Here is a 288,358-nt window from a genome sequence, read left to right as displayed (position 1 = left end):
ACTGGAGTGGGTTGCCATTTCCTCTTCCAGGGAATCTTCCCGACCCAGGGATGGAACCTGTGTCTCCTGCATTGGCAGGCGGATTCTTTACCACTGAGCCACCAGGGAAGCCAATATACATGTTATATATGTATAACTGAATTGCTTTGCACTATACCTGAAGTATATTGTCACCCTGCTTATTTAACTTATATGCAGAGTACATCATGAGAAATGCTGGGCTGGGTGAAGCACAAGCTGGAATCAAGATTGCCGGGAAAAATATCAATAACCTCAGATATGCAGATAACATCACCCTTATGGCAGAAAGTGAAGAACTAAAGAGCCTTTTGATGAAAGTGGAACAGAAGAGTGAAAAAGTTGGCTTAAAATTCAACATTCAGAAAACTAAGATCATGGCATCTGGTCCCATCACTTCATGGCAAATAGACGGGGAAATAGTGGAAACAATGAGAGACTTTGTTTTTTTGGGCTCCAGAATCACTGCAGATCATGACAGCAGCCATGAAATTAAAAGACGCTTACTCCTTGGAAGAAAGTTATGACCAACTAGACAGCATGTTAAAAAGCAGAGACATTACTTTGCCAACAAAGGTCCGTCTAGTCAAGGCTATGGTTTTTCCAGTGGTCATGTGTGGATTCGAGAGTTGGACTGTGAAGAAAGCTGAGTGCCGAAAAATTGATGCTTTTGAACTGTGGTGTTGGAGAAGACTCTTGAGAGTCCCTAGGGCTGCAAGGAGATCCAACCAGTCCATCCTGAAGGAGATCAGTCCTGGGTGTTCATTGGAAGGACTGATGCTAAAGCTGAAACGCCAATACTTTGGCCACCTGATGTGAAGAGCTGACTCACTGGAAAAGACCCTGATGCTGGGAGGGATTGGGGGCAGGAGGAGAAGGGGACGACAGAGGATGAGATGGCTGGATGGCATCACAGACTCAATGGGCATGAGTTTAAGTAAACTCCGGGAGTTGGTGATGGACAGGGAGGCCTGGCGTGCTGCAAAGCGATCCCACGACTGAGTGACTGAACTGACTGATACTTGAAACATTGCAAATCAACTCCACTTCAACTAAAAAGCAAGCAAAGAGTGACAGGCACGCGCTCCAGGGAGTTTCAGAAGAATGGACATTCCCTGGTGCTGCCGTGTGTGTCGGGGGAATTATTAAAGCAAAATGAGTTTTTAAAATTTATTTTTTTATTGAAGTAGAGTTGATTTACGATGTTAATTGCTCGGCACAGCCAAGTGAGTCAGTTACACACATTTACACATTAAAAAAAAAATACTTTGTTCTTTAAGCTTCAGTAAAATTACAGTCTTCAAAAGGGAAAAGCAAAAAAGAAGCCCCAAGCTGCTGAGTGACTACAGGGAGGTCTGCGTCTCATGTCAATTCATTGCTGTGTCTAGGCTGGAAGGGGGCGAGGGTAACTCTGGGTTTCCTGGATCTGTGAACACTTTGCTAGGAAAGTTTCGTAGAAATTAATCATTAGACATGATATTAATAGCACAAAATTAGCTTGGAGTTTCCTGAGGGTTTTTAGTTATAGCAAAAGTAAACTAGGGACTTCCCTGGTGGTCCAGTGGTTAAGAATCCGCCCTCCCACGCAGGGGACATGGGTTCAGTCCCTGTTCAGGGAACTAGGATCCCACATTCAGAGGGGTAGCTGAGCCCTGGAGTCCCAACTACTGAGCCTGTGAGCCTCAAGGAAGACCCAGCCCAGCCAAAAATAAATAAATAACTCGATCATGTAAACCTTTCTCAAGTGTTAATGTGTTTTCTGCATTTTAGTCTGTCTAATCCTTTACAAAGTGTTCCAAACATCAGGACCCCGGAATGCCAACCATGTTCCATCTCAAATGATAGACGTAAACACACATTTGTGCGATTCTGATATGGAACTGTGGCCCTTGGACCCTGGCTAGCTCCACCTGGGAATATGTGGAATTTACTTGTCATTTTCAGGAAATAAGGTGTCATTGTTAGGAAGGTTTCCTGTCATAAAAATTTCTCTAATTTGGTTTTAAAATAGCAACCTTAGATGTTGTTTTTGACTCAGAAATATATAGGAAATCTAAAATTGTATCTCCCCCCCCTTTTAATGTGTGGGCTTGAGTGTATGTGGAAGAATTTTCCATATTTTCCACAGACAAAAAGTGAGCTGCTTCTATTCCTGGTAGTGAACAATGTGACGATGTTTTATTGTCTGTGCGCACATGTGCAGACGTCCTGACATTAAAAGGAGAACTCGGGGTTGGTTTCGGTGACGGGTTCCAGGTACAGAGACCATCCTTCTTACTCCTCGAGCCCTCGTCCTGAGAGCTGGTCAGCCCGCCAGCCTTAAGGTTATCATCTGCGGCCGACAAGTGGTTTTCCAACCCGGAGCTTCTCTGGCGTGGCCCTCCTGACCAGGCTCACACTCACACACAGAGCCGGCCGTTTCTGGTGTGCCCAAGCCACGCCTTATTTGTCAAAGGAAGAAATAGTCTGTCCTGAGTTTCTTTACATAAAGCATCAGGAAAATAAATACTTTACAAAAGTCTTCGCAGTGTGATTAGAGAAGTTAAATATTGAAGATTCAAAACCCAACCAGAGTTCTTCAAAGAAAAAAGCAAAACAAACAAGGCCAGCCGGGAGGAAGCTCTGCTCTTTGTGGGAGCAAGAAGCTGCTGCTTTGGGGGACGGCGGGGGAAGGGGGGCTGACGTGGAGGCTCTCGAGAGCTGTGAGCGGCAGACCAGGTATCCAGGACCCCACACTCCCGTGGTCTTCTCTTAACCCCCGCCTTTTAAAAAACTGTGATACAGTGTATATGACAAAATTCACCATTTTAACCATGCCAATGTGTCCAGTTCAGTGGCATTTAGCACGTTCCCAATGTCAAGACCATCACCATGGTCCAATTCCTGAGCATCGCCCGCCCCAAGCAGGAGACCCGCCCCCATGGAGAAGTCCATCCGCTTCTCTCCCCGCCGCGGTCCTTGCCTTCTGAGTGGGGACTCCCCTCTCCTGGACAGTTCACACAGCAGAAGCCCACAGTGTGTGGCCTTTTGATGGGGCTTTTCCCCGCGGAGAATGTGTTTCGGGTGCTCACCTCTGCTGTGGAGTGTGTCAGGATTTCACGCCTTTTTATGGCTGAGTTCCATTGTGTGGGTGGCCTGCGATTCATTCATGCATTCATCTGTCAGTGGACATCGGGGTTGTTCCCACCTTTTGTCTGTTGTAAATAATGCTGCTGTGAACATCTGTGTGCAAGTTATTATTTGAAAACCTGTTTTTCATTCTTTCCAGTGTATACCTAAACGTGGAATAACTGGGTTATATGGTAGTTCTGTGTCAGCTTCCCAGGTGGCTTACTGGCAAAGAATCTGCCTGCAATGCAGGAGATGCGGGTCTGACCCCTGGGTCAGGAAGATCCCCTGGAGAAGGAAATGGCAACGCACTCCAGTGTTCTTGCCTGGAAAATCCTACAGCCAGCGGGGCATGGCAGGCTACAGTCCATGGGGTCGCAAAGAGTCAGACACGACTGAGCGACTCAACAACAACAAAACAACCGTAGTCCTGTGTCTAACTTATTGAGAACACAGCAAGCTGTCTTTTCTCTTGCCTTTCAAAGGAAGTAGTCATTTTACTTATTTGGCTGTACCAGATCTTAGTTGCAGCATGTGGAATCTACTTCCCTGGCCAGGGATAGAACCCAGGCCCCCTGCATTGGGAGTGCAGAGTCTTAGCCACTGGACCACCAGGGAAGTTCCTCTCTTGCCTTTAAAATGCCCCTCTTAAAAAGTTACCACACAATTGATATTCTAAAATAAATTACGGGATGTGTTAAAGAATGGTTATATTTCTAGACTGAATGTTAAACATCTAAGAAGTTTCTTTGGAGCCCAAAAGCACTCAGAATAGTTTGTTAAATAAACAAGCAAACATGCACCACTTATATTTATTTACTTCCTGCCAGAGTTGGCTTTTTCCTACAACATTCAGCCTTTTACAAAATCCAGCGTCTCTTAAGAGGACAGTTATAAATGGATTACACGGTCACTGTCCACTTTGGCTTTCTACTTTCTGCATCAGATGGCAGCTCTCTAATCTCTGATTTGGCTGGATGCAGAGTAATCCCAGGGCGGATCCGAGTTTTAGTGCTCATCTTCCATTTTATGTTTGCTTCTGCTTAAATGTCCTGGTTCCCCAGGGCAGGTAGGAGAGAAATGACATGATTACAGATAATACTGATGGCTGGGGACCGATGACCCCCCAGCACACTGGCTGGGGAGTTCCTGGTCCCAGCTTCCAGTGGACAGAGCAAAGACCTGAGCGTTCGCTTGCCTTGGACAGCGCGAGCTCACTGGAGGGGCCAGCCCGTCCCTGCAGGGGCTGCTCCCACCCCCAGCTCCTCCCTGGGTTTGGGGATGTAGTTCAAAGGTGCTTCTCTAAAAGGCGTACGCTGTCACCCAGGGCGAAGATCCAAAGCACTCAACAGTCAATAAGGCGGAGGCACCAACCAGTTGGCATTAGGCTGTGGGCTGGGGAAGGGGCAGCGGGTTGTGGAAGCCCCCCCAGGGCTCAGACTCCACGCGGCAGTGGCTGGAATGCCGGCTGGTCTCAGGGTCCTGGGTTAGGATGCAGAGGCCGCGGCTCTGGGAGGGAGTGTTGGGGTTGTGACTATGGACCCACTGACAAGCAAGTATTTTAATATTTCAGCAAGCAGCGGGGCTCTCCTGCCAGGCTGGGAGGATCTATCACTTTCTGCAAGGCTGGAGCGTGTCTTCCGTGTGTCCTCACAGGGCAGCGATGCCCTGTCCGCAGAGGGCGAGGACCTGGGGGAAGGCGGGGAGATGAAGGCAGAGCCTGGAGAGTGGAGAGTTCCGGCTCCCGCCTCTTTTCAGAGACCGTGTGTTGAAGATGTTGGAGGCAGGGGCGGGGACTGGAGCGGGTGGTGTGGGCGGGCGGGGCGGCCCACTGAGGGGGGCGGGAGAGGAGGACGGAGACGCAGCCTGCAGCAGGGGAGGCCCTCGAGGGCAGAGGTCACATCCGGGGAGGGGGCAGCGAAGGGGGCGTCCTCTCCGATACGGCTGCCAAGTGGGAACTGGGAAGGCTCAGCTGCTCGGGCGAGGAATCCAGGGGGCAAGGGGTGGGGCTCCTCTGGGTTTCCAGCGTTGACTTTCCAGCCTCCGTCTGAAAGCTGCTTCTGCCGGGTCCTTGGGCGAGAGGCCAGAGTGCGGCCTTCCAGCCTTACCCAGGTCGTGTGCACCCTGCAGATCGTGCTAACATGCTAACCTGGTGCTAACCGGTACTAACCCTAGCCAGCAGACACTGAACTCATAGTAATAATAAAATCAGCATTATTACTATCTTGTTGATCCGTTATATAAAACATCCTGTACTAACCCTATGTAAAAAATCCTGCTTCTGTAGAAGTTTCATAGAATTGGTTTCATTCCTTTTTTGGTGTGTGTGTTGGGGGGGTGCTGTGGCTCCTGGGATCTTAGATCCCCCACCAGGGGCTGAGTCCATGCCCTTGGCAGTGAAAACGCAGAGTTCTAACCACTGGACCACCAGGGACGTCCCAAATCGGTCTCACAGATTGCAGTGATGACATTCACATTTGAAGAGTCGTGGGTACCTCCAGCTCTTTGCATTGCGTTATTCCTAGAGATTTGCTGTTCATTTAATATACTGACAACCACCACAACGGATGTCCTTTGAGGGTCCATAAGCCCCAGGAGTTGGTGATGGACAGGGAGGCCTAGCGTGCTGCGATTCATGGGGTCGCAAAGAGTCGGACACGACTGAACGACTGAACTGAACTGAACTGAAGCCCCAGCTCTGGAGAGAGGCCTCCTGGACTTGAATTCTGACCTGACCCTCGGTGACTGACGTGCCTGGGCCACTTACAGGCCTCCAAGTCCTCCCTGCAGGACGAACCCGGCTTACAAGGTTAAGTGTCCTGAAGCGTGTCCAGGTGAGTTTCTGCGAAGGACAAGTGTGCTTCTCCCGTGCGCCCGGCAGCGCAGCTATCTTACCCGATTCCGAACAACGGGCTCACATTCCTTTCCTTTCGTCCTTGAGGAAGCGAGGGTCAGAGAGGACGAGTCTGCCTTGTTGGCGCCGGAGGGGCGGGAGGGTTTGCACTCGCAGGCGCCTGGCTGGTCCCAGGGCAGCCGGCTGCCTGGGCTATTGCATCGTCGTGTCTCGGGAGCCCAGGACGCTGCTGGACACACAGGCCGAGGGCATGAACGCCTGTGTCTGCCTCATCCTGCAGGCGTGCTGAGTAGCCTCAGTCATGTCCAACTCTTTGTGGCCTCGTGGACAGTAGCCCACCGGGCTCCTCTGTCCATGGGATTCTCCGGGCGAGAATGCTGGAGCGAGTGGCCATTCCCTCCTCCAGGGGATCTTCCCGACCCAGGGATCGAACTCGTGTCTCTTGTCTGTACTGCAGGCGGATTCTTCACCACCAGGGCCACCTGGGAAGCCCCCTGCTGCTTCTTTTGTTCCGCTTTCTGGGCGCTGCAGGGTCTGGCTTCCGCGGTGCCACACCCTCTCACCAGTACCTGGTCTCTTATCTCTCAGCCTTTGTTTGTGCCTGGCCTGATGGCCAGGATGGCCTTGTGTCCACGGGTGCAGCCACAGAGCTTCAGCCTGAGAGAGCCCAGGCAGCACTTTCCAGAAAGATTGTTCTGAACATGCAAGGATGGGGTGTCCTGACTTTCTTTGGTGTTAAAGATTCAGGTACCAAAGGCACCCTTGACTGGCTGATTCATGTGATGTTTTTTTCTTAAATTGAAATATACTTGATTTCAATATGAAGTGAATTTCTGCTATACACAAAGCGACTCAGGCTCACACATGTAGCATTCTTTTCTGTGTTCTTTCCGTCACGGTTTATCCCAGGCACTGAACGTAGGTCCCCGCGCTGATGGGCAGGCGGACCTCGCTGCCCATCCCTTCTGTGTGGAATTCGCACTCTGCGTCTGCCGGCCCCACACTCCCGTTTCCCTCTCCCTTGGCAACCACAAGGCTGCTCCCTGTGTCTGTGAATCTCTTTCTGCTCTGATCCTGCTTACCTAGGATCGCATGCATGAAACTTCTCATGTTGGCAGCTCACCCAGAAGTGGACGTGTGGCCGCTTCCAGATCTGCTGCTAATCTTGGTGCTGGAGGCTGGGGGCTCAGAAGACAGTCCTGGGTGTGGGCTGGAGCCCCTGAGCCTCCGCTTCCTCACTTACGCGCTTCCCAAGGTCAGTAGAGACGGCCCGTCTAAAGGGCATTATAGCCGCAGAGGACCATGGAAATCAAAGGGGCCATCTGGAGAGTTTTTTAGCGAGAAACAGGGATGGGAAAAGAGCCCAAGTTGTCAGTTTCAACACAGAGTTTCAAAAGAATACGCCCGAGATTCTGCTTTTGTTATCTCTGAGTGAGGAGAACAGGGTCATTTTATCTCCTCTGTTTTGCCTATCTGCATTTCCTAGCTGTGCTGCTATGCACTTTTTTTTTTTTAAACTTAGTTGAGTCATTTTTTTTAAAGAAACATCTTTAAAGATATCCAAGAAGAGGGTTGTACTTACACTCTGATATTTAGTTGATACTCGAGGATCATTGCTATAAATATCCAGTATTGTACAATAGATGTAGCTAAGTGACCACCTAACTAATATAAAATAACAGGGTGGATAAATAAATAAAATTATATAAAAAAATAGAATGGTCTTCATTGAATTTTTTTTTTTTTAAGTAGCTGTGGTTTTCCTGCCACGTCTGACGGATGGTCTGGTTCCTTCTCCAGCCTGGCTTCTAGTGTGTGGCTCAGACTGAAGGACCTCTGGGCTCTGCCCATCCAGACCCCCAAGTCTGAATGTAGATAATCACAGGGACACAATTTTGCAAGTTCTTGGTTGTTGTTGTTGTTCAGTTGCTCAGTTGTGTCCGACTTTTTGCAATCCCATGGACTGCCGCACGCCAGGCCTCCCTGTCCTTCATCACTTCCCCGAGCTTGTTCAAGTTCATGTCCGTTGAGTCAGCGATGACATCTAACCATCTGTCGTCCCCTCCTCCTGCCCTCAGTCTTTCCCAGCATCAGCAAGTTCAGAGTAAGCATGGCTAAATTTGACACTCGGACTACAACAGGGTCTAAAGAAATCCCATGTCATCTATGCCCTTTTGGTCCTAACATTTCTGGGGAATTCTTCATATTCTCCTGAACTTGACCTTCTCAGTTTATTTTCTTCAAAAACTATCACTTTAAAATTGTCGAGGAATTGTGCGTGTTCATTGTTATTTATGCTTCTTTAAGCTGCTGAGTATTCAAAGTTGCCATGTTCCAATATGACATCGCTCCTGCCTTTGATGGTCCAGCTACTGTTTAAATTCTCTGGGTCTGGGTCAGCTAGCAGTTAAGGTTGAGAGGGACAAGCCCCACCTGAGGTCCCCTGGGGTCCCAAGCTCGGCCGACATTCCTTCTGCTCACCTCGCACTGGCCACCAACGTATTTATTGAACTCAGTGTTCTTGAAATGTGTTTGCCCATATGTGCCTCTTAAAAAAAATTGTGTTCTCTCTTGCATAATGTCTAGTGGACATCTAACATTTTCATTATAAATTTAAATATTGAATGTTGAAAAAATCTATAAGAAATGTTATGTTACTTGTTTAAGGATTCTCAGGACTTCCCTGGTGGTTCAGTGATGACGACGTCGCCCTCCAGTGCAGGGGGTGTGAGTTGGATCCCTGGTCGGGGAGCTAGGATCCGGCTTGCCTTGGGACCAAGGGACCAAAACATAGAACGAGAAATGGTCATCTAAAAAAAGATCCTCAACCAGAGAGAGTTTTGCCCCCCAGGAGGCATCTGGGCAACTTCTGGAGGCATCTGTGATGTCACACAAGTTTGAAAGAGCATGTGAGTGTGTGTGTGTGTGTGTGTGTGTGTGTACACCAGGCAAGCTGCTCAGCACGCTACAATGCAACATGTAAGAAAAAGTTATCAGGGCAGAATCCCGACAGTGCTGAGGTTTGAGAAGCTGATTTGAATGCACCCCAAGAAATACGAATATCATGGTGAGTTTATGCTCAGTAGCATCCATTCAAAAAACACATCACAATTGGCTATAACATTGTTTCTTTTTGTCCCTGAAACTGTATTTCCATTCTTAATCCCCACAGATTTTTATCCCGATGAAAGATCTTTACTTTCCAAAGCCTTGCTAGGGGTCATGTAATTCTCTGCTACAAAACTCTGCACATAAACTGAATTTGTTTTTAACTCCTACACTATAAGGTTCTAAAGGTTAACATTTTCCTTCTGTATTGAGGTAGCATTAGAAAGCGATCAAATGACATAAATATATTACAACATTAGATAGATGAGTTTTAAACACAGAAACCTCTTGGGTGAAGTGCGTCTCTTCACGGGGTGAATCAGGGAGGATCTTCAGGGACCTGCTCGATAGTCTTCGTTGATACAGAGATTCTCACCTTGGGGGCCAGGTAAGACTCTGGGGGTGGAGGGGGTGCCTCTTGAAGTAAGGCTGGAGAACCACAGTGGAGAATAGGGTAAAAAAACAGAATGGGCATGATGTTTACTCAGTTAGACCAATTTTGGGAAGAAAACATACAGACACTGAAGATTTTGAAATGGCTTTTCACACGCACGCACCTCCTGGAGAGTCTTCATGTTGTTTATATACTGGTTGGATTTAAGGAGCTGAGTAACCTAACAGCTCTCTTCTTTCAATGACTCAGACTGTTTTTTCACAATGCTAAAGCATGCTACAGGGCAGTAAGCCAATGTGTTTTATACTTTATAAATCCAGCAAGTGGAATGTCTCACCAGGGGCATCAGTATTGCGGAAGTGGTCTAGCATGTAGTGGATTGTAACTAGTTCTTGAACCAGACACAATGTTTATTCGCTTCTCCATCATCCAGCTGTGCGACCGGGTCAAATTATTACCAGTTCTGGTCCATAGCGTTCTCACCTGTAAAGTGGAACTAAAAATAGATTTCTCATCGGGTTGTGAGACTTAAATGAGGTCATGCATGCAAAGTGCTCAGTGCATGCCCCATATATGCTAAGTACTGGGTGAATATTAATTGTTGTCACCTTTAGACATTACAGTGTTTGGCTTCAGGAGAGAGCTCTGTAAGGGCGATGGGGTCATCATTTCAGCCTGATTTCTTCCATCGTGACTGACTGTTCCGTGCCCAAGGTGTTGTACCGCCCGCCCTGGTTTTACAATCGGCTGTAGACCTTTGAGATTTCAATTGACCTTGGGGCTCTGGAGCTGCTGGCGGGGGTCTGCCCACACCAGCCGGACGCCCTCATCTTCCGCTCAGCCTCTCAAGGACACCCGTAAACACTCTAAGACCGCCTACCGCAGGGTGGTCCTCTGGATGCCTGAAGGCTTTTGGTGTTCTCAGAACACCGTCTAGGAGCTGAGTCAGGTGGCTGACCCACATTCAGTCTCCTCTGGGGCGACTTACACAAAACCCACGTCAAGGCAGGGCTCCGAGGAACAGCACAGGCACCTTAATCCTTGTATCGACAACTGTTCTGTTGGGTTACACAGTTTTCATCTCAGAGGAATTGTCTCTTGACATTAAACTGTCCAAACAGTATTTATATCTGCGACTGCCCCGCAAGATCACTTAACCCCACACAGCCGTTTAAAAGTAGTTAATGACAGAAGCGGCCTGACTAAACCCTGGTGAGTGATGGGCCACGTTCGACCTGGGCTGTCATGGTTTATGGCGGAAGGCGGTTTGTCCATCGCCTGCTTCAACCACAGCAGGTAATTTGAAATGAAATGAGACAGTTTCTACAAGCAGATTGATTTGGGAATCTTGCCTGCTCTTCCCTTTGACCCTTGACAAGTTGACACTACAAAGATTGTGACTTTAAAAAATGATTGGGTGCAAATACGTTTAGGTAGATGATTTACTGGGTGCCGAAGTAAGGACAGTGTCTTTGGAGTAATGCTGGCAGAGAAGGTAACTGTCCACTCTAACAACTCAGGCTTCATGTTTCTGAATCCAATTAATTACCCCACCAGGCCAATCTATTAATGATCCTTGATCAAGGTGTCTATATTCTTGGTAAGAGGCCATGGACCCAGCTGCCTGGTCAGAGACCGGTAGCCAACATCAAGAGCAAGAGACTCTGTCTCTTATTTATGTTATAAATACTCTTACTTACGATAAACTTATTAAAAGGTACTGATTCAGTTTGTCATTTTGGTAGAAAACCCACAGCTTGAAATTGAGTTCTCTTTCATGGGTCCCCTTTTTCCTTTTTTGTAAATGTGGTTAATAAAATACATGGGGAGGCACTGTGATTAAAAGGATGATTCAATTTTTTGATCTTCAAAGAGTTACCAGAGATACCAGGGAAAAAAAATCCTGCAGTACCAAAAATTTTTTTCTAATTCTTGGTAATCACACTTAGATTTTCCTACCAGGCATTATACACTACTTTATGTGTATGTAAAATATTATGTAATATTTTAATATGTAACAATTAAGCAAATATTTTTCACATTATTTTGACGCTACTCTTCTGATGCAGTTGTTTCTCTTAGAAGCGAAGTTTTGTCACGAGTAAATGTTATCCTACACTGAATTTAAAAATTAACCATTTTCCAAAACGAGAATAAAAATGACAGTAAGATGATTTTTTAAAAGCAGTTATCTCAGCTCATGATTATGTAATATTTATGCCTGGATTTCTTAAAATGAACTTGGCAGTAGTACTGTCGATTCATTAATATTGGGATTTGCCTTGAAGTAGCCACGTTCTGGAATATTTGCCATTGAACCCGGGCTGTTAACTGCAGCTTTTGTGTTTCTCTCTATTCTAACCACTTTGTTTGAAATATAATTTTGAAGATGCTAGTAAAAAATATAACAAATTCCTTATTGGTCTCCGTTTAAATTATTTACTACCCTTTGGAGCCATATCTTCATTGAACTATGCTTAAAGTATTTTGCAGGAATGTTTCTTTATGTTGTCCATCGGGTTTAATAGACGTGCCATTTAATAAGCTCTCTACCTGTAAGGATAGACTATTTGACCTCTGTGCCCTGCCACTGGTAGACATAGTATAAGATTGCTTTGTGAAATAAAGCTGTCGGTAACATCAACAAAATAAAAAATGATCGTATTCCAATACTCTCTGCTGAGTACTATGACAGCGCTGAAATATGGAATAAAATTGAAAGTAGATTAGTTTTGGGTCTTAAGTCATGTTTTGACAAGAAATAAGAGAGGAGAACATATCTTTGAACTTTTAGTTTTAAAGTTTTTTAATGAAAATATTTATCATTTTGTAAGGTTCCTTCTTTCTTTATCACACCGTGGCTGTATAACCTGAAAACAATCCGTTCTTTTATTGTGAGGGATATAAATACTGTTCTGTCTTTACATTAAATACCAGAAAGGGAGCTCACACGGGGAGAGATGGTCTGACACTTGGAAGTGAAGGAGTGTCACGCTAATAAAAAGGCTTATTGAAGAGGTTGGAAAATCAGTCATTAATAAGCTACATATTTTTAGGGTATGTAATGCATGTAAATACTGTAGACAAGCGGGCCGGGTTTGCTGTAATTTTTGTTTGCCTTCAGGAACGGTTTGAATCTGAAGAGGAAGAATAAATATGTCTGGGTGGGGAGAAAGCCTGGCTGGTGATTGCTTTCTACCCGGAGGAATCTGAAAATCGGGGCGACTTGCAGATTGTGAAATGGTTCCTTTCACCCCCGTGGTTATACATTAATGAGGTGAAATCGCTGCTGGTCCGTGGAGGGGTCGGTCAGCAGGGGGTGTGGGCTGAGGACACTGACCCTCCCCTGCAGGGTCTGCAAACAGCTGGTGTCACCCCAAGTCAGCCGGTGGAGCCCTTAAACACGCGGTGCCCGCTCGCCCTTCGTTCCACACGCGGGCGGTTACAGCCGAGGGGGCAGCGTAAGCCGCGCCGCCGCCTCCGCGGGATGAACCAGGATGTGGAGTCTCGGCACACGTGTGCCTTCTCTTCTGCTCAGAGGCCCTCCTTCAGGGCGAGGCTTGTGTCTGCAAGCCATCTAACCAGGGCTTCTTTGAAAAAAAAAAAAAAAATCCAAGGTGACTCTTCCCCCTAATGAACGTGAGTTATCCACACATGGTGGCATCAGGCTAATAACGCTAGCCAGACTCTCCTGGGACTCTGCTGTTAGTTATGAAAAAAGCAATCCTGTTGTCCTAATCGCCAATATATTCTATAGTCCGGAGTTTTGAAAGTAAGTTTAAAAAGTAAAAGACTATTTTGGCTAGCACTTCCCTGGTGGTATAGTGGATAGGAGTCCGCCTGCCAATGTAGGGGACACAGTTTGATCCCTGGTCTGGGAGGATCCCACGTGTTGCGGGGCAGCTAAAGCTGTGCACACAGCGACTGATCCCGCGCCCTAGAGTCTGCAACCAGAGAGGCTGTTGCAATGGGAACCCTGCGCCCTGCAGCGAGAGAGTAGGCCCCCTCGCTGCAACCAGAGAAAGCCTACGGGCAGCGGAAGACCCAGTGCTGCCGCAGATACATAAATTACTTTAAAAATTATTTTAAAAAGATGATATTGGCCAACAGTTCTGAAAAAAGTTTTCAAGCGGGCTCTGACAATCTCTCCTGAGGTATTTTGAGGCTGTTACAACAAAGAAAAGTGTCTTTTAATTTGAGATGAGTATGAGACACAGCTATGTGGCTGAGTTGAGGTGGGTGCCAAGTCTTGCGGACCCCTTTAATTCATTGGACGACATGGCACTAACCTTGGCTTTGCTAAATAATACGTTTAAACAGGACGGTGAATTACTGTGGTCATTACGTTGGTGTCGTTTGTCATCACGTTGAGTCCTGAGTGCAGAGGGTTTTCAGTAATAACTGTATGGTCACTGATGACGGAGATCAAGTTTACACGCGTGTTTTATTCATGGTTTTCTGTCAAATGTCAAAATCCGAGAGGAGCCCTGAGCACCCCGGGAAGGGTCTGCGAGTGCGCTCAGGTCCCAGCTGGTCACACCGTGTCCTCGGCGGGCGGAGGTCACCAAGAGAACTCGGCTGGGACACGCAAACCCAGGGGAGGTCGGCCTCAGCCTTCCAGAAGACAGGGGAGAAGGAAAGCGCGGGTATGAACGGGGCTGCAGGGGAGGGGTGTGGGCGCCCTCCCGGGGTGAGGGGCTCCCCACAGGTGGGGGGGGACAGCTTTCACAAAGCCCGTCCTGCTTCACAAACAGCGCGCGCGCGCGCGTGCCGTCCACCCGGGGAGCGTACTGATCCTTCCGCTGGCCGCTGTGGCGCCTTCAGCGTCAGACCAGAGTCTCCTGGGCCCGAGTCTCTCATCTGTGGAGCCGGGCTGAGGCTGCGGCGCCTGTCTCCTGCGTGAGCGGGTGAGGTAAGTGCCCTCCGAGAGCCCAGCTTGGGGCTGGCCCCTGGCCACTGCCCTGGGAACACACGGCCTCCCCTCTCTCTTGCGGGCTCTGAAATCAGGATGTCAACCTCTTCTTCCCTTTAGGTTTCATGAGCCTGATGAGGCCTACCCCCCTCTTGTGAAGAAACATGTTCTAGAAGTTGTTTTTTTTTCACCTTCTGCAAACCAAAATTTCTTATTCCAATTCGGGTTAACTCTGGTTGCTGGTTTAAGAAGTCCAGACTAGACCCTTGATGTCACTGAGTTTTGGAGATGATCTTTTCGGTGGTAATCAAGCTGGAGTTAGCACTGTTTTAAATATTATGGGCTGAAACAGATAACCAACAAGGACCTACTGTATAGCACAGGGAACTTTGCTTAATGCTCTGTAATAGCATAAATGGGAAACTAATTTGAAAAACAATAGACACGTGTATACAGATAACTGGGCTTCCCCAGTGGCTCAGATAGTAAAGAATCTGCTTACAGTGCAGGAGACCCTGGTTCAATCCCTGGGTCAGGAAGATCCCCTGGAGAAGGGAATGGCAAGCAACCAACTCCAGTATCCTTGCCTGGAGAATCCCATGAACAGAAGAGCCTGGCGGGCTATAGTCCATAGAGTGGCAAAGAGTTGGACACAACTGAGCGACTAACACTTTCAAACATATAACTGAAGTACGGCGCTGTATAGCTGAAACTAACAAGATACTGTAAATCAACTACACTCCAATCACAAAGAAAGGTCCAGGGTACTGGAAGCCTGAGTCTGGGGAAGCAAGGCAGTTCTCCTAAAAAATGGACTGCAGAGATCAGGAGAGTGGGGGAAGCTGCCCTGAGATCCTGTCCAGAGGGTCCCCCAGGGCATGAGTGACAAGGGTGAGTCTCACCACCACGAGTGGGCAGAGGGGCCGGGGTACCTGGGGTCACGTTAGTTCCGCTGTGACCTGGTGCCATCCAGACATGGTTAACCTCTTCACCACCTATGAGTGCAGCACCACCTCGAGAATGTCTAGTTCTAGGAAAGAAAGGCAACGTAAAAGTGGACATAATTTTTCAAAACGATGAACAGGGACAACTTTACAAGAACCGATGCCATGTTCTACCCTTCTCTTGTAAAACTGAGCTTTAGGGGAGCTCCCTGGCGGTCCAGTGATTAGGACTCCACGCTCTCACTGCAGGGGCCCAGGTTCAGTCCCTGGTTGGGGAACTAAGAGCCCGCAAGCCGTCAGGCCCAGCCAGAAAACAAACAAACAAACAAAACACCCCAGCTTTAACTGACTGTATTTCCTTGTGAGGATCATGTTATGTTTATGAACAAATAAATTTAAAATCAACTTTTGGAACAAAAGCTGTTATTCAAGAGAGGATTGCTCTCGTATGAGTATAATTGCTTCTAAAATATCTACTTGTAGACAGACTTGTATAAACCATCATTAATTCTTTGTATAACTCATGTATAAAATGCAGCGTTTCCATTAATGGAAAAGGAAACTCAAGCATCACACTGATAATATCAATAATATGCATTTGTAGTTACATGCTGTAGATAGCTGTAAAAGCTACATTTTATTACATTAATAAAACTCCTGAAGCAGCCCAGCTCGGGCGAGAGGCGACATTATTAAGGCTCATGGCTTCAGCAGCTAAGAGTCTGTCAAATAGCTCTTAGCTGTAGCAACACACAGCATGTTGGGGAAGCTCTCTCCCACCCATAAAATAACAATGATTATTTTTCAAGATAAAATACTACATGCTGCTGGAATGACACGCTACCTGAGAGCTATGAGAGTAACAAAGCAAAGATAAAACTCAAACTCAATGAGAACAAAAAGCAGATTGAGAGGGCTTCTTGTCCTCTGGGCAGACGGAGCCATCCGGTTGTGTCTCCGGCAATGTTAAAGATCACTTCTTCCCCAAGTCTACAGCAGGCACAGGGGGACCTCGTGAAGAGAGGATTCATCTCGAGGAGGGGACGTGTGTAGGGTTCCAAGTGTTTCTGGGTCAGTACCTTGGGCACGCTGACAGGTAAGAAGACCAGGGCGTTGGACCGGCAGGGTGGATCGATAGCTCTTTAGGTATCTGCCAATCACCCATTAGGGAGGAAGGCCAGGGGGATGAGTCCCAGCAGCTTCTCAGATGCTCTACTGACTGTGTGTCCCCCTCCCTCGGTGGGAAATGGGAGGCAGGGCGGGGGGAGGCCTCCAGATCAGGAAAGCACGGGGTTATGTGCAGAACAGGGGCTTCCCAGGTGGCTCAGAGGTAGAGAACCCGCCTGACAACGCAGGAGATGCGGGTTCCATCCCTGGGTCAGGAAGATCCCCTGGAGGAGAGCATGGCAACCCGCTCCAGTATTCTTGCCTGGGAAACCCCATGGACAGAGGAGCCTGGTGAGCCGCAGTCCATGGGGTTGCAGAGTGGGACACGCGGGAGCGACTGAGCATGCGCACACACGTCCGAGCAGCACCGAGACCGCGGAGGAGGCTGGGCCGCAGCAGCGTTCACCGGCCCAGACGCCATCGCTGTGAACCAAGCCAGCGATCGGACCGCAGGCTCCAGACGGTCACCCGCCCGAAAGTCAGCTCCGGGAGCATTTGCGAGATCAACACGGCGGTGTCAAAGCATCATGCTTCTGTTGGAAATGTCGCCCGGGATGCCCAGGGAGCCTGCCTTTCCCACTGATTAACTTTGAAGTGAAATCCAAACAGTCTCGGCTGCAGGGAAAGGTTGATGGAGGTTTTTTATTTATTTATTTTTAATTCTTTCAACACAGCCAATTTTGAACTAAAAATCAAAATTATCTTTCTGAGTCTCGCATTCCAATGATCCTCCCAGATCGCCCGCTTTCTTCCACGCTGCAGATTTTTCTGGTCATCGCACAGAACCTGAGACTGCGCTGCTGGATGTGTGGTGTACTCGCTCAGGCGTGGGTGCATGGGAGGCCTTCAGGGTCAGGATTTTTGTGTGCACGTGTTTTTTTTCCAGGAAGAAGGTCCAGGGCTTTCATAACTTTCTCTCCAGGGGGGTCTCTGAGCTCCCCTCCCCTCATGTAAAAGCACAAATACCACGGGCGAACAGCAGGCGACAGGACTCTGCATGGAGGTGTCGTTTCTGGTAAGGCCGAGAGGTGGCAGGGTAAACACCAGCCTGCCGCGGCCCCATTTTCCCGACCCGGAGAGAAGCCCCGCAGACAGGAGATCCTGTCTGTAACCTCGCTTCCGCTTGCACGCACTGTGAATACGGGGCCCATCAAACTGCCCTGAAACATCCCCGGAGGAGGAGAGCAAGGCTGAAGGGGGTTTAAAGGTCACAAACATCCAAAGACAGCATTTGGTAAATGTTTCTCAGGGCGTTGAGCACCACGCCAGAAATGCACAGAGCTCAATCACTGGCAGAATCAAGAGCACTTATAAAACCGATGATCATTTCCCAAGCTATAATTAACACTTGATTTTACCACAAAGTATCATTGTTCAAAGACGCTATAAACTGCCTGAAGAAATGACTTCTGAAATGACTTCTGAACAGAAAAAGACTTCAGTTTCTTTGCATCAGCACCGAAAGATCTCTTTCAGTTCTTCTACTTTGTGGGGGTTAAAAATAACAGAAAAAGGGGAAGCTGCCTCACTTAGGTAGATTCAGAGGATTTTTATTTTGATAGCTAAGTATCACTTTCATTTTCTGTGAAAGTGTGAGAAGCAGGGATCTTTGCTTGCAAATTCTTAACCAGATGCCCACTGGATAACATTTTCTACTTTAAACATATCTAGCCAATTCAAATATAAGTATTTAAAGTAGCAGATGCTGGGTTTCATATAGCTGAGCCCAGTGAACTTTCTCAAGGCAAACTCATTTGTTTAATGGTATATGTGATGTGATAACCTATAATTCTTAGTAATGAAATTAAACTTGTGTTTATATCTTTAAAAGCAATCATTTGGTGGGCTGAGATGAAATCTATTTTTGCCTATCATTTCCATTCCTTTAAGAAGTTTCCATAAAATTCATAATTATTAGGTGACAGAAAGCAAACGTGCACGGTTTCCAGCTATTCTGGAAGAGGATGATAAATAGGAAGGGCTTGAGGGCATTTGACAAATACCATCAGACGTAATGCAAATTTTGTGGGTGGAATAGATTCTGAGAAGTATCTGCCCGCCTGTTTTGGTTCATTTTTCACAGTCCAGTTTAAACTGTGAGACTCCTTTGAAATAGAAAATAATCTCCTGGGGGTAAAACAGGAACAAAGTGTTTACAGTGTAAGTCCAGGTTCTCTCCGATAATAAATAACTTTAGAAGGGGTATCAGCTGATCAATTAATTAGCCAAGTGATTAGTATTTATGGAGCATCTATTTTTTCCACTGTTGAGAGGAACATGAGACAAAGTCAAAGCATAATTTCTTAGTTATATTCATGTTACCTGTTGTGCCTTAATGTGTGTTGGGGGGAGGCGTGCAGAGAAAGGGTCCTAGCCTTGGATGGGAAGGGTTATCTAAACGCGATTTGTTAAGTGTTTTAAGTCCCTAGTCAAGGCTGTGTTTTTCCAGCGGTCATTTATGGATGTGAGAGTTGGACCATAAAGAAAGCTGAGCGCCGAAGAATTGATGCTTTTGAACTGTGGTGTTGGAGAAGACTCTTGAGAGTCCCTTGGACTGCAAGGAGATCCAACCAGTCCATCCTAAAGGAGATCAGTCCTGGTGTTCATTGGAAGGACTGATGCTGAAGCTGAAACTCCAATACTTTGGCCACCTGATGCAAAGAGCTGACTCATTGGAAAAGACCCTGATGCTGGTAAAGATTGAAGGTGGGAGGAGAAGGGGACAACAGAGGATGAGATGGTTGGATGGCATCATCAACTCATGGACATGGGTTTGGGTGGACTCTGGGAGTTGGTGATGGACAGGGAGGCCTGGCGTGCTGCGGTTCATGGGGTCGCAAAGAGTCGGACACGACTGAGCGACTGAACTGAACTGAAGTCCCTCTGCTGTCCACCTGAAACCATCACAACTTTGTTAATCAGCTATACTCCAATACAAAATAAAAAGCTTAATAAAAAAAATGCTTCTTTCTCACTTTCTAAAGAATCTCTGATGGAGAAATTTCAATACAACTCCTCTCATGTGGCTGCTCCTCGCTTCCTATTAGGTCAGGTGCTTGAAACACCTGGAGTTCCTTTCATAAAATGTTTTATTGAATCAAAGTCGGTCCAGATGGGCCACAGTTTGAGCACCATTAGGCTGCTAGTTTGACTTTCTTGTTCTCAAGGATGACGGTTGTGTGTTTTTATGCCCTCTGCCGTAAGGGAAAGAAGGTGTTGAAAAGAGTTGTCAACCATGCAGGCCTCTGGGAGCACAGAGCCGGTTGGGGGGCAGGGTGGTCTTTTGGGGACAAAGGTGGGGTTCAAGCAATAGAGCAGGTTCGGACTGGGGGCCCCTCTCCTGAGCAGAGCAGGAGACTGTATCTAGGGCAGGCATTTCCAAAACCCCAGCTGTGCTGGGGGCTGACTCAACAAAGATGGTATCTGCCTTACTTGGGGTTGTAGTTCCCATGGGCAAAAAGAGATATTTCTGGGAACTTCTCATTCTGTGTAGTTTGAGGTTTGACACAGTGTCTGTTTATATATATTTATATTCTGTGTATATGCATATATACACAGAATATATATATATATATATATTTTCCCAGTTTTATTGGGAGGTAATTGACATAGAGTACTATATAAGTTAAGGTGTAGAGTATAATGATTTGACTTAGAAACATCATGAAAAGATTATCACAGTTTAGTGAACATCCATCATGTCATATAGACACAAAATTAAAGAAATAGAAACTTTTTTTCTTGTGTTGAGACCTCTTAGAATTTACTCTCAACAGCTTTTGTTTACAACATACAGCAGTGCTAAATACATTTATTATATTGTACATTACATTCCTAGTACTTATTTACAACTGGAGGTTGGTACCTTTTTTTTTTTGTGGCAGGAATATGGGAGATTTTCTATTCCTTTTTTTTCTCACGTTTCTTTTGCTTTCAAATGATCTACATAGAATCAGACTACTTTCACAATAATTGATATATTTTTGAATGTTCTGTTTCCTCTGAATTCCAGAGATCTTTTTACTTAGTATTTTTTTTAAATTTATTTATTTTTATTGAAGTGTATTTGATTTATAATGCTGTGTTAGTCTTAGGTGTATAACAGTGATTCAGTTATATACACATACATATCTATTTTTTCAGATTCTTTTTCCTTATAGTTATTACAAAGTATTGAGTATTGTTCCCTGTGCTGTACAGTAGATCCTGGTTGTGGACGTTTGTACCTTTTGACCACCTTCATCCAGTCCCCCTTCCCCCACCCCTAACTTCTGGAAACCACAAACCTGGTCTCTTTTGCTATGAGTTGTTTGTGTGTTCGTCTCTGAAGTATAATTGACCTACAGCCCCATGTGAGTTCTTGTCACACAGCATGGTGATTCAATATTTCTATACATTTGAAACTGATCACCATGAGAAATCTAGTCACCACTTGTCACTGTACAAAGATACTACATAGTTATTGACTCTATTCCCCACCCTGTATTCATCATCCCGGGACTCATTTATTTTGCAACTGGAAGTTTGTACCTCTTAATCCCCCTCTCCTATCTCTCCTCCGTTTCCTCCCCTCTACTCTGACCACCACCTGTTTGTTCTCTGTGTCTACAATTCTGTTTCTGTTTTGCTCTGTTTATTTGTTTCACATATACTGTGAAATTATATGGTATTTGTCTTTCTGTCTGATTTATTTTGCTGAGCATAATACCCTCCAATCTATCTATGTTGTTGCAAATGGCAAGACTTCATCCTTTTCATGGCCGAGTAATATTCCATTATATATATGTGTGCATGTGTGTATCTATCTCTATATATCACATCTTTGTTCATCTGTTGATTGTTCACCTAATATTTAAAGCATTTTTTAAATGCAGTGGACTTATGAAATTCACTAAGGGCAACTAGGGTCAGCTTCCACTTCATTCTCTGAAAATTCTTATGCTGCAGCTTGGCTTATCCCAGCTTTGAATGACCCATTCCATACATTAGCTGGTTTAAATCACTAATTCCTAACATGTAATCCTAGAAGTGAAAGTCCCACAGCATGTTGTTGAGCCTTGTTTGGACAGTTTCCACACGCAGATCTGAGAAATGCAGGACCACGGCAAGCTCTGCAGGTGTCTTGACTGAGCGCCTGGTGTGATCTGGAAACATCACAAGGGGAGAATGAGCAGAGTTTCCCAGGTGCTCTGGCCAACTTCCTTTCCACAGGTGATCTTGCAAGACTGGTGTTGGAAGAACCACACTTGGGGAAATGCACATTTATGGATTCGTTCATGCTTGAAAAGACCTTATCAGAGAAAAAGTGGGAAAAGTTTACAGAGGGAGAGTGGACCTAGGAAAGGCAAACCCTAAAGGGGCTTATTTTGCAGGTGATGGACATGAAAGAGTGCATCATTTTGGAAAACCTCTTTTAATTGTACATTCTATCCTTTGTTCACCCCAAAATAACCTAAGACCAAAAAGGCATCAACCCTGAATATTCACTGGAAGGACTGATGCTGAAGCTCTTGGCTCTTAGCTCTTTGGCTACCTGATGCAAAGAACCCACTCACTGGAAGAGATTCGGATGCTGGGAAAGATTAAAGGCAAAAGGAGAAGGGGGCAGCAGAAGATGAGATGGTTAGATAGCACCACCCACTCAATGAATATGAATTTGAGGTAACTCTCCATATTTGACTTTCCTTTTGCAAGAGCAAGAGGAGCCTGCCATGCTGCAGTCCATGGGGGTCGCAGAGAGTCAGAAACGACTTAACAATTGAACAACAAACAGGCCCGTCTAAGGTAGTGAATGAACATAGTCTAAGAAAATGTATTTTACAACAATTATTAGGAAATGCATTTAGAATTACAAATTGGTGAAAGTATAAAGAGAGATCTAAAATATAGCACACTCTCAGCCATTATTTAAGGCTCTCAGACTTCTCTGGTGGTCCAGTGGTTAAGAACCCACCTGCCAATGTGGGTTCAATGTGGTGACACGGGTTTGATCCCTGGTCCGGGAAGATTCCACATGCTGAGAGGCAGCTAAGCCTGTGTGCCATGACCACTGAGCCTGGTGCTCCCTGGAGAAGCCATCGCGGTGAGAAGCCGATGCAGCACAGAGAGTAGCCCCTGCTTGCCGCAACTAGAGAAAGCCCACGCACTGCGATGAGGGCCCAGTGCAGCCAAAAATAAAGAAATGAAAATTAAAATAAATAAATAAATAAATAAAATAAGGCTCTCATTAAGATTCATGTTCTGAAAACACTGCATTTCTAAAACAGGCTTGGTGGCCTTTTATGTATAATTTAACAACGGAAACCATAACAACAATAATGTATGTCTAGGACGAGTTTATCCTCTTGAATGAACAAATTAGGTCATCGTCAAGTTTTATGTAATGGGAATCCCCGCGAGGTGCTTACTTAGAGGGAAACGGCCCTTCTCCTGCGGGAAAGGGCTGCTGGAAAGGCCGTTCCAGCCGGTTTCACACTCGCGTGGGAGCGCGCACGGAATCTGGCCGTGGGTTAGCCTCTGTGGGGCAGGCGCGCGAGTGGGGACCAGGGCCGGTCTACACGTGCCCACCCCGCAGCCTGGGCGAATCCGGACTGTTGGAAGGAAGGCCGCGTCCCCCTTGGTCCCTGCTCTGCGGCTCCATCTGGAAAGGAATGGGGGTCTCCAGATGGCCTCAGATGTGGGGGCTTGTTAATAGAAGTCCGTCGATTAAACAACATCAAACCACGGACACCAAGTGTCTCCGAAACATCACTTCTTACTGATGCGGGTCACAGTACGAAGGACACCGCCGTTCCAACTCGACTCCCGGTGGGCGAGGGGCGTCCCCGGATGCGGAAGGTGCGGGTAACCCCTCGGGGACTCGCTCACGCCTTTTTCTCTGCTCTGAACCCGGGAGCCAGGTGGTGTCTCTGGCAACCGAGGAGGGGCTCTCGACTTGCCCTTCCTCGGGAGCGAGCATAACCTTCCGAACAGATGCCCCGAGCAGGACGGTCATTCTCGGACGGTGTGGATGAGAGTCGCCCTCAAAACGGCGCTGCCCTTGCAGCTGTGTGACTCTGCAGTGTGAGTGCGATTCTTCCTGGCGAGAGAAGCTCGGAGACGCCTGAGCTCTTTTCGGTTTTCCTTTCGCGAGAGCTCGCCCCGCGTCCGGTCCCCGGGGGCAGCCCCGCGCGCGGCCTGGCCCTGCGCTCCCGGCCAGCTCTGCACTGGGCTGCGGGCCGCGGAGCGGGACCGAGGGCACGCGGGGCACTGGGGGGTTTTGGGGCCGCGGGCGGCGGCGCGCGGTTTTCGGTGGTGACGTCGAGGAATCAGGCCCAGGAAGTCCCCGCGCCCCGGGCACCAGGACCCAGGCCGCTCGAGCCACCCAGCCGGCGGGCTGTGTGTCCGGCGCTTCCGGGTGTCCGGCTGACCCTCTGGCGGGAATCACTCCTGGGGACAGTGTATGTGCGCGGGGCGGGGAGGGTCGGAGGGAAGGGGCGGTCAGTGGCGAGGACCGGGCTTCTCTGCCCGCCTCGTTCCCGCGCGCTTTGCAGGCGTCCTGATCGAGGCTGCCAGGTGGGTGAGAAGGCGGTCCTGGACGCGGAGAGGAAGGCCGACCCCCGAAGACGGCGGTCCTGACTCTCTGCCCGCCCCCCGCCGCCCCAACTTCGGGCAGAGGTATCGCTGAGGGGAGGCGGCCGTGGGGGCGCAGGGGAGGCTTGGGGGCGCGCGCGCGAACTGAGAGCCGCTCGGCCGAGTCCCTGCCGCGCGCTCGGGGGCGGGGCCGGGGCGCGCTCGGGGGCGGGACCAGCTCTTCCGGGGGCGGGGTCGGGGCGCCTTAAGAGGCGGGGCCGGCTCTCCTCGGGGCGAGCGAGCCACTCCGGTTGCACCGGCACAGGGGAGGTGGGGAGGGGGCGGGAGGCTGAGGAGGGTCGCGCGCGCGCGCGCCGGGGTCAAGGTCACTGGTCGGCGTCCAGGTTTCCCCGCGGGAGCAGAGCCGGTCCCCGAGCCCCTCCGAGCGCAGCGCCGCCTGCCCGAGGTTAACGCAGGCGGTACGGAGGGAGCTGCCGTCCAGTCCAGTCGGCTCCGCCGCGCGGCTCCCCGTGGGTCCACGACTCTGTCCTGCTTGTCGCTGCCTCCCTGACCCCTCACTCACTCTCCGCCAGTGTCTGCTTCAGCCGGCTGCTCTCTCTCTGTGTGTTGTGTGTGTATGATCTGTGTAATATGTGTGTGGTATGTGTGGTGTGTATGTTTGTATGGTGTGTGATGTATGAGGTATGTGTGGTGTGTGCGGTGTGGAGTATATGTTGTGTGTGGTGTGTGATCCCTGAGGTGTGTGTTGTGTGTGTGTGTGATATGGTGTGTGTGTAGTTTGTGTATGATGTGTGGTGTGTGTCATGTGTGTGTATGCTATGTGTGGTGTGTGTGTATGATGTGTAGTGTGGTATGTATGTGATTTCTGTGATGTATATGTGGTGTGTGTGTGTGGTATAGTGTGTATATGTAGTGTGTTTGATGTGTGTAATATGTGAGTGTATATTGTATGGTGTGTGTGGTGTGTGTGTGATATACTGTGTCTATGTGGTGTGTATGTCTGTGATGTGTATGTTGTGTGGTATGTATGATGTGTGTGGTATATGTGGTGTGTGTCTTGTGTGTGGTGTGTGGTGTGTGTATGTGGTATAGATTGTATGTGTCGTATGTATGATGTGTGTGGTGTGTGTGTATGTTGTGTGGTATATATGATGTATGTGGTGTGTGAATGTATGTTGTCTCGTGTGTGTGATGTGTGTGGTATGTGTGGAGTGTACAGTATGTGTGTGTGATATACATTGTATGTGTGGTGTGTATAATGTGTGTGGTGTGTGAGTGTATGTTGTGTGGTGTGTCTCGCGTGTGGTGTGTGTAGTGTGTGTGATGTGTGTACCGTGTGAATGTATGTTGTGGTGTGTGTCGTGTGTATGATGTGTGTGGTGTGTGTGTATGCTGTGTGGTGTGTATGATGTGTGTGGTCTGTGTGTATATTATGTAGTGTGTCTTGTGTGTGTGATGTGTGTGGTATGTGAGTGTATTTTGTGTGGTGTGTCTCCTGTGTGTGCTGTGCGGTGTGTGCATGTGCGCCTTGCGCTGTGTTTGATGTGTGTGGTGGACGCACACAGACTTGGACCGGGCGGAGCCTGTGCTCCAGGCGGGAGTGTATGTTGTGGTGTGTCGTGTGTGTGTGCTGTGTGTGTGGGTGTGCGCCGTGTGGTGTGTATCTCGTGTGTGTGCTGTATGTGTGCGCCGTGTGGTGTGTGTCTCGTGTGTGTGTGGTGTGTGTCTCGTGTGTGTGCTGTGTGTGTGTGCCATGTGGGGTGTGTGTGTGGTGTGTGTGCTGTGTGTGTGGGTGTGCGCCGTGTGGTGTGTGTCTCGTGTGTGTGCTGTGTGTGTGCGCCGTGTGGGGTGTGTGTGTGGTGTGTGTGCTGTGTGTGTGGGTGTGCGCCATGTGGTGTGTGTCGCGTGTGTGTGCTGTGTGTGTGCACCGTGTGGGGTGTGTGTGTGGTGTGTGTGCTGTGTGTGTGCTGTGTGTGTGGGTGTGCGCCATGTGGTGTGTGTCTCGTGTGTGTGCTGTGTGTGTGCGCCGTGTGGGGTGTGTGTGTGGTGTGTGTGTGTGTGTGGGTGTGCGCCGTGTGCTGTGTGATGCGCGTGGTGGGCCGGGTGGAGCCCCGCTCCAGGCGGGAGAGCTGGGGCTGCAGGCGGGGCGCCCCGGGCTCTCAGGGGCGTCCGTCTGCGGGAGCGGGGTAGGGGCCTGGCCGCGTGGACCCCTAAGCTGTGGACGGGAGCCCTGCCTGGGCAGCAGGGACCCCCGGAGAAGGCGGCGCTTCCTGGAAGGGGGTCCGGGGACCCGGCGGGAGCCTCAGACGGGGCCGGGGAGCAGAGGGAACCCAGAAGAGGGGCGTCTCCCGGGCTCTGTGCTAAGTTGCTTCAGTCATGTCTGACTCGGACCCCATGGACCGCAGAGGAGCCAGGCTCCTCTGTCCACGGGCTTCTCCAGGCAAGAGTACTGGAGTGGGTTGCCATTTCCTCCTCCAGGGCATCTTCCTGACCCAGGGATCGAACCTGCGTCTCTTAAGTCGCCTGCGTCGGCAGTCGCGTTGTTTACCACTACCGCCACCTGGGAAGCCCCGGGCTCTCATGAGCAGTTTGGTTGAGTTTTGCTGAGACTGTTGAGAGGCGGAAGGGAGGGAGGTGGGGGTCCTGGCTCGCCGGTGAATGACGGGCTGCGGTGAGGGTGGGCTGCCTCGCGGGGCCCTGGCCTGCCTTCCTGCCCAGGGCTGCAGTTGCCCGCCTGGGCTGGAGGTGAAGGCCGGAGGGCACCTTTCCGTTTTCATCGCTTCTGGGACCCTGAAACCTCTTTTCTCATAGAAACCTTATTCCAACAAATGTGTCCAGGTTCCAGAGTGGACTCATAAAGCCTGTTTAATCCACAGTGCATCATGTCATAGCACATAAAGCTTACACAGCCCATCACACATACCATAGTAACAACTGGTATGAAAATTACTAAGACCCTGTCTTAGAGTTTACTGCCTGTGGGAAAATTCATTGCAAATCCCAAGTAATCAGCTAGGAACACGATGGTCAGTTGGGGACTCTCTGATATGAGATGGTTACACAGGACAATACCTGTCCTGTTACAAATGACCGGATATCACCAGAGTTGGCAAAGGAGGAAACTGCCTTATATTTTAGTTTTTTTTTTTTTTTTTTAATGCTTTAGAACTTAAAAGTCAGCAAACGTTGTCCTATCACATTTACAGTTAATGCATTTTTATCCGTATAACTGAGGGGAAAAGACACTTCACTGACTGCATTTGTTGTCAGTATCTGTTCTTGACCGTCGGCCTTTTAAACTGGTGCTAGGATTGTTTTCCTGTCCTGGGGTTTTAGGATCAATGCTTAATATCGTTATCATAGGTCTCGCTTAGACAGCCGTTGGGACGAGAACGGCAGAGACCTCAGTCACGTGGTATTTAAAAAGGGACTCTTCTTATATTTTGTTACATTATTGTTGCATTTGTGGTTGTCATTGTCATCATCAGCAGCAGCATCATGACTGAGATTTATTAAACGTTTACTGTGTGCCCAGCACCACACTTCGAGAGCCTCTTCTTTAGAACACCCATTAACAGTTGGCAGCAAAAACTAGTTTCTGCCAAACAGTGTTTCGAGAACTGCCCTGGCTATCATTCACGATTTTTGGTCAGTCAATAAACACAGAGCATCCTGCACGTACCAGATCCTGTGCTGGACTGTGGGGGATCCACCCTGATGGAAACGAACCCCAGTCATCACAGAACTGCCAGTTGGAAAGACACATAATTAAACTGATAGCGAAGTCAGACATTGCAGATGTACAAAGGGCAGGCGTCGAGCAGAGGACCTGGGGACAGGCCACAGGGGCCTGTCCTGGGGGCCAGAGCTGGGGAGAGATTTGAATGCAGACACAGTGGACAAGGCAGAGAAGCAGGACAGGGAGCTCCCGGGGGAAGCGGGGTGTGTGGAAGCTGGAGCTGGGGACGGCACGGTGTTTGAAGAACCGAGAAGGGTGGGATGGGATGTGATGAGGGTGAGAAGTTGGCTGAGAAGCTGCTGTGAGGGGTGAGGCTGGGGGACAATGGAAGTCAGAGCGTTCAGGGTCTTGGAGACCCTCCCTGTGGAGTGAGGTCTTTTAAGCCGAGAGAGATGGGATTTGTGCTGGAAGGTCAGACTTGCAGTGAAGAGACTGTGGCTTTGGCAGTGGGGTGGGGCAGGGACTGGGGGCAGCAGGGGAGGGATGGTGCCTGCCGCGTCCCGGCGAGCTACACAGGGCCTGGGCCGGCTGGTGACACTGGGCTCGGAAGGACTAGCATTTCAGGTAGGCTATGTGGATCACGCTGATTTTGGAAATGTACATGGTCTCTATCTTCATCTTTGAAACTGTGATAAGCTTAGATTTGGCCTTTTTGGTTTTGTTTGGCCTTTTGCTTTTTTTCCTTTGAGGCCCAAAAGATAACGGTGCGTCTAATAATCACTGGTTATCTATTAGGGGAATTATATTGGGTAGGAAACACAGCCTGGGGCTCTTGGTTTCCCAGAGGTCAAGGGGGCCAAGAGTGGCTGCTGAATGGCAGGGTGGAGGTGGGGGGGGGGTGGCTGTTTCAGTGAAGAAAAAGTTCTGTGGGTACAATTTTATTCTTAAGCTTTTTTTTTTTTTTAAATATGGCAGAGTCCAACTCAGAAAAATCATTAATTAATCTCTACCAGGAGTTGAATTGCCAGTTTTGAAGACTGTGAAGTAGAATGTTGTTGTTCAGTTGCTAAATCATGTCCGACTCTTTGCGACCCCACGGACTACACCCCCTGTCCTTCACTATCTTCTGGAGTTTGCTCAAACTCATGTCCATCGAGTCGTTGATGCCACCCAACCATCTCATCCTCTGTCATCCCCTTCTCCTCCTGCCTTCAATCTTCCCTGGCATCACGGGCTTTTCCAATGAGTCGGCTCTTCACATCAGGTGGCCAAAGTATGGGAGCTTCAGCTTGAGCATCAGTCACTCCAGTGAATAGTCAGTGTTGATTTTTATCTATGAAGCCATTGTGCTGCTCACAAATCACTTTCACCTGGCTTAACTCATTTAATTAAACAGTAAACTTTTTAGTATCAGAAAGTACTGTTTTTTCACTTAAGTGAACACTGGTCTGAAGTAGGATATCTTCATTTTAATCACTGATATTAACTGTAGCATAATTATTGACATTAAACAATTTTTGTTAATGTCACTAACTCTGCTTTTGTTAATTGCTGATATGCAGTTAATTTGGTGTATAGACTCGACCTCTCAGTCTGCACAGCTCTCCCTTGAGGGCAGGACACTCATAGTTCCTGCTCCCTTTAGCCTTGCTTTCTATCAGTTTTGCTCCCTAACTCTCACGGACACAATAACTTTAATTTGTACGTCACTGACCACTTGGTGATGGCAAATGTTTGTTGTGTTGGTGTTTTTATGGCTCAGATGCTCTGGATTGTCCAGTCTTCCACTGCCTCTTGGCAAAGTGACCAGATTCAGTATAATATTCGTCAGGGAACAGGAGTCATTGCTGGTAGACAGTGAGCAGTCTTCCAGTTTACCCGGCACGGAGGGTCCGCTGCAGAACTACTTGGTTTCGGGCTTCCCTGATGGCTCAGTGGGTAAAGAATCTGCCTGCCATGCAGGGGGCCCTGGTTCGATTCCTGGGTCCGGAAGATCCCCTGGAGAAGGTATAGGCTACCCACTCCGGTATTCTTGGGCTTCCCTGGCGGCTCAGTTTGTAAAGAATCTGCCTGCAATGTGGGAGACCTGGGTTTGATCCCTGGGTTGGGAAGATCCCCTGGAGAAGGGAAAGGCTACCCACTGCAGTATTCTGGCCTGGAGAATTCCATGGGCTGTAAGGTCTATGGGGTTGCAAAGAGTCAGACATGACTGAGCGACTTTCACTTTCACTACCCGCTTGTAGGTCATGCTGGCAGTAACCTGAAGAAGACGTGGAGACATTCCGGGGGTCCCATCCTGGCCCACTGATGTGTTTCTCTTCTCCATCCTCCATGTAAGCCCCACAATGGTTTAGATGCATGCTTCTGTTCTTTAGACTAAACAATTCTGATTTAGTGGTTAGTTGTTAAATTCCTAGTATTGATTTGAAGGTGATCATATTTATTTACATTTTAAATGCATGCCACATTTTTTACCAATTTCTAAGTGTTTTCCTGGGTTTTCCAAGTGGAGCAAGTGGTAAAGAACTCGCCTGCCAATTCAGGAGATGTAGGAGATGCCTGTTTGATCCCTGGGCTGGGAAGACCCCCAGGAGAAGGGCATGGCAACCCCCTCCAGTATTCTTGCCTGGAGAGTCCCATGGACAGAGGAGCCTGGTGGGGTTGCAAAGAGTTGGACAGGACTGAAGTGACTTAGCATGCACACACAAGTGCTTTCCCGTGGAATGGATTTTACAGCAGACCTGGGAGGTCGCTTGACAACTACCATGGGCCTCTGTGCAAGCAGGTTCTTGGGATCTGGGACTTCTGTTTCGGCGGGGTTGTGAGATGATCCCCGGTGTTGTCATTTGCTTTGGGGGTGGAACTCTGGAATCCTGCTGGGTGAGTGCCACACTTGCCCTGCCCACGCAGTGAAGCTGTCCGTGTGAATAGAGTTTGGAGAAGATGGTTCAATGGAAAGGATTCATTTGTCTCACTTGCCTGGAAATGCAGAGAGTGGTGTCTGACTTAACTAGCCCAGGCCTGCAGTTGAGGCTGTCTGGCCGCTGGAGTGGAGAAACCGGGAATGTTAACGAGTAAAACAGCATGAGCTCCTGATAGTGGTAAAGCCGTGGACTGTGCCCCCTCTGGTACGGCTCTTTTGCCCACAGCTATCAATAATCATTTAGCAAATCCTGTCTTGGTTTATATGTGCACCAGTATATGTTATTAAGGGGAATGACCAAGATTAATTTATTTAGAATGTAAGGCGTGGTTTTATGAGTCAGATGATCATGTTTATCTCATGAAACAAAAGGAAGTCTGGCTAGTTCCTAGAGGCACAGGGGCGATTACAGCATTGTCTGTCACTCTTTATCTGTCGCTTTAAAACAACGTGACTGCATCTGTAGTTTCCATACGCTGTGACGGGCAGGACGCTGGGGGTGAGCCCTCCTATGATTTCTGCTCTGGCACCTGCGTTCAGGATCTACACGAATGAGAGTTATTGGCTTGGGTACCTCATCAAGCTTTCTGACTGTGAACATTAAAAATAATTATAAACATCTTAGATTGTCATTGGATAATTTAAAAATATATAAGTACTGGAATGCTGAGTCTGTATCTTTTTTTTTCTGCATCTGTATGTTGACTGTTTCTTGAGTCGCTGTCCTGTGCGACTCTTGGCCATCCCATGGACTGTAGCCCACCGGGCTCCTCTGTCCGTGGGATTCTCCAGGCAAGAATACTGGAGTGGGTTGCCATCTCATTCTCCTGGGGATCTTCCCCACCCAGGGATCGTACTTGCGTCTCACGTCTCCTGGCACTGGCAGGCGGGTTCTTTACCACCAGCGCCACCTGGGAAGCCCCCTTACCCCAGGCTAGATTCTGGTTCCGTTGATAAAGAACAGCCGTTATGAAGCTTTTGTGGATAAGTAAAGCCTATGCTGGAGCTGGGGGTGGATTAAGGGTCTTGATGCAAACCCGACTAAGGTCCCTGTCTGAAGCCTGGAAAGGGACAACGAAGGGCTCTGCCGCCCACGGGCTGCTTCTGAGTGACGGGGGAAAGGTGCCCTCCCTGGGCACACGGCGCTCAGGTCGGGAGGGTGATGGGCTCAGACTCCGCCCAGCTGGGCCCCGAGCCCTCCCTCCGGAGCGGCGAGCCGGCTCCCGCAGGTCACGCAGCGGGTCTCAGAGGGCTCGGCCCTCAATCCCCCTGCCCCGCCGAGGCTGTGAGCTGCTGCATTGCGTGCGGCGTTGTGACCGCAGCAGTTATCGGAAACGCGCTCGGGCTGCGGGCCTCCGCGCTGGGGTGAGGTGAGGACGGAGTGGGGCGTGGGCCGCCTGCCTGGGGGAGCCTGGTGTCTAGGGACATCCCCCCGGGCGAGGGAGGACCTTCCTCGGCACGACGGACGCTAGAACGTCAGGGTCTGGCTCCATGGTCCCCTGCCTGGTCCATGCACTTTCAATTGGGAATATTCCAGAACTCGCCTCTGTCTCATCCCGCCCCACGTGTGCTGGCTCTGAAGGGACGGGAGGGGCCCGGGAGGGGTGGACGGTCCGCCTGTCATCCTGGTGCCGAGAGCGGCCAAATCCACCGCGCTCAGCCCTGGGCTCCATCACCACTCTCCTCCCGTTTCATCTGAGATGGGGAAAACTTGCTAAATTCACAAGCTACTTCAGCTCCTCCCTCTACCTGCATAAATAGGGAAACCATTTGTCCTTTGACTGTGTAAGTCATTTTTGGCTGGGTCCCTCATTTTGCATGGTACCGATCTTATTGCGTGTTCCTGGTACTGAACCCGCAGCAAGCAGTCCCGGAGTGCCGTTGGTGGTAAGAGTTCCAATTATAAAAGAAACTGTGAGAACAGTTCCCTGGATCCTGGACCATAAGACTCGAGCCAGAAGCCTCAGGAGCAGAGTAAAGCCCCTGCAGTCAGGAAAGGATCCTTCAAAGAATCCTCTTTTTTTTTTTTTTTTAAACACACTATTTCAATGCCATGTGCACATTGTAGAAAATCTGAATAAAGAATGGAAAAGTGTACTTTATTCAAAGTAGAGCCCCTGGCCTCAGGATTTATGTGTCATAGATACAGTTTTCAGTTCCCCTTTGGAAGATATATGTTCCCTGATTTTTAAAAAAGTATATGCTCATTGAAGAAAATGTGGAAAATACATGAATATGGGGAAGAAAATAAAAGCCATCCATAATATCACGCCCAAGTACGAGTCATTTTGAGTTTTTTTTTTAAGATTTTAAACATACTCAGTAAGATTCTGCAAGGTGAATTTTGTCCTCTTTTTTTAAACTGTTGTTTTTGTATGCAGTAAAAATCATGTTAATATAAAGCATTTTACTTTAAGCATATTTAACGGTACCGTTCAGTGGCCCTCAGTGCATTTACATTGTTGTGCAACTCGGGGTGGCTTTTGATTGGCTCTTGTTCTGAGCCAATGATTCTTGTGTGCGTGTGTGCTTAGTCGCTTCAGTCGTGTCCGACTCTCTGGGACCCCATGGACAGTAGCCCACTAGGCTCCTCTATACATGGGATTGTCCAGGCAAGGATGCTGGACTGGGTTGCCCAGCCCTCCTCCAGGGGATCTTCCCCACCCAGGGATTGAACCCATGTTTCTTGTATCTCCTCCGCTGGCAGGTGGGCTCTTTACCACTAGTGCCACCTGGGGAGCCTAACACTTGTGTAGTCTAGTTAAGCTAAGTTTTCCAGCCTTCACATCTTCTGAGTGAGCTGGCTAGTCAGTGCGACCCCACCCTCCAGATCACAGAAGGTGACCGTGTGGGCCAACCAGAGTCCCTCTGGCGGGATGCCTACCAGGTGAAGATCTGGGCTCTGTCGCTCCAAGGATGGCGTCGCCGGGGCTGGGGGCACCATCTCTGCTGTGGGGCTGGAGCCAGTAAATGAAGCCGAGTGGAGGGGAGAGCACAGCCGGCTCCTCTGCAGCCCTGGGTGGGGCCGGGCCGCTAACGTGAGAGCTGACTCCCGGTGCGGGTGGGCTCTTCTCCCCTGGGAAGGAAGGGCTTCTGATGGAGGGAGGCGCCAGGACTGGCTCATCACGGCAGCAAAGGTCTCACTGCAGGTGCTACCAGAGTGTGTGCTGGAGAGCTTGTACGCTCTGACACCAAGACTGAGAATTCCTGTCTCATTGGACACAAGCCATGGCCTGAGCACCACCGATTCAAATTTATACTTGTGCTAATCTTTTCAGTTACAAATGAAAACTTACTCTGGATGTCTTTAATGACTAATGAAGCTCTAACATTAAAAATGTATTCATGGAACTATATTTTGTCTCATCTAGAATTTCTGTTTTCTGTTAATTGCTGAATCTTTTCTTGTTATTAACTTCTTAGTTTTCTTTTTCCTTTTTGTTTCTTCTAAGCCATCTTAACCATTTCGAGTATATGGTTCAGTGGCATTATTCACATGGTTGTGCTTTTCCTTTTAATCAATTTGTAAAATCTCTTTTAAAACAAGGGACATTAATGCTTATGGCAAATTTTTTTCCTGCTTCTTCCTTTTCCCTCCTTCCCTCCCTTTCTCCTTGTCCTTCTTCCATCCAAAAATGTAACAGTTTTTGTGGTCAATTAATTTCCTTTGTGATTTCTAAGGAAAATCAGAGGTTTGGGGTTTAGGAAGGATTCCTCACCTGTGATTAGATCAATCTTCACATAAATTTTCCTTTAAAGTTTGTATTTTGTTGTAATTTGCCTTCTTTCTCACATCCGACCCTTCATTGATGGAGTTGGTAATCTGCGTGGGGCGGGGGGGGGGGTGTCTCACGAGATCTCATGAGATCTCGTGAGATCTCGTCGTCCTGGGCACGGAGTGTGTGCCCGCTCTGCTCTGTGTGAGGCGGAGTGAGTGGGCGGCGCAGCGGCTCCGCCGAGGGCGCTGTGGAGACTCTGGGGCGTTTCTGGTTGTCTCGATGAGGGGAGCTCTGGCACTCAGTAGGGAGTTTGGTCCCCTTCAGCTTGTAACCCTTACCTGTCTTTCTCCAGCACAGGTCAGTTAAAAGCTGCTGTGACCGCCTCCAGGGTTCATAGCGGCTCTGTCCCCAGGAGCCAACAGGTAGAAGCACCCAAACGTCCATCAGTGAGTGCCTGGCTACAGAAATCGTGGTGCATCCACACAGCGGAATATCCTTTGGCCACGAAAAGGGGTGAAGCCCTGACTCCTGCTACAACGTGAACCTCGAAAGCGCTGTCAAGTGAGAGGAGCCAGACACCAAGGGGCCCAGAGGGACGGTCCAGACCTGGCAGAGACAGAAGGCAGGCTGGGGTGCCGGGGGCTGGGCGGGAGGATGTGGGGGATGTCCAGCAGCTGTGAGTTTATGCGGGGATGAGGAAAATGATGCAGAACTAGATGCAGGGGTGGTTGCATCGCCTTTGACTGTCCTAGATGCCCTTGCTCTGTTCACTTGGAAATAGTTCATTTTAGGTTAGGTGAATTTCACCTCAACTGGAAAAGTCAAACAACCTTAGGATGACCCTTAAAGACGGTGGACCCACCCGCAGCCTGCTGTCCCTCCCCGAGGTCACAGCCTCCCCTCTTCTCTACCGCCCCCTAGTGGCCGCCACCTAAAGTCCAGGCACCTTCTTGATTCCAAGGCTTCCTGAAGCCCTTTTCTCCGGGTCGTCTCCCCTCGTGTGTTCAGTCACAGTCGTGACCAACTCTAAAGCCCGCCAGGTTCTTCTGTCCATGGGATTTACCACGCAAGAATCCTGGACTGGGCTGCCATTTCCTTCTCCAGGAGTCTCTCCCCTTACCCACCTGTTTTTGGAGAGGGGGATACTGAAAGAGTGCTGAACATAGGTGAAGAGAGGGAACCCAGAATTTCTGGAGTAAAAAAGACCTGGATTCCATTTCTGCCCTACTACTTACCTGTGACTTTGAGGACACGTTGATTAACTTCTCTGAGCCTCGTTTTCTTAACCCTGTAACACCTTTAACACACACAAGGTCTATAATCATGGTTGAGACAGTAGATGACTTATTACACACAAAGCCGCCTGAGCAGTGCCGGCCCCCAGGGACCTGGTGATGAACGTCAGACGTTAGGATGACCATTAGGTCCTGGTCCTCCTTCAAGGTCTCGGCCAGAGGCCATCCCTTCTGTGAGGCCCTCCCCACTCTGCAGGGAGAATCCAGTCTGTGTGTGTATATACATACACACACTGGATGCGGACCATTTTTAAAGTCTTTATTGAATTTGTTGCAATAGTGCTCTTGTTTTATGTTTTGGATTTTTGGCTGAGAGGCATGTGGGATCCTAGCTCCCTGACCAGGGACTCAACCTGCATCCCCTGCCCTGGAAGGTGAGGTCTTAACCACTGGACCCCCAGGGAAGCGCTTCCATGCCGCTTCCAGCCTTGTGTTTGGCTTCTGTCTGCCTGCCCTGCGCGCTTTGTCGCACTTGCCTCTTCCCTGGGGGCCCGAGAGCCCCTCAGATCGGAGGTTCTCCTCCGTTCATCAGACGGCGTGCGTTTCCTGTGCTCCTGTCTCCCTCAGGGCTCCCGGGTTTCTCTTCAGCTGCCTCATCCTCCTCGGGACCCAGAGCCAGTCGGTTACCTGTTTGGTGGTGTGGACGGAACCCTCGGCTTCCCCCACCCTGCCCTGCCCCGGCCGCCTCGTCCTGGACTTTTGGGCACTGGGCCCCTGGGGTGACGGTCTGAGCCCTCGAGGTGCTGGGTCTCGGCTCACTTTCGTCTCAGTGAGGGGCTGCCCTGGTGGTGCTGCGGTTAAGACTCCACCATTCTGATGCAGGGGCCTGGATTCGATCCCTGGTGGAGGAACTGGGTCCTACGTGCTGCAGTGATGGTCCCACATGATGCAGCTAAGACCTGGCACAGCCAAATAAATTAAAAAAATCTCAGCGGTCTCATGGCCTCTGTTCTGACTGTGGAGCCTTTGGTGGAAAACTGTGCAAACTCTTAACCTTCCTCAGTGTCTCATCAGTGCTGAACCCCATCATCTGACAGCGCTGTGACGGTTTCTGGGGTCCTTACCCACCCTGACTACAGCATGTGGCCAGATCGCACCCGCGTGTTGGGGAAGAGAAAGCCCAGTGCCGGACGCGAGCCCCGTGACGGCTGTGGGACGCGGGCTGGTCGGAGCTTCTTGGAACTTTCATTTAAACCCAGTAATTTTTGCCGGGAAGAATATCTGTGGTTCAGTGTTCTCAGGATCCTTGGACGAGACTGTCCATGGCGACTGTGTGGAAAGATGACTTGTTTGCTTGTTTTTGGCTGTGCTGGGTCTTCATTGCTGGGTGGGCTTTGCTCAGGTTGTGGTGAGGGTCTGCCCTTCCTGGTGGTGGGTAGGCTTCTCACTGGGTGGCTTCTCTCATTGTGGGGCACAGACTCTGGGTGAGGGGCCTTCGGTCGTTGTGGCTCCGGGGCCCCGGAGCACAGGCTGTGTCATTGTGACGCACGTGTCGAGTTGCCCCGTGGCACGTGAGGTCTCCCCGCACCAGGGATTGAGCCCGTGTCTCCTGCACTGGCCAGTGGATTCGTAATCACTGCAGCCCAGGAAAGTCCTCCCTTGGATACGTTACGTGCCTCCCGTGGCCCCCTCGCTCCCCCGCCCCCTGACACTCATGAGTGCTTTTCAGAAAAGTGAGATGTTTGTCTGGGTTGAAGCTCGGGAAGAGGCAGGAGCAGGGTAGAGGCTTGGAGCAGATGAGCGTGGCTTGGAACCCTTGCCTCCCCACCCCCACCCCAGCTCAAGGAGGACTTTCAGTGACCCTCCAACCTTCAGCTTCCTCATCCCATCAGCGGATAAGATACTACCCTAAGGCTTGTGTTGAGCACCGAATAAGATTTTTCTAAAGAGCTGGCACACGGTAGATTCTCAACAAGTGTGAGCCCTCCTTGGCCATCTCCCCCTTCTCTCTCTCCCCGGGTCATAACAGTTTTCCAAAATCGAACTTGTGGAGAGTTTGAAAAAAGTGGAATTATTGTTTTTTTCCTTTTGGTGCTCTATTGTTAAGCACATGAGCTTTTCAGTAGTAGTTCTTTTGAAAGAACCGTATGCCTTGTGTTGCTACAGTGTTAAACTGGCTGGGGCAATGGGCCCCTCGTAGCATCAACAGATCCGGCCTGTAATTACAGCGTCGCTGGCTCTCGAAGGCCTGAGGCATGGTGAAGAAAGTAAGGAGCAGAAGGTGGTATATAACCTAATACCACCAAATCAGTGAAAAATGCATGCAGGGTCCTAGGAATCTACCCTAGGGCCCATATGTGTGAGTTCACATACACAGATATTTACTGCAGCTTTGGCTGTGGTGGTGAAACATTGAGCCCAAGCCCCTGCCCGTCTGTAAGGGAAGGGCAGACTGAACAGTTGGGCATCTGTCCCGAGAATCATTATGCAATGGTTAAAAAGAATGCATGAGAGATGCATCTCCTAACCTAGAAGGGCGGCTATGAAATAATCCTACCCGAGAAGAGCAAGTGGCAGAGATATGGCTTGCGAATCCACTTTCATTGAACCAGATCTTATGGCGTGCGCACACACGTCTTTACGAACAACGCCACCACCGCACATCTTTATATATATCCATAAATTTAAGGGAGTGAGTGATCTGGAGGGGTTGTGTAGACAGGCCTTGGCCGTGCTGTGAGCAGTGATCACCTGCTGGGGGTGCAGGGAGATAAGAAAAAACGACGACCGAAGACCGGGAAGAAAACCCACGAAAGAAATGTGAGATGGAGCCTGAGAACACAGGGACGTGGCCTCTGCTCACTTACGATGTGTAAGGCCGTGTAGGCGAAGAGAAACAGACAGACCGGGAACGGACTGTAAATGAGCAGAAGAGACACTGGGTCAGGCGCGTCTGAGCAAACAGCAACGTCTCAGTATCCGGAAAGACGGATTCCATGTTCAACCCTTCTGCGCCTGCTGTGGGTGGGAGGGAGGTGGGTGGAAGGGAATTGGGGATCAAAAGGGATTTTAAAGAAATTAAAAGAGTGGACACGTGTGTGGAGCCGGATTGATGGCATACCATGGGCTGCGGCATCTCAGGGACCTCACGGTCTGCACCCAAGGTTAAAAAGTCACATGAGGGGCTTTCCCTGGAGACGTCGGTGAGAAGAGTGTGACGGAACTTACATATTGAGGTCAGGCCCTGGGCCTGGGGGCCTGTTTCTCTCCTGAACATCAGGTGAGGGTGACCGTGGTCGTAATCCGAGGGTGATTGTCATGAGCCAAATCCTCAGAGACGTAGTAACTACAATTCAGGAAGGGCCTGGGTGAGACCTACTAAGTGTGGCCACCATTCCTGGCCTGCAGATTCCCACACCCAACCTGGGGGGACGCAGACCAACCTTACTTTGCTTTCTGACCTTTATGTTCCGGCACAGTCAGAGCCTCGGCACACTTGCTGTCGTCAGCCTTCCAGGGGATCTCTCTTTGGGGAATATTAGCAATTAGTTGCCATATATGTGGCTTTGAGCTTTTGGAATTAAAATTAATCGATGCTCTAAAAGAACACGTTATCATTCTCATGGCCCTGAGACTGTTTCCTAGGACTCAGCTAACTGTTCTTCCCCCTTGTGTCCTAGGTTCACATCCTTTTAGCAGCTGACCACACTTCTCCTTTGAGCTCTGGCCCTGCCCCAGGGGATGAGTAATTTCATGCAGGTAAACAATCTCCAGAAACAGTTTGACAGTGAGTGGCTTGTTCAGAATCACAGGCCCTACCTGCTGTCTGATGTCCGAGACTAATGGTCTCAAGCCTGCTGGTGCCCAGAGCTGGGGTCCTGTCTTTTTTTTTTTTCTTGGCCATACCGCATGGCTTGTAGGATCTTAGTTCCCAGACCAGGGATCAAACCTGTGTCCCCTGCAGTGAAAGCATGTGGAGTCTTAACCTCTGAGACCAGGGAAGTCCCTGCGGTCCCCTCTTTATCAGCTGCCCCACAGGTGTGTTGCCCTGTCTTTGGGTACAAGGAGGTGGTATGAATAAGCTGGGTGTGCAGGCCCGATCTGGGTACCAGGAGAGGTGGGTCCTGAACCCAGGGCCTGTGCCGCCCGCCCTGGCCACCTGCCCTCCTCGTCGCTGAAGGGCTGTGTTAGCGCAGTTGCCGTCTGTCTGTTGGCACACGTCCTGTAGGATGGCCCTCATTACAGCTAATGAGCTGTTAGCATTTCCATTAGGGATTTTTTTTAAAGGGTTTATAACCTGGTAATAATCATTTGTTTTAGCCCAAAACTCTAGTAACAGGCGAATAGCCCAGCAGTCGCTTTTGTTCAGGGTTGCTGGGGTGGGGAGTTGGTTCTGCCCATGTTCATATCAAGTGGAAAAGAAGCGTGCCCCTCGGTGATCATGTGACTTTCCAGGACGTCCAGGCACAGTCTCTGACCTCTGCTGGCCCAGGGGAGTTGCTTGTGTAGGCGGTGGTGGAACCGGGGGTCGGGAGCAGAGATGGGGGAGTCCAGGAGCGTGGGTCATAACTCATCAGCTTTGTAATTAAACCTTCTAGTTATTAAAGCAGAAATTCGTCAAGACTCCTGCCTGTGTGGGACTGGGGATTATTTATCACGGGAATTCAGTCTGCTTTGCTATAAAAATATTGCTGCATTATTGTGTTTAGGAGATCTAGAAATTGATTCTTAAATATCTGTGTGGACATCGTGCCTACATTCCTTCTAATGTCAAGCTTCCTGACTCTCCTGTGCACGTGCATGTGTGACTAATGTGCGCGTGCTAAGTTGCTTCAGTCGTGTTCAATTCTTTTTCGGTCCCATGGACCATAGCCCGCCAGGCTCCTCTGTCCATGGAATTTTCCATGCAAGAATCCTGGAGTGGGTTGCCATTCCCTTCTCCAGGGGATCTTCCTGACCCAGGGATCGAACCCTGTCTTCTGCTTTCTTTACCACTAGCATCACCTGGGAAGCCCTGTGACTAATGTCATACCTTTTCTTTATTGAATCTTGCCTTTTTAGGGCACCAAGTAGGTGTCTCAGACTCACAAGAGCAGTTAGGAGGGGAGCAAATGAGTATACGGGCATAACTTCTCCCTTTGCGACATCAGCCTCAGTGCGGGCACACGCACCACAATAATCTCTACTGGGGGACTTTGCTGGTGTAACTGGAGTCGAGAATTATCCAGTGAGTTTTTCCTTCTACGTGCGGCCAGTGACCACTTGGCACATGTGAAATTGAGACAAACACACATTAAAATATATTGACATAGGTTTAATATTCTTAAAAAAAATTTATTTTTTGGCCGTGCCACGTGGCATTTGGAATCTTAGTTCCCCAAGCAGGGATCAAACCTGCTCCCCCTGCTTTGGAAGCATGGAGTCTTAACCAATGCACCGCCAGGGAAGTCCCACCATTGGTCTGTTTTAAATAAGACATGCTGGATGGTGGCCAGTGTCACTGTTACCAAAACCTTTGCCCCAAATCCTCTACTGTAGGGCTTTCAGTACGATTGGATTCAAGCCTACCATCTTTGTTTTGTATCTGCCTCAACAATTCTTTGTTCCTCTCCTCCTCCTTTCCTGCCTTCCTTTGGGTAAACTGAATATTTTTTAGTATTTCATTTTATCTCCTCTATTGACTTTTAGCTAGACCCTTGTGTGTGTGTGTGGTTGCTTCAGAGATTACAATATGTTTCTTTAACTTATCACAGTCTACCTTCAAATAACATGATATTGCTTTGCTACCATCACTGTAGTTAATTTTTCATATGATCGCGAGGGAAAAATCAATGCTCTGCCTATTATATTTATGTGAAGATTAGTTGTGTCCAGATTTGCATTTTAAGATCAATGTGGGCGCTCAGGGCTCTGCTGCCTGATCACAGAATTGATCATGCAGTTCACAGATGTTGCTGGCTTACCTGAGTATTTTATTTCTTCAAAGACAAATCATTCTTTCAGTTACCCCTTTTGTAATACCAGATGTAAATTAAGAAAACAAAAGGAAACATTTAGCAGACATCTTTCTCTAAAGGGAAGTTGAAACAGGAGTACAAGTCCGTGGCGTAACGGCCTTTTTTCAGTGACAGTGACGGGAGTTTTCACCTCTCAGACACGGGTACCATTTTGTTGAGGTTTGCTCGTAGTTTGAGGAAGTGAATGGACTTGCGGGGCTCAGTTTGGGGGTGCGTGCCCTTGGTGTATGACAGAATGCCTTGCCACGGTCTTCATGTTTTTCATATATGTACATATATAATTGTGTTTATTTACTTAGGCTGTCCTGGGTCTTCATTGCTGTGTGGGCTTTCCCCTAGTTGCGGCGAGTAAGGGCCACTCTCTAGTTGCGGTGCTCAGGCTTCTCGTTGCAGAGCATGGGCTCTAGAGCACAGGCTCAGTAGTTGTGGCTCATGAGTTTAGTTGGATTCCCAGGTGGTGCAGCGGTAAAGAATCCACCTGCCAATGCAGGAGATGCTGGAGACATGGGTTTGATCTCTGGGTCAGGAAGATTCCCCTGGAGGAGGAAATGGCCACCCACTCCAGGATTCTTGCCTGGAGAATCCCATGGACAGAGGAACCTGGCAGGCTACAGTCCATGGGGTTGCAAAGAGTCGGACACGACTGAGCCCTCAGGTGCGGGCTTAGTTGCTCTGTGGCCTGTGGGATCTTTCTGGACCAGGGATTGAACCCACATCTCCTGCATTAGCAGGCAGATTCTTTACCACTGAGCCACCAGGGAAGCTGGTCTTCACGTTTTTCTTGAATTCCTGAGTGACACCTGAGCCACATCCCCTTTTGCAGCTCTGTGTCTCTCACAGTAGCTTCTCACAGAAGCTTCTGGCACAAGGACACGGACGTGCTAACTGCTCAGTGTAGATGAGGAACCAGATATTGGCAATGAATCTGCTATGTCTTTGCAGAGTGGCCATCTCTGGAAACTAATTTTCTTCTAAAAATCAGCGCCTTTACAAACAGCGCGGTGAAGCACTGCCCTGTTTATAAAGTGATGGGTTTGAACTTCAAGTGTTGAATCCTGCAAAACACCATCTGTTAACTACTTTACCATGTACAGGAGTTCACATGACTTATCACTGCTTGTGTACTTAATTTTCGAAGTGGCATTTGAGTGGCCTGTCATATCATATAGAAGGTGATGCATGAGTGGTTATTTTAGCTGATTAGAGAAATTAATAGGTAGGTGTTTGTGATGACTGAGAAAAGAAAGAAGGGCATGCTTTATTATTCAGAATTACTTTCCAGAGTGTTTTTACCTGTTGAATATACACATACATCATCAGGTTATGCTCATCAGATAACTATTTTGCTTTTAACTGGATACCTGGAATCATTGCTTTCCAGGTTCTTTTATTAGGAACTATAATCTCAGACTCATCACCATTAATACCTTTCAAGAAGCTCTGCAGAGAGAAATAATATTTATGGAGGAGTGCCTGAAGTTTTCGCCATCCATCCATTGTTTTAGATGTCACCACCTGTCTGTGGTCTCCCAGACCCCTGGGGGTATGTGGAGTGCAGACAAGGGTGCCTGCAGTTCCTCCGTGGAAGGTGTGATTATTTCTGTCTTCGTTATCTGTAAGGACTTCTCAGTGATGTTGAATAGTTTGTTTAAGGGAATAGAGCCTTCTCCAAAACCTGGGTCTTTACTCAGAAGAAGATCATGTGACAAATGATCATTGGTGGGGGATGGAGCTGGTGTCTCCAGGCTCTGAACTTAACCTCAGGTGTTTCATGCACCACTTGGGCATTGCAGGATCCACACTGGAAAGGACCCGAGGGCTGGCCACTTTTGCTCATCTGTGCTGTGGGTACAAGGCAGCCGGTGACACAAGGAGGGGCATTTCCTGGGATGCTAAACTGTTCTTTGCAGACGGTATCCTGGAGGTGAGCTATATAGGAAGTGATGGTGTACTGGAGGTGTGGTATGTAGGAAGTGCCGGTGTACTGGAGGTGTGGTATGTAGGAAGTGATGGTGTACTGGAGGTGTGGTATGCGGGAAGTGATGGTGTACTGGAGGTGTGGTATGCAGGAAGTGCCGAGTACTGGAGGTGTGGTATGCAGGAAGTGCCGAGTACTGGAGGTGTGGTATGCAGGAAGTGCCGGTGTACTGGAGGTGTGGTATGCAGGAAGTGCCCGTGTACTGGAGGTGTGGTATGCAGGAAGTGATGGTGTATTGGAGGTGTGGTATGTAGGAAGTGATGGTGTACTGGAGGTGTGGTATGCAGGAAGTGCCGGTGTACTGGAGGTGTGGAATGTAGGAAGTGATGGTGTACTGGAGGTGTGGTATGCAGGAAGTGATGGTGTACTGGAGGTGTGGTATGTAGGAAATGATGGTGTACTGGAGGTGTGGTATGCAGGAAGTGATGGTGTACTGGAGGTGTGGTATGCGGGAAGTGATGGTGTACTGGAGGTGTGGTATGCAGGAAGTGATGGTGTACTGGAGGTGTGGTATGCAGGAAGTGCCAGTGTACTGGAGGTGTGGTATGTAGGAAGTGATGGTGTACTGGAGGTGTGGTATGCAGGAAATGATGGTGTACTGGAGGTGTGGAATGTAGGAAGTGATGGTGTACTGGAGGTGTGGTATGTAGGAAGTGCCGAGTACTGGAGGTGTGGTATGTAGGAAGTGCCGAGTACTGGAGGTGTGGTATGCAGGAAGTGATGGTGTACTGGAGGTGTGGTATGCAGGAAGTGATGGTGTACTGGAGGTGTGGTATGTAGGAAATGATGGTGTACTGGAGGTGTGGTATGCAGGAAGTGATGGTGTACTGGAGGTGTGGTATGCAGGAAGTGATGGTGTATTGGAGGTGTGGTATGTAGGAAGTGCCGAGTACTGGAGGTGTGGTATGCAGGAAGTGATGGTGTACTGGAGGTGTGGTATGCAGGAAGTGCCTGTGTACTGGAGGTGTGGGTCATAGGAAGTGTTGGTGTACTGGAGGTGTGGTATGTAGGAAGTGATGGTGTACTGGAGGTGTGGTATGTAGGAAGTGCCGAGTACTGGAGGTGTGGTACGCGGGAAGTGATGGTGTACTGGAGGTGTGGTATGTAGGAAGTGCTGAGTACTGGAGGTGTGGTATGCAGGAAGTGATGGTGTACTGGAGGTGTGGTATGCAGGAAGTGATGGTGTACTGGAGGTGTGGTATGCAGGAAGTGCCTGTGTCCTGGAGGTGTGGTATGCAGGAAGTGATGGTGTACTGGAGGTGTGGGTCATAGGAAGTGTTGGTGTACTGGAGGTGTGGTATGTAGGAAGTGATGGTGTACTGGAGGTGTGGTATGTAGGAAGTGCCGAGTACTGGAGGTGTGGTATGCGGGAAGTGATGGTGTACTGGAGGTGTGGTATGCAGGAAGTGATGGTGTACTGGAGGTGTGGTATGTAGGAAGTGCCGAGTACTGGAGGTGTGGTATGCAGGAAGTGATGGTGTACTGGAGGTGTGGTATGCAGGAAGTGCCTGTGTACTGGAGGTGTGGGTCATAGGAAGTGTTGGTGTACTGGAGGTGTGGTATGTAGGAAGTGATGGTGTACTGGAGGTGTGGTATGTAGGAAGTGCCGAGTACTGGAGGTGTGGTATGCGGGAAGTGATGGTGTACTGGAAGTGTGGTATGTAGGAAGTGCTGAGTACTGGAGGTGTGGTATGCAGGAAGTGATGGTGTACTGGAGGTGTGGTATGCAGGAAGTGATGGTGTACTGGAGGTGTGGTATGCAGGAAGTGCCGGTGTACTGGAGGTGTGGTATGCAGGAAGTGATGGTGTACTGGAGGTGTGGTATGCAGGAAGTGCCTGTGTACTGGAGGTGTGGGTCATAGGAAGTGTTGGTGTACTGGAGGTGTGGTATGTAGGAAGTGATGGTGTACTGGAGGTGTGGTATGTAGGAAGTGCCGAGTACTGGAGGTGTGGTATTCGGGAAGTGATGGTGTACTGGAGGTGTGGTATGCAGGAAGTGCCGGTGTACTGGAGGTGTGGTATGCAGGAAGTGATGGTGTACTGGAGGTGTGGTATGCAGGAAGTGCCTGTGTACTGGAGGTGTGGGTCATAGGAAGTGTTGGTGTACTGGAGGTGTGGTATGTAGGAAGTGATGGTGTACTGGAGGTGTGGTATGCAGGAAGTGCCCGTGTACTGGAGGTGTGGTATGCAGGAAGTGCCTGTGTACTGGAGGTGTGGGTCATAGGAAGTGTTGGTGTACTGGAGGTGTGGTATGTAGGAAGTGATGGTGTACTGGAGGTGTGGTATGCGGGAAGTGCCCAAGAACTGGAGGTGTGGTATACAGGAAGTGCCCGTGTACTGGAGATGTGGTATACAGGAAGTGATGGTGTACTGGAGGTGTGGTATGCAGGAAGTGATGGTGTACTGGAGGTGTGGTATGCAGGAAGTGCCTGTGTACTGGAGGTGTGGGTCATAGGAAGTGTTGGTGTACTGGAGGTGTGGTATGTAGGAAGTGATGGTGTACTGGAGGTGTGGTATGCAGGAAGTGATGGTGTATTGGAGGTGTGGTATGCAGGAAGTGATGGTGTACTGGAGGTGTGGTATGCAGGAAGTGCCCGTGTACTGGAGGTGTGGTATGCAGGAAGTGCTTGTGTACTGGAGGTGTGGTATGCAGGAAGTGCCCGTGTACTGGAGGTGTGGTATGCAGGAAGTGCTTGTGTACTGGAGGTGTGGGTCATAGGAAGTGTTGGTGTACTGGAGGTGTGGTATGTAGGAAGTGATGGTGTACTGGAGGTGTGGTATGCGGGAAGTGCCCGTGTACTGGAGGTGTGGTATACAGGAAGTGATGGTGTACTGGAGGTGTGGTATGCAGGAAGTGATGGTGTACTGGAGGTGTGGTATGCAGGAAGTGATGGTGTACTGGAGGTGTGGTATGCAGGAAGTGCCAAGTACTGGAGGTGTGGTATGTAGGAAGTGATGGTGTACTGGAGGTGTGGTATGCAGGAAGTGATGGTGTACTGGAGGTGTGGTATGCAGGAAGTGATGGTGTACTGGAGGTGTGGTATGCAGGAAGTGCCTGTGTCCTGGAGGTGTGGTATGCAGGAAGTGATGGTGTACTGGAGGTGTGGTATGCAGGAAGTGCCTAGTACTGGAGGTGTGGTATTCAGGAAGTGCCCGTGTACCGGAGGTGTGGTATGCAGGAAGTGATGGTGTACTGGAGGTGTGGTATGCAGGAAGTGCCTGTGTACTGGAGGTGTGGGTCATAGGAAGTGATGGTGTACTGGAGGTGTGGTATGGAGGAAGTGCCGAGTACTGGAGGTGTGGTATACAGGAAGTGATGGTGTACTGGAGGTGTGGTATGTAGGAAGTGCCGAGTACTGGAGGTGTGGTATGCGGGAAGTGATGGTGTACTGGAGGTGTGGTATGCAGGAAGTGATGGTGTACTGGAGGTGTGGGTCATAGGAAGTGCTGGTGTACTGGTGACGCTTGTGTACGTGCAGGGGCCAGCGTAGGGACACAAGGACACAAGGGACCAAGTTCTCTCACATCGGCGTGACAAGACATGCAAGTTAAATGGGTAAGATTTATAAGTATTATTTAGGTAGTTGAGAGTTTTTTATTTGTTATCAGTCAATTGAGATATTTAACATAAATATGATAGATTAAACTTATAAATGCAATTTAAATTTTTGTAAAAATTTAATGTTCTCAGTGAAAGGCAAGAAATATTAATCAATACCCTTAAAGGTGGTATGAATATCTGTAAATATTTGTAATAAGTAAAATAATATTTGTAAATATTTATAAATAATTATAATAATAAGATGATGTTGTTCTTAAAATATAAGGAAAAACTAGGCCTTTGAATTTGAAAATAATAAGATGTTTAGGAAAGAGTAAGCCAATCCCCATGGACACGGGAGCCTGGTGGGCTATAGTCCAAGGAGTAGCAAAGAGTTGGACGTGACTGAGCGACTCAGCACGGCACAAGCCAGGGTGTTCATGTGGGTGGCAGGGGGTGGCGCGCTGATTGCATTTGTGGACTCAGTGGCTCAGTCCTGTCTGACTCTTTACGACCCTATGGACTGTAGCCAGCCAGGCTCCACTGTCCATAGGATTTCCCGGTAAGAATACTAGAGTGGGTCGCCATTTCCTTCTCCAGGGGATCTTCCTGACCCAGGAATCTAACCTGCGTCTCCTGCATTGGCAGGCAGATTCTTTAGCACTGAGCCATCTGAGAAACCCTGTGATGTGCTGGTAAATACTTAATAGCCATTCTCTGGGGAGGGGGGTATATGCCAAAATACATTTATGAAAGATTATTATAATTTTACTGATATAGAGAGTATGTAATTATGGGAATATTATTTCATGCATGTTTTGATTTGAGGCAACCTCACTGCTTTCCCATTGCTTCACAGCAAATAGATGAGGAAGCAATGGAAACAGTGACAGACTTTATTTTAGGTGGCCCCAAAATCACTGTAGATGGTGACTGCAGCCATGAAATTAAAAGACACTTGCTCCTTGGAAGAAAAGCCATGACCAACCTAGACAGCATATTAAAAAGCAGAAACATTACTTTGCCAACAAATGTCCATCTAGTCAAAACTGAGGTTTTTTCAGTAGTCACGTATGGATGTGAGAGTTGGACCATATTGAAAGCTGAGCATCGAAGAATTGATGCTTTTGAACTGTGGCTGTTGGAGAAGACTCTTGCGAATCCCTTGGACTGCAAGGAGATCCAACCAGTCCATCCTAAAGGAAATCAGTCCTGAATAGTAACTGGAAGGACTGATGTTGAAGCTGAAGTTCCAGTACTTTGGTCACCGGATGTGAAGAACTGACTCATTGGAAAGGACCCTGATGCTGGGAAAGATTGACGGCAGGAGGAGAAGGGGACGACAGAGGATGAGATGGTTGGATGGCATCACCGACTCAATGGACATGAGTTTGAGCAAGCTCTGGGAGTTGGTGATGGACAGGGAAGCCTGGCGTGCTACAGTGCATGGGGTCACAAAGAGTTGGACACGACTGAGCGACTGAACTGAACTGAACTGAACACTGCTTTCAGGAAAGAGCCAGTGGCCAATCAGTAGAAGCACAGGCCAAAAGGATTCTGGTTAAGGTCACATGTGAGTTCAGTTCCCTGGAAATCAGCATATCTTTCCTGAGAAACTCGAGAGCAGGACATGGCGGGTGCTGAGGTCGGGTGTACACTCTTACCCCGCGAGCCCAGAGGCAGGGCCTCAGGCTTTGCTTGCAGGGGTTGCACAGAGGCCTTCCCGGCCCGGAAGGCGAAATCTGAACTGAACTTTGAAGGCTGCACAGAAGTTGGAGACAGTGCTTGTTACCAACCACACACCGAGTTGGTACAGTTTTTAAAAAGTTTCAGCAGAATTTCTTTTGCCGAAAACTCTGGTATTAGATTCAACAGCTGTTGAGACGAAGACAGCAGAAGATTCCAGTGAAAACAGGGGAAAGCAGCCTTCTGAGGACATGTAATTAGTGGGGAGTGGGTCAGAGACACAGTCCTTGCCTTCGTGGGAGTAAGGGGACTGGAGGAAGACAGAGGAGCAACAGGCGTGGGATGCCTATCGTGATGGCGGGTGACAGGATGCTCCGGGGTACACAGAGGCAGTGGGGCCGGGAAGCCTTCTGTCTGTTTAAACCCAAGCACTGGTCAGGAATTAGCCAGACAAAGAAGGGAAGGAGAAGAGTTTCTCAGGAGGAGGGAACAACAAGTGCAGAGGGCTAGCGATGAGACTGTGACGTCTTACTCTTATTTTTTTTAATTTTATTTTTAAATTTAAAAAAAAAATTGGCTGCACTGTGCGGTGTCCAGGATCTTAGTTCTCTGACCAGGGGTCGAACCCTGCTACAGTGGAAGCTGGGAGTCCTGACCACTGGACCACCAGGGAGGGCCTGATGACTTTTTATTAAAAACAAAAACGTCCCTGGTGGCTGGACCCCAGGAGGAGGGTGGCTGGGAGGTGAAGCTGGAGAGGTGAAAGGCTTCTAGGACACCATGGACAGGAGACTGGATTTTAACCAGAGGGCACATGATCAGATCTACCTTTTCAAATAATCATTGTGGCCACAGACAGCAGGGTTGATGGGATAGTTGCTGTGTGGTCTCATGAAACTTAAAAAAACAAATGAATCTCCAAATAACCTTTTTTTATTTAGCCGGAGCGACTCTGAAGCTATCTTGGAGAAAATTTCAGCACTCGATGACTTAAGAAATACCCACAATTCTCTTGCTTCAACGACACTTAATTTCTTCTTCTTTGCATCCTGCTTCTCCTTGCATATTCATTTCTTAGTCCCTGTGGAGTTGAGGGGCTGCCTCACGCTCATTACCCACAGCTAAGTAAACCCCCGCTGTTACCCACCCCGGAGCGCGGAGCGCGTGAGGAGCTGCTGGAGAGGCGCGTCTCAGCGGGAAGGCCCTTTTCAGTGGCGGCTCTGACTGGTGACGCAGGGCCTGGGCTCGGGCTGGGGACCACTGTTATCTCCGAGCGCGGTGGCTTCATAGTGGCACGTGCCTCGAGCTGGGTCACAGCGGTGCCGCGTGTGACCGAGACTCGGTTCTCCGCAGCCAGGCCCGAGAGTTTCTATTGCTGTCGGCAAGCACTCGCTCCCCTCCGCTCCGGCCAGCGGCAGAGATTCTTCTCTGTCTCATTCATTTTGGACTTGGCCACGTGGCTTGCTTTGGTCGGAGGACTGGTAGTCGATGTCCCTTAAGTTGGGCCCTTAAATGGTGTGGGTGGTGTGGGTCTGAGCTCCAGGCCTCTCCTCAATTTCTGTTGATTGGGGAACGCCGCTACTCCTGGACAGCATGATTAACACTGAGAAGGAGGAAAAACCATCACAGGGCTTCGAGTAGGAGGTGGATGGGTGATCCCACCAGTTTGCATTCAGTCCGGGGAGTTCAGCTGATGAGTGGATGGTCGGAAGGGCCGAGGCGGGGCGGGGGTGGGGGCGGAGATGAGGCGTCAGTAGGGGCTGGGGGCTCCTGCAGTCAGCCCGGCCTGGAATCCCAGTGAGGGGCTGGGGTGACCGTGCGGCAATGGGTGGAAGGGCGCACGGTTGAACTGTGTCGGGAGGTGAAGTCTTCAGAGCTTAATGATTGGGGAGAACATTGGTATTGCTTTTCAGCTTCTCTGCTGAAAACAACATTTTACGTGTAACTCCGCGGTGCCCCCCACCTAACCCCAGAGCTCGGAGGAAAGCGTGGTTTTCTGGTTCAGCGACACCTCCTTGGGGCTGGGGCCCCCCTGCCTCAGTGAGCCGGGGCGCCCAGGCGCTGGCCCAGCCCCTGCTGCACGCGGCCCGGGTCTGTCCCCGCGCTTTTCATCCGTCAATGTTAGGAACCCGGCAGTGTCAGGGCCAACAGTCCACAGTGCAGAGATCGAATACTCCCCGTTTAGGAAATGTTATCGTCTTAGATCTCCGGGAGGGGATGGCGGCTCACACGGAGAATACCGGATAAGCCCGGGCCATGCCTTAAGGGCTGCGGGCTTCCTGGCGTGCCCGGGGAGGGGGGTGAATTTCGTGTTGCTTTTCCAAGGTTTAGGAGGGTATTAGGCCCTTCCCTGGGATCCAGGGGTCTGCTCAGTGAATGCTCCCCAGTCTTAGAAGCTGTTCTTACCTACGTGTGTATTAAACCTGGAATGAATGCAAATTGAAGGGAGTTTGCCTATATTCTGTTCACCTCTTCCATTTCAAGGATGTCTGATTTTTGACTTTAAATGCCTTTGGAGATATACTGGGCTATTTTAGGTGATTAATGGGTTAGGAATAGTTTGCTTCTGGTGGGTTTTCCTGAGCACTTTTTTTATTGATGTGTACTTGATTTACAATATTTTATTTGTTCAGATGTATAATATAGTTATTCAGTATTTTTACAGATTTCATTTAAAGTTATTAGAAAATAATGGCTATATTTTCCTGTACTGTACAGTGTATCCTTCTTGCTTATTTATTCTTCACACAGTACTTTGTATCTCTTAATCCCCAACCCCCATCTTGGCCCTCCTCTTTCCCTCTCCCCACTGGTAACCACTAGTTTGTTTTCTGTATCTGTTTTGTTATACACATTCATTTCTTTCTTTCTTTCTTTTTTTTTAGATTCCACAAATAAGTGATAACAGAGTATTTGTCTTTCTCTGGATGATTTATTTCACTAAGCATAATACTCTCTAGGTCCACCCACATTGTCACAAATGACACAATTTCACTCTTTTTTTTTTTTTTACGGCTGAGTAGTATTCCATTGTGTATATATACCACATTTTCTTAATCTGTTCGGCTGTTGATGGACATTTTGGTTGCTTCCATGTCTTGGCTATTGTAAATAATACTGCTGTGAATTGTCGGTTATATAATTTGGAAATATTTTCTCCTGTATTAGGATGTGTTTTCATCTTGTTGATGATTTATTTTGCTGTGCAAAAGCTTTTATGTTAAATTGGATCCCATTTGTTTATTTTTGGTTTTATTTCTTTAGCCTTAGGAGACAGATCCCCTGAAATACTGCCTGATTTATGTCAGAGGGTATTCTGCCTATGCTGAGTATTTTACATTTTGAATTTTCAAAGAGAATTATTTGATTATAATTTGGAGATACCAATACCATTTAATATAATACCTTTAATACAAAGCTTTCTAAGATAAAAAAATGGGACTGTAACTAATATATAAGACATTTTGTATCAAAGATATAGTTTTACTATTAAAATATGAGGTACAAATTTCCAGTTAAAATGTAAATAAGTCCGGAGGATGTAACGTATGGAGACCACAGTTAATAACGTGAGTGTGTGTTCTGACTCTTTGCAACTCCACGGACTGTAGCCTGCCAGGCTCCTCTGTCCGTGGGATTCTCCAGGCAAGAATACTGGAATGGGTTGCCATTTCCTTCTCCAGGGGATCTTCCCGAACCAGGGACCAAACCTACATTTCCTGTGTTGGCAGGTAGATTCTGTACCACTGAGCCTCCTGGGAAGTCTATAGTTAGTAACACTGTATTGCAAAAAAAAATAATAATAATAATTGTTATATAAATATATGAGCATCATATATGTATTAGCTTCCTACTGTAACAAACTACTACTATAAACTAGGGGCGTACAAAGAGCACACACTTCTTCTCTCACTGTTCTGGAGGTCAGGGTCTGAAGTCAGTTCATGGAACCACAGTCAAGTTGCCAGCACAGCTGCGGTCCTTCCGAGGCCCCTTGGAGGAGCCCAGGTCCCTGCCTCTTCGGGCTCGCAGAGCAGCACTCTGGCTTCCTGGGACTCGGATCCCTTTGTCGCCTTCAGAGCTGGCAGGGAGCGGCTGTCCTCCAACTCCGCTTCCTTCTTCTTCCTCCCGTGACTTTCTTCTCTTCTGTGTCAAATCTTCTTCCTGCCTCCAATAAGGGCACGGTGATCACAGTTGAGGTGCATCCAGACAATCCAGCATCCTTACATTAATCCAGAATCTTCATCTCAGCATCCTTATCTGAATTACACCTGCAAAGTCCATCTTGCCAATAACCATTCTCACATTACAGGGATTAGGGCCTGGGTGTTTTCTCTGGGCCATCATCCAGCTTCCCAGGCTTCCCAGCTGACTCAGCTGTAAAGGCTCGCCTGCAGTGCAGGAGACACGGGATCAGTCCCCAAGTAGGGAAGATCCCCTTGAGGAGGGCATGACAACCCACTCCAGCATCCTTGCCTGGAGAATCCCACGAGCTGAGGAACCTGACGGGCTATGGTCTAGCGGACCCAAAGAGTCGAACACGGCTGAGCACAAGCAAGTCCAGTTCTACAGAGCAGTACATTTGTGTAGTGAGGCAGGCTCGGTTAGCACCCACTTTTGTTGTGGTGGTGAATGAAGATTTAGCACGTTAACCATTTTTAGGAGCTGTGAGTTCAGTGGCTGTAAGTCCTTTCAGCCGTCAGTCCGTTCAGTCCCGTGCAGCCATCACGAAGTCCATCTCCAGACTTTCTTCTCCTCCCAAACCGAAGCCCCGCCCGTCAAACTCTCCCCCTCCCTCAGCTCCTCCTCCCTGAATCGAAGCCCCGCCCCCTCAAGCTCGCCCCCTCCCCCAGCTCCTGGCAACCGCCTTTCTATTTCCTGTCTATTAATGTGTCTCCTCTGGGGACCCCATACAAGTAGAACCATACAGTATTTATTTTACCCTTTTATACATACATTTTTTCTTTTATTTATTTTTTTGGACGATAATTGCTTTACAATGTTGTGGTGGTCTCTGGTATACATCAACATGAATCAGTCATAATTATATATATATATATCCTACATACATTTTAAACAATTTTGTGAACTTGTTGATCTTAATACACATATTCTCAGACTGTTTAATTTCTGATGTAAATGTGGGAACATCTAACATGAAAGTTGGATGCAGTTAAAAAGGCATCAAACTTCTTGGCCATTAGACTTTCTGAGAGTAATTGCTACAACCTGCTGGAGACCTTGACTTTTATCTTTCCAATAAAGAGACGGAAGATCAAACCAGTCAATCCTAACGGAAATAAACCCTGAATATTGTTTGCAAGGACTGATGCTGAAGCTCCAATACTCTGGCTACCTGATGCGAAGAGCCGACTCATTGGAAAAGACCCCGATGATGGGAAAGATTGAGGGCAGGAGAAGGGGATGACAGAGGATTGAGATGGTTGTATAGCATCATTGACTCAAACATGAGTTTGAGAAAATCCAGGAGATGGTGGAGGAGAGGGGAGGGAGCCTGGTGTGCTGCAGTCCATGGGGTCACAAAAGAGTTGGACATAGCTTAGTGATTAAATAGCAGCAGCAGCAGGGTCTACCCTGTGTCTGACTCTAAGCATCCCTGAGTCCCACCTGTGTCTACCTGTCCCCACCTGTCCCCATCTGTGTCCACCTGTGTCCACCTGTCCCCACCTGTGTCCACCTGCCCCCACCTGTGTCCACCTGTCCCCACCTGTCCTCACCTGTCCCCACCTGTGTCCACCTGTCCTCACCTGTCCCCACCTGTCCTCACCTGTCCCCACCTGTCCCCACCTGTGTCCACCTGTCCCCACCTGTCCCCACCTGTGTCCATCTATGCCGGCACTGATGCTCCCCTGGTCTTTTGTGCCCTCCCCAACTGGGGGCCGTCTGGATCCTGTAGTCACTTCTCTGGCTGTGATCCTCACCGTGGGCCCACTTCCTGATCAGAGCTTGAGTGAGATGGGCTCTTGCGAGGGGACTGGATGGCAGGACGGAAGCCACCCTCCCACCCCCACCAGCACACGTGGTATCAGGGGATCCCTTGCAGAGCTGAGGACACGCACCCGCGTGGACTGGCCACTTGCCCAGCTGCGGGGCCCTGGGTGTGCAGGGTGAGGCTGCTCCCGCCCCCAGCCTGTTGCCCACTCAGGAGGCGCTGTGTCCAGTTCTGTCCCGCTCGGCCACATGAGGCCACCATGTGCTTGCAAAGTAGGTCCTACAACTTGGAAAACTCAATTTTAAGTTGTGACAAATTAAAAGTAAAATTGAAATATGAAAAACTGGTGACTTGAGTCAGTTATTGGAAAGCTTTCAGTATGACTTGGAACAACTAAGTATGTGAGTCTACATTTTTTACTTTAAATTTTATAAAACCTAAACATATCCATTATATCGGATGAAATTTGTAGTTCAAATTGAGAAAACTCATGATTGTAAAATTTACGTTGCATTTCAGAGATTTACTATGAAATAAAGATCATAAAACACTTCATTAATAATTTTGTTCTGTAAATCACATGTTGGAATAATAACATTTTAAATGAAACAGTATGTTAGTAAAATTTCATCTATTTCTGTTTCCCTTTTTTAAAGTGACTACAAGAAAATGTGAAGGGTAGTATGTGACTGGCGTGTTTCTAATGGACAGGGCTGCTTTAGAACTCAAAAGTAGCACCATGGATAAGGTGACTTTTTTACTTGTATGTCTGTCTGTCAACTGGGGCACAGAATTACCTCCTGGCAACATGGCTGGAATTGATCTGATATTTTGAAGAGGTCCTGAGCTAGGATTCTACTGGACTGTCCAGTTTGAGTCAGATGCTGTCTTTACACAGTGGGGATTTTTATTTTTTTTTACTTTCGGCTGAACCTATGACGTGAATGGGAGACAAATATATAATAAACTACAAAACACATTTCACAATGCAGGTGACAAAGAATGTCTTTCTCTTTTCAGGGGAAATTTTGGTGAATTTGAACCTCTGTGTTCCTTGATATTTAGGAGAGTTTGTCTTTAGGGCAGTTCTCGAACTTGGATCTGAGATTGATCAGCCCTCTTTGGGGATTCTCACAACTCTGGGTGTAAAAAGCCTGTCTTTGTTGAAAAAGAGGCTCAGGACGTTTTGATAAATGCTGACATGAAGTAAGCACAAATTATATGCAAATGGAATTCCTCCGGGCATGGAATACTGACTCCAGAGCTAAAACCGCTTTGTAATATCATTCCTTTAATTGGTACTTGTGAGGGTCAAACTGAGGTACTTGTGGATGAGAGCACAGCTGGCGTGAACTTCTAAAACTTTCTGCATTAATCAACAGAGATTCTTTTTTGTCCCATCAGACCCAGGGCCCTCGGTGGGAGATGATGGGAGGAGTGGGGGGCAATGAGGAGGGTGGGGGGTAGGGTCCACTCTCTGCTTGAGCTCCTAGTACTGTCACTGGGGCATTGACCCATGCTGGGAGAAGCACTGCCTCTGGGGTCTAAGTAGAAGCAAAATAAATGTGAGTCCAAGGGAAAATGCAGAGGAAAGACACTGACCGTCCTTAGGAGTAGTCTAGGTGTTCTGACGTCACCAACCCCTCACTTGGTCTCCTTACTGTTCTTCTCATTAAAAGAAAATGTGGATAAGAGCAAGCAAGGGCTTGACCATCAGGATTGTGGCAAGAGCCACTCAGGATGAATGGTAGCTCTTTGTGGAAAGTGCTTTATGCTACAATTAAAAACCCTTCACTGAAGATTTCAAGCAAAAACCTACCCTTTTTCTATGTGCCTCAGTTCACCTGGCCCCTGGGGATGGGATAGCAGAGCTCAAGTGGGAAGTAAGATTACTGGCCCGTACTAAAACATTGGGTTGGCCAAAAACGCGGTTCAGGTTTTCCCTCAACGTGGAGAAACCCAAATGAACTGTTTGTCCAGCCCAATAGTACTGTGAGGACTGGTAAGACTGAGTCAGTTCTAGAGAAACAAAATCGGTTGTTAATCCTTGCAAGAGTTCTAGTAAACACACAGGTGAGCACTTGTGCATGTGTCCCCCGGTCATCATAAACCAGTCGGTTTAGCAAAGGGACTTTTGCTTACCTCGGGCTGTGACCTGTCCTCCTCCCTCCTGGTTATCAGTAAGTCTACCTAGGCAGGCACTGTGCGTCCTCAGGAGGGACAGCCTGGATGGGTTGGCGTGGACATTGGCTTGTTTAAACCGTACTGGGTCTTTGCTGCGGGGAGCAGGCTTCTCTAGTTGTGGCATGAAGGCTTAGTTTCCCCGTGGCATGTGGGATCTAGACCAGGGATCGAACGTCCCCTGCATTGGAAGGTGGATTCTTAACCACTAGACCACCAGGGAAGTCCCTGGGCCTTGGCTTTTAACTGTAGCCAAGCTGAAGTTCTGCATTTCCTCTTGGTGGGGGGAGAACCATGGAACTGTTAAGTGACCCCCCATCCTTCTGCCTGGAGCAGTTTTACGTGGTGCACCCCCCTCTTGGAGCCTGAGAACTGTCTGCTGGTGTCCAGTGGTTTCCAAGATAAAGTGCGTACACTGTGGCCCACTAAAGGGAAATATCAGTGCTCCCTTTTCTGTTTTCATCTCATCTCCCTTTAGCCTTTTTTTTTTGACTTAAGTTTTACCCCGTAACTGTGTAGCAGTAGAGGCTCACAGTCCCTTGTCCTTATGTCCAAAAGCTCTGAAATGCACACGCTATTCCGTAATTCATTTGTAGAGTCAGCCTGCGCTGGCCGGAATGGATGTGTGGCTATTCACAGCTTTTACTGAGCACAGTTGTCCGAGTCATCAGCGTAAGCACCCGTGTCTGCAGAAGTCCTGACGCTTCCTCATGTGGGGCGGGAAAGGCGGGTGCCCTCGAGTCCTAAGAATGTTGTGTGATGACCGGCGCCCTGTGACCTTGCTGGAATCGGAAAATTCCGAAGCAGGTTTGGTTCTGAGGATCCTTGGGACCGCTGGTTGTGTCTAATTATAAACGAATAAATGTACAGGTGGAGGAATCAGGTCCTGGTAAGTCTTGTAACCAAAGGATCTGGGAGTCCATACACAGGCCGGGGCTTCTCACCTTGACCTTTTGTGGACGGGGACCTCCTGGCTCATGGGGTAGGTCTTCAGACCCCCCGAGCGGTGACTGCAGAGCCCCCATTGACCCCCCACCTCAGGGTAAAGACAGCAGGGAGGATAGATGTGGGGGGCAAACCAGAGACAATACATTAAAGTGCTACGCGCCTCGGTTAAGACATTTCTGGGACTTCCCTGGTGGTCCAGTGGTTAAGAATCTGCCATCCAGTGCAGGGGACTTGGGTTCGCTCCCTGGTTGGGAAACTGAGATCACACACGCTCCTCAGATCAACTGAGCCCGTGCGCCACAGCTAAGACCCAACACACTCAAATAAATGAATAAATATTCCTTTTAAAAAAGAAATTTCCCACAGTAAAGAGCAGCTGAACTTTGGACGCTAGTAAGTGCCACAGGCTCAGCTGTGCCCTCAGCAAGGGAGCGATGCGGCGCGAAGCTGTCCCAGCTCCTGATGTCTGTGGGTGCCAGCAACACGCAGGACAGGATGGGGGAGACCTGGGGCTGGTGATGCTGGTCCCCTGGCCCCTGAGAATGAGCGCCCCCAGCTGCTGGGAATGGGACCCCTACCACGGCGAACGTGTCTGGAAGGTGTGGGCCAAGTGTGCCCATTACAAGCCGGGTCCACGGAACCAGAGGGAACATGCAGCTCTCTTGAAAATTGAGGGTGTGTATGCTAGAGAGGTCCTGGAGAAGGAAATGACGACCTACTCCAGTATTCTTGCCTGGAGAATCCCATGAGCAGAGGAGCCCGGTGGGTTATAGTCCAAGGGGTCACAGAGAGTCAGTCATGACTGAAGTGACAGCACATGATAGAGAGGAAACTGATTCTGTCTGGGCAAGAGATGTGCTGGCTGATGTGTACACTGCAAAGAACAACAGCAGCTCTGGGGGGAGGTCCTCACAACACCAGAGTCATCTGGGGAGAGGGAACTCTTGCGCATGAAGCCGTGGCATATGGCTTCTGTCAAATCCCGAAGCTGCCTTCCTGCTGGGCTTCCCTGGTAACTCAGCTGCTAAAGAATCCGCCTGCCATGCAGGAGACCCAGGTTTGAATCCTGGGGCGGGAAGATCCCCTGGAGAAGGGATAGGCTGCCCACTCCAGTATCCTTGGGGTCCCCCAGCGGCTCAGACAGTAAAGCATCCGCCTGGAATGTGGAAGACCTGGGTTCGATCCCTGGGTGAGGAAGATCCCCTGGAGGAAGGCACGGCAACCCACTCCAGTATTCTTGCCTGGAGAATCCCCACGGGCAGAGGAGCCTGGTGGGCCACAGTCCAGGGGGCCACAAAGAGTCAGACACGACTGAGCGGCTAAGCACAGCACAGCACCTTCTTGCTGAGGCCGCGAGACACAGAATCCATGGGATGCCGTCCCCTTCAAGGATTTAAACTTATTGAGAAGTAAATATGTAAGAGTGTGGATTTGTTCTCTTGATTAAAAAACAAAGCAAAACAAGAAACTTCTCGCAGTTTAGAGGCTGACTAGACATTTCTCGGGATGGGGTACCCCTGGCTGGTATTTTCTGGCCATGTAATCTATTATATTTTTCATAATAAAATTTAAAAAATCATTCTGTAAATAATGACTTCTTGACAATCGATGGACGCAGTTATTCCCATTTTGAATCTGAGAGAAAGAAATATGGTCCTGAAAGTTATGAATTAAGTGGAGAGTTCCAGTCTCCTGACTGTCATGATGGAATGATGAAGTCACAGCGACAAGAGGAATCAAACGCTGGAGAGCAGTCTCACCAGGGTGCAGCGTCCCCTCAGCTTCCCTCAGCTTCCTTTTGATACCTACTCAGTGCCGTAAAAGATAAACTTGGTGCCATTCTGAGGGACTTGGCCAGCCCACTCTTGCACTCACCGTGATGCCAAAGACACCAAGGTGTCGCATCCTTTCTGCCGGGCGCCCTGGGCAGCGGAGCGGTCAGTGCAGGCTTTGCCCCTGGAGGTTTTCGGTCGTCTCCGGGGACACCGAGTGTCACTCCGACTCCAGTAAGTAATGCCAGGGGCACAGGTGGATGGATCTGACAGTCCTGAGGACTAACAGCGTCTCAGCAGCCTCTCTCCAATGAAGGCTATCCATCAGCGCTCAGAATCTGCTGGAGCCGCAGAGGGTGACAAGGGAATAACATCCCTTTCTCTTCCATCGACAGGGGTAATAACTCCTCACTCTCTGGGGACAGATTGTAAAAGCCAATAGCCAGGAGCTGTGAAGCAGGGAGGGTGGAAGAATTGAAAATTAAAGAGGGAGTGGAAATTTGGTGTTAAGGCTTCAGTGAGATGGAATAAACCATCACACGTCAGTCTTTTAATTGCTGTGTTGTTGACACGAGCGTTTGCAAATACTCGTTTTGATTGCTTAAGTATTTTAAGCTGATTATTAAGATCGGGTACATTTCATAAATGTGGGTTTATGCTTCATGCTTGTATTTAAGTCGTGAATGTTCAAATAGACTGAGACTTATTATCTGGGTATTTTTTAAGTCGCTGCTGAAAAGTCCCTTTTGACAAGGTGTTTAAAAATATCGCCGTGAAGAAAGTTGCCAGGGCACATCTTCTGCTCAGAATGTTTAATCTGATGTCTTTATTTCCTCTTGCATCTCTGCGTAGTTATCACAGCGGAATTGGATGGGGTTCCGTTTATGCATATCACATACGATATTTTTGCACGGTTAAAAATCTCTGTTTTCGAGTAACCTTCAAAATGACTTCAGTGCCGTGGGGACATCCGTCTTCTTCCAGCAACGATGATGAACAGAGTTCTTAAGGTGAGTCGTTTTAACGAGAGCTTCACGTTCAGGGCGCCACATTGAAATAGTGAGGTTAGGGGCCCACGCGTGGCTCTGCCTTAAACGTAGCCCAAAGAAAGACTTCGCTTGTTAGAAAATCATGCCGTGGGCAAACAGATGCCTTTGAACGCCTCCTGCTTTACAGGAAATGCACTGCCTTAGTTTTTAAACTAGGGCTGGTGTTTAGTTAAATCTCCCGTGGACTCAGTTCACTGAAGGTGACGGCAGCCCTCACTCGGGCTCAATGAGAAGGAGAGGAGACAGTAAATTTTTCCGGCGGCGACAGGAGATCTTGTTATAGGAGTCAGTGCGGGGGTCAGGGCAGGGCCTGTTGATGACGGAGGAAAAGAGAAGTAAATTCATTCTGCTTCAGGCACTTTGTCAAGTGCCAGTAGCTTACCATTGAGAACTAGTCACCCGTCCCCGTCTTACGGCCCTGGAGGTCACCCAGCGCATATAAATCAGGGCCCGCGTGGGCGCAGCCACCCATTGCCGCTCCGGGATGAAATAAAAAAGAGAAATGCAGCTTTCGGGAGGCGAAGGGCTGCGGGCGCCCCGCCACGTGTTGCTGTCGAATGCGAGCTGCGGCTCCATATTGATCTCCCGAATCAAGTCATTAAAATGTGCAGTTTTTGTTTATTGGAATGAAGCAATTAAATGGTTCAGTTATGCCAGACCTTACCTTTTCTGATGAAAACTATTGATTTCTTGCCACAGCTTTATAAGCGACAATGTTTTTGATTACTCTTGACAAACCTCCTTGGAGTGTTAATTAAAATTGTACCAGATGAGCAGGTGGGGGAGACCATTAGATCGGCCGGATCACAGGCCGCACTTCATATTCTGCAGCCTTGCATAATGAACAGGGCACGAGAGGGGAAGACAACGTCTTCATCAGCAGAATTAGCATCTTCACTTTTTAAAGAACTAGGTGGCATTCCATTTCACCGTACAGATGCTCTGGGATCGCTGGCGTGCTCCTACCACTATGTTTGATCAAAATTTGCTTTTTATGTTTTGCTTTAATTTTTCTAGTGTCTAATGAGTTGCTGGTTTTGTTTCCGAGGTAGCAAATATTTAAACAGATATTTATACAGAAAACTGAGGAATCAAATAAGACCCTTCCAGTGCTTATGCAGATGAAGTCATGAATATTAATTTGATTCCACTGAACACGGTCAAAATCCCTCCGTAAATATCTTCGCTGTGATTCTGAGAAATGTTTAACCTCTTGTTTTGGGGACCTTCGTGAAACATGCTTATTTAGGCAATGCTCTTTTGAAGATTTTATTAATTTATAGTTTCACTTTCTCCTAGCTATTGTAAGAGTGTTGCATTTTAGAAATTAAAAATACTAAAATCAGAGGCAAATAATAGTCATGTTTATAAAATCAGAGGCAAATATTCAAATAATATTCATGTTTTTGAGACATGAACGATCTTTACATTTGTGCTATTTGTTATGAAAAATGATTCAATTATTGCTTCACTGATAAAGGCATTGAGGTGAGCTTCTTCATTTTTGCAGAACACACAGAACTTAAGTAATTGAAATTAAATTCAAAATCCTCTGTGATCTGGTGTCTGTGAACAGCAAGGCAGTTTGCGTCTCTCAGATTCATGGGCCCTGAAAAGGACTTTGGGAGGTCATCTAATCCAATCCCCTCTTGGCAAAGAAGCTGTTTAAAAATGCACAACTTTTCATTCATCTGGAATTTTAAAAAGGATTAATGAATTTATAAATGTATTATTTACAATGTTCTGATCATGTATATCTAACTGTAGCTAACTGTTAGACTTTGAAATGATAAGCTTTTTTAAAATCTGAACTTCTCTTAGGAAAATGTTTTACAGTTCACAAAGTGTCTTTCCATTTATGTTCCTTCATTGGATCAACAACCAAACTTTATATTGTACAAAAAGGTTTTATAATTTTTGAAACACACTTCTGGATGGGTTGTTCAGCTGACTTAATAATAACATTTATAAGCTCTAATTATTTGAAGCTATGTTGTTTCACAGTTTCTGGAGAGCGTAAGTGAAGCCTGCACGGTCACTTGAGTTTTGTAGGTGAGAGGAAATTCGGATAAAAGCGTCAGTGCAGTTTGTTTAGTACTAAAATTTAGCCTACTGTTTTAAGAATAAGTTTATTTATTTATTCGGCTGTGACGAGTCTCAGTTGCGGCACATGGGATCTTTAGCTGCATTGTGGGAACCCTTTAATTGTGGCGTGTGGAATCTAGTTCCCTGACCAGGAAGTGAACCCAGCCCCCTGCACTGGAAGCGCAGAGTCTTAGCCACTGGACCATCTGGAAGTAACCCACTATTTCTGAGTTCTACAAATAGTCACTGTACTCAATCAACCACTTAAGCAAAATATTATAAATAATAGACATAGAAGAGCTTTTGCAGGGTCTTAGAATTCTAGTGTTAGAATGTGCACTTGTATATTCCTGCATACAAACGTAGTCGTCTGAAACAGGGAAATCATTTATTTTATTATCATTTATTCGAAATGCTCATGTGTTTTCACCTTGGGCTGAGTTCATCCACTGAACCAGGGGCTGAAGATCCCTCTTCAAGGCGGCTCCTTCAGATGGTCGGCAGGCAGGTTGGCGCTGGCTGTGAGCTGTGAGCTCAGCCAGGGCTGCGGCGTCCCATCACGGGCCTCTTCTAGGCTGCCTGGCCGAGTTCCAAGAGTGAGCGTCCCAAAAGAATAAGGTGGAGGCATTTGGGCTTCCATGTGGTTCAGATGGTAAAGAATCTGCCTGCAATGCAAGAGACCACGGTTCAGTTCCTGAGTGGAGAAGATCCCCTGGAGAAGGGAATGGTGACCCACTCCTGTATTCTTGCCTGGAGAAGCCTGTGGACAGAGGAGCCTGGCGGGCTACAGTCCATGTGTCGCAAAGAGTTGGACACAACTGAGTGACTGAATGAGAGACCATGGCATTTATCACCTCTAGCCTCAGAAGTCCCAGCATTGCTTGTGCCGAACTCTGGGCTGACATAGGCATAAAAGTCCTCTGAGATTCACGGAGAGGGGACACAGACCCTCGCCCTTGAAGGGGGAGCATCAAAGTCAGATTTCAGAAGAGTCTGTGGAATGAGACATGCTGAAGTCACGTTTGCATGATACAACTTGTCACAGAAGCCACGTACTCCATCCTGTTGCATAACATTTATTATTTTGGGTGTGATTTAATTTGAGAGAGGCAAAAGTGAATAGAAAAATCAAACAAGATTCTAATGATTCAACTGTAATTATTCTTTAAACAGCATACTTCAAATTGTGTTTTTTTTTTCCCAGAGAAAAGGGCATAAAGGCAGGTCTTTCTTTCAAATATTTTTATTTTTGAAGTACAGTTGATTTATAATGTGTTAATTTTAAGACAGGTAATTTCTAATGAGATAATGAGTGTGAAAGTACTTTGAAATCTATCATCTATAATGTAAGGTTCTATGGGAAATAAAAACTATGAATTAAGAACTATAACCATTGTTTAGTCAATATCTACTTCATCATCCTTTGGAAATTAGTTAGGTTCTGATGAAAAGAAGCCACACTCTTTCCAAAAATTCTGACTGTTGTCAGTTTTGTTGTTGTATGTTGTTACTTTAGAAGCTCACTTGCTGTGATAATCGTGTTTGATGTTTGCTGACAGTGGAGATGAGATGGCTGCATTGTAGCATTATGCATCTAGGGTCTTTAAGAGTTCTCTCCTTTAGTCAGTGAATATTTGTTGTGCTTCTGTCCTGAACCAGCCAGTGTTCTAGGCACTTTGGAAATTATTCTCAGAGGGGAACTTTCAGTGTACACAGTGATGTATGTATATATTTTATCTAACAGATGTAACACATTTCTCTGTGCTCGTTTCTTTTGAACTATGGAGTAGAGTTTCTTTGTTTAACTTGGTTTTTTAAATATTATCTGTTGATTTACTTTGGCCGCACTGGGTCTTTGTCGCTTTGCGCAGGCTTTCTCTAGTTGCGGTGAGCCGGCGCTGCCCTTCCTGCTGGTGCCGGCTTTATCACCGGCTCCTCCTGTCGGGGAGCGCGGGCTCTGGCCATGTGGGCTTCAGTAGTTGCCGCGCACAAGCTCAGTAGCTGTAGCACACAGGCTCAGTAGTTGTAGCACACAGGCTCGGTAGCACACAGGCTCAGTACCACACAGGCTCAGTAGCACACAGGCTCGGTAGCACACAGGCTCAGTACCACACAGGCTCAGTAGCACACAGGCTCAGTACCACTCAGGCTCAGTAGTTGTAGCACACAGGCTCAGTACCACACAGGCTCAGTAGCTGTAGCACACAGGCTCAGTAGCACACAGGCTCAGTACCACACAGGCTCAGTAGCTGTAGCACACAGGCTCGGTAGCACACAGGCTCAGTAGCACACAGGCTCGGTACCACACAGGCTCGGTACCACACAGGCTCAGTAGTTGTAGCACACAGGCTCAGTAGTTGTAGCACACAGGCTCGGTACCACACAGGCTCAGTACCACACAGGCTCAGTAGCACACAGGCTCAGTAGCACACAAGCTCAGTAGCTGTAGCACACAGGCTCGGTAGCACACAGGCTCAGTAGCACACAGGCTCGGTACCACACAGGCTCAGTAGCACACAGACTCTGTAGCACACAGGCTCAGTAGTTGTAGCACACAGGCTCAGTAGTTGTAGCACACAGGCTCAGTACCACACAGGCTCAGTACCACACAGGCTCGGTAGCACACAGGCTTGGTAGCTGCAGCTCGTCTGCTCTGAGCACAGGCTCAGCACTTGTGGTGCGTGGGTTTAGATGCTCCACAGCACGTGGAATCTTCCTGGGCCAGGGATCAAACCCTGAGCCAGGCAGATTCCTATCCACTCAGCCACTGGGGAAGTCCTGTTTAATTTGTAATAAGGAAAAGAATTGACAGATAAAGGCAATTGTTAGAAGCCATCAGAAGGTGTAATTTGCTCTTGATACACAATTAATCCACAAGTGGAACTTAGAATGTTTGGTGTGAATTGTTTTAAAGAACACAGCGCAGCCTCGCAAAGCTATCTATCAGGGTATTTTAAAAATATTTATTTATTTTTATTTCTTTATTTGGTTGCACTGGGTCTTACTTGCAGCATGTGGGATCTAGTTCCTTAACCAGGGATTGAACCTGGGGCCCCCCAGAGTACATGTAACAACTTTGCATAATCAAATTTTCAGTATAGATTTTCTAATAATAATTTTCAGCCAAAGTTTGTTGAAATACATTACACTGTATTATATGTGACATCTTTTTAAAAAATTTTATTAATTTTTTATTGGTGTATAATTGCTTTACAATTTTGTGTTGGTTTCTGCCATACAACTTGAATCAGTCATAATTACATATATATACATGCTCAGTCATTTCAGTCGTGTACCACTTTTTGCAACCCTATGGATTGTAGCCTGCCAGGCTCCTCTGTCCATGGGATTCTCCAGGCAAGAACACTGGAGTGGGTTGCCATTTCCTTCTCCAGGGATCTTCCCGACCCAGGGATCGAACTCGTGTCTCTTATGTCTCCTGCTTTGGCAGGCAGGTTTTTTTTTTTACCACTAGCGCCACCGGGAAGCCCCTCAATTTTATGCATATACATATATATATATATACATATATTTGTCTCCCCTATTGTATCATGCATGACGTCTTTGCATGACTTTCTGTTTAATCCTCAGAAGGACTCTGTGGCAGTGTAGTATACCCATTTCACAGATGAGTATATCCGGTCTTCACCATTTCTTCTTTTCCTGCAGGCATTTTCCCGGCCTATATTTTGCCTTCCAGTATAAAGAAGGACAGTGCCGCAATTTTGGTCCTTGTCAGAACCACGTGTTACCTGAATCTTGTACCCAGGATTACACAAATCATAGATTTCACTCATGGGTGGAATTTCTGCCCCTCATGTCTCCTGTCCATCGAGATTTGGCGGTGCTCCAAACACAGGATGGTATCGGTGTGTTTCCCACCTGAACAACCTGAGATCAAGTCTTACATACCCATCATCCAGTTTCTTCATCTTGTGCAGTAATGTGGAATTCCATTTATTAAACCATTTTTTAACTGACATAGTTAAAAAAAAAAAAAGGCGGAGCAGCATTTTCCTCTCCAGCCCTCGGAGCTCCAGGGCCGGCGTCCCCCGGATTCACGCAGCGGCAGCGCCAGCGGTGAGTGCGACAGGAGGGCGTGTGGCGCGTCTCACAGGTGCTCCCGCGAGGCCGTCGGGCTGGGGGCGATGGGGAGACTCCGAGCCCTCCTGGTGCTCCGCGGGTCTCCACTGCGCTTGTGCTGATTCTGCACGGGGCCGGTGCCGCGCGGAGTCCTCCGGCTCTTGCCGATCCCGCAGCGTCAGGGCCAGCGGGGGGAGCCGCCTGAGTGAGCAGGGCACCTCCCCGGGCACAGACGCACACCTCGAGCCGGCTTGTGCAGGGGGAGGAGAGCTTCTAAGGGATACTCTCTCCTTTCCAGACCTCGAGTGGCTCCGTGTTTATCCACGCTTTATCGGCTGGTTTGTCAGGCACACTGTACGTGAAACCAGCAGAGCCTGCCTGCTCCCAGGATACCTTTCCTTTTTCCTCCACACTGACAGTCGTTCCTGTGTGCCCAAGCTCTCCAAGATGCCTGCAAGAACTTTGGCATGGTTTTCCTAACCTTGCAAACAGTAAAAGCAAAACTCTCCTTTGATTAAAAAAAAAAAAAAAATGCCGGAGGACTCTGGCCCGGAGCCATGAAGGATGCAGGCGATCTGAGGGAATATTCCACAAAACACTGCAAGCTCCCTCTCCGGGCCCCAGTGCGGGCGCGCACTTTGCTTGTACTTAACATACATCAACTGTCACCCAGCGGCAGTCGGCGTTCAGCCGAACACAATGGAATATCCAGATGGTCTAAACAAAGCCAACAAATGTTCACTGCTATTAAAAGCTGTTTACATCAGCTTCCAGGGTTTCGAGGTGCTTAGGTCCGTGGCCAGGACTGCCTCTTACAGAGTCCTGTGGCTGACGTTCCCACACCCAGTGGAGACGAAATGAGACAGTAACTTAGGAGGCAGGATAGTGGCAACTAGAGCTGTCACCGCAGGTACTCTCAGTGACTTGCCCCCAGTTCTGTTTTACTGATGGTCCATCGCAGCCGCGGCCCCAGGCCCAATGAACACGCAGCGGCCCTCCCCGCCGGTGGTGGTGGTAGGGCTGGGTGGACGGGTGGGTCCCTGCCTGCCCTGCAGTCAGGACCTCTGGGCCTCCTTGCTCCCCGCTGGGGATGTTTAGGCCATGAATGCTTCTGTTTTCTTCCTCCCAGGTGCTCTGCTATCAGGCCCTGTCCTACTGGGGATTAATACACATGAGTGGCCGACCTGCATTCTTCTGTCTTCCTTCCTTGTCTTTACGGCGTCTCCCTTAAAATTCCAGGTGCATCGCTGATGGTGTTGGAGGCGTAGCCTCCATTGTGTATTGCCATTGTGTACTGTAGTGTATTGCCATTCACAACACTATCCACGGGAAGGAGGTCCAGCTCGTTTCTTGTTAAAGAAGAACCTGAGAAACTGTCCCTGTTTTTAACAGGGTATGTTCACCATTGCAAATTTCTCTCATTGTAACATACCTGAAAAATGAGTAAATAGGAAAAGCATATTGTATATTAATTTGCCCTAAAATTCAAACTCGTACAAGAACAGAAAAGAGCCTCAACAGAATAATTCAAATAATTATTTTCTACATAAACATAATCTTAACTTTATGTCATATTTGGGTTAAATTTCGTGCATTATTTGTTGTGTCATTTCTGAGTTACCATGCTTCAAGTTTTCTGATGTATTTTTCAAGATGGGTGAGCTCATAAATGACTAAAGTAAAATGTTTAAGAAAATATGATTTGTTGGCCTATTCTCTCCAGAAATAACCTTTAAGATCAAGATGGGTAGGGAACGAGGTCGTACGATGTGACACAGGACTGAATTTTACTGATGCTTCGTAAGGTCCTCAAGGCAAGATTGATGTAGGCTGTTAGGAGCACAGTAAAGACAGGCTGTCCTCTATCGGTGGGGACCAGGCTCCCAACTGTCCTGCTGGAGCAGATCATTTCAATAAATTTGATAAGAAACAGGTTTCGATCCCCTATATTTTTATAGGGTTATAGGCCTTCTTTATATTATCACTTGAAATTCAAAGCTTTAAGCTCCCAGGTTTGAGCAAGAAAAAGATGTTGTCCATGAAAAGTTAATCTAGGACTTCCCTGGTGGCCCAGTGGTAACGAATGCGCCTGACAATGCAGGAGACACGGGTTTGACTCCTGGTCAGGGAGGATCCCACACACTGCGGAGCCGCAAGTACGGAGCGTGTGCCCTAGCACCTGGGGAAAGCAACTCGTGGGCCCACAGGCTGCAAGAGCTGAAGCCCGTGCTCCAAGAGAAGACGCCGCAACGAGAAGCCCGCACATCACAACTAGAGAGTCGCCCCTGCTTGCCACAGTTAGAGAAAAGCCCTCACCGCAGTGAAGACCCAGTGCAACCAAAGATAAATAAAATCATATGTTTAAACAGGTAACCTAGACCGGAATATTTCGTGATCGTGATGCTACTAGGACAACGAGGAGGTCCTCCTTACAGAGCTTTTAAGAGTTTGAAACTGCGCTGATAATAGTTTGGTCAAACGCTATTTCAGGAAGGCAGCCTGGGAGCGGTGAAGATATGATTCACACCTCTATAATTTGGATTAGGGAGATCATTTTATTGGCTGTTGGTATGCGTGGTATTTTCATAGATGTCTCAAGAGTGATTGGCTTAAAAAAAAAAGAAAAAAAAGGATAGCACAGAAAAGGAAAAAAAAAATGTAACAGAGCCAGAGCAGAGCGTGGGCTTGTGCCCACCCTGGGTGACCCGCTCCCCGCTGCCTCTCCTCCTGAACCAGCGTGGGCTGCTCCCTTTCCTGTTTTCCGGTCCGGGAGCCCACTGGAGTGGCAGGCTTTTCCGCACACCCCAGGAGATGGCTTCCTTAAAATGGCTCATTATTTATCATTTAAGTAAGCCATCGGAATTTTGTTAATTCCTGTTTGACTTAGCACATGCAAAATGCTATCATTATCTGGGGGAAGATAATGTTAACTTATAACTGTTACCCAGAGTACTAATTAAGTGACCTTTGCAAAACAAACCTGATCAGGGAGTCAGCCAAGGAAACCGCCAAGATGGAGGCTCAGCTGATTCCCTTCCAGGCCTTTGGGTCTATAACCTGACAATGCACGGCGATTAAAGACTGTCTAGTTATTTGAAGACGTTCTAGTGTTTGCCTTGACTAATGTGGTCAAAATTTAGAGATCTCTTTAGCTTCAGCCAAATATCGAGTGAGCTGCACTTCAGCCTGTGTGGGCCTCCTCTTTACTGCCTCTGTCTTCCTCCTCTGCATCCAGATTCTCCATCATTTCTGCTGGTCTCTTAGCAACACTCAGAGAGATTATGATAACCTAGCTTACACTCAAGTATAAGTGACAGTTTGCTGAATAGTTGAATAGTCCACCTTTCCTAGGAGTATTGTGTTTGAAAATAAGATAAAATTCTAAGCTGGGAAAATAAGATTTTGGAGTTTTAGGTTTCAATGAACTTAATAGGAAGAGTATTTTTCAAGTGTGAAGAGACTTCTCAGTGGCCCTGTAATCAAATCAATGAAAATGTGTTTCTTCAAAGTCAGTTTGACACTGTTTTCTCTTGTATTTATTAGATGGTATAGAATGCTTTTTAAAAAATTCAAATTTAGATGCAGTCCAAGTTTAGTCTTTCATAGTGAGAAATTACACACCTGAGATGTCTATTTTTTCCTGCCCCAAATCTTCTGATGACCTTATTTCTTAATTCTGTCTCAACAGAAAGGAGCCCTTATTTTTGTTTTCTTATTTCTCCTAAAAGAGACCATCCTTTCAAACATTTTTTAATTTCAAAAATCATTTATGAATGTTATATTATTTTAAAAAATTTATTGACTTTTTAAAAAGTGCCTATTTTCTTTTTTATTGCTTATTGTTTACTTTTAATAATTAATTTATTATCTTTTAAATTTTTATTGGAGTATAGTTGCTTTACAAAAATACTTATTTTTAAACAGAGAACTTATGCCATTCCAGTTTCCAATTTTCCTCTGTTCACCTACTTCCATAAGCTGTCCTGGCATCAAATTTCACTCAGATATTTGGGAGATAAGAGTATAAAACATGTAAAATAAATGGTAATGGATTTTTCTTAAAAAGCTGAAAAAATAAACATTTTGATTGACGATTGTTTCTTATTAATGTTCTGATTCTATAACATTTGCCATATTTATTTGTATCTTCTTCCCTAATTATTACACTAAGAGAAATAGTTTTTTCTTGTAGTAATTGATGGAGAAATCTTTCAACACACTGCTCTCTGATTTATAAAAGAGCACAAGATTAAAGCTGGGAAGACTGGATTAATCTGACGCTAGGTTTTCCTATAACATAGTTGATATATGGTACGATACCAGTAAACATGTAATAAACAGGCAAGGGAGTTTATCCCAATATAATTAAAAAAAAATACCAGACACTTAGTGGATTTGCAAAGAATTAAAAATACGTCAATTATTTATCTGACTAGGGTTGAAATACATCCAGGTCTGGGTATAAGATTCTACAGGATTGAAACGCTAGTAGCTGGAATATTACTGCACTTGGTAGTTGATTTTACCAGGTCTTGGGAATGAGGTTAGTAATCAAGGTCTTGTGATCTGTAAGGGGTTTTCTTGTTCCAACGTTGTATGATTTGGTTACTTTCTCAAATTGCTTACCCTCATCTTTTGATAGCCACAGTCCTTTCCCAAATGTCATTTTGTACCACCATTTCCTATTATCCACAGCTTGGAATGATTTATTTTTAGATTCCTGGACAATATTGCTAACCTACACTCCTTTTTTTTTTTTTTCTTAAAGAACATTTTCATGAACCGTCATAGTTCTGTGTTATATGGCTAATTGATTAAAAGAGTAAAAATTCAGCATTTCAGCAAGTACTCCACAATCAGCCATATTTATAAACACAGCTTCATAAAAATATTCCGTTGGCCATAGAATGACTAAACCCTTAACTCCTTGGAGAATTCTGCTCATGTTCTGTGACCCATCCACGCACATTTTATCTATCACCAAAACAGCATCCCAGTTAAAGCTTTCCCCCATGGTAATCAAGGTTCAAGCCAGAGAAAAATTATATTCCCTTCAGAGACAACATCAAGATGAGCTGAATAGTTTTAGAAGACGAGCCTACTGGATCAATTTCTTTCCATGATAACATCATCTTGACTAAATTTGACTTTCCCGTTTCACTGCCAAAATGTCTGTTGACTTTTTTCTTGAAAAAAATACCAATTTCTAATGCCTTTTGCCTGGAGGCCAGAGTATACTATTTTTTTTATTATTATACTTTATCTTTCTTCAATTGCTTGTTATAAAGATTGTTATAAGATTTGTTTGGTTCAGTGCTCACAGTTGCAACAGAGTTTTGGTCACATGATAATGTGTCTGAAGCTGTAAAATACTTTTAGTATTCTAGTGTCCTAAGTCGGGCTTCCCTGGTAGCTCAGCCGTAAAGGATCTGCCTGCCATACAGGAGCTGCAGGAGACATGAGTTTGATCCCTGGGTCGGGAAGATCCCCTGGAAGATGGCATAGTAGCCCACTCCAGGATTCTTGCCTGGAGAATCCCATGGACAGAGGAGCCTGGCAGATTACAGTCCATGGGGTCACAAAGAGCTGGACTTGACTGAAGTGACTGAGCGCATACTCAGGTACGCATTCATAGGTCAGTTTTTAAGAATGGTCAGGCCTCCTAATCTTGCTTCCTACACGACAGCTGCAAGTATAATGAATTCATCCGGTCCACAAGTATTTACCTAGATCTCCTATATGCTGTTGGCCAGGGTCGCGGTGGAGTAAGTCACCATCCAGGGAGCCTAGTGTTTAATAAGGGAGGCAACCAACATTCATCTTACAGTGTGAAAACCAGGACGTGGGGGCTGGCTGTGACGCCTGGGAGCGAGGGGGAGAAAGCCCGCCTGGGCTGGGCTGGAATAGGAGTGGGCCCCCTGACCGTGCTCAGCATGGAGCGACGCTCCCGGCGGAGGGAACGGCCCGTGCAGAGTGTGAGGGAAGAGGGCCGCGTCCAGAAAGCACCGCAGGGACTTCCTGGGGTCCAGGGGCCGGGGCGCCCCCTTCCCATGCAGGGGGTGCAGGTTTGACCCCTGGTTGGGAACTAAGACCCCACGTGCCTCGTAGCCGAGAAACCAAAACACAGAACAGAAGCGGTATTGTGAGAAATTGAATAAAAGGCTAAAAGTGGTCCATGTGAAAAACAACAGCGACAAAATCCCAAAACACTAACCATGGGGCACGCGGGCGAGGAGGAAGGAGGGGCCCTCTGGGCGGTGGGGCTTGACTGTGACGGCTCTTTAGGCAAAAGGCGGGGCCCTGGAGATTTTGGGTGATCAAGTGATGCGAGAAGACAGCAGTGTGATGGCTAAGCGCTGCACTAGGTGGGTCAAATCCCGTTCCTGTTACTTTATTTTGTTTGAAAGATAGTAGATTTACAGTGTTTCACGGGTACAGCAAAGTGATTCAGTTGTACATATATGTGTGTGTATGTATGTATGTCTAACAATCACAGAAACACACACACACGTGTGTGTGCCATTGCTCAATTGTGTCTGACTCTCCAGTCCACGGGCTGTAGCCCACCAGGCTCCTCTGTCCGTGGGATTTCCCAGGCAAGAATCCCGGAGTGGGTTGCCGTTTCCTCCTCCAGGGGATCTTCCTGACCTGAAGATCGAACCTGCATCTCCTGTGGCTTCTGCATTGGCAGCTGAATTCTTTACCACTGCGTCCCTGGGAAACCCCCACCTCCACACACACACATATTTTTTGGCCGTGCCTCGAGGCATGTGGGACCTTAGTTCCCCGACCTGGGGTTGAACCTATGCCTCCTGCCATGGAGGCTCAGTCTTAGCCACAGGATGGCCAGGGAATTCCCTGAAACACAGGTTAACTTTTGTTTGACTCTGGTTCAGTTTGAGCAGGTTGTCTTGCATGTGACAGAGCTGATGGAGAAAACTAATATAGGAACTAGGTCACCGAGAAGAAAGGAATTTTATCGTGTACAGAGAATCTTGGTAGCTGGTAGCACACCTTGTGAGGTGGTATGTTGACGATACCTGGCCTTGCTTGAGTTCTCACTCTCCACTGGGTCCTAGGTCAGGTTCCCATTAAGCCTTCCCAGTGACCCTGTGACTTATCCTGTGAGCATCACCATTTACAGGAGAGGAGGCTGAGGCTCCTCAGCTGAGCAGCCGGCGAGGCCGCACACTGAGGCAGTGGCAAGGAGGCTTGCGCTGGGGTCTGTCTGCACAGTCCGTGTTCCCAGCACGGCTCTCCTCTCTCCTGTGGGTGGAAGCCAGCCCCCCACCGAGAACCCGCTGCCTCTGATTAAGTCTCCGGTTTCTTTCAAGCCTTTGCCTTCAGTCAACTCTGGAGTATTTAGTTGATGGTGGGCTTTGAGCTATTCCTTTCACTGCAGCTGTTTCTCCCTCAGAAAGGTTGAGGGAAACCATTGCTCAGAGAAAGAGGGAACGTGGGTTTTACCCTCTCTTGTCATTTGTTAAGGCTTCCCTGGTGGCTCAGCTGGTAAAGAATCCACCTGCAATGCAGGAGACCTGGTTTTGATCCCTGGGTTGGGAAGATCCCCTGGAGAAGGGAAAGGCTACCCACCCCAGTGTTCTGACCTGGAGAATTCCACGGACTGTATACGCCATGGGGTCACCAAGAGTCGGACACGACTTTTGTCATTTGTTACATGTTCAATCTCAACAGAAACCAAGCTCAAGTCCCCGAGTTCCAGATTCAGGAGGGAGAGGGGCCTGGCTCCTGGCTCCAAGTAGCTGGGCCTCGTGAAGATGGCTGATAGGGACTCCGAAGGGCTTCAGTGGCGGGGAGTGTGTGGTCAGAATGTGGGGAACGGTAGATCGCTATGGAGTCAGAGTTTATCATGGACGTATGTGGCCAAGATGGGAGGCGGAGGGACTTCCCTGGTAGTTCTGTGGTTAATACTGTATGCAGGGGGCACGAGTTTGATACCTGGCTGGGGAAATAAGATTCCATGTGCAGTATGGTGCGGCCAAAAATAAATAAATAAAAATAAATTTAAAAAATCAATTGCACTTTTAAAAAGTACTTACTGCTTCACATTTAAAATAAAGATGGGCGGCCGAGACAAGAGTTAGGAAGCCATTGGCGAGGGTCTAGGACAGAGCGCTGAGGGCTGCCGTGTTGGACGTAAGGACAGAGCGGAGGCTGGGGAGAGGGTCGGAGCCAGGGTACAGAATCGCAAAAAGTTTACGAGTTAAGAGGGTTCTGGGCCAGTTCTTGGGTGTCTAACCGGCTGACCGGTGGTGCACATCACTGGGATAGCTGTAGAGCAGGGGGACGGTGGGGCCGGGTCCCTGTCCAGGAGGGTCCGGTGCATCCCACACGAGGAACTCAGACGGCAGCCAGGTCCTGGCGGGGCCCGGACCTCGGGTCCAGTGCTCAGAGGAGAGGGTGGTTGGTGCTTTCCGCGCAGTGAAGCAGGGAGGCGCGGGAAGCCTGCCCTCTGACCTGGGTTCCTTACCCAGGTCTTGAATGGGCTTGAGTTTTCCCTTTAACGGTTTCTGGAACTTGTCTGGGGAGTCAGCAGAGGAAGAGGAGAAACGTTGGCCAGAGATCTGACATTGCTTTAAGAATGTGGGCCATTAGAAGGCCCTGGGGGTCTGGGCTTCTCATGACCGAACCCACCACCCCAACCAGCACAGTTCTTTCCGCTCTCAGCCAAGCTCAGCTTCCCCCGGCCCCGGGGAGTCCCCCGTGGCCCGGAGACGCTATTCTGGGGGAGAACGATGCAATCAAAACAACAATAAAAAAAGACAAATGATTAAAAACTTACACTTTTGCTTTCTTTTCAGACTCATTTTCCCAAGGTGGCATTTCTTGAAACACCATATTTTAGAAAAATATGAGAATTTCCTGTTTATGGCCCCCTGGCCTATGAGATGAAGACTTCTTGCAGTTTCAATCTCTCTCGTCAGATCCGGGGGTAAATAGGCTTCACTCACCCCTGACAATGGCGTGAGGAACAGCCCCTCCATAGGATGGAGAGGCATTGATTTTTCATAAAAGTTTAATAAGATGCTACAGGTCAAAAGCTTTGCAAAGTTTGCTATAAATTTTAGTGAGGAACTGAGCAAGGTGTAATTGGATGAGAAAATGGAAATGAAACTTGGATCAGGGCAGCAGCGTGGATGGGGGACAGAGAGAAGGAGGTCCTCCCACTCTCCCACTGACCTTCAGGAACAAGGCTCAGGCCTGACCGCTGATGACCTGGTGCACCTGTTACCCACCAGCTACCTGCATGTCACTTACATTGATCAGGTTCATCCTAGGGGTGCCCATGCCCTAGGACCACCAGTGTGCTTGCAACGGACTTGACGTCCAGGTTGTACTTCCTGTTCGTGTTTGTTTAACACCATTGTGAAGATCAGCGTACATTATCTTCCTTTAAAACCAGCCCCACAATTCCCAGCACCTATAATTTATGTCATATTGATTTACTTTGAATTTTCTAGATGAATGCAAATTTATATCACTTTTATGTAAGATACTCTCTCTTCCTAAATATGACTCTGGTTTCACATCCACAATACATCTTAATTTAAGATTTTTAAAGTCTGTTTTCTTGCATTAGCATTGGAAATGAGGGCAATCCGTGCATTCCTGTTTTCTTATTATTACAAAGTGATGATCTCTTTAAAGACCTTTGGATAGGGTCTGCCATTGATTTAAATTTTCTTGCTCTGTCCTAGCGTCAGCAGCACATATACTAAATTTTCTTACTCAACACAGCACACTCCACCCAGTCAATCTGTTTGTAATCAATTTAACGTCACGAAATATCACAGACACACATGAATGATATTTCTTCCAACTGTGTTCCTGTAGAGATACGGGGGAAAATAAACTTGTTAGACCTAATTTCATGCGGGTTCCTTTGCCGTATTACTTTCTCAGTTGCCACGTAAACCTTTTCTCCCTCTTGTTGGTGAAATTTAGGATAGAGTTAGAGGGATGCTTTTAGAATCTGTTCTCTGCTATGCAAAAAGCAGTTAGTTCTCTTTCTGGTTTAAAAGTCCCGAGTCTAAAGAGACTGGGAGGGTGAGATGATGGAGGCAAAAACATTTTCAAGAAGCAGCCTTATAATTTAGGATTCCTGTAAATTACTAGGAAGTTGTGCAACTGCTATTTAATAGACACGGACTAATTATAGCCCCGAGTGGTGAGTCTCATCCTGCGGATATGCGGTATAATTCCTTTTAGAGACGCAATGACATGTTGTTAATACCAGGCCATATTAGTGTATATCCCCCCAGTTTCAAAGGGCTCTCTAAAAAAGGGACATACGACAAAGAACCAGCAGGTAACAATCTGAGTTTTGGTGGCTCTTTTGTAAATGGATGGACGTAACTCAAAATTCTGTGTCACAGTCCTCTACTTTGCAACACTTGTGTCTCCATAACAACCACTTGTATTTATTAATGATCATAGCCAGTGATTACTGAACCTTCACTCTTTGCTTAGGGGTTTATATAACCTGCCAATTACCCTGAGAGAGTGTCATTCCATTATCTTATAACAGATGGAAAATGGTAGCTCAGAGAGGTTAAGGAACTTGCCCGAGGTCACACAGTTAATAAGTGGGGGAGCCTGGATTCAAACCCGAGGCAGTCTGTGCAATATCATTCATCCTATTCGGAGAAGGCTAATTGGGCCGCTCCTAGTTCTGGGGCTCAGTGTGAGTGAATTTTCCTGTCCCCTGAAGCTTCCAAGGGTATTGGATGCTCTTGCAGGAAAGAGGCAGGTTGGCCCTTCAGCTCCAAAAGGGCTGAGTTCTGTAATTTGACTACAGATTGTCCTGAGAGCTGGGTTACACACCAGTGGGTCTCTGAGAGCTGCTCCAGGTCTTGGAACACTCAGATACTCCTGGGGTCCTCTTACGTCTCCTTAGTGGGAAGCGTATTTATCCACATGATGAGTTTATGCCTTTTAAGACCCAGGAAACACCTAGGCATGTACATATGTGAACTTGTTTGTTTATTTGAGATCTACTTGTTCAGTCTCTAAGTCACGCCCAACTCTTTGCGACCCCATGGACGGCAGCACGCCAGGCCTCCCGGTCCATCACTGACTCCCAGAGTTTACTCAAACTCATGTCCACTGAGTCGGTGATGCCATCCAACCATCTCATCCTCTGTCATCCCCTTCTCCTCCTGCCTTTAATCTTTCCCAGCATCAGGGTCTTTTCCAATGAGTCGTCGACTCTTCACATCAGGTGGCCAAAGTACTGGACCTTCAGCTTCAGCATGAGACATACTGGTAAGATTCAAATCCTTTTGGGTCTTTGAAGAACTCAACTTCTTGCCAGTTGCTCTTCTTGCCAGGAACCTCTCCTATTCTAGACACCAGGCCTCCTCGGGAGCTAGGGCTTCTGCACAGCAGCCTGGGTGGACTCCCAGGTCTTCACGTGCTCCGGCACAGACGAGGGAGCCTCTCGGTGAGGAGGGCTTCCCCCGCCCAGGCCAGCTCCTCAACCAGGCACCGAGCGTCACCCCTTCACTCCTTTCCGGGTGTCATGCCTGGGGTCATGGAGACTTCCTGGGGAAGGGGAGACTGAGGTGAGACGTGGGGTACAAGCAGTGATTGGCCGGGCAAGGGATGGGAAGGAGGTTCCAGGTGCAGGGACCACCCACGTGGGGTCAGGGGTCGCCGGAGGAGGGGGCGGCAGTGCGGGGTAGACACAGCAGACAGTGAGGGGGTGGGTTCACAAGACTTGCAAAGTGGACGTGACAGAGCTGTGCACGAATGCATTTTTAAAACTGAGGAATCAATATCCTGTGATAGAGAATCTAAGGAATGAATATATGTCTGTGTGTAACTGAATCACTTTGCTGTACACCTCAAGCTCACACAACATTGTAAATCAACTACACGCCCAAAAAATTTAAATTTTTTAAAAATCAAGAAAATAAAAATTGAGGTATCATTGACACATCAGTTTCAGGTGGACATGATGATTCACTATTTGTTTTGAAATGACCACCACAGAAAGTCTAGTTAATATCTGTTGCATAATGTGCATTATACCCAAACACACAAATGCATTTTTATTTCATTTTTTTGTTAAAATGGGATCTTTATTCAATTTCAGTATCAGTACCAGTTCAGTTGCTTAGCTGCGTCCGACTCTTTGCGACCCTGTGGACTGCAGCACGCCAGGCCTCCCTGTCCATCACCAACTCCTGGAGCTTGCAAACTCATGTCCATCTACTTGGTGATGCCATCCAACCATCTCATCCTCTGCTGACCCCTTCTCCCGCCTTCAATCTTTCCCAGCGTCAGGGTCTTTTCCAATGAGTCAGTTCTTCACATCAGGTGGCCAAAGTATTGGAGTTTCAGCTTCAGCATCAGTCCTTCCAACGACTATTCAGGACTGATTTCCACTAGGATGGACAAAATAGAAATGTTAGAAAAAACTTTCAGAGATAACTCTGTTAGGAAACCCCGTTCACATGTAACTGTGTACCCCGCTGAAGAGTGTGCTGCGTTTTTCTCATTTCTCTTACTCTTCCTAGTCAAGGCTTGGCACATAGGATGAGCTGCCAGGCATGCGTAGAAACGCCTTTTTACACTTCAGAAACAAGAGCGTACACTGCCGTGAAAGGCGCAAATCACAACGGGGAGAGAGAGGGGAACTGTCTGCAGCTTGCAGCGTGAAACTCTGGCCCTGGGGGCGTTCTCGTGTCCACACGACGCTTCTGGAAGCCTGGACTGAGGCAGGCGCAGCCCCTGGTCCGGCCGGCCCCGGCAGCCCCTTTCCCGGCACGCCCAGGCCGCGCGCGTGCCCCTTGTTTTCCGTAACCGACCCCCAGCCCTTTTATAAACAAGTTATCTTGGTAACAAAGGATGCGGCGCGGGCAGGAAGGAAGGTCAGGGAGCGCCCGCAGCGCCGGGGGAAACACATCACGCCTGGCCGTCCTTTCCTGGGGAGACGGGTCTGGCCTCGGCGGGCGTCACGTGGGCCGACGGGGCGCTTCGGCAGCGCCGTGCGTCTCGCTGGCCCGGGAGGAGGGGGCCCCGCGCACCGTCCGCGTCCGCGAGGCGGGCGGGAGGAGGAGGCGACACGCTCGGTGGGGCTCATGGAATTCGATTTAAGTGAAAGCGATTCACTGTGCTGCCTTGCTGCGCCGGTGAACCTGAGACACACGTACTTATTTATTTCCAAGTTATTTTTTTAGTGAACGTTTTGTGTAGCGTCGCATGGTTCCTGTGCGCAGCGTTGTCCTTCCATTGCTGTTGCCACGACACGCTCACCGCCAGAAGTTGAGCACCCGTCCATCTGCGTTGATCCCCTCCACCAGCCTCCCGGTCCCCACCAGCCTCCCCGTCCCCCACCCCAGTGGAAGCCCTACGGTCGCCAGTACTCTGAGGTTTGGTACTACGTGATAAACCTCCCTGTTTACTCTTCTGTTAATATATGGACTGTTAATGGAGGGGCTGGCAGATCCTTTTCCAAGGTGCATCTCCTAAGGCCACGCTTTACAGATTTGAAAGATGGCTACTTTGCAATGAACACGCCTTTTCTCATATCTTGAAAACTCAGTGGAGCCGCAGGCTCTCTCTGGATGGTTTGTGGGAAAACTCAGAAGAATTAGGAAGCATTTTATTTGGATGAGTGTGAGAAACCCTTGTTTACTTGAAGCAGTTAAAGACAAGACTGCTAGAAATTCCCTGGCGGTTCAGTGGTTAGGACTGCAGGCTTTCACTGCAGAGGTGTGGGTTCAATCCCTGGTTGGGGAACTAAGATCCCACAAGCCGTGTGGCACTGACAAAAAAACAGAACAAAACAAAACAATTCTCCTCAAGAAACCATATAATAATATGTTTCTTAAGAATTCTGGTATAGCCATCAATTTCTAATTTTCTTTGAAGGATCTAGGCAAAAATGACCAGACCTTGTTATGTTTCTTTGTGTGTGTAGGAAACTACAGATTGCATATACATCTCTCTGCCTGTATAACCATATCATTATATACTTTGTTGTTCAGTCCCTAAGGCGTGTCCCACTCCTTGTGACCCTATGGACTGTAGCACACCAGGGTTCCCTGTCCCTCACCATCTCCTGGAGTTTGCTAAAACTCATGTCCATTGGAGCCGGTGATGCCATCCAACCATCTCATCCTCGGTCGCCCCCTTCTCCTCCTGCCTTCAGTTTTTCCCGGCATCAGGGTCTTTTTCCATTCGTTTATTTACCTATGCATAAAAATGATACAGTGCCAATTCAGCTTAAAAGCTTAGAAAGAAGTGATTATTGCATACTGGTGAAAGGGGCACAGAAGTTTTACTTTGCACCCTGATTAAGGGACTTGCTACAGAACTTCCTTCCTCTTTGCAAATAAGGCACATAGCCAGGTTGTCCATAAGGCAGGAAGCAGGCAAATATACAGAATGGCATTAGGACTGTCTTCAGCCTTTACAAAAGATTGTATCACACCGTCTGTTTCCCGCCTTTATCAACACCCTGAGTTAGACAGCTGCTCTAAGAAGTGCCTGCTCCTCTGCCCCCACCCTCCTCCCATACACCCGCCCCCCCTCCAACCCTGCTCCCGAAGCAGGCCCATGATCCTCAAAGGGCGTTTTTTCTGAAGTTGCTGAGGTTGAGCTTACTGGGTGTCTCTTAGAAAGTGTGAGTAGTTATACAAAGCAGCACTCTGTCAAAGCTCCGAGACGGTCAGCCTCCAGGGGAAGCACCACAGGCTGGGGGAAATCAGGAAGGCTTCCTGGAGGAGGTGAGACTTGGGCTTGGCTTTTAAAGTAGGAGCTGGACTCAGACCAAGTGCAGAAGACGAGGAAAATGGTCATTCTGGACAGAGAAAACCTCCCACTCCTATCTGAGCCCCACAGAGTGTAATAATGAACAAATGCTTCCAGAATGGTCCAGGAATCACAGATCCCCTCGGCATTTCATGAGCCTCATTTTTAAAACCAGGGTCTGGGCTCCAGTCTCTGAGGTCCCCCATGGCTCTGTGGTTAACCGGTTCAGAGGTAACCAGGCTCCCTTTCTCTGGTTGCCTTCAAGAACGAACTATAAACCCATCTGGTAGAGTCTTTTCAGCCCAAGCCCATCACACACCCCCCGCTTCTGAGCCGAGGATCTTTGTCACTCTTGCCTGTCCTGGCGTGAATCTTCTGTCTCTTCTCCGGGGCTTTCATTCTCTATCTGCTGATTGAGACTAAAGTGATCACCGAGCTCCAGGCGAGAAGCGCAGATGCTGAATCATCGATTCTCCCTGATCATCCTCACACGGCCGGCTCCCCTGCAGCCTTCAGCCCAGATGAAGAGAGGAAGGGGGAGAGGGTTCACTTCCCATGTCAGACATCGGAATGAGGACCGGCTTTCCTGCCTCGAGGGGCTCAGAGGGATCTGGGGTGACGGACTCCCGCCTGCCTGGGAAAATGGCAAGAGGCACCCCACTTAGGGATCAGGATGCTGCGCTGAGTTTCAGGACGTGCCGAGTGCTGAGGGCACAGACGCCTGTCTCAGAGGCTTCAGGAACGTGCTCCCACCTTGCGTAGACCTGGGAGCTGCCTTTCAGTCATTCAGTGGTGTCCAACTCTTTGCGACCCCATTGACTGGAGCACGCCAGGCCTCCCTGTCCATCACTATCTCCTGGAGTTTACTCAAGCTCATGTCCATTGAGTTGGTGATGCCATCCAGCCATCTCATCCTCTGTCATCCCCTTCTCCTCTCGCCTTCAATCTTTCCCAGCATGAGGGTCTTTTTTAATGAGTCAGCTCTTCACATCAGATGGCCAAAGTATTGAAGCTTCAGCAGCAGTCCTTCCAATGAATATTCAGGACTGATTTCCTTTAGGATGGATTGATTGGATCTCCTTGCAGTCCAAGGGGCTCTCAAGAGTCTTCTCCAGCACCACAGTTCCCTTCTCTAACTGACACTGATTCTGAAAGTTTCTTTCTTTTTTTTTTTTTTTAACACTTATTTATTTGGCTGTGCCGGGCCTCAGTTTTGGCACACGGGATGTTTAGTTGTAGCATGCAAATTCTTATTTGAGGCTGTGGGATCTAGTTCCCTGACCAGGGATCAAACCCGGGCCCCCTGCCTTGGGATCACGGAATCTCAGCCACGGGACCACCAGGAAAGCTCCTGAAGTTTCTTAGGAGTTAAAGTGAGAAGTCAAATCCAAGGGTCCGTGGTTGGTAGAAAACCAGCACCTCCTTCAGAAGGCCTGCTTTGGGCTTAGCTCCCTGGTTCTAATGCCTCGTTCCTGCTTTGTGGGCATGTGGTGTGCATGTGTGTGCTTCCGTGACTGTGTGTGCACATGCCGAGTGCCTCTTTGCTCTTCGACCATCCTCGAGTGAATGGACCTGGTGTCAGACAGCTGAGATTTGCAGCGAGAATCTGGATCAAAAGATTTCCCCGTTAGTGATGGAGTTACTGTTGCAGCGGGTGCAATTATACGATTCCCCTTTCTTTGCCAATTCGCGTTGTGCTAAAAATAGCAATGGCCCAGGGCTGCCAGGTGGGAGGTTTGTGGTTTAGATTTAAATCCCTCTGACATGGTGGAAATCTCTCAGGGACACTGCCTGCATCCTCTGCAGGCGAGGAGGAGAAAGAAGAGACGCAGGCATTTGCTCTGTCAGGCTGTATGAAGCTAGCTTGCCTGTGAGTTGACTGAACGACATTTCTGCCCTGACATAGTCTAGGTCCTTTGGAAAGTTTGGGGAGAAAATGCTTGAACTTCATCAGCAAAACAGTTGCTCTACAGACTTGTAATTGTGACTCTGGACTGGAGACCCTTGGAAAATGCAGAGGACTGTACATTTATCGGTGATAATGATTTTTCTGAGACTTGGTTTCGGTATTTCGAAGTGAACTTGGGAGCAAGGTATAGAGTAAACGGGGGCTTCCCTGATGGCTCAACGGGAATCCACCTGCAATGCAGGAGACACAGCAGATGCAGGTTCAGTTCCTGGGTCTGGAAGATCCCCTGGAGGAGGAAATGGCAGCCCACTCCAGTATTCTTGCCTGGAGAACCCCACAGACAGAGGAGCCTGGCGGGCTACAGTCCATGGGGTCACAAAGAGTCAGACACGGCTGAGTGACTAAATACAGAGTAAACAACCCAGGAAACGTCTTGATACTTATCAGGAGATCTTGCATCCCCATATACCCTTGGAACACGTATTTTATTGTGGAAACTGAGAAAAAAAATCGCATTTACTGAGAATAAGTTTGAAAAATACAAAACTTATCTTGATCTTTCTAGCTGTTGCTATGGTTTTGAGTAATACATCATTAGCAGCCTGGCACCCCAATGATGTATGGAAGCCATACATCATACCAGTGCCGTAGCTTTGATGATATATTAATGTAATTCGTGGTTAAGGCGCCATTGGCCCCATGATGTATTGCTCAAAACACTACCAACTGGTTAGAGCCACACAGGGACCTGTGTGTTCCGGACAGGAGAACAGCAAATGGTTCTGGACCAAAATGCAGGTGAACTGCTCAGGGCTGTCTCGGTGGTCTGCGCTGTGGGTGAAGGGTGGGCGTGCGGCTCTGACCGTGATAGAGCCTGTGTCCAGGGCCAAGTCGGCAGGAGGTGGGGGAGGCACCGGCGGGCTATGCCCGCCCCAGCCGTGACCGCGTGTCATCCCTGCTGAGATGATAGCGCATGTTACTCACCTGGGGCTAGAGGTCGGGGCTGAGAGGTGAGGGAGGTGACTGCCCAGAGTGATGGAGCTGTGGTGGGAGCGCTGTCTGCCTGGCTCTTGAGCCTCATGGGGGTGGGGTTCCTTCCGATTTCGTGCCCTCGGTTTCGAGGAAGGATGTCTTCCTCCCTGAAGAGGGACAGTGGAGAGTGAGGTGTCTTCGCATCTTCCCCTCCACCTTCCTCGCCTCCCCCTCGTGGTTGTACGGTGTCGGGAGGAGGGGTTTGAAGGCACAGACATGGTGAGGCTCAGGCAGCGTGCTGGGCTCCTGGCGCATCTCCTCAGGGTCCTGCCAAGTGCCTGCCCCCCGGCTGAGGGCGGGTGGCCCCCGGGGGCGGCTCAGCTGGGGGCCCGAAGCCCCACTTGGCTCCTTCGTTCTGCTGACCGGCCTCCTCCCTGGGGTCTAGCGTCCACGCTGGCTCCCGGGACAAATGCGTCCCACACACGGTAGCCAGCGTCATCATTGAAACATGCGAATCCCATCACAGAGCCATTCAACTTCGGTCTCTGCGAGGCTCCCTGCTGCACTTAGAGGAAAATCGAACTCCTTACCCCGTCCCTGGAGCCCTGACCCGTGTGGGGCTTCTTCCTGCTGCCCGAGGCTTTCACACACATGGACGACCTGGACCAGCGCTGGAGGGCTGCTTCTAAGGTCTCCCTTCAGACACAGCGCCTCAGAGGGGCCATCCCAGACCTCCTGGGCACTCCTTCTTATTTCCTTGGCTGAGCTGGGTGTTAACTGCAGCCCGTGGGCTCTTTCATCCCATCGTGTGGGCTCTTCATTGCGGGGCAGCTGTCCTTTCTAGTTGTGGCTCCCAGACTCAGTTGCCCCGCGGCATGTGGGATCTTAGCTTCCGGCCCAGGGATTGAACCTGCGCCCCCGCCTTCAAAGTGTGGAGTCTTAACTGCTGCACCACCAGGAAGCATTTAGGGGGCCTTCAACTCAAGGGAGGTTCTGACTGCCCCTTTATTAATAGCTTAAATAATTAAGCCAATTTGTTGGGTGTCTTCCGAGTGGTACCTGCTGAGAGTTTTGACAGTGACTCAAATCAGAGACGGTGTCCCTTAAATTATGTTTGTAGGAATTATACTTCAGTTTCCAAATTTAGTCCTAAATGGTCATGTTTAACGTGTCGATCACTAGTGTTAGAAAATGTAGAGTGTTTGACTTTAATATCAAACAGTGCGGGGTTACAAAATTTTAGTATGCTTTAAAAAACTTAACCTGGCTTTAACTAACTGAATATTCAGTTCAGTTCAGTTCAGTTCAGTCGCTCAGTCGTGTCTGACTCTTTGCGACCCCATGGACTGCAGCACGCCAGGCCTCCCTGTCCATCACCAACTCCCGGAGTTTACTCAAACTCATGTCCATCGAGTCGGTGATGCCATCCAGCCATCTCATCCTCTGTCGTCCTCTTCTCCTCCTGCCCCCAATCCCTCCCAGCATCAGGGTCTTTTCCAATGAGTCAGCTCTTTGCATCAGGTGGCCAAAGTATTGGAGTTTCAGCTTCAACATCAGTCCTTCCAGTGAACACCCAGGACTGATCTTCAGGATGGACTGGTTGGATCTGTAGTTCAGTCCCATTGCTCAGTCGTGTCCGACTCTTTGCGACCCCATGGACTGCAGCATGCCAGACTTCCCTGTCCATCACCAACTCCTGGAGCTTACTATATTAATATACACAATTAGAATTCACATGAGCAAATGAAATTGATAAGTATTCAATTATTTGAAATTGATAAGTTTGTTGAGAGACCTATTTAGGACTTGGGAGATTGGGGTAGGGAAGACATTTCCTGCTGCCTGAGGAGATAAAGCCTTGACTTGTCAAAAATAGAAATGACAGCACAAAAAAATAGCAAAAGAATTGTATTTCATGGTTGGTTGCTAAATTAATTGTATAGATGAAAATGCCAGGGTAGTTTTTATTTAATTTTAATTTTATTTTGGTGTATAGTCAATTTCCAATGTGGTATTAGTTTCAAGTGTATAGCCAAGTGATTCAGTTATGTATTTACATATATCTGCTCTTTTTCAGATTCTCTTCCCAAGTAGGTTATTACAGAGTACTGAGCAGAGCCCCTATGCTGTGCAGTAGGCCCCTGGGGGGATCTGTTCTATATATAGTGTGCGTATGCCACTCCCAAGCCCCTAATTCATCCCTCCCCGGCACCTCTCCCCTTTGGTAACCTAAGTTTCTTTTCTATGTCTGTGAGTCTGTTTCTGTTTTGTAAATAAGTTCATTACTATATCACCGTTTTAGATTCCATATACAAGCGATAGCATCTGGCATTTGTCTTCCTTCTTCTGACTCACTGGTAGGATCATCTCTGGGTTCACCCACGTAGCCGCAGATGGCATCATTTCATCCTTTCTTTCAGCTGAGGAATAAAGGATGAAGGCACCCTGAAGGACAGAAGGGCCATGAGGCTTTATGGAGGTGATGGAGTCGGAGCTCTGTCTTCTGAGGCTGAAGAGGAGTCATCAACCCATTCAAGAGGTTATTAGTTAATCTGCTATTATTTTATATGCTTGTATCTTCTCTCTTATCAGGCTAGCTAAATATGAAATGGCTTCTGCCTTCAAGATACTTTCAGTCTAATAGGGATAGTAATTAAAAAGATGGAGGCTTCCCAGGGGATGGGATCATGCGAGCTGCAGGACCAGGGGGCCATTGTGGAGCCGGTGTGCCTGGAAGGGCAACCTCCTGAGTGCCAGGAGAAGCCCGGGTCTGGATGGCTGAGGGGCTTCTAGGCTTTTTTCCTGCAGCCAGTGTTGCTGTTGTTCACTCACTCAGTTGTGTCCAGCTCTTTGCGACCCCCTGGATGGCAGCACGCCAGGCTTCCCTGTCCTTCCTCATCTCTGGGAGCTCGCTCAAACTCACGTCTGTTGAGTCAGTGATGCCATCCAACCATGTCATCCTCTGCCCCCCGCTTCTCCTCTTGCCTTCAATGCAGCCAATAAGGAATCATTTAAATACCGTGAGCACACATGTTCTTCTGTGCTCTCCCCACCTCTACCCATCGTGATAAGCACATCCGTTATCTTTTGAGGAAAATAACACGGTTGAATCCAGGGCTGCCCGGTCCCATGTTTTCAGGTGAGTGGTGGTGCAGGAGTGATGGACGGAGGCAGAACGGACAACAGAGGGCCTGGGAGGGGGAGTCGAGACAGGGCAGGGGGCGGGTCAGGACGCGCAGAGCGTTTTAATCACCTGAAACAGGAGCAAGATGCACTCTGTGGATTAAGAAGACATGGGACCCATATACGACGGCATGTTCCTCAGGCGTAAGAAAGAATGAAGTAACGCCATTTGCAGCAACGCGGACGGACCTGAGATGATCATACTAAGTGAAGCAAGTCAGAGAAAGACCAACACCGTGTGATATCACTTCATGCGGAATCTAAAACCGTGATACAAATGAACATCTTTACAAAACAGCAGCAGACTCTCAACAGACACAGAAAGCAAACTTATGGTTCCCAGGGGAGAAGGGAGGAGGGGTAAGCTTGGAATTACCAGATAAAAGGGAAGATACATTGTAACAGCTCTCCCTTTTGGGCCAGCACGTCATCACTCCTCACGGGCTGCTATGCTTTTTCCAGCTGTTATTAGTCACATACGACCAGAACCCACGGGGCTGCCACCAGGACCCGGAGGGGACTTGGTTCAATGTCGTTCAGTCATAGGAGCAGCTGCGTGGAACACGACAGTGACATGTTTCTTCTAGGTCTTTTCTGTACCCTTATTTGTGCACCTGCCTTTGAGTTTGTGGAGACCAGAAAGTCTACCAGTGAAACATGAAGCCTGCAGGCTCTGGGGTCCCCAGGAGCCCTGTGACTTGGCAGCTGGACACGGTCAGGGCGCTGCCACAGAGCCCGGCTGCCACGGGGTCACAGCCCGCCTGTCGGGTTCAGGACTGACAGATGCCTTCTCGCTGTTCCCTTTGATCCGGGCTGCAGTGGGCCTCTCGGAGACCGTCACCCTCTGGTGCAGGCCGTGTCGGGGGCTCTGAGTCTGTGATAGGTGCGGCAGGGGACATGGTGTCTCCGCCTGCTGGATTGGCCCCTGGCAGGGCCCAAACCCCCCGAGATTTATGGCTGGCTGGAGGAGCTGGTGTCAGTGAAGGCGCAGGGTGAGTGGAAAGTGTGCCGGCCCTGATCTCGGTGGATCAGCGTGGTGAGTGGCGTGTCCTCAGCTCCTGGCCGCAAGGGCGGCCTGAACCCAGAAGGAGAGAACTGGGGGCGTTTTCCAGGGGTCTGTGAAGTCACCCTGCTTATTTTCCTTATATGCAGAGTACATCATGAGAAATGCCGGGCTGGATGAAGCACAAGCTGGAATCAAGATTTCTGGGAGAAATATCAATAACCTCAGATATGCAGATGACACCACCCTTATGGCAGAAAGCGAAGAACAAACGAGCCTCTTGATGAAAGTGAAAGAGGAGAGTGAACAAGTTGGCTTAAAACTCAACATTCAGAAAACTAAGATCATGGCATCTGGTCCCATCACTTCATGGCAAATAGATGGGGAAACAATGGAAACAGTGACAGACTTTATTTTTTGGGGCTTCAAAATCACTGCAGATGGTGACTGCAGCCATGAAATTAAAAGACGCTTGGTCCTTGGAAGAAAAGTTATGACTAACCTAGACAGCATATTAAAAAGCAGAGACATTAGTTTGCCAACAAAAGTCCATCTGCTCAAGGTTATGGTTTTTCCAGTAGTCATATGGATGTGAGAGTTGGACCATAAAGAAAGCTGAGTGCCAAAGAATTGATGCTTTTGAACTGTGCTGTTGGAGAAGACTCTTGAGAGTCCCTTGGACTGGAAAGAGATCTAACCAGCCCATCCTAAAGGAAATCAGTCCTAAATATTCATTGGAAGGACTGATGCTGAAGCTGAAGCTCCAATACTTTGGCCACCTGATGCGAAGAACTGACTCATTGGAAAAGACCCTGATGCTTGGGAAAGAAGGAGGAGAAGGGGATGACAGGATGAGATGGTTGGATGGCATCACGGACTCAATGGACATGAGTTTGAGTAAGCTCCAGGAGTTGGTGATGGACAGGGATGGAGGCCTGGTGTGCTGCAGTCCCTGGGGTCGCAAAGAGTCAGACACGACTGAGTGACTGAACTGAACTGAATTGAATTGTGAAGTTTCCCTGCAGTCACGTTTCTGGGGTCGCTGTATGGCTGTGTTTACACCAGTGAGAAATTCACCTCGAGAGAGAAGTAATGACTGTTCTTTCATGAACTTTCCTGTACACATAGCATACTTTTGCTAGTGTATCTGTAAGCTAATTTCCTAGAAATAGACTTATTCAAGAAGTCTATGCATTTTAACTTTGTGTAGATGTCAATAAATTGACCTCTGAGAGGTCTGCACCAATTTCTATTCTTACCCAGGGAATCTGGAGTGTCAGTTTCTTGACACCCAGTCACCCCTGGGAATCTAAATGTTTCATTTTAGCTAATCTGACCAGTCAAAGGGTGTATCCTTGTTTTTATTTGTATCTTAAAATTAGAAATGAAGTTGAGCATCTTTTTAACATATATGTTTAGCCATTCTCTATTTAACATCTGTGAATTTAGAGTCTGTTCTTTATACTGTCATCAAGATCCTAATGGTTGGATTGTTTCCTACTCTGTTCCCCTTGAGAGTTCATTTAGTCCTGGTCATGTCATACGGTGTGTGTAGATTTATCATCCATCACATCCCAGGATTTTAGAGCTAGAGAAGCTCTTGAGACGATGCCAGGATGCGTTTTCACTTCCAGGTAAACAAACTGAGGTCCAGGGAAGCAAACTCAACTGTCCGAGATCGGAGACTGGTTCAGAACCAGAACTTGTGCTGTCCAGGTCGTACCCTGGGTCTTTTATTCTGCTGCTGATGACAACGAGTGGCCTCTCTTGGACTTTGAAAGCTCTCGTTTTAATCTATGAACATCCCAAAGTGTTTCTTTTGACTATAACCTCGCCCCAGTGAGCCAGCTTGTCCGTCCGCGTCTTGGGTTCTGGCGCATCTGATCACAGTCCGTGGCCCCGCAGGCTGGATGTCTCTCGTGCGCACTGACCTGCTCTGAGCGCGGCAGCAAAGCTCCCCGTGTGTCAGCGAAGCTCCCCGCGTGTCAGGGGCGTAGCTCAGGGACACAGCTCCCAGTGCTCGCTCAACACCAGCGCAGGACAGTCAAGTGAGAGGGGTCAACAGTCTCACCCTTGTCTTTACGGTCTTCATGGGTTGTTTAATATAATAAAATAGCTACAGGACAAAAGTCTGAAACATCCTACTATATTCTCATCTTTGTAGAGCTATCCCAAATTCATCATAAAATTATCCTCATTTAATTTCAGTCTTGAAATTGGAATTTTATCTTCAATATATTCCTTTAAGGACCCCTAAATAATTATTAAAATCTGAGCTTATCATTAGGGGGACTTAAAAATGAGAATTCATCGGTCATAGACTTTAATCCAAGCACCCTAAGTACATAGACCTCAGGCTTCACTGTCTCCACTATGTCTCCTTGTTTTTTTCCCCTTCCAAAGGAGCAAGACTTTTTATTATTTTAATAATTTAGATACATCTAGGTCTTCTTTTTTAAGACTATATTTTTAAAATTTTTATTTTTAAATTTAAAATTTAAAAAATTTTTTAAATTTTTTTTAAAATTAAAGAACTTGTAACTTTAGGTTATAAAGGGACTGACATAATCTTCCATTTGCTAGAATAAAAAAAACTTGATTTTGAGGAAAAGAATGAACAAAATAGGAATAATTGGCCATGTAATGCTTAAACTGCAGGTTACAAAGTAATCTACATTAGAAAGCAAAATAGTGAGTTCAAATATAGAAAAAAAGAGTATATTTGAATTTTAAATACTGTAACTGATAGAAAATGCTTAATACGAGGTCTCAAAAATTTTTTTTTCAGCCAAATGTGCGCAGCTCAACTGTAGTTCGGGAGCTTAAGCACACTGTTTCTGTTTTCTGAGCAGGTTGTTTTATTTTTTTTCCCCCATCTTCATTTCCAGGTTATGGTGAGCTAATTATGAAAATGCTGAACATTCTGTCCTGATACTTAAAAGTTCTTGACTTCTTTTTTTTTTTTTTTGACTTCTAAGTATTATGGGTACTGGGGAAATTCTCCCAGTCCTGTTTTGCTGACCTTCTCTCTGAGTACATTCTTAAGAAACTGTGTTCAAATCAATAGAATTGTACCTTCGGTTTCAGCTAAATGCAGCTGGGAACTAGTGTAATCATACCAATAAAAATGTTCTTGTTTTCAGAAGCTGACTGTGACAGTCATGGCAAATGTCAAGTATTTGTAATACATATTCAAGGGAACGGATTTCTAATGAAAAGGCAGAGACCGGGTTGGATGAAGCCGGGGGACAGCATCACCCTTGGGGGGTTCTTTCCGGACACAGCACGGAGGCTGCGAGCTGACCTGGGAACAGCAGGTGATGAAAGACACTTCCACCTAAGAAAGTACTTTGTTGTTGTTTAGCCGCTTCAGTCATGTCTGACTCTTTGTGACCCCAGGGACTGTAGCCCGCCAGGCTCCTCTCTCCGTGGGATTCTCCAGGCAAGAATACTGGAGTGGGTTGCCATGCCTTCCTCCAGGGGATCTTCCCGACCCAGGGATCAAACCCGTGTCTTTTATTTCTCCTGCATTGGCAGGCAGATTCTTTACCACTAGCACCACATGGGAAGCCCCTTATATACATTTGTTGTTCAGTTGTCAACTCGTGTCCAACTCTTTGCAACCCCAAGGACTGCAGCATGCCAGGCTTCCCTGTCCTTCACTGTCTCCCTGAGTTTTCTCAAACTCATGACCATTGAGTCAGTGATGACATCCAACCATCTCATCTTCTACCGCCCCCTTCTCCTCTTGCCCTCAATCTTTCCCAGCATCAGGGTCTCTTCCATTGAGTCATCTGTTCACATCAGGTGACCAAAGTATTGGACTTTCAGCAACAGTCCTTCCAATGAATATTTAGGGTTGATTTCCTTTAGGACTGAGTGATTTGATTTCCTTGCTTCCAAGGGACTTGCTTCTCCAGCACCATAGTTCGAAAGCATCAGTTCTTCAGCGCTCAGCCTTCTTTATGGTCCAGCTCTCACATCCGTACATGACTACTGAAAAAACCATAGCTTTGACTAGATGGACCTTTGTTGGCAAAGTGACGTCTCTGCTTTTTAATATGCTGTCTAGGTTGGTCATAGCTTTTCCTCCAAGGACCAAGCGTCTTTTATTTATTTATTTATTTATTTCTGGAACTCTCTTGCTTTTTTTTTTCATTTATTTTTATTAGTTGGAGGCTAATTACTTTACAATATTGTAGTGGTTTTTGTCATACATTGACATGAATTAGCCATGGATTTACACGTATTCCCCATCCCGATCCCCCCTCCCACCTCCCTCTCTACTCGATCCCTCTGGGTCTTCCCAGTGCACCAGACCCGAGCACTTGTCTCATGCATCCAACCTGGGCTGGTGATCTGTTTCACCCTAGATAATATACATGTTTTGATGCTGTTCTCTTGAAACATCCCAATTTCGTGGCTGTAGTCATCATCTGCAGTGATTTTGGAGCCCAAGAAAAGGAAATCTGTCACATGACCACATGTAAAAGAAATGGCTAATGGAAAGTTGCTGCATACGGAGAGCTCAAACCCAGTGCTCTGTGATGACCTTGAGGGGTGGGGTGGGTGGGAGGAGAGGGAGGATCAAGAGGGCGGGGTCGCATGTAGACCTGTGGCTGATTCACGTTGCGGTTCGGCCAAAACCAACACAATGCCGTAAAGTAATTATCCTCCAATTAGAAGTAGATAATTTTTAAAAATCAAAAAAAGAGCTATTTTCCAAGCCTTATTTCCTTTATCCTAGATAATCAAGAATCTACTGACATAGAAAGGAGGAACTGTGAAAGCACAGTGTTGGGTTCTGTTTGAAAGCAGTTATAAGACAGGTGAGAAGGAGGCTTTTCTTATATTTCAGGAAGTGTCTGTCTTTTTCATGGTGAACGACCATTAACCCTGCTTTTTAAACTATTTGTTTTCAAACATATGTTAATTATGAGGAAAGCCATTACATATTTGATTCAATCCAAGGAACGTTTGTTAAGCCCTAGTATGAGTAGGGATGGAGTTACAAGGGCTTCCCTGGTGGCTCAGAGGGTAAAGCGTCTGCCTGCAATGTGGGAGACCCAGGTTCGATCCCTGGGTCGGGAAGATTCTCTGGAGAAGGAAATAGCACCCCACTCCAGTATTCTTGCCTGGAGAATCCCAGGGACGGAGGAGCCTGGTGGGCTACAGTCCACGGGGTCGCAAAGAGTTGGAGAAGACTGAGCGACTTCACTTTCACTTATGGAGTTACAAGACGCCAAGGCTGTGAACTGGCTTGGAGGTCCCTGGTGGAGAGCCTGGCCCCCGAGAGCTTCCCCGTGGGAGAAACTCGGGGGTGTTGCTAGACTTCCCTCTTTAATTCTTTAGGCCACGTGAGGGCACGGCTCCCTACCGGAGACTGTGGCTGCTGCTCTGCAGGCCTGGTGTCGAGCGGGAGGATGGGAAGGGAGGATGGGAAGGGCGTCTGGGCCAGGACCGGGAGCCCGGCTGCCCTGAGCCCCTGACCACAGGTGGGCGGTCCGCCTGCTCACCTTCCTCTGCCCAAGGAAAGCGCAGGTCTGAGACTGCGCCCCCAAGATGCAGAGAAAGATCCGGGCGAGCTGGGGGCGGAGTCCCAGGCAGGGTGGGGAGCACAGTGACCTGATTTACAGGGAGCTGATGACAAAGCAGGAAGGTGAGGCAGGGCGGGGGGAGCGGGGATGCCCTGCCTGCCGCTGTCCCCCTCCCCTCCACCTCCGGGAGCGCGATGCTGTCTCTGCCATGTCCCCAGGTATAGAGGGGGCAGGTGTGCAGCCCCCGTGTTTGCAAAGCCATTGCATTTCCCCCGCCCCGCCACAAGTCCACACTTCTGACCAGGGGCTGAAGGCAGCCAGGACCCCCGGGGAGGCACCTAGGGGATGATGGTAGCTCCTTTCCACTCCTGACCCCCTGAGAAATTCCTGGTGAGAGACAGGGAGGTCCCAGGCCTTTATTCTGCGTGGAGGGCTTAGAAGCAGGCAGAGATGATTAACCTTAAAAGAGTAAGTGGTTCGTGAGCAGATTACAAAATAAGCGGGCTTGGGTTTCCCTGCGCCCCCGGGACGATCCTGCACTGTGTTCACACTCGCAGCCCCGGTCCCCCAGCTGCCCCCTCCCGCCCACGCCTGCTGGGGGCTCTGTTGCCCAGCAGATCGGATCTGGGAAAGTTCCCCGCAGGGCTGGAAAAACAGGAACTTGGCACCTCCGAGGGTCGTAAATCAGAGCTGGGTGGAAACCCCCTTCTCCTGACTCTCTGCGCCAGGGAATTGCTTGCTGCCGCACGGGAAAATAAACGCAGGAAGTTTTGAGGGTGCTTCAACGGAGCTGAAAACCGCACACCGGTGAGACGTTCATGTCACCTCCCAACACCCCAGCTCCTTACTTGGCCCCGGTTGTCCACAGAATGAGGTAATGCGGGGACCGTTCAATGTTAGGAGAACAATGACCCTTCTCATTGTTACCGGGCAGATCCCAGATCACACTGCAGGGTGGGGTGCCCCCCACCCCGGGCCCACCCTCCCGTCCCGGCTGGGCTCTCCCGTTCCTTGCCGTGTCCCCCTCACTCCAGCCGGTTCCCACTTCCCGTCCCTCAGTCGTCAGCACGCGTCTGAACGCTGCACCTTCCACCAGATTCTCTCGGCCAGTAATTCTAGGCACCAATGTGGCTGCGGAAAGTGCCTGCATGTTAGTGTTGAAAATAACCCAGGCCCTCATTTTAGTCCCTTTGCATAAAGCACGGAAGAATTGATGCTTTAAACTGTGGTGCTGAAGAAGACTCTTGAGAGCCCCTTGGACTGCAAGGAGACCCAACCAGTCCACCCTAAAGGAGATCAGTCCTGGGTGTTCATTGGAAGGACTGATGCTGAAGCTGAAACTCCAATACTTTCACCACCTGATGCTGAGTGGACTCATTAGAAAAGCCTCTGAAGATGGGAAAGACTGAGGGCAGGGGGAGAAGGGGACGACAGAGGATGAGATGGTTGGATGGCATCACCGACTCAACGGACATGAGTCTGAGTAAACTCCAGGAGTTGGTGATGGACAGGGAGGCCTGGTGCGCTGCAGTCCATGAGGTTACAAAGAGTCGGACACGACTGAGCGACTGAACAACAAGAATAACACATTAAAATGAAATAAAGCCAAAGCAAACAGAGAAAAAAAGCAGCACAAGAGCCGGGGCTTCCTGCCACCCAGGCTTACTGCTTTTACGTCTGTGCTTATGTTATGTCAAGTTATGTCAAGGTGGTGGTTTTTACTGACATGAAATTATCATGTGACCAGAGTGTGTTGTCTTGCTGTTTCTTGATATGGACCTAGATCTCACGTGAACGTGGGCAGAGGGACGTTTGCCCCGAGAGTCAGGCCGCGTGATGAGGAGATGGAAAAGCAGGTGGGGAGTCGAGCTCCGGTGTTCCCATGTGCCCTCGCGGGGTCTGCGTTGAGCCGGGTGAGCTGCTGGGCTGCGTGGAGAAGTGCAGCTGGGTTTGCATCCTGGCCCGGCCCCGCCAGCTGTGTGACCTTAGGAAACTACCGTGATTCAGCCGTGGTTTCCTCGTCTGCGACGCGATGGTGACAAACAGAGCCCACCTCCCAGGCTTGTTGTGAGGCTCAGGGGAGGCGCCTGGACCGAGCGATGCCCAGCCTGTTCCAGGGCACAGTCGCGGTTCCCCGTCGTCATCCTCTTCTCATCAACGACACTGGGAGTAGGTCGTGGAGGGGGAGGCCTCTTCTCCCACGGGATGGGCGCTCGTACACTTTCTGCTCCTTTAAGGGAGGTGGGAGGCTGGCCAGGCATTGCTGGGGGAACTTGGCCGCAATCCAGGCCACACAATAGTTGTAGGAACATCTGACACTGGAATAACACAAGGCCTCAGAGGAGCAGAGGGGAAATGAAACCTGTTACGGCCACACCAGGGGCGGCGCGACACGTGTTTCCACACTTATTTATAGAAGCCGCTCCTCCGCGGGGGCAGAGAGATTTTGACAGTTCTGATTTATTTCTGGGGAAAATCCTTGGGATAAGATTTTTTTTTTTTTTTCAAATAGTGAATATGTTAGTAAGTGGGCTAACGGCAAAGGAAGTGAGCCGAATTGACATGCACCAAATGTTTATTCTTCATAAACATTATTGCCCTGCATTCCCAGATAGGATGTCTATGAATATTTTTTTTAAATATTGATTTATTCGGGTGTGTCAGGGGGCATGCAGGATCCTCAGTTGCAGCACGTGGAACCTTTTCTTCTTCTGTAGTCGTGGCATGTGCCGTCTAGCTCCCTGACCGGGGACCGAACCTGGCCGCAGACACTGGGAGTGCAGAGTCTCAGCAACTGGACCGGCAGGGAAGTCCCTCAGACAGGATGTTATGAACAGTGGATGCAAATAGGATGCTTCTCGAATGGTTTTGTGGTGACACTGAACAGGGAAAGTACTCGTCAGACCACAGTATGGGAAAATTAGGGGCGCTCTTAAAGTGGTAACGTGGGCAGGGCTAAGGGTGGATGGTGCCGACGGCGACGTTTCCTGTTGAGAAGGTGTACAAATAAAGGTTTCCACCCCTGGTTCTCCTGGGGGTAAGGCTCAAAGAATTTGTAGGTTTCGGGGGTCCCTGAGGCCCCTGGCAGTCAACACCTGTTTTACCTATGTATTCATTGTAAACCTTTTATCTTGTATTTGAGTATAGCTGATGAACAATGCCATGACAGTTTCAGGTGGACGGCAACGGGACTCAGCCACACACATATGAACACATGTATCCATTCTCCCCCAAACTCTCCTCCCCTCCAGGCAGCCTCAAGACGCTGAGCAGAGCCCCTCGCTCTGTGCGGCAGGACTCAGTTGGTTATCCATTTTAAATACAGCAGCATGTCCATCCATGTCCATCTCAAGCTTCCTAACTGTCCCTTCCCCCCACCCTTCCCGCCGGCAACCGTAAGCTCATTCTATAAGTCAGTCCGCACCTGTTTCAGATGTCAGTGGTTGTAACTGATCAGTCCTGCTCCTGTTGAGACAAAGCACGTTTTCGGGTTTTGGGTGCCGCTGTTTTAAAAAACGCGTCTGTCACCATCGCGTCTTTTGAGTCCCGGGGAAAAGGGTCAGTGATGAACACGAGTCCTGGGGTGCCTTGGTTTGTGCTTGGGGGTTCAAAGCACGGGGTTTGGAGTCAGAGCCGTGTGCGCCCTGCCCTACCACCTCCCGGCTGGGACTCGGGCAAACTACTTAACTCCTGTAAATGTCGGCTTCCTTGCTGTGAAGATGGGGTTGCCTTGAGGATTCAGCAGTATCATTTTTGTGTATCTGGGGAAATACCAAGCTTTTGAAACAAAGAGACCCCGTCATACAATGGCTTAAATAAGAGCAGTTCCTCTCTCTCTCTCATCTGAGCCTGGTCAGTGGACAGACCTCACCAGGTCATCCCGGGACCCCCGTGCCCCCAGAGCAGGTAGGTTGGGGAGCCAACACCCCCACTACCACAACTGACCTCCACTCAATGGCAGATGCTGGAGAAGCAGGTTTTTGGTTTTTTTTTTAAATTTTTTATATTGTATTGGCGTATGTTGTTCAGTCATCCAGTCGTGTCCAACTCTTTGTGACCCCATGGACTGCAGCATGCCAGACCTCCCTGTTCCTCACCATCTCTGGAAGTTTGCCCAAGTTCGTGTCCATTGCATCGGTGATGCCATCCAGCCATCTCATCCTCTGACACCCTCTTCTCCTTGGGGTATAGCTGGTTAATAATGCTGTGATGGTTTCAGGGGGACAGCAAAGGGACTCAGCCATACACATACATGATCCGTTCTTCCTAATCCCCTCCCATCCAGGCCGCCACATAACAGAGCAGAGTTCCCTGTGCTATAAGGACTTGTTGGTTACCATTTAAAATATAGCAATATGTACATATACATCCCAAACTCCCTAACTATCCTGTCCCCCTATCCTTCCCCATGGCAACCGTAAGTTCGTTCTCAAAATCTGTGGGTCTCTTTCTGCTTTGTAAGTAAGTTAATTTGCATCATTTCTTTTTAGATTCCATGTATAAGGGATGTCACATGGTATTTCTTCTTCCCTGGTTTACTTCGCTCAGTATGACGCTCTCTAGGTCCATCCATTTTGCTGCAAATGACATTATTTCATTCTTTTTAAGGGCTGGGAAATATTCCGTGTAGGCATGTACCATATCCTCATAATCCATTCCCGTCAGTGGACATTTAGGTTGCTCCATGACTTGGCCACTGTGAACAGTGCTTCAGTGAACAGTTAGCGTGCACACGTCCTTTTGGATCACGTTTTTCCCCAGGTATGCGCCCAGGAGTGGGCGTGTAGGGCCCTGCGGCAGCTCTTGTTCCTTTTTAAAGGAAACTCCATACTGCTCCCCACAGTGGCTGCACCAATTTACATTCCCACCAACAGTGCAGGAGGGGTCCCTTAGAGAAGCAGTTTTGAATGAATTTATAGAATTTTTTCAAAAAGTTGTCCTTGGAAGGATACCTCCCATCTCCTCTCAGCTCTTTCTCACTGACTTGGTCCTGAAAACAGTCTTAGACACAGCAGCCCAGGGAGGCTGGTCTGGGGACCACCAGACCTCCTGTCCCGGGGAGGCCAGGGTCCGGCCCACACCGGCCGCAGCTCGGGAGGGGAGCGTGGAGGGCCTGCAGCCTCCAGCCTGCTGGCTCCCCGATCGTTTAGTGCCGAACTCTCGTCAGGGATACTCAGCGATTCGTCTAATGACACCCCCTTCTCCCCTCCTTCCCAGCAACAATTAAACATGTGACGTTTCACAGACTGGCTCTAAGCTTTCCTGCAAACAAAACCACCACCACCACAGCCTGATCTGAGTCACTGAATTATTAATTCCTCACTTAACATAAAACAAATGCCTGTGTGCAGCAGTTAAAGTCCTGCAGGAATATTTATTTTGAGTGACTAAACTATACACTTCCTGTTCGGCGTTCAGGAAAATTGGTCTTTATTATTCCAGGGAAATGTCAAGATCACTGAGTGTCGGAGCATTTTGACCCACGTTGCGGAGAACAAACCCTCCACATGGTTCTCATAAAAATATACATCAGAGGTGGCTTCAAACCGAACGTCAAACTTAGTTAAAGGTACAAACCCCTTCAAAGTTACTGTGAATATCGAATATAACAATCAAATGCACATCAGCAAGAACCATGTCCCGCCACCCCCCACCCCGACCCCAGGGCTGGTTCACGCTGAGGGACTCAGCAACTTTGTGAGAGTTATTCTAAGTGCTGGGAGTGAGGTCTCAGCTTATCAGGATCACCTCCACTGGCTGCTGGGCTGGGCTTTGGAAAAAAAGGCCCCTCCACCAATTTTTTAAAAACTGTATATAGCCACTTATAAAAACATTAAAAAAAACTGTTCTATGACTTCCTTGACCTGCGTGATGATTAATTACCTGGGTGTATACACATGTAAAAGTTTATCAAACTATGTACTTTTCTATGTGTTAAGTTATAGGTCGTGAATGAACTATATACATATTTGTATGTATGAATGTAGATAATGTATGAACATAATGTATGAACATATACTTATCTTTTTCATATTCCATGGAATGTCGGCAAGAATTTTGTAAGTTCTTCCTAGTAAGAGGTTGACAAGGGAGATGTCTTTTGTGGGCCACTGTTGAGTTGATTAAAAATCTCAGCTCCATAATCTACTAGACCTTAGGTATGGCGTTCTGATTGTTTGGTATCCTTTGTGTGGGTAGTTGCTCAACTGCATCCAATTCTTTGTGACCCCGTGGACTGTAGCCTGCCAGGCTCCTCTGTCCATGGAATTTTCCCAGCAAGAATACTGGAGTGAGTTGCCATTTTCTTCTCCAGGAGCTCTTCCCCACCCAGAGATCAAACCCTCATTGCTTGCATCTCCTGCCCTGGCAGGTGGGTTCTTTACCACTGCGTCATCTGGATAATATCACTGATAAAATTTATATCAAATACCAATAACGTAGTACCAGAGGCCTGACTTTGTCTAACGTATCTTTTCCTTTTGAAGCAAATCCTAAGTGTCATCCTGGCCTAGAGACAGACACAGTGTTGTGTTAAAGGGCTTCTGAGTCTTGGATCCACACTTCCCAGGGACTAATGGATCACTTGGAGCAGGAAGCTGTCAGAGGAAGAGGACGCTACCTCGTGAAGCTGATCTGTTGCTGTTGAGCCGCTCACTCGTGTCTGACTCTTTGCGACCCCAGGGACTGCCGCATGCCAGGCCTCCCTGTTCTCCACCATCTCCTGGAGTTTGCACACTCTCACGTCCACTGAGTCAGACTTTGGAGCTGATCCGAGGATCAACTGAATTGACCGGACACCTGGGAAAATGACTAGGGCACAGTGAGCGCTACAAAGACAGATACTATAAGATATTTCCATCAGCTGTAACAGTAAGCGATACAAAATGCTTCATTTTATGTTTGGAGAGGTGACGCACAGGTTGAGTTCAATGCTTCAAGTTTCCCACTAAGGACAGGGGACCAGCCGAGAAGTGTCTATGCGTGTGGAATTCTTCTGACTCCACTCCTAGTCAAGGATCTCAGTTACTATAGATGCTTTAGATCCCAGTAGAATAAGGACACCATAAAAACCTTTAAAAATGATCAGGCTGGGCATATCAATATTTATTGAAATACTGAAAAAAAAAATTCCATTTTGTTGAGAAATTCCTGGCAAGAACCAACATGACAATTTGATTTCACGGATACAGTTAAGTAACGTCAACAAGGAACTGACTTCACACTCTTGACATCGCGTGGATTCAGATCCAGGGGGCAGCAGAAGATCCGTAAGATAAATATCCAGATGTGACAGATTGTCTGTTTATAAACATAGACCAATGACAGTGAGCCCGGCCAAGCCCCAAACCTTCATATCTGAGTCTGCCTTTACTAGTAAATCCTGTAGGTGATAAGGCAGTGGCTAAGTCAACGTCTGGTTGCAACCCAGTTAGTGACAAACGCTAGAGAAAGTCTGCATGCGCCATGGATGCCAAGCGGCATTCTTGTTCATCAGCTTCTGTCTTTAACGTCACCATTAGCGTGGCTTCAGTCTCCATGTTCCCCATCTTTCTAACTGTTCTCCTGGTGTAATTTATTAGGTTAACAACACAATAATATGTGGCCTTGTTTAGATAAAATAGTCAGTGGGAAATACTGTACATTTAAAATAGAACTTGGACTTTTGGGATCAATGTATTTGTTTTTGAAATTTTTTTTTTTTTTTTTGCAATGTTAAGGACCCTCCAAATAACTATCTCCCAGATCTAGAAATTGTCTCAACCCGTGTTCCATATACACTGATGGAACCATGTCATAAACTGTTGGCACTTTTCCCCTCCAACTTGGTTTTTAACTGGGGAGAGTAAAGATGCTGCTCTATTTACTGCTTTGGGTACGGACTCTGATCAACTATCTTCCGTTGTCCTTTGAGCCATGGAGACAACATAGGTGACCTCTGAGTGATGAGCTATGGACTCCCGGCTTAGCTATGGGTACCCTTCACTTGGACATGTGTTAGAGGTGATTAATAAAAATAATAAAATAATCTTCTCTGTACTCACAGAAGTAATAACTAATATCTTTGGTATACAACTTACAACGCTTGGAAAGTAAACCAGATAAGACTCCACCCTTGTTAAATTTACTAGAAAACAGAGGAAGCTACAAGTCACATAATTTACAATAGACATTAAATAAACTACAGTAAGAACCATGAAGATTTACAGACATTTAATCAAGTGAATGATTTAAATTCATTAAGACCCCTCTCTGTCTCTGAACTATGTCCCACTAACTTGACATGCTACAATAAACACATAGATTTGGTTTCTTCAGTCTTGGCTATATTTTAGACAAAGGTGAAACCAAGGAACAATAAATTAGCATCATAATTGTCTACAGTTGAAACTATGATATACAATATAAATAAACTATTCAAAAGCCAGAAACATTTATGAAAAAATTAAGGGACTAGGAGATACTTTCATTTTTTTACAGTTTCTACAAGTGATTGTGCCGCCAATAATCTCAAAAAAAAAAAAAAAATTAAAATCTAAATGAGATCCCCGTTTCTGATTTTAGTGTCTCACGACATACAATAACTAAGTACTGTTAAAAATAATGACCGATCAGAAAAATAACAGTAAGGAAATTGCGACTTCAGCTCTTTTGTCATATCACAGTCCCCCGCTCCCCCCAGAGGACCTAAGGAATGTAAACACTCTATTTTATTTGACTTTAAAGTATTAATACTTTATTTTAAACAAGTGTTGATGCACATCTGCTACCTTTGAGAATTGTGAAGTAAGGCAAGACTTCTGTATCTCTGGCATCGCCTGTTGATAATACTGACAGAATGGTCGGGAGACTTCGTTTCACAGTTCTCTGTCCTCCAATAATTGTTCTATAGCAGACTTTGGTCTATATAGTGACTTAGAAAGGTCACCGTCACTCTCTTCCCTTCCCTATGGGGGACGATTTGAAGCACATTACTATCTTTCCAGGCTACGTAAAGATCACCGTTTCCTCTCTACGTTCAGGGGATGATCAATTGCAACATGTCAATCAATGTATCTGCTCACCCCCACCTTTATTTTGCATAGCTTAACATGCTTCCGTGTAGTTTTCCTGTTCAGAACAGTGACTATTTGACATTCCAGCAAAATGTTTCCTATTGTATTTTTTTAATGAACTACAAACCTTGATGGTTAAAAAGGCTGATGCATCCTAACGAGCCTTTCTGCTGGGACTTTTTATGAAATCCAGTAATGCTAAAGCTAAAGCTTTAAAAGTTTGTAGTCGCTGCCCTTAGTATTAATGAACGCTTGTAATAGGATCAGAAGAGGGACACTGCCTGCTTTATTTTCCCCCAAACATTATGAACACATGACAAAACAAACCAGAACGTAGTCAAAATGGCAAGCTCACGTATTAATGGACTGTTCTTATTAGCTGTTGGCAGGTCTAAGATACAGACAGCCAAGATTAGGCTTTTCGAGGTTTAGCGGAGCTTCTGGGGGGTGCGGCGGAGCACAGGTCCTCGGTACAGACTCTGGGATCAGAGGACAGAAGCTGCTGGGTCCTTGGAAGGAAGAGGAGAGGGTTGTTATTGGTGCAGCTGATGGATTCTTGAGGATGTTTCAGTTCAGCTTTACCATGGAGGAATTCTGTAAGCTCAAATTCCCTGCCACGTAAGCCTAACGAATAACACGGATCAGCTCTCAGAATTCTTCACATTGGAGATCAGTTTCAATATACAAGAAAGCTTCTGTCTGTTTCCAGCCTGACATGGTGCTGGGATCCGCCTGTGGGTTCAGTCCACTCCGTTCCAGCGTCTTTTGCACGGAACGCTTTGGGGATGTGACTACCTTTGATTCACAGTTTGCGATACAAATACCCTGATACATCATTTATTGGCTATTCAGTATCTGATTACTATGCCTTATCAAACTCAGTATCTTTAAACTAAGTGTTTAACTCATGTTGCTTGGAGCCACTCAGAGTATTTTTCTCCCTTTCTCCTGTTCTTCTCCTCCCCCACCCCACCCATCTCTGTGTTTCTGGGAAGCCGAGCTCCTGGCGGCGGTGACTAAGCTCGTTTTGCATGCAGCATCTCGATCAGCAGGTTGTTGTACGGCACGTCCCCGTTCAGGTGCTTGTAGTAGAGGTACTCCTCGGCCTGCATGCTGATGGCCCGGATCTCCGGAAGTCGGAGCAGCAGCTGCCCGAATTTCTCTGTCTGCTGCGGGTAGTTACACACGGTATAGTCCAGCAGGGCAGCGTTGACTTGTTCCTGGACGCCTTCGACCAGCTGGAAGTTCTCCAGGTTTTTGACATCTGGATTAAAAAAAAAAAAACCCACAATATTTCAATGGTGTTTTAATTTCTGTTTTTAGCAGCGTGTTCAATTAAGGGTTTTTCTCCTGACATAAAGCCCACTTGATGCACTGCTGGATGGTCGGTCAACCCCACTCTTGGAAGTACCTGAGAAAACAGTCACAAATGTGCTTTAGAAGAACGTCCTGTTGAAATCCTGCCTATACCTCCAATCAATTAGACACCAGTGGCTTTTGAGCAAGGTCAATTCTTTTCATATCTCACAAAAGAAAAGGTTTGAGGATTCCGAAAGTAGAAGGATCATAATATATTGCCAGTAAATGAGTCCCTTGAGGAGGACTGATCTTAACCCAGTATGTGACACAATGCATGGAACTCTGTATTAATTTTTCTGACCCAAGGTGAAATCTGTGTCCAGGCTATGATGTAGTTAATTCTAATAAAAAGTGACAGGGTTCTTGTTTCTGGGTGACATTTTCTAAATGATTCTGAAAGCCTCTGACTTGTCTAGCCTATGCTAATGAACCATCTGGTACACTCCAGTGACTGTCAGTGGAGTGTTGCTGCTGGGAACTCTCTGAAATATGTGTCTTGGTGACTAATGATCTTTATCAGATGAAAGGTCCGTCCTTTAGGCAGAGTTCAGGCCAGGATGGCTGGTGCCCTTTAACCTGAATGTGGTTTATAAAGTTGATACTTTGCCTTTTTTTTCCTTTCCCTTCTAGACAGGAGCCACTCACACAGAGGAGATGGATTCAGACAATCCACCCGGCCTGACTCCTGAAGATCCTCATCACGTGGAGTAAGAGGGAAACAGAGTCAAAAGGCAGACACAGACAATGAGCAAGGGAAAATGGCTCTGGTGGAATTTCTCTTCTGGAGTTTGTTTATGTGAACCGTACAACTTGTTTACCATGTGTAGACAGACGCCTCTGGGAGAAATCTAAAGACGCGTGTGTGTGTTTACATGCATCATCCGTGCTAAGAAAGCAAACAGATGCAGGCACCTCTCCCCCTGCTTTATTTTCTAATTGGACAAAAATAAATAAGAACAATTCCATAGAAAACCAAATAATACTATGGCTAAAAGGTTAAATGTACCAAACTCCGTCGCGTCACCAAGATAACTCGTGCCCCGTGTTTTTGCCACTGTACGTGTGACGCTTCGTCTGCACACACGTGCACGGCCATTGTGGTGTCTCTACGTGCTGTGACAAGAGGCTGCCTCACATGTGCTGTTGAAACGTGTCCAGGATGATTTCGGTGTTTACATTTTGAGCCATAACTTTGCAGGAAGCATGCTTCCCCAATTCCGTCCCCAAATCTCTGCCCCAAATCAAAAACAGTGGGGAATTAGTACTGAAAAAGCGTGGGCACTGGTAGGATCACATCTACTTCAAAGTGCAATGGGAGAGTCAAAAATATTCGATTCCTTATTAACGAGACGCACAAACAGACAAATGCGACCCGACCAGGCGCGTGCGCCTTCCAAGGTGTTGTCCACTGGACGCTGTACACAGGAGGCACGGCAGTTAATGATGCGTTTTCCGTCTATCTCATCTCAACTGCCTTAGAATTCAATTAAAATACTCATTAGTTATATTTGGTTCAAAATTATAAAATGTAAACAACTGGAAATCCCTTGAATATGCTGTACCAAGACAGATGACAGAAAAATCTACATTCATGTCAGCCTGGTTCTCTGCCACACTGTTCGAATTTCAGAGGCACACACCCTGGTTACAGACATTGGTCCTTCCTAAAGCATCATGGCAGAGAACCAGTAATTCAAAAATAGTTCATCTGAATTCTGACCAGCTTCTTAGTGCTGCTTCGCTTTACCCTTCCGCTCAACCTAAAGAAAACTTTTAAACCTAAAACCTAAGGAAGAATTTAGTTTTCTCTTTTATATACTACTAAGAAGTTGAAAGAAAAAAAGAGACAAGCAAATTCCAGTGTTATAGTGATTTTAACACAATGATAGGGGAAAAAAATCGAAATGACATATTATTTTATGCTACAATGACAGATATTGTCACAGCAAGAAAAGCTAACGAAAGTCACCGAGATTCATAGGGAGATGCAGGAATTTGTGCAGTATAAAATGCAAGATAAACGAACAACAGTCGTTTCAGAGAGTCGTTTCTGAAACCTTTTTATGATAAATATATTTTTTGAGAATAAGGTTCAACCTTCTGTGATAAATTATGCCACTCTCTTAATAAAAATAAATCAAAACACAATGAACTGCTAAGAAACAGAAAACGAAGGATGGATCATAAGTTCTGGTTAAACCACTTACTCGTGTTACAGATAACTGCTTAAAGTCTTCAGGTCAGCATTTGCTGGATAATTTCTATGGATACTGGTCCAAACTCCCCAAAGTTTAAAAACACATGCAATTGTCCTTCTGAAGGAAAATGCTGTTCAATGAGTTTATCATTAACTGTAAACAGAAGTTACGCTGCTAGTTGTCCCAAACGTACCTACTTACTGAACGTCTGCTTTGTTTCTATGTCTATACAGGCAGTTTTAATTCAGTGGCAACGATTCTGATGTTAAAGCTATAAAGTGAAAGAAAAAGAGAGAGAGAAAGAAAGGAAGGAAGGAAGGAAAGAAAAACATTTTGACTGAATTCCTCTCATCACTGACCAGGAAGTCCCCAAATCACAGCTCTGGCTGATCTGTTTCAGCTCTCACAGCATCTTGTCCTCTTTTATTAACCGTCCATTTCCCCATGGAAACGGCCAGCATCTTGGGATGAGAACTGTGTTATATATTTCAGTCAAGGCCTCCCCAAAGACTTCTCCAATTGTTTGCTTTACATTTAGGGGTATTTGTCCAAACATGGCTTAATTATGAAATGACCTATTACGTTAGCTGCTACGTATTTTTTTATGCTGCGTGTGTGAGCTCAGTCCTGCCTGACTCCTTGTGACCCCCATGGACTGCAGCCCGTAAGCCTCCTGTGTCCGTGGGGTTATCCCGGCAAGAATACTGGAGTGGGTTGACACTTCCTCCTCCAGAGGCTCTTCCTGGCCCAGGGACTGAACCTGAGTCTCCCGCTTCTCCTTCAAATGCAGGCGAATTCTTTACCCGAGCCGCCTGGGAAACCCTTGAGTTGCTGCGTGTCTTCTAAGTCGGTTTCCTTTCTTTTTCTAGTTTGACACCGGCTTTCAAAAATTGACTTATACAATAAATTTCTCCCTGAAGTAAAATATTTTAAATGTAATAGTGTATTCTACTCAAGAATCCTGTGGTAAGCCTTTCTATGATCTGAATAACCAAGTCTCAGTTCACGTGTTTTGACAACGGGGGTCAGTTTTGCTTCAGGGAGAAGATGACCATGCACTCCTCTGGGCGTGGAATATGATGGCCCCTTGTTCTTGAGTCTTGTATTTCCCGTCTGACAGGCAGAACTTGGTTTTTCCACATGGAGAATGTGAACTGATGCAGCCATTGTGGAAGACAGCATGGAGGTTTCTCAAAAAACTAGAAATGCAGCTTCCATAATGACCCAGAAATTCCACTCCTGGGTATGTATCTGAAGAAAATGAAAAAAATAACTGGAAAAGACACACACACCCCAAAGTTCATAGCAGCACTATTTACAGTAGCTAAGACGTGGAGGCAGCCCAGGGGGCCATCAAAGATGATAAAGAAGGTGTAATGGGTTCGAGCAAACTCTGGGAGACGGTGAAGGACAGGGAAGCCTGGTATGCTGTAGTCCATGGGGTTGCAAAGAGTCTGAGTGACTGAACAACAAATATATATAAATATGTAGGAGAAGGCAATGGCACCCCACTCCAGTACTCTTGCCTGGAAAATCCCATGGACAGAGGAGCCTGGTAGGCTGCAGTCCATGGGGTCGCTAAGAGTCGGACACGACTGAGCAACTTCACTTTCACTTTTCACTTTCATGCATTGGAGAAGGAAATGGCAACCCACTCCAGTGTTCTTGCCTGGAGACTCCCAGGGACGGGGGAGCCTGGTGGCCTGCCGCCTATGGGGTCACACAGAGTCAGACATGACTGAAGCGACTTAGCAGTAGCAACATGTATATATGTATAATAGAACACTTTGCCGACAATGGTCCATTTAGTCAAAGCTGTGGTTTTTCCAGTAGTCATGTATGGATGTGAGACTTGGACCATAAAGAAAGCTGAGTGCCAAAGAATTGATGCTTTTGAACTGTGGTGTTGGAGAAGACTCTTGAGAGTCCCTTGGACTGCAAGGAGATCTAACCAGTCCATCCTAAAGGAAATCAGTCCTGAATATTCACTGGAAGGACTGATGCTGAAGCTGAAACTCCAATACTTTGGCCACCTGATGCGAAGAGCTGACTCACTGGAAAACAGGCTGATGCTGGAAAGATTGAAGGCAGGAGGAGAAGGGGATGACAGAGGATGAGATGGTTGGATGGCATCACCGACTCGATGGACATGAGTTTGAGCAAGCTCTGGGAGTTGGTGATGGACAGGGAGGCCTGGAGTGCTGCAGTCCATGGGGTCGGACATGACTGTAGTCCATGAACTGAACTGAACTGAGTAACGGAACACTACCCAGCTATAAAAAAGAATGAGATTCTGCCATTTGCAACAACACAGATAGACTTGGAGGGCATTATTCTTAGTGAAGTAAGTCAGACAGAAAAAGACACATACTGTATGATATCACTTATCAGGGGAACCTAAAATACAACAAACTAGTGAATATAACAACAAGAACAAAAAGAAACAGACTTGCAGATACAAAGAACAACCTGGTGCTTACCAGTGGGAAGAGGGAAAAGGGGAGGGGCAAGATATATCCTCCAACACAGGGGGTACAGTCAGTATGTTACATTAATAGTAACTATGAGTGGAGCATAACCTTCAAAAATTGTGAATTCAAAAAGGAAAGCAAATAGACACGAAAAGTGCCAAAACAGCGCCACCACCTCTTGGAAGACTTGGAATTTTCTCTTTCACATAAGTCACTTGTGTGTACTTTTTAGGAAGAGACCAGGATTAATTGTGCTCATTGAATTTTCGGCTAATTCATGCCCTGTTCTAAAAAACTAAACATGAAATGCCCTTAAAATGCTAAGCATTTTCTCTGAGACGCTGTCTTAGAAATCAAGCCCCACTCTACAAGTAACGAATGGGTGCTGGCATGTCTCGGGGTCTTACCTCTAGCAGCGGTCCATAACACTGGAAGTTCGTGAATGAACTGATAGCTAATTATATGAGAAAGCAAAATTTGGACAAATTATTCCACGTTCTGGGGTCCTTGGAAATCTGCTTTCGGGATTTGCTCTTCAGTTCCCAGATGAAACAGCCTTGCCCCACACATGGGTTTGAGAAGGAGACCCAGCTGGGGGAGATCGACAGGAGACCGAAACCGCCCCCCGCCCAGCTCTTCTGGGGCGCGTCATGCCGGATCCCCGAGCCTTCTCTTTCTTTGAAACCGATGTAAGCTTCATCTTAATACAATTTAGAAACGCAAGTTAATGAACCCCATCATTACAAATTCTGAGTTGGAAACAGTACGTAAACAGACAGAGGCACCCCCAACACTTTCTCCAGCGCCTTTAAATTTTGATGACTGGCAAAAAAAAGCATTTTGAGCTTCTCCTCTAAGTATCAATCTCCTATCATCTATTCTACTTTACTCACTCAGGGACTAATTACCAACTTGTTATATGGAGCAGCCTGACGATCAGCTCACAGTGGGGGCCCAGAGTCTCTTCCACCCTTATTGGAAAGCAAACCCTTAGGTCTTCTTGAATACATTACAGCTGGCTTTTCGGTCACACGCAGCTTTCAGCCTCCTTCTGAAGCTGAAGACGCCGTTATCTGCCGCCCTGGCCCCGGCCACGTGGCGCGGCTCCCGTACCGCACGCTCTTTTTGGAGACTGGCCCTCTGCAGAGCAAGGGGGCTGGGGGCTGGGGGGCTCAAATGGCCGGAGAGTATAATCATCTTTGTTAACTTTCCGCACGTTGGGGGGACAAAAGAAATCTCATCCGGTCCTTTCAGAGATACAAAAGTGGGGGGAAGAGGTACCACTCTGCGCCCGGAGAATACTGCTTCCCCTTGAGGCTTTCGGAGGGGCCACCTCTAAACTGGCTCGAGACTTGTCCCGCGAAGAGAAAACAAACGAATTTTCTATTGGGAATTCATTAAAAAAAATTTTTAAAGGGCTAACCTTAAATAATTTGTAGAAATAATTTTGTAGGAACTTCTGGAGAGCAACATGCTAGCTCTTTTCCTGTGAACCAAGCTGTCTGAATAAAGAGTGAGGGTTGTCTGGGGTTGGAGACGGGCAGACAGGGCGCTCTTCAGTGCCGACGCCTGCAGTTGGTGGCTACACTCTGTTTCCAGAAAAAAGTAAACCCAAGATTTTAAATTAACTGCTAAGTCCTTTATATAAATCTGCGCATGTGTACACATGTGTATGATTATGAGCCACGGGCTATTGGTAGCGACCGGAACACACAACCCGGCGTCTTCACAGAACGAGAAAATCCAAGTCTTTGGCAGGAACTACGTGTAAAAACATGGGCATACAGGATATGTATTATTTTTGCACATAGAAATGAGCCCTTACAACTAGTTCAATTCAGTCACTCAGTCGTGTCCGACTCCACGACCCCATGGACTGCAGCACGCCAGGCCTCCCTGTCCATCACCAACTTCCAGAGTCCACCCAAACTGATGTCCATTGAGTGGGTGACGCCATCCAACCGTCTCATCCTCTGTCGTCCCCTTCTCCTCCCGCCTTCAATCTTTCCCAGCATCAGGGTCTTTTCCAATGAATCAGGTCTTTGCATCTGATGGCCGAAGTACTGGCGCTTCAGCATCAGTCCTTCAGTGAACATTCAGGGCTGCTGGCCTTTAGGAGGGACTGGCTGGCTCTCCTTGCAACCAGCTGGTGCTTTATAAACGACAAGGCATATGACCGCGCTTCACTCCTTCACACCTTATGTGCACACAGTCTAGGAATTCATTCGTTCACTCAGCCCTGTGTGAGACGATGAAGATACAGGAATAAAAGACAGACTCTGGGTCACGGGCTAGAGCCAAGCCGTGGGTGCCCCGAGCACACACAGGGCCTGGGGGCCAGACGAGTCCTCGGGGGAGGTGATGAGGCAAGGGAGCCGAGCGACACGGGGAAGTGGGAGGAGACAGCGGCCCGCACAAAGAGCCCCCGAGACAGGGACGGGTCCTCGGGGCAGCTCAGCTTCCGTGAAGGGCTGCGGGGGGGCGGGGGTGGGCACAGGGGCGGGAGGGGGTAAGAAGGGTGGACCATAAGGTTTGGGGTGGGGGGCGCTGGACAACGGAGTCTGCCTTTTGTTCTGGAAGCTACACAGAAGCATCGCAAGATGTGAGGAAGGCAGGCCACGGTCAGGCCACGTTTCTCTGAGTGGGAAACGGCAGGTGTGTGCGGGACCACAGGTGACAGACTCGGTGGCCACAGGGGTGGGGATGGACGCGAAGGTCATCCAGGCGGTGCATGCCACAGGGCTTGCCGGCCCCGGGTTGATCGACAGCGGGAGAGAGCAGAGGCCCTGGCTGGTGGTCTGGGTGTCTGTCAAGCGAGAGAGTGGAGGGCACCTCCACCCCCGTCCCCCGGCAGGAGGAGACGTGGAAGTGTAGGACGTGGTGAGTCCAGGTGCAGCCACGGTGGGTTCAGGGGCACGTGGGGCGTCCCCAGGGATGCAGGGCCAACGGCTGGAGACGGGGGTCCAGACTCAGTGGGGAGGCGGGACTGGCGTCCAGATGCGGGAGCCGTCGGTGGTCAGCTGAGGATGAAACCCCAGGAGTCAGGGGGAGCGTGTGGAGAGAGACGAGAAGCGCTGGGGCTGGGAGTCTGGAGACCACCGACTTGCCGAGGATTCTCTCTTGAGAAAGCGTTATGGGTTATGAGATTTAGACTCAGAAAGACTAAACAGCTTTTCCACGACCTCTAAGGACAGACCCGGAGAACAAGGGAATGGCTAACATTCAGCCAGCATTAGTCAACCTGAAAAGGATGTTTTCACAGACCTCTTAAGACTGTGAATGTGTCACACAACCGCAAGCTCCTGCCACCTAAGGGGGTTTCGGAATGGGACGTACCGGGTGGTCCAATAGCTCAGCTTCTAAAGCGTCTCAAGGTTTGTGAATGAACAGCTTTCAGAGAATTTGAATGAAGTAACGAACCCCTGACACTCATATTGATGCATGCTAAGTTGCTTCCGTCATCTCCAACTCTTTGTGACCCCGTGGACTGCAGCCCGCCAGGCTCCTCTGTCCATGGGACTCTCCAGGCAAGAATCGTGGAGTGGGTTGCCATTTCCTTCTCCAGGGGATCTTCCCGACCCAGGGATCCAACTAGCGTCTCTTATGTTTCCTGCACTGACACGTGGGCTCTTTAACACTAGCCCCATATTTATCTATTAGACACCTTAACCGTCTTAATGCCTCAGGTCATGGTTATAAATAGTCACAGTGACATGAGCAGAGGCCAGAGTCATAAGTACCCTCCTGGGGGCCTTTTCTGCGCCGCTCCCCACCCCCCGATCCCAGCCCTCGACACCGGGGCTGTCTCATGGGCAAAACAGTATCTCTGATGTTGCAGTTTTCCAGAATCAATGAAAGGGAGAGGATTCCTTGCACATTTATCCCACTCTCAATCACAAAGAATATTCAGGAAAACACGGCCACACCTTAAGTTTCACTTAGAGACTTTCCACTCTGTTTTCTTAATTTCCCCAAACATGTAGGACATTCCACAAAAAGCTACTAATGCGGTGCCTCCCGGGGCTGCCGAAAGCACAGGCTCGGGAAGCACTGCTGCCTAAAGAATGTCACCTGCGGGGACCCAGGCGTGCGTCAGTTTGCACTCATAGTTCGTCACCCCTACCAGGCAGCAGCTTCTCCCCAACGGAAAAGAGCGCCGCGCACCAACCAAACGTCATGCTTCTGGTCCTGATTCTGTCTCTAACTGTGAGATCATGAGCGCATCGCTCTCTGGGGCCCTGAGTTTCCTGGTCCCTGAAGGGCAAGGGCTGACTCGACCATCTCCCATCGCCCCAGCCCTAAGCGTCCACAACTGCGTGACTGTGACTCCAAGCTTTGGAAGAAAGGCGCTGGATTCAGTCAGCACGGAAGTAGTGACACGGGTTGCCCTGCGCCCACCCCGTCAGCTGCGTTTTCACTCCACTGTCCGCGCATGACTTTGATTCCCCGAGACGGTTTTGGGCTTGAATCGCAAATTATCTCAAACTCTCTTTAGTAGGCAGCAGAGAGTGGACACAACGTCTGTTAGCAACACGGTACCTGAATTCATGTACATCCACGTGGCACCCCCTTACCACACGGGAGGGGAGTTTCTGTGTGGACTTGACCACAGAGCTCAGACGGTGCAAAGCGGGCTGCGGGCTGCTGACCCAAGTCAGGCAGCCTGGCCCGGGAATCCAGAGTATAGACCGATTGAAAACAAATGGCTTCATTTAAACAGTCAAAGCAAACACCATTCCAGGACTTCTTGGTGGCGCGGTGGGTAAGACTCCACCAGCCCGTGCGGGGGATGCTGCCCGGTCCCTGGTAGCAGCTAAGCCTGTGCGTCACGATGACCGAACCCTCGAGCCCGCGGCCCGGCGCTCTGCAGGGAGAGAAGCCACACGAGAAGCCTGCCCGCTGCAACGAGGGAGCCGGTGCCGGCAGGGAAGACCCGGCGCAGCCACAGCAGAGCGCTGTCCCACCGAGCCCGAGCACATTCCCTTCCCAGGACGGCACCTACGTCCTCGCCCCGGTCTAACCCTGCGCTCACGCCTCTGCCGGGCTCCTCTCCGGACATGCTGGCCTCCTCGCTTGCTCCTGACTTAGGACCTCACACGTGCTGTCCCCGCAGTCTGAATGGTTCTTCTCGATCCTGTGGACTTTTCCCCCAGGACACCCCAGTTTCTGCTCACACGTCACCCCTTCGGGACGCCTCCGCTGACAACTCTTTCTAAAACAGCTCTGCCTCCCTATCGAATCACTCTGGCCCCTCCTTCTGCCTTTCTTTTCCTTAAAAATATTTACAATGTATGCAAGAGTTGTGTGTACACCCACATCCGTTCACAGCACCAAAAGGGGGCAGAGACCGAAGTGCCTGTTAATGGGTAAAGGCATAAAAAAGCAGGGTCTGTAGATTCAGTGAAGTGACCGCTTAGGAAGCAGGGGCATTCTGACACGGGGGCGACGTGGGGGACCCTGAGGACCCCGTGCCGGGAGCGAGGTCAGTCACAGAGGGACAGATGCGCAGGCCTCCACTCACGGAGTGCCCGGGGCAGTCAGACCCATGGAGAGAGCCGTGCAGCGGGGCTGCCAGGGCCTGGGGGACGGCGGGTGGGGGTGTCTAACGGGCAGAGTTCTGCAAAGCGGAAGGAGCTCGGGACACTGACCTGACAGCAATGTAAATACACTTAACATCCTCGAACTGTCCACTTAAAAATGGCAAGGGTGAGAAAGTTTATGCCCCGTAGAGAACAGACATGTGGTTGCCAAGGGCGAGGGACGGGTCGGGAGTTTGGGATTAGCAGACGATAAGCGAGGTCCTACTGCCTAGCACAGGGAGCTGGATTCAATGCACACGCGCTGCGATTAACCACACGGAAAGACTATGAGAAAACACGCATACAAGAACACATGTATGTCTGAGTCACTCTGCTGTACGCAGACTTTAACACAACATCGTTAACACAACTGCCATTCAATGAAAAACAAGAAATTTTACGTGCTGTGTATTTTACCACAATTAAACATTGAAAACCATACTGTCTGTGTGGGTGCTGGAACATGATAAAACACAGACCTGAGAACCACTGCTCTGCAGAACCAGACCATCCCCGACGCTCCCCAGGCCGCCCGCGTTCTGTGTTCCTTCCACGGACCAGATTCCCGCAGCTGAAGGGTGACTGCTACCCGTTCTGTGCTTCCTCTTCGCTCACATCCTTACTCTGCACCTTCTTATTGATGCCTGCTTGCCTGACTTCACAGTATACAGTTACTTGTCTAGTTCTTTATAAAGTGTTTATCTGATCTTTAAGCTTGCCAGTCGCCCTCACGAGGGCCGCTGTGAAGGCAGGGACACCCGGGCCGGGGGGCAGCTCATGGGACGCCCTCCCCCGCTGCGGAGGGATGACTGCAGAGTCCCCGTCTTGACTTAATGCTGCCTGGCGCTGAACCAAAGTATTTCCTTCTTCCTCTTTTGGCCTTTGACACGCTGTTCATGCTTCCACATCAAATTCACGGCACACCGTGTTTTTCCTTCGTGTAGAACTGTTTCATGATCAGAAGCAAAAAGCACCAACCCCACTATGGACTGTGCCTTCTAGGGACACAGACTCTGAACCGGGTGCTGGCTGTGTGCGCTGACGGTAGCGTCAGGCCCGCCGGCTTTCCTGGGCTCCTCTGCACCTTCTGTGTGTAGAACACTTATTTCCTCTGCCCGGGGTCCACCTTCACCACACACTCCAGGCCCAGGATGATGGCTCCAGGGCGTGACTTTCCTCTTTAGATCCAACCGCTTCTGGACATCCTGGCTTCCGGACCTCCTGGCTTCCGACTGGCAGGTGGGCATCGCAGACTCGGGCGGTAACATCGCCCTCCACTCCCTGGTACCCAAGCCTGCTCTCTGACTCTGGACTCCCCTGTTCTGATCATCAGCCGACGTCCCCAGGCCTCAGCCCAGACAGCCTGGCCTCCAGGGGGCCTCTCCAAGCCCATCTCTGTGGACTGTGGTCTGTCTGCCCGTCGCAGGGGGCATCAGGTGTCACACGGTCACCTGTGAGTCGTGGGGACAGGATGTCGACCTCGGTAACGGCCAGCCTTCCCCCGTCCTACCACCGGGCCTGGGCAAAGTGTGAAGGAGCCCCCTTCACACTCGGCGAATGGAAGAACACGTTCTCACGTTAATGCACACATCCCTCTTCGCCTTGCATGCGTCTGAAGGCCCTCTGAACACATCTGATCGGACCCTCCCAGACCCACAGCCCGTGTCCTGCCTCCCCGGGGAAGGCAAGGCGCCCAGGACAGACCTGAGGAGACTCGCCACTTGGAACCACGCTCCCAGAAGCAGGAACCACGTGCCAACTAACTCCCTAAGAAGGGCCTGCTAACCTCGCCTGCGCCCGAGCCCCGGCAGCTAGAGCCCTAGGCGGCTTCAGAGCTCCTCACGGCGTGAAGTCACGACCAACCTCAGATACCACAGCAGGACGCCTTTCTGTCATCCAGCTCTGGGAAAAGAGATGAAACTGACTTCAGTGACCTTCAGAAGGAAAAACATCTGGTTTGCCTGGTATCATGAAGCGGTATGTCATCGGAAGATGTTGAGAAAAGCCTGTCTGGGCACTGTAAGCCACGTCCGGACCACCGGTGACAGAGGGCATTCATGCTTTCCGTCTCTACACACATCCGCAGTGTGTTTTCCAGAAAGCTACGGGATAAAAATGAGGAAGGAAGGCTATACAACAGGGGTTTTAAGATCAAGAATTGAAGCAGGTCGTAAGTTTTATCAAGTTCTATAGGCCAGATGATACTGAAAACCACATAAAAATGCATGCGGAATGACAGGCAAAAAAAAAAAGAGAAAAATCTCTGACTGGGAACTAATGCAGTAGTTTGAACCAGGGGCAGAGGATAGAACAATTTTCTGGTCTCCTCCTAAATTTCAAATAAAACTATGTGTCAGACAGACTTAATCCTTGGGGCAAATGCATACAGTGCTTGATAAACAGGAACTACTTCTAGCTGGAGCGGCCCTGGCCAGCCCGCCTTGGCAGCCTCGCTCCTTACCTTGTTATAAAGACCATCTGCTCAGAATACAACACGTCCACATGCATGAAAACCTGTCCGCCTTCAAAGAAAAGCTCCTCCCCCCACGCTCGTCGTCACGTCCCAGAATAGCTTTCGACTCACGAGTTTGTATTTTTGATTTTTACTCAGGAATTTCTGTGGTTTTGGCCAAGTTTTCTTACTTGCTTTGAATAAGGTTATGGTCTTCAGTTTGTTCAGGTGGCAAGTCAAGCCTATGAATAAACCAGCGTTATCATATGAAAGAGAATTAAACAGGCAGATCCAAGTGGGGATATATTAAGCCAAATTTAAGCTCCAGTTGTTGAATTTAGCCCAGGCTCGATGTCTGGTTTGCCTGGGGATAAATTCAGCTTTCCAGCTAATCGAATGAAGAAAACCGCCTCAGGTATGATAAAATTTACAAGAGACCGCTGTCCAACCGTTCTTGTTAAAAATATTAGCTTAAAGGCATTCTTATCGTCTTTGGGATGAAGACCATATTTGCATTTAATGATTTGATTTCAAACTTTTATGAACTTGGATCCAATATTAGCTTAGCCAATTAAAATCTTATTTGGAGGGAGAGTGAGGGGCAAAAAGCCACACCTACTCAGCTCTGGTTAGTGTTTTAGAACCTTCCTATGAACTCTCAAAGAGGTTATTTCTAAGAGAAAAAAATAAAGGGGGAGGGTAACGTTTCAGAATATAAATGCACATTTAGTAAACAATGTTATATTCACAATACACAATTGACTTGAAGCTTTTCTGCATGCTAGAGCCTTGGTCCAGAAGACAAAAGATGTAATCTTCCAGATATTTCCACCATACAATCAATACTCCTTCATAATTCAACATTTGAAAGAAACGCTTTTTCTTTAAACTGCCCGTTAGTCCACAGGCCATAGGGTGGCTGCAGGGCCAGGGGCGGCTGCTCCCCATTCAGGGCCCGTTCCAGCCTGCCTTCCACCCTCCAGGCCCGGGGGGAGGCAGACGGGGCCAGGGGCGGCTGCTCCCCATCCAGGGCCCGTTCCAGCCTGCCTTCCATCCTCCAGGCCCGGGGGGAGGCAGACAGGGCCAGGGGTGCAGAGGGCCGAGGGTCCACGGGGAGAAGGAGCTGACTGCAAACTAAAGGGTGGGTGGAAATGTTGGAAAAAAGCATTCAAAATCCTCCCCCAGGTAAGCAGTTTATTCTGTATAACCTGCATCACGCAGCCCTCAGGGCCCCTGGCTGGCTGGGCAGGAAGCTCACGGACTCTCCCAGGGCGGGGTCCACGAGCAGCCTGGGGTCAGAAACACGAGGGTCTCCACTGCCCAGCTGCGGCCCACTCCCCGGGGTGACGGGGCGGCTGGGACGAGGCGGGAACGCATCGGACACCCCGGGACCAGCTCTCCTCTCACTCATTTCAACGGAAACCAAGATGTGACAGAACACACACGTCATCTGGAAGAACAAGCACTGGTTATTCCAAAAGGATGGAGCCCATGACAGTTAAACCAACGCAAGGCTGTGACAGGTAAGGAACTCTGCCTCCCACGCAGGAACAGGGCCGAGACCCTCCACTGCGATTTGCGTCTGGTTCCCGAATGAAGACTCAGCAAGCTGAACTCTGCACATTCAGAGGCTGTATTCGGGCTTTATTTTTGATAAGAAATTTAAAAGATGCCTTTCCATTTCATGGGGCTTCCCTTGTAGCTCAGTCGGAAAAGAATCTGCCTGCAGTGCAGGAGACCCAGGTTCGATCCCTGGGTCGGGAAGATCCCCTGGAGAAGGAAATGGCAACCCACTCCAGTATCCTTGCCTGGAGAATCTCACGGACAGAGGAGCCTGGTGGGCTGCAGTCCATGGGGTCGCAAAGAGTTGGGTACAACTGAGCGACTAACATTTAATTTCCTTTTCACAGTAAATATCTTAATTCATGAGAAATAAATTCTGTCTGAAACCAGCAGCAGAATCAGATATTCAAGGAATTAAAAGTACTATTGGGACTTCCCTGGTGGTTGGGCGGTTAAGAATCTGCCGTGCAATGCAGGGGCTGTAGGTTCGATACCCAGTCGGGGAACTAAGATCCCACAAGCCTTGAGGCAACGAAGCCTCCGAACTCTAGAGTCCTGGGCTCTGCAACTAGAGAAAGCCCAGCACCGCAAGGAAGACCCAGTGCAGACCCCCCCAAAACCTACTATTAATGTGTCATCTATTTTAAAATCCAATTTTAAAATGTTAAAGGCTTTCTGTAAGGTATTTTATGAAATGTCGGCTCATCATGTTTTACAGTTTCTGAGGATGAAGTATTTGTTTTGCTCTCTGATGTGTTAACCACAGCCTCTCCCTCTATTTTAGCTCCCCCAGCCCCCGCCCAGCACTTGGGGCACCCCAGCACCCCTCTTCTGAGACACCAGGGCGAATGTGAGCGCTGGAAGGAAAACTGGGGAGTTTTTAACGCTGCACCTGGTGCCTCCAATCCTCTTTTCACAACACCCCCACCTTCCCGTGTTGACTCTGTTATATTAGAGGGAGCATTGGGGCGAGGTCCCCAAACTGCATTTCTTTAATTGCATGTGAATTCGGCTTTCTGCTGAAGTTGAATTCTTTGGAATTAGTGAGGTTTCTTGGACTTCGCATGTTCTGTTTCCACCGGTACTAAAAGGTACTATCACAGTTAGTAGAACGCTTGCAACCCTCGGTCCACATGAGAACTGTTATTTATATACATCTGATAGAGACAGCCAAGGTTTCTCTTTAGTTTGTAGGATTCAAATAAAACTACCCTTCAAGAGCTAGATATACTTGCTACTTATCATTACATCATTTTCCTCAGCTTATTAAAATTCTGCTCAATAAGATCAGAGGTTGAATGAAGGGGAAAAAAAAATCATTCAGTTGACCGATACTTATCAGAATCATTTGATATAAAAAGAAAAGAGAGGTCTTTGGGGTGAGAACCAGGAAACGGGAAGGGATACTGATTACCTAACGAGATCACTGAAGACAAATACTTATCAGTTGTTTGGATATAAATTAATAGTTCACCCAACTGCTTAGGGATATGTATTTGTTAGTGAAAGACAGAAAATCCATCACCAGTTTGTTCTGTATTTGTTTAATGATGTGACCTTTTAAGGGACTTCCCTGGTAGTCCAGTGAAGAGTGCCTTCCAATGCAGGGGACTCGGGTTCCATCCTTGGTCAGGGAACTAAGATCCCATGTGCTGCGAGGCAGCTAGACCTGAGCACCACGACTCTGGGCCGGTGCTCTGCAACCAGAGACCCAGGGGAACAGAAAAAAGAAAGACAGGTTCATGTCAATGTATGACAAAACCCACTGCAATGTTGTGAAGTAATTACCCTCCAACTAATAAAAATAAATGAAAAAAAAAAAAACCAGACAGACAGGAAGAATGTTTAAGAGCCTGAAACATTGGCAAAGCAAGCTCTCCGCCCACTCCACCCCCTTCTCTAACTGTGACTGTGGATTCTGCTGAGACAGTGATGGCGCTGGTATTACAATACCCTACATTTGACCATATTTGTTCTGGAAAATGTCGTGCTCAACTCTAAGCCTGCAGAGCAAGGGAATGAGGAAGAGGTGGTCACCTCACCTTTCCCCACGGGGCATCGTGGATGTCAGAGCCGGCAGACGCTGGTGCCCCTTGAGGCTGCATTACAGCCAATGCTTGACTATTTAGGGGAATAACTGATCTCTGCATTTCCGCAGCTGGGAAAAAGGAAAGGAGGTGATTTAAATCTGTGAACGTCTCACTGGTCAAATGATCTTGAACGAGGAAACCAGGTCTCCGGTCCCTCACCTGTGCAATGAATTCCAAGGGTGATTCCACGAGGCCGGACGCCCCCTGTGAGGCGGTAAGGTACCTTCAGTCACTTCACCACAGTGATGACTTCGCTGCTGCAAAACATCTCCAGCGCAGAGAAGGCTCTTCCTGACCCAGGGTCACCCGGAGCGTCTCTGGTAAGAGTCAGGGTCAGCGGGGATGACGCTGCACTGCCCGACCTCCGCCCTGCACTCATCCGCAGGGCGAGGGAGCTGCTCCCGCGGCCCTTAGGAGCCGGGGTGAGAAACCGCCGTGTCTCACGGGCGCTTCCAGCCTTAGTGGGTGTCCAGTACATGACACAAAGCGCTGGGTACGCCTTCCTCTTGCCTGGCAGTGGCTCAGGGACCCGGGCCAAGGTCAAGGTCAAGGGCAGCTCCAGACCACTCTCCAAGATGCAGCTGGTAATAGTAACAAGTCTCATCTTGTGAAGCAGGATTGAAATAACTGTTTAAGATTTGATTTGTGGAAGGCTGCCAACTTTGTGTTGTCCTTCATTAACAGAAAACGCGGGGGAAATTTTTAAATTCCCACGCTGTGACATTAGATCACAAACAAGGGTGAACATGCTGTGGTTATTCTTCAGTTGTGAAGGAACACAGCTGGTAAAGAATATGCCTGCAATGCAGGAGACCCTGGTTTGATTCCTGGGTTGGGAAGATCCCCTGAAGGAGGGCATGGCAACCCACTCCAGTATTCTTGCCTGGAGAATCCCTATGGACAAAGGATCCTGGTGGGCTACGGTGTACGGGGTTGCAAAGAGTTGGACAGGACTGAGCAACTGGGCACTGAAGCACTGTGAAGAAACAAGGCAGCTTCTATTTCCTGAATTTTAAAGAAACACTTCTACAAAGCAGCAAGCACATCTCAGAAAAAAAAACAAAACAAAACACAAAACATTCTCCAGATGCCTGACAGTCATGGATAGAAATGTTTCTTTCAAAAAGGCATAAATCTTAGATTGTGTGAGGTGAGCAGAGCAACTGTTTACGTTCACTATTTCAAAGCAAACAAATCCCTCACCATCTAATCAAGACCAGTTCTTATTTCTCCGATTAAAACAGAAGTCCTGGCAGAAAGGAAGTCCACTGGATGTATGCAAACAAATATCCTGTAACAGACGTCTGAGCATTTTTAGCTTGTAACGGGGTGGAGTTTGTGTATGTATGATGAATGGCCTATTAACCAATGATGTCAGCAAGGAAATTTTCTTAAGAGTCTGTCCGTGTTCGCGGTCTCTCATTCAGGGCTTCAGACAGCCCAGCGGGTTGATGGTGTTCTTGTCGTCTCTATTATTTACTTGGTGCTGGTTGGCGGCGGAAATGGGAGCTGGATTAGTCTCCAGTCTGCCCTCCGGGCCTTGACTCAGGCTCGCCTTCCATTCCTGGGAGCCTCGGCCGTCGGTGGGTGTGGAGGTGAGGGATGAAGCTCCTTCCAGCCTCCTGAAGGGCATTGGATTTTGCTCCCAGAGTTGCAGCATCGATATTCCCGGAGCCCCGTCTACAAAGGGGATTCCCTGAGAGGCTGGCAAGTGCAGAATGGATGGGGCAGAGAAAGGAAACATCTTAAACATCCGAAAGAGCTTCCAGTCATTCAGGCAGACCAGGAAAAGTAGAGACGTAAGACCAGCTTCTACACAAACCAGCCATTAGCGGGGGAACAGGCAGCTTCCTGAGCACGTGTGCGTCACTGTCTCTGATAAGACCCTTCCTCACCGTTTGCTTGGGGTTCCCATGCCCTTTAAAGATCAGGTATCCACTTCCGAGTGGTGGGACCACCAAAGGAGAGGGCTCCCTCTCTCTTGAGCGTCGCCCACTGCTCTGGACGCTCACAGGGCCACGGCCACGGCGACCAACTGAACCAGTGCAAGGCCAGCCGGTCCCCTTCCTGTGGCTGGACCAGGGCTGGTGAAGACAGGGTGCGTGGCCTCTGCCGCAGTACACGCCTGTCCCCTCCTGAACATGTCGAGAGCGAGGACAGGCATCATCGCCGGGGAGTCCAGCTCAGGAAATGACGCCCCCTGTGAGGCTGGTCCTAGAACCTTCCCGCACAGGCACCTGTGACCACGCTCACACGCCTGGCTTCCAGACGCCGCGACACACCCCAGGGCTTCTTCGCCGAGCAGCCGGAAGGGCAGGGCCAGCGGGGACCCTGCGATGGGAAGACCTCGTGATGGGGTGAGAGTGGAAAGAACGCTTGTGAAAATGTAATATTTTCAAACGGTGAAGTTATTTTTCTTAACTAATCTGGATAAAGAAAGGACCAATTGAAGAATTCAACTGGATCACAGACTAATGTTTATGCCAGTGCAATTCTAGAATAATTATGAACTCCAACTATTTTTTTTCTCTTGATTAGGAAGAAAATTCAAATCGTATATGGTTAGGGAATGAAATAAGTATAACTGTTCCTTTGCTTTAGTGGGTATTTGGTTTTCTGCCGCTAACTGATCCCTCCTTTCTTCTCTTTCCTTCCTTCCTTTCTTCTTTCTCTCTTCCCCTTGTTTATCTTCTCATGCATCATCACCTCATTTTCACTGCACCCTCAATTCCTGCTTAAAGTGTGTTCTTTCACTGTAGCTACTTTTAAAACAGTCAACGCCACAGGCGATGTCTGACCCGCAGCCTCTCTGGTGGGGAAGCAGAGGACCTGATGGCAAACTTGCTGTCCTTCTGGATTTCCCCACTCACTTGAGCCCATGGGGCGGAGGAAGCTGAGCTGGGAAGCCCCCTCCTGGCACCTCACCCAGCTCCAGGGCTTCCTGCCAGGGTCTGTGCCCTCTGTCTGCGGCCGCCGGCAGCCGTGGGGGCCGCCCCAGCGTGTTGGGTATCAGGGTAAGTGTGTCGTGCAAGGACTGCTTTTTAACTGTGCAAGATAAAGGATGTGCAAAGAGTGCTTTCTGGCCGCCAGACGACAGAATTATTAAAAAACACGGGTGTGACATCGAGAGATGCATTAGCCGAGTTCACAGGGATTCTGTAATGATGCCCGCCCGGTTGAAAATGGTCCAAATGATACTCCATTTGACTCAGATCTCCAGTTATAGAAGGGACAAGCACCTCTAAAGCAGGTTTAAAAAAAATACTGCCTGTTAAGTAAAGGGGAGAACAAAGAATTAATGAGAGCAGGGATACAATTAGAGACTGGCATTGTAGGAATTACCCGTGCAGGCTTAATTGTTGGGGACGCTGCAAATAAAAATGGACATCACGGCCACCTGACCAGTCAGGCAGGGGACTGCCTGTCTCCGAGGACCTCGGGCAGAAGGACAGAGCCTGTCTGTCCTGCTGTCAGAATGTCAAAAGGGAATTTGAAACAGTCTCATGCAAAATCTAGTAGCATATAAACATGGAAGGAAAAAAACCCAGAAACTGGGAATACTATGAAAGAAAATAGAATATTTGAAATATTTGAAAATATTGAAATATTTGAAATATTGAATTTCAAATATTGAAATATTTGAAAAATCCATCATTGGAAAAAAAAAAATCCGTCATCCCTCCACCCCCATCTCCTTCCAAACAAGCCAGCCCCAAGAACTCAAACTACATGTTGACATTCATCTTCAAATGCAGCTTTGGGAAGGTGATCTCCTGCTCAGGGTTTTTCCTGGTTTGTTGTTTGTTTAAGCTTGGGTGGCATTTCCAAAAAATATTTTTGTAGTTCTTCAAGGCTCTTACACAAGTACAAAAATTATCCATGTGTGAATTTCTACTCTCTTGATAAAATATATTGTCTCTAAAGGTAATTTTTATAATGGGGGTTTGGAGTTGGCACACAGTTATTAATAGTCAACTATGAAAAACCTTTATACAGTAAGTCCCCTACATACTAACAAGTTCTGTTCTGAGAGCGTGTTCGTAAGTCTGATTTGTTCCAAGTCCAACAAAGTTAGCCTATGTGTCCAACTAACAGAACTGGCTACATATTGCTGCTTTTACGCTTGCTTCCGGACACGCTGGGCTTGAAATTAAGATATTGTACTACTGTACTCTATAAAAGCACCACCACTCGTAAAAAGGATGCACGCACAGGACAATGTGTGCCTCACGTGTGGACTAACCGATGTGACATGCGAACACACGTTTGCACCTTTCAAAGTTCGCATGTGGGGGACTTACTGTACAGATCATCACTGTCAGGAAGTACTGAAATATGAGAAAGCATTTCATTGTCCATGTATTTGAGATTGGGAACTTAACAGGACCTATGATTCCAGACAGTTTAGATTCGAGATGTGTTAGGATCTGCTCTGTAAATTGCCTCTTTATGTTGCCCAAATTGATGCCGAAATGCTGGAGAGGCCCGAGGTCTTGCCTGTCCGCCAACCATGATTGGTAGCCAAGATTCTCTCGTTGCTTTAAAATCCTATTTCTTTTTTTCGGTCCTCCAACCTGTGCTCTGAAAGCCTATTCAACTCACCCACGCATCCGTCCCTCCTCCGGAGCGGACTGGACTCTGGCGACATCGCTTTGCAGGGACATGGTGTGCAGAGGCCTCACTGCTGGGCTGGGCGGCGTGTGGCCTTTGTACCTTTCACCTCAGCAGCGGTCACGCCCGGCTCCGAGAGTCAGCCTGGGGCAGAGTCACCTGGAGGGTCCTTCCACGGCCCAGAGGACCTGACGGGCCAGTTGCAGAACAGAACCCACGGGAGGAGCATCTTTACGTCCAAGGAGAAGTGCCAGCGCCCTCCACGCTGTCTGCGTGGCTTGCCCAGGCTCTCTCCCCTTCGCCTTCAAATACAGCAGCGTTTCTAAAACCCCCTCCAGCGGGAGTGTAGAACCCCACCACCTTCCGTCCAGCCTGGCAGAAACCCTCACGTGCCCCTTTCGGGCTGGTGCTCCGGGTCTCACCAGGTGCGCTCCTGACACAGGGGCTCTCTGCTTGATGGAGACGGTAATGAAAGCTCGCTATTGATTTTCCTGTAGCTGCTTGTAACTATTATAGTTGATACATCAATAGGAAAGGAAAGCACAATGTTTCACGAGAGGCAGAAAATCAGAGACGGCGTGATGCTCTGACAGTAAATCACGCCGTAATCTTAGGAACTGATGGATGGTCCCTGCAAATGTGAAACCCACGGCTTTCCTGAAAAAGACTGTCCTACGGCCGCCCACTGTGTCCCGACAGACAGACTGCCCACGAAGCGGCTGCAGGATCAGACGGTGCTTCATCTTCTGAACAGGCTCCTCTCCCTCGGGGCGGGGGTGGGGAGGGGGCGTGGGGCTGAGTCCTCAGGCTGGGATGGGGCTGAGTGGGGGGTAGGCTGGCAGGAGGGCCCTTTTCCTGTCCCCCTCCTCTTTCTTGGTCTGAAACATCATAACCTCTGGGACACCATTAAATGCACCAACATTTGCATCATAGGGGTCCCAGAAGGAGAAGAGAGAGACAGAAAGGGTCTGAGAAAATGTTTGAAGAGATTGTAGCAAAAAACTTCCCTAACACGGGAGGGAAAACAGTCACCCAAGTTCAGGAAGTGCAGAGCGTCCCACGGAGGAACCCACGGGGGAACGTGTCAAGACACAGAGTAATCAGTCATAAAAATGGAAGACAAAGACGAAATATTAAAGCATCAAGAGAAAAGCAACGAATAACACACAAGAGAATCCCCGTAAGGTTGTCAGCTGATTTTTCAGCAGAAACTCCACGAGCCAGAAGGGAATGGCATGATATATTCAAGTGACGAAAGGGAAAAGTCTGCAACCAAGAACACCCAGCGAGGCTCTTGTTCACATTCGACGGAGAAATCAAAAGCTTCACAGGCAAGCAAAAGCTGAGAGAAATTGGCAGCACCAAGCCAGCTTTACAACAGATGCTAAAACTGATCCTGGAAGGAAAAGGGCTGAAATGTCACAGACTCTGAGAAAGCTTAGAGGGTGGGCCATTTCCAAGGACAGCAAACGACAGAGAGGAATCACAGGGCACCCCACCAGTCCTTCAGTCCTGGGCCCCGGGCGCTGGATAAGAGTGCTTTAGTTACTGCATCAGAAAAGGTGCCCGGGCTGATGAGACCTGAGCTGTGGTATCTTCTGCCTCTTAAAAAGGTGTGCGGCAAACTGTGACTCATGCGTGATGCTATTATGTCATTAGAATCATTCTCAAAAAATGTCTGGGGCATCAACAATGCCTTTATCCTGCCTTTATAGAGCCTTAAAGAAAAATCTTAAATCCATAGTACGAAGAGCATCCCTGGTGGTCCAACCGTAAAGAATCCGCCTGCCAATGCAGGGGACACGGGTTCGATCCCTGGTCTGGGAAGATGCCACGTGAGCGACGAAGCCCGTGCACAGCTACTGCTGGCTCACACGCCTGCAGCCCGCGCGCCACCATGACAGAAGCCACCGCAATGACACGCCCGCGCACCGCCATTCGAGAGCAGCTGCCGCTCGCGGCAACCAGAGAAAGCCCGGGCACAGCAGGGAAGGCCCAGGGCAGCCACAGAAGAGTAATCCTCAAAAATAACAGAGACCTCTATATCAACATGCCATCTCATGACCTGTCTTCCCCTTTGTCTCCCACCCTTCCCCAGCCTCACTGAATATTTGCCCACTTTCATATACACAGGGTTAACACGGCCACAATTACACCTATGCCATACGCTTCGTGTTTAAGCCATCTTACAAGCATCTTGTAATCAGCCCATTAATTATTGGAGCTCTGAGCACTGTTTGAAGCTCTCCCCATCACGTGTATCAATTATTTAACAAGGAGTCATATTTTTAAGTGGTGCTGATAATCAGCCAGGGTCTTACTGCCATAAACACAGAGGCATGAAATATAAATGACACTCACTAATGTAATGTCCAGGATTGTTTTAGACCCTACATCACACTGATGCTATAAAAACAAACCTAGCAATGGACAAACTGGTTTACCTATAACTCTTCAAAGGAATAGCACAATTTCATATTTCCCCCACTAATATGTACCAAACATGACAAGATAGGGGTTAGGTTCTTAGTTTTTCATTTGATTTTGGCTCCTGTTTATGTGTCATTCTGGGGATAGAATGAATTGGGATGGGGAAAAAAAAAGTGTGTGTGAGAGAGTGCTGCTTCAAATTGCTTGACATGCCTGCTAATCGATGACTGTTTTGTCCATCCATCCATGCATCATCCATGCATCCACCCCCCACCCTCCTTCCATCCAGCCAGCGAGCCATTCCAGGCTTCTTGAACACCTACATCTGCCAAGACTGGGGTTATGACTTCAGCAAGTGGTGCAAACCCCGAGATAAACAGGTAACTGCAATCACTACATGGAAGTTGGTAGAAAAACGTCATGAGGAGTCAGGCAGCGATCTGGGAAGAGGCAACACTTAGATGGGTCCTAGGGAATGAAGAGGAGCCAACGGGCGCAATCGGAAGTTCAGTGATGCGGGCAGGTACACCTCCGGCTTGGTCAGCGCCGCTTGGGATATAACGCAAAGAAAGGAGTGCTCCCACGAGGGAGGAGCTCCTGGTGGGTGTGCTCCCAGCCTGGGAGGCGCACACACTGCTGGCACCCGGGGCCTTCTGAGTTTGCAGCTCGTCCTTGCTACAAGCAGCCCCAGCCCGCAGCCTGTCCCTGGGAGAAAGGCCCCTTCTCCCGAATGGGATCCCCTCGACGTGCCTGCAGTGTGCTGAGGGGCGGGGGGTGTGAGTGGACGCGGACACACAGCTGTGGGTGGCGGGGAGACCCTAGTGACCCTGTGGCTGACGCTGACTTGGTGGTCACGATCAGAAACAAGGAGCCTCTTGCGCTCAGCACCACCGGACGTGTGATCCCAAGAGCCGAGAAGGGACGGGCCCGCCCCACCCCGAGGGGGCCACTGCTGCAGGCACCTGGGAAGCACCCTTGACCACACACGCCAGCAATCCCCTCATCAGCCACACTCACCCTTCTGAATACAGGGGCGTGAATTTACAGCACTAAGAAGTAGGAACAGACTGTCTGCAAGCGTGCTATGACTGAACCAAGAGCTGGGCCAAAACGACAAAGGGAGCCTCTCCACCCTCATGAGGCCGGAACAGGCCCACAGGGTCCCCTTCACGCTTCCTCAGGGCCGGAGGTCAATTTTTATTCCCTGTTTAGAGATGATTCAGCCAAGGAAATGTACAAAAGGAAAGAGAAAATCACTCATATAGAAATGCTGCTTTTAATACATTTTAATTTTACCAGGGAAGTTTTTATTCTCAAAAACTGCTTTTCGCTCGTATTCACAGTCTATGTATAACTTATTTTTGTTTTTTGAATATAACTCTTTAAGTATCGTTGATTAACAGTGAGTTTCAGGTGAACATTCATCTTTTGTCTTCGACCTCTCACCTTCTGTATCAGGACTGCCCTGTTTTTTTCCCCTCTATTGTACTGTTTTTTCTCCGAATTCTTGAAAAAAAAAAAAAACCACTTTTTTTACTAATGTGATTGTTAACTAGTAATTAACTAGCCTTTGGTTTGTTTATAACCACTGAAAAAGATAAAACTGCCAATCAGACACCTACCCAGCATGAGATGATTACTGGTATACTGATTGTTGTCATTAAGAAAACAAAAGAAATGCTGCGTTTTTTAGCACTGGTGATCTTACTGTAGGTAAGTGTACAGTTTCTAAATGGAGCTTCGGAAGTACTGAAAGTACCTGGGGCGGTTTGAGTGCCCCAGGAGCCGTGATTTTCGGGACGGACGGGAGGGCATGCTCTGCACCTCTCCCAGCAAGCTGAACGCAGTGGTTGTTAACACACTGTTCTAACTTGATTTTATTTAATATTTAAAAGCCATGAAGATCTTTTTACTAGTAGAACACTAGACCTTGCACATATCATAAGTTGCCTTAGCTGCACTCCAGTACCCAGAAGCGAAGGAGGGCAGGAGGTCTCCATGGCAGTTACTGACGGCCACTCACACAGGCTGTTAACATCACCAAGGTGTCAAGTTAAAGCAAATAAGCCCAGAACACTGTCCTGCGTCCGCCTGCACGAGCCCCACCAGGGGATCCCGAGCAGCGGGGCCACTGAGGAGGGAGACAGAAAGCAGGGCTCCTCTTTTTCTTGTTCACATATGGAGGGCTGTTGACAGCTCATGTGTACTTTGAAGAATTCTCCACAAACCAGTGACGTCTTTCCACAACTAAATTAGCAACTCAAGAAGTTTACTGTTAATGTTCAGCCACCTTATTAATCTCTAGTAATCTTGTATCCTGGATTTCAGTGTTTTTAAAAACATAATTTAATTTTGTACTGGAGTATAGTTGATTTCCCTGGGTCAGGAAGATCCCCTGGAGGAGGAAATGGCAACCCACTCCAGAATTCTTGCCTGGAGAATCCCATGGGGAGAGGAGCCTGGCGGGCTACAGTCCACGGGGTCGCAAAGAGTCAGACACGACTGAGCCACAGCCGGGTGTGGTTTGTAATAAATATCTGCCACCTGGAGAATCAGTCAATAGATTGTGGTACATTAAACAACGAAATCTATGGATCAGTGAAAATGATGATCCAGGCTCTGGATTTAGGAAGGATTCCAGAGCCACAAAAATCAAAATGGGAATCTAGAAAACATGGCGCAAAAATGGTAAATGAAGATGCTTTTTAATCCTAAAAACCTCCATTCTTTTGTAAGCTCGGAGTAAGTTTCTGCAGCTCCCTCTTTGAGATAGGAAGCTCCTTGAAGTTATAATTAGACATGGTACTGTCACAGTATTCATGGACCTGATCCTTTTTGATATGGGTTGTTCTGGACAAATGCCAAATGTGGCTATGCAATTTGCCCCATAATTTTTTTGCAGCAATCAATAACGACAGTAACTTTGTTTTTTTCTAATTTTAAAAGAAATAGATAATTACTAAAACTCCATGCTATGAGTATCGGAATGTGCTAAAGACTTTTATGATAAAAACTTTAATTTTGGTGATTCTTAAAATACTTTAAAACACGCACACACATTCGTCTTTTCAGCTCCACTTCCTGTTCTCCTGCTCCATTGAGCCCAGTCCTCTGAGTTTGAAACTAGCCATAGTAGGAAAGGGAGAACCTGTTGAGGACCCAAGCTTAGCATATCCGATAAGTCATAAGATTCTGTTCACAGTAAAGACCTGAAAGGTAGGAATTTGGACACCAGATGCGTCTTCGCATTAAAAAGAAAATCTGCACAGAATCAGCTAACCAGTGTGAAAGCTAAGAGTCCTGAAATGTCAACAGCGCTTTTGAATCTGCATTGAGAAAATCTGCCATCCCCTTCCTAAAATGGGTCAGGAGAAAGCAGCCCTGGGTGAAACCACACGTGGCCGTCCTGAGCAGGGCGTTGGGAAGGGGACCTTCTAGCCAAGACGGAGGTCCGGCAGGTGGTCCATTCTTGTTGCAAGAAAGATGCAGAAGATCAGACACCCTCCAGATTCCTGACTGGTCCACTTAGGCCAGGTCCTCGCTATCCTAAATGACAAGCTTTGGTAGAGAGCCTTATGGTTTACACGCTTAAGCACTGGGCACACTCACTAAGCAAGTACTGGTTTCAATATGAACGATTTTCCAGGCATGGCGCTGAGCACCAGGAATGCAGAATGAAAATCAGACCTGGAGTCACACGCGGGAGGTAGAGTTGGATGACGAAACACTGGTTGGTGGAGATTTGAGAAGAAGCAACAGGAACCCAGAGGAGGAAGCATGAGCCCGTCTGTGAGATGAGGAAGACCCCTCGGAGTCAGTGAGCTGGACCCGAGACGGGAAGGGGGACCGCACACACCGCGAGGCAGACCCCGGTGCCCGTGTTTACACCGGAGGCGGGGGAAGCCCCAGGGAGATTCACAACACGCTGGAGGCTGCGGCGTCAGCCCGGGCGTCCCAAACCCCCACCCCAACCTGCTTCTAGAACCCAGGACTCTGAACCGAAAATAGTTTAAAACATGCACCAGTTCATGGTTTCATTTTTCCTATTCCATTGAGCCCCTTGAGTTTGAAGCCAAAAACATAAACGGGGGGTGGGGGAGACTCTGTTAATATTCCCATTGTTGTTCATCACCCAGTCGTGTCCGACTCTGCGATCCCATGGGCTGCAGCACACCAGGCCTCCCTGTCCCTCACCATCTCAAAATCACTATTAATAATTGTTATTAATAAAGTATCCTCTTATTTTAAAATGTGTTCACAAAAGAACAAAGTTAACGTCTCTGAAAGGTTTCAGTTCTTGAATTCCAACAACTCCCTTGGGGGGAAAAGGTTACCCAGGATTTTCATTCCAAAAGAAATCGCTTTCTTTCTGTAAGTGAAATCTTCCATTTTGTATATCGGAAGCTGTGATTTCTATACAGCCATTAGAGTTACCTGATGACTGCAAGTATTAGAGGGAGAAAGTGAAAGTGAAGTCGCTCAGTTGTGTCCGACTCTTTGCAACCCTGCGGACTGCAGTCCGCTGGGCTCCTCCGTCCATGGCATTCTCCAGGAAAGAATACTAGAGTGGGTTGACATAGAGACCAAGTATTAACACGTCCGAAAGAAGAACCTACAACCTTTTCAGGTAAAGTTAACTACAGAGCACTGATAATCCTAGACAATTGGAGGGAAATGTTGAATCTGGAGCAAACATTTTTGTAGAGAGCAGGTGTTGAACCAGCTCCTCCATGTGGTCAGGACATCATGACTGGGGCCCCAGCAGCTTAGAAAGAGGACCGGTTGCTTATTTCATGTGCCTGCGGTGGAATTTGGAGATTTGTGGTATACGGAGTGAAGGGAAGTGGCTTGAATTTGCTTCCTCTGACACATTTCAAAATATCCAAGGTAATCATGGCACCGTGGGTTAGTAGATGGCAGATTTCAAACTATGTCCTGGTGCTGAATTAATAGAGTAGTTTCTGCTGCCACGAGGAAGATCTTTTTCATATAATCTCTTCACCAGAGATTATATTCTGGGAAGAGGCATTTCCCAATAAGGGACCTTCACTTACATGACTTCTGCTAATGTAAACAGAGATGCTTTAAATAATATTAATAATTATGGGTACCTTACTGGGACCCTGGGCCAGGTGCTGAGCTAAACTCCTCATAATAATGACTGCATTTAGCCCTCACAACAGTGCCTTTAGGAGACCATTATTATTTCGATTTTACAGATGGGGAAACAGGAGAGCTAAGCTGCCCAGGAATGGGTTCAAGCCTGCAGCCTTTCCTACCTGGGCAGTAAGCAACTGGTTACAAACGCCTCCCTCTTCCCTCCTTTCCTACTTCAGACCCAGAGCCTAGGACCAGCTTCCCTGTGGGTGTAGACGGATGACCACAGGTCTGGGGTTAGAGAGCCTGGCTTGGGCCACAGGCTCGCAGACTCGGAGCTGTGTGGCCGTGGGCATGTCAGCCAGTTGCTGACCCACTTGTAATGTTATGTTATGTATAAAGAGTACTTTCTAAATAAAAACAGTTCTGCCTGATGATTGCAGGTACTAGAGGGAGAAAGTGAAAGTGAAGTTGCTCAGTTGTGTCCGACTCTTTGCAACCCTGTGGACTGCAGTCTGCTGGGCTCCTCCATCCATGGCATTCTCCAGGAAAGAATACTGGAGTGGGTTGACATTTCCTTCTCCAGGGGATCTTCCCGACCCAGGGATTAAACTCGGGTCTCCCGCATTGCAGGCGGATTCTTTATCCTCTGAGCCACCAGGAGTGTAATAAAAGGCAATGAGCACGCCTTAATTTCCTAGAAAATTACTTTTATGAACCAGAATGATGACAGTTTTAGATTTCATTAAGAAAGATACCCAAGAAATAGCGCCGTCTAACTTTGAAATTGTGCAAAAGCAGTAACGCAGTCATTGCTGAAATCGGGCCTGTGTGCGGAGTCTACCCCTGAGTTCAGACTCCAACCCCGCGGGACCAGGCACCAGTCACCTGACCTGTTCGGCCCCATTTCCTCGTCCAGGGAGAAGTGCCTGGACTTGGCCTTGGACTCAGTGCAGGGTCTTTTCTACATAAAATTCTAGGATTCAGTGTCTTTTTTGGGGGCAGGCCCACAGTTTCTGCCAAAAATCCAGGCAGCTCAGGGTGCGGGGGTGCGGGGCAGAGTCCCCTCCAGAGGTTCTGCCGGACCCCACACCCAGCTTCCTGCTCCTCCTGCCTCTGCGGGCGGTCAGACTCTCGCCACGTGAGGGCTGACAGAGGCCTTCTCACTGCACGACAGGGCTGGGGAGCCGGCCACGTGTGTGGCACGTGCCGTGGGTCCGAGGAAGAAAGGAGGCAGGGAGGGAGCCAGGGCATCAGGGTATGCGGTCCAGGGAAGGCCTTTTCTGGAACGGCGTCCCCGGGTCCAAACTAAGTTCTCTGTCCGGTGGGCGGCTTACTTCTCTTTGGAAAGGCTGTGTATTGTCAGCTCACACACTGCCCAATGCAATGGTTTACACGTAGCAGGCACTGGGTGTATTTTGTCATTTAACGCTTCAAAACGATGAAGGGCCTTTATCTTTTACATTTCCTCTTGGTTCCTGGCTTGAATTGGTCTGTCTTAACCAAATATTCTAAAGCAAGCCCGTCCATCCTAAGGGAAATCAGTCCTGAATATTCATTGGAAGGACTGATAATGAAGCTGAAGCTCCAATACACTGGCCACCTGATATGAAGAGCGGGCTCATTGGAGAAGACCCTGATGCTGGGAAAGACTGAAGGCAGGAGGAGAAGGGGACAACAGAGGATGAGATGGTTGGATGGCATCACTGACTCAATGGACATGAGTTTGAGCAAGCTCAGGGAAACAGTGAAGGACGGGGAAGTCGGCGTGCTGCCGTCCGCAGGGTCACAAAGAATTGAGCAGGACGTAGCAACTGAACAACAAACACCAAATGGACCCGGAACTCAAGGCTGGATTCCATCATCAAACAGGAAAAGGTTTACGGACGTGTCAGCCATGAGTGACAGACTGGCTCCCTTCTAGAATGCCCCTGAGGGGTCTGGAGTTAACTAGCGTGCAGGACCTGAGCCGGCCACATTAACCAACTAACCTCTTCTGAGTCCAACTAAGACAGCCGGCTCTGGGATGTCACAGGGCAGCTGGCAGGACCAAGGCAAGAGGCACCTGGGCAGACGCCCTGCGCCCTCCGCCACCTCCCTCCCAGGTTCCTCCCAGGATGCCAGGCCAATCACACTCTGAAAAATCATCTCGCTAAATGGCAGTAGTTAGCAAAATGACAATATTAGTGTGAACAACTAAAAAATGATAAATATTTTTAGGCATAATCTATTCAGAAATATGCCTAAATAAATGCTATTTAGGCAATTATATTCTTTCGCCAGCAGATAACAAATGATAATCACTTCTTCCACGGCTGTAAATTCATATCGATTCAGCTCAAACTTAGAACTCCAAAATGAATTATATCTGCTCATTGCTAAACTGCTTTGCTCACTGAAAGAAAAAAAAAAAAAATCCACACAACACCTATTATACCGCATTTAATTAAGACAAGCATCAACTTTATGTGCCATTATTTGCTCCTGCCAAATCTCTATGGTGTAAATATTGAGCAGGGGCATCTCCTGAATGCTAATCAATCCTTTCTGAATTTCAAATGATTACATAAATTTTAGGAAATGCTTATTTGCCAGCATTACCTTCCGCTGCATCTCCATCAGCTGGGCATTACTATGGAGATCTGGGAAGTGTCTGGTGAGTGTTTTTCTAAATTAGAATATCATATATGAGAAGGGACAAACTGAGACTGAATGGTAATTGTAGGAAGAAGCCGGGAGCCCTCTTCTCCTTATGTTTCACAAGGAACAATTTAACCAATGCACTTGGGGACCAATGTGAAGGGAATATACCCACCGGTCAGTGATGGCGTGTGTGTGTGTGTGTGAGCACACGCGTGCACATGTGTGCTCAAGCACACAGGTGAGGGTTTGGAAGGCTACAATAAAGCAAATATTGAGACCAGCTTCAGGAAAAACAATGACCACATCAAGGGAAAACTAGTTTTTGCTGTTGCATCTTTTATGTAGATACTTTGTAAGTCGTTTTGTGAGGTGCAGACAGCTGTGCCTGTTTTCAGAATTGAATTAATATTCAGACACACAGGGGGATGCACAAATAGGGAGGTCTTCCAGCCTCCGCAAGCTCTCCAGGCCCCTCTGGACCGAGGCTGTGGGCTGAGCACAGCCACACGGCCGGGTCGGCCGTGGGTTTGCGCCGCAGTTGACCCTACGCTCGTGTGTTGTGGTCGGATTGACAGAGAGCGCAGTTCATTTTGCTTCAGGCGCTGCAAACACAGCGTTGACCACTGTCATCAAATCTGCTGGGTCTGGACCCACTTTCGTGAACTGGATTTAACGTTGCCAAAAAGCAAAGCAGAGGGGATTTTGTGTTTCCCTCGGTTCCTGTGGCTTTGCTTAGAACTGTGCTCTTATCCGCCTTCCACTGCCCCTTCCAACTCAACAGGGTCACACAGTCCAAAGGCAAAACCCCTCAAACCCAGCAAGCTGCTGGGCCTCTGCTGGAGACGTGGGCAAAACAAGCTCTTTCTTCTGCAGCTCCTCTCCCGGGGTCCCCTCCTCGAAAGGTGGCTGTCGCTATTTCCAGACTCATCTAGAAGCCGGGGGGCGGAGCACGGGGCCTCTGCTGTGTGCGTATGTGCACCCCCTGCCAAGGCCGCCCAGCTGGGGGTCAGTGGGGCATCGGGGCCACAGCCCAGGCCAGAACAACCCGACGTCCCATAACTCGCCAATCATCACCAGATCCTGTAAAACTGTCTCCTCCCCGCAGCAGGCGGGACTGAACACTGATGCCTCGATGACCTCTGGACTGGGACTGGTGAATGGAATGCAGTTTAGCAACCAGCTCACACCGGGCTGCAAACACCGGGTAGAGGGGAGGAGGCGGGCGTGCAGGGGGGTGAGGTCTGCTCTTATTACAGGCGGGCACACGCCACCCTCGGCAATGGCTTCAAGGTGGTCTTAACCATCCATCGACAGCAGAGAAGGAGCAGCGGCCTCAGGTACCGAGGCCAGCATGGAACCGCTAAGGCCGGGACACGCGGGCCTCTCCTGTGCGCCACCTAAGGACGCAGTGCTGACCATTCCCGCAAGTCCTGTGGCCTCTGGTTAGTTGGTATCTGAGAGCAACATTTGCTCTGCGATTCCCAGCCCACTAGAAAGCCCTCATTTCAAATGAAATCTACATAGAGAAACAATCTGGTTCCGACTGGGACGCCAGTCCCCTCGGTGACAGCTTTCTGAGCTCTGCACAGAGGCTCTGACTGCACGGGGCCCATCTCCCTCCTGGCGTTTTTCTTTGCCACCTGCTCCCTGGGGAGCACTGACCATGCATCTTGGCCAGGTTCTGACACTGAAAGCCAGGAGGAGAAACGTTGTGTGCGGGAGAAGGAAACAAGAATAAATCCTTATTTAAAAGCCCCAAGCAGAAGAATTACTGGACAAGATTAAAAAAACAAAAACAAAACCAAACCCATCCTATCAAAGAATAAGCTCTTTGGGAAAACCAGTGACCAAAAATAAGTCTCTTTAACCCAAAACACTGAACTCACCATCCACATTCTCAAGCTAGAAAACCGAGTGTGACTCTATTTACTATTAACAAAATCAACATCATATTGCAAGAGTCAGGGTGGACCCTTCAGCAAAGCAGAAGACAGAATGTCCTAATCCGCCCCTCCCCGCCGAGGAGCTTCACGGCCCGAGCCTCCTAGACTCCTCTTTTTCTGCTTAGGGTGTTTGACGCTGATGACCAAAGCGGAAGAGGACGATGACCACCAAGCTACTTTGGCTAACCACCTCCTTTGAACATCACAGAGCCCAACTGGATATAAAGCAGACACACAAGTGCTGAAAGCCTGGGATCATGCAGCTTTCCTAAGGTGTAGTTTGTGGCAAAAAAAAAAAGACAAAGCTGAGGCAACAATGAACCACAAGGAGGGATTCTTCGAGAGGGAGGCACCAAGGCTACGACACAAATGCTTTCCACAAGCTCGCTGAAATCCTGAACCAAGAGTGCACACAGACATACGATATCACACACACACTCACATTTAGAAACCAAGGGAGGTGAAAAGCTTTGCAATGACTTAGCACAGTCAATAAAAATGGGAAATTCACGTAAAGCAGTTCCCTGCTTTTACCTGAGAGTCTGGTCTTCTTTCTGGTCCATATTCTTCAGATGACAGTCCTGATTCCCTACATCATTCTGTCTGTAGAGACGGTGCCTTAGGATGTAGGGAGCATTTATTTTTTATTTTTTTATTTTTTTGTAGGGAGCATTTAAAAAACACTGACTGATGAGCTCATGGGTCCCTGAAGAGTCTGTCGTACCAGACTGGACTTTGGGGTTGTTAGTTCCAGATGTGGCTCTGAGCCTAAAATGTTGGGGGTAAACTACCTGGTCTTCTTTATTTAAATACAAAATGAAAGGGAGATAGTAAGACGTTTACCCACTTGAAGGTATTTAAAAACGTTGTTTAACATTTTGCTGAGTCTCTGTTGCAACACGCAAGCTTCTCCAGCTGCGGCACTCGGGCTTGGCTGTCCTGCAGCACGAAGGATCTCAGTTCCCAGCCAGGGATCAGAGCCAGGCCCCCAGCGCTGGAAGGCAGACTCTCACCCCCTGGGCCACCAGGGGGGTCCTGAGGGTACTTTATGAGCACTAGAGAAGAAATGCCTTCCTGCGCCCTCCTTCTACGGCTCACTTGACACTGAGCCCCTTAGGGCCGCCGTTTCAGCAGAACCTGAACACTGATCATCGGTCCTTAATGTCGTTGATTATGTTATTCCCAAAGGAGAAGACTCTGTGTAGTCTCTACTTCCCTAGTAAGAACTCTGCTCACAATGGGAAGACTTGTATCCTTAATTTCTAAAATAAAAAGATGTCAAATTCTCTAATATGTATCCAGAGGATCTATTTCCTAGCCTCCTGCATGAAACTTTATACATTGTTTAAAACTAATTTTTCCAGTTTCTATTACTTAAAAAGTCTTTTTATAATATATTTACTTTTATTGGAGTGTAACTGATTTATAATGCATAGTTTCAGGTGCACAACACAGTGAACCAGTCACACACATGCTGCTGTCTGCAGCCCGTCAGGCTCCTCTGTCCGTGGGATTCTCCAGGCAAGAACACTGGAGTGGGTAGCCATTCCCTTCTCCAGGGGATTGAACCTGGGTCTCCTGGACTGCAGGCAGATTCTTTACTGTCTGAGTCACTAGGGAAGCCCACGATATCACTTAATGTAGAATCTGAAAAAAATGATACAAATGAATTTACTTACAAAACAGTAGTAGGCTCACAGACACAGAAAACAAACTTAGGGTACCAAAGCGGAGGTGAAGGGGATGAATTAGGAGTCTGAGGTTAACACACACACACTCCTATGTACAAAGTAGATAACCAACAAGGACCTACTGCCGAGCACAGGGAACTATCGTTAATACCTTGTAATAAGCTACACTGAATAAGAATCTGAAAAAGAAAACACACATACACGTATAACTAAATCGCTTGTGGTACACCTGGAACATCAACTATACTTCAATAAAAAAAAAGAAAGAAAGAATTTAATTTTGAGGAGGCAGTTGTTGGAGAGTGCTTTGGAAAAACTAGTCTCTGAAAATTATCCTGCACTTGGATAGGTAGAGAACCCACCTGCCAATGTAGGAGACATAAGGGATGTGGGTTCGACCTCTGGGTCAGGAAGGTTCCCTGGAGGAGGGCATGGCAACCCACTCCAGTATTCTTGCTTGGAGAATCCCACGGACAGAGGAACCTGGCTGGTTACGGTCCATAGAGTCGCAAAGAGTAGAACATGTCTGAATCAACTTAGCACTTGGACAGAAGTTCACTTTCTGGCTGAAATACCTATTACAAATCACAAACTATTTTGGTAAAGGTTTTGCCTTGAGTTTAAAACTGAGTAAGTCGAACTGAATCATGTTTCTGTATAGCTGAAACTAACATAGCATTGTAAATCAACTATATTCTAATATAAAATGAAAGTGAATAAAAGTATCTGCTAAAAAAAATAAAATAATGCTGAGCAACTCTATTAATGCGTCTACTCCATCAGTGACATTTCCTAAGTCCCTGCTGTGTAACAAGCAATGAAACCTGGGATACAGAGAAAAATAAAGGACAACTTCTAACCCCAATCTACTTTTTAGATCTGGGAAATTGTCTCAGAGAGAATAAACAATGTCTTCCACTCAGCTGAGCATGAAAAAGTGCTGTCAGAAATACTGACTGACCAGACAAGAGAATGACTTACAACGGTCAAGAGCACACGCCAGGCGAAACAGGATGCGATATGTGTCTTCTTTCTCCTGCCACCTGGGATCGAACGGGAGTCCAGCCAGTCCAGCCACAGAGCCCCGAGGCTGAGAAGATCCCGGCCAGGGTGACCTCTTAGCTGGCACCTTCTCTGAGTTCTGAGACCACATCACGTCCCTGCTGGGCTGGACCATGCAACGGCCTTATCCAGGAAGCAGCAGTTACAGGCCCGGTGACCTCCTCAGCTCAGATCAGACCTTCTCAGCTCTGCATGTGTTTTCAGGTGATGCAGTGGATGGGACCAGTCTACTGGTCTTGGAAGCCACGCGGTAAAGACAGTATGGGGATCATGACCCCACACACCTACCTCTTCCTCTGTGAGGGTCACCTCTGTCCTGGTGGGTGACAGCAAACGGCATCAGTCACCTTGCTTCCTCTTTAAAAGGTGGGGATATGAGCCAATAAATAAACATTTTATTTTGGCCTCTCTTGGGTCATCAGTTTGCGCTGGGCAACTTAGAATTATCTCCACGGATGCAAATTATGTTATCTCATAGTAAGGTGAGAAGGGTTTCCAGGTGGCTCAGTGGTAAAGAATCTGCCTGACCGTGCAGGAGACACAGGAGATGTGGGTTTGATCCCAGGGTCAGGAAGATGCCCTGGAGGAGGAAATGGAAACCCACCCCAGGATTCTTGCCTGGAGAATCCCATGGACACAGGAGCCTGGGGGACTACAGTCCATGGGATAGCAAAGAGTTGGACACAACAGCATAGTTAGGTGAGAAAAAGAAAAAATAAAAAAGTAATAGAATTTTAAGAAAACAAACAAACAAACAGCGAAGACTGGGACTCTGGAATCTATTCTATCATACACAGAAATATCCTGCAAGATAGGGCATTTTTTCACTTTTTCTTTTTCTCAACCAGCTTAATCAACTGATGTCTGCTTATGAACACAATTTGAAGGGGAAAAAATCAGGTAGCAGATTGGAAGAATTTTGGTCAGCTGCAGCTTTCACTTTAGTTCCGTCATTAGCTTTTCGTGAAATCAGGATGCAGCTTCAGCGTAGGACAACTTTTAGGAGAAGCCTACTTGCTTCCCTGGTGGCTCAGATGGCAAAGAATCTGCCTGCAATGCAGGAGACCTGGGTTTGATCCCTGGGTCAGGAAGATACCCTGGAGGAGGGCATGGCAATCTACTCCAGTATTCTTGCCTGGAGAATCCCATGGACAGAGGAGCCTGGCGGGCTACAGCCTATGGGGTCACAGAGAGTCAGACATGACTGAGCGACCAACACACTGAACTAAGTTGAACTAAGTCAGCTGCCGCTGCTGTAGAATCTCCTCTTCTGGGTGAGGAGCCCAGAACCCCGAGATGCATCCCAGCCTCTCCTCCGCACCCGAGGTCTGTGCCCCGTGACACGTCCACACCCATCTCACTCCTGTCTTCAAGGCGTGCTAAATCCACTGAACACAGTTTCTAGTCCACTTTCCAAGTCGCTACAGGGAAGGCAAATCCCCTTCAGTCACGCGCCTCTACCCCTTTAAAAAGCATCCGGACTCTCTGCAGGGTGAAGACTGTGGTCCCCGGTTTTCGTTGCCACTGCACCCCCGTGACTGGGACAGGACGTGCTCAGCATCTGCGGAGTGCCTCTCGCCTGCCTCTCCAGCCACAGACCCTGCCGGTGCCCCGATGGTCCCCAGTCCACCTGCCCGCCTGCCTCCCATGCTTTGCACGGCGTGGCATCCTGTGTCTTAGGAGGCTGGACCTGCGAGGGCTCACACCTACTCTCACCACATCCACCTGGAAAGCCCACCTCATCTTTCAGTCCACACAGCCCCTGGCCTCAGATGAGTACACACGAAGCCTCAGCCATCTCCAGGATCCCAGAGGCTCGAGGCTGGAGCCTTGAGATAGGAACATCTCAAGGGATACTGACCCCAGCAACATAGCAATAAACCTGCAACCGGAACACCGCATCTGAGTCTGAGGTTTCAGACTCAGGGGCACAGGGTCAGCATTTGGGGGAGGCCCTGATCTGATTTCACAACCATCCTGGGTACAACAGGCTTTGGGGGCTGGCGTGGGTGCCCAATGGTGAATTACCACATCCCTTCCAAAGACTGATTATTTATTGTTTCTAAGGGGGACTAAAGTTTTCCATTCAGAGATTGGAAACTACTTGGACTTTACAGCCCGGAACTATTCATGATTCTTTAAAAATGAACTCTTAGCCAGACCTGATTTACATCTAGCCAGAAAGCCACGCTTTCCTTTCTTCCTTAAGCCATAAACAAGAGTAGTTTTAAGGGACATTCAACTGGGTATTACCTGATGCTCAGGATCCTGAAACGGTTAACATACTCATTAAAACAGAGAGTGCGGTTCTGGTAAACACAAGGCCTAACTATTCAGAAAGATAACCTGTGAAGTTCGGGTGTTTCGAGCACTTCAGAACTGCCCTGCCCCCCCGGCCCACGCCCCCGACCACCCATCCATAGGATTTGGCAGAGAATATAACAAATTTGAAAAATGATGAGGGAAAGATAAAAGCGATGAAAACGAAACATGGCTGATGGTTAATCTCCACATCTTCAAATGTCACGCAGTTCTTCAACTAATTTAAAATACCATTGAAGTGAGATGACTCTCTCTAAATATTTTATCACTGAGATGCTGTAAGATTTCTTACACACACATTACCACATTTTTCATTTAATTACTGATCAAATGCATGAGTTGAAAAGACTAAGATCTTGCCATAAAGCAGAATAATTTGTGAGATGACAGCAAGCAGGCCTATGCTATATGTTCCTCGCCATTTAAAAAAAAATGCTCTTGGGTAAAAGACACAGACTTAGTTGAATAGAACTCTCCTATTTCTTGTGGTTAATATAGAAACCACACAGGTCCCAGGGCTGGCATAGTAAACCTTTGAACACTACATCTATGAAATTCTGTTGTCTTTTAAAATTTTCAGTAACATTTCTTTTTGCTATATTTATCACATTTTCCAAAATATGAAAATGTTCCTTTTCTTTTAAATGTTGACTACATGTGAAAAATTAACTCTGGTTCTATTACTTCAAACTATGCCTTTATTAGCAACAGTTGTGCTGTGCTGTCAAGAAGAATTTTAAAACGAAAGTACCAAATTTGGAGCGTAGACACATCTGTTTTACTTTGCAGTATGTTTTATTGTTTTATTTCTTAGGATATGAATTCACAACTATCTTATAACTGAAGACTAAAGAAAAAACATATGTTGGTAAATCTGATTTCTGCATTTTTTTCATTCAAGGGAAGTTGCCTCCCTCAGCTGTCTGCCAATAAGTAATAAATGCACTTGGCAAAAAGTTTATTTAAGTTGGCTTTATTAAGCCAACAAAATACAGAAATCAAGTACGGGACAGGCAGAAAAATCTGTTCCTTTGAAGTCAATAAAAATCCATCTCCTTAATCCTTTTTTTATTCCAAGCAGTGGTGATTTTTCTCAGCTGACTCACTGGGAACCTTGATTTAGCTAATCTGTCTTGCTTAGTTATCTTTCTTCTCCAAAGCTTTCCTAAAGAAGCATCCTTTCCCCTTGACAACCGTCATCTTTTATGCTTGCATAGTGTGCATTTGGTTATAAACATACCCTAGTTAATCCTGATAGAGATTTAAGAATCAAGTTTTTAATTACTCTCCATATTTTATAAGAACAAAAACATCAGTAGCTTGCAAGCTGAAACAAAAGATACAGAGAAACGACCAACAGCAGATAAGGTGGCGAAAATGTGACTGCATGCGTCCTTCCCGACCCTCTGTCACAGCTTTCCATCAGGGTCGCCCACTTGTTACGGCTGTCAGTCATAACTCCTTCTCCACGCCCCACTACAGAGCTACAACTCAGCCAGGACCACATAGGAAAACATGACCAAGCTGGAAGATCTCAAGATTAGAAAATAAGGTTCTTCTCTTCTGGAAAAACAAAAACATGGATGGACTTCAAGGCACTCAAAGGCCGGGATCATTTAGTCACTTGGATGAGGAAAGGATTCCTTACCTAAACTGAAGAGCACCAAGAACTTGAGACACACGAACTCTCGCTGATCGAACTGCAGAGAACGGAGCTTCGCCACCAGATCCTGTGCGTGGCTCATGAGGTTGCTGAGTGTGGCCCCCGCCTGCGAGGCCACGACGGAGTAGTCCACCTGCAACACAGAACCGCGTCTTAGTGGGAAAACTGCACATGCCACTGGCAAGTCTCTATACATCACTATTTATTTAGACTTTATACACATATACATACACACACATACACATACATGGGGCTTCCCAGGGGGTTCAGTGGTAAAGAATCTGCCTGCCAGTGCAGGAGACTTGGGAAACACAGGTTCAATTCCTGCATCGGGAAGATCCCCCAGAGGAGAAAATGGCAACCCACTCCAGCATTCTTGCCTGGAGAATCCCAGGCAAGATGGATAGAGGATAGAGGAGCCTGGTGGCCAAGAGTCCATGGGCTCTCAAAGAGTTTGATGTGACTGAACACACATACCACACCACATGTATACATATATAAGTGTGTGTGTGTATATATATATTTTTTCCCCTTGAGACTTTTAAGCAGTACAGGCAAAATCAGATTCATAACACAGGATACTCTGCCCATGAAAGCAGTTTAAGACACAGTCTGTTATGATAAATTGTATCATAATCTTTCTGACCAATCCCATCATTCTGATGAGCTTTGCAGGAAGCAGGTCTTGAAGACCTCAATTGCACATGTAGATATCTTTATCTTTTTTCCTATTGTGACATGACATTATCACCTAAGATGAAAATTGTTAACTCATGAATAAGTTTAAAGGAAAATACACTGACCGTAAAAAGTGAATCCAGAGCAGCATTCTAAAGGTATGCTCAGTCGCTAAGTGGTGTTCAACTCTGTGAGACCCCATGGACTGCAGCCCACCAGGCTCCTCTGTCCATGGGATTCTCCAGGCAAGAATACAGGAGTGGGTTGCTATTTCCTCCTCCAGGGGATCTTCCCGACCCAGGGATCGAACCTACGCCTCCTGTATCTCTTGCATTGGCAAGCGATTCTTTACAACTGCACCACCTGGGCAGCCTACATTCTAAGTTTATACAAAGGTAATTAATGAGGCAAGTGATGGCAGAGATGTGTTTATTATTTATTTATTCTTAAAATGTTATTTAACAAAATTATTAAGAGACTTCATTTTAAAGTAATCATTATTCAAGACTTTATGCTTACAGATGATGAAGGTATCAGTTCAGTTCAGTTCAGTCACTCAGTCGTGTCTGACTCTTTGCGACCCCATGAACCGCAGCCTGCCAGGCCTCCCTGTCCATCACCAACTCCTAGAGTCTACCCAAACCCATGTCCATCAAGTCGGTGATGCCATCCAACCATCTCATCCTCTGTTGTCCCCTTCTCTTCCTGCCCCCAATCCTTCCCAGCATTAGGGTCTTTTCCAATGAGTCAACTCTTCACATGAGGTGGCCAAAGTATTGGAGTTTCAGCCTCAGCATCAGTCCTTCCAATGAACACCCAGGACTGATCTCCTTTAGGTTGGATCTTCTTGCAGTCCAAGGGACTCTCAAGAATCACACTGAGATTATTCTTTGGTTTGAGTGAGTGAGTGATGGTGACTCAGTTGTGTCTGACTCTGCGACCCCATGGACCCACCAGGCTCCTCAGTCCATGGAATTCTCCAGGCAAGAATACTGAATACTGGAGTGGATTGCCATTTCCTCCTGCAGTTCTTAAGTTGGCTGCTTTCTAAAAAGCTACAACAACTAGCCACCCTCATGTGATTATTAATACATCACTCTCTAAAGACATGACGATCTTATTTTTTTTTTTTATGACGATCTTATTTATGAGAAGAATAAATAATTTCTTGATTTGGAAAACCAAAAAGGCTTATTTTCTTCTCCGTTTAAAAAAAAGCAGCAGCAGATGCATCCATCTCAGATTATTCACAGGGACACCGAAAGTTCGACCTACGATGGTGAGTTAAGATGTTGGGGTGGCTGTCAACGCAGAACCGGCTTTGCCGCTGCAATTACAGCATAATGGGAGAGCCCGGTTGGTACCTGCCGCCCCCATCCTTTTCTTCACTGGCGAGCTCTCAGGCAACCAGATACTCTTTTAGGTGCATTTAATATTTGCAGCAGCAGCAAATTTGTCTGGGAGGCAAGTCCTCATCTGCCACTCACCCGGAGCAGACTGTATTAAATTTTTATATTTATTGACATTTCATTACCATAATTGACTGCACTTGCTTCTCTAGGAGAAGGCACAGGGCTGCCTCCTAAGCAGGAGAACGAGTCTCTAGAGGAGAATTTGCAATTAAAAACAAGGCAGAATGGATTTTTTTTTATTGTGTAAATATGATGAGTTGAATTTTCAGCTTTAACTAGAGAATACTGGGTGCACAGAAACCTTTTTTTCGAGAGGGAGAAAAATTATGAGTCAGTGGAAAGACGACCCCCCAAAGGTGTCAATCAGTTTACAGAGAGTCAACTGCGCATGAAAAAGCCCCAGTCCATGCGTGTCTTCGTGAGGCCCCGCGTCCCACCACACCGTCCTCCTCGCCTGGGCCAGGGGCCCGCAGCGCCCCCTGAATTCACACATCAGCTGTTCTAAGCGCTCCTGCGGCTTCTGCCTCAGACCGTGTGAAAGGAAGGGCCAGCACACAGGCGGCCTGAAGCCTGAGCTGGAGGCAGAGGGGCCCCGCGGAAGGATGCCGCGGACCACTGCAGGGTCGCCCGCCGGGTATGCCCAGGGATGCCCCAACCTTCACTGAACCAGGTCCCCGACAGGAGAGCTTCCTACTCCAAGGACGTTCTTCTTACTTAGCAGGGGTGGCTCAGCTCCAAATCCCCTGGGGACTGCACAAGGTCTAACGACTCCTCCTAAGAAGAAGAATATAAATCCTACGGGGACAAAGGCAGGGTAGAGCAGGGAATGGCAGCCAGGGTCAGAGGTGGAGGAAAGCCCCCGCAGAGCAGGTGCGGCGGGCGGGGCCAAGCCCCTGAGAGGCGGGGCCAAGCCCCTGGGAGGAGGGGCCAAGCCCCTGGGAGGAGGGGCCTGTGGAAGTCTCGGGAGGCCCTGCCCCTTCGTGCCCTCCTCTCAGTGAGGCGTTCAGCCTGATAACAGTAAGCGGCCACCCACTCCCACCATCATTAAGAAACGAGAACAGCTGGGACAACATTGCCAGCTTAAACTTGGAATCACCAGCTGAAAGCATCGTCACTATAGCTTAGAATGCACATAACACATTAAAAAAAGAGTCACCAGTCAGCCCTACACCTGCAAAGTGTACTAAAATAAGCCACAAATATGTTGGTCCTGGAGAAGGGAATGGCCACCCACTCCGGCATTCTTGTCTGGGAAATCCCACGGACAGAGGAGGCTGGTGGGCTACAGTGCACGGGGTTGTAAAGACTCGGGCGTGACTGAACAGGTGGTTCTTTTTCGTTATTAAGATGGGGTTAATTCAATTCTGCCATGTGTGTGGTTCTAACAGGTAGGCAGTAAGTTAGAAAGCAAAACTTCATAGCTGCAAATCAAGTACATTGTAACTGAAAGGACTCTAAATTCAATTTTTTAAAAAGATGGGTAAGTTAAAACTTTCCAGGTGTAGAGACTGAACAGGTAGGAAATAAGTTCAACTGTTAGAATTTCATACTTGGAAACATAAAACCCTCTAAGAGAAAGGAACTGAAATGGTTTCACGGGACTCTGAACTATTGAGGTGGACTTCGGGAAATCAATTGGCACACGGACAACTTTATCGCTATGTATTTATATACAGGCTAATGCAAGAGCTCAAACATGCTCATGAAGTGGGGGCTCTGATAACTTCTCCTTCAAGGATAATTTATCAAATCACATGGCTCTGAAGGAGGAGCAGTGATTTATTCCTGAAACAGTGCCCAGATCTGCAACTTCTTTACATTTTATTACAAACATAATTATATTTTCATTGTCGAATGTGGAGTTTGCGCTCACCGCAGGAGCAGCTGGCCTTGTCTTTTATGTACTTAGTAAAATTAATTTATTACTCCCTTACCCAGAATCTTTGTGCCATTAAATTCAAGGGAGATATTGAAGAAATACTGTAAGTGGATGTCCCCTCTGGATAAATTTTGCTCATCATGAAGGGAGCAACAGTTTTAGCTAAATTGCTTTCCGTTCTGATAGCTGAAATTTTTGATGACTTGTATGCTGGCAGATGCCTGTCTTTTTGATACGATACACAATAACAGAAGATAATGAAAAAGGTGCCAGCAGGCCCTTCCCACAGGAAAATGTTACAGCGGCTGTTCATTAAGACAAGATGCAAACCACCAAAAGCCGTACCACTTCAAAATCCTCTGTTGCTATTTGATATATGCACTTTCAGCCACATGTTTTGTGTGCATGTGGTTTAAAAATACTGAAAAGAAATGAATTATCATCATAGTGATAAGATGCTAAATATTGATATATAGAATTGATCTGGTGATGCTTAATGTTACTGACAATCATTTTTTCCTTTTGGCTTAAAAAGGTAATTTAATGTACCCTTAGAAAAGCCAGAAGAAAAGACAGAATTAAAATAGCTAACTTCAGGGTTAAGTAAGAAGTTCCCTTGTGATAGCAAAACACAAAGTAGCAATAATTGATACTAAAGAGAGAAACGCCATCCACTCCTTGACCGCTCTGGGTTTGGAAAATCGGAGGAAGACGCGCACTTTCTCTACTTTTTACATGGTAATTGCCTTTACCCAGGGTCAGCACTTAGTGCAAAATGGAACGTGAAATGAGGAGCATTTCTAAGAGCAGGAAGGGAAGTGCTCTGAGAAAGAACGGCACAAACCCATTTGATTTCTGGAACTCGGAAGGACGAAATCAAATTAATTTGTGGGCTGAGTCCTGTTCTTCTAATGTAGCTCCCCATGGGGCCCGGGAGGGTGGGGGTTGGGAGGCAGGCTGTGATGAGGCTCTGAAAATGGGTACACTTCTTCCAAAGACCTGGGTCACAGGCTGGAAACGCTCAATGGAAATTCAAAAGATGGGGAAGTCAAGCCCGCTGAGGCTTGATTCTAGAAAGCCTTTTTCTCAGGAGCGGGGCAGGAAGCAGGGACCAGGCAGTGATGGTGGCTGATCCGATCTGCAAAAACTCTGAGACAGTGCTTGCCTTTAACTTGATTGGGAACATGTGATTTATCTATAATTCAGCAAATGATGTGGAAACAGCCTTTCACTTTCAAATATGCACTGCCGGGCTTTCACAGCACATAAACATTTATGGTCGGATGTAAAAGATCACGGTGCCTGAGTCCTGAATTCTGCAGCAGCCTTCAATGCATGCCTGAAACAGCCCCCTGGACTAATCGGGTCTCTGCATCCCTCGCATCCATTTTAATAACCCATAGAAAACAGAAAACGGAGGCCAAGAACCAGGAGGGACATGCCAGAACCTGGTAAAGTTGGAATCAGGATCACTAGGTAGACTTTCTCTCCTCCCAGGTGTCTTTCTTCCCTCAAGGCTTTGCTCAAATCTCACCTTCTGAATAAGACTCAGCCAACCCGTCCCGTTAACACTGCAACCCATGGCTCACATACCAACACACCAGGGATGGACGCTGATTCCCCTTTACACGGCAATTCCTTTTTTTTTTTTTAATTCAATAGCACTTTGACTTCTCACATTTATTAGGATTATTGATTACTGTCAGCTTCTCCTGCTAAAGCGTTAAGCCCCATTATCGTGGAGTACTTTTCTGTTTTGGTGACTAATATATGCCAAAGCCACAGGACAGTGACCGAGGGACCCTGCAGGATGCTCAGAAAATACTCGGGGACCAAACAAATATCCATTCATAAAGGAGAAGGACCTCACGGTAATTTCCTATTTCCATGCTCCTTTTGGATAATGACTGGCCAGGGGAGAGGGGGACGAACTGAGTGAGTAGGCTTGACATACATACATCTGTGCAAACAGATCGCTAGTGGGGGGCTGCTGCGGAGGACGGGGCCTCAGCTCCCAGCTCCGTGCTGACTGAGAGGGTTGGGCCCATCCCACGGCGGGGGTGGGAGGGAGGCCCCTGAGGGAGCGGATGGATCTAAACACAGCTGATTCACTTCCCTGTGCAGAAGAAACTAACGCAAGCGTGTAAAGCGGTTACACTCCAATTTAAAAACAGAAAAAATAAAGGTGGAGGGGGAAAAAAAAACAGTGACCGACTGTTGAACACTGCCTTTCCTTCTCACTTGGTTGCCTTTAGGCCAAAGATATAGATGACTGACACAACACCTGAATCAGTCTCTTCCACCAACATGATTCCAAAATATCAAGATTCCATCATTTCCAAGTTTGTTTTTTATAGCTAACAAGTGTGACAGATTCATGCAGAAGCTTGGGAAGAAACCCAAGGTACCAACCATTAATCCTGACTCAGCAATTGTTTTGACCCTTCAAAGCACCACTTGCAACCCCAGCAGGCCAGCAGGCGTGGGCTGTCTGGGACAAGTTTCACTGTAATCACCCCAGCGGGAACAGGGCACCCCAAGTCAGCGTCTCTAAATTATATGCAGCCAATATATATCCCTTTCAAAGCGCAAAAGAGCTTCTGACCTAGCTGAATTCCTGCCATCCTGCACATGCTTAATAAAAAGACACTTCTTTTTTCCTTCTGGCGTCTGCACTCACTTGTTGCCCAGTAACCAGGAAGATGCAGCCCTCCTTTCCGTGAACTACTTGTCGGTAAATGTGGTCGAGAATTAAGAGCTCACTCCAGCAGTTCTGAAGCAGCTTCATTTGGTCATCCACCTGTAAAAGAAATGGGAAAAAAATGACTCTGGAACTCACCACCATTTTTTATTTTGCATGATTTTTTTGTTTGTTTTTTACACAAGAGAATCTACCATATAAGCCAGGAAAAACCACCAATGGTCACCAGATGAATTCACATCCTCCCTCCTCAAAGTCATTCTTTGCATTTGGACAAATACATTTCAGGCCACAGAGAAATACTTAAGCAAAGTATCTGTAATCAATGAGTCGCTAGGAAAAGGTACTCCATCAGATGGGTCTAGTTGTCATGAGTAGATCTATTAGCGTTTGCTCGTGGGAGGGCCAGGTGCCTCAGACAGTCCTCAGTGGAACCCACTATAATGACCCCGGTTAGGGATTTCCCTGGCAGTCCAGTGGTTAAGACTCTGCCTTCCAATGCAGGCAAGTTGGGTTCCACCCCTGAACCAGAAACTAAGATCCATATGCCTCAGGGAGAAAGTCTGCATATCACAATGAAGACCCAGAACAGCCAAAATAAAAATAAGATACGAAAGAAAAGAAGGAGAAGAATGACTCAAATACCCCAGGCTGTATATCTATCTAGAGGTTAATACACTGAGCCCAAGCTCAAATAGTATATGGATATTGGCTCAGTGGTAAAGAATCTGCCTGCAGTGCAGGTTTGATCCCTGGGTGGGGAAGATCCCCTGGAGAAGGGAACGGCAACCCACTCCAGGATTTTTGCCTAGAGAATCCCACGGACAGAGGAGCCTGGTGGGCCCCAGCCCCTGGGGTCGCAGAGAGTGAGCAAGCACACACGCATTAGCAAGCCCCCAAACCGTGAGGATTTATATGAAAAGCAATCAGCATGACAGTTCACATGACTTTAGAATTTAGAGGCCCGGGGCCATTGTCGTCAGTCTCAGCTAGTCCACATCGTGCTAGACTTTGACGGGAACGGTCACCAAGCCCAGGCTTGATGCTCACCTGCACTTGCTTTAAGATTTGGCCAATCCTCCCACAAACTACCTCCCCTTCAGTTTCGGCGTCTGAAACACCGGCGGACAACAGTACTCCCTCCCACATCAGCAGTGGGGAGGAGTAAAAGGCAGAGGGCTGACACAGTGAGTGCTGAACCCACACGATCCCACCGCTCCCAGGGGGCCGCATTCTTGGATGCCAGCAACACACCTATTCAGGTACAGGTCACATATCCACCGTCAGATGTGGAGGGCATATGGACCCATTTCCAGGACTATTTGTAACAGTTTCTCTTCATTCTGCAACTGTAACCAGCCAAAGATCTTGGTGGGCCTGAATGTTGATACATCATGCTTTTACATAGATAACACCTGACATTTAGATGTCATGTAACAGCTAAAGAGTTCTAAAGAGCTTTGTATATTGTTTATTGAATTCAGAGAACCTGCCTATGGAGTTAACAGAACTGACATCATTTTCTTCAATTTACAGATGAGAAAATAGGGTCTCAGAGACCTAATTAGCTGGTCCACCTAGACGACTCCTTTCTCTCTCTGAAGTTCTAGGGTGTCTCCAAATTACACCAAGAGGTGCCAGATTCACAGATGTGGAAAACAGATGTATGGTTACCAAAAGGGAAAGGGAGGCGTGGAGGAATAAATGAGGAGTTTGGGATTAATATTCCACAAGACTACATAGAGAATGGGCTTTCCTCGTAGCTCAGTTGGTAAAGAATCTGCCTGCAATGCAGGAGACCTGGGTTCAATTCCTGGGTTGGGAAGACCCCCCTGGAGAAGAAAATGGCAAGCCACTCCAGTATTCTTTTTTTTTTTTTTAATTTTTTTTATTAGTTGGAGGCTAATTGCTTCACAACATTTCAGTGGGTTTTGTCATACATTGATATGAATCAGCCATAGATTTACACTTATTCCCCATCCCGATCCCCCCTCCCAGCCACTCCAGTATTCTTGCTTGGCTCCTCTGTCCATGGAATCACAAGAGTTGGACACGACTTAGTGACTAAACCACCACATATAGAATAAATAAGCAACAACGATTTACTGTACAGCACACAGAACAATATTCAATACCTTTAACAACCTATAATGGAAAATAATCTGAAAAGTATATATATCTATGTATATAATTGCATCAGTTTGCTATACACCTGAAACTAACACAATACTATAAATCAATCACACTCAACTTAAAAAAAAAGGAAAAAGGTGCTAGAATTTTCTAAACCGATTTTTTTTTTCAAATTAACTCACTTTTAACAAACTCAATTTTAAGTGAGTATTCGATGAGATTTGGATGGTTGGGGAGTCTTAGGAAGTTTTCACTCATACATTAGCAGTGATATGAGCTTCTTGTTGTTCAGTCTCTAAGTCTTGTCCGACTCTTTGCGATTGCATGGACTGCAGCACGCCAGGCCTCCCTGTCCTTCACTAACTCCCAGAGTTTGCTCAAACTCATGTCCATTGAGTTGGTGATGCCATCCAACCAGCTCATCCTCCTCTGTCGCCCTCTTCGCCTCCTGCCTTCAAAGTCTCCCAGCATTAGGGTCTCATCCAATGATATAAGTTTAGGACTGACTATTTCCATGAGTCTAGGAAACAGTGAATGTGGTCAAGCCAGCACTGAACTTAGAGTAAACCAAGGATTCCAGGCACAATTGTGCACTTTCCAGCTCCAAGAGCTTGGCCAGGCCACTTAGTTCTCTAACCCTTATCCTCTCACCTAAAAATACGTGAGATAGTTCTTGTCATGAGGATGGAGTGAATGAAGGGTGAGACAAGACATAAATGAAGAAACAGTGCCAAACATGAGGCTCCCATCTGGAAGACGGTATTGATCCTCTTTAGAGGGGAAAAGGCAACTGCAGAGAGTGACGCTACTTTGTGATCAGGAAAACAGATCCAGAAACATCTCTATCAGAAATGATCGGAACTAGTCAGTCGGCTCTGACCAAGAGAATTTCACTCCTGGAGTAAACAGACGTGAAGAGCCACTTACTTGTGGAGAGTGAGTGTCGGGTCTGGGGTGTGATGCTGAACACGGCAGAGGCAGGCCCTCGCTTGTGGAAATGCCCCCTCTTCAGGGAGAATGCTCACCCACACCGGTGCGTGGGCTCATGAGAGCAGACGCTCAGATCCTTCTTCCCGGGAAACCTTGGGCGCTGGGAGTGCAGGTTGGGCTGCGGCAGCACCTGATGAAAGCCCACCTCGCAGCTCTGAGCACGGCTCGTGCCAGAAGGCACGGGATTGTCTTCATGTCTACCCCTGCCCACACCCAGAGGCGAGAAGGAGACACACTGGCTTTGGAAATCTATTTCCTGGGTCCTCAGCTTCTTCGGACCTGGAGGAGGAGATGGCAGCCCGCTCCAGTATTCTTGCCTGGAAAATCCCGTGGACAGAGGAGCCTGCAGGGCTACAGTCCGTGGGGCTGCAAAGAGCCAGAAGTAACTGAGCAAGTAAGCGCAGCTTCTTCGGGAGCTGCAATCATGGGTGAGATTGCGCACGTCCATTTCTCACGCTAGCACTTCATTTTCGGCTTTGTACTCTGTGCTGTTCATGTCATCATTTCTTCTGATTCTACCAAGGGCTGTGCTTGTTTACCGGTCTCCCTGCTTGTAGCTGGGGGTGCCCGGAAGCAGCAGCTCTTGGGGGGCTCAGCGCTGCCTCGGCAGAAATGCCCGTGAGATAAATGGAGGGACACGTGACTGATGGAGGTACCTTCCCTCCCGCAAGCGCCTGCTTTCAGCCTGTGTCCCTGGCACTTGGGCCACAACAGCCAGAGCCACTCCTCAGGTGCTTGTGGAGGGCCGGGCCCTCGAACACTCAGCTGACCCCACACATGGGCCGGAGGGTCTGGACCCACCCCCGGCCCTCGGTAAAGACTTCTTGACTAACTGTAATTTTAACACCCCTCTCAGGCAACTGATCCCTTGTTTTAAGGCTCTCTGAGGAGGCTTTCCAGGCTGACATCCCATTTCAGTATTTCCATAATTGATTATGTGATATTTTATGTTATCTTGAAATTGGTGAGTATGCAACTCCCCTGGGCTTCGGGCGTCTTAGTTTGTAGGCAGCTCTTTGAATGAGAGGACAAGGCAAATACGCTGACCGACTCCTTCCTTATCTCCAGATAAGAGATGTTGGCAATTCCAAAGATAATGTCTCCTTAGAAAACAAGCTTACAGGTGATGCGGTGGTGGGGGTAGGAAGGAGAAAAACGATCTCCTCCTTTTGAGTCAATTCTCTGGGCATTCATGCTGTCAACACTTTCGGGGGGTGTTTGGGAAGCCCAGACGGGGGACCGACGGAGTGTAACTTCCAGTCCACATCAGAACCTCTCGCTCGCTGGCAACGCCACCTCACACGGTCCTGCGTTACCAGCTGTAGTAAAAGGGAGGGCTTATCTCAGAAGCCTAGCCGCTCTGCGGGCAGCCACTCAGGTGACGTTATAGATGAGCGTGTGAACCAGCACAGGCCTCTTGGGCTTGCCCGCACACCTCCCCACGGCCCAGGAGGTTAATCATTAGAAACCTGTGCTTTCTCATAAGTGCAGCGAGGCTGGCAAACAACGAGAAAAGAAAAATGTGTGGATCTTTCTCAAGCCCACACTGAACTTATCAGAGCCTCTGTTGCCCCCTGGCCCTTTATCTTCTCACCGTCTGGCCACGGAACTGTGAGTCCACGTTCCCTCTCCCGGGGCCTTTATTAGAAAATCGACATCGTGAGTCACCGTGGTGTAGCTTTAGGAAAAGCATTTTTAGGAAAACATTCAACTGACGTGGGTCGGTAATTCAGAGTAGACGTGAACCCATTTCCCGTTTCTGATCATTAAATCTGATGCGTCCCGGGCCTCGTACCAGAGACTAGGGGGGAAACGAAGGTGACCGGGATACACCCTGCCTTCAAGAAAGTCACACTCAAAGGAGACGCATCAGAAGGGTCCATCTGTTATTATAACCCCATGTGCTCTAGATGCTGGGGCCACTTAACCCTGCTTCTTTCTTTTTTTTTTTTAATTTAAACTTTTATTTTGTATTGGGGCAGAGCCAATTAACAGCACTGTGACAGCTTCAGGTGAGCTGTGAAGGGACTCAGCCGTACTTACACATCATTCTCCCCCAAACCCCACCCTGCTTCTTTCGTGGGGGGACTCCCCGGGGCTCAGGGAAGCTTAGGAGAACAGTGTGTTTCAGCAGGTCTTAATGTTGTAGTATCACTTAATAATACTTTCTTTTTTCTCAGTAGCTTCTGTTGAAACAACTCTTGGAACAAAATATTTAAAAAGTAGTGAGAAGATTCTTAAGATAACACGTATACAATGCTACATTTAAAACGGACAGCCAACCAACAAGGACCTCCTGCAGGCACCGGGGACTCTGCTCGAGGTCATGGGGCGGCCTGGGTGGGAGGGGAGTCTCGGGGAGAACGGGGACGTGGGCATGTGTGGCTGAGTTGCTCGCTGTTCCCCTGAAACGGTCACAACACTGTTAATCGGCTCTACTCCAATCAAAATAAAAAGTCAGAAAGTTCATTATGATGACTGCAACATATCTTAGCCTATTTTCTGCTACATAAGTCAATAATAAACCACTTATTATCTATATTGGGCTACCCTGGTGGCACAGCTGGTAAAGAATCTGCCTGCAGTTCGGGAGACCTGGGTTCGATCCCTGGGTTGGGAAGATCCCCTGGAGAAGGGAAAGGCTACCCACTCCAGTATTCTGGCCTGGAGAATTCTATGGACTGTATAGTCCATGGGGTCGCAAAGAGTTGGACACGACTGAGGGACTTTCAATTATTATATATATTAAGTCAATAATAAACCACTTATGATCTTAAAGATTCTTCAGAATCATTATTAATAACATCCAGCTATTATTTCTGGACAAAAGAAAAAAAAAAAAAACCCTGAAGGTGGACTTCCATTCGTGACAATGATGACGTTTATAAAGGAATATTCAGAAGACGGGAAAGGAAAGTCAACTCCCAAACAAACCAGCACCAACTTAGCCACTCTTAATGAGAACCTGCTTTGGGCAGGACAGACACACAACTACTTGGCCCCTTTTCCGTCTTTATGAAGAACACTGACGGTTATCTGCAACCTCTATAATAAACTGCTACAAAGTCCAAGAAGAAATGATTTCACATTAACAATGATTAAACAGGCACTAACAACATCACTGAACAAGAGCAGTAACGGCAGTCAAACTCCCCCGTCAATTGCTGCAAAGCCCAACAGATTTATGAGCAGAAGTCCTTCCTCTCTCGGAGGACAACTGAAGTGACTCTCAATCTGGTGTGTTTGCTGGACTGTGTGGCCGCGGGCGCAGAGCACAAGGACTCACCTGGCAACACTCAGCCCCGGGCCTCAGCTCTTCTGCCCCTTTCTACGTTTCTCCAGCAAAGCAACAAAGGATTTTTTTTTTTTCTCCCCTTGGGATCCAAACTCTCTTCCTGGAGAGGGAAGCAGGAGGCAGAGGGGCTTGACTGCAAGGTATCTGCCTCCTGTTTCCACTCCCACCAAGTCCCTTCCATGAGGGTCCCGACCAAGGCTCCATAGAAATCAGGACCGAGGTGAGTCCCCGTGCTTCTCTGTCAAGTAATTCATCACATGAAAGGTGTCGGTCGGTCAGTCCTGTCCGACTCTCTGTGACCCTGTGAACTGTAGCCCACCAGGCTCCTCTGTCCTTGGAATTCTCCAGGCAAGAATCCTGGCACAGGTTGCCATTTCCTTCTCCAGGAGATCTTCCCAACCCAGGGATCGGACCTGGGTCTCCCGCATCGCAGACAGATTCTTAACTGTCTAAGCCACCAGGGAAGCCTCCAATTTATCACATACACAGTCACTAGAACGATCTATTGCAGTCAGGCTATTCCTTCGGACACAAGACTCTTCCACATTCCCTAGATTCCCCTCTGAGGACCTCTCCCGAAGCAGATGTCCCTGACCAGTGCTTGGGGAATGGGCACCACCAACCGGGGTGCCCACTGGCCCTGCATCCAGGAACTGAAGGGTTGAGTGGGCTGCCTGACAGCTGGCAGCCTTGATCTCTGGGGACATGGGCCACCTCCACACTATGGGGGGGAAGAGCTGGGAAACGAACATGCAAGCTGTCAGCAGAGGAAGGAGGTATAACATTAAACAGACCAGCCCTCGATCTACCTCTTGAACGTCTCAATCCATGGGCAGGAGATGCATCAAGGGCCCGAGACCTCAGGAACCCTTAAGGGGACCACCCTGAACCTCGGGCCACAGAGCAGGTGCCCATGACACCACGAGTCATCGGCACAGGCTCAGCAAATCCTCGGTTTGGAAATGAGGGATCCTGTGACTTCTGCGTCAGGCTTTCCATCCAAAACAAAAAAAAAAAAACAAAACACAAAATTTCTTTCAAAGTCAGATGCTTCTGAAATTGTTTCACTTATCAAAAGTATTCAAGTTCCTGATACACGTTAATTCCCAGAAATGCTGAATTCAATATTCTTTTCTCTCTTTTTAAAAGATTTTTTAAAAATGTGGACCATTTTTAAAGACTTCACTGAATTTGTTACAATATTTCTTCTGTTTTATGCTTTGTTTCTTGGCCACAAGGGATGCACGATCTTAGCACCCCGGCCCAGGATTGAACCCACAGCCCCTGCACTGGAAGGCGAAGTTTTAACCACCGGACTGCCAGGGAGTATTCTTTTATTGAAAGATGTGCTAATGCCAGATGTTCAGTGCCACCTTTTTATTTGTATACATATGAGGTAACTACATAAGTGAGAGACATGTGTGAGGCTTGGAGGAAAAAGACTGCATAATGTATGTAACTGTGAAATATCACTTGAGATCTACTCATCAACAGACCACACAATACAATCTAGCCATTTCTTTTAAACAGAATAGTAACTCAGGATACTATAAGAATTTGTCAAAGGGAAGGAAAACTTTTGCCTAGACTTTCCTCTTCCTCTTCCCGCATTTCTAAAAGCTTCCAGCTGAAGTAAGAATTAACTGTAAGCTAACAGTGCGTTCACGGCACCGGTGGGCTCAGAGCAGAGTCTGCGCCCAGTGGTCCTGGTCGTGTTCTCTGTTTAGCTTCCAGGTCCGGCCACACAGAATCATAAGACCTGATTAAGGGGAGCGCCTAAATGTAAAAAGGCCATTTTTATTATGGAACCAATCACATCCCACTGCTTCAAAAGCACATTCATATGCAAAGAGATGGGCAGAGAAGGGGGTTTCCGCCACTCATGAAAGGTGAGCTGGGTCCATCCTTTCCGTAAGAATAGCTTTGACAGGAAAACTCAGCAAGATGGGGTGATTCTTCTGTACGGTCGCAACCGTTTACAAAGTAAAGAAACAGGAATTAGTATATCGATGAATTTCATGGCCAATCCAGCTCCAGATTTGTGAGGCTGGCACTAAAAAGGATGGTCTCTATGGGGGCACAGTGAACCTAGCAGTCCTTCATCTTGTCAGATTATGGATATTTCTCAGCCAGCAGTCAGTCAAACAACACAGATTGGTGCTCGGTGCTGCTGAGACTTGGTTGGAATAAGACGTAATTCTTGTGCTCAAGGAAGTTACAAACCAACCAAGCAAACCTGACATACCCGTGCAAAATAATCAATGCACAAGATAGCATTTAAAGTGTTAGGCTCTGTGGAGCCAATTATCAGAAAATAAACACACGTGTTTGTGTGTGTAAAATATGACATCTTACACACTGTCATGTATAAAATAGACAATCAACAAGGACCTGTTGTATAGCACAAGGATTCCTGTAATGATCTATATGAGAAAAAAAATCTGAAAAAAAAATATATATAACTAAATCATGGGAATATCAGACCAGCTCACCTGCCCCTTGAGAAATCTGTATGCAGCTCAAGAAGCATCACTTAGAACCAAAATCGGAACAATGGGCTGGTTCCAAATTGGGAAAGGAGTATGTCAAGGCTGTATATTGTCACCCTGCTTATTTAACTTATATGCAGAGTACATCATGAGAAATGCTGGGCTGGATGAAGCACAAGCTGGAATCAAGATTGCTGGGAGAAATATCAATAACCTCAGATATGCAGATGACACCACCCTTATGGCAGAAAGTGAAGAAGAACTAAAGAGTCTCTTGATGAAAGTGAAAGAGCAGAGTGAAAAAGCTGGCTTAAAGCTCAACATTCAGAAAACTAAGATCATGGCATCTGGTCCCATCACTTCATGGCAAATAGATGGGGAACAGTGGAAACAGTGTCAGACTTTATTTTTTTGGGCTCCAAAATCACTGCGTATGATGACTGCAGCCGTGAAATTAAAAGATGCTTGCTGCTTGGAAGAAAAGCTATGACCAACCTAGACAGCATATTAAAAAGCAGAGACATTGCTTTGCCAACAAAGGTCCATCTAGTCAAAGCTATGGTTTTTCCAGTAGTCATGTATGGATGTGAGAGTTGGACTATAAAGAAAGCTGAGCACTGAAGAATTGATGCTTTTGAACTGTGGTGTTGGAGAAGACTCTTGAGAATCCCTTGGACTGCAAGGAGATCCAATCAGTCTATCATGAAGGAGATCAGTCCTGGGTGTTCATTGGAAGGACTGATGCTGAAGCTGAAACTCCAATACTTTGGCCATCTCATGTGAAGGGCTGATTCACTGGAAAAGACCCTGATGCTGGGAAAGATTGAGGGCAGGAGGAGAAGGGGATGACACAGGATAAGATGGTTGGATGGCATTACCGACTCAATGGACAAGAGTTTGGATAAACTCTGGGAGTTGGCGATGGACAGTTAGGCCTGGCGTGCTGCAGTCCATGGGATAGATAGCAAAGAGTCAGACATGACTGAGCAACTGAACTGAACTGAACTGAACTCATTTTGCTGTACCCCTGAAACTAACACAAAATTATAAATCAACTGTGTTGTTGTGCTTAGTCATGTCCCGACTCTTTGTGACCCCATCAACTGTAGCCCGCCAGGCTCCTCTGTCCATGGGATTTCCCAGGCAAGAATACTGGAGTGGTTTCACCCTAGATAATATACATGTTTTGATGCTATTCTCTCGAAACATCCCACCCTTGCCTTCTCCCACAATGTATGACAAAAACCACTACAATATTGTAAAGTAATTAGCCTCCAACTAATAAAAATAAATGGGAAAAAAAAATAAAATTTGCAGTTCTAAATTAAAAAAAAAATACGGAGTGGGTTGCCAGCCATTCCTTCTACCCAATATAAAATAAAATAAAATGCAACAACCTTAAAAACTTTTGAAGCAGTTTCTATGTAAATAGAGTAAAAGATGCATGAGGACAGAAATGAAAAAGTGGAGACCAAGGGAAAATGAAGGCAGGAGAAGAAGCTGAAGCCAAGGACAGCATCAGTCCCCAAACCAGCTCCACAGGGCTGTTCCGGGCGGGGAGGGGCCACAGCCGGGGCCCTGTCGCTGGAGCAGCTCCTTACGGTCTGGCTTGCTTTCCTAGTGCTGGACTCCTGAGAGAAACCTCGTGTGCATTTTCACAGGAGGATTCTTGACGGCACGCAGGCCAGGCAAGGACAGTATCCCGGTCGCAGACAGCACTGGGCTTCACAGTCAGGGAAGCTGACGGCGACGTCAAGGGGGGCTGTGATAATCTGATGCTGAAACTCGACTTTCTGGTGGCCTGGCTTCCAAAGATAAACCAGGACACTCCGGAAAAGGAGGCAAAGTGAAAGTGAAAGTCGATCAGTCGTGTCCGGCTCTTTGCGACCTCGTGGACTTTGTCCATGGAATTCTCCAGGCCAGATTACTGGAGTGGGTAGCCTTTCCCTTCTCCAGGGGATCTTCCCAAACCAGGGATCGAACCCAGGTCTCCCACATTGCAGGTGGATTCTTTACCAGCTGAGCCACCAGGGAAGCCCGTTTATCTCCTGGTTCAGAACCATGAGACATTGTGAAGGGAACATTTGGGCTTTACAGTTCAGAACCCTGGGTTCCTGCCTTGCTCCTGGGTTCCGCACCATATAACTTTGGGCAAAGAATTCAGATTCCTTCAACCTCAGCTGCTCTCACAAGCCACTGTTTTTATTAAATGAGATGAAACATGAGTGTGCCCAGCTGGGTGGGCACAGTAGACACCCTACTAATGGTAGGGAAACCTGAAGGAATAACTTCTAACGAAATAAAGGAAGGCAAAATATAAGAGGTGCTAAATGAAGTACGAAGGAAAAATTTCAGGTGATGGAAAAGGGTGATGAATGAGAAATCTTTTAAAGCAGATTAATGTAAAATATTTTCCAGTGCTTTCTGCTAGCAGGTATTGTTTCATTTATGACCACTGCCTGTTTCCTGTGTCGTTTAGAAGTCTCCTCTTGTACAATTAAGGCAACGTTCCTCACATGTCCGACCAGGCGGATGGTCCAGCCATGAGGACAAAACACTTTAAGCCTGGTTGGAAAGGCCAGAAAGCATCTGTGAATTCCATTGTCATTTTCAGAGTAGGGCAACAAGATTAAGATTGTAATCTTCCTCTTCCAGACACTGCCTTAAAGACAATAATGACACCAGCCAGAGAATCCCGGGGACGCTATGGCTCACTGTCTGGACAACGGTGATTAAGGCATAAATGAGGCAAGGTTTTGGCTGCCCTGCACCCCATGAAATGGACTCCTCCTTGGAGTCCTTGGGACACCAGGTGGAGAAGAAAGATACAAGCTCTGTGATGCCCTTAAGTTCTGGGGACGCAGCTTCCCCTCTGTAGACTGCGTTTCAAAGTCAGAAGGAAAAAAAAATAGTTATTAGAGGCTAAAAAATGACCTTGGGTCCTTTTTGGCTGGCTGCTTCAATCAGGCTTTCAGCCAAAGAAAGGAGGAAAGAACCCAAGTGGCCTAAATATCACTCACCAAAAATACAATTGAAATTAAGGCAGAGGCAAAGGACCGGTCCCTGGGGACCATGATGGGAATTCACTGGGCACAAAGGCTGCTGGGAGAATCCCTCCACCCAGTTCCCTAGTGACACAGGAGGACCTGCTCCCTTCCCATGATTCAACTCCCCTCTTAAGGGGGCAGCGCTGAGGGTATGTGAACCTGTGCCTTCAGAGATGCCCAGAAATATGTTCAGAGAACTGGTAACAACTGAAGACAAACCTCATGATTCTACATCTGTAACTCTATTTCTGTTTTGTAGGTAAATTCATCTGTAGCTTTTTTAAAGATTCCTCCTACAGTGTTGGTGGGAATGTAAATTGGTACAGCCACTATGGGGAATGGTATGGAGGTTCCTTAAAAAACTAAAAATAGAGCTACCACAGGACCCTGCAACCCCAGTCCTGGACAGATATCCATAGAAAAACATGGTCCAAAAGGATACAGGCACCCAATGTTCATTGCAGCACTGTTTACAATAGCCTGGACATGGAAGAAACCTAAATGTCCATCGACAGAAGAATGGATAAAGAAGATATGGTATATACATACGATGAGTATTCAATTCCATTGGATATCACTCAGAAGTTAAAAAGAATGAAATAATGTCATTTGCAGCAACGTGGATGGGCCTAGAGATTGTCATGCTGAGTGAAGTAACTCAGACAGAGAAGGAGAAATATCCTGATACTCCTATGTGGAATCTAAAAAGAAGTTATATAAATGAACTTACTTGCAAAACACAGACAAAACGCAGACCTAAATGAAGTTATGGTTGCCAGGGGGAAGGATGGGGGTAAGGGATAGCTCAGGGGGTTGGGGATGGACATGGACACACTGCTCTATCTACAATGGAGAACCAACGAGGTCCTACTGTATGGCACAGGGCACTCTGCTCAGCGTTACGTGGCAGCCTGGATGGGAGGGGAGTCTGGGAGAGAAGGATACATATGCAGTAATATGGCCGAGTCCCTTCGCTGGTCATCTGAAACTAACGCAGCACTGTTAACCAGCCATACCCCAACACAAAATAAAAAGTAAAAAACCCACAAAACTCCAGGAGGCAAGGGTGAGCCCCAAAGTGCGGGATGATTATTTTGAGGTAAACAAACCATTTTTGCTTTGCTTAGTTAACGTTCACTTGACCAGTGCTGAAAGGACCCTTTAGTTCGAAGACTTCATTTTTACAGAGCGGGAAACTGTCCGGGTAGGCTGTGATTCAGAGAAGGTGACTCGGGGGCCAGAAATGGGATGGGAACCCAGGTGTTCTGAATCCTAGCACAGTGCCCAGTCACTGAGCCTCCTTCATACAGGAATTAAAAACAGTCTTTTCTCGCTAAAAGTTTTTATTTTTATTTTTTTAAAATATAAATTGCCTCAATTTATTTCCGGCAAGGAAATACACGAAAGGTAATATAATTTCTCTATTTCAGATGTAAAAAAAGGTTGATTTGAGAAAAAAAAGTCCTTTGGAAACACACAAAAACACAGTCACCCAATGACAGAAGCCTGGAGCTTTTATCTGGACGTAAAATCTAGATAAGAGTTCTTCCTTATTTCCGTGGAAAGACTATGAAGGCAACTTGAATGGAAGGTGAGCTAAGGCCTGGCATTTCCTTAATCCCAAGGGGCTCTGTTCTGAGCCCCAATGGAAATAAGGGTGTGGTTCTTCTGGGTAAAGTAGACCCAAGAGGGAGAAGGGGCAAGGGGGAAAAAAAGAGCCTCCTCGCTTCACATTTTTGAAAATCCACAAATTACGATCTGGTATGATTGACATCATTGACTCAACGGACACGAACTGGAGCAAAGTCCAGGAGATAAGCAGAGGACAGAGGAGGCTGGCGTGCTGCAGTTTGGAGTCGGACACGATGGAGTGACTGAACGACAATGACAACCATTAACCATGTTCTTCTCTTAAGACGCAGGCCAAAAAGAACTTAAGCTGATCCCTTTCCCCTAACAGCCCACACCTGACCTCAGAGGATGTGTCCCCGGGGTCAGGACAGAGTGAGTGGCCCCGGCCAGCTGTCTGTGGGGACCACCTTTCCGGGCTGTGTCCCTGGGGCAGCAGCGGGGGTCACCTCCATCAAACCTCTCAGCTCACCTTTGCAGTGATGCACCGGCATCCTGGTACCCCGGGGTCACCACTGAAAGGCAGGGTAGGACCAGAGGACCCGAAGGTGAGCTGAGTCACCACGAAACTCCTTCCTGCAGCTCAGCGGGGCGGGGGGTGGGGGGGTTGGGGAACCCAGGACTCCTCAATCCCCGGAAGGGCCCAGAGCTAACCATGAAGGACATCAGCATCGTCGAAACACTGTTTCCCAACATCGTATCGGCACTGGTTTTGAACAATTTTTCAGTTCAAAGGGGAAAACATCCTACAGAGCTGCACGGTAATGGTATTTGGAATTCACAGAAGCTAGATTTTTAGCAGCAGCATCCCCAGCTCTCTGCACCTGTATGAGGAGGGTGGGCCTTACAACACGTTTCCCATTCCTTTGGCGTGTCTTAGCGACATTGGCCACTGCTCACGAGTTATTAATAGAAAGCAAAGGCCTTCCAGCTATGACATGCAGCTCTTCTCCTATTATGTCTTTATGACCAATTAGGACTTTTCCCTGCCAAAAAAACATTAACACTTTTTCCTTGACTATGATTCAGAACCTAGAAGATACCGAATAATCCTAACTCACTCCTCCGCTAGAGCGCGCAGAAGCTTCACCCACACAGGACTCAGTCAGGCCGCAAGGTGAGTGGGCCCGTCCCAGCTCCCAGGGGCCCGACTCAGCGCTGTCTGAACCGCAGCCGAGACTGGGCTGATCAGATGGAGGACCCTGGGGTCTCCTTGCTCTTTCAACTGTTCAGAAGGAGTTCAAACACTAATGAACAAAGTGAAGCAAAGTCAGGAGGAGAAAGACCAATATCATATATTTGCACATATATATGGAGTCTAGAGGCTTCCCAGGTGACACAGAGGTAAAGAATCCACCTGCCAATGCAGGAGACTCAAGAAACTCGGGTTCTATCCCTAGGAGGAGAAGATCCCCTGGAGGAGGGCATGTCAACCACTCCAGGATTCTTGCCTGGAAAATCCCCTGGGCAGAGGAGCCTGGCGGGCTACAGTCCATGGGGTCGCAAAGAGTCGGACAGAACTGAAGCGACTCAGCACGCATGCGCTCCTGGGATCTAGAAAGCTGGTCCTGATGAGCCCATCTACGCAGCAATGGGGACGCAGACACAGAGAACAGACTTCTGAACACAGTGAGGGAGGGAGAAGGTGGGGTGATCTGAGACAGTGTATATGTTTGTTCCAGTCATGGAAACATATACATTACCATATGCAACACAGAGAGCCAGTGGGAATCTGCTTTAGACGCAGGTAAAGGAGCCTGGCGGGCTGCAGTCCACAGGGTCCCAAAGAGCGGGACACGGCTAAAGCGACTCGGCACAGACGCGCGCAGAGGGAACCCGAAGCCAGCGCTCTGCCAGCCTCGAGGGGTGGGTTGGGGCCGGGGCGCAAGAGCGAGGGGACCTGCGTGTGCCTGCGGCTGACGCGGGGTGATGTGTGGCAGAAACCAACACGATGCTGCAAAGTAACCAAAATGAAAAAACACGGAGCGCAGTGCTCCTCCTGGGGACCTCCTGCCTCCACAAGGTGGGCGTGGGAACATGCGAGGAAACGCCTCAGATGGGGAATCTCACGGAAGCCTCAAGAGGCGACTTTCCCTGGGAAGACGTTTCAGCACGAAAACCCGTTTCAAAGTGGAATTCCACAGACGTCCACTTCAGAAATCCCTAGGAGGTGTAATTTTCATGTTACAAAAACCTGACCCGTCTACTCGCCTCAGATACAGGCTTAACTCTCTTTTCCAAAGCAAAATTTGGCTTGAAAATGAGCAAAATGGAGTCTGGGAGAAGCCTACGCGCCTCTAAAGCTGACGGCTCCTTGCTGTGCTCGGCGCAGGGCTGGGGCGGGGAGGGGTTCACGGGTCACCAGGGAACTTCTCTGCGAGCTTGTCACCACGTGGACGGTGGTAACGGGGGCTGGGAGGGGGGCGAGTCTCTTGGAAACCAAGCCTGAGGCTTAGCAGAGCGCTGAGCGTGTTCCCGTCCAGCTTGAATCTGGAATCTACACTTAGGGAGAAAAAGGAAATGTTTGCTACTGCACTTCTAGAATTCCCATGGCCCATTACTTCCAGGAAGAAGTACACAAAGGTCACATAAATGTTTTACGAGCTGGATCCACTGAGCCACTGCTTCCTCAGTGCTCAGGCAATTAAAGGATGACAGGAACACAGGAATGGCAGTGACTTTTGACAAAAAGAAACACGGATGGGGTGACTCCTGGGTCCTAAAGACCACGCTGAGCAGGTATCATTTAATGAAGAAACGAGCTGTGTTTGTTAACATCCATGTTATGTTTGAGAGCAAACCATCTGTCTACATCCAAATGCATCTAATCCCTCCTTTGGGCTCACGTGATTTAGAGAGAATGCAGAAGAAAAACAATTCCTCACAGTAGAAAAGCAACCCATCTCTTACTTTTTTTTTTCTGAGTAAATAAAAAACAAGTCCCTAGGCACCAAACGGAAGACGTAAAACGAGGGTGTTTGCCCATCCACCTTTTGCCCTGCTAAGAATCCTCAGCTCAGAAAGCTGGCCATCCACACCACCCGTGAGCTGATCAGTTCAAGGAGGGGTGCCCCCACGCGCCCAGATCAATACGGTGAAGTATGGAGATGGATCTCGTCCCGGCCCGAGTGCATTAACGAGCTCCTCTCCGTGACCTTTGCCCGGTGGCACAAATTAGACTCCACCACAAACCACATTCTTCAAGGGGGCCCTTCCGTCTTTGCTGGCTTTTAATCAAGCACACTGCAGGCAGACCTCAAAGATGACCGTGAGAAATGACAGTGCGTCCTCTGTACAGACTAGGTCTTGAGGAATTCGTCCAGGTTGTCTGAGATTACGGATGAGATAGCGTACATGCGTGCTTTGAAAGCGTGTTCTCCCAGGAAGCACCCCTTTCTCCGCTTTTTCACTGAAGCTCCTGGATGTGTCTCTAAGCAGAAGCCCCACTAACAGCCTCACGTCATCCTCATTCTGGAGGTCAAGAGACGCAGCACCTGTGTATCTCAAATGCCACGGCGCCTCCAGTTGGCTGGGCTCTTGTTAAGATACAGGCTCTGATTCACCAGGCTCTGTAGCATGCCTGACAGGCTGACAGTGGGGCGGTGCTGACGGAATCACCACCGCCTGAATGAAAAGTTCTGCAGAGGTCCAGGAAACAGATAACCCCCTCCAAGTGTGTGTGTGTGTGCACACAGTCTAATACACACACACACTCACAAACTGACGTTTGGGGCCCACAAATACGGTGTAAGGAAATACACCCGATGGCAAGGGGTGAGAGCTTTGCAATCTGTCAGGCCTGATGCAAAGCCAGACTCCACCAGCAGCCAACAGAGAAGGGCCGGGCAAAGCCTTAACTCCTTGAGCCTTCCTGGAGTCCAGCATCCACCACATTCCTTTTTTCCTTTGTTTGATTTTATTGGCGTGTAGCTGATTCACAATGTTGTGTTAGCTTCAGGAGAACAGCAAAGCGATTCAGTCACACACAGACATATATTCATTATCAGATTCCCTTCTCACTTGGGTTATCACAGAATATTGAGCAGAGTTCCCTGTGATACAGAGTAGGTCCTTGTTGATGACCCATCTTACAAAAGTACTGTGTGTATTTAATCCCAAGCTCCTGACTTATCCCTAGCCCCTCCCCAGCCCCCTTCAGAGTCTAATATAAATGCTGACACCCTGAACTTGTGGTGGGAGCTCACCAAGCTGGCACATGCCTGGAACTTCGGGCAAGGCCTGTACTCAGTAAATACTTGCTGTGTTTAGAGGACACCGTTGTGCTTCTACAAAAATCAGGCACAGTCCTTCATCCTCAGTTCAGTCATTACTACCACCCAAGAGTTCAACCCAAAATGAAAACCAAAGCACCAAGTCCAAGCTTTCGTCTGGATGGGGTCCCTCCGCTCACTTTCTTCCCTGTCCTGGGGGAGCCCAGACAGAAACTGTAGCTGACGCACAAACCCAGAGGATCTCGACCTCAGGAAGAGCACGCTGTGGTGCCCGGCCACCTCACCAGGGGTCACGGCGCAGGTGAGCGAGCGTGCTGGGGTGGCCGGGGCTGACCAGGGCAGGGGCCCGCTTGCCCTGTGACTCCCACACAGGTCTGTCTGCCCCCACGGCTGCCCCCCTCCACGACAGGGACTTCACAAGCACAGCAGCTGGGAAGGTTTCATTCCCCGGGGGGCTGATGTGGAAATTCTGGTTTGGGAAGTGCACTCAGCTGGCATCACACTTTAATTCCCACGAGAGAGGAAATACCCACAGGAGGGATACCTAAACCACGGGCTAACAAGTGCGGTCAGAAGGTCTTCCTGTTTGCACTCGGATGAGACTCGCCCTTTGACCCCTGCCTCTCAGGACTGTGCAGAGGCCCCAGGATGGGATGACATCACTCTCCTGCTGAGTGGAATGTGGGCCGGTGAATTCTGCTTTCACCATTTCTCAGTTCTAACTCCGAAGACATTAACATTGAGAGTTAAAAACTCACAAGAACTAAAGGTCTTGGAGTCCTCGGTCATTTTCAAGAGTGCAAAGGGTCCTGTGATCAAAACGGTTGAGACTTCTGGGACCGGACTTCCCTGGGGGGTTCAACGGTCAAGACTCAGTGCTTCCAAAGCAAGGGGTTTGAATTCAATCCCTGATCAGGGAGTTACGATCCCACGTACTGCATGTTACAGCCAAAAACATTCTTAAAAAAAGTTTGAGATCCCTGCTTTAAATCAGTATGGCATTTTCATAGGAACGTGGGTGAATTTCTGACAAATGAACCTTGCTATGCAGTGAGTTCAAAACTCTCTGCTCGGGTTTGTGGGAGGGTCCTCCAGAGTGACAAAGGCGGGATGCGAATGAGTGGGGGACACAGACATACAAGTAAGTGCTCCCGGGGGAAAGAAGCGGAGAGCCGCACCCCGGGTCCCAGGGTCTGTCTGACACCCCAGTTTTGGAGACCTTTGAGGCTACATTTACACTGGGCCCATCTGTGGCTTTGAATCTGGCAGTGGTGGTGTTGGAAATATAGACAGATCAGCTGAAAAAGAACAAGTGGGAAACTGTAGTCGCAGAGGAAGGAGGGAAGTTAATTCCACCTCGAGCCACTGCGGAAGCTTCCTGGAACTGGAGTTTAGCCCAGCTGCGTCTGATGAAAGCAGTGAAGGGCTGCCCACGCGGGCCCAGCACAGCGGTGGCTGTGTGTGAGCAGCTCCGAGTGTCTGGAGTCGGGGAGGGACGTGAGAAGGCGGGGGTGATGCCTCCCAGTGAGCGGCAGCTTTTTCTGCACAGGCCGTGGGCCCCTGAGAGCAGCGTGATGAAACCACACAACCTGGGAAAAGAGCTGGAGGGGCTGTGACCCCAGGAGGCCTCTGCGCGCTGACGTCGGTGATGAGCCCATGTGTCTGGAAACAGCGGAGTCTGGGGGAGAAGGTCTGTGGGCAGCATCTCCAAGGACACGCAGCATGAGGAGAGAGATGGCAGGGGAACCTGGCCAGGGGAACCGGGGAGGAAGCGATCAGGAGTGGCTGCAGGGGAGCTTCAGGGGTGCAAGAGGGAGAGCAGGCACCGGCCGGAGGGGACGTGGCCAGGCGCCGGGAGGCTCTGAGCCGCGGGAGCATCTCCCTGCGGGGTGGCGTGCGGCCCCCGCGGACCCTGCAGACGCCCGCAGCAGAGCCCAGGGTGTGGGGACCCTGTTGGGAACGGATGCGGCTCGGGAGATGGGCTTTGCTTTTTGAGAAATGGAGTCACACCTGCCTGCTGGGGTGAAGGGCCCTGGTGGAGGGGAAGCTGGAAAAGCTGACGGGCAATGAGAAATAACAGGAGGAAGAGAACCTGGGAGACGAGAAGGGACCCTCGGGCTCCACAGCAGGAAGAGGGGCGCCGAGCTAAAGGCACAGCGGAGAGCGTCTGAGTGTGTGTGTGTGTGTGTGTGCATCTATGGAGAATACCTGTAGCTAAAAGAGGGCAGGTAGGTCGGGGCTAAAAACGAACTCACCTGCACAAACCCTTCGACTTCTTCAGAAGCTGCAACCTGCCTGCCCTTCGCTTCAGGGTCCCCAGTTTTAACCCAGGTCAGGGTTGCAGAGAAAAAACAGGGACTCACATGTGCTGAGACTTTCTTCTCCTCCGGGGACTTCTATTATTGCACTTGCCATATTGTAAAGCAATTACCTAAGGGTTTTTTTTTTTTTAATTTCTAAAAAAGTTTCCGGAACTCATTCTCTCCCCGCCCTCCTGCCCCTCCATTAATAACAGACATAATTATTCGGCATAAATAAGCCTGTCTGACATGCTATGTACGGGGAAGCACAAAGTCACTGAGCAACTTAGGGGAGTGCACCATACTTGACTCCCGCAGTCCTTTTCCTTCCCTCCAGCATCTGTCTCCTGACTGCGGAGCTGGACAGGCTGACGGCCTCACAGCTCCCCTCCCCTCCCTGCATCCTTCAGTGAGGACCAGAGACAGCAGGCCTTCCTTTAGACCCAAGAGATGCAGCGAGAGCCATCCAGATGTGAGAGAATTGTCTTGTAAAGGTCTGGGCAACTTAAGAGCAGATACGAAATGCATACAAATAAACACACCTGCTGGCTGCCGATCTACACCAGGGATCTCTCTACTGCAGAGCCCTGGAGATGTAGTTCTTCCTGGGGGACAGCCTTCTCTCCTCTTCCCCCACCCCCCAAGTAGCACTGGTCCTCTCCTCCCCGCCCCTGCCAAACCTCACCGGTCCTCTCCCCACACCTCCCAAATAGCACCGGCCCTCACATCTTACACATATGTAAGATCTGAGGATGGAGACCATTCCATCTCTGTGCATCCAGGTTCTTGCACAGTGCACTCTGCAAATATGATTTCACTTAATTTAAAATTACCACATCAACAGTACATGATCCCTATTTTACAGACAAGGACACTAAAGTTAAGTTCCCTTCCTGGGAGCATGTGACCACAAGGCGGCAGATCTAGGATCTGAGGCAAGTCTGACTCCAAAGCCCATGCAGGATGGGTGGTCCAGTGGTGAAGAATCCACCTTCCAATGCAGGGATCATGGGTTCCATCCCTCCCTGGTCAGGGAGCCAAGATCTCTCGTACCACCGAGCAGGTCCAAAAGACAACAAAACAAAACAAAAACAGGAAACAGAGGCCATGTGATGAGGCCTCCGCGGTGATGAGAGGCAAAGAACAGTTCACTCAGTGCCCAGCGACAAGCCCAGGAATTTGTATCAAACGCAGCACCAGACGTTCAGGTATCAATTAAGGAAAGAAGAAAGGGATGTTTCCAGATCAGAGGTAACTCACCCTGGAGCCTCCCTGGGGCAAAGTCCAGATGCTGCTGCCTCCCCTTACCTTCAAGTCATCTGACCTGGAACAAAACAGCTTACAAAACAGCCTGATGAAAGAACTCTTAAATAGTGTTACTGAACTGAACTTGGGTCCCCTGCTGGCCACGCAGCAGAGCCAGCCCGCTGACCCCAGGCTGTGGTGAAGGAAAGCACAGCGTTTATTGCAGGGCACCACATCAGGAGAATGGGCAGCTTGTGCTCAAAAGACTGAACTCCCCACTGGTTTTCAGGGGGCAACTTTTAAACCCAACATTTAGGGTGAGGGCTTCAGGGTGTGTGACTTTCTCCTGATGGCTTGGTGATGAGGTAAGGGGTGATGTGTGGGCAATCCTCATACTTTGTTTTACCTTATTTCCTGACTGCTTTTTGTCACTGTGTTCCCTGACTTCCCTAATTAGTAACTGCTTGAGTCTGCTCTTTGGAAGTCAGGGAAGGCCTAGGACACTAAACCCTTTTCCCACAAACATGAATCAGGGGACACAGAAAGGCTTTTGTACCCGGAGAGGCCCTGAAGGGTCCCGTGGTGGTGGCTTAGCCACTAAGTCGTGTCCAACTCTTCTCGACCCCATGGGCTGCAGCCCGCCAGGCTCCTCTGTCTGTGGGATTATCCAGGCAAGAGTACTGGAGTGGGTTGCCATTTCCTTCTCCTGGGGATCTTCCCCACCCAGGGATTGAACCCGAGTCTCCTGCTCTGGCAGGCAGATTCTTTACCCCGAGCCACCTGGGAAGCCGAAGGGTCCCACTCAGTTTAATATCACATTTTAGCACTGCTCAACCCCGCACTATCCTGTGGCCGATTCTCTTGGTGAGTATACTTGCTTTCCTGTTAACATTGTGTACTAGTAGGTATAGTACACTTTGATATTGCATTTTGTGATGCCAAAAATGTTTATTAGGCTTATATTATCAAATCAATGAATTAGAGAAAGTATCCCAAAAGGATTGATGCATTTTTAATGAAACCACATAACTTACGCAGCTCTGGAGAATTACCAGTCAAAGTCCACAAATGGGTATCATTCAGCTGTCACAGGAAAAAATATTTCTGGAGATTCTATCCGGCTTTAAAAGCATTGTTTACCTACATGATATTCACCCTTCTCTGATTCATCTAATAAAGTTACTATTAACTTGTGAAAAAAATTATTATTCTCCTTAATCATTATTGCTCCTTTTCACCTTGACTCTGAATGTCAAAAGGGACACTAACTGTTAAAATTATCTCTGAATACAGCCAGGGAATGTACTTGAAATCATACTATGCACTGGATGGGGAAGCTGCAGGGTCTCTTGAAAACTTAAGCAGAGGGGGAGCAGAAACACTCCATGATTTGGACCTTTTAATCCTTGATTAGGCTGGCTTGTGAAATTACAAATGCTTTTATTAAGTCAGTGTAATTACTCAAAAAAGGTTCAATACCACTAAAATATATGTAAAACAAATTTCTCAAAAGGAGGGATGGTGAATCTCTAAGTCCTAAGATGTAACTAGACACAACTGACCTTTGAGAAGTATTTACTGAACGAAAGAAGGGACCGTAAAATTGTCTGATCAACCCTATGGCAATTCAACTGTTCGCTTATGACTTCAATCGTGTAAGTGTAAGGAAATAGGATTTCATGTCGCTTTGGTAGCTACTGTTGGTCACACACAGGATCCAGGCTTTCATTCTCCAGGGTCTATTAAAGGTCTGTACAGGAACCCATAGAATTCATAAAAATTCATCTCATCACTGAAATGGTTTAGAAACTCGGTATAAGCACATATTTAGATTTTAAATTATGTTTAAAGTTGCTAAGAAAACGTAAATCTCAGATTACACTGGCGTCGACAATTTAGATAACAAAGAAAATATTCATTACTCTAGAAGCCCCTAGAAAAGGCAGCTGGAATTAATACTTTAGGATGAAATTGATTGATTTGAGAAACAGAGTGAGTTGATTTATAGTATTTATCTCTTTAAAAAGTCCTTCTTGAAAAAAAAAAAAAAAGCCCTTCTTACTGTCCTACCCTATTTGCAGGTAAATCTAAATTGTTTATGTAACATCAAAATATAATGACAATAAGATCACAATATATGTTTTGTGTTGTTGATAGTCTGATATTTGTAACCCATTGTCTTATTTAAAGTTACCATTAGAAATTTAAGTTCTGAAAAACATCTTAACTGGTAGAAAAACTGTGACTTTTTAACCTTTAAATGAAAATAAATGCTACTCAAAAAATCAGAATTTCGAGACTGAAAAACTTAAGAGACATATAGTCTGAGTTTAGTTTCTTAGGGCTTAGATAGAAGAGCCATCCTAATTCCAGAAAAAAACATATATAGATTCTTTTCAGATAGCTTGCATACATTTTTAGATGAAAAAACTGATTAATAAATGTAAAAGCTTTGTAGATTCACAGCAAGTGTTTTGGGGGCTTATGTTGAAAAGCTGACAACAACTAATTATACAAATCTGACTGGACTAATCAATTACTCAGATCAACATTAGGTGCCTATTATAGACATAAACACGGGAATTATATCTCCCTTAAGTAATGCACTAAAATCATGAGCCTAAAACATTCTAATATGAAATGTGATGGTATAAGCAGTCTAATTATTAAAAGTCCTTCCAAGCAATGAATTGACTTTTATGCGAACATTAGACACATGAAAGACACTTTTTTGTTTCAGTTTGATTCCTATTTTTGTAATTTGCTTTATATTTTTATAACAACAAATGTCAGTGAAATAATTAACTAGTACAAAGGACTCTGGTGCAAAACATCTAATTTGATGATCTCCTAACCACCACAAAAACATCATTTTTTGTTACTTAAGGAAATTTTTAGAATTGCATACATGAATATGATTATGATTTCTAGAATGTAAACATATTGATCTTTTAAAAAGTGCATCTGTGGTATCCAACTCTGTTCTCTGCATCTTTCCCCTAACCCAGGGGTATTCTTAGAATAATGATAACAAAAATGTCCTCCTACAAACAAGCTTTCCAGCTGCTTGTCAAATATATGCTGTTCCTTCCTCCAATGAGGACTCTGGTATTTAGGAAAAAGCAAGCTCTTAAATACATTCAAACCAGAGGAAAACCAAAAATAGAAGCAAACAGACACCTGCTGACGAACAGTGACAAATCCCACTGACACCGCAGTGACCCCCAGTTAGTCAAGATTTAATTAAGGGCATAATTAAGTCAGTGGAACGGAACGCTAATGAGTGTTTTTTTAATATGGGTAATTATACGTAAAAATACAAAGTGTGATGGAGACTTAAATATATCATTAAAATGAACCGTATAGAATAACAAACAGAGGGCAAAGTGTGCCACTTCTATTGCGGTGAAGCAAAAAAAAAAGTTGAATCAGTCTCAGGTTGAATAATACTCGGGCAAGTTTATGTTGGCTCCATGCTGGGAACATTTGTTATTCTAATTTTGCAACAATAAGCGACTACGGGTATTGAGATCCTGTTTTCAATGCAGATTCCATTGGCTTTGAAGTCTTTCTGCGGTTAGCGTTCTGTCCAACTGCAAATGAGCAATTAAGAGACTGTTTGCAAGTATGTGGCTTCCTCGCCGGCCTTCTGGAAGAGTCCATCTGAGCGGGAGGCCGACAGATGCAGGAGGTGGGGGCTCCTCGCTAATTCAGAGTGAGCTCCTATTATGTGAGAGTCTTTGATCTGATCTCTGCCTCAGGCAGGGACAGAACCCACAGGGTGGGGGTCTGCTGGCGGGGAAATGGCACGGAGGAAGGGGGAAGAGGGCTGAAACGAAGTTGCCAACTCTGCAAAAGGTGAAAAGGAGGCGTTCCGGTCACGAGCAAAAAGTCTACAGCCACCACTTCATATTCTGTGACAGAAAACACCCCGGTGTGGTTTGGGACCTGCCTTTCTGCTGGGATTATTTTATCCATGGTCCCCTTGATTGGTTTCTTGTTGTTTAGTCCTAAGTTGTGTCCGACTCTTGGAGATCCCCGTGGACTGTAGCCCGCCAGACTCCTCTGTCCATCGGACTTCCCAGGCAAGGATACTGGAATGGTTTGCCATTTCCCCCTCCAGGGGATCTTCCCGACCCAGGAATTGAACCCGCGTCTCCTGAATTGGCAGACGGATTCTTTACCATTGAGTCATCAGGGAAGCCCATAGGGACCTCATCTATCCAAGGGAGATCCCACTCCCCATCCAACTAACTCTATAATTGGAGGTTCTGATCTTAAAGCTTTCCTTTAAAATAGTCAGGGCATCTTCTTCCTGTGGGTCTCTCGAGTCTGGTCTAACCTGAACTTTTACAATATTCCAGAGGAAAAGAAAAGAACATCTCTATAAGCCTACAGTATTTTCCAGGTGGCTCAGTGGTAAAGAATCTGCCTGGCAATACAGGAGATACTGGTTGATCCCTGGGTTGGGAAGATCCCCTGGAGAAGGAAATGGCAACCCACTCCAGTACTCTTGCCTGGGAAACCCAATGAACAGAGGAGCCTGGTGGGCTACAATCCAAAGGGTTGCCAAGAGTCAGACATGACTTAGAAACTACACAACAATAATATAAGCATATTACTAGCAGAGCCAATGGTCAGACACAGTATCTTTCCACTGAAGGCCAGGCTTGAGGGTGTCTGAATAAGCACTGGGACAATGGTGCCTTGTCAAGTATACGTGAATTTGCAGCATGGCTGGGTCTCTCACATAAAAATTAAATTCCTATTGGTACTTATATATTATCAGATGGGTTGCCCAAAATTAACTTCTTATAAATCCCAATGTATCTATGACGATAATTAGTTTGCCTTTGACAAAGGTATTCAGCATAAAAATGTTCCCAAATGGAATTTTGACACTGTATATATTCACCAAACACAAGGGCACTAGAACACAAAAGAACTGGAAAGAAAACTCACCTTTTGTTTAGATGGTGAGTTTACAGAGCTCATTTTTCCTGAATGCTTGCCATAAAAACAACCACTATCTCTCTGACAAGGCTCATATAACAGTTATCCGGAGTTATAAAGTTGAAGATTTTGTATGGACACACCCCACAACTAGAGTTAATAATTAATTGCAGAAGACTTGCACATTAAGGCCTACCAGAATGCCTAATATTCTCATGACCATTAAATCTATGAATACTAAGAGTGACTTTTGCAGCTTTAGAATCTTTAGGACAACTTCTCAGAGGTGGAGAGGCACTGGTTCTATTACTCTGGTGCCCAGTTCAATTCACAAAAACCATTTGAGCCACGAGATAAATTTTTTGGTTGCATTATCTGGCAGTTCTCATCGGGCAAATCCATCACTGCTCTGTGTTCTCTCCCTTCCCCAAATCAACTCAAATTTTCTGAACAAAATAATAAAGCAGACGAAGGAAGCCCTTTATTCAAAGCTTAGGGGTGGGTGCAAAATGGAAAGCCCGAAGCTCTTGGTGGCCTCTAATGAGATCCTAATGGCGGAGCATCTCCCTGGGTTCGCCGTTTTGTGTTTTTCAAGATTTTTTTGATGTGGACCATTTTTAAAATCTTATTGACTTTGTTATAGTATTGTTTCTGCTATCACGTTCTGGTTTTCTGGCCGCAAGGCGTGTGTGATCTGAGCCCCCAACCAGGGATCGAACCTGCACTCCCTGCATGGGATACGAGGAGTCCTGACCACTGGCTGGCCAGGGCAGCGTCCCCAACTAGTCCAGGTTCATCTCACACGACCCTCACACAGGTCTATACCACCATCCCTTCCACGCTCCTCTTTTTCGGGCAAGGCTGCCCGTATCAAGTTCTGCATGAATGAAGAGAGGCGTCTTTCACCCCCCACTTGCCTCCTGGTTCAAAAGGAACTACTAAAATAGCAACAGCATTCCAGCCGCAGCCTGGCAGGCGGCTTGCACATGTCCCATCCTTGCTCCCCGGGCCCGCGAGAGGTTGGAGAGCTCAGCAAAATTTTTATGTACGGGAGCGGGCCCAAGGAAAACTCAGCCGCCATAACCAATTGTGGACAGGGGGGTCATCTATCAGCAGACAAATGCAGGAACTCCAGGATGTCTCTCCTCAAATGAAATAATATATCTTTGAAAGCCAATGCCCGTTTTAGGCCCGAGGCCCATATATCAAGGCTGAGCGGCTGGTGGAATCGCTCCAGGGCCATTAACCTTCCACCTGTTTCCCCTTGTCCTTCAGGATGAGACCCTGCCCTTGGTTTTACTCCCTTCCCCTGTTCATCTTCCGACAGAGTGTAAATGTAAAGCAGCGGGCCTGTGAAATAATTCAAGAGCAATGGACCAGGCGCACGGTTACAAATCTCTGCCACTGGCACTGTGACTTATGCAGGCAGTTTGTCACACATGAGCCAGGTGACCTCTGTGACATAACAGAGAAAAATACCGCCGGAGATCAAAGCCGGGCTGTGGAGCTCTGCGGACCCTGCTCCTCGGACGGGGCGGGCTCTCTCGGACCCCAGCGTGTCCCTGATGCCAATACCATCTGCTCCAGAGGGTATGGAAGGGAGGGCGGGGCGCCCTCATCGGGATCGCTGCTGTCAAGGGGAGCGGGGGACTTTCCTGTAACATCGGGACTAGAATTTCTGTGTTCTGGAGAATGCCTTAGACTGGCTGGGACTGCCAAGAGGAGGCAACATCCATCTATCTAATTTGACCTGAACACAGAGAAGTTAATAGAATTCGAAAAATGTAAAAGGGCGCCCATGAGGAATGTGTCCGCTTGAGAACTTAAATGCTGCGGCTGTGACGATAAAAACAAAGTTTTACTGAAGCTTATAAATTTGCTGGGTGAAAGCAGGTGAGTCGATTTTTTGAGACTCACGTGACTCATTAAAAGAAACTGCACACATTTAGTGATGTATGTATCCCCCGAAAAGATAGCGCGCTAAAGGACCAAGTAAGATTACCTACATGAACGGACCTTACAAAGTCCAGGAATTCCCTGCCAGTCCAGTGGTTAGGACTCTGCGCTTTTACTGTTGAGGGCCTGGGTTCAGTCCCTGGTCAGGGAACTAATATCCCACAAGCCACATGATGCAACCAAAAATTTTAAAAAAAAAGTCCAAAGCTTTCTCCAAATGACATTCGAATTTAGAAAAATGTTGAATCATCCATGGGTGGCTTAGAAATAGGGAGACCTACACTGGGAGGAAATTAGCAGTTAAAACATTCTTCAATCTGCTTTAGGATTAATTCCTATTTTGTACTTCTGTATGACGAGTTATGATTTTCCCCAGTTGCTCTGTCCATTCCATATTCTGTGTAGGGCACAGAAAATGAACAGAGCTAGAAATGGCCCTCCCTAGGCTCCTAGTCTCTTTGGTACATACATACTTAGTAAGTCGCTTCAGCTGTGTCTGACTCTTTGTGACCCCATGGACCGTAGCCCGCCAGGTTCCTCTACCCATGGGATTCTCCAGGCAAGGATGCTGGAGTGGGTTGCCATGCCCTCCTCCAGGGGATCCTCATGACCCAGGAATTGAACCCATGTCTCCTGTGCATCCTGCATTGCAGGTGGATTCTTTAACACTGAACCACCCGGGGAAGTCCTTTGTTAGGAGCATTTAATTTTGAATTCTTCATAAATTAAAAACAACAATAAAAGTCTCGATTCGCTGATTGGGAGATGCAAGCAGACCTCAGCTCATTCATTTCCTGCTCTGAAGCGAGACCTTGGCCGGGACGTGTGACACCCTCTCCCCCAGCAGTGCACACACACTCTGGGCTTTAGTTGACCAAGTAATGTGAGTTTCCATTCTTCAGGCAGGCTGACACCAACATCCAATCTACCACGTGGAAGCGTTAGAGAATAAAAACAGTTAACCTAGATAATAATTTTGAACGTTCTGCTGCTAAAGTTTTGAGCTATTTTTAAATGCCTCATCAAGTTTTCACAAAAACATGAAGCTACCCAGTCACTGGATTCTTAACCTGGGGCCCTCTCCCTGGGCTCCAAGGGGTCTGTGAAGCCCCAGGACCGCTCGCAAACTCCTGCTCATGCAATTTCCTGGAAAGAGTCATGATAGTCCTCATCAGATACTCACAGGTGCCTGTGATCCAAAAGAAGGTGAATAAGGATTGACAGAAAGTAGAACCTGAAGCCCCACTGTTGGTTTTATCACCAAACAAGAATCTGGAACTTCGAGAATTGAAAAGGCCCCAACGGTCACCCAGCCTGACCCACCATCTCACAGATGAGACAAGGTAGGCTGAGATGAGGCTGCCACAAGGCCACGATTTTAAAAATCACAGTTGGTGGAAGGAGACCACAGACGCCTGCTTCCAGCCTAGGACTCCTCTATGTGCGATCGCAGCCTTTCTTTCCTTTGGCCGTTTATTTAAAAGTCAGATTTTGTTTCATATTCCCTGAAATAATTTTTCTGTGATGCGGAAACCTAATTATAAGAGATACCTATGTCTTTAAAAAAAACAGAATATTTTATAATTATGGCCTTAGGCATCTACTGTTATGAATAAACATGGAAAGACTTTCCTTTGCGGATTACAATTTGTTTTGATAAAAACAGCAGTAGAATGATGGATATGATGCCTTGAATTCTTGTTAGGTTTCCTTCCTGAAAAAGATGTGAGAGTGTGTGTGTATGTGTGTGTGTGTGTGTGTGTGTGTGTGTGAGACAGAGAGATAGATAGAACACAGTGGGCCTAATTTTTAAGTAGCTTTGTAGTACCTATTTCATTGTAAGCATATTTTAAGCTTTTTTATAAATTAATATTTAATTTGCACAGATAAAACCACTGTCTCTTACGGTAAGCGTGGCTGCTCCTTTGGAATAATCATGAAAAGTTCAAACCAAGATCATATAATGCTGCCTATTAGCAATAAATGTTCTACTTAATGTTTGATTATTTTGAATTCTCTATGCTTCCAAATTATGAACAAAAATAAGAAGCGAGGCAGGCATTCATTTCTCTGAATCCTCAGATAAAAGCAAGGCACTGAATATTTCCAGTAAATCACCTAAAATAGTCACTCCTTTTAGAAGGAAACGCTGGACCCCAAAAACGGAAAAGATACTCTAATAATAAGTTACCCTAAAAATTTTTTAATCCATTAATGGTCTGTGATTTAAAACAAACAAAAATATGATCAGCCTGCAGCCAAAAAAAAAAAAAAAATTCCTGGGCATGAATCACTGCTTACATTCTTTTCCATCCACAACAATTTCGTTTGGGAAAGTTGCCACAAAGTATCGACAGTGACAAGAAATGGCATTGTCCCGCGAACATCTGTTTCCGACACCCACACTGATACTGCAGGCCGAGGCCCCGGGCCTGCCTGGTCTTCACAAGTTGCCACAAAGGAACTGGAAGTCACTGGTACGCTGAGGTTTTATTATTGGAACACAGGAAAACTTTATCATCATGCTGGGAAGTTCTGTATCTTTTGAAATATTGGAACCGGGGTTATGTTAGCACATTAAACCATGCGGAAGACTACTTCTGAAGAAAAGGAGGAAAAAAATGGTTTCTTGTCTATTATGTCCTTGGGTTGACGTTCCCACTCAATCTTCATATAACTTCCTTACCCACCCTCAACTGAAAACTATTTTGTTTGCTAAAGATGGGACTGAGTTTTGCTTCTTGTAAAAATTGAGAGGACCGAATACCAAAGAAATTCTAAGCCAAACATGATAAATAAACACTATTGTTTCTTAACAAAAAGAAATCAAATGAAAGCAGAAGAGCTTTCATATACACTTTGATTTTTTTTTTTTCTCTTTCTAAATTCAAACTACCATGCTTACATTTACTGGAAACCTGGAAACAGGGGGCTCATGAAGGCTCCTGAAGAGAGAATTCTCAGCTCAGTGCGAGCTGCTAAAAGGAGGGAGGCGAGAGCTTCCGGGAGAGAAGCCAGTGTGAACGGACTGCAGGCAGGGTTGCACCCTGGACACCCTGTGCCTTTGAACTTGACCCTGGGCTGTCAGGGTGGAGCTCTATGCCAACCTGTCAGTAAAGGGGTAAGGGCACAGGACAGACCTCCTGATTTCCCCCTTTTCTCTGTCTCTCTTCTGCTTTTAATAAATTCGATATTGGAAGTCAAAGTTATTCATCATGGTAATTTTAAATGGTAATTTGTCTGCTCAAATCCTTTGCATACCCCCAATTAATTTGAACATTGCCAAAGCAATAAAAAGAGGCTTCCCTCTTTTTTTGTGGTCAAACACTGATTCACTTATATGCATGGAGGTGCTGAGTGGGAAATGCAATCCATGATTGACTTGCATGTTTGTTTAAGTGTTTCATTCCATCTAAAAAAGAGGGGATATATGTATAACTGATTCATTTTCCTATACAACAGAAAGTAACACAACGTTGTAAAGCAACTATACGCCACTAAAAATTAATTTTAAAAATGTTTCATTCTAAGAAGACATATTGCTTGGGACTTCCCTGGTGGTCCAGGGGCTAAGACTCTGCACCCCCATTGCAGGGGGCATTGGTTCCTGGTCAGGGAGCTAGATTCCACACGCAGTAACTAAGACCTGATGCGGCTAAATAAACAAACATATAAAATAAATATTTTAAAAAAATAAATAAAAAAACATATTGGAACATATTCCATAAGATGTTGCTCACCCAGTTTGACAATGCACAAAATAGGCACTCAAAAAATACTTGTGGAATAACTCAGTAAATCACAGTGCCAGCTATCCAACTGAGGATAAGAAAATAAATTTTTACTAGACAGAAATAAATTTGATATTTAATTTGCCTAAGAAAGATGATCTCTTTCACCAGAAAACACATAGTTTGTGCATTAAGGAATCTGCTTTTTCTTTAAAAGTGATCTAATAGTAACACTAATTGCCACATCGTCATAACTCCACATCCTGAAAATCACCACAAATATAACTACTTCAGAAGTAATTACTATCATTGCTACCTATGGGAAAACATATCTGTATTTTGGAGGAGTTATCATTTCTTTTGATTCTGGACCACACTGATCAAAAACCAAAACCAAAAAGTACTTGAGATTCGTGTTTCTGTCACTTAATCACAGTTTTATAGTCAGTTCTCAAATAACTACACTCATCATTAGTTATCAAAAAAGAAAAAGAAAATTAGCAAGCAACAAACTATTTGTGCCTTTCCCAGATGGCATGGTAGTAAAGAATGGGTCTGCAAACGCAGGAGATGTAAGAGATGTGGGTTCAATCCCTAGGTCGGGAAGATCCCCTGGAGGAGGAAATGGAAACCCACTCCAGTATTCCTGCCTGGAGAATCCCGTGGACAGAGGAGCCTGGGGGTCTACAGTCCATGGGGTCGCAAAGTCAGACACGACTGAGCGCACACAAGGACAAGTGCTATTTAAGCATGTGAATCTTTTGTTATTAAAAGTGAGACAAATTAGAAATTTGTTCTATGTGTCATATGGGACAAGAGTAGCCTATGCTTATATTTTCTTTTATTCTTTTCAACCCACTTTTATGATGCTATTGATTTCTCACCAGACCCTTGGCAGATAAGCAAGTACAGCCGCCTCCATCTGTTCTTATAGATGAGGCAGCCTCTGAGATGGAGTTGATTCAGATGGCCCCGTTTTTATAAAGCTTTCTTCAGTGCCCTTAAGAGTACAGCTCTGCCCTGCTTTTTTTTTTTAAACAAACATTCAAGCTTATTTTTACTTCGCTTGTTATTACCATCTTGGCTTCACAGCATATGGGACCTTAGTTCCCCAGTCAGGGACCGAGCCTGTGCTGCCCTGCATTGGAAGTGCAGAGCTGGCCACCACCAGGGAAGTCCCTGCTCTGTATTCCTGCACAGGACCATCTCTATGATGTATTCTTCATCAGCTCCAGGTCTGTCCCCCCAGCCACACGTGGTCTGTGGGCAGGAAGCAGGTTTCCTCATTTACCTCGGAGCCCCACTGCTTCATGTTGCACCTGGAGGACGGGGAGCTCGACACACACTTGTCACGTTCATCAACCGGCAAATTGGCACAGGGACGCATCCACAGATGCTCCGCCCCGGAGCTCAGAGTTGGTGGCCCAGGTGATGCTCAGACCTGACTCCCGGTCAGGGCTGCCCACCACCCCCTCCCAGCTTCGGTCACATCACCTGATCCCCTAGAGAAATAGTGTGGGAATAACCAAATAAGTTACCAAGGCAAGCCCTTGGTGCCGATTTTAGTAAGGAAGTCGAGATAAGATTCTTCATCACACCTTGTGTCACCCGGAGGAAATGTCGGCCTGCCAATTTTACAAACATGCCAGTAAAAAGAATTTCCTTGGCAAATGGACAGCGTGGAAATGTCCTTTTCAAAAAATCAATTAACCCCCTAAATTCATGAGCTTGCTAGAAATATTTCCTACTCCATGGAATACAAGGCTCCTGGAGAAGCTCTTCCCCTTTCTATTTCTGGAATCTTCTTTTGTTCATCCATGCTAATAATAGTGACAGAGCAGGGGGGTTATTTATAGCAGCACGGCTCTGTGAACACTATATTCATTTATGTTTCCTCTGTTTATTGTTACCTTACCTTTCTGGTAATTAAAAGTGCCCCCTCCAAGATTGTATTTAGTAACAAATCACCTGTAAATAGCTTTTCTTTTAATATATGAAAGCTTATATTTAGACTCAATAAAATATTTCACTCCCATTTCCTATTAACTAAAAACAGATTTCAATGGTGGTGGGGGGAGGGGTGTGTTTTCTTTTCAAATTTTATATGAAACGTTATTATTTGACCTTTAAACATTTTGATTAAAAGAACCTCACTTCATGTGGTAGCTCATGTATCCTCAAATCATTCAAATTTTGTCTTTTGATACTGAAACAAAGTTGCTATTATGACTAACCACAAAGAGTTTATTAATAAACAGACTATCATTTAAAAACATATCTGATTACTATACAGTATGATAAAAACTATAATATTAAAAAATGCCTCATCTTCTCCCTCACTTGCCCCCAAACTGCTTGCTGGAATACAGTCCCTATAAATGGTCCCATCTAGGGATCCCCTTTTGTAGCCAATGGGTTTTCTGGTATAAAAAGCACCCAGAATCAGGAAGATCAATTTTGTCAGATTTATTTCTACTATTTCTTTACCTTGATTTAAAAAAAGTTTTCATTTTATATTGGAGCATAGTTGATTAACAGTGTTATGTTAGTTTTAGGCATACAGCAAAGTGATTCACTTACATACATACATTGATCTAGTCTTTCTGAAATTCTTTTCCCATTTACTGTCTTGGTTTTTGATGAGTTAGAGCCTATCCCTTTAAGAGTATTTCCTCGGGAAGACAGTCACAGCAAAGACGAGTCTGTTTCTTCCCTGTATCTGAGACACCATACAGGCGTAGTCTGTCAATCTGAACCAGCGTCCCCTCCATGGGGTCCTTTATAACACAGCATAGACTGTTTTAATCACAAAGTCAAAGTCAGGATAGTCTGGGTACATGTATTTTTAAACTGATCGACTCTCAAAACATTCAGGAAAAAAAAAAATCTGCTAAATACTGTGCCTGGCTCTGTCTAGGGGTAGGTGAGATGCTGAATAACAGAAGTGTACCAGCTCCTGTGGTCTTCCTTAATATCAGCTCTGCTTTCCACCAGAGTCTTAAATCCATGAGAATGGAGACAATTGAGGTTTGTTTTTTTTTTAATTGAAAATAGTATATTTCTCAAAAACTAAAAATAGAACTACCATATGACCCAGAAATTCCACTCTGGGTATATATCTGGAAAAAAAAAAAAAGGAACCCACTAATTTGAAATAATACATATACCTCAGTGTTCACAGCAGCATTATTTACAACAGCTAAGACATAGAAACAACCTAAGTGTTCATCAACAGATGATAGATAAAGAAGACCTGGTACATATATACACAATGGAATACTACCCAGTCATAAAAAAGAATGAAAATGTTGCCACCTGCAGCAAATGGATGGACTTGGAGCGCATTATGCAAAGTGAAACAGGTCAGACAGAGAAAGACACGACATATATGAGTCTAAAAACTACAACAAACCAGTAAATAAAACAAAAGCAGAATCACAGACCTAGAGAACACACCAGTGGTTACCAGTTTAGGGGAGGGGGTAATATAGAGGTGAGAACAAAGGGTTATTCTGAAATTACATGAAATCGTGTGTGTGAAACTTCTGAAAACTGCAAGAGGACCTTAGAGTAGAAAGAGCCGTTTATTCAACATAAAAGTGAACCAGGGGATCCCCTGGTGGCTCGGTGGCAGAGAATATGCAGACTGCTGAGCCCACGCACCCGAGAGCCCCCGCCCGCAACAAGAGAAGCCCGCACGGCAACCAAGACCCAGCACGGCCGAAAATAAACAAATAAGATGATCTAAATGAAGAAGTCATTTTAAACAGTAAAGCAATATTACAAGGGAAAAAAGAAAACAGTCTATTTAGAGAAACAATCAGCAGTTAAAGGACTCAATCTCAAAGCTCTCTTAATAATATATATATATATATATATATATATATTTTACTTCTCTGCTCTAAAACTGATCAGACTAACAGAGTCAGGAAAAGTGGGAGCAATTATGTAAACATTTACTCACCAATCTCAATATGGAGTAACTTAACAACTGGGTTTGTCCTCATATATGAAGGACAGACTCCGACACCTCTGCTGTTTCAAGGGCCCTTTCCACATGTTTTTACCTAGTGTTTTACTTTGATGAAGTTAAAGCTAAACAGATACTCCTTATCTCAGAAACCTCTGTAAAATGTTACATCTGAGCAGCAAAGTGCTTTTGAACCTAAGCTAATTATTGATATAGTGGGGTTTTTTCCACCTCCTGAAGTGAAGTGCATTAGGGCTCAAAACCTCCGAAAACCGGACTGCTAAAATCCTACTTTGTGGATCCAAGCTCCTGTCTGGGAAAGTGTTCTGTGCGGCACATTTGATTTAGAAACCAAAGAACATTAGTCTAAATGGTTCTAAAAATGATGTGACTGATGTCTAATTTCTTCTCACCAGGTAGCCATCTGGGTAAATTGTTCCTAACCAAAGAAGAAAATGGCTCAAAAAACCAAACCAAAACAAAAAAACTCATAAAAGAATAGGAATCTGGAAGAGTAGGTAGTTCGTTCTCATTTCTCAAAATAAATTCATTTCAGTCAGAACCTACTGTACAGCACAGGAAACTCTACTCAGTACTCTGCAATAACCTATATGGGAAAAGAATCTAGATAAGAGTGGATATATGGATACGTATAACCAATTCACTTCACTCTACACTTGAACTACAACACTGTAAATCAACTATGCTCCAATAAAAAATTTTAAAACTACATTCATCCTCACTCTTTTGTTTCAAAGGATGCCAACGAGTTTCTCCTCTGCCTTACAAATTCTTCCGGAGTTCTCCCACTTACTATCATCACTGCCCAGTTTATAGTCACAAGGGAGCGCGCTCCTGCAGAGAGTCGGCAACCCGAACCAGCTCTAATCCAGACCTATGGATACATTCAATTTCTACATCAGATTTTCTGTGAAATGTTACTATGCAGAAACAGTCCACGAAGTCTCCTGACTGATCATTTTATTAATAGGACATTCTTACAGTTTACTCAGATATAAAATCCAAAAGACACTCCAAAATATGACTTGGCTCAGAGTTTGCTGGACTCCCTTCCCTCACTCCCTTCGTCACGCCTCAAGACAAAAGTTCACAGCGAATGCACAAAGGGGCCTGTTACCCATCCATTCAACCAACACATACTCCTCTGGTTCCTTATACAATAAGTTATTTATTTCAGGTTTATCAATGTATTTAGTTGACATACCAAATTCTCTAAGATACTTAAAGTGTATATTGTGATAATTTGAGACATCTGTATCTTGGTTTTTTAAAATTTTTATTGGAGTATAGTTGATTTACAATGCTGCGCTGGCTTCTGCTATACGGGAAAGTGATTCAGTTACACATGCACGTATCCCCCTCTTATTTAGATTCTTCTCCCGTGCAGATCATCAGAGTGTTGAGTAGAGGTCCTTATGTGGTACAGCAGGTTATTAGTTACCTATTTTATACATAGGAGTGTGTATGTCAATCCCAATATCCCCCTTATGTTTCTTGAGGCTTCCTCCATTTAGTTAATTAGCATCCATCGCCTCATTTCTTTCTTCATTTTTGTTTTGGTGAGGACATTTAAGTTCTTTTGCACAACTTACATTAGCCATACCACCACACAAACAAAACCCACTTGAGAAATTCACTTCAGTGTTTTAAAGCAGTAATTAGAAGTGAGAAAAATTCACTTTTTAAAAACTTCTCAAAACATTTTACATTTATTTTGAACACTGAGCTCTCGAGAGTAAACTCTTCACCAGAACCCTCTCCAAGATCCCATCTGAAAGCCAGCTGGGAGGTAACCACTCATGGACGCAGGCATCGGACTGAGACCCAGTGAGAGTCTGTCTCCCAGCGTTCCTTCCAATGAATCCCTGCAGAATTCTAGTCTTTTCACTCAGATGTTTAAGACTGGGTAAATACGGACTTCCCCGGCGGTCCAGTGTTTAAGGCTCCACGATCCCAACGCTGGGGGAATGGCTCTGTCCCTGGTTAAGGAGCTAGAACCCACATGCTGCATGGCAGGGCCAAGAAGTAAAACAATTTAAAAAATAAAAACCATTTTCTAAAAGACTGGGTAAATAAAATCCAAGAGAAAATGTATGATTCCTCAGTAGTTGACTGCGCCATTCCTCTTAAGAATAGAAAAACTGGATTTCTGCAATAGGAGGCTCTTCAAACCTTTACATCCTTCTTCACGTCACCAGAGGAAACCCTTCGCCCTTCTCAGCAGGTCGCTATGACACCTACATGGACGCACAGTACGCCTGTTACTGGAGAGCGCGGATTCCTTACGAATGCGTCAGCCAAACTGACATAAAACACATGGCACTTTCTATTTAAACTGGTCGGATGTGTGCGTGAGACAATCTTAGGACAAGGGGAGTGGCGCCGTGGAAACAGGAAGATGCGTGAGCGCGGCCGGCCGAGGAGTCCAGGTGAGAAGGTGGACCAGCGGGACAGCACCCGATGCTCTCACGCCGACACTGCAGCTACGACCTGAACCCACTGGCAGGACTGCCGTCGTCGTCCCATGCCCAGCGAGGCGTCATTCTTGGGAAGAAAGCTCGGTAAAGGTGTCTGGGCTTCTTATCTGTGTTATTCAGAGTGGGCGGTTGTGCAGTCCCTCAGTCTTCAACTCTGTGTGACCCCAAGGACTGCAGCACTCCAGGCTTCCCTGTCCTTCACCACCTCCCGGAGCTTGCTCAGACGCATGTCCATTGAGTTGGTGACGCCATCCAACCATCTCATCCTCTGTCATCCCCTTCTCCCGCCCTCAACCTTTCCCAGCATCAGGGTCTTTTCCAATGAGTCAGTTCTTCGAATCAGGTGGCCAAAGGATTGGAGCTTCAGCATTAGTCCTTCCAATGGATATTCAGAGTTGATTCAATGTGGGTGATCTACACTTAAATCCTATTTGACTACGGTGTAGATTTTTAGCTTTATCCCCACCTCCTTCCTATCCCAGTGACATCCTATGCAGGAAATTCCTTATCGGAATAGAAACCAGAGGCACTTTTACCTGAAATGAATGAGCTTAAGCTTCAGAAAACTTCCCAACTGCAGAGATACTAGACGAAATAAACACCAAGGTGTTTTTCAATGTCAAGAAGCAAAGTATGCAAGGTACAAGCAGTGGGATACAAAGTCCTTTTGGAGTATCAGGAGATGTAAGAATTATAATACATGAACCCCTCATCACTGTAGGCAGGGTATGATCCTGGTACGTCAGGCATACTCATGTCCGACTCTTTGCAACCCTACAGACTGTAGCCCGCCAGGCCCTCTGTCCATGGGATTCTCCAGGCAAGAATACTGGAGTGGGTTGCCATTCCCTCCTCCAGGGGATCTTCCCTACACAGGGATCAAACCCACATCTCTTACATCTCTTGCCTTGGCAGGTGGGTTCTTCACCACTGGTGCCACCTGGGAAGCCTCTGGAATATCCATGCCCATCTATAATTTTGTACATAAATCTCTGGATTTGTTTTATAATCCAAACCTGGCCTGCACCGTGAGGAGAGAAGCGTTGGAGAGACTGGAGCTTGGATTATCTCTGTTTACTATAGAAAAGAAAGTGAAAGTTCTTAGAAAAGCAACAAAGATAATAAAAGGATTGGAGATAAAGCTTCGGTAGAATATTTAAAATACCAAGCAATTTTCTCCTCATAAAAAAGAAAAGGCTGTGGAGGAAAACAAAGGTTGGTCCATGTCAAGGAGGTGACTCAAGCTTTGGGATCAAATTCTTCTGACAATTTTAAAGGTCTGATGGTCCAAAGCTCCCTTCCGCCTTCTCAGAAGGGTGAGTCACGTTGGCCAAGCACCGGATGTCTTCAGCCATTCACTTCCCTGAGATGCCACTCCGATCGAATTTGCAACCTGGTCAGTTTCTGTTGGCAGAGGGGTTCAGTCTTACCCAGACTCCTATCTTAATTACCGAAATACATTTGGATCCCTTAAGGAGAGAACATTGGTAAAGTTTTCATGTAGCTGCATCTCAACAAGCTGTGACTCAGTTAAGAGATTAGAACCAAGCCAAGGCTGCCCTCCTGTCTTGATTTCACTGATCGGGTGGTGACAGTCGTGCAGGATGAAGGGTTAAAGTTGCAAATCAAAGAGCGTCTTGCCGGCTAAACTCTGAGGCCGACTGCATGAGGGTGTCAAGAATCCGGGTCTCTGGGAAGAACTTGGCTTCTTGTCTTCACGGGATGTAGCTACAGAACGTCAGAGGGTCCCCAAGGCAGCATCTCAGGACCCGTCCCGGCATCTGTATCCACCTGCTCCAGGAGCATCTCAGGCGCTCTGCAGGCCCTGCTCCCAGGGATGCAGGTTCCCCTTCCTTCTCAACAGTGGCTCTCAGTGGCTCAAGCCAACAACCCAAACTGTGTTTGTCTCATCTTTTTCTCTGACAGGCCCTTTCAGCAAATCTGTCCGCTTTACCTCAACCTGCGTCCCGAGTCCGTCCACACCATCACTTCTCCTGCCCCATCATCACACCGTGTCTAAGCCACTGGCCTGCTGAACCTCCCACACTCTTTCTTGCTTTGTTCTGAACCACTTCCCACCTGTGGCCAGAGATGCTTCCCGTAACGAGGATGCAGTGAAGACACTGCACTGTCTAAGATCTTCCTAAGAGTTCCCGTCCCAAACGGCACAAAATCCCAAGCCCTGCGTGGGCTGGGCCTTGCCAAACTCTTTGACTCTGTGCTCTTTGGCTTTCTTCGTGTTTCTTGAAAATACCAAGCTAGTTTCCACCCCGGGGCCTTTGCACTTGCTCTCCCTGTGTCTGGACCGTGTCTCCAAGCTTAGCAAGCCTGGTTCTTTCCTGCCGCTTAGGTTTCAGTTCAAGTGCCCGCTCCTCATGCTGGCTTCTTCTGATGCCCTCTCTCCCAGACTGTCCTCGCTCATTTATTCTGTTCATGCCATCTTCCCTGTCTGTTTACCGCGTGCTTCCCTCCCACTACAAAGTGAGCACCAGCAAAAATGGTGTCCGTGTTGGTCTTGTTCACGACAGCGTCCCCGGGTTTAGAACAGGCCTTGTCACTCCGTGGATAATTTCACTTTTTCGGCCTCGCCACGCGGCATGCGGGATCTTGGTTCCCTGACCAGCACTGGAAGCATAAAGTCTTAACCGCTGGATCTCCAGGGAAGTCCTCTCAGTGGGTGTTTAATTAACATGGACAGAGTGAATGAATGATTTGAACAAATAATTTTAAAAGCTGGTAATGTGATCGCTCTTGGTCCACTGGGCTAGCTGAACCCTCTCACCAACACTGTCAATATAAACTGATTTGGTGCCTTTAAATCAATGACTATCAAACAAACAGCAATAGATCTGTCTACGGTGAAAAAGTTTACTGGTCAAAATACGAGTTATACTGAAGGAATTTTCAAATGTCACATGGGTTTAAATTAAACATGAAATAAAAACCAGAACCTTGAATATATCCATGTCACCAGTGACTAGAATTTACCTAGAAGAAAAGGCCTGTTGGAAAGAACAGCAGAAATAACCAAGTATATATAAAGGACTTTATACCTTCTTCACAACAACAACAACGTTTAAGCAATACATAAAGTCACTGAAATGCATTTCCGCTAACTACTGGAAAAACAAACGAAAACGACACCAAAACTGAATTCAAAAAATGAGACAGAAAAAAAAAAAAGCTTGAATAATAAAATATTTTTGAAAACATAAAAAAAATAAAGCTTGAAAAATAAAATAGTGGTTTTGAGATATAATAAACATATGAAAAAAGTAACTCCTCCCCCCCAAAAGAAACAGTAGGCATGTAGGTCCAGTGGCCACCGTGTACATTTCCAGCCCCTCTGCGTCACTCCTCAACTTACCCCGGCAGCTTGCCTTTGCCCAGGACAAGATCCATACACAGGAGCCCACGAGACTGATCTAGCTACCTGTCCAGTCACCTCCCCCCACGTTCACCTTCCTGGGAAAGGAATTACGCAGGTGCCCCAGATTACGGGGCCCAGGCCTTATGCTCTCTGCACCAGCTCCTCTCTGCTGGAGACACCTCCCTGACTCCCTCATGTCCACCTGCTCATCTGGCTGGCATCTCCTCCTTATCCTCCAAGACCTCCCCTCCCCTGACCAGCCTGCTCCAGCTCCACGCGGGGTAAAGGTGCCTCCAAGAGCTTACCCTGCATTCTCGGCAAACCTTCCTGTCTTGGTACTAGGCATCACTGGACTACTGCCAACGTACCCCTGGTTGGTGGTGGTTTAGTCGCTAAGTCGTGTCCGACTCTGCAACCCCATGGACTATAGCCCACCAGGCTCCTCTGTCCGTGGGATTCTCCAGGCAAGAACACTGGAGTGGGTTGCCATTTCCTTCTCCAGGGGATCCTCCTGACGCAGGGATGGAACCTGGGTCCCCCGCACTGCAGGCAGATTCTTCAGCAACTAAGCCACGGGGGAAGCCCCAGACGTATTGATGGGGCGCTTCAAATTCTGGGCTATGTACAGTTAACGGGATTATAGAAATGGTGCTTCACTTTCCTCATCTGTACTTTCTTCATCCACATTATTTATAGCTAAGAATAAATAAGACTCTTGAGAGTCCCTTGGACTGCAAGGAGATCCAACCAGTCCATCCTAAAGGAGATCAGTCCTGGGTGTTCACTGGAAAGACTGATGCTGAAGCTGAAGCTCCAATACTGTGGCCACCTCATGTGAAGACCTGACTCACTGGAAAAGGACCTGATGCTGGGAAAGATTGAGGGCAGGAGGAGAAGGGGATGAGAGAGGATGAGATGGTGGGATGGCATCACTGACTCAGTGGACATGAGTTTGTGTGAACTCCAGAGTTGGTGATTGATGGACAGGGAGGCCTGGCGTGCTGCAGTCCACGGGGTCTCAAAGAGTCGGACACGACTGAGTGACTGAACTGAACTGAACTGAAGAATAAATAAATATCTTCTACTATTCACCTCTGTCAACTGTGGTTATATGAAATTGTCCAATGTCATTTTTTACATGAAACATTTATTTTTAAACTTCAGTGACAGAATTAAACCCAAGTTTTATTTATACTTTAAGATGCATAAAATGCCCACGTGCTCATTTATGCAATTCGCCACTGCTACTACAGACCCCTGCTGTTTCCCAGGGGCTGGCTTGCTGGCGGTGAGAATTCAATCATCTCTTTCAGTTTCACTATCGTTTCAACCACCAGTGCAAGCGTCGTCACACGTAGCCGCACAGGCCTCCAGAAGCAGGGTCCGCTGGGGGGCCGGGTGCTGCTCCTACTTGAATTGAGCAAAGCGGCCCGGAGGACACGGCTGGTGTCAGGGACAGGGCGGGGGGAGCCCACCGGTCCTGTCTGCAGCACAGTAGGAACTCAGGAAAGGCTGGGTGAAAGAGGGCGTGAGCAGGTAAGACACAAATGGATAAAATCTCAAATCTGCCCTGATCCTAAGTCACAGCTCATCATTGACACCAGAAGTGTTTCACCAATGGCTAGGGATTCAAGCCTTCTTGAATTGATTAGATTCTTGAAGGATTTCTTTAGAGATTCACTACTAAAGAAAAAATACGCTATGTCCTGGTGAATGAAAGGCAGAGGCATAATGTGTTCTGGCTCTTTTCAAAAGCCAACCCTCAGCTGGACCCATCCAAATCCATGACTGGAATGAAGTTATGTTTTCAAGCTTGTGACATGTCATTGATAAAACCATAAAAGGAATTCTCTATGGTCGAATAAAACTCCTTTTGAAAACATTCATAACCACAAATCCCAATACATGAGCGCAAACTATTAATGCTTTTAAAGCAAGTCAGACCCCACAACAGTGACGGCTATTGTTTCCACGCTAAATATGTGGCATGAGCTAAACCTTATATAAACGGCAGTATTTCTGCGCCCAAGCATCCCTCCTTCATTTCCTTGCCAACCAGATCCAGAACTTTTTTTTCTCCGAAACTGGAGCAAGAATCAATTAAAATGTATAATAATGTGTTAACTAGCTAATACAGCAATTAATGCTAAGGGGCATTTCAAGCCCCGAGTTTTTAGCAACAGCCCTGTTCTTTCATTCCTTCTGTCAGATCTGTAATTGAAAGAATACCGTGAGAGAAGCCTTTCATCAGCTCCAAGAGTTACATTTCCCGCTTTGATAACCGTACAAGGAACTCTGAGGCACTTCAAGCTTCCAATTACATTTGATTAGCCAGTCAAAATCATCTAACAGCTTTCATCACCCAAAGGAGAACTTTTGAAGAATTCTGTTGCCCACACTTCTGCACAAACACTAATCTATATCATTATTTTACAAGGGGAAATGTAATATTTAGTAACTTTTTAAATTAGGCAATAAGCAAAAGCCTCTTATCGCGACTTTGGGATCAAAGAAGTGCAGTGGTGGTGCCGAGACGTGTGAGGTAAAGGGTTTGCGGCGAGTTCAGAGGAGGCAAGATACTCTGGTCAAAACGGAACAACAGTTCCTAGACTCTGCTAACATTTCACAGAGCACGTCTGAAAACAGGGTATGCACGCAAAACTCTTGTGATACAGAAGATCTGCCCGGGAAAACCACGGGGAACCTGAAACCTACGTGTACGTGGAATTGTTTCCTACCAAATGCATGTGAGTGTGCAACCACATCAACTGCATCAACCACATCAGGGACACTGCTTGAGAAGTCCCTGAAAACACCCTCCTGGGAATTTTCTGATGACCAGTTAGGAATTTAATATCGCTTAAAAGTGAAGACAGGGTGTTTTCAGCGCTGCCTTGACCCACCCCCACGCCCCTCCCCATCTTGAGTGTATCCCTGCATCACAGACCTGATGTCTTCTGTGTTTCATCCTCTGTAAAAATGTGTTTGTAATTTAAGGGAAATAATTGCCCTGCTCGCCCAGGTAAAGCATTCTGTAAACAGGCTATGTAGAAATGTGACTGTCATCTCACAGGAGGTGGGCCCGCTGCACAGACTTTAAAAAGCGACTCTGTGAGCCACGGATGGATGGAAGGCCAGCTACCTCCACGCTCCCCAAATGAATGACGGAAGGGGTTACCCTCTGCCTCTGCAACCCTCGTCTTGTGCAATAGAAGACAGACTTTAGACCCGTTGCCCAATTAGTCCATCTGCCACGTCAAGAGAAGGCCTTCTTACAGTGTCAGAAATCGGATCACGGTTGGTTGCAAAGTTAATCCTGAATGTTGTGTAATCCTGGGGACATTTCTAAATATCCGGGATACTGTGGCGCTCTTTTAATCTTCACGGAGAAATGGAGCAGCAGGCCCTACAGTCCTGTGCCCTTCGGATCTGTACAATTTCTCTTGCAAGCGTTTGGCTGTTCCTTCCAAGGGTGCTGAATGTGAATAACCCAGGCTTGGTCCTGGGAGGTTGGAAATGTGGCGTTTGAAAATGACTTCCAGGGGACTTCCCTGGTGGTCCGGTGGTTAAGAATCGGTTCGCAACAGAGGGCACATGGGTCTGATCCCTGGTCGAGAAACTAAAATCTCACATGGCTTGGAGCAATGAAGCCCTCAAACTGCAACTAGACAATCTGCGCACTGCAATGAAGATCCCGCATGCCGCAGAGAAATTCCCACGTATCGCAGCTAAGACCCCACGCAGCCAAGTAAACACTGTTTAAAAAGAAAGAGCAAGATTTCCAGGGAGGAAGTAAAAAGGCAGGGACACATGGGCAGCCCTTTGCAGACTGTGCAGAGGTGTTGCTTACACAGTGTAGGTGGGCATGACAGGGGTCCCCACATGCCCCGGTCAGTCTCCTATGCCCTGGCCCTGGAGGCTGACCTGCTTCTGCAACAGGAAACCCCACTGCATGGAGGCCCCTCGCCCGGAGACAAGGCCACCCAGACGTTCCACCGACAACCCACGAACGCTGCCCACTCCTGGGTTCACCGACCGGACCGTTTCTCCTGTCTTCTCCACCTGCCCTCAGACCTCCAGGGCTCAGCGGCCCTCCTGGCCCACCACGTCCCATCTGCAGGGAAATAGACATGCAGCCCCGGACGGGGCGGGCTCCCGGGACCCACAACGCCGCAGGCGCCTCTGGGGAGGCAAGGGACCCCGGGGGAAGGAGGAGAAGCCACGTGAGTGAGCAAAGAGGAGGGGCGTCTGGGTAGTTAGAAAGGAGAGACGGAGGTGAAGGAAAGGGGAGGAAACCAAGAGAACGATACAGCAGGTCAGAGTGTCTGCAGAGACCCTGGCCGGGGCCCCGTGCGCCGGGGGCCGAGCTCCGCCCGGCACGTGGCGAGGGAAGACCCACAGAGGAGGCGGGTGTTCAGCGTCAGGTATTTAAGAAAGACCCAGGCTGGCAGAGGGATGCTGCAGACCGCGCTGTGCTCGAGGGCGGGCGGCATTCTTGGGTTGGAGATGAATGTCTTTAACGTGAACAACAGCACTGACGTGCAATTTCCATGCAGCCATTCTGCAAATGGATGTGGAGCCCGCAGAGATCTGTATGATCGACTTCCCGAGCTGCAGGAGAATAAGTCAGAGCAAGTCATCCTTCACTTGCCCTGGAAAGTAGAAGGACCTATTTTACCTCACAGGTTCAGAGGGCAAAGTCCCTCAGAAGTGTGTTAAGGAGAGTCACACACCAGTCATGTTTTCGGCGTTGTCACCCACTACCCAATGCGGGGTGACAGCGGACATCGTCGGCAGGCTGGGTCCCGGGGCTCGGGGACAGAGGAGCAGACGTTCTGGACTTTCTGTAAGCTCTGTGAGCAGTCCGTGTGTCCTGCTGGGCAGACGTGTGCAGGCTTTGGACTGACCAAGGACCCAGGGGAGTCTCAGCAAACAGGTGTGGACCAGCTTCTAAGCAGACAGACTGACACGCTGGCATGTACTAGCCATGTGGTCGGAGCCAGAGCTGGGCACTTGGGGTGGGGTGGGGGTGGGTGAACCTGCCCGCCGTCCCCAGGTGGGGAGCACCACCCCCCTGCTGACCCTCCGGTTACATACGCTTTTACAGATTAAGGTTTAGAAGCTCTGGAGTCTGCAACCAAAGGCAAGTCCTCCTCTTCTCCGGTTCTATATTCCAGCCCTACAAGGTCACCTCCAATTAAGAAAAGAAAGAATTTACCTGTTCTTGGGCCATTTTAAGAAATGGCTCTCTGTAGCTGAAGAAGAACACAGGTCCTTTAAGACCCATTGTAAAATGGTACTGAGATGGGCCTAGTTTACAAAAGAGCGCCAGATGCATTTTTGCATTTTTGGTTTCAATGACAGCATTAGTACTTAATAGCCGCGTGACTTGGGGCAAATCGGGGAAAGCCTTTAGGTCTCGGAACCCCAGCTGCACACGGAGAGCCAACACGCTGGCTGCCCAGGAAGTCACGAGTATTAAATGGGATACAACACTGGTAACGCGACTGACGACTGTCTGACTCACGGTAACAACTCAGTGAGTGGGGCTGCTATCATCATCTGTTGTCCAGGGTATTTTCTGCTGACCCTGAGCTCTCCTTGAGCTCTGTCCTACTACTGTAGCTCCAAGCCCTGGGGGCAGGTCACCTACTGAGCTTCCCCCGCATCTGTGTTTCTTCCTCCATCCCCCACATTCCCACTTCCCATCTGCCTCCCCAAGCTGACTGAAGTGCCTCGGTTAATTTTGCCAGTGACAGATGATTTGACTGAAAAAAGTTTGGTGGTTTAAAAACCCAGTTAGCAAAAGTACAATGAGGTGATACCTGACTCTGGTCAGAATGGCCGTCTGTAGAGCGTCTACGAACAAGAACGCTGGGAGAGCGTGGAGAAAAGGGGACCTCCCTACATCACCGTTGGTGGGAATGTAAACTGGCACAGCCGCTGTGGAGAACGGCACAGAGGTTCCTTAAAACACTAACTATAGCTACCTGCAGTCCCACTCCTGGGCGTCTATTCAGACAAAACTGTAATTCAAAAAAACGCATGTACCCCTGCGTTCACAGCAGTGCTATGTAAAACCTCCAAGACACAGAAACAACCCAGATGTCCATTCAGAGAAGAGTGGATGAAGAAGGGACAGGACGTGCATACGATGGAGCACTAGTCAGCCGTGAGACAGAATGAAACCAGGCCCTCTGCAGCGACGTGGGCGGGCCCAGAGATGACCACACTGACTTAAGTGAAACAGACAGCACATGATCACACAGTGTGGAATCTAAAACACGACAAGAAGGAACTTTTCTGTGAAACAAACTCACAGACACAGAGGACAGACTTTGGTTTCCAAGGTGCGGGGCTGGGGGAAGGATGGATTGGGAGCTTGGGATTCTCAGGAGCAAACTATTATACACAGGGTGGACAAAAAAGGTCCCACTGTATATAGGACAGGCAACTGTATTCAATATCCCATGATAAATCAAAATAGAAAAGAATATGAGAAGCAATACATACATGTATAACTGAATCACTCTGCTGTTTGGCAGAAATGAACATAACATTGTCAGTCCATTATATGGGAATAAAGTAAACTTCAAAAAATTGTGAAATAAAAACCTAGTTAGCAAACTTCTATTAACCAGTTAACTCTGTGTCTCTCTGGATCCAGAAGGGATGGACGGACGTGTCCTCTGGAAGGACCACTTTACGTGATAACAAGGGTCCAGGGTTTTCCCCTGCTGGACAAGAGGGGACCGTGTCCTGCTCTCCCCCCCCAGCAGGGAAGGAGCGGCCCAGACAGGCGCCTGAGGAGAGGCACCCAGTCCTGCAGCAGGCAGAGTGAGCGGCCAACCGGAGGGGCCTCCGCCCTCCACCATCTGACCGTGAGCAGAGCCAGGGAGATGCCCATTTTCTCCCCACCCTCACTGTTCACTCCTGACACCTGACAGCAGCCCAGCCAGTTAAACACAGCGTCCCTGGTGTGGCGGGCCTCTCCCATGCCCCCACCATGCCGGCAGGTAACACACAGATTAACAGGAACAGGAAGCGCGTCGGGTATGTGAACAAGCAAACCCAGCATAAAGCCACGCTCATCTCTCCCACCAAACTCCCTGGCTTCCACCCGACTGCACAGTAACTACTAGTGTCTGGTCACACGGAAACCCTGAGTCTAAACAGAGTCTGCAGCCTATAGATGTATCCTCACTGAATAAAGCAAATGTAATACTTTTAAGGGTTTCCCTGGTGGCTCCAACGTAAAGAATCCACCTGTAATTCAGGAGACGCAAGTTCGAACCCTGGGTCGGGAAGATTCCCTGGAGGAGGAAATGGCGACCCACTCCAGTATTCTTGCCTGGAGAATCCCATGGACAGAGGAGCCTGGTGGGCTACAGTCCATAGGGTTGAAAAAAGGTCCAACCTGACTTAGCGACTTAACAACAACAATACCTTAAAAGGAACCGAGAGGGTGGAGCATCTAGCACTCCACAGTCGGGGGGGTCATTTCCGTCAAAGAACAACACCTCTACTTTAAACAGGTGTTGATGGAGGAGAGCTGATTCACCCGGCAGGCAGTGACCAAGAAGACTTGAATGGCTACAGGAAGATTCCTCAATCAGTAAGCGACACGGGTGTAGGAACACGCAAGCCTGGACAAGCATGGACAGCCAGAAGGCTCCACATCTCAGCACCAGCAACCAGCCCAGGGGCTCTGTGCCAGGAGGAGCCACAGACGCAGACGTCTGATGCTGAAGAGCCCCGAGTCACAGAGTCAAACCTGCAGATTCCAACCTTCCCTCCAAACTCAAAGGCAGCAGAAAACTTCCATGCCCTCCCCCAGGGGAAGAAAAGCCAGTTTTCCGGTTTCCTCGTAAACCTACAGAAGGTCCATTTATTTCCTTCTGATCTCTTTTTGAGAAATAGGTTTCATGGTCAGAGATGTTTTCATTTACCTTCGAATAGAAATACTTCTCCCCTCTTTATGGGAAATCACATTAAATGCTGATCTTCTGCTTCCAGGAGGAACTACTTTGCATCCAAAGAAATGAAAACACAGGTAAATAAAGTGACAGACTGTAATTCTGGGTACACGGTCCTGAAAGCTCAGGCAGAGGCAAAAGGGAGCAGTGAGTGTGTGCGTGCACTGGGCTGTCTGACTCTGTGACCCCATGGACTGCAGCCCACCCGGCTCCTCTGTCCGTGGGCATCTCGAGGCTAGAATGCTGGAGTGGGTTGCCATTTCTTTCTCCAGGAGATCTTCCCGACCCAGGGACTGAACTTGCATCTTCTGTGTTGCATCTCCTGCATTGATTGTCAGGCGGATTCTTTACCGCTGAGCCGCCTGGGAGGCATTAAAGAGAGCAGGAGGGCAGATACGGCAGGTAAACACACACAGAGACAGAAACGAAGGGCTGAGCAAGTCCACTAAAGAACACGGCTCCAAACTGGGGCAAATCCAGCAAACTGCAAACTGCAGACCTGTGTTGGTTGGGAGAAGAGAACTGAGACTTGGGAAAAGGGATCTAGGGTGTTAACGATAAATAAATTAAAACTCTGCTCAAAAAGCATCCGCACCAGAGCAGAGAAAAAAGGGCGGCTGGCTTTCGAGAAAGTGGCTGAATTCCTTTGGCACAAACTCCCTGAGCCTCTGAGCCCTATTTTCCACAGAAACACTAGTTATGCGTTTCAGTCAGGATTAATTTAGACTTTTTTTATTCCTCCACGTATGAGACTCATTCACAGAAGGGAAGTTCTTCTCCATCCATTCCCAGAATCCTCTGAAGACATCTGGTCTCATTAGACGATCAAACAGATCTTGCAGATTCATTAGTTGTTCAACAAAGTGGGAATTACTTGCCCACTGCTCTTGCGTTTGTGAGACACTCAAGACACAGATGAGAGAAAAATGAGCGAAGGAAAAAGGGCACCGTCTTCTTGACTTGCGACGATAGCACTTTCTGCAATGCTGGGCAAGGGGGTCTGGAATTCGCTCTTGATTTCCAAAAACACAAGTTAAAGTCAAGAATACAGGCCACTGTCAGACAGGTGGAGCTTAAAGATTCGAAGGTATAGTGAAGGTATGGCTTGACCCCAGAAATGCTGTCAGGCTGGGGTAATCCATGGCCATCTACCACTTGGTTACAGTCCTAACCTCCCTTCCTTGCCTGTTTTCACACACACACAGAAAGGAGCCCAGGCTGATGTAGCCGGCACCCAGCAGGACCCAGGACGTAACTTCCCTTACCCACTTCACAGCAGGGCAGAGCCCCACGTGGCCGCCTGTCCTCCCGAGGGCGGTGGGCAGAGGGGGGGCACTCAGAGGGTCTGGTCCCTCCTCCAGGGCTCAGAAGTGCCGGCGGGAAGACACCCTTCGTTCACTGAGGCCCCTGTGGCCTGCGAGAACTGTAGCAGCTTTCTAAAGTGACTCCCTCCCTCCCAGGGAGGGGTCTGGGCTCAGAGAAAATCCGTCTCGCTGATTATCAGTGATTTAGTAATTGGGCGGTAGTGATGGACTTCTGATAACCCGGAAGTCTGCTGTGGCTTCACTGGGAAAGGCGTGGATCTCTGGAGTCAAAGGTTACGGGGCTTGCGTGCGTGTGTGTGCATGTGTGTGCATATGCATGTGTGTGTCATGTGCACGTGTGTGTGCATGCGTATGCGTGGGTATGTCCTGGGGGGGTGGGGGGGCGAGGCTGTGGAGAAGCACAGCTTCTTGGAATCTGAATGGCCAGCCCCCAGTTCTTCCCTGCGGTAGACAGCTGTATAATCTCGGAGGCCACAGGCCCCCTGCCTCAGCTTCTCCACATGTAAACGGAGGGGCTAGAGTCTAAGGACCCCCACCATCTCGGCCCGCTCGGGAAAGCCTGTGGTGTCTGGGCCACAAGGACCGCTGGGCGCACCGGTGCTGGCCGGACAGCTACCCCAGCTAATCCACCTTTCCCACGCCACGACTGTGGACGGAAATCAGAACTGCCCCTCATACAAGAAACAACACAGCTCCCTTAGATGCACTCTCTCTCTTCCCGGCCATCACCTAGCTCTGAAATTGCACGGTTTCTATATTGCATTTTTTCTTGTCTTTTTTGCTGTTCATGTGCTGTTTTTCAAGACTCACGTACAGGAGTTAAATTTTCCTCTTTCCCATTCCAATATTTTGAAATGGGAACAAGAATATAATTTCTTTTTCTTTTTTTGGCACCATGTAACTAAACAACCCACCAGACTTCCTCTGGCCCTTTTGATCCCTTGGACAGTAAACAAGTGAAACCTGCATTCCCCTCTTCTCCACGCAGAGAGTGTGACGTGTCCTGTGAGTGCGAGCAAGGGGTCATTTGCAAAACTGCCCGATTATCCTATTACATCTCCTGGAGCAAACGTGTGTGCCTTTCCAGGTTGGGGTTGTGGAGGTATCAGCAATCTGCTCTACAAGTATACCACCTGAGTGGTAATTTACGGTGAAGCTAACAAGACAAAAGTGTAAAAGGGGCCGTCCATCTAAATCTTCCCAAACGCTATTTTAAAATCACAAGGTTTGCAGGAAGGTAGGCAGAGGATGGGGATGCAGGTCTCCAGGGGGCCCTGGAGGCGAGGCCGGAGGATGGGGGGGCGGGGGGAGGCCTTGTGCAGGAGGTGTTCCTGGTGGGGGCAGGTCGACCATGCCCGGTGACTGGTCCACGACCCTGCCCAAGAGCAACCACTCCTGGGCTCTGGGCCTGCCTCCTTAGAGGGTCGGGAAATCAGCTCAGGGGGTGGTGACTGGGAATTAGTTTTTCTTTTTAAAGCATGAAATAAATTACACTAAAGCAAAATAGAATAGAAAGTATCATCATGCAAGGCATGGACAAAGGCATGTACTGTCTCGTGGAACTTTGGCTCAGCTGAGTGTGTGTGTGCGTGCGTGTGTTTGGTACACCAGGTTCCAGTGCAGAATATATTTCTTACTGCGGGCCTTAGTTCAAAAGTTTGCAAGCCTCTGCCCTGGAGAAATACAGGGCAGCACACATTGTCTCCACGCTGGCTTCAAACGCCCTGGTCTGGTTTGCACAAAGTAGATTTATAAACAAAGGAAAAGGAATTCTTCCGAAACAAATGGTCACCTCTCAATTCTGTATTTAAACAATCCCTAAGTTATTCTGGAATTCTAACTTTTATTCCTCTGAAAAATACTTCAAGGGCAATACCTCTTGCAAAAAATGTAAGTCCAAGGCCAACAGCGAGGAGGGTCTAGTTGTCCTCTCCTGGGGTCACCCCTACCTTTTACAGGAGCGAGCCCAGCATCTCATCTGCTCCCTTTTCTTCTTAAAAGCATTTTCTCACAGAAGACTGATAAATGCCTTAAACAACAGTATAAATGACTCACAATGCTTTAATATGTCCCATTCCCCAAAATGTTCATATTTTAACCAAATATGAAATCTCATGCCCTAGAAAAGAATCTCATACAATTTAACAACAAGGAAAGGAAAAGAGAAATTTGGAGAGCATGCTTTCCTAGCACTCTTAAAGTCCCACCTGGGGTTCTCTATATTCACTTCACAACTTTCTCTTTTTTCATGTAAGTTATAACACATGATTTCTTTCCTCATGATTTTGTGAAACAAACTTCAGTTGTTTTTTTTTAAGTAGATATTTATGAAATTGTCTTTAACAGCAAATATTTTGTCTTATTCAACCTTGTATCCATCTTACACCCAATGTACTGCCTGGCAAGTTTGAGGTCCTCAACTGGAAGTAATTAAATACTATTATACAGTTCTACTTCTGTATCATGCACATGGTAATTCTGCTTTCCAACATCAAACTAAAAAGAGTACAAGTGCATTTTTTCCCCCTGAATATAAGAGTATTAAGTGAAGCCTCCACATATATGTCATAAAACAGTAAGAACAATTTTAAAATAGCTCTGATTCACTGCGTATATAATATATGCTGGGTTCCCAGGACTAGATGCTTTGCCCATACAGCCTCGTTTATTCCTTGAAATATCTCAATAGATGTATTGTTACTCCCTACATACCTCCACCCCCCCCACAACACCACACCTATAATTTCACAGACTACAAAACTGAGGCTCAGAGATTGACAACCTGCCCGACAAAGACAGTTACTAAGCAGCAAGGATCTAAGGCCAGCTGGGTCCCTCCGCGAAGGCGAGGCTTCCGTCCGTCTGCGTTTCCTAACCTGTCAGCTGCATCTGGAACGATCACTTTCGTTTTCATTTTCCAAGCCCTTACCTGTTCTCTTAAGGGACAAAGTTGCGAACCCAAGGTCACCACCAGGAAAGTGTCGCTTGTTTCTGATGATAAGCACCTGAAGACCCCAGGGGGGTTCCACGCCAGAGGGTCTGGTCTGGCAGCCAGCAGGGCACCTTGCTCACTTCCAGTGTGAACCCCAGCATCGGCCCTCTGCACACGCGGGACAGACGCCCCGGGAGCAGGGCTGGACCTGACGGCAGGCAGACGGCAGCCCAGTGGCTTGCCTGGTCCATGCAGATAACTTCTCTGTTTCAGACCACGGTGCCCAGAGAAGGCGGCCACGGAAAGCCGTGTTTCCACGCTCCAGCCCATCCACACGCACACAACTTTTAGACAGAACCTTTAAATGAAAAGTCTGCTTTGTACTGTCCTCCTTGCAGAGATTTTTAAACCTCCTCCCAAAGGCTGAAGCCGCCACGGTAACAAAGAAATTGATTTTGTATCAGATAGACTAGAAATCAAGCCCAGAATTCAGTTCTGTCTTTAACACAGAGAATGAAACCACTGACCACCAAACACTGCTATTGGTAGTCCTGCAGTCACTCTCCGATCCCAAACTTCGTTACAACTTTCCCATATTAATTCAGTCTTCGGTTTCAGGAAATAAAATAATTATGTAGTTAAACAGAGGTCCTTGTACAAACAAGGACTGTGTTTACAATGTACCAATCCATTAAAATCAACGACAGACACAGATTATGAGAACCAAAGCCCAGCCAAGCAGAGTAGCACTCACACGGGGCCCATTCCCCAGCCAAAGGCAGTAAACATCCTGTTGGAATCTGCTGCGAAAACAGAAGATTTACCAACCTCATGTCAAGGTAAACAGGTAGTAAATACCTACTTGATAACTCTTAACCAGCGGTACCATTTGCATTCTTTAGCGTCTAAACACAACGAAACGTTGGCATTTTTTCCTTCTAAATTGGCACCATTATAATCGAGCTCCTTTCTTGGTAGTTTTTCAAAAGTTAACTATGTTCTGTTTCACGTTGGCGTCAATGTTTCAGCCATAAACCAAGGTAGAGGGAATGAGGTAATAATAAGGGAAAGGGAACAGCATTTTTCCTGTTCAGAAAAAAAAACCCAACTAGGTTTACCGTGACATTAAATGCCACACCCCTAAACGAAGAGTTGCGGAAAACACAGGCCCACAGAGGGAAGCCGCGGCAGACCTGAAGCCAAGCTCTGAAAGCCCGCTCTACAAGGCCGGACGCGGGGCGCGCGCGCGGCACCCGGGCCCCGCGGAGGGAGGCGGGCCCGCCCCGCGGCCGGACGTACCTTGAGCTCCCGGAAGAAGACGCTGCTGCGCGCCCACTCCACGATGGAGAACAGCGTCTGGTCCGCCATCTTGCACATGAGCCCGAACGTGCTGAGCCGCTCGTGCTTGCCGCGGCCGGCCTGCTCCTGCTGCAGGTAGGCCGTGATCTTGGCCTGCACCTGGGGCTCGTCCGGCTCACACTTGAGCAGTTCCAGGATGAGGTGCGGGATGCTGGCCGGGGAGCTGGTCTGGTAGCTATCCACGTAGGAGTAGCCCATGATGGACTCCGGCGAGCTGGTGTAGGGGTCGGGGTACTCGGACTTGATGGCGCGGCTGGGGAAGTGGCTGTAGGTCTGGTACCCGGGCAGGCTGCCGTGAGGGGGCATGGTCATGCTGATGGGGGAGGTCACGAAGGGGCTGCGGTCGTAGTCTGTAGGAGGCAAGGCAGCGTGGTTCAGAGGTAGGCCTTTGGAGGCAGAATGGATGTTCTGAATCGCAGAGGAGATGCTCAGCTCGGGGGGCATGGCTTGGATCACCTGAGACATGGCTTCCAGCTTCAGTCCGTTGGCTCGGATTAGGGCTTTTTTCTGCTGCTTCAGGGCCCTGTCCCTCTTGTACATGGGCCCGAACTTATTCCTTCCTCCCCGCATTCGGTCCGCCCTTACCGCTGTTGGTGTGGGCATGAAAAAAAAAGGAAGTAAGGGTATAAATAAGATGTAAATCATGAGCACTGTCCAGATCTCCGGATAATTAGAAAGGCTCAAGATGGACAGAAGTGGTCTCTGTGTGGTTATTTTCACCAAAATAGCTCTCAGAATCCCCCAAAAAGCCATGTCCTCTTTATTTATGAATTCTTTCCTCCAAGTGTGTTTGTCATCAAAAAAATATTTTTTTTGGTGGGGACACATTATTAACCCTTCGGTGGACTGAAGAGACTCCTAGTCTTTGCTGCCCACGGGGGATGCCCCATGTTGCTAAGAAGGAGGATCAGATTCTGTCCTGCCAGCGAGGCTGGGCTTCTCTGTATGGAAACTCAAACTGCTCAAAGGGCGCACACACACACCCCCCGCCCCCCACCCAAAAATCAAAGGAGCCATGACTGGATCAAATTGTGACTATTTCTCCTGAGAATATCCTCTTCTCTCAAAGTCTTTTTGGCTAATTTGCTGCAAAATTGCTAGGTGCACGCTCTTCTTTGGAAAATCATCCTCACCCAGACTCGATGGGTACACACCAGGTAGCCACGGGTTATTGTTTTTCATTTAAGCAAAACTGGACCTAACTAAAGCAGATTCATTTCAGAAGCTGTCAAAACGGTCCACCATCACAATACTGGGTGGTGTTCAGGGCCACGTCTAGCAGTATCCTTAGTGGGTCTCTGCTAGCTCATAGTGACCACTGGCAATTAGACCAGACACAGCGACCTCTGACAGCTTGTGACATGGTGAAATTGCTGGAGGTTAAGTTCTGGAGCTTTTTATCTTAGGATTAGTACAGCATTAAAAATTTATTGTGAATGCTAGGCACCCAGAATACCACACAAGATAATAAAGAGTTTTTCATCTGGATGATCATTTATTGAATATTCGATTGTTTCATCTCACTGTGAACAAAGTATGAGCATGTACCGCAAAAGACCTCCTGTTAAGAAAGCACACTTTTTAAGGTAAAGAAATGCAACCTTTTCCTTTTGTTTAAAAAGAAAAAAAAGGAATCAATGACATCCTATGCCATCACAACATTTAATTTTTAACATTTACTCTTCTGAGTCTCATACTATCATAAGCATCTACCACACTGTTTTGCTGTTTGGAAAATAATAAAGTGACTGGTAATGAAGAAATTGACAAGAAGCAGTTACATCCTTTCTCAATCTCATCACAGTCCCCGGATAACCCACGAGGCTACTTCTATTGGGAAGGAATCTATTCACAATTTCTGCAGAGTATTTGAAATTTTTTGAGTATTTCCATCAAGTCTGAGTGCCACGCAACAGAAAAGCCCCAAAGACAACTAGTCTGTGCCTCACTGACCACATGGAATGGGCCCCCGCATCCGGCACATCTCCGGGGTCTGTATCCCTTCTTATTACTTTATTTACAGTATATGCGATCTGTGGCAAGTCAGTAGGTCAGAAACCGGAAAACAGCAACGCACCGTAACAGTCCATGAAGCACAGGTTATCTACAGCAGTCACATGTCAACCTTACCTCCTCCAATCTGTACACCATAAGCGCAGATCCTACTTTCTCAACATAAAGCTTAACGTGGCTTTGGGGGAACCACTCTCTTGTTCTCGTCAAACCACTGCTACCGACATGACAGTTCATTAGTTTTCATGTTTCCTGATTCTCAAAATTTTTAACATTTTGCAGGCTCAGTCATGGTCTTAAAAAAAAGGTGCTCTCCCACACAACCCAAAATGCTACTATCCAGGAGAAAAGTCTCCTTATATAAATTAAAGGTTTTAACTCTTATTCAGGAGTCATGAAACTAATAGTAACAATTACAAGTTTACCTATTTAAAAAGATTAAAATCAAACTTTTTTACTAGGGCATCCTGATTTGAAACCTTTAAAAGGACTTTAAAAAACATTTTGGCGAATTATTTTTACTTGTTCTCAGCTGAATCACATTGGTCTTGCTTTCATCTACCCTATGAAATGCATCTGCTTCTCAAACTAAAAAATAAGGTGAACAGGCGAAAGGCCAACGTTAAAAGTTTTTTTCCTACTAGATTTCACCAGTCTTTAAATGAGACTCAGACTACACTGCTGACAAAACATAAAAAGATATTGTTGTCAATAGTGTTAAAAGACTAGGAAAATACTGTTCCCATGTTATAAGTACAATGTTGTTTTAAATCCTATGTCCTTGGAGAATTTGAACAGGCAGCAGTCTTTAGAAAAAACTTACCTTCTAGCTTCATTCCAACACTTAGACATTTTTGAAATCGACAGTAAGGACAACGCTTTCTCTGCGTTTTATCAATTTGGCAGTTCTGGTTTTCTATACACGTGTACCTTTTATTATTTTGGACTGTTCGCTTAAAAAAGCCCTATAAGAGAAAAGAGTAAGACATGTTATAAAGCTAACACCCGTCTTTTCTATTGTTTCATTTTAAGGAAATCACCAGTAAATCTTTTCATTGCACCGTTTGAGTCCTTATGTGGTTCTGTGGCTTGTTTCACGTTTTAACAAGATCAACCCTTCAAAACCAGGCTATGGTAGAGATTTTCCTGACATCAGAGTTATACTTCACAAGAATCACATCAAATCTTGGAAAGCTTTGTCTACACACCGTTTTATCTCAACATTCAGGGGAAAATACATGCTATATTGACCAGTAATTTTTTTTTCTTATTAACCTTCATGTTCCAGATAAGGCACTTTTAGAGAGGTGAATTATTTTTAAGTAGTCTGATATAATTTTGGTGGCAAACTACAGTAAAATACCAATGGAAAAAATGAAATAACAAAACACTTCAGACCTTTTATAAACGTCAGCCCTAAAGAGTTAAAAGCATTTAAAGAATAAAATGGAAAAATGTAGAAAATGTTCATAATTCCATTGGAACACACTCAAGTTGGGGAACTGCAAAGAAAAAGGTGAAACTTATAAGAGAAAACAGCATGTAGAGCAGAGAACTGGGTTTTAGCAGAGTGTATGCCTTCCCTATATTTCACCCAAAAGAATTAATCAGAAATAAAATCTGTAGCTTTATAACACAGTAACTGCTTGGATGGTATATTCTTTGTTTGCCCTACTGACCACAAAGTGAAACCATCTTACTTTGTTATAAAAAAAAGAGAGATTTTCTTGGCAGTGGTTTAGTAATTGTACTGAGTTTTCTACTTTTAAAAATGTTGAAAACTAAGGAGTATTAAATTTACTGAGAATATATGAAAAAAGTCTGAGATAAATCCTTACTGTATAGTTGACGTTATTAGTAATAATACAGTACATCTCACATATTAAAAACTCTTGCATTTAAGTAAGTCACCATATACTTAAAACTACTCATATTATAAACTTAAGATCTTATTCTTTCTGATATAAATTTCAAAAGTCTTAAAAATTATTTTTGGAATAAATCAGGATGAAATCATGCAGTTGGGAATTTAGACTTTTATATCTGTGGATAAAAAATGTTGGGATGTGTAGCACAGAATACTCTGAAGTTAAAATGTATTTGGGAAATACTTTTTCATGTTGGCTCTCAAGAACAACGATGCTTTAAATATATATAAGTCAAGCAAAATCAATATTCTGGACTGTTAGAAATAGAAGTCTTTCTACAGCTACATCACTTTCCTACAATAAACTATTTTAAAGTCATGATACTGGCAAAGTTTTCTAAACAGCATAAATTTCTTTGCTTTGGGGATTAAATCAGACACATATTTCTAAGAATCATCTCACTAAGACTCACTCTTTCCCTCTCTCATTTTTGAGTCCAAAAAAGACAGCCTACGTTTAGCTTGAAGAAGTAGTCCAATGGTTTATTTTGGTTTTGAACATTATATTTCTCAGGTAGCAACGTAGAAGCAAACCTTGCAGCTTTCACAGGTGAGGAGCCCATAATGGTACCCAGACACTTTATCTCCACACACGGGACAGAGCTCTTCAAGATCTTCATCATAGGAGTAATTCACCATTTTAAACTGAAACACTGAAACAAGAAGAGAAATGCACACATCCAATTAATTTACTAGGTAGGTTTCAATCCTGCAATAGGAAGCCTTTTGGTGACTGGAGGGCAAACATCACCAGGTAAAACAGAAAATAAAAATGTCTTAAGGTGCACTGCAGAGAGTTATTTTTACAGTCGAAGTAAAACCTCTTTGGACATAAATGAGTAAGCACTTTACATTATTTTAATTTAAAAATAATTCTAAGTTCTTTTGTTAAACATTCTTAAGCTGACTGTTGAACACAAGTCTCTTAACTCTGCAAAGCAAGAGATCCAGAAAAGAAACACGAACTGCATAAAGAACTTAGAATTCCTTTTAAATCGCCTTGCTGGCAAGTTCCAAAACGTCACCTTTTCCTAAGGAAGAGAAAGCAGTACACAGCGTCATCCTCGCACTGGAACGGGGTTTGCTCAAAGTTCACCGAGCCTTAAGGGTGTCTGGGTGAAAGCAACGCCAAACCTCCACCGAGAACTGGAAGCCCCGGACACTGTTAGCAGCCCTATTCCAGCCACAGCCCGAGGCTCCCAGCGTTCAGAGCTGTTAAGATTAATCCTAACACCCAGTTACGTAGTAGTTGGGCTTTGATCTCTGCACTTTTGAAAATCTACTGTAAAAATTACAAGGAAAAAAAAAAAGGAGGGAGCACGGACGGAAAGGGAAAGGAAAAAAAAAAAAGGAAAAGAAGGAAAGCAAAAGATACACACGAGAGTTTGGTTTCGTCTTTTCGTCTCTAAGTATTGAAGTCCTTTAATGAACTTCACATGTTTCCGATGATCACTGCAAAATATAAACACCTCGAGCTCCCCGGTTAAACAGAAATCAGGCGGCAGCTTCGCGCGGCTCCCTGCTGGGATCGGGTAACCATCCAGCTCCGGACGCAGTCCCGGGAAAGCGTCTTCGCAGCTCCAAGACCGAGAAAAACTGCGCAGGAGGGGCGGAGGCCGGGAGACCCAGGTAATACCTGATCCGGCCTCTCCGGGAGACTCGGTCCACGCAAGGGGGGCCTCGCAGCGCGCGCCGCCGGGGGGTACCGCGAGGGCAGGTCCGCGCGGCCCGGCCGCCGCCCGAAACCTCCGGGCACCTCCCGCGAAACCCCGGGGCGCACTTGCCTCTCGCCCCTTGCTCAACTTTGGGCTACACACAGGCGCACAAACGCCCCAGTCAAGTTTGTTTTAAGTTAATCAGTGGCGTTTGCAGGGGGCGGGGCGGGGGGGTGGGGAACTGAGGGCCGGCAGGAGTTTCCTCTGATTTGTTTACCGAAAAGGAAAGGGAGAAATAGGCCCCCCACCCATCCCCAAAGTGCCAGGCCACTCCATCACCACTGTGGCCTCCTGGCCAAAAAGTATTTTTTTTTTTTTAAATACAGTTCTGTTTTCTCTACGGATTCTGGGGGCCTCTGGAAAGGGCCTTTAGGGTGGGGGGGTCCCTAGCCGCGCTTCTCGACTGACCCCCCTACCGATAGCCTCTCCCGAGACACGGAGTCCTGGGCTGGGGCGTAGATCGGGATGAGTTAGCCGGAGTTTGGGGAGGGGGGAATCCACGAAATGATGGGAAAAGCCGAGGCAGGCGTCTGAGCTCCAAGAAACAAATGAGACGCAGAGCGCAGTCCTCTCGGCGGGGCCAAGGGAGGTCCCCGCTCGCGTTTGGGGAACTTGGGGGTTTGGCTGAAGCTGAGGTTTCCAGAGGTTTGTTAATAGCCTCACCCTCCTAAAAGGTCGTGACTCTTGTCTCCAGCCGTGTTTTTGGACAGGGGAAAAGTGTACTTCACCACGTGTGTGCCTTTCTCCTTCCCCCTTTCCCCAGCAAAGTAAACTCTTCACTTCGCACCTGAGCAGTGCGGAGACGTAGGGGACCTAATCCGCACCTCGGGATCCGACATCCTAAAGACCGGGGCTGGGGACCCTCTTGGAAAATTCCGAGACCGAGGCCGCGGTGCGAGACCCGGGCATCTTTCAGAGGCGCCCACGTGCTGTAGTCCGAGTGAGTCTTCGGAGAATCCAATGCATCCGGGCAAAGAAGTCCCGGTCTTGAGAAAGCAGAGGGGGACGCCGGCGCCTGGGACGGCAGAGGCCGCGGACGCACGTGGACGAGTTCCCCGAGCCGTCCCGGGACCCGGTAGGGAGTACCCTTGCTGCACCTCCCCCCACCCCCCACGGTTCGGACGGCGGCGCGGCCCAGGCCAGGGCCCGAGCGGGTCTAGGGCGTGGGGTCCGCGTCCCCAGGGGCTCCCCTCGGGCGGCAGGCCGCGTGGTCTGGAGGAAACTGCGCCGGGCGCTTCCCACCAGCTTTCCACCCTGGGGCTGAGCAAGCAGCCGGCGACGTCCCGGAGCCCCAGGCACCAGGGAAGTCCGGCTCTCTGCTCCGGGGCGCTGGGTCGGGTCAGGAGCGGCCCTCTCGAATTTTTCAAAGAAAATACCATAGTGCTATCTTCCTCCCGTCTGCCCCTCACCCGACTTCCTGCTCCAGCTTCTCGCTGCGCTTCTTTCCCCGAGGCGCCCAGAATCGCGCGCGGGAAGGAGAAGCAGAAACTTTCCCTTGGACGCCAGCGTCTCGCCGGCCCCGAGGGCGCCCAAGGGACAATCCTTCCCTGCAGCTGGCGGCCGTGGGGCCCGATGCGGCGCCTCGGGGCCGCTTCCCCTGCGCTCGCTTCGCGGAATCCCAGGTGCCCGGCGGGAAAGCCTCTTTGGGCCAACCGGGTCCTGCCCGGGGCGGCCAACCTACAGGTTAGACTCCAGGAGCTCGGCCCCCGGGGACTTCCACGGCCCTCCCTGGAGGCTGGGCGAGACCCCAGGATCCTCTAGCCGTGACCGACCCCACCGGCGGGGACGCACGCCCTCCCGCCGCCCCCTGGTCTCCAAACAGCCGGGCGACCTCAGGCCCCGGGCCCAGCGCCGCCTCTCCCGCACCGCCGTGGGCGCCAGCCCTGAACTCTGCTCTCGGCGCGTCCCCGGCCCTTTCAAGTTCGCTCGAGGGGATGGCAGGAAGCGCTCGGGATCACAGGCCCGCCGGCCCGCACATCCTGCGCGCTAGCGGGGGCGAGGATGGAAGGGCACTGGAGACTTTTCCTAGCATTGTTCCCTCCCTGGCCCCGAGCAACTGCGATAAACTTCTGAAGGGCTTAACAAGGCCAGGTCTAGAATCCCTTCTTTTGGAACGCGGCGAAAATACAGCTTACGGAATTTGCCATCCCCCCCCCCCCCCCCCGCGCGCGCGCTTGCTGTTAGCAATCAAAAGCTGGGGAACAAACAGGACTTCTAGATGCCCAGGTATCCGACCGAAGAGGCTGGAAGCTAAGCCGCCGCCCCCGCCCTGCACTCACTCTGCAGTGCCCGGCCGGAGGGTGGGCTGGAGACAACTGGTTCTTTCCAGTTCTGCCTGCCGTTTTAAGAAGTTGTTCAAATGCCAGCCGACTCCCCGGGTGCGCCGGGGCTGCAGGATGCCCAGGCGTCCTGACACCACTAAGCCAGCTCTCCCCGAGGTCCTGCGCGTTCTGCAGCTGACTTTCCCAGGCAGAAGGGTTCTTCCGCACTCAAGAGCACTGGTTCAAGTTCCCCCGATTCCAGTGACCGGGAACCTGCTCGGGCTTCCCGAGAGCAGTTCCATTTCTTAGAAGGATCGTCGGAATAAAGAGATCTCTAGACTGAGGCTGCCCCGGCTCCAGTCGCCGGACCTCGAAACCTCTCTTCTTAATTAGAAGCGGCCAATTAGGCATTGCTCGGAAAATCCCCGCCCCACATTGTTCAAGAGCCATAAACTTTTATGCCTTCCCCTGGGGAGGGGGCCCGACGCCCGCGCGCCGCCCGGCAGCCCCGCGGCGGCGAGCGCCGGGCGGCCAGTCCAGCGCCCGCGCGGGGCCGGCGGCTGCAGCCCGCTGGGCGAGCCGGGGGCGGGGGAGCCGCGGGAGCCGCGCGCCGCGAGCGCCTCCTTACCTTGCATGTTTTCCGGCATCTGCCCCTGGTCCCCATGCGACCGAGCCAGTCCCAGGGCTTCCGTCTCCACTTTGGGCAGCATGACAAGGCGGCCGCGCGCGGGTGCAGGGGGTCCGTGTCCGTCCGGAAGCCCTGCACCTGAACGCGGGCGGCACGGCTTCAACTCCGCCGGGAAGGAGGGGGCGACCGGTCGGCTGCTGTCTCGCCGGCGCGCTAGAGCGCGCCCCCGCCGCCTCCGGGGCTGCCGTCAGGACCCCGGAGCCCCGTCCAGGCGCGCTGCTCCCCAGCCGCCCCCGAACCGCGAGGAGGAAGCGGCGGGCACCGAGCGAAGACCGCGTCCGGGCGCGGGGGCCCGGCTCGGCGAGGGCGCAGCTGCCGGGGGCGCGGGGGCGCGTCCGGCCGAGCTCCCGGCGCGCAGCGGAGGCGGCGGCCGAGCTGCTGCTGCCGCCGCGGCTCCCGGACGGCTCGGCTCGGCGACCCGCACCCCGCCCTCCGCTCGGGATCCGCAGGGTCTCCCGCTCGCGCGCTCTCTGGCCTCAGTCTCGTCTCCTCTCCGCCCCTCGCCCGTGTCTGCCTCCCTCCCGCTCACTCTCTGGCGTGGAGTTGGAAGTTCCAACCTCCCTCCGCCGCCTCGTCCACTCCCGTCCGGGAGAGGTCCTCTGCAGCCCCGGGGCAGCGAGACTGGGGGTGGGGGAGAGGGAGGGGAGGAGGACCGGGTCGGGGAGGCCGGGATGAGGGGTGAGGACAGGGGATGGGGACGCGGGTTCCGGACTCCGGTCGGACCCCAGGCGCCAGCCAATGAGGAAGAGGCGCAGGCTTCCCGGCCCCTCGCTGCCCCAACCTCTTCACCCCGCCTCGCCCCCTCCCACCCCGCCCGGCCCGGGGCGGGGGATGTGCGCGCGGCGGGTCTTAGAGCGGCTGAGAGGCGACCTCTGTCTGAGCGCGGCGGCCGAGGAGAAGCTGGTTGGAGGTGTCGGCGCGAAGAGGGGAAGCCCGCGGGGGTGCGCCCACCGTGCGCGCCGGGTGAGGGGCTGCAGGGGGAGTTGAACGCGTTTCAACAAGCCAGGAGAGAAAAGAAGAGCTGGCCTGCGCTCGAGGGTCTCCGGGCCCCATTCCCCTCGGCACTGAGTCTGCAGTCGCCCCCCACCCCCCACGAGGGGCCCAGCGGCGCGGTCCACCTGCTATGGAGGGAACAGCCGCGTCGCCGAGAGTTGGCGCAATAGCCGGCAATCCGAACGGCCCTTCCCAGCCCCCCATTCTCCTCCTGCTCCTTCGCTCACTTTATAAACACCACCCGCCTCCTCAAGCCCCCAAATCAGGCTGGCGACAGACTTCCTAAAATGTTAGTGAGCCGTGTTTCCATACAGAATGCAAAGAACAGCGCCGGCTTCCTTTTCCATACCCAGGTCTCTGGGGTGGGACGGGCCACTTGAGGGCCCAGAGGCCCAGCACTTGAAAAAAAAGTTTTAAGGAACCATCTGTTATGCGAGCTCTTCCACACCAGACCAGCCCCATCTTCAAAGTTTTCAGATCTCATCTCAACAAGATGAAAACACTCTATCCCCAGCCTCCTGACTGCATGTGAAACGCCTCATATTCAGTATCTGCCGAGAGTCCACCCACAAGGGGGTGAATTTGAATCTCAAAGGCTCTGAATTTATTCTATGTGAATGGCACAGAGATCACACACTCAAACTGGCCAGCCCAGTATTTGATGAATTGAAAAGTACTCCAATCACTGCCACGCATAATCTACACTTTTGAATGAAATGGGTTGCTCACCACATCCCCAGGCCTGCCCATTCACACACTGCTGCCTCTCAGAACTGACTTGTCATTTTGCTGCTTAACATACAATACTCAGAATCTAAGTTATTCAGACCTCAGCTTTAGTAGCATCTACAGGTTCCATTAAAACCTTTAAATTTGGTGAGAAGGCCGCCCCTTAGGTGGTAAAGGGGAGTGGGTTGCAGTTGCCGCCATCAGTGACCCTTCTGATGCTCAGATGTTGGTGATAATATCACATACAGCCAGTCCATTTTCAGTATTGCCTGGTGTTTTAAGCCTCGTTGTGAATGAAGCTCAGAAAGGACTCAAATCAATGCTAGCACGCTGCTTGTGGATTCAGATGAACTTTCAGAATAAGTTTATTAGGAACCCTTAATCAGTTTATTACAAAGCCCTCCCACCGCAGAGAGCATCTGGGGGCACTCTGACCCTCCTTACCAACACCAAGCTGGCAGCTTGGGGTGGGGGTGGGGGGTCTCTAGGGCTCCTCCCGGTGTGGGAAGGAAGGCCCGCCGGTTGCTGGAGCAGGAGGAAGAGGTTGGGAGGGTTGAGAGAAGGATGCAGAGCGTCTAACAGGTCCGTGGGTTGCGGTGGGACCCGTCTCTGCCCGGGGCTTAAGGTGTGCCTGACCTGGCCGGAGGGTCGTGGTCAGGTTCAGAGCCCAGCCTCAGCCCTAGAGGGGGCCTGTTGAGGCCGCTCTCCCCTCTCGCCACTCCCCAAAGGCCTGGCATGAACCACCTGGCATGCATTTGTCTCCTCACAAACGGGAGCGGCGACAGTGTCAGAAAAGGGGCCCGGGTCAGGGCTTCTTAGGTCGGCTCTTAAAAGAATGCGCAGGCGTGTAACAGCAGAAAGGTTTCGCCTCGCTTTGAAGCTCGTGTCCAGGCTGACGGCTCGGCCCGGTCAGCTGCGAGCCCAGCGGGCACCGAACGCGAAGGAGGCCTCAGACCTGGAGAAAACCTCCCTTCCCGAGAACCCCCGGCCCCGAGGGCTCGTTCCAGCAACCGGGCGGGAGAGGGGTGTCCCGAGGGCCAGAGCTATGCCGATCCCTCCGGGGGACGTGGAACCCCCGCCTTTGGTGGACAAGGCGGGAAACCTCCCGCAGGAGAAAGCCGAGGGCACGGTCATCTTTCCCCGGGGCGCTCCGCGTGGGGTCTGGACAGCAGGCGCGGAGGGAGGGGCGGCGGGCCGGCTGGCCGGCTCCATCCCGGCTCCGGGCGCACCCTTCCGCTTCGCGCACTCCCTCCGGTCCTTGCCCGTTCAATTCCGCGGGGCAGGGGGCCCCCTCCGGAGCCGGGGACCCGCTCGCCCTGTGACCTGGGATGGGCCTGGGCGTCTCCCCGAACACCCTGGAGGAAGCAGAGCGCCGGGAGGAGGCGCCCAGCCCGCCCGCGGTGCCGAGGTTACCTGGGGATGGTTCCAGGTGGCAGCGGCCGAAGCGCGAGGCGGGGGGACGGGGGCCGCGCGGACGCCTGGAAGGGCGGGGAGGTGGGGCTGAGGGGCAGGGCCTGGGTGGTCTACTCGTCCAGGCCCGGAGGGTCCGCGCTTTCGGAAGTATACACCCACCGCCTTGGAATCACAAAGCCCGGTCCGGCGGGCCGACGCCTCCCACCCTCGGCGCGGGACGTCTCGCCCGCGGCCTCCCAGTAGAGTGCCCCGAGGAAGCCACCCCGGCTGCGGGGCAGTTAACTGGTGGGGACCGGAGGCCCAGTGAGACGGCTCCAGCTCCAGCCACCCCCAACATACTCCACTTGCTCCATGCTCCCCTGCAAACTTCGCTCCCCTTTCCCCCCGCGTCCCCCACGCCTCCACCTCCCGTCCTACGGGGCCTGTCTCCAGGCTCGCCCTTCCCGGTTCTGACTTTGTCTTAAAGCCTTGATTGACGGTTGCAATTACGAAAGATGATGGCTCGGGGAGGCTCCCGCAGCCTTGACGAGCCCGAGAAGCGCAGTCCCGGCATATTTTATCCAGGCTCAGCGTCACGGGGCCGTGCGCCCCCTGCGCCCGCGGGCAGCAGCGGAGGGGGTCTCGCGCCCCCGGCCGGCGAGGAGGCTACTGCCGGGCCCTCCCGCCTCCGCCGGCCCGCAGCTCGGCGTCGCGTTCCCGGGCGCGCCGGGCACCGCCTGCCCTTGACCTGACCTGAGGCGTGCCTGCCGGCCGCGCGCACTTTGCATTCTGCAAAGGCATAAAATGTCAAGATTGTTCAGGACTGGTTTCCTGGACTCGACAACACGGGTCCCCGGAGGAAGAGAAATGGCAGACCCTTGTCCTCGCGCGCCTGGGTGGGGGTAGCCCCCCGCCCCGACTCACCCCAACCTCTCAAAAATTTGCAAATCCGAATCCTTGGAAACCATGTCTAGCACCTCCTCCATTCCTACTTTTTGGTGCTTTCGAGAAACCGGAATACTTTCTCGGAGCACGTGTCTACTCTTCAGAAGAAACCTAGATTCCCACCCCAACCCTCCGCCCTTTCCCCAGAAAGTCTCCGCGCCCAGGCCAGGCCAGCCTGGGGGGAGACAGAAGCCACGGCTGAAGCGCGGGTTCTGTTTCATTTCTCCGCCCCTGCCACTCGAGAAGCCCATCAGAAGTCACTTTTGCTTTCCTCTGAAAATTAAATTTAGCAAGAACTCTGGAGTCGCGCTCCCAAGCTGGAGGGCGGGGTGGCTGGGGTGGAGGCCTCCCACCCCCGCGCTGGAAGCGCTTTTTTTTTTTAAAGAGTTAAATTTTAGTGCAGACATGTAAGTTACGAAGAGCATGGAATTGGCCGAACGTTCAGAAAGTAAACTGGAATAGGTGAAAAGTCATGTCTTTTTTTTAAAAATCCTTTTCTGACGCCTGCGTAAATAACTACTTCCGACATCCTCAACACAACCTCCAGTCCAGGAAGAAGAACTGCAGCCAGTTTAGACCTTCTACCCCGGAAAGACTGCCGGGTAGGGTGGCCGCCAACAGCGATCCAAGCACAGTCACTATGGGAACATCTTAGTATATACCCGGCCCCGTCTTGACCAGCGAGGAAAACGCAAGGTGACACAGTTACCTGGGTAACCAAGGCCCCTCAAGCTCTCCCCAGACAAACTCGCATCTTTGTATCGAGGGAAAGGTGAGGTTGGGGAGACTTTGGCCTGGAGTATCAGAACCTGTTCTTGGTATGAAGGCTTCCTCGCAGAACTTCTGCTTTGCAGAGAATTGCCCCAGCCCAGGGACCCAGGCACGTCCCACTTTGGTAGAGCCAGTGGCCCTCGAGGTGAACGGGGACATCCAGTCTTGCGAAAGGAGCCGGCTGGGACCTGACCTTGGGTAGGTGCTGGTCCAACCTAATTTGTGCGCTCAGTCGCTTCAGTCCTGTCTGACTCTTTGCGACCTTAAGAACCGGGGTCAGCCAGGCTCCTCTATCCATGGGATTCTCCAGGCAAGAGTACTGGAGTGGGTTGCCATGCCCTCCTCCAGGGGATCTTCCCAACCCAGGGATCGAACCTGCGTCCCTTAACGTCTCCTGCATTGGCTCTTTACCACTAGCGCCACCTGGGAATCCGCCAATGTAATCTAGCTGTTCCTCTCTGTGATTGAAATGGAAGCGTGAGTGAGCTGCAACTCAACTCTGGGAACCACCCCGTCCAGGTTGTTAGGGACAAACCAGAACGGTGAGTGACATCCACGAGGACGTTGCTGGCCCAGAGCAGACCACCAAGCTCTGGGTGAGAGCTGCTCCCCGGGCGACCCCACTCCCCAGAGGGACCCCCGCCCCGCCCCGCCGTCTGCCCCCACCCCCACCCCCCCCACCCCGGAGCAGGAACTCGGATCCCAGCAGTAGATGACTCTAGACTGACGTCCCACTGACTGTGGCCAGACTGGAAGCTTCACGAGGGATGGGGTGACGTGCCCCCCAGCTTCCCCTTCCCGGGCTGGGGCCGTTCGGGGATGGACCGCCGCGAGGCTGTGTCTTAGGGAAGCCCCCCCGGCGGGAGGTTCTTAAGATCTAAGGGTGTCAGACTCGCTGAGCTGCGGCCGTCGAGCAATTTGGGTGCCTCTTACCCAGCAAAGAAAGTGTGGGTTTGGAAAGGCGGGGCTCGCGGGGGGACCGTCCCCCCGGGACTTGCCGCGCGGGCAAGTTACGGTCCCCCAAGGGGTCGCGGATCGCGCGATTCGGGGAGGGTCCTTTTCCAACCTGCCTCCAATTGGAAAACAACTTTCGTGGTTAAGAGGTGGTGGCCAGCGTGCGCCGAGCCTTGGGGCGAATCCTTTCGCTTTCCCCTGGGTTTCTTGTCTGGACACTGTGGGGCGTCGCCTCGGGGACGGGATGGGCGGGGGGCGGGTTCCGAGAAGTTTTCTTTCCAGGCCCACAGAGACCACTGGAGGTGATGGAGCGTTGGGACCCCGAGGCTGCAGACGCCCAGACGCGCAGCCAGAAGTAGCGTTTACTGTGAAAACACTTTAGCCCAGGCGTGGGAGACACACCCGGCTTTGTCAAAAGTGCTTAAAAAGGGCGTGGGAGGCGGTGTTTAAACTCTTTCCCTGTCCCCTCCCCCCAGGAGACATTTGCTTGTTTCTTAGGAGTAAAATGTAGATCTATTGGACTTCCCTTGTGGCTCAGCTGGTAAAGAATCCACCCGCAATGCAGGAGACCTTGGTTCGATCCCTGGGTTGGGAAGACCCCCTGGGGAAAGGAAAGGCTACCCACTCTGGTATTTTGGCCTGGAGATCGCAAAGAGTCGGACACAACTGAGTGACTTTCTGTATTATATATAGGAATAAAAAGTCCTCTGTAAATGCATTCATTTTGAGGGATTTCCTTGCCATCCTCATACCTCTGACGATAATAAGTGGATGCTGTGAATTTTCTATGCCTTGGTCATCCGATTAGTAGCCCCACGGGTTGTCACAAGAGGCCGCAGAACTGCAAGCTCAACGTCAAAGATCCTTTCAGGAAATTGCAGAGTCTGAGACAAGGCTGCTCTGCCCTCAGGGCTCCAGATGCTGGCGAGCCCACTCTTTCAAACTCTTGGGGGTTCTAAACCTGGTTTGCACTGTGGATGGAGGAGGAAGCCAAAGAGCCATTGACCAGTGTCTTTCTTAAGTCCAAAATGCCTTTTGGCAGAAAGTCTGAATAAATCAACATTGCTTGTGATCATTACTTCTTTGTATCAACAAGGACGAAAAGATACAACCTTGAGGAAAATGCATGGTTTTCAGAGTCTCATCCATGGGTTCCACTTACAGCCCACTCTTTTGACAAACTGAGTGACCTTGGGTAAATCACTTGACCTTTCTAAGTTCTTTTTTTTTTTCATCAGTAAAGTAAGACTTGGACTTCCCTGGTGACTCAGTAGTAAAGAATCTGCCTGCCAATGCAGGAGACCCGGGTTGGATCCCTGGGTTGGGAAGACCCCCTGGAGAAGGAAATGGCAACCCACTCTAGTCTTCTTGCCTGGAGAATCCCATGGACAGAAGAGCCTGGTGGGCTACAGTCTGTGGGGTCACAGAGCTGGACACAACTCAGTGACTAAGCAACAAAATAAGGTTCACAAAGAAAACCTTTTTTTTTTTTTTAAACAAAATAAATTTTACATGCAGGCGATCATGTCAGGAGAGCAGCCCATCACACTGTTACTAATATCAGTTATTTTGTCTTTTTCTCTTTCCCCCTAATTTCCCCCAAAGCATCCTCTGTAAGAAAACCAAGTAGGAAGGGAGTCACTAGCCATTCTGCATGCTAAGTCGCTTCGGTTGTGTCTGACTCTTTGTGACCCCATGAACTGTAGCCTGCCAGGCTCCTCTGTCCATGGGGTTTTCCAGGCAAGAATTCTGGAGTGGGTTGCCATGCCCTCCTCCAGGGGATCTTCCTGCCCCAGGAATGGAACCCACAATCTCCTGTTTTGGCAGGCTGGCCCTATACCACTAGTGCCTCCTGGGGAGCCCAGTCGTTCTAAGGACCATGAAACATGGATCCTTCTAGTGGAAGGTTCCTGCCAACTGCGCTGTCTTGCAGTGTTTGACACCGTCCTCAGGACTCGATCGCATTATCTGCAGATATTCTGCTTATTCGAGATTTAAAAGTTAAATGTATCATTTCTTATGAATCACGTAAACAAACATAACAGAGCTTCCTAAAAGGCTGAGAAGGAGGCAGTCTTTATTGACTGGTCTGGTCAGTTTCAGTCCATGTGGGTTTCCAGGCTCCATCTCTCATACTGACACCTTTCATATTCAGCTCTTCCCCTAGGCCCTCCCCAGATACAATGCCCCCCAAATTCCTGAAGCTCCTTGAAGCCAAGTGGATTTCTCAGAGAAGTTCCAACAAGGTGAGGGGTAAGGACGAACCCTCAGAGGGAGGGTCTGGACTGGGGGGCAAGATGTCTGCTTCTTTCCCTGCATAGAGCATGCCAGGAGGTGTCTGGGGAGGTTGGGCCATGGTGGGAGACAGTCCCAGAGCCCTTCTCTAGCTCAGTTCAAGTTCAAGGCTGAAGCCAAGATAACCCTAGACATTGTGTCTGGGTGGAAGGGTCAAGTCAAGGAAAAAAGCATCACCAAGCCTCTGTTCTTGCTTTCTCCGTGTATCTCTCTTGGTTCATTAAAGGAGTCATTAAAGAAGTCCTTCAAGTCCCATCACAGTTGCAGATCCAGGCCAGTAAAGAGAATCTCAGAAGCAGTGTTTGGGAGGCGGGCAGGAGCCAGGGAGGAGAGAGGCTCCGGGGTGCAGCCTCCCAGACAAAACTGGCCGCCTGAGCCCAGCTCGAGGACCAGAGCACTGGCTTGGGTGACAGTGTTCTCAACGGCACTGCGGATAGCGCTGGCGGGAGGTTAGGGTGACACAGCCGGCTGTCTCAGCGTCCACGGTGTGACGCTGGCTTCCAGAGGTCCTTCAGGGCACAGAGCTCGCTGAAGCTTGCCATCCAAGTAAAAGCAGGCTCCGAGAGCACCAAGGGGACCAGAGAGCAACGCTTCTGTCACAGCCTCCGGGCAGCGCTTTCGCTGTGTCTCATGCACCCTGCGTGCGCTGAGTCACTCAGTCCTGTCTGACTCCTTGCGACCCCATGGACTGTAGCTCGCCAGGCTCCTTGGTTCATGGGATTCTCTAGGCAAGAATATTGGAGTGGGTTGCCATTCCTTTCTCCAGGGGATCTTCCTGACCCAAGGATCAAACCTTGGTTTCCTGCATTGAAGGCGGATTCTTTCCCATCTGAGCCACCGGGGACCTCCTATTATATACCCTAGCTACGAAGAACTTACTATGGCTCATATGCAACATTATGCGGACTGTATAATATTCTTTGAAAATGCACTTAATTAGAAAAATTACATCAACTTAACACAAATCAACCATAACGTTGGGCACATAGTTGGAGGGTCGCTGAAAACTCCTTAGATGACATGTTTCCTACAACGCAGATTTGGCTCTTTCGGTGATATAGACAAATACTTTACTCTCTCTCAAACTGGTACTGCATATCACTCTGTAACGTCACCCTACTTATGAGAATGTAAACAACCTAAGCCAGAAGCCGGGAGTCCGGGAGGCATCTGAGAGCAGTTCCCCTGAAGGGAACAGTCTAGTTACAGCCCAGGTCTGCAGCCCTCACGCTCTCAGACAGCCCTGCGGGCAGGCAGGAGGCACACCCGCATCTTACTTTCACTTTTCTCTACGAGCACAGGCTATATGCAGCTGTCATGGAACCACCAATACATAAAACTGTCATGCCAGCTTGGACCCACAGAGACGGCCTTTTAGATAAACAGGCACATTCCCAGCGGAACAGAGGAACTGAGGCAGAATTCAGTCCCTGACTGTGCTGTACATACAATGGGCTCAGTTTTGGGGACCTCTCTCCCCTGGTCCCAAGGTGCCATTTGCCATCAAAGCCCCGGGGAAAGCAGCCACGAGCTGCACAGGTGGGTTCTCCTCGGTGGGCCTGGCCTGGGCGGTCAGACCCCCACCCCCATTCTAGAGGCGAGTGGCCTTCAGGGACGCACTGAAGGAGCTGATGGAGCACTGTCCTTCTGAGTGACCGTCTGGCCAAGCATCCAGGAAAGGGTCCCCAGCACCCGGGGAATGACACCCCCACCCCCAGCATCCCCGGAGGCTACGCTATGGAGCAGATGACGCCCAGAGCCAGCAGCCTCCCCGAGGTGACCAGGGTGTTCCAAAGAGGGCGTCTCACACCACCTGCGAGGCTGCCATCCCTGGGCACCTGGTGGGTAAGGTGGGTGGAGGGAGCGCGCCTGGACCCGGAGCGGGCCGTGCAGGCGAGTGAGGTCCGGGGAGACGGCTCTTTGAACGGAAAACTGTTCAAAGTTGGTCGGCCTGTGATCGGGAGTCGGGGTGGGCTCCTGGGTTCCTCCTTCAGGACCTTCTTGAGGCTCAGCCTCCAGCGGTCCCTCCGGGATTAGACGGCCGCCCCCAGCGCCGCCCCCTCGGCCGCCGGCGCTCCTGACGCCGCGGACCCCAGACGGGCAGGGGGTCCAGCTACGTGCACCGGACAGACCCCGCGCGGCCTGAGAGCTGGGCGGGATCCGACGCAACGCGAAGGCGGTCCCTTCCACCCCTCACCCGGTTCATTCTCCCCGGGCTGGCGCGGCCACGTGAGGGTCCCCGAGCGCGGTCCCGGATTTCCTCGCCCTGAATTCTCAGCCACAGGTGGGTGCGTCTCTGAGCGCGCCCTCGCTGCGCGCCCCCGCCTCTCCGGGCCTCGCCGCGCGTCCCCGCGCCCCACACTCGGGCGCGCCCTCGCCCCAGCGGCCTCCGCCTTCAGGGACCCTTTGCCCAGGCGCCCGGCGGCTGCTCCCTGGGCAAAGATGTGAAATCGCCGCTGTGTTCTCTTCCAGCTCATTTCTGTACCCGTATTTTCTTTTTATCTGCAGAGCAATTGAATTCTGTTGCACTCTGCCTGCCTTCCCAGTGTTTTCCTTTCCGTAAGTGCAGAACTTTTTTTTTTTTTTTTTTTTTTGCCATTTCCTCAATTGATATACTTTAGGGTGTAGCTGACCCATAAAAAAGCAATCACTGCGTTCAGTGGAGTCAGCTGGTTATGAAGGGAGAAGGAGGAAAAACCCAGACCTTAGTTTTCCTTTTCAGCAGAGCTGGAACTCAGGCCTTTGCGAATTACAGGGACATTCCAATTCATTCCAAAGCCTAAGAAAGTGCTGCAAGAAAGGGCTTAGGGCCTTCAAAAACTAGTGCGGAGGAATAAAGGCAAGATTTTCCACAGACCAATGATTACAGATGCCTGGGAGTCTTTTCTTTTTCACCCTTTACGTTTAGGGTTAATTGAAGGTGTTCTTGCTGTAACATTAACGTTTGTGACTTGGCATTGCTTGTTCTTTTTAAAAAGGAAAATTAGCTTTGTGTACTTATTCTGTTTATAAAAAGAAGATAGACCCATTATTTTGAAAATCTGTAACCTGTAACTTCTTAACTTAATGATGGTATTATTTGGGGTTTTGGTTTTGTCTTTTGGAACGAAAAACAAAAGTTTTCTGTAGTACCTGCAATGAATGAGATAGACTGTGGTGTGGCTTCAAACTCCACGGACAGTTGAAAGCATTTGCTAAGGTTGGACCAATGATGACTCCATATGGTTAACTTGTTTCAAGTGGTTCAACTTTTAGTTTATTATTTCTCATTTAAAAGTATCAGAAAATATTAGGGATGAAATGAATATATTGTACATTTTGTTTTCTCGCTGATTTAGGTTGGTGGAATGACATCCAGCAACAAAAGCTATAAGATTATTTGAAATATTCATTTGCCTCTTCAACTTCAAGAAAGATAAATGTGTGATATATACATGGTCTTACGTGCTTTTAATAAACAACTGGAAAAGCAGTGACTTACAATAGTAAATACATCAATGGCATTGAATTACATGTATTAGTGTCATAGCAGGATAATAAATAGATGATAAATAGAGCAACTCCTACTTACCAATAGGTGTAAGTCCGTGCTTTAGAGATTCTTGTAAATCCCCAGTATCCGAATTAGAAGACATTCTTAATGAAATGATAGGCAGTCCTTTGGTTTAAAGCAGATATCATTGAGTATAAGAAGGAAGTGAAGCTTGTCAAATTTTGTAGCCTTGGGCAGGACACATCAGACTACAATAACCCTGAGTGAAAGTTAAGAAAAAGCAAGGGGAAAAAAAAAAAAAGAAACTCCAAGAAACCAGAAAGTTACAAGCAAGTCCTTCCCTGGACTCTGTACTTTTTCCAGCATTAGTGATCTGCCGTAAACCTTGTATCCAGTTTCGTGATGGTTTCTAATCAGAGGAATGGAAACTTTTGATAGGCTTGGACGAATCATGTGACTCCAGGCAGGTTGATAAGAGGACCCTGTTATAAAGTGACAGCAAAAGAGATAAGAACTCTTGGCAGATAATGGCACAGAAATGATTAACTCAGAAGTGGAGAGTTGGTGTGCAGGCAGAGAGTGGAAGGTTGTAAAACTGAGGGGTCAGAAGATCACACTTAGTGGGGAAAACTGCAAACCAGCTTAAGTCCACTAACTAAACTTAGGCTTGTGACATACCCCCTGGATGTCATCACCTCTTTGCATAGAGGAGGACAGACGTAGCTCTTCTGACCTCTGTAAATATATTTTAGATGATAACGTGGGCAGACATTCATTCTCCAAGTGATGACCGGGGATATGATTGACAATTCGAAACCCTGCAGGCAGCCTTGCTGAGCTTGTGCTCATTTATCTCTTCTTGTTTTGTCAACCAGCTTTTTTTTTTTTTAATCGTCCCTGTTCATTAGCTGAGGAGTTAACCTTAGCTTGTTTGTAGATTGGTCAGTTGATTAAAAGGGCAGACTATTTCTTTGCCCCCCAAAAGTAACACTTTATACTTTGAGGTTAATGCTGACAAATACATATCCCATAATTAAAAAATTTTCATTCTTTCCTTGAATCCATGGGAAAAAAAGGGTTACTCCTCACATGAAAGAGATATTATTCAAATGACCAAGATTAGTTTTAGGCTCTTGTGGAATATGTCTATTGTTTTTCGAAGTAATAAAATCTGGATTCTTAGAACAATGCATGTCTTTTCCTATGTTGTGGAACAGTTAGTCGTTTTCTTGTATGTTTTGATTTTGCTAATGGAGCAATTTTTTTTTTTTTTTTTTTGCCTAAGGTACCATTTGGAAAACACAGACTGTTTATGTACAGCATTTTCCCCATCAAAATTATATTTTTTTGTATTAAATTTGACTGCATATAATAGAAAAATCAGAAAGGCAGTGGTTTAAGTAAGACATTTATTTTTCTTCTATAAAAGAAATTCAGAGGTAGGGATGGTACAGTGCCCCTATGAAGTTACACAAGACCTCACTCCTTCCATTTACTCTATCCTCTGTCTCCCGTCCTCATGTTCCAAAACAGCTGCTAGAGGCCAGCCATCACTACCAGGAAGCAGTGTGGATGACGAGAGAAAACATGTGTTCCTTTTCCAGTACATTTGCTGAAAGTACTGTGTAAACACTTTGCTTTTATTTCACTAGGCAGAAATTTGACACATATGCACACTTAGCTGCTTCCCTGATAGCTCAGTTGGTAAAAAATCCACCTGCAATGCAGGAGACCTGGGTTCTATCCCTGGGTTGGGAAGATCCCTTGGAGATGGGAACGGCTACCCACTCCAGTATTCTGGCCTGGAGAATTCCATGGATTACAGTCCATGGGGTTCCAAAAAATTCAGACACAACTGAGCGACTTTCACTTTCACTTTTTCTTTCACACTTAGCTGCAAGGGAGGCTGGAAGTGAATATTTAGCTGGACAAGTAAATATATATTTCAAGCTACAAAGGATTGGGTGATTATAATTATCCATGTCAGTTCTTTGTTGCTATTTCTTTAAGCAATCAGACAATAATGTGGTGCAGTACCGGGAATGTACCTGTGTAAATGTTAAAGGATATATGATCCTGTGAAGCATCTATTCTCTTAAAAATTATTAGGACTCCAAAAGGTTTTTGGTTATGTAAATTATATATATATATATTCATGTTTATTGCATTTGGAATTAAAATTGAGAAAGTAAAAATTATTAGTTATAAGTATATTAATTTATTGTTATCAAGGTGATTATGATAACATATTGAAAATTGAAAAGAGCTATTTTCCAAAGCAAAAGAATCTTTAAAAAGTGGCATTTTCAGAAGCCTTTTTAATATCCAGCTTAATAGAAAGCTGCCTTCTCCCATGCACTTCTGCATTCAGGCTGTAGTAATATATTGTGTATTTTTTTAATTTCAATCTTCAGCAATTAAAAAGACTCATTTGTTTGCTTGTGTTTTGGCCGCACTGGGTCTTGTTTCTGCGCCAGCTCTCTCTAGCTGTGCGGAGTGGGGGCCGCTCTTCTTGGCGGTATAAGGGCTTCTCTTGCTGAGCGGCACAGGCTCTGGGTGTGCCGACGATAGTTGAGGCAGGTGAGTTTAGCTGCCCTGCAGCATGTAGGGTCTTCAGGGATTGACCCTGTGTCCCCTGCGTTGGCAGGTGGATTGTTAATCACTGGACCTCCAGGGAAGTCACAGAAGTCTTTATTTTATTTTTAAAAATTATTTACTGGTTAAACTTCTGGCGGTGCCGGGTCTTCGTTGCTGTCTGGGCTTTTTCTCCAGTTGCGGTGTGCGGGCCTCTCGTTGCGGGGGCGTCCCTTGTTGCAGAGTCTGGGCTCTAGGCGCGTGGGCTTCGGTAGCTGTGACACGTGGGCCCATGGCTGTGGCTCTGGAGCTTGGGCTCAGCAGTTGTGACATATTGGTTGCTCGCAGTACGTGGGGTCTTCCCAGACCAGGGATGGAGCCGATGTCCCTTGCATTACAAGGTGGATTCTTAACCACTAGACCACCAGGGAAGCCCTCCAATACATACATGTTGATGTCATTGAAATCCACTGTGGACTGGGTGACTTGGGGTCTTGGGTGAGAGACCCATCTTCCATAAATGGAATTTTGGAAGATATATGCAAGTTTCTTTTCTGTGTTTTGTCCTTGACACCCATTCTTAGTTACAGGTATGACCTGACACCCTATGGAAGACCTCCAATGGTTTGTAATTTAATAGCATCACGTCATTCTTTGCTTTGGTCCTCTTCTTTTGTGTGTATGGCTATTTAATAAAACATGCAACAATAAGAGAGATTGGATTCCATGCTTTGTTATATACCTCTGATTAGACAGACTTATTTACAAAATATAAAAAAAATATTGAAAGATGATAGTGTTACTGGTTTCCTAATAACTCCCACTTGAACCTTTAAAAAGTACAATTTGCTATTTGCCTGTCTTATTCACGTTCCTGTAGAACTTACTGGCATGCTGAGGAGATGTCGCATTAATGAGTTACTCTGGTCTTTTGAAGCTTATCTAGGAGGCTAATTGACTAGAAATAGACACTCAGAACTTTGTGAGAAATGAACATATTTTTGTGAAAGAAGGCTGGAATAACATTCACATGTGATACAAACAACAGGTGCACAGAACTCAGCCCGAGAGATGGTTAATGAACAATTTAGGTTCCAGCCAGGCTGGGGGAAAAGTGAAAGAGGAATTACAACCTCAATTTTTAGCTGTTATTTTTCCCAATCAAGGCACAGCCCGACCATTTCCTTTGGGCAGATGTGGGCATTTAATCACCTTTGCTATCCCACCGAACTCATCAGACACCACCACAGAGCAGACCTGCAGTGACTCCCATGTACAAGGGCCCTTGTTTATACTGATAAAACATTATTTGCTAACTGATTTCAGAAAGGATTTGTAAATGATTGACAGATAACTAATGACTCCTGGACATCTTTGCCAAAATCCAGAAAGCATTCAGTAATGTCATCTGAACCCATATTGCATGATGATGTTGAAGTTGGGTTAATGAATCACAGTCGCTGTAAACTTCCTGAATATACTCTTCCGAGACATTATGACATATCCATTAGGAACTGATAGTCTTGTAAAATCAGTTTTTCTGGTCAGCACGGTGCGTGAGCACATCCCAGAAAGTCCTGTGGGTATGTTTATGTTTGGATTTACTAAGAACAAGCACCCTAAATGACTCATCACTCAGCGGGACTGACTGTACCAGTTACTGGGAAGTTTGTGTGCTCAGTCGCTCAGTCGTGTCCAGCTCTTTGCAACCCCATGAACTGTAGCCCCCCAGGCTCCTCTGTCCATGGGATTCTCCAGGCAGGAATCCGGAGTGGGTTGCCGTTTCCTCCTCCAGGGGATCCTCCCCACCCAGGGATCGAGCCCACATCTCCTGCATCTCCGCACTGGCAGGCAGATATTTTACCACTATCACACATACGGCACACACATACACATACCCTGTTGCTCCCTGGGGTATTTTTGCTGGTACCCTTCACTAACAAAGCCACTTGTCACTGATTTCATTTAAGACCCGGGCTAGCACTGGCAGTTAAAAAAAAAAAAAATCAGCTTCTTTAACAATCCACACGCCCCCAGTCATATAAGATGATGGGGTGGCGGATCTGGAGAAGTAATGACTGTGTAAAGATTTCTTTTCATTCTTTTTAATAACTGTGAGAAATGGGGCACCTGGCAGGAAAGATAAGTTATTTTTACACAGTACTATTATGGCCAGGTAAATATTACTCACTTTTTATAGCACTAATAATTAAACAGAGCCTTAGTCAATCTTCCAGCAATTGAAATCTTTCAGACTTGATTCTTCTGTAGGCTTGTGTTGAGTTCCCCACGTTTATCACAATCTGTGATCTGGGTCTGATGACTTTTGGTTCATATCTTTATTTAGAGTAAGTGAAATAAATTCAGTGCCATTTTGTTTCCATTTAAGGCCTTTTAAAACATTTAGGCAAATAACTAAATTATCTAAACTATTTTTAAAAGAGGGATATGTAGAACATCCAAAGTTATTTCTCTAGAAATTACATAGTAATTATTTTGTAAAAGATATGGAGCCACAAATAGATTTCAGGCATTTTTAATTCATGGACCTGAAGGTTGTATGTTACCTGACATCATCTGATAGACTACATGAGTGAAATGATCTTTCAAGTAATGAGTGTTTCTCTACAATGAAATATTCACATGGCTAAATCTTCCGTAGGGCCATACAACTCAATCTTGATTGTGTTGTTCTAATACACACTGTTTATTGTTATTTTTTTGCCCTCTCAATCCTTTGTGAAATAAGAGAGCATTTAATCAAAAATGGTAAATGAGGAAGGATTTTAAAATATCGATGGCAATCCACTCCAGTATTTTTGCTTGAAAACAATCCCACGGACAGAGAAGCCTGGCGGACTACAGTCCCCGGGGTTGCAAAGAGTCAGACATGATTTAGCGGCTGAACACGAATGCGCGCACACACACCCCTGTGTAAGCAATCCTTAAACGGTTTCTGAACACACAGCAATCTGTGATTAGTCAAAACATCAATCACCAATCTACTGATAGTAATAAAATAAGGGCATAAATGCACATTACATTTTGGGAAAGAAAAGATAAAACCAAAAAAGAAAGGATTGATTGAAGATATTGGGTTGGCCAAAAGGTTTGTTCTGGTTTTTCTGTAAGGTTTATGGAAAAACCCAAGCGAACTTTTTGGTCAACCCAGTACTTAGAACGGTTGTCTTGTACTGTATGAAGTAGAGAAAAGTGAAAATGAATTTCAAAGAGACAGGCATACTTTCTACCTGATATTTTTATTTCCATGAATCTAACAAGTTATATCCTCAAGCATTATTTATGTAGGTACTAATGTATTTTTTAGATCTTTCCAGTTCTTTTGTATTTCCCAAATAGCCATAAATCATCTTTATCTTTAACTAATAATTAAGAGAAAAGAGAGTTGATTTTTCAGGTAAATAAAAAATTTGGAATTGTGAGATTTCAATTATTCTCTTTTTCACTAACTTCTATTACCACCCAATAGAATTCCACCAAACTTAATTGTGCTGTGCTTAAATTTAGTGTCCTTTTTGGGCCATTATTGTGATCTTGAAGCTTTATTCCAATTAATTATATTAATATCAGAGTATATGTGAGATTTAGAATAGTTGTAACTAGGTATGTGATTTTTTCCTACTTTTTCAACTTCTCTTCCCTTTTATGTCCTCATGTATCATTTCTCCATTTGTTGAACACATACTATAAGCCAGGCGAAGCGCTTTACATATGTGCTATTGTTTAATCCTAAAACTAATTATTATGAATTAAATGGTTTATATGCCTGGGACACAACAGTCATTCCATAAATATCCACTAACACTATTAGTATTGATGGCTAGAAGATTTAAGCTAGGGAAATGCATAGAAATTTAAACATAGAATTGGTAAGGCACAATGTCCTTAAATAATATAAATATATATAAATATCAATAAATCATAAGTGCAGATCCAATTCATCATTCCTAAACAGAACTCATCATCTTTCATTTCAAATGCCCAATTTTTTGAATGAAGGGCACCACCAAATTGCTAAACCGGAAATTCGAGTAGTGCTCTGAAAGTCTCCGCCTGATTAACTTGCCGCGTCCATTCAGCGGCCCAGCTCCGTCCCTCCGTTCCCCAACCTCCCTCCGTGGCATCCGTCCTCTGGCCCTGCCCTTGCCTTGGCTTCCGACGTCCAGAACGGACAGCTCACTGGCCTGGAGCCCGAGGGACTCGAGGTCTGGTCCGGGCACACATCGGTCACCAGTGTGACCCTTGGTGAGTTCTGTGTTCCCTTTCCCACTGTTTTCTCAGCGTGGGTGCAGCATGGACCCCAGCTCCTGAGACGGCGGGAAGGTTGAGTGAGAACACAGCGCCAGCGCATCATTTCCACCTCTGATTCCTCTGTCCTCTCCAGATGGTTCTCTGCCTTCGCTCTGGCTTCCTTCAGGCCTTTTCCCACACTCCTGCTCAACACATTTTTTTAAAAAGTGATTAACTATTCTGCTGCTTTAAATTCTTCAGTGGTTTGCCCTACTCTTTAGAATAAAATATTCATACTGTTTATCACACAAGACCCTTTAGGATCTGACCATTTTTAAAAAATGTATTTATTTTTAATTGAAGGATAATTGCTTTCTTTATGGTATTGTGCTGGTTTCTGCCATACATCAACATGAATCAGCCATGGTGTACATATGTCCCCTTTCTTTTTTAACTTCTCTGATCTGTCTTCTCCCCTACCTTCTCATTCATTCTATACTCTGGCTGTAAAGAACTACTTGTAGTTCCTCAAAACGTCCTAACATTCATGCCTCTGTCTGTTCACTCGCATCTTCATCTGTTTATTTATCCATCCATCCATTTGCTTCACCAGCTAAAATGTGCAGGAGGCTGTAACTGGTCCTGGGGATGAAGAGTAGACCTTGTGAAGTTCGGTCTGGTGGAAGAGAGGAAGGAGGAGAGCTGTTTTCAGAGTGTAGGATGCTGGGGGTACCAGGCGTCCCTAATGCATCTTGGGAGGGATGAGAGACAGCATTCCGGAAGTGGGGCTGGAGCATCCCTGAGGGCACCTCAGAGTGGGCCAGTAACCAGGGGTTCCTGAGGTGCTGTGGAGGGCTCGGGGTCCTAACCCTGTTCCACCCGAACAGAGCCTGGCCTGTGTTTAGCGTCCGTCCTGGGAGCATGGAAACATGCAAGCAGAGAGACCGACCACTGATGGGGGGATAGCTGAATAAATTATAGAATCTCCACTTCATTCCTTATAATGCGGCCATTAAAGAAAAGCTACGCAGAGCCTTCTCAGGAAAGCTTGGAGGGGTCTCGTGAAGATGTATAGTAGAAGAGCAAAGGCAGGTCATTGCGTGAGTGGGAGAACCAAGCCAAAGAGAAGAAAAATTAGGGGCGTATGATCACATATGCATTCAAGTAAAACAATCTAGGTACATGTAGATATGTGTACAGAAAAAGAGTTTAAGACAACTTAGAAAATGCAGCCAAGTATGAAGGGAGTCACCTGTAATCCTGGCATCCTGAGATCTTTTGTTATTATTGTTATTCAGTCATGTCCCACTCTTTGCAACCCCATGGTCTGCAGCAAACCAGGCTTCCCTGTCCTTCACCATCTCCTGGAGTTTTGCTCAAACTCATGTCCATCGAGCCAATGATGTCATCCAACCATTTCATCCTCTGTTGTCCCCTTCTCCTCCTGCCTTCAGTCTTTCCCAGCATCAGGGTCTTTTCCAGTGAGTCGGTTCTTTGCCTCAGGTGGCCAAAGTATTGGAGCTTCAGCTTCAGCATCAGTCCTTCTAATGAATATTCAGAGTTGATTTCCTTTAGGATTGACTGGTTTGATCTCCTTGTAGTCCAAGGGCCTCTCAAGAGTCTTCTCCAGCACCACAATTTGAAAACCTCAATTCTTAAGCACTCAACCTTCTTTATGGTCCAACTCTCACATATATACATGACTACTGGAAAAACCATAGCTTTGGCTAGACAGACTTTTGTCAGCAAAATGATGTCTCTGCTTTTAATACAGTGTCTTGGTTTGTCATCCTTCCAAGGATCTGGAAGAAAAGCTTTGAAATGTTTTCTACTAGTCTTTTCCAGTGTATTTAAGTACTGAAATACAGGCAAAATTGGTGTCATATATATTGTTTTATAGTCTTCCCTTTTAGACATTTACATTATATGATCAATATTTTTCCACCCCATATGTTTCTTTCTAAAACATAATTTTTAATTTCTGGTTGCTGTTCTTTTAGATGGCTCCTCTGTAACTTACCATTCTCCTATTGTTGGCCATTCAGAAATAAACCCACAGACATAGAAAACAGACTTATGCTTAAGTCTGTGGGAAAGGGTGGGGGGAAGATAAATTAGGAGTTTGGGATTAACATATACACACTACTATATATAAAATGGATAATTATCAAGGACCTACTGCATAGCACAGGGAAGTCTACTAAATATTTTGTAATAGTCTATAAGGAAAAGGAATCTGAAAAAAACGACTATATATTCTGAATCCCTGAGCTATACACCTGAAACTAACAGAACATTGTAAATCACCTATACTTAAAAAAAAAAAAAATGGGGTAAGTGGAGATTCGTGAAGCTAAATTATTTTCCCGGAGTCGATCAGCTCGGGAATGGAGCTGTGATTGGCCCGTTTGTCTGGTCCTGGAGTCTGGCCACTCGTCTCTCTGCTTTTCCCCATCCTTTAAGGAGCTCGGACCAGACCTGGCTCCCCTGCTCATCCAGTAAGGTCAAGTGTGTCCTGCCAGTCGCGTGGTGAATCACACAGCCCGCCCAGCTCTCAGCACCCCTCTCTGTTAATAGTCGGCATACGGTCGTTGACATTCTCTCGGTGCTCCCCGGTGACCTGTGAAGAGACAGAGGCCTCGAGTAGGAAGCCAAGTGAGGAAGGTCAGAATGTCCCCCGGGAGATGCCAGAGAGAGCCTGGTCCGCGTGGACCGAGCAGGAGGTGCGCCCTGGTCGTGCCCCTGGTCATCCGTGGCCCTGCGGCTTGGCCTGCCTGTGCGGGCACGGCTGTCGTCCCGTGGCTCATGAGTCATCAGTGAAAAGTCAAGAAAATTGAGGACGAAGAGCAGACACAGGACAGGAGATGGCAGGAGACGGGATTTTCCTGTACTCAGGGGTGGAAGGGGAGCACGATGTTGGTTCAATTGGCAGGGAGACATTAATAGCAAAACCAAAACCTATTTTATTTTTAAACAGGGATGTGAACCCAGGAACCTTCAACAGTTGAAAAACTAAAGGCCAAAACACTTGAGAATGTATTTTTAAAAATCCCAAACATGTGAGCCTTGAGGAAGACATAGTTGAGATGCCAGAAATGAAAAGATCGCTAAGAAAAGAAAAAAGAGAGAGAGACTAGAGCTGAGGGCACCCAGTTTCTACTGCAGGTCAGTCCGTTTTGATGGGGCACTGCAGCAGGCGGCCGAAGGATTGGAGCTGCAGCTTCAGCATCAGTCCTTCCAATGAATAGTCACAGTTGATTTCCTTTAGGATGGACTGGTTTGATCTCCTTGCAGTCCAAGGGACTCTCAAGGGTCTTCAACAACACCACGGTTCAAAATCATCAATTCTTCAGCGCTCAGCCTTCATTATGGTCCAGCTCTCACATCTGTACATGTGAAAAAACCCTAGCTTTGACTATGCAAACCTTTGTCAGCAAAGGGATGTCTCTGCTTTTTAATACACTAAGTTCATCATAGCTTTCCTTCTGAGGAGCAAGCATCTTTTAATTTTGTGGCTGCAGTCACTGTCTGAAGTGATTTTGGAGCCCAAGAAAATTAAATCCGTCACTGTTTCCACTTTTCCCCCATCTGTTTGCCATGAAGTGATGGGACTGGATTCCATGATCTTAGTTTTTTGAATGCTGAGATTTAAGCCAGCCCTTTTACTATCCTGTTTCACTCTCATCAAGAAGCGCTTTAGTTCTTCTTCACTTTTTGCCATTAGAGTGGTATCATCTGCATATCTCAGGTTGTTGATATTTCTCCTGGAAATCTTGATTCCAGCTTGTGATTCATCTAGCCTGGCATTTCTCATGATGTACTCTGCATATAAGTAAAACAAGCAGGGTGACAATATATGGTCTTGATGGATTCCTTTCCCAGTTTGGAACCGGTCCACTATTCCATGTCCAGTTCTTCACTTTCATATAGGTTTCACAGGAGGCAGGTAAGGTTGTCTTCCCATCTCTTTAAGAATTTTCCACACTTTGTTGTGATCCACATAGTCAAAGGCTTTAGTGTAGTCAGTGAGGCAGAAGTAGATATTTTTTTGGAATTCTCTTTTTTTTTGGGAAAATTTCTATGATCCAGTCTGCTGCTGCTGAGTCACTTCAGTCGTGTCCGACTCTGTGCGGCCCCATAGATGGCAGCCCACCAGGCTCCTCTGTCCCTGGGATTCTCCAGCCAAGAACACTGGAGTGGGTTGCCATTTCCTTCTCTGATGATCTAGTCAGATGTTGGCAATTTGATCTCTGGTTCCTCTGCTTTTCTTAATCCTGCTTGAACATCTGGAAGTTCTCGGTTCATGTACTGCTGAAGCCTAGCTTGAAGGATTTTGAGCATTACCTTGCTAGCTCAGTCTGTTGTTGTTGTTGTTGTTTTAATTAGATGTAAATCAAATTAAGCAGCCTAAAAATGCAGCGTACTTACTGTTGGATGCCAATTTGTATTCCTTTCTCAAAATGGAAACTTTCTTCAGTGTTGCTGTTTGTCTTCCACTTTGTAGACATTCACAGTGCTGGGTATCGGGTCTGTGTGGTTTCAGGTCTGTGTGGACGCTGTCTCCTCCTTCTCTTCTCCCGTGTTCCATCTCTCTCCCCTTTCTTCTTTGCTTGCTCACTCACTCAGTCACAGAAATACCTCTCTCAGTGACTCACGTCAGTATGAGCACCAGAACTGATCACTGGACAATATTTCTAAAAATCTAGAACAACAACGAGAGCCCGTCCTGCGTTCACACCTCACCCCCTTCCCCTGGTTATTCTGTCCGCGCCGTGGGCATTATCTGGACTGTCTGGCTGACGCCCAGCTGCTACAGAAAGTGCCAGCAACTGGGCTGACTTTGTTTCTAAGTTCCATCATCCATTCGCCAGTATTATCAAAATCAAGTCGGTAGGCAGTCCTGAGAACTGACACGGTCCTCCCAGAGCTGTCCTGGGCGTTGTGGGGGATGCACAGGGCAGAATAATGGAGCATCGGACTTCGGACCCAGAGAATCGTCACAGACTCGTTCCTTACGCATGTTTGGCGTGTTATTAGATCACAATGTCCTCTGCGTGTCTGCCGGGAGAGTACATTGCTAGTACCAAGCGGGAAAGAGGGTGCTCATTTGCAGTGAGCGGAGGGTGTGCATGCGTGTGTGCGTGTGTGTGTGTGTGTGTGTGCACGCGCGTGTGTGTGTGCGTGTGTGTGTGTGTGTGTGTGTGTGCGTGCGTGTGCGCCCAGAGACAGTGACGTGCTGGAGGCCAGTGGCTTCGGTGTGCTGTGCTGGATGAGCCTGGGCAAGCTCCTCTCTGCCCTGACACTTCAATGTCTTCATCTGTAAAAGAAGGGTTGTACTTAGGTCCTAAGGTTGTTGTGAGGGTTAAATGGGCTAATACATAAAAAACCCAGCCCATAGTAACAATGGATATCGGTTATTACTTTGTCCCCATTGTTTGCAAACCACTCAGATCTTCCAAAGTGGATCTGAGTTGACTAGAGCTGGAAAATGATTGACTATTGATTGGAATTGTTTCGAACAATCACTGATTCATCTTAAACCTACATGTAAATTAATTATAAGAAAAACCCTTATTATCTTCTTGGGACAAATACTGGGAATTGTCACTGTGGTTGATGAAAGCTGCTTTCTGGACCTTCTAATATCAAAGTTGATATGGCAAAAATGGAATATGGAAATCAGTCTGGTGAAGTGGGGCAGTGTACACGCAGATTTTTTTCGTCGTCGGGGAGGGGAGGGGTGTGTCACTGATTTTGCTGACCTGGCCTCAGCTTGTGAGAACTTGGTGAAGTTGCAAAACACAGGTGGCATATTTGTGTTGTATTTTCTATAGAAAGTACCAGTCCACTCATTGTTTGACAAATGAAGGCATGGGAGGTTTGCTTAAGTTTCAAAACAAAAGGCAAAACACGAAAAATGGAGAGCCTCCGCTGGTGGTCCAGTATGTTAAGAATCCACCGTTCAGAGCAGGGGACGCGAGTTCTATCCCTGGTCAGGGAACTAAGCTCTCACCTGCCGAGGCTCAGTTAACCCGCCCAGTGCAACTAAGACGCGACACATCCAGAAACAAACAAACAAAAAGCAGAAAAATTGAGAAATGCTTGCATGCGTGAAACGAGTTAGGTAATTTAATTTCTTTTTTCTTTAAGAATGGGTTTCCAAACAATTTGATAGCAAATTAGGTATATTTGGTTTTATCTTATTTGACATCAGTAGAAGTATTATCTTAAGCTGGCCCAATTTAGCAATCTACAATATTTTGTACTCTTTGTTAAGCCTCAGCTGGATTACTGTCATTGTTCTAGAAGGAGTTTGAACAGTTTTGACTGACTGCAAGGATCTGTCTCAGTCCTAAAATCATTAAGAGGCACAAAAGACCGATTGTGTTGATAACTTTTGAAGTTTTATATAAGCTGCATTGTTAACTCCTCCTAAATGTTTTATCAGGTCATTTCAAATGTGCAGTTTCTTTTTTTTTTTCAAATGTGCAGTTTCTTAAAAAGATAGAGTTCAAAACCATTGCCAAATGCTAATTTAAATATCTAAAGAACTTTAATTAAATTCACAATAAACCTGTGAATCTGAAAGCAGATTTTTTTGTTATACCCAAACACGGGGAACTGGATTTCAAGAGCTTCAATTTGTATTTTTTTGTGATAATGTGTTGTTGTTTTTTTTTTTTTAATTTTAATTCAGCTCTAGTTACCTCTTCTGTACAAACTGGTTACAGTTACAAATCTGTCTCAGACCCTGAAAGGGGTGAGGGAGATGATTCCAGAGCCTTTGGGCAATGTTTAGTTACTTTTCTGTATTCAGCATAGAAGTTACACTTTATTACTTTAGGGAATTTTCTTTACAGCTTTTGTAATCTATAATCTACATTTAATATTTTATTCTCCTTGGCTTAGTTTAAAATATAATTCCATAGCTAGAGACACATGTGTGCATGTGTGTGTGTATGTATTAAAAAACCAAAATACTATCTTGGAATTTTAAAATCTTATCACTTTGAAAGCTTGTTGTTCAATTGCTCAGTCGTGTCCCACTCTCTGTGACCCCATAGACTGCAGCACTCCAGACTTCCCTGTCCTTCACTGTCTCCCAGAGTTTGCTCAGATTCACATCCATCGCGTCGGTGATGCCATCCAACCATCTCATCCTCTGCTGCCCTCTCCTCCCGCCTTCAATCTTTCCCAGCATCAGGATCTTTTCCAGTGAGTCAGTTGTTAGTGTCAGGTGGTCAAAATATTGGAACTTCAGCTTCAGCATCAGTCCTTCCAGTGAATATCCAGGATTGATTTCCTTTAGGACTGACTGGTTTGATCTTCTTGCAGTCCAAGGGACTCAGTCTTCTCCAGCACCACAGTTCGAAAGCATCAATTCTTCGATGCTCAGCTAGCTAGTGTTTGATTTTATTTAATTTTGAAGTTGAAAAACAGTTAATTTATAGTGTTGTGTTAGTTTCAAGTGTACAGCTAAGTGACTCAGTTATATATACATATATATGTATAGCTCTTCTTTTTCAGATTCTTTTCCATTATAGATTATTACAAGGTATTGAGTAGAGTTCCCTGTGCTATACAGTAGGTCCTTGTTGATATCTATTTTATATATAGTTCTCTGTATATGTTCAGGACTATATATGTTAATTGCAAACTCCTTCCCTCCTTTCCCCTTTGGTCACATAAATTTGTTCTCTATGTCTGTGAGTCTGTCTGTATCATTTTTTCAGATTCCACAGATAAGGCGATAACAAATGATACAGTCTTTATTATCATCGCTTTTCTATTTTAAATAATGGAATGTAAACCTCACTTGATGTCACTTGGGATGACTTTCCATTTGGCGTGTGTGTATGTATATATCATGCTTCTTTCTGAGGTGTGTTCTGGGAAGCCTGGAGGGCGTCTGTAGATTGCCAAGAGTTGTACACTTCTGCTCCATTCACTGCCCTCTGCACCAGGAGGGAAGCGTGAACAGTGTCACCTCCACGGCGTGCACGCCGGAACGGCTCGTCAGTGGTGGGGCGGGGACTGCAGGTGGGGACCGCCGGTGCGGGGAGGCCCTGCCCAGCACCCCCTCTGTCCCGGGAGACACGACTCGCGGGGGGCCGCCTCCCTGAGAACCTGGCCGCAATGCCAGCTGCAGTTTTACCTTAGAAACCCGGTCACGTGAACGCTCTTCCCTCGTTTCGCACCTGAAAACCGGGGAATGTCGGTCCTCTCCTACCTCCTGTCCTAAAACAAACAACCTGTTTTGTTTGTTCATTTTTGTTTTTTAGGGGAAAGGAATTTGGTTTGGTATTTTGCTAAGCTAGTTAATTCCTGTTTTCGTGTAGTCAGGAACCAGTCAGTGGAAAAAAGAAAATGTAAGTGCTATATCCAAATATACTCCTTCCGTACTCTGAGATTTCTGCTTTCTGGTTCCCTTGGCTCTGAAAGTCCAGAAAGATGATTCTTCCTCTAAGTAATTGTGAACGCAGACCTCTTTCGTACCTTATACAATGCCCACATCCAATTTTTATCCTTCACTTGCCTGCATTTTATAAATCTTAAATGTGATTGTTAGAATGGACCCAAATATAGTCTTTAAAAAAAAAAAAAATGTTTCCTGATGTATTTATTTGGCTGTTCTGGGTCTTAGCTGCCGCAGTTGGTATCTTTAGTTGTGACATGCGAGATCTTAGCTGTGGCATGAGAGATCTGTCTCCGTGACCAGGGATGGAACCCGGGCCCCCTGCATTGGGAGCTTGGCAGCTGAACTGCTGGACCGCGAGGAAAGCTGCCCCCTCTCCATGTGTCTTTTAATTAATCCCCCACGATTTCCAGCTGTATTTCCTGTATCTGTTTGAATCTAAATATTGTTTTATAATCTGCTACATGCTCTGCACCTTTAATCTGAAGTCCCCAACCAGCTGAGTTTATCCCAGTGGAGCCTGCAGAGCTGCTCTCTGAACGCCCAGGACTGGGCACCTTTGGAATGACACTCGCTGGCCGTGATGAGAAGGGCAAGGAGATGGCTCACGGTCACATGGAGACAAAAATGTTTTGTGATAAGAGCCACCATCGTATTTCCTGTGTGCTTCAGAAGCTCTGCAGAGCTGGTATTGGGAGACTTGAGATGTGACTTACTGCTCAGAAGTGATCTTCTTCCCTGAGTTATTCTCCAGGGGCCTTTCTTGCTTGTTACTCATTTGCCCTGTTAGTGTTTGGCCTTTACCATAACAAGAGGAGAGACTGAAGGGAACAGACATAGTCAAAGTGAAAAGGAGCTTCTCTGTTTGCGGTCAGGGGCAGGGTGGGCGGGTCTTGTTCTCCAGAAATCTCTCCATCCTTGGCACAGTCGCCGATGGGGAGACTTCTCTGGGTCACCCACACCTGAACCTACGAGAGGAAAGATGAGAATCTTGAGTGGAACTGAGGGGTTTTGCCCCGAGAGAGTGAGTCCTGGTGGTTGAGTCAGGAAGGCTGGTTTTTTTTTCAGCTTCCAGTTTTAATTTGGGGCAAGGTTTGGGCCTACAGGCACAATGAGAGCTGTCTGCCAGACTTTTTAAAAATCAATCAGACACATTGTTTGTTCCCCTGGGTTTGATAGACATGTTGTAATAAGGTCCTGAACTGCTCCTCTCTCTTTATGTACCTTCTGTCTAAAGGCTTGTTACTATTGTGACCTGTATTCATGGGACCACAAACAATGGGTTTAACCATTAACTTTCAAACCAGCTCTAAATGAATTCTTTTATAAGATGAGAATTATACGGGCTTCCACTGGTTGCTCAGAGGAAAAAAGAAAAGGATTCAGGTTGAACTAGATTATTAAGGACTTGGGAGTTGATGGCAAGGATGCCCCTGGACCGGACAGGTAACTTGCCTGGACCTGACCATGTCAGATAACGCTGTTTAGCTGACATTCCCACACCCCTGAAAATCATAAGGTATTCTAAAATTGGTCTGTCTGAGAATAAAATAAATTGTGGTAGTATCTAGGTTCACTGAATTAAACCTGGCCATCCATGTGAATACTTAGTGTCCACTGAGGCACAATTTAATGTCAGGTGTCTATTTCAGGGCCCTTCCTGGTGAGACTTGGGCAAGTTCCCAACTACAAAGGATTCATTGTTTTCTCAAATGATAGGAAATAAACACTGAAATCCTGCCCTCTCCAATTCATAGTTATCTGTATGAATTTTTTCATCTATTTTTAATTGAGCAGCAATCCAAATAAAGGGTGGATTTCAGAAAACTATACAACCCAATAGTGCCTGATGTTTCAGGTGAGACAAAAGGACCATCCCACTGAGGTGGGGAAACCAACCTTATACGCATGGCTCGTGAGATACCATCAGAAACAGGAGCCCCTCTGGGGATCTCCCAGAGTGTCTATGTTTTTGTTTTTTCAGTGGGGTGTAATTTGCACATGCTCCTTAGGATCCATTGGACTTTGTCGTGTAGGATTTTCTTCCCCTACAACATTAGAAAAGACTTTTTTTCTGTCCTTCTAGTAGATTAATTATTTTTCAGAATCTATCTCGGGGCTGCTTTAACCTACTGGCCCCAATTTTCGGATGGGCTGAGCACAGTGCAGGAGTCAGCAAGAGCCGCCTGTGGTTCCAGCCCCCGGTTCACCCTCGGAGTCACGAAGCGGCTCCCGAGTAACCGCTTTAGAGTCAGTTCTCTGATCCACAAACACACAGGCCGCTTTTGATGAAAGTGCTAATCTGCTTCATCGATGCTTTGACAGATCCGTTGTATATGCTCTCATTTAGCAACTCATTATATAATGTGCCAGGTTTCTCAAGGTACACAGCGGGTGCTCAATGAATGTTCGCTGTCCTCAGGCCCTGGAGACAGTAGGCGTTGGTATAAAAGCCCGCATGGGAAGTAAGGACATATGTGATCACAGTCGTGCGTTCATGTCTGACTCCTTTCCTGAGACCCGCCGGGGACTGAGCAGCCTCTGTGAGTGCACTGGGGTTATCTCCGTGTTCAGTGCTGTCAGGGCCCAAGATGAAGTGGACGTGACCACTTTTGCATCGAAGAGCTTGGGTTTATTCGGGGGGGGGCGGCGGGGAAGGCTCCCGGGAGACCCACACGCGGGAGGGAGAGAGAAGAGGGGAGGAGGGGCAGAGGGCAGGAGTCCGGCTTCAGGAGGAGAACACAGGTTCCACGAAACAGAGGCAAAAGGTGAGAAGGGCAGACGCTGTTCTTACTGTGTTTGCAGACCCACTGCAGCAGCTGCGTGGCTGTGAGCTGCTGTTCCCGTGTGTCTGTCGCGTTTCACTTTATGGAGTTAAGCTGAGGAGTGGGAACGGGCTTTTGGTTTTTTTTTCCTACCCTTTAATTGGGGTGTTTAGACTCTTTACATTTACTATTGCTATTGATATGGTGAGATTTAAACCTATCGTCTTTCTGTTTATTTGTCTCATCTGAGTTTTATTTAAAAAAACTTTTTGTTTTGTACAGCTTCCCTTGTGGATCAGCTCATAAAGAATCCACCTGCAGTCCAGGAGACCTGGGTTCGATCCCTGAGTTGGGAAGATGCCCTGGAGAAGGGAAAGGCTACCCACTCCAGTATTCTGGCCTGGAGAATTCCTCGGACTGTATAGTCCATGGGGTCTCGAAGAGTCAGACACGACTGAGCGACTTTCACTTTCACAGCCAATGAACAAGGTTGGGACAGTTTCAAGTGAACGGCACAGGGACTCGGCCATACATATGCATGTGTCCATTCTCCCCCAGACTCCTCTCCCATCCAGGCTGCCACACAATATTGAGCAGAGTTCCATGTGAAGAGCTTGGGTTTTTGAGTCCTACTGATCTGGGTTTAAATCCTGACTCTGTTCCTTGCTGCCTGATTTTGGGCAAATTTCTTAACACGCTTGAACTTCTGTTTCCTCATCTGTAGAATGGGGAGGCCACGCAGAATTTAAGATGGGTGAGGATGGGTGTGTTTAAAGCCCCAGCACAAGGGCTCTCATCAGAACTCTCGCTAGGGGTAGTTGTTGCTGTCATTAATAACGGAGCTTATAGATTCTGGCAGGCTTTTCTGGCTGAGATGTGATCTGTGAATCTGTACACCCTGCAGGTTGTCAGGGAAGAGAACGTGATGTGCTCATCCTCTTTTCTTCTGTGCAAAGTTGCTGTAGTCGCCTCTGACTCTTTGCACCCTGTATATCCTGCCAGGCTCCTCTGTCCATGGGATTCTCCAGGCACGCATCCTGGAGCCAGTTGCCATGCTCTCCTCCGGGGATCGTCCCGACCCCAGGATCCAACCCGAGTCTGTTACGTCTCCTGCATTGTCAGGCAGGGTCTTTGCCACTGGTGCCGCCGTTCCCTCTCCCTTTGGTGACTTTGAAGAAAGGGAGTAAGGTCTAGAAGTTTGTAAGCCCTGTGGGAAATGAATCTTGTCACTTTACTGCTGGCTCAGTGGTAAAAAGCCCGCCTGCCAATGCAAGAGCCACAGGAGACGCGGGTTCAATCCCCGGGTCGGGAAGATTCCCCTGGAGGAGGGAATGGCAACCCACTCCACAGTTCCTGCCTGAAGAATCCTCATGGACAGAGGAGCCTGGTGGGCTACAGTCCACGGGGTCACAAAGAGTATGATTGATCACATATCACGTCCAATTGATTCCTTAGATGACTGTTTTCAACATACCTAACAGTGAGTTCTGTTTTCATTTCTCTCTTCTTCCTGCTTTAGTCTAAACTCAGTAAATAAATAGCACATCAACTGAAACCAAGTGCTGTGATCTCGCCCTTCCGTGGACACACAGGCCTCTGTGTCCTGGAGATGTAGCGACTTTGGCTGCAAAGTCCGAGACGGTCACCTCCGCAGGTCAGGGCCTGCCAGCTCCATGCTGAGCTCCTGGGTTGACCGGCTGTCCCACGGAGGCCTCGGGGTGTGGTTTCTTGCTGTTGAACTCTTTCTGCTCTGCCCTTTCTGGCTGGCGGCTGCAGTAACGGACGGTGGGTGCAGAGAACATTTCCAGCCTCCCAGGGAGCTCAGGGGGACTGTGCTGCTTCCACCTCCGAGGGGGAACCAAGCTGACGTGTCAAACGATGGACTGCTTTCACCTTCACACTTAATGTGATAGCCAACATTGTATAGTAGAGGGATGGATAGATTCTGATGACAAAGATGGAAGAAGATGCCAGAAGAAGGGATCAGAATCAAGATACAGCGCTGTGAACACTGGCACGTGTCAGGGATCAATACTTTGGATCATGTATATATTATGCTCACATTAAGGATCCCAAACCGGACTCACGTCTGATGAGAACGGTTCTTCCAGTACCAGGAGAGCTAACACATGATGGTCTTGGTTGCATTGTTGAGCGCTGCTGTCCTAGAAATTCACCAGCAGCATGTGGGAGGCTGAAGATATTGGTGCTTATACTGCTGCTGAGTCGGACACAGCCGGGCGACTGAACGCACATCGCCGCGCACGTATTGTTGCTGCCATTTTTGTTCTCAGTGGATTCCAGAGGGCAGCTGTCTACTATGTGATCTCAGACACAGCCTGTCTTCCCTTGGAGCAAATTGAAAGGATTTCCCCATGGACTTCCCTGGTGGTACAGTGGATGAAAATCCATCTGTCAGTGCAGGGGACACAGGTTCAATCCCTGGTCCGGGAAGATCCCACGTGCCATGGAGTAGCTAAACCCATGCGCCACAGCAAGAGAAAGCCCTGAGCAGAGATGAAGACCCTTCCCACCCAAAATAAATACAAAATTAATTAATAAAAAAACTTTGCCCCAATGAGCAGAGGAAGGAAAATATTCCAGCTCTTTGCAGACCCCGTGTGCTTACATGAGTGGATGACAGTGTCACCCTGCATCTGCGCTGGTGCAGCTGTTACTAACCCTAAGGCATTTTCAAGGATCTTTCAACTCCATCCCCGTTAGTTTTCAAATTCATTGACTCAAACGAAACAAGAAGGATGACTAGGATATAAGGTCATACTTATCTATATTTTTATGAAAACTTTTAGAACATTTTTATTTTATAAAATTTGGATAAAGATTCTAAGTGTAGATTGTTGAAAGTCAGTTTGATGTGCTTGAAAGTGAAAGATGCTCAGTCCTGTCTGACTCTTTGTGACCCCATGAACTATATAGTCTCCAGGTCAGAATACTAGAGTGAGTAGCCTATTCCTTCTCCAGGGGATCTTCCTGACCCGGGAATTGAACCGGGGTCTCCTGCTTTGCAGGCGGATTCTTTACCAACTGAGCTAAGATGCTTAGGAACACTCAAATACTATAGATGGTCCCTTCTTTTCTGTTTTTCCTTTCCATCTCTTTTTTATACATTTTAGGTCATTGTAATCAAGTTATGACCAACCTAGACAGCATATTAAACAGCAGAGACATTACTTTGCCCAGAAAGGTCCATCTAGTTAAGGGTATGGTTTTTCCAGTAGTTATGTATGGATGTGAGAGTTGGACTTTTAGGAAAGCTGAGCGCCAAAGAATTGATGCTTTGGAACTGTGGTGCTGGAGAAGACTCTTGAGAGTCCCTTGGACTGCAAGGAGATCCAACCAGTCCATCCCAAAGGAAATCAACCCTGAGTATTCATTGGAAGGACTGATGCTGAAACTCCAATCCTTTGACCACCTGATGTGAAGAACTGACTCATTGGAAAAGACCCTGATGCTGGGAAAGATTGAAGGCGGGAGGAGAAGGGGACGACGGAGGATGAGATGGTTGGATGGCATCACCGACTCAGTGGACATGGGTTTGGGTGAACTCCGGGAGTTGGTGATGGACAGGGAAGCCTGGCGTGCTGTGGTTCACAGGGTCGCAAAGAGTCAGACACAACTGAGCGACTGAACTGAACTGAATCATAGTAATTAAAGATAACACTTATTTTTGAGTGGTACCTTATATTTTAATACTTTCCTATGTTGCTATGTGTTCCTACTGTATGAGAGTGTTTTTCAGACTTCCCTGACAGTCCAGGGGCTAAGAATAGGAGCTCCCACCACCAGGGGCTCGGGCTTGATAGCCGAGCTATCTAGTGCTCAGCACGTAGCAAATGTTCATTATTTTTACTGTCATTATCAGTATTTATTTTCATTTCCTTAATTACAAACAGGCACTATTTTATAATTTTTATATTCTTTTGTTGACTTAGCTGTTTCCATCTTTTGTCTTTTGGCTTTTTGAGTTCTGTTATTCTTAAACTTTAAGATGAGATATTTATGATACTCCTTATCTGACATTTATACTAATTTTCCTTTAATCTTGATATTTTTTTGCATAGAAATTTAAGTATTTTATTTATTTGATAGAGTTCTGTTTTCTTTCAGATTTTCTTCAGTTGTGTCAAATCTGAGGAACGTGTGATTGTTTTTCCAAAGACCTACTTGGTTTTCTGCTAAATTGTAATGATTTTAAAACTATTTAATGTGCTCTAGTTAGGACTTTGATGTTGTGCATTAATATAAATCATGGTCTTGCACCCTTTTCCCTGTCCACAAAGTTATCTAGTCATCCTAATACCATTTAAAAATAATCTTTGCTTTTCTGTTGTCTTGTGATAACTGATTTTCCACACATTACCTTCTGTTATATGACTGTTCTAATCAGTAATGAGCTGTGATTTGACTGTTTCTTTGAGGTCACTGGGGCAAGTGATATGCAGGAATTTTCACTGTCTTGGGAGAGTCCAGCATTTACAAAGAAACTTGGCCACCATATTCTGTGTCACAAAGGTAATTGTGGGCCGTACACAAGAGCTTAGCCGTGCTTGAAAGCTGTAAATCTTATCTTAGTAAATAAAATAAAACTGGCTAATGATCGCTGACCGTATTTTCTTTTCTTCTAAGGGATGGGCTTGAAAAAGAAAAAGGGGACTGGCATCTTAGAACAGCACTAAAACAGCTTTTAAGCAAAAAATAGCCTCTGTCAACCAAAGAAGTTTATCCTCATTACACAAACTCGCCTTTCTCAATTCTGTCCTTTTGTGGTGTAATTGTTTCCATGCTATAGAACTCCAGGAGAGATTAGACCCAAAAGACAGTCACTTGTACAAAAACATTTTTATGTACTTTGTTTTCCGGAAGGACCGGGAGCTGGTATGTCAGGGCAAGTTGGTTTAGAGGGAATATATCCCAGTGCTAACAATTTATCTGCCACGTATAATTCCAGTTATCCCTAAGGAATATGGAGAGCCAGCTGGGTGTGGAGTTTGGGGGAAGATCGGTTTGGTTAGCTGTGGGTTACTTAACATCTAGCGGAGGTGGAATCACTGTGCCTGGTTCTTGTTTGGGAATCTTTGTCGTTGTTGTTGGTCAGAGGCTCAGTCGTGTCCGGCTCTTTGTGACCCCATGGACTGCAGCACTCCAGACTTCCCTGTCCTTCACTGTCTCCAGGAGTTGGCTCTATTCATGTTCAATGAGTTGGTGATGCTCTCTAACCATCTCATCCTCTGCCGCCCTCTTCTCCTTTTGCCTTCAATCTTTGCCAGCATCAGGGTCTTTTCAAATGAGTCAACTGTTTGCATCAGGTGGCCAACGTATTGGAGCTTCAGCTTCAGCATCAGTCCTTCCAATGAATATTCAGGGTTGATTTCCTTTAGGATTGACTGGTTTGATCTCCCTGCTGTCCAAGGGACTCTCAAGAGTCTTCCCCAGCACCACAATTTGAAAGCATCAATTCTTTGCTGCTCAGCCCTCTTTATGGTCCAACTCTCACAACCATACATGACTACGGGAAAAACCATAGCTTTGGCTCTACAGACCTTTGTCAGCAAAGTGATGTCCCTGGTTTAATACGCTGTTTAGGTTTGTCATAACTTTCCTTCCAAGGGGCAAGCATCTTTTAATTTCATGGCCGCAGTCACCATCTGCAGTGATTTTGAAGCCCAGGAAAATAAAATCTGTCACTGCTTCCACTTTTTCCTCTTCTATTTGCCATGAAGTGATGGGACTGGATGCCATGGTCTTGGTTTTTAAAATGTAGAGTTTTAAGCCAGCTTTCCCACTCTCCTCTTTCACCCTCATCAAGAGGCTCTCTAGTTCCTCTTTACTTTCTGGCATTAGAATGGTATCATCTGCATATCTGTGGCTATTGATATTTCTCCTGGCAATCTTGATTCCATTCTGTGGAAGCTTTGCTGGGAGGTAAATCTGGATTTGTCATCGTGAACCAAATCAGGTCAGGTTTATGGCTCTGTTCTAGTTCAACTGAGGCATAAAAAAGATGGTCTTTATGATTTGATTGTACCTACTTTTCTTATGGTGTGTTCAGTAGCTTTAGTCATGTCTGACTCTTTGTGACCCCATGGACTGTAGCCCGCCAGGGTCCTCTGTCCACGGGATTCTCCAGGCAAGAATACTGGAGTGGGTAGACATTCCCTTCTCCAGGGGATGTTCCCGACCCAGGGATCGAACCTGCGTCTCTTATGTCTCCTGCATTGGCAGGCGGGTTCTTTACCACTAGCGCCGCGTGGGAAATCCATTTTCTTATGGTGGAAGCACTGCAGGCTTGGCTTGACGCCAGTTAGTGAAATGTGCAAAGAACGTGGTGAGCTGTGATTCTAAGCTTGGGTCTCTCTCAAGGAGAGAACAGAGCCTTTGTGTTTTAGTGGTTTACAATTCAGTTGGGGGAGACGAGACTGACACATATAAAATTTTAACTAGCAGTAAAAACCAGGATATGAATCAAAAGCAAATGATGGAGCAGTGACTGAGCGGGAGGTCAGCGAGGGGAATATCGGGAGGCGTGGGGGCACCGGCAGCGGCCTCCTGGGCGCCCTCGGACACACCTGAGCCGTGAAGGAGGGATGGTGACGAGGTGGACGGAGGATGCTCGGGGGAGGAGCAGCCTGGGCAAAGATGCGGGGGCTTGAGTGAACAAAGTGTGCCGGAGCAGCAGTGACGACACAAGGCAGGCTGGGGTAGAGATTAGAGCGGGTGCCTGGAGTCTGATTCTGAGCAACCTTGAGCGTCAGACGTTTTTATCCCCCCTACATAACTAAAGGAAAACTAAGTTTATTCGCTTATTTAATCTTATCCAACAGCTTTCTGGATTTGAATGCCAGACATCACTGTATATACATTTGGAATGTTGTCTTTATATTTTTCTTGAATATGGTAACAGTGAAGGGTTCATTTGAATTTTTAAGAATGAAAGAGAGTTAAAAAAAAAAAAATCCCCAAACCAAATTTAGGCAGTGAAACTACTCTGTCTGAGATTCCTATGGTGGATTATACTTCTCCAAACCCACAGGAAGTGTAACAGCAAAAGTGAACCCTAATGTGAACTAGGACTCTTCCCCGGGGGCTCAGTGGTAAAGAATTTCCCTGCCAATGCAGGATCCCTGGGTGGGGAAGATCCCCTGGAGGAGGAAGTAGAAACCCACTCCAGTATTCTTGTCTGGGAAATCCCATGGACAGAGGCGCCTGGCAGGCTACAGCCCATGGGGTCACAAAAGTGCCGGACACGACTTAGCGACTAAACAACAACAGTGATGATAGAGTCAGTGTAGCTTTATCAGCTGTAACAAGCTTACCACACCTGGGGGATGTTGACAGTTGGGGAGGTGATCACCCCTGAAGATGGGGGGCGTGTTGGAAATCTCTCTACTTTTCCACTCAGTTAACCTGAAATTGCTCCAAGAATAAATGCTATTTTTAAAAAAAGATTAAAAGCACTAGAGCAGTAGACGTACGCAGGTTTCTTTCATTTTTTCATTTTGGCTGTGCTGGGTCTTTGGTGCAGTGAGGGTTTTTCTCTTGTTGTGGCGAGCTGGGGCTATTGTTCATTGCAGTGTGTGGGCTTCTCTTCTTGTGGAGCTTGGGCTCTCGGGCACACAGGCTCAGTGACCCTGAGGCATGTGGGATCTTCCTGGACCAGGGATCAATCCATGTCCCTCCCCTGCACTGGCGGGAGGATTCTTAACCTCTGGACCACCAGGAAGGTCCAGATTTCCTTCTTTTAAAGATTTAAATTGAGATAACCATGGTGAAACTTTTTCTATTTTTTATTAAAGTATTGTTCATTTACAATGTTGTATTAGTTTCAGATATAAAGCAAAGTGATTCAGCTATATATTAATATATAATATAATATTATACTATACATCGTGTTATACATTCGTGTCCGACTCTTTGTGACCCCGTGGACTGTAGCCTACCAGGCTTCTCCCATAGGATTTTCCAGGCAAGAGTACTGGAGTGGGCTGCCATTTCCTTCTCCAGAGGATCTTCCCCACCCAGGGATCGAACCCGGGTCTCCCGCATTGTAGGCAGACACTTTACCGTCTGAGCCACCAGGGAAGTCATATATTAATATGTAATATAATATTACACTATGCATCGTGTTAAATATAGTATTGTTGCAGAAAATATTATAACACTCCATATAGTATTGTTGCAGCTATATATTAATATATAAGAATACTGTATATAATGTTATATAATATTTTGTACATGTATTAATATATATGTCCAATATATTATATATATGTATATTATATAACACAATACATAGTATTGTTGCACGAAAAAGCCAGTTCTGACTCTGTTGGAACTGCTGCTTTGACTTGCTTTTCATTTGCTGTTGTAATTATAATCACACAAAGTGGCCTGCCTCCGAGAATCCTGCCCCTCTGCCTGACTGTTAAGTTAAAATGCCTTTGTGTAGAACCCTATCCACCTGTGGATGGCAGGAAGGAAGAAATTAATATATCCCCCTGCCAGAGGTTTGCCATTCTAGGAGGTATTTGCAAGATTATTGGCCTTTTTACTTTGTTTCCTCGCCTCCCCCATCTCTTACCCATAGAGGAACCTGGCCTCAGACCCAGGGAAGACGGTTGTTTGAGACGTCAGTCCCCATCTGCTCGGGCAGCCAGCTCTCTGACAAGCAGAACGAGTTTGTATTCAGTAACAGTTATTATATATAATAATATGTATATTATTCTTCAGATTATTTTCCATTATAGGTTATTTCAAGATGTTGAGTATAGTTGCCTGTGCTATACAGCGGGTTCTTGTTTAGTTCAGTTCAGTCGTTCAGTCATGTCCGGATTCTTGTTATTTATCTATTATATATATTGTGTGAAAGTGGAAGTGTCAGTCAAGTCCAACTCTGTGACCCCATGGACTGTAGCCCGCCAGGCTCCTCTGTCCATGGGATTCTCCAGGCAAGAATACTGGAGTGGGTTGCCATGCCCTCCTCCAGGGGACCTTCCGGACCCAGGGATTGAACCCAGGTCTCCTGCATTGCAGGCAGAATCTTCACTGTCTGAGCCACCAGGGAAGCCTTCTTTTCTAAGTAAAGAGTGGAAATGAGAACCAAAACCCCATCCCAAATCACCTGCACACAAGTCCATGACACCAGCACCTCACTCTTTTGAAACTCCCCACTTGGGGAGGAAGGAGAAAGCCCTCTTGCCCACTGGCAGTAGGAAAGGAGCTTATGGGGAGATTTACACACAGTCAGGTCCAGAACTGGAAACAGGCACTGTCTCTTGAAATGGAGATTTGGGGTGGAGGGGGTGGGGTTTGCATCTGAACTCCGGATAATTGCCACAATCTCTGCTTTTGACTTGCTTATGAGGAATTTATCCCATTGAAATGCAGCCATTGTAAAACTGACCTTCAGACTTTTGGCCACTCGGGCAATGCAGGACCAGCCTTTGCTCATTGGATAGTAAACCTCTCCTGGGCACTGTGCTGACCCGGCCCTGCAGTGGCAGACAGACCGAGCAGCTGTTTGCCCTCATGGAGCCTGTGTTTGAGGAAGACAGCAAAACCGAATGACCAAGACCCCATAGGGCCTTCCTGGGACAGACCCCTCCCCCAAATCCTCTGCTTTAGCTTCTCTCTAAAGTACCTCAGTTCAGTTCAGTCGCTCAGTCACGTCCGACTCTTTGTGACCCCACGGACTGCAGCACGCCAGGCCTCCCTGTCCATCACCAACTCCCGGAGTTTGCTCAAACTCATGTCCATCGAGTCGGTGATGCCATCCAGCCATCTCATCCTCTGTCGTCCCCTTCTCCTCCTGCCTTCAATCTTTCCCAGCATCAGGGTCTTTTCAAATGAGTCAATTCTTCACATCAGGTGGCCAAAGTATTGGAGCTTCAGCTTCAGCATCAGTCCTTCCAATGAATATTCAGGACTGATTTCCTTTAGGATGGACTGGTTTGATTTCCTTGCAGTCCAAGGGACTCTCAGAGTCTTCTCCAACACCACAGTTCAAAAGTTCATCAGTTCTTTGGTGCTCAGCTTTCTTTACGGTCCAACTCACATCCATATGTGACTACTGAAAAACCCATAGCTTGGACTATATGGACCTTTGTCAGCAAAGCAATGTTGTTGTGGCCACACACTGCAGGAAACAAACTCACTCAGAAGGACAATGCAGACAGTGGAGCTCAGTTTATCACACTGGTGGGCCCAAGGCCGAGTCTCCTCTCAGCCAAGGACCCCGACCAGCTTTTGTGAAAACCTTATATACCTTAAGTGTATGTGCCCAAACCCACCTCCCCAAATTCTCTGAAACTAATCTGAACAAAGGAAAAAGAAAGATAGAATCAAAGTTAACCCGTGATTCATATGCCTTAAGCCTAGCTAGTTAACAGTGGCCAATTATCGACAGGCTGTGGTCATACCCCAATAAGCATAACAGAATGTACGATTCTATTCGGTAACACAGATAATTCGGGTGTTCTTTTAGGCGATGGACAGCCCTGAGTCTCTTCCTTCTGGGGGCCCCAGTTGGTATGTCGTTTCCATAGATACTGGGCATAGAGCTCAGAGCCCACAGTCCGGCCCAAGATGGAGCCCTGCTTTCAAGGTGGAGCCTGTTCTGCTTCCTCCTCCAGTGTCTCTGCTTTTTAATATGCTGTCTAGGTCGGTCATAGCTTTTCTTCCAAGGAGCAGCGTCTTTTAATTTCATGGCTGCAGTCACCATCTGCAGTGATTTTGGAGCCCAAGCAAAGTTTGTCACTGTTTCCATTGTTTCCCCATCTATTTGCCATGAAGTGATGGGACTGGATGACTTGATCTTCGTTTTTTGAATGTTGAGTTAGATAATAGTGTTTGATGCACATTTCCTGAGTTGTTTTGCATATGTAAAAACCTGTCTCCAATAGAAGATGTTAACTACTTGATAACTATGAGCTCATCGCCCCAGGGATTCTGCAACCTAGGGACTGAGGGCTGAACTCCTGTGACCAGCCTTGCCCCCTCACCATCAGCCAAGCAGAGAGATCGCACACCCTGTGACCCCTCCCCGCCCCCTCAGCCCCTTTCCTGCAACCTGGCCTTTAAAAGCGCTTTGCCGAAACACTGCACACTTAGGGGAATTCGGGTCTCCTTGTGCGGCCTTGCAATAAAGCTTTCTCTGCGCGACTCCGACGTTTCCGCTTGTTTGGGCTCACTGTGCACCAAGGAATTTCCGAGTGAGGAGGGTGGCCGCTGTCTCACCCCTGCGGGCGGAGAGGCTGGGGGCAGACCCTGCTTTAGACGGGGTGGTCACGGAAGTGAGAGCTTTGGAAGCTTCCGGGAGGAGCAGCCGGCTAAGTGAACATCTGGGGATGGGGTTTCAGGAGGAGGGAACCCAGGGGCCCGGCCCGGGGTCTGAGACCCAGAAGGGCTGGCTGTGTGTGATCTCCGGGGGTCCCCGTCACTCCGCCTTCTGTGTGTGAATTCAGGCGGGTGTGGTCCCTGATGACCTGGGGAGGAGACGCTGGAGGCGATCTCAGCCGCAGTCCTTGTAGGTGGAGGGGGCTGGGCGCTCGGTTCCCTCACCCTGGAGCGGTGGGAGGCGCGGGGCGTTTGAAGCCCGCAGGCCCTAGAAGAGCAAGTGGAGGTTCTCCCGGGGGGCGCTGATGTTGGCACCACCCGCAGATGGTGGGGGAGGCCCCGGCCGATTCGAGGAGTTGCGATCTGTTTTCCTTTTAGCTAAAAACCTGCATTCAGGCCGTTTCTTCCAGGGAGATCCCTAGGGAGGAAAGTGTCGTGAGAATTATGTTTCACCTCGATTTCTCACCTGTGGATGCTGGAGAACGTGGTCACATTGGACCACTTGCTTCACGTCCTGAAAGGTTTTCTAAAAACCTCCCAAGCAAAGGAAGAGCAGAGGAGCCTTGTTACCCCCTCATTTGTTTTTTCTTTAATTTTTCTTGTATTATTTGTTCGCTTTTTGGCTGTGCTGTGTCTTCATTGCAGAGCCTGGGCTTCTCCTTGGGGTGGCTTCTCTTGCTGTGGAGCAGGGCTTCGGAAGCTGCAGTACTCGGCTCAGTAGCGGGCTCGGTACTTGTGGCACAGGGGCTTAGTCTCCCTGAGGCACGTGGGTCGTCTCTGGCCAAGGACTGAACCGGCGGCCCCTGCATTGCAGGGTGGACCCCTAACCACGGGACCACTAGGGAAGCCCTCACTTGTTTTTCACTCAAGGACGCACCTTTGGGAGTGCTCAGGATTTTACCCCTGCCTTTGGATGGGTTGCCCTATAGAATCCCGGACTTGGAGAAGATGCAACTCTCACGCATTCACTTTTTGAAGAATGTGGTGCTTTGTATTTGCAAGTCACCATCTTACGACACGAGATGCGATAGAGAACAAGGTATGGTTCCCACCTAAAAGGGCTTCTTATCATCTGATGGGGTTACAGACGGACAATGATACCAGGATGCGCTGAGTGGCGTGGGGAGTAAGTACAGCACATGGCAGAACTGAAGGTTTGGGGAAGATTTCCTAAAGACATGATTTCCAAGGTGATACCTGAGAAAGCTGACGGGCGGACAGAATGATCCGGAAGGTGAAACCTCTGGCATTGCGTACTGGGTGTGGGTGAACAGCAAGCAGTTCTGAAAGGTGCAGCCGAGGGGCAGGGAGGAAGTCTGTGAACAATTAGGAGAAGCCTGAGGAGGGAGATTCTGGATTTTCTTCTTCTTCTTTTTTTTATGAGGACCATTTTAAAACTCTTGATTGAGTTTGTTGCAATTTGCTTCTGCTTTACGTTTTGCTTTTTTGACTTCGAGGCGTGTGGGATCTTAGTTTCCCAACCAGGGATCAAACCCGCATCTGCCTACATTGGAAGGCAAAGTCTTAACCACTGGACTGCCAGGAAATCCCTGGATTTTTACTCCATGTGGAGAGCAGGGCAGAAGGAGAAGCCAGAGATGAAATCAGAGAGATCAACAGGGCTAGATTAGGAATGCCATTCGTAAACTAGGCTAGGGACTTTGTCCTTATCTTGGGGATAAGCGAGAGTTAGAAAGGCAGTTAAAAGGGTCAGATCGAATTGTGGGGAGGCAAGGAGAATGTTAGGCTGCTGCATAATATTAGGTGGCCCATGATGGACTCTGGGGCCAGAGCAGTGAAGCTGAGTTGGGGCTGAATGGATACTCTTGATACATACGTGGAGATAGAGTTAAACACACTTGTGGGGTGGGCGAGGAGGAATTAAGGAAGATGGCCAGACTCTCAGCTTGAGCTACTGCGGTGGGTGGCTGTCTCCCAATCCTCGGACACCTGAGACGGTCCGGACACCCTCTCGCTGGCTTGGAGACGCAGAGGGCCATGAGGCACGCGGGTGGGTAGCCTATCCTAGCTGAAATGGGCCCTACCTGGCAGCCCGCCTGGAAAGGGGCGCCCCAGTCCCATAGCTGGAGGGCACTGAATTCTGCCAACCCAAAGGATGAGCCCGGAAGTGGTAAACAGACGAGGAGACAAGAAAGCGTGACTTTCAGAGAGTAAAGAGGGACACGGGGTGGGCCTGTCACTGCCTGCCCGCTTCAGACTGCATCCGGCGCTGGGTTTGGGAGTCATTTAGGGAGGAAAGATTATGGTTTTCTTCTGTTATGGAGCTGTTGGAACGATTCACTACCCTTTGGGCTTAAGAAGCAAAGCCCAGGCTGCAAGTGGCCTGACTCTTCTCCAGCAGAAAAGCCTTTAAGATACCTGTGTTTACTCTGAGCCCAGACTGGAAACCTTCTAGAATAATGCATTTATCTGATTCTCTTATCATCCTGAGTCCACATCCCCTGATTTATGTCAGAAACAAGATTGTGTCGTGATTGGCCACGTGTTCATTTTGTTGTTGTTGTTTTCAGTAGACGGTAAGTGGGCCTTTCCTGTAATCTGAAGCTGGAAAACCTCCGGAAGGCAGGGGTTGCCTTTATTTTGGTTATATGCCTGACACATGTCCCTCTTTTAAAAATGGCTATTGTCCTATCATAACAGTAAATAATATTTATTTATGCATTCAACCAATACTTGTTGAGTGCCTGTTATGTGCCAGGTATTTTTCTAGGTGCTAAAAATTCAGCTGCGAATAAAGCGGAATATACTTTCATAGAGAGGAGACAGCAACAAGTGAGATGAATAAACTGTACCCCATGCTGGATGTTGATAAATTCTGACTGTTGATGGCTCAGTCATGTCCTCTCAGTCTTTACAACCCCATGGCCTGTAGCAGCCCGCCGGGCTCCTTGTCCATGGGGTTCTCCAGGCAAGAATACTGGGGTGGGTTTCCATTCCCTTCTCCAGACATCTTCTTGACTCGGGTTGAAGCTGGGTCTCCTGCATGGCAGGCAGATTCTTTACCATCTGAGCTTCTGGGGAAGCCCTAATAAGTGCTAAAGAGGAAAATAAAAGTGAAGATGGGGCCTGGGATGTGGTGTTGGGAAGGGCAGCCAGGGACCATCCCCCCACCCCTACCCCGGAGTCCATAGGAGGGAGAGGCATGGGCAGTCTTGCAGGAGGCATCTTTGTCTGGTAACTTACGTTGTTGTTCAGTTGCTAAGTCGCTAAGTCACTTTGCAGCCCCTTGGGCTGCAGCACAGCGGGCTCCCCTGTCCTTCACCATCTCCCAGAGCTTTGCTCAAACTCATGTCCATCCAGTCGGTGATGCCATCCAACCATCTCATCCTCTGTCATCCCCTTCTCCTGCCTTCAATCTTTCCCAGCATCAGGTTCTTTTCCAATGAGTCGGCTCTTCACATCAGATGGCTGAAGTGTTGGAGCTTCAGCTTCAGCATATGTCCTAATGAATATTCAGGGTTGATCTCCTGTAGGATGGACTGGTTGGATCTCCTTGCAGTCCAAGGGATTCTGAAAAGTCTTCTCCAACAACACAGTTCAAAAGCATCAATTCTTCTGCACTCAGCCTTCTTTATGGTCCAGCTCTGACATCTGTACATGACTACTGGAAAAATCACAGCTTTGACTCTGTGGACTTTTGTTGGCAAAGTGATGCCCCTGCTTTTTAATATACTGTCTAGGTTTGTCATAGCTTTCCTTCCAAGAAGCAAGCGTTTTTTAATTTCATGGCTGCAGTCACTGTCCGCAGTGATTTTGGAGTCCAAGAAAATAAAATCTGCCACTGCTTCTACTTTTTCCCCTTCTATTTGCCATGATCTTAGTTTTTTGAATGTTGAGTTTTAATCCAGCCTTTTCACTCTTCTCTTTCATCAAGAGGCTCTTTAGTTTCTCTTCACTTTTCTGCTATTACAGTGGTGTCGTCTGCATATCTGAGGTTAGATTGAGAGGTGGTGCATTATCTTAGTGCACAGAGAGAAACCCTAGTTTTTAATGATGGTGACCTGAAATTTAACTTCTGCTGCTTCTAAGAGCCCCTTCCTCTGTATATTGGGAAACCAGCCTGATGAGTGTCACAGGAGAGTAGCCATGTCTAGAAGGGAAAGTAATCTAGCTAGAAAATGTTAAAACGATAGTGAACTACCCATTCTTTTGCAGCAGAAGAAAACCAAAGACTGATGATGAGTTATGGCAGAATCAGGTCTTTCTGCTCTGAGTTCGCCCGTCTCTGCCCTGGGCCACACCCATCTCTGCCTGGACCCCAAGTCTTCCCAAGCAGTGATGATTACAGAGCCCCGATACCTCCCATTAAGGATCAGGCTCACTTCCCTGTGAGTTGATCCGCCCCAGGGTAGGTGAATCACACCACCGGCTGGTGGAGTCACCCTCCAGCCTCTGAAGCTCCTTGCCCCAGGCAGACTTCTTCCGACCAGCTGGGGAGTAGCAAAGTCCATTCCAATCAGCTCCTATGTGCTTGAGGTTTTCTGGGTTATCTCAGTGGTAGCTTCTGGTGGCCACAAAAAGGAAACAAACATGGTGATTGACAGCAGAAAAGGAATTCTGTGATTCAGATTCTGAATGTGTACAGAGCGGTTTGGATAGGACCTTGGAAAATTCTGCTGATTCCTGTGGAAATACTTTTTTTTTTTTTTTGACGGCATGTTATTATAGATTGTCTACAAAATGGAAATGGAAAAAAATATGAGTGGGTTGGAGTCAGGGGTATCATTGCGTGCCCAAGCAATTTCCCCCAAATGTCTTGCATGTCACGACTACAGTCCAGTGGATTTTGCTCTCTGTGGTTTTTATTACATAGTTTCGGGGGTAAAATGATACACCTTTAAATCTCTACATATTTCCTTATGTAAGGAGCTAAATATATGGACATGATCTGTTGGGTCCTAACAGATCTTTCTGGGAGTGTGGGACGGGCTGAGATCAGAGTGGGCCATGACCCAACTCCTGAGCAGGTGACACCTCCGAGGCAGGATGGAGACCCAGAATCAGAGCCGCCGAGAGGGGGTGATACCGGCAGGGAAGAGCGATCAGGACTCCTGTGCGGGGGTCCCGACAGAGGTGGGGTCATCTTCTGTGCTGTGTTGCCTTTGCTGAAGGCCCAGGGCAGAGCCCTTGTGGTCTGAGTGGGGAGGGAAGGAATGGGAAGTGTTTCCTTGTTTTTAAAGCTGTAATCTGCTAACATCTGCTCAGTGAAACCTTTCCAGATTGCTTTGCAGATACGGTCACTGATCTCTTTGAGCTTCCAAGCAGCTGTGCTTCTCCTACGACACCTCATGGTGGTCTGCTCTCTTGTAGCGTAATCACCTGTGCTGCAGTCTTTATAGCCTCCACACTGCCTGGGACTGCTTCACACACAACAGGTGCACGAGAAATGTTTATTGACTTGGATAGATAAGTCCTAATTCAGATAGAGCCCGTGAAATAGGAATGCTAATAATACCTAGCATAGAGGGTGACTGTTGCAATAAAGTAAAATAATTGATATAAAGTACTTTGCTCAGGGCTGCACACAAAGACACTCATTTAATATTAACCATCCTTATTATTATTGTGACCATTACTTGAATTAAAGCAATACATCAGAATTCAAATAGTTTTGCCTACTGGTCTTTTGGCTTCTAATAATTGTAATATGGACTCGAGTAAGTTTTGATGATCAAAATATGGTATTTAAAAAATTTTTTTGGAGTATAGTTTATGTACAATGTTAGTTTCAGGTGTATAGCAAAGTGAATCAGTTATACACATACACGTGTCCACTCTTTTTTTAGGTTCTTTTCTCATATAGACCATTACAGAGTTTTGAGTAGAGTTCTACGAAACACAAATAGAGTCACAGATGTAGAAAATAAACTTATTGTTACCAGGGGTTAAGGAGGCGTGAGGGAGAGATACATTGGGAGATTGGGATCGACAAATACTACTAAAGTATGACATTTTAAATGTCCAGTGAAAACTGTGTTTGGAAACATTTCTTGTTCTCGGATCACTGATATTGACCTCAGAACCAGAGTTGGATTGATTAAATCAAACACCGTCGACTTTAAGTATTTCAGGTCCACGGAGGCCATATTTGGATCACAGAATGATGAAGAATACAAATTGTTAAGAGCAACTTGAATTTATCACTGAAGACGCCTATGGGAAGATCCTTGAACAACCCAAGTGACTCTCGTGAAGAAACCACAATGTTCACAAGAAATGAGATAATGAGGTTTCTTTAAAGGCCAGGGGTTGCTCAACAGGCACGACGTGTTTGAAATCATAGATGATGGTAAGGATGAGACAGCAGGGGCTTAGCTGCAGCCTGATGGTCCTCTCAGACACGGAATCCATGGCAACACCCCCATCTGTGGACCACTAATTTAGTGAGTCTGTTCTTTTGTGGTTTGGACATTATAAACTGTGATATTTCAAGGGTTCCCACGACAGGGCAGGAAATGACTTTTTCACCCTCTTGTTCCCTTTGTTGGTGTGACTTATGGAATAAGTTTCCTGAACATAGAAATGAATTATGGTGATATATACCATGGTGCGGGCTTTCCCACTGGCTTAGTGGTGAAGAATCCACCTACAATGCAGGAGATGTGGGTTCGATCCCTGGGTCAGGAAGATCCCCTGGAGGAGGAAATGGCAACCCCCTGCAGTATTTTTGCTGGACAATCCCGTGGACAGAGGAGCCAGGTGGGCTGCAGTTCATAGGGTCACAAAGAGTCAGACACGACTGCACGTGCATACAGTGGTGTGCACCCCCGAAGCGACATCGTTACCCTGTAATCTGAGATGTCTTTTCACATGTTTGCTCTTTTGTCAGAGCTGGACATGTAAACCTGATGAAGGCAGGAATTGTGCTTTATTTTTCTGTGTGTCCCTAACTGTGTTAGTATGGGGGATTAGTGATTATCAATTTACTTCGATTTGAGTTTGGTGTGTTGTTTAGGCTGGTTTGATTTAGTAAAAAGCCAAGGGGAGAGTCTGGCAATTGTCTGATGGAGGCTGACAGATGTCTGTTTGGAAAACTTTGCTCTAGTCATCAGGGCCTTGACTTCCCAATATTTATGATATCTTTTTCAAAAATTCATGTGAAGATCAACATCTATACTCTGTATGTCATAAAAAGAGTGAATAAGACAGGCCACAGCTGGGAAAAGATATTTGCAACACATATAAATGAAGAATGATGAGTCCAGAATACCACACAGAGAATTTCAGTGAATCAACAGGAGAAAGTCTAATGAATGGAGGAGAAAAGTGGGGAAAGATTTGAGTTGTCATTTTGGGAAATGAAAGCTACAAGAAAGATACCACTTTATTCCCACTAAATGAAATTTATAGAAAATTATCTAACACTTGTGTTGGAAGGCATTATTTTATAGGTTTTACACACAGTAGCTATTTAATTCTCTCAACAACACTGTAAGGAATGTTCTGTAATTATCTCCATTTACCAGATGAAAATAAAAGATGCTTCCTCCTTGGAAGAAAAGCTATGACCAACCTAGACAGCATATTAAAAAGCAGAGACATTACTTGGCCAACAAAGGTCCGTCTAGTCAAAGCTATGGTTTTCCCAGTGGTCACATATGGATGTGAGAGTTGGACCATAAAGAAAGCTGAGTGCCTAAGGATTGATACTTTTGAACTGTGGTGTTGAAGACTCTTGAGAGTCCCTTGGACTGAAAAACTTGGCAACAAGCCAAATGTCTAGTCCTAAAGGAAATCAGTCCTGAATATTCATTGGAAGGACTGATGCTGAAACTGAAACTCTAATATTTGGCCACCTGATGCAAAGAACTGATCCTTTGGAAAAGACCCTGATGCTGGGAAAGATTGAAGGCAGGAGGAGAAGGGGACGACAGAGGATGAGATGGTTGGATGGCATCACCGACTCGATGGACTGGAGTCTGAGCAAGCTGTGTGGGTTGGTGATGGACAGGGAAGCCTGGCGTGCTGCAGTCCGTGGGGTCACAGAGAGTCGGACATGACTGAGCGACTGAACTGAACCGACTGACCAGATGAGGAAACAGGGGCACAGAGTGGTTAGGTGAGTTTGCGAGGTCACACAGCAGGGAAGAGGCAGAGCCAGGGACGGACGGTCTGTGTCCTGGTTCCAGAGTCCCTGATCTTCACCTCTGCTCTCCTCTTCCCCCTGACGATGTGGAGGCTGGGGTGGTGCACGTGATTCACGCTTACCTGGTTTGGGAGGCAGTGTGATGTGACCCAGTAAACCTGACTGTGTGCAGACCACGTGGCCTGGCAGTTCTTCCCGTCTTCACCGCAGACTAACTCATCATTGCACGTGTGGACTCAGAGACTTGGAGTCAAAGATTCAGGGTAGCAGTGGTCACAAGAGAGAGGGAAAACCTTGGCAAGAAGCCAAGTGTCCATTCACAGCAGAAGAGGAGAGCAGGTTGGCGTCTATTCACGTCGTAGGCTTCTTCCTCTACAGCGTTTACACCGTGGCATCAGTGACAGCTCTCATCTCGTCCCTCGTGAGAAGCGTCCTGACTGCCCCTCTGCTCACATGCCCTGAGCGCCTCGTGTGGGTGTCCTGTGCGGGATGCACCCACGCCTACAACTATTCTGTTGTTCCTCATTGCTGCAAAGCAAGGCCCATTTTTCTCGATGGTCATAGGGTCTCTGTTGTAACCGCTCAGTTCTGCGTTACAGCCACAGGTGATGAGGGGAACGAAGGACAGGGCTGGGTGCCAATAAAGCTTTATTTATATGACAGGCTCTATTTAACTCGTCTGTGGTCTGCAGTAGCAAAAGGCATGACCTACAAGCCCCTTCATCTTCTGATCTCATTCTCCTGTATTTTCATTTCCCTAACACACTGTAAAGCTTTCCTTCCACACTCCCGTGCAAACTCTTCTTTCTAAATACCCCCCTCCACTTTTCCTTACAGATGAACTTCTTCCAACAAAAAACCAAAAAATCACCCAAAAAACTCCACCAAAACAGAAAACAAAAAAACCCTCAAACAAGAACAAAACAAAGCCTCACCTGTGAATTCTTCTCAGCTCTGTTTCCAGGAAGAATTAGGTTTTTTCCCCTTGTATTCCCATGGAACCCCTTTGCATTTCTATTACATCAGTTGCTACCAGTTTTTGTGACTCTTAAATATTTTTGCCTCTTTCTCATCACCTTTCAGGAAGCAGTAAATCCCTGAGAAGGAAAATTTGTCTCAATCATCTTTGTGTTATCAGAGCTGGCATGGTGGCTGACACAGAGCGGAAGATTAATAAATGCTTAGAAAGATGATGCAGAAAGCATGCTCTAGAATAGAGTGGGGAATGCAAATAATGTGAATTCTGTCTATCCACACCATGTCGTGAGCTTAACTCATTTTTCATCACTTTATCGTTTGAGTTGTTTTTCCTTTTTATGGCATCACATGAAGAGTTCATCTGGATTTTCAGTGTTCCACTCACTAAATTGTCAGAGTTCCACCTATGTAGACACTAGTGTCAAACATGGAGAGAATGTTATTTAAAAAAAAAAATATATATATATATATATATATACACACATACATGCATTTATTTATTTGGCTGTCCTGGGTCTTAGTTGCAGCGTGCGGAATCTTTATTTGTAGAATGAAAACACTTCGTTGCGGCATATGGGATCTAGTTCCCTGACCAGGTTTCAAATCTGGGTCCCCTCCACTGGGAGGGTAGAGTCTTAGCCCCCAGACCACCAGGGGAGTCCTGAGAATGTTCTCTTAAGAATCCAGAGATAACATAGAAAAGAAGAGATACGGATAATGCCCATCTCTATTTGGTCTTGCCACCCAGCCTTCTATGCATACCACAGAGGAAAAAAGCAGCTTCCTCTTGCCCGTTTCACCCTGAATACAAACAGAACCCTACTATATGTGTATGTGTGTACGCGTGCTCGGTTGCATCCCACTCTTGGCGACCCCATGGCCTGTAACCAGCCAGGCTCCTCTGTCCATTGGATTCTCCAGGCAAGCACACTGGAGTGTGTTGCCATTTCCTCCTCCAGGGGGTCTTCCCGACCCAGGGATTGAATGTGTCTCTCTTGTGTCTCCTCGTATTGGCAGGCATATTTCCCTTTCACTGTTATGCTATTGAGGTTCCTCCACAATTTAATTAGGCTGCTATTTTTCACTCATTTTAGTCTTTATTTTTAGAGCTTCCCAAGTGGCTCAGTGGTAAAGAACCCGCCTGCCAATGCAGGAGACACGGGAGATGCGGGTTCAATCCCTGAGTCAGGAAGATCCCCTGGAGGAGGGCATGGCAATCCACTCCAGTATTCTTGCCGTGAGAATCCCATGGACAGAGGAGCCTGGTGGGCTACGGTCCATGGGGTCATGGAGAGTCAGACACGACTGAGCGATGGGCACGCACACACCACACCCTTATGGATCTGAGGCAGAGCTGGGACATCTGGTAACTGCTCAGACGGATGGATCAAAAGAAGTCAGAAGGCTCTAGAACTTTTTCTGGTTTCTGGTGATGCGTGGGAGATCTGGACTGGAAGAAAAACATGAATTCTTTCGGGGGAGAGGGTGAACCTGGTTTAATGGATGGAGAAGAGAACACAGGGTGTGGGGCTGGGTCAGAGACCAGCCGGGTTGGAGCCCCGTGTGCACGGGGTCGGGGCAGACTTCCTACGGAGGCAGTGCCTGCCCGGCACACCCGGGCGCAGGCCGGGGAGGAAGCTGGGAGACAGAGTGTGGGTGTGTGATGTACAGACCTGGAAGTGTTGCTCATCACTTCGTCCCACATTCCATTGTGTGAGCTCTGCTCCGTGACCTGGCCTGACCCTGGAAACATCAGAGCATCATTCTCGGCTTTTAGGGACATTTTATGGAGGACAAGGGCTGAGGAAAATGTGCCATCAGCAAAAAGGCGTGCTTGAGAGGTCACAGGTGGCTGCTTGCTCTGTCTTTTGAGCTTCCTTCAAAGAAGAAAAGCTCCTCCAAGACCTTGCCAACAAATACTTATCAGTTGCTTGAACTAGCAGCATGGCTTTGACCTAATACTGCCCCTTCAGCCCCGATCCATAGCCATGTGGAAATGGCTTCTCTCTCCACCACATGCAAACAGAGGCATGAATGCTGGGTTTCATTCCCGTTTGGGAAATAGCCAAAGTTATTGTGACAGGACTGTATTTTGAGCAATGTTGGCTATTTGTTTTTTGGAGCACAAAGCATGCAATAAATCTGTCACCCTGAAAAATCAGGTTGTGACCTAGAGGAGAGAGCAAATGGTGACTTTAGGTAAAAAAGAGTGACCTACCCGCTAGGATAATTTATCATGATAACAAAATCGCTGGAGCTCTCCTGACGGACCAGGAAGAAGGGCTGCAGTAAGCAAATCCAGGAGATGCAAGCGTCCGGGTATTTGTAACTGATCAATATTTCCAGGGTTCCCAAGCAGCCAAAAAGCTGCCAGCGTTCGGAGGAAGTGCACCGCTCACCTGATGTGTATTAAAGGGAAAACGGAGAGCTCTGATTATTCTCTTCAAAAGAATGTCACCACTCCGCTGTAGGTGCTCTTTGTAGGAGGAAAATAAATACTCTTCGGGGGATTGAAGTGATGATGCTTGATTGGGGGGGGGTGGATGTTGAAGAGGGGAGGAAGGAGGAAGCAGGAGTTGATGTATCTGTGACCTGGAAGGGCTCAAGGAAACTGATCAGGGGAGAGCAAAGTCCTTCACTGGCTCCTGGGTTCAAACTGGTCCTCCTGGAGCGGGAACCAAGCAAGCGTGTCCCCTCGGGGATGACTGCGAGAAAGGCTTAGGCGACACCAGAGGTTATTTATTTATTCATTTATTGAAGGTTTTTTTTTTGAGAAACTTTATTGAATTTGTTACAATACTGCTTCTGTTTTATGGTTAGGTTTTTTTTAGCCATGAGGCATGTGGGCCAACCAGGGATGGACCCTGCAACCCCTGCGTTGGTAGGTGAAGTCTTAACTGCTGGACCGCCCGGGAAGTCCCCCGCCAGAGGTCATTCACATTCTCTCTTTCCACTTAGATTGGGCGTCTTTCATTTGCCCCTTTTGCTCCGCTCTCCCTGCTGCTCTGTCCTGCTCGGTGGCTTTTGGGAGGTGGCCTGCCCCGACCCCCATGTTGGTGGGGTTCAGTCAGTGCTACCTGCTGGGGCGCAGAGGGAAGAGAGGCCAGGGACCCCCTCCCTCCCTGCAGGCGGCTCGTGTCCCTTTTCTGAAGTCACAGCTCCCAGAGGGAGCTCTTTTCTGCAGAGCCACTTTTATCCCTGGTTTGCGGTGACCTCTCCCTTCCCTTGACACCTCTGTCGCAGGGGCGAGGGGCGTGCCCGGCGTCCCCACCCCGGGGTCCTCCACGTCCTGGGGTGTCCCCGCCCGCGGCTCTGCGGACTAAGCCGTCCTCAGCTGCTGTGTGCTGTGTCCCCTCCATTGCTCCACAGACCCCCTTCCACAGACCTGAACCTCATCCCAGCTTTTCAGGGACTCCGGTTCAGTTCAGTTTAGTCACTCAGTCGTGTCCGACTCTTTGTGACCCCATGGACTGCAGCACGCCAGGCCTCCCTGTCCATCACCAACTCCCGGAGCTTACTCAAAGTCATATCTATTGAGTCGGTGATGCCATCCAACCATCTCATCCTCTGTCATCCCCTTCTCCTCCCGCCTTCCATCTTTCCCAGCATCAGGGTCTTTTCAGGGACTCCATCGGGCCTTAAACGGGGGAGAAGAATGCTCTCAGTCCCTGGGTGAAGAATGCAGAGTTTACATGACGCGGCTCAGGGCTGCAAACCACACGATACACCCGAGCTTAGGGTGTTATCAAACGCGGGTCCTTATCTCTCCATTCCGCTGAAATGTACAACTGCGATGAGCCGGGCTTTATGTCATCATCGCTTCTCCATAAAGTTGAAGGCTAGATAAAGCGCTCCATCCCTGAGCTTGAACACCCATGATCTCAGCCACAGTGACCACAGGGCGCTCGGTATTTGCACTTCTGTGGCCCACGGACCTAGCTGTGCCCCCGCAGACTTGACAGGCTCATCCCATTTCTCAGAAGAGATTTAATGGCAGAGAGTTCATGTCCGGCAAAGACTTCATTACTTTTATTAGCTCTCCGCGCGTTCCTGCTTGCTGGTGCACTGAGAGGTCTGACTGAATAATCCATACTTGTCAGAGATATAAATGTGCCCTAGCTCCAGACGGCTATGATTCCACCTATTGTACTTTCTTATTTGGGATACTCTGGAAGGGGTTAGACAGATTCCTTCTGTAGGGGCCTGGCTGCAGTGGGCTCTTGGCTTATGCCCAGTATACTCCAGTCTTCTTGCCCAGAGAATCCCGTGGACAGAGGAGCCTGGAGGGCTACAGTCCACGGGGTCACAAAGAGTCGGACACGACTGAACGACTCAGCAGGCACACACATAGGAGCAAAGCGGTAACATCTAATTTCCTTGTGCCCGAGGCCCCTGATGAAGTGCATTCTTGATGCTGAATGACTCACAGATGCCTGTTGCTTTTCAGGCTGAGGCAGGTTTTCAGGGAGAAAAGGACTCATTTACCACTTCTTCTGATTTTATTATTGACCTTACATAGGTTAAATATTTTTGTGGATCTGTTTTCCCAATCATGTATGTCGATGCATGAATTGTGCCCTGAATGTCTTATTTATTTTAAAATTAACTTTATTAATCTTCCCAAAGAATCGACTTTTGCCTTTGCTGATTTTTGGTGGCAACGTGTGACTTGCAGGATCTTAGTTCCCCAACCAGGGATGGAACCCGTGTTCCCTGCATTGGGAGTGCAGAGTCTTAACCAGTGGACCGCCAGGAAAGTCCCCCAATGTCTTTTTTTTTAAAAACACACCACAGTCAAAACTATTGAATAGCATCTTGTAACGTATTTGGTTATTAAATCTCTATTAGTTAAAATAAATTGTAATACAAGCATATAAGTACTAACAGAGTATGAAAGAAGTAAAATAAGCAGAATGTATCCAGTTGAGATTAGTGTTGATAAAGCAGAACAGTCAGCATTGATCACGCAAACATTTTCAGTTGTCTTTAGACTTTAGTGTTATTCATAAAAAGAGAAAAGAGAAGAAGATGGATATTTATGTCAGGCCCTGAACTAAGAACTTTATGTATCTTATCTCATTTAGCTATTTAAGTTAAATTTACCTTAATAGTGAAGTCACAGAAGCAACCTAAATGTCTGTCAAGAGACGAGTGGATATAGATATGGTCCATACATCCAAGGGGCTTCCAGCTGGTGCTAGTGGTAAAGAACCTGCCTGCCAATGTCAGACATGCAAGATACCTGAATTTGATCCCTGGGTCATGGAGATCCCCTGGAGGAGGGCATGGCAACCCACTCCAGCATTCTTGCCTGGAGAATCCCATGGACAGGGGAGCCTGGTGGGCTACTGTCCATAGGGTCACAAAGAGTTGGACATGATTGAGCATCTAACAGTTCACTTCTTTATTTTTCACGACCAAATTCCATTTTTTGTTTGCCTTTCAAGTACGTATCAAAATATAAGCATTTTGTGCCAGAGTTAATACTTAAAATATGTACTGATGTTTAAAATTTTTACATCGTTGACTGTCACACTTTCTGCATTGGCTCCTTTTATTAATACTGTGCTTGAACAGACCTCTTTCACTAGAAAATGACATAAATTGTTATCTACCTTTTATGATAGAGCTCTTTCTTTAACAAAATATTAAATTTTTAACTGGGTAGAGTATATTTGAAGGCGCGATGTCAGGTAGTGACAACTTTATTCTCCATATAATACCTCCCTTTCCTAAGAGACCTCATCGAATGCTCCATCTCTTCCCCAAAGACTTACCATGCCACTTTTGTTTTCTATTTTGTGTGTATTTCAGACTTGTTTGAGCTTAAATTTTGGTCTGTTGCTCTGCCATTTTGGTGACACATGAGAGGTCACCTTTGAACAATGGAGAGCGTTAGGGGCGCCAACCCTTCCTCGAATTCAACCAGCCACACACCATGGGGTCCTGCAGTGTTTACTATTGAAAAAAATCTGGATATATGTGAACCTGTGCAAGTTCAAACCGGTGTGTTGTTCTGTTTAAGGATCAACTGTATTTCAGCAAAATGGTGACTTGATAACGCACTGAAATATACATCTATATGTCAATGTGTTCCTATATGGTTGTGTCAGTCATCTGTTGGTATGCTTTATACATGCGTGCTCGGTCACACAGTTGTGTCCTCCTCTTTGTGACCCCGTGGACTGTAGCCCACCAGGCTCCTCTGTCCAGGGAATTCTCCAGGCAAGGATACTGGAGTGGGTTGCCATTTCCTCCTCCAGGGGATCTTCCTGACCCAGGGATCGAACTGGTGTCTCTGGCGTCTTCTGCATTGGCCAGTGGATTCTTTACCGCTGAGTCACCTGGGAAACCCCTATGCTGTATAACCACCATCCAAAATGCAAGGGCTTAGGGACTTCCCTGCAGTGGTTGAGATTCTGTGCTTCCACTGCAGGGGGCATAGGTTCAATCCCAAGTCAGGGAACAAAGATCCTGCATGAGGGGCCAAAAAAAAAAAAAAAAAAAAATCCCACCCAAGGAAAAAACCCCCAAAATGCAAGGGCTTAAAATAACCCTTTTAAACAGGGTTTCAAGAAGCATTTAAACCTTAATACCCTAAGACATTTATTATATGTAACTAATTAACTATGTTCCAAGGGGGAAGATTAGAAAAATAGTCACTCAAATATTTTTTCTATGGGGCTTAATTTTCTCATGGAGACTCCATTGAGAAAGGGTGGCTTAAAACAATACACATTTATTTAGCTCATGAATCTGCAGCTTGATTTAGGTCAGGCTAAGCTGGTTTTCAGGAAGCAACAGTTAGAACTGGACATGGAACAACAGACTGGTTCCAAATAGGAAAAGGAGTACGTCAAGGCTGTATATTGTCACCCTGCTTATTTAACTTATATGCAGAGTACATCATGAGAAACGCTGGGCTGGAAGAAGCACAAGCTGGAATCAAGATTGCCGGGAGAAATATCAATAACCTCAGATATGCAGATGACAACACCCTTATGGCAGAAAGTGAAGAGGAACTAAACAGCCTCTTGATGAAGGTGAAAGAGGAGAGTGAAAAAGTTGGCTTAAAGCTTAACATTCAGAAAACTAAGATCATGGCATCTGGTCCCATCACCTCATGGGAAATAGATGGGGAGACAGTGGAAACAGTGTCAGACTATTGTTCTGGGCTCCACAATCACTGCAGGTGGTGATTGCAGCCATGAAATTAAAAGACACTACTCCTTGGAAGGAAAGTTATGACCAACCTAGATAGCATATTAAAAAGCAGAGACATTACTTTGCCAACAAAGGTCTGTCTAGTCAAGGCTACGGTTTTTCCAGTGGTCATGTATGGATGTGAGAGTTGGACTGTGAAGAAAGCTGAGTGCCAAAGAATTGATGCTTTCAAACTGTGGTGTTGGAGAAGACTCTTGAGAGTCCCTTGGACAGCAAAGAGATCCAACTAGTCCATCCTAAAGGAGAGCTGTCCTGGGTGTTCATTGAAAGGACTGATGCTGAAGCTGAAACTCCAGTACTTTGGCCACCTCATGCGAAGAGTTGACTCATTGGAAAAGACCCTGATGCTGGGAGGGATTGGGGGCAGGAGGAGAAGGGGACGACAGGAAGAGATGGCTGGATGGCATCACTGACTCGATAGACGTGAGTTTGAGTAAACTCCGGGAGTTGATGATGGACAGGGAGACGACTGAGCGACTGAACTGAACTGAAGCTGGTTTTAGCTGGGCTCATTCTTGGCCTGGTGGTTTGCCGGCTGTGGGCTGAGGAGCTGCATTAACCAGGCTGCATACATTTTATCCTCCAGGTACCAGCCCAGATGTTCCTACTGCAAGGGGCAGGGGGCAGGACAGGAAGCAGACACAATGTTTTCAAACCTCTGTTTGTTGCAAGCTTGTTAACATCTCATTGGCCAAAACAAGTCACATGACTGAACTCAGCCCTGAGGGGCTGGGAAATCTACTTCACCTTTTCATGGAGGAGACTGCAGAGGCACTTTGCAGGGAAGGTGCAGGAAGGGAGGGGTAGAGAAGTGGGGGCCACTAAGGTAATTAATGTACTGCCAGGATAGTCTCCTATTGTTACTCTTCTTTAAGGCTTTTTACTGACTCTTCCTGAAAACTTGTTATGTTTTGGAATCATTTTGTCAAGATAAAAAATTGCCCACTGGGATTTGCACCACCAGAAAGTATAAATTGACTACTGACCTTGATGCTTTTAGGTGTTCATGTTGTTTGGTTTTTTCAGTAAAATGAAAGTAGCTATTACCACCCCCATTTTACAGGTAGTGACAGTGAGGCTCAGACAGGTTAAATGCAGTCACCTCTTGGTATCGTCAGTATTCTTGTCTAGAGAAACGCATGAATAATATGAAGACTCTTGAGAGTTCTTTGAACTACAAGGAGATCAAACCAGTCCATCCTAAAGGAAATCAGTCCTGAATATTCATTGGAAGGACTGATGCTGAAGCTGAAGCTCCAATACTTCAGCAACCTGATGCAAAGAACGGACTCATTAGAAAAGACCCTGATGCTGGGAAGGACTGAAGGCAGGAGGAGAAGGGGACGACAGAGGATGAGATGGTTCAATGGCATCAGCAACTCGATGGACAGGAGTTTGAGCAAGCTCCGGGAGCTGGTGTTGGACAGAGAAGCCTGCCATGCTGCAGTCCATGGGGTGGCAAAGAGTCAATGACTGAGTGACTAAACGGAACTGAGATTAGTTATAATACTTAATACAATGTAAATGATATGGAAATAGATGTAAATAGATGCCTGCAGGTGGCAAATTCAAGTTTTGCTTTGGGGAACTTTCCAGGATTTTTTTTTTTCTGAATATTTTCCATGTGGATACTGAGGGCCATGGACATGTAGTTAAATACTGTAACTGTTTATCTCACAGTAAGTTCAGTGGGAGCCTGGGCTCCAATTTAGGGTTCCTGTTAGAAGTCCTCCCCTTCCACTGGCCCAGGGATGCTTCCTTCGATAACCGCCTGAGGCTCAGGCAGGACAATGTCCATGAATGGGTCTGAAGAGTTAATGTGAGCTAAGACTCGGTGAACTATGGACGGAGGTTCATGACATTGTACAGGAGACAGGGATCAAGACCATCCCCATGGAAAAGAAATGCAAAAAGGCAAAATGGTTGTCTGAGGAGGCCTTACAAATAGCTGTGAAACGAAGAGAAGCGAAAAGCAAAGGAGAAAAGGAAAGATATTCCCATTTGAATGCAGAGTTCCAAAGAATAGCAAGGAGAGATAAGAAAGCCTTCCTCAGTGATCAATGCAAAGAAATAGAGGAAAACAACAGAATGGGAAATACTAGAAATCTCTTCAAGATAATTAGAGATACCAAGGGAACATTTCATGCAAGGATGGGCTCAATAAAGGACAGAAATGGTATGGACCAAACAGAAGCAGAAGATATTAAGAAGAGGTGGCAAGAATACACAGAAGAACTGTACAAAAAAGATCTTCATGACCCAGATAATCACAATGGTGTGATCACTAACCTAGAGCCAGACATCCTGGAATGTGAAGGAAAGATGATGCTGTGAAAGTGCTGCACTCAATATGCCAGCAAATTTGGAAAACTCAGCAGTGGCCACAGGACTGGAGAAGGTCAGTTTTCATTCCAATCCCTAAGAAAGGCAATCCCAAAGAATGCTCAAACTACCGCACAATTGCACTCACCTCACACGCTAGTAAAGTAATGCTCAAAATTCTCCAAGCCAGGCTTCAGCAATATGTGAACTGAGAACTTCCAGATGTTCAAGCTGGTTTTAGAAAAGGCAGAGGAACCAGAGATCAAACTGCCAATATCCACTGGGTCATCGAAAAAGCAAGAGAGTTCCAGAAAAACATCTATTTCTGCTTTATTGACTAGGCCAAAGCCTTCGACTGTGTGGATCACAATAAACTGTGGAAAATTCTGAAAGAGATGGGAATACCAGACCATCTGACCTGCCTCTTGAGAAACCTGTATGCAGGTCAGGAAGCAATAGTTAGAACTGGACATGGAACAACAGACTGGTTCCAAATAGGAAAAGGAGTACGTCAAGGCTGCGTATTGTCACCCTGCTTATTTAACTCATATGCAGAGTACATCATGAGAAACGCTGGGCTGGAAGAAGCACAAGCTGGAATCAAGATTGCCGGGAGAAATATCAATAACCTCAGATATGCAGATGACACCACCCTTATGGCAGAAAGTGAAGAGGAACTAAAAAGCCTCTTGATGAAAGTGAAAGAGGAGAGTGAAAAAGTTGGCTTAAATCTCAACATTCAGAAAACTAAGATCATGGCATCTGGTCCCATCACCTCATGGCAAATAGATGGGGAGACAGTGGAAACAGTGACAGACTTTATTTTTTTGGGCTCCACAATCACTCCAGATGGTGACTATAGCCATGAAATTAAAAGACACTTACTCCTTGGAAGGAAAGTTATGATCACCCTAGATAGCATGTTAAAAAGCAGAGACATTACTTTGCCAACAAAGGTCCATCTAGTCAAGGCTATGGTTTTTCCAGTGGTCATGTATGGATGTGAGAGTTGGACTGTGAAGAAGGCTGAGCACTGAAAAATTGATGGTTTTGAACTGTGGTGTTGGAGAAGACTCTTGAGAGTCCCTTGGACTGCAAGGAGATCCAACCAGTCCATCCTAAAGGATATCAGTCCTGGGTGTTCATTGGAAGGACTGATGCTGAAGCTGAAACTCTAATACTTGGGCCATCTCATGTGAAGAGTTGACTCGTTGGAAAAGACCCTGATGCTGGGAGGGATTGGGGGCAGGAGGAGAGGGGACAACAGAGGATGAGATGGCTGGATGGCATCACCAACTCGATGGGCATGAGTTTGAGCAGACTCTGGGAGTTTGTGATGGACAGGGAGGCCTGGCGTGCTGCAATTCATGGGGTGGTGAAGAGTCGGACATGACTGAGCGACTGAACTGAACTGAAGACTCAGTGATGCTGAAGTCCCCACACGTTTCTGTAAATACAGGCATGTCTCATTTTATTGTGCTTTGCTTTATTTTGCTTTTTACAAATTAAAGGTTTTGTGGCAGCTCTGGTTGAGGAAGTACATCTGTGCTATTTTTTCCAACAGCATTTGTTCGTTTCGTGTCTCTGTCATACTTTGGTAATTTTCACAAAATTTTAAAATTTCTTTATTAACTATATTTGCCATGCTGAGCTGTAATCAGTAGTGGTAACCCACCTAACAATGCTGGAGCCTTAAGAGACATGGGTTTGATCCCTGGGTGGGGAAGATTCCCTGGAGGAGGGCATGGCAGCCCACTCCAGGATGCTTGCCTGGAGAGTTCAATGGACAGAGGAGCCTGGCAGGGCTCTCAAAGTCCATGGGGTCTCAAAGAATTGGACATGACCGAAGCGACAGCATACACACATAATCTTTGATGTTACTATTGCAAAATGATTATGACTCACTGAAGGCTCAGGTGATGTTTAGCATATTTTTAGCAATAAATTATTTTTAAATTGAAGTATGTACCTTTTTTAAAAGATGTAATGCTATGGCACACGTAACAGACTACAGCATAGGATAAACACAACTTTTTATTTTTTTTAAGTTTTTTTTTTTTTTTTTGAGGTGGTTCATTTTTAAAGTTATTGTATTTGTTACAATGTGGCTTCTGTTTTATGGTTTTTTTTTTTTTTTGGTGTCAAGCAAGTGTGATCTCAGTTCCCCAACCAGGGATTGAACCCCTGCCTTGAAAGGCGCAGTCTTTGTCCCTGGACCACCAGTGTGTTAGTTGCTCAGTCTTGTCTGACTCTTGTGACCCCAAGGACTGTAGCCCGCCAGGCTCCTCTGTCCATGGGATTCTCCAGGCAAGAACACTGGAGTGGGTTGCCATGTCCTCCTCCGGGGGATCTTCCCAACCCAGGGATTGAACCCACATCTCCTGCATCAGCAGGTGGACTTTTTTTTACCACTCTGCCACCCAGGAAGCCCCTGAACCACCAGGGAAGCCCCTAAACATTATTATGTGTACTGGAAAACTAAAAAATTCATGTAATTGCTTTACTGTCGGTCTGGAACCAAACCAGCAATATGGCCAAGGAATGCCTTGTAAAGCTCATCGAGTTTTTCGTTTGCAGGAGAAACTTTTATATCTCCTTCCTGCTTCAGGCATTAGTTTCTGTGTACACAATGTCAATTATGTAAATTGCGTTACCTATATAATTGACAGAATGAGATAAACAATCACAAGAAGTGTAGTTGACATTTATTATGGAGGCACTAACTTTTATAGCTCTATTGTGTTATAATCCATTCAATTTTCTGGCAGTTGAGAAGAACAACTATTTATAAGGGGATTAGCTAAGTCTTCAGGCTGCCAAAATTTTCCCTTAGGAAGCTTTGATTGGGGTTCAGAAATGAGGTTAAGGAGCTGAGGGCAAGTGGCAGGGTCTGGTGGCAGGGCTGCCAGGGGTGATGTCAGATGCTGACTTACTTCATTTTATCATTTTTGGAAACTATGTTTAATAAGTTTGAACATAGTTTGAAAAGTGAAATATTCATGTTCATTTTGTAACTTTTTTTTTTTGCTAGAAATTCTGGAAGCAAGCAGCAGTAGAAAAAGCAGCAAGAAAACTGCTTGAAATTAAACTTGTGAATATGTTTAATGAGAGGCAAACCACTTTGCATCTGAAAACCAGTCATATAGCCAGGAGTCTTAATACTTTGGGAGGTCCCATCAATTCAGATCGTGAGTTGACCCCACATGGAAATGGCTGAAGGTGGGACAGGGTCGTTGGATTCCAGGAGCCCCAGCCTCTCTGGCTGCCTGGTGGCTGAGCATGAGGGTTTGCACTGGGTTATTCGTACCAGCTTGTGAATCATGAGCACATGAATCTCCTCGGAGTTTGTTCATCTCCTTGATCGTTGCGGAGCTGCCATGCCACCAGCCTCAGAATAGGATCGTAGATTCCTGAAGGTCCCCGGAAACATCCCTGAGAACGTGCTGCTGATGAGAAATGCAACTCAGTCGCTTTCTCTTCTTTGCTTTGGTGGCAGGACTTGTTGGAGCAACACGTGGGAACTCCGTAATGTCCATCGAAGAGTAACTACACAAGAACAGTGCTGAACATCTAGAGAGAGGAGGCTGTAAGTAGCTGTCTGCTCACGGCATGAATTTAAGAGGGGTTGTAAAGACTGGAGATAACACATATTAAAGTGTCTGGTCCACAGTGGGCACCCCACACATATTAGCTGTTATTCCTACAATCAAGGCATGGTCTGCATTTGCTTCGTTCTGAATGGAAGGAGGGGATTGGGCTAGATCAGTGGAGTCCACATACGACTGATCATCAGAATTTTGGGAGGACCTTCCTAAATTCCCAGATTTCCTGGTTACAGCACTGGCATTTTATTTTATTTATTTATTTAATTTATTTTTTATTGAAGGATAATTGCTTTATAGAATTTTGCTATTTTCTGTCAAATATTTTATTTATTTATTTATTTTTAAAAATTTTTTCATTTATTTTTATTAGTTGAAAGCTAACTACTTTACAATATTGTAGTGGTTTTTGCCATACATTGACATGAATCAGCCATGGATTTACATGTGTTCCCCATCCCGATCCCCTCTCCTGCCTCCCTCCCCATCCCATCCCTCTGGGTCTTCCCAGTGCACCAGCCCTAAGCACTTGCCTCATGCATCCAACCTGGGCTGGTGATCTGTTTCACCCTTGATAGTATACTTGTTTCAGTGCTAGCTGTGTGGCTCATTCTGTTGGTCAGCTAGAAGCCACTAGAGGAGAAGATTTCTAAATTCCCTCTTGTCTGCACCATCCAGAGTTCACATTTGGAACATGGAGAAGATTCTTTTCTCAGTATTTATTGCTTGAGCTTCTGCAAATCTGCATTAACCAAGGTCACTGGGCACTGTGCCCGTCTCAAGGGTGAGAACTTGAAGCCTGGTTGAAACAGACAGGGACCTGACTGAAAAGGAAGTGTCATTTTTTCTCTTTGGTTTTTTTTTTTTTTTTCCTCTTTGTTGTTGCTCAGTCACTAAGCTGTGTCCAACCCTTGGCAATCCCATGGACTGCGGCCCACTAGGCTTCCGTGTCCTTCACTGTCTCCTGGAATTTGCTCAAACTCGTGTCCACTGAGTCAGTGATGCCACCCAGCCATCTCATCCTCTGTCGTCCCCTTCTCCTCCTGCCTTCAATCTTTCCCAACATCAGAGTCTGTTCCAATGAGTCAGTTCTTCGCATCAGGTGGCCAGAGTATTGGAGCTTCAACTTCAGCATCAGTCCATCCAATGAATATTCAGGGATGATTTCTCTTAAGCAGAATCAAACTTAAGAACCTATTGACTTTCAAATGGTCATGTCAAGGCACCACGATCTTTTTGGAGCTGGTTGTTTTCAGGGCAAATTGGCTTAAGGGCCTGAGCTGTTTTCGTGGCTACACCCAGACTTCAGGGAGTCCACGACCTGGGGTACCTGGGCCACACCTCAGTCCTCAGTCTGGTCCGGATTTCAGGTCTTCATTTCCAAGTGTATCTGTGCTATGAACAGAAGAAGAGAATGTCGAAAAAGTATCTGCTGTCACAATTTTCTTTTGCTACATACAGCACTTTATGCCCCTTGGGGGTCACATTTCTAGACGTGTGCCCTGTTGCCCCATGCGTTTTACTCCTAGTCAAGAATGTCATTCAGAGCACAGGTAACAGAATAATTTGTTCATGAATCCTTATATACAGTCAGTATCTGTATGAAGGTGCTCATGTGTGTATCAATATATCCACTTGAAAAAAACCCACCAATTATTTATAATTGACTACTCGACACTTACAGGGCTTCCCTGGGGGCTCAGTTGGTAAGGAATCCGCCTGCAATGCGGGAGAAGACCCGGGTTCGATCCTTGGGTCGGGAAGGTCCCCTGGAGCAGGGCAGGGCAGCCCACCCCAGCATTCCTGCCTGGAGAATCCCCACAGACAGAGGAGCCTGGCGGGCTACAGGCCGGGGACTGAAAAGAGTGGGACACGACTGAGCGACTAAGACAAGCACTCGACCCCTGCCGCATGACTAAACGAGATACACCTCTGTGGCCGGACGTCGCTGTGGAGAGCCACCAACGCCAAGATTTCCGATGCCAGAGAGAGGTGCCCATTTTGGCTCCGTCACCACCCTCTGTTGGAAGCAGGACCTTAGGACTGTCTCTGCTCTCGGACGAGAGATGCTGCAGCTCTAATGTGGGTTACACCGGGCAGCCCCGGCGAGGACAGTTCTCTGTAATCCTACCAGCAGAAGAGTGGTTTGCGGAACACATGTAGGTTTTGAGAAAGCTGGCGTATTTAGCACGGGGTCATTTGGGAATTGTCCATTTTTCTGAGTATTCATTTGCCAAGATCTTGAACTGAACTGAATCAGGGACCCAAACCAGAGGCTGGCGAACCAATTTCAGTTTCTGAAGCAATAAATGAATTGGTTAACCACAAACCAATGGAGAACTATTTCAGATTTAACCTACTCAACCTGTTTCAACCAGAACTGCTTGTGAGTACTTTTTTCTTCTTTTTCCTTCTAAAAACCACAGAACCATGACAGCAAAATGTTTTCAAATCAGAGCTAAATTAAGTTTAGTTTGCGCTCCTGACTTCAACTTTTTTTTTTTCCGAGATAATAGTTAAGATTTTCTTTTTTTAAAAAATTTTTTTAATTTTTATTTTTTTCATTTATTTTTATTAGTTGGAGGCTAATTACTTTACAATATTGTAGTGGTTTTTACCATACATTGACATGAATCAGCCATGGATTTACATGTGTTCCCCATCCCGATCCCCCCTCCCGCCTCCCTCCCCATCCCATCCCTCTGGGTCTTCCCAGTGCACCAGGCCCAAGCACTTGTCTCATGCATCCAACCTGGGCTGGCGATCTGTTTCACCCTTGATAGTATACTTGTTTCAATGCTGTTCTCTCAGATCATCCCACCCTCACCTTCTCCCACAGAGTCCCAAAGTCTGTTCTGTACATCTGTGTCTCTTTTTCTGTTTTGCATATAGGGTTATCGTTACCATCTTTCTAAATCCCATATATATGTGTTAGTATGCTGTAATGTTCTTTATCTTTCTGGCTTACTTCACTCTGTATAATGGGCTCCAGTTTCATCCATCTCATTAGAACTGATTCAAATGAATTCTTTTTAACGGCTGAGTAATATTCCATGGTGTATATGTACCACATCTTCCTTATCCATTCATCTGCTGATGGGCATCTAGGTTGCTTCCATGTCCTGGCTATTATAAACAGTGCTGCGATGAACATTGGGGTGCACGTGTCTCTTTCAGATCTGGTTTCCTTGGTGTGTATGCCCAGAAATGGGATTGCTGGGTCATGTGGCAGTTCTATTTCCAGTTTTTTAAGGAATCTCCACACTGTTCTCCATAGTGGCTGTACTAGTTTGCATTCCCACCAACAGTGTAAGAGGGTTCCCTTTTCTCCACACCCTCTCCAGCATTTATTGCTTGTAAACTTTTGGATAGCAGCCATCCTGACTGGCGTGTAATGGTACCTTGTTGTGGTTTTGATTTGCATTTCTCTGATAATGGGTGATGTTGAGCATCTTTTCATGTGTTTGTTAGCCATCTGTATGTCTTCTTTGGAGAAATGTCTGTTTAGTTCTTTGGCCCATTTTTTGATTGGGTCATTTATTTTTCTGGAATTGAGCTGCAGGAGTTGCTTGTATATTTCCTGACTTCAACTTTGATAGTTGAAATGCTTTAACATTCTGCAGGCTTAGTGTTGATGACAATTTGGTAGAAATTTGTGTTTGAAGATCAGAGAAATGTTGCCCAAGTTTGGAAATAGCATTTCAAATATATTATCTTTATCATTACGTTGAAAAAGGCTGTCATAGACTATTTACTGAGGGTTCACTGAAGGTGAAATCAGGAGTCAGAGAAAGAGGTACATGGTGCCCGGACAACCTCTTTAGGTGTTTGTTGCATTTGCATTTGTCAGTGAGCCAAGTGGCCAACATTTATATAAAGTTTTTTTTTGCATGTTATTCACCAAAGAAAGAAATAATAGACCCACCCTCTTGTTCACATGCTACTTGTTACCTTGTACCAGCAATGAGCAGATGCTAAGATCATCTGAATTCATTGATGAATATATTTCCTTGGAACTTAATTAAAAGCTCCATTCTTTTTATTATTATTATTATTTATTTTACACCCCACTCCTAGGAGTTAGTTAGGACTTCCCAGGTGGTGCAGTGGTAAAGAATCCACCTGCCAGTGCAGGAGACGCAGGCTTGATCCCTCGGTCAGGAAGATCCCCTGGAGAAGGAAATGGAAACCCACTGCAGTATTCTTGCCTGGAGAATTGATGGACAGAGGAGCCTGGCGAGCTACAGTCCATGGGGTCGCAAAGAGTCAGACATGCCTGAGCGACGGAGCCCACAGCACGTGCATAGTTGATTTACGATGTTGTGTTAGTTTCAGGGGCACAGCGGTCCATTCTTTTCTTGTAGACAGAGACCCACAAGGCTCTGCGATGGTCCGGTCTTACAGCTCTAAGTAAAAGAGCTATGTTTAAGCCCAGTGCTGTTTTGATTCATGGTCCAGTGTATTAACTACCATGTAATATGCCTTCTGTCTTGAGACATTGTCCTGTTTATTCCCATGTTTCCCTCTGTATTTTTTTTTAAAATTTACTTATTTATCTGGCTGTGTCGGGTCTTAGTTGTGGCATGCAGGATCTTCTCTGTGGCGGGCAGACCTCTAGTTGTGGTGTGCTGGCTTGGTTGTGGCTTGTTGGCCGAGTTGCCCCTTGGCAGGAGGGACCTTGGTTCCCTGACCAGGGATGGAATCCAAGTCCCCTGCATTGCAAGGTGGCTTCTTTGTTTCTATTTTTTTTTTTTTTTATTGAAGGATAATTGCTTTACAGAATGTTGTTTTCTGTCAAACCTCAACACGAATCAGCCGTAAGTATACATATATCCCCTCCCTTTTGAACCTCCCTCCCATCTCCCTCCCCACCCCACCCCTCTAGGCTGATACAGAGCCCCTGTTTGAGTTTCCTGAGCCAAACAGCAAATTCCCTTTGGCTATTTATTTTATAATTTTCTGTGTATAGTTCTTTTGTCTCCTTGGGTAAGGTTATTCCTAGACATTTAATTCTTTTTGTTGCAATGATGAATGGGATTGATTCCTTAATTTCTCTTTCTGAGTTTTCATTGTTAGTATATAGAAATACAAGTGATTTCTGTGTGTTGATTTTGTATCCTGAAACTTTGCTAAATTCACTGATTAGCTCTAGTAATTTTCTGGTACTATCTTTGGGGTTTTCTATGTACAGTATCATGTCATCTACAGAGGTTTACTTCTTTTCCAATCTGGATTCCTGTTATTTCTTTTTCTTCTCTGATTGCTCCAGCTAGGACTTCCAGAACTATGTTGAAAAACAGTGGTGAAAGTGGACACCCTTGTCTTGTTCCTGATCTTAGGGGGAAGACTTTCAGTTTTTCACCATTGAGAGTAATGTTTGCTGTAGGCTTATCATACATGGCCTTTACTATGTTGAGGTAGGTTCCCTCTATGCCCATTTCTTGAAGAGTTTTAGTCCTAAATGGGTACTGAATTTTGTCAAAGGCTTTCTCTGCATCTATTGAGAAGGTGGCTTCTTAAGCACTGGACTCCCAGAGAAGCCCCTTCCGGAGGAGTCTTGATGAAAAGTGCACAGCCCAGAGTGTGTGGGCTCAGTCGCTTCAGCCGTATCCAGCTCTTTGAGACTCCACGGAGGTTCCCCGCCAGGCTCCTCTGTCCTGGCATTCTCCAGGCAAGAGAACTGGAGTGAGTTGCCACGCCCTCCTCCAGGGGGTCGTCCCAACCCAGGGGTCAAACCTGCGTGTGTCTCTTGAGTGTTCTGCAGTGGCAGGCGGGTTCCTTACAGCTAGTGCCACCCGGGAAATGCTGGAATTGGCCAAAAACTAAGCCGGTTACGTCTGTGCTTTGGCAACACCATCCTGATTTAAGTTTTTCTGGGCCGTTTTCTCTTCAATTAAGCTGAGTGAGAGAGAGAGAGCTAGAGAAAGCCCTGGTCCGCCCCTTCCATTTTAGGGGGCTGCTCCACGGAAGGAGAGCTTGACCCTTGCAAGGCCCAGCTCAGCTTCTCACTCTGCACCCCGTCTCAGGTTGCTTTTCTAAAACAGTGACATGGTGGCCTCAGAAAACCAAGTACGGAGCAGAGGCTGCAGAACCAGCCCAGCGTTCGGTGGGACATCTGCTCTGAAACGCACCCTTTCAATTTCTTCTTCCCATTAGCGGAGTGTTTTAAAGCCTCGTCCCAAGGAGACGAATTTGACTCTCTATTCCTCCGGGTTTCCGTGGCCTCCTGTGACTTTAACTGCAGGCTCCCATCGTCTGAGGCCTGTGTGCAGGGAGGCCAGGCGCAGCCCATTAGGAGACCCGCGCCACGGCCAAGTAGTCCGGCCCGAGTGTGCCTGTTGTGCGGCGCGCGCATCCAGAGGCCCATTTTCCTTATTGCTGTAATTTGTTCTGATTCAAGTATTCCACGGAGAATGAGGTTTCTGGCCGGAAAGTGCTCCGCCGCGGTGGTGATGCGGGATCCAGATGGCCGGCGGAGCCTGCAAGAGGGATGGGAAATGTGTCCACGTGCCTCAGTCTGCAGCGTTTCTGCTTTTTATATGGACATTAAACTTGGTCAAGCTGAAGTGCCATTTGCTCGGAGAAAGGATAATGTACACAGATCCCGGTGAATTCTCAAACACAGACGGAAGCTGGGGCGTCAGCCTGTGTAGGGCCGCCTGCACCCCGGGCGCCTGTGATCTCGGGCTTACAGTGGGGGAGGGATACACGCATGTTGCCTGTGGAGCTCTAGGTAAAGTTATTTGGACTCTTGACAGATGACGTCAGATTATACATCGCGTCAGTTCAGTTCAGTCGCTCAGTGGTGTCCGACTCTTTGGGACCCCATGGACTGCAGGACGCCAGGCTTCCCTGTCCATCACCAACTTGTGTAGTCTTTCTTAAATTGCAAGTATGACAGTTTTTATCGATGAATCAGCAGAACGTTTGTGATGGGCCAGGGACTACACTAGGCGTTGTTGTTGTTTAGTAACTGAGTCGTGTCTGACTCTTTTTTGACCCCATGGACCTTAGCCTGCCAGGCTCCTCTGTTCATGGGATCCACCAGGCTAGAATACTGGCATGGGGTGTTTCCTTCTCCAGGGGGTCTTCTGGACCGGGGATTGAACCTGGGTCTCCTGCATCGCCTGCATTTTGTAGCTCAGGGACAGGCTTCCTGGCCTCCACTCCGGCTCTGCTACCTACGAGTGACCTTAGCCGGGAGTCAGATGGAGCCTGTAAGCCTGCATTCCCTCCTCTGTACAGTGGGCTTAGTTGTAGCATGCGCCTCATGGGACTGGAGGAGGGCTTAAACAAGATGATTTAGGAATGCACCTACACGGCACTTGGCACACAGAAGATGCTCAAAATATCAGCTAGGATTTTCACTGCTTTTTAATGTTTCCACACCATTGTTGAAGTCTCCCGAAGTCAGGAAGGAGATAAAAGGAAGAAGTGGATGCGAAAGGCATCCATGACTTTCCGGGGCGGTGGGGGGCGGGGGGAGGGGACTTGAAACAGGTAATTGAAACTGACCAGGAGAGGGAGAAGCATAGGCTTCAGGTCAGAGGGTTCCATGGATAGAAGTGTCCAAGAGATGGTCTGAGAGTAGCAAGAAGCAGGTGAGAGAATGTTGAAGTCTTCCCTGCTGATGCAGAGATGTGAATTCTGGCGGGGCAGGTGGAGAGAGAAGCAGGGAGAGAGGTGGGGAGATACACGGGTGAAAACATGAGCGGCGTGGTTGAGCATAGGAAACGTTTGAGTCGGAAGCAGGATGGGAGGCTGAGACGGCTTGCTTGTAGGGTGTGTGTGAGGAGGCCGTGATGATGGCAGGTGCAGGGAGCGAGGGGAACTGCCTGAGATGGCATGGCCCAGTTACTTTAGTGCCCATGCATATCTCGTGACTTTCAAAATCCTCTCTTTACTGAGATTACAGTGTCAGTGCTGGGATTCAGAAAGGTCTAGGGGCAGAGGGAAGTGTGTAACTGTATATAGCGGCGTTGGAGGAGGAGGTGGGGTTAGCTAAGTAACTGGAGCCAGGGAAGGCTTCACGGAGGAGGTGACATTTTAAACTGGGTTTTCACAGGTGATGAAAAGGTAGCATGAGTGAGAAGATAGATTAAAGAATTGAAACAAGAGAGAAGGTCGTCCCTGGTGGTCCAGTGGCTAAGACTCTGTGCTCCCAATGCAGGATCCTGGGTTCAATCCCTGATCAAGTAACTAAGATCCCACAAGCTACATGGCATAGCCAAAAAACAAAAAAAAGAAAAGAAAGAAAAAAGATCTTGCATGTTGCAACTAAGACCAACACAGCCAAATAAATATTAAAAAACATTTTTTAAAATTAAGAAACATAAATGAGAGAAGAGTAAAAGCCAGACATTTCAATACAGAATAATCATTGACAGATTAAAAAAATAGTGATAGGATGATTGATTTGGTGAGAAATTGATATGCAGCGAGATGAAGATGAACTTGGCACATTGAATAGACCCCTTTATTGGCCTTTACTGAATGTCAGGTTAATAAAGCTGCTTTTCAGAGCGGGTCCCAGGAACTTCCCTCCAGAGAGCCATGCAGACACCTTGGCCATCTCCCATGTTCCTCTGGCCACCACAATACTACAACCTAACAATTACCTTTATTCCTGATGGTGAGTACGCTTAAGATGAGTAATTAAAAATTCTATACCATGAAACCATCGTTTTTTTTAAAAAAAATTCCCCCCTATTTTTAGAACCAAATCTGCTTTCATTGTGCAGTCTAGATCATCACTTGATGAGTCTGGGTAAGCAGATAATCAATCACAGGCAGATAATAGACATCAGTGATATTGCTTTGCAAGGTATATGCTCTGATTTATGTTACTGGATGGTCGTTTATGATACTTTTAAAATATCTGTGATGGAATAAGGCTTTTATAACCAAGTGCCAAAGACAAAGCCATTCCTTCATTTATTTATTTATTTACTTATTTAAACAATCCACTTATCCTTATGCTGATTAAATTTGAATTCTTGGTATGGTTGTCGGGAGCTATCGTTCATATAACTTATCAAAATGAAGGTGTCTCACACGATGAGAACATTAACCAAGGGGCAATACTAACTTTAGTTGTTGGTTTCAAAACTCATTTTCAGCTTGTCATTTAAAACCTGCATTTACCCAGATCTCCGAGCATCGTCTAAAGCTAGAGGATTAAGAACACTATTTTACTCAACCTCCGTCAAGAGTGGGTTCCTCTGGCTTTGGCAGCACATGTACTACTTTCTTTTTCTTTCTTTTTTTTAAGCTGTGCCATGCAGCATATGTTATCTTAGTTCCCAGGCCAGAGACTGAACCCACGCCCTTGGCAGTAAAGCGTGGAGTCCTAACCACTGGACCACTAGGGGATTCGTACAGGTGCTATTTTTAAGACTGAGAGAAACACTTAAGTATCCCCAAGTATGTTTCTTCCATTCAGCTGCTTTGATGGGTATGCCAAGTCAACGTGCAAACAAAACCGTGGACTTAAAAAAACCAACCTCTGAAGGCTGACTCCTTTCCTCCAAGTGTGCGTTGTGTGTGTGTTCAGTCCTTCAGTCCTGTCTGACTCTTTGCAACCCCATGGACTGTAGCCCACCAGGCTCCTCTGTCCATGGAATTCTGCAGGCAGAATTACTGGAGCAGGTTTCCATTTCCTTCTCCAGGGGATCTTCCTGACCCAGGGACTGAACTGGCGTCTCTTGCGTCTCCCGCAGGGGCAGGCGAATTCTTCACTGCTGAGTCACCCGGGAAGCCCCCTTCCTCCAGATGTATTTCCTTCTTTTCTCACTTGTCCACCGTGGCCCCCGACCCCACACCACTGCTGCTGCGGAGAGCAAACAGACCCCGTTGTTGGAGAATGCCCCGTTTTTCTGGATGCCACTCATACTACTCTACCTCTGCACGGTTCTTGTCCTCCTCCCGTCAAAGGACTTGCCAGCCTCCCCTTG

The 288,358-nt window shown here is 47.4% G+C and overlaps 1 protein-coding gene, 1 long non-coding RNA gene and 1 other non-coding gene across 9 annotated transcripts; 1 reads left to right on the top strand and 2 right to left on the bottom strand.

Annotated features, from left to right (window-relative positions):
• Positions 1-3,671: 3,671 nt before the first annotated feature.
• On the bottom strand, positions 3,672-3,744 carry TRNAG-CCC. The gene has a single exon. It is a non-coding gene; the product is annotated as a tRNA-Gly (tRNA).
• Positions 3,745-24,434: 20,690 nt separating this feature from the next.
• LOC122708141 lies at positions 24,435-35,016 on the top strand. The gene is made up of 3 exons (XR_006345017.1): positions 24,435-24,586; positions 30,000-30,089; positions 34,751-35,016. It is a non-coding gene; the product is annotated as an uncharacterized LOC122708141 (long non-coding RNA).
• Positions 35,017-102,334: 67,318 nt separating this feature from the next.
• On the bottom strand, positions 102,335-227,169 carry NR5A2 (nuclear receptor subfamily 5 group A member 2). Of its 7 annotated transcripts, XM_043923923.1 has the most exons (8): positions 226,893-227,169; positions 215,183-215,320; positions 211,113-211,231; positions 209,475-209,616; positions 206,579-207,225; positions 151,188-151,307; positions 144,524-144,671; positions 102,335-104,628 (listed from the first exon to the last, which is right to left on the bottom strand). In XM_043923923.1, the coding sequence occupies exons 1-8, from the start codon at positions 226,954-226,956 to the stop codon at positions 104,381-104,383; spliced, it is 1,626 nt and encodes a 541-aa protein (XP_043779858.1). In that variant the 5' UTR covers positions 226,957-227,169; the 3' UTR covers positions 102,335-104,380. The 7 variants fall into 7 exon arrangements, with proteins under 7 accessions (XP_043779858.1, XP_043779853.1, XP_043779852.1 ...); XM_043923918.1 differs by lacking the exon at positions 215,183-215,320 and having other exon boundaries at positions 226,893-227,167; XM_043923917.1 differs by lacking the exon at positions 226,893-227,169 and having other exon boundaries at positions 215,183-215,867.
• Between the last annotated feature and the right edge of the window lie 61,189 nt (positions 227,170-288,358).

Source organism: Cervus elaphus, chromosome 14 (assembly GCF_910594005.1).
Source record: "Cervus elaphus chromosome 14, mCerEla1.1, whole genome shotgun sequence".
NCBI classification, from domain to species: Eukaryota; Metazoa; Chordata; class Mammalia; order Artiodactyla; family Cervidae; genus Cervus; species Cervus elaphus.
Note: the sequence above shows the minus strand (reverse complement) of the source record. Positions and strands in the feature narration are given on the sequence as shown.

Coding starts and splice junctions, on each gene's coding strand:
- NR5A2 (XM_043923923.1), bottom strand. CDS start 226,956: ATGTCTTCTAATTCGGATACTGGGGATTTACAAGAATCTCTAAAGCAC. Junction 211,232..215,182: donor GATGCCGGAAAACATGCAAG/GTAAGGAGGCGC, acceptor TTCTTGTTTCAG/TGTTTCAGTTTAAAATGGTG. Junction 144,672..151,187: donor TCCTGGTTACTGGGCAACAA/GTGAGTGCAGAC, acceptor TCTGTGTTGCAG/GTGGACTACTCCGTCGTGGC.